Source organism: Lygodium microphyllum, chromosome 21 (genome assembly GCF_053477565.2).
Source record: "Lygodium microphyllum isolate KBCC chromosome 21, Lygodium_microphyllum_v1.1.10, whole genome shotgun sequence".
NCBI classification, from domain to species: Eukaryota; Viridiplantae; Streptophyta; class Polypodiopsida; order Schizaeales; family Lygodiaceae; genus Lygodium; species Lygodium microphyllum.
The window spans coordinates 104100862-104389219 of NC_141155.1; the positions used below are offsets into that span (position 1 = coordinate 104100862).

General features: G+C 39.8%; 1 protein-coding gene across 1 annotated transcript; it reads right to left on the reverse strand.

Annotated features, from left to right (window-relative positions):
• Window positions 1–149678: 149678 nt before the first annotated feature.
• LOC148018376 (putative cellulose synthase A catalytic subunit 5 [UDP-forming]) lies at window positions 149679–155699 on the reverse strand. Its single transcript, XM_087661276.1, has 14 exons — window positions 154930–155699; window positions 154545–154740; window positions 154211–154425; window positions 154007–154121; window positions 153725–153923; window positions 153358–153624; window positions 152910–153255; window positions 152684–152821; window positions 152421–152546; window positions 152088–152300; window positions 151711–152008; window positions 151398–151594; window positions 150962–151312; window positions 149679–150807 (listed from the first exon to the last, which is right to left on the reverse strand). Exons 1-14 carry the CDS (start codon window positions 155005–155007, stop codon window positions 150217–150219), a joined length of 3330 nt encoding a protein of 1109 aa, XP_087517402.1. The 5' UTR covers window positions 155008–155699; the 3' UTR covers window positions 149679–150216.
• Between the last annotated feature and the right edge of the window lie 132659 nt (window positions 155700–288358).

A 288358-nucleotide genomic window follows, 5' to 3' on the forward strand; every position in this document is an offset into this window, starting at 1 on the left:
TATGGCTTAGTGGATGAAGCTTGTGTTGGACAAGGTTGGTCTATGATCTCAATGCTTGTTGCTGATGATTCTGAGGAGAGTACAATGACACTCATCCTTTTGATTTCATTGACCAGTGTACTTGAAACAAAGTCACTCAAGATATGCAATACACTTCTAGTGTATAATGGTCTATGTGTTAATAATTGTACACATAGCCTTACAATTTTAAGAGAGCACTTAGTTGTTTTCATTTCTTGATAAAAGCATTCAGATTGTGTAGGTATCATCAGCAATGATGATTTAAACAAAGTGCCTTAGTGCTTACAAGCACTCATATGTAGCTCATGTTGCTAGAGATGGTAAATCTCAGAGGAACTTGTGAAATGAGATTCCCAGATTAATAACACACTTTGTAAGAGTTGACTCAGTGATTAAAATCACTGTTGATGACCAACATTGAAAAAAAATTGAAATTTTATGAAGCTTGAAGCTCCTGGCTATGGCTGCCAAAAACCCACAGTTAGGGTTTGGCTTGTAGTAGCCAGCAGAGGTTGAATTTTTTAGAGCCCTCTTAGGATTAAATGGCCCACTACAGGGGCTACAAAAGACCTATGGTAGCTGCCATCAATGCATCTCCTATAGCCCACATTTCAGCACGAAGTAGTCGCTTGCCCAGAACTGCACCGATCTGACTCAGAGCATAATGCCATCCTTCTGCGTGACTTATTCCAAGGTCTATGGTGATAGGCAAGTGTGCCCTGAGTTGTGGAAGAGTTCCTCAGAAGGAACAAGGAGCTGATATGGCCTCCTTTGTCCTCCCCAAGTCCTCCATCAGAGGTGGGTCTGGTTTGGCTATGGAGGCAAGAGGTAAAAGATGAAGATGATGGACTGTCTTATGCACTTAGTGAGGCTGAGGGTATAGGAAGCTGAGGGGATCAGATCAGGCTCTAATACTATGTTTGAAAGCAGAGTTGCAACATTGGAATGTGTGCACAAGAGGGAGAAAGAGACTCAAAGTACAAGACCAAATTCTTGTTTAATAAGTTGCTCAAGGTACAACTTGGGTACACTCTATCTCACACTTGATAGCGACCCATAGGTTGTTTATATAGCCTCTGCCAAGCTAGGGTTAGGGTTTCCCCTACCCCTAAGGCTATTCACACCCATTTACCCTCATACTCCCTTGCTTATAGTGGGTTCCTATGCCTATCTTCTAACAAACCACTCATGTGTTCCAAAGCCATGAGCTAAATGAAAATTGGTGTAGACCTAATGAGGGAAGTAGAGTGGTTAAGCAACCCTTGAATGGTCCAAAATTGGAACAAAATTATGTGAATGAGGTGACCCCTCAAAACATAGCTGATGCATGCTATCATGTGGACGCCATGTCAACTATTCGGAGTCCAAGTGATAGGAAACCTAGGGTTCTGGATGTTATAGACCCATTTAGGGTTGGATCTAGTAAAAGCATCCGATTTAGGGGAAGTGATAGGTAGCAACTGAGCTAAGATAGATCACTCATCATGAAAGAATATACAAATAGAAGAAGTAGTGGCTCCATTCAAGCCATACAATGATAAAAAGGAGATGGGTTTGGAGGCCCAAAACCTCTAAAAGTGTGGGTGGTGAATTAGATGAAAAGAAAATATTTCCAAGTGGACATACCATGGTCAATTTTTAAGTGGATAAGACCAAAGGTCATAATGATACATCTAACAATGTGCACCACTTTAGGATGCGTCTAGGTGATGGGTCTAGGACTGAAACCTGCCTAGTTTGGGTCTTAACAATGAAATATACAATAATCCAAGGAGGGAAGGTTTGAATGAGCCTAAATATGTGAATTTATTTGGTAGGAAGTTTCTCTAGGAAGCTCAGATAGTCAATCTATTTGAATGAAAATCATGGTGGAACACATGAGCCCAATGAGATCATTCATTTAGTTAATAGTACCCAAGAAGGGATAGCCCACATTGATGTTATGCATATGGGAAGGCTCAAATTAGTGGATATACAAGAGCACAAGATTAAACTTTGATGATCAGATTGTAGTGACCTAGCTTGCATATGCAGCATGAGGCTATCTCTTGCATTTTGTGGCATTTTGGCTAGTCTAACAGGGATGCAATGTATATGCCAAGAAAACCATGTGTTTGATGAATTAAAATAATCCATTATCTTAACTCCAAGAGGGCCATGTAAGTATTTATTTGGTGTGGGTGCAATTAATATTTTCTTGTCTTAATGATGTACCAAAGAGGTTTGATCGAGAACCTAGATGGAGCCCTTGTTGCACCAGAAGCTTCTTGTGGCCAAGTTCAAGTGATATCCTTTCTTTATGAGTTCTCTCCCTTTATGCTAAATGGTTATGTGTATGTGGGGATTTTTATTTTGTTGGGGACTAGTAAGTTAAGGCATGAAGTTTCAACATTTAGGTTATGTGTTCAAGGAGGTTTGAGTAGTTGTCTATCTCCCGTAAAGGAATTGTCAAGCATTTAAAGAGTTGTTTCAAGAGTAGTCCTTAGTGACCTTGTCTTGCTAGGCTACTAGGCAACTATGCCTAGGAGTTTCTATTAGTTGTGAGGTAGATAGAGAAGCCTACCAAATTAAAAAAGGAGAAGAAACAATGCATATATCTAAAGACTATAGTATACAGAGGTGTGTAAAAAGGGGTTCTAACCCCTGAATAAAAGAAAAACAAATGAAATGAAAGAAATTTTTCAAAAGCATATGCTCATTGCCTTGTAAAGGCCTTGTAGGTTCCTAGGGATGAGTCTTGACCTAGGGGTGATGCCTTATCTTCTTGGGGGTGATATTTAACCGAAAAAATAAATAGGGATGGTTGGAGTGAAAATAAAAGTGAGTGCAAGAAAAGGATTTAGTGTGTCACATTGCAAGAGCTTGGTAGGTTCTTGGGTATCGAGTCATTAGGAACCAAAGGTCAATGCCTTGTTCTCCTTGGGTCACAATATGCTCAGCTCCCTCCTTTTTACACACTTGAGTATCAAGTCTAGAAGTATCAAAAAGTTGTAAATTTAAAGTATTTGAAAATGAAAGATCAGTCTATAGGAGTCCTTGCCTAGTAGAAGTTCCTGGTCTGGTTGTCCTAGGGTAGGCAGGCAAGTTAGACCACCACTCCAAATGGCTTCATTGATAGTTCTTTTTAGCATGTCAATGTTGGAATAGTTGGTTATAGCGACTAGCTCTGGATTTCTATCACATCATACTTCATCTATCCCTTATGGATCTTCATGGCTTGCTTTTGTTAGAGGGTAGGGTGAGAGCTGTTATTATGCCTTGTTGAGAATTTTGTTTTGTGGGAGCTTGATGCTTCTTATGGTTGTTGTTTGTGCAGATCATTTCATGGATTTGATGGGCTGAGTTACCCAATTCCATGGTTGCCAATGAGAGTTGGATTTTGAGGCCCATTTTTTTAGCACAAAAGTGGCCCAATAAGCATAAAAGAGCAAATTTTCATGGAAAATGAAACGAGTGTGTTTCATGCCCTTGGGTAATGGTACTAGATTCCAAGTTGCGTTGGCCTAAAATGTAGCCATCTCCTCATCAATTGTTGTAGGGGAGCATGACTATAGCCTCCCCAAAACAAGAAGGCTCAACATCCTCAACAATCTTTACCATATAAGAATAATGGTGAGATGCATAATAATCAAAAAATAATATTTTAATGTGATATCTCAACCTACTACATTGTGTACCTATGAGGTGTCTGCCAGGCTCATTCCAAGGTGCACCTTTTGTAGTCCATCAATAGGTTTTCCAAATGATGCTACCAGGCGCTCCCTTGAAACATCACGCGGTTTGTCACTTAGACCCTACTGAGTCTACATCACAACGGAAGTGTTTCGGCCAAACCCACTAGGATTGACCTAAATTTTTGGGTTCCTAAAATTAGATCAATCTCCTAGTAGCCAGCTAGCGTCAGTAATTTTGAGCTCCCACTCCTACAGGATTACTCGATTTGAAGCAGACTTGCCATTGCACTTAGTTCAAAGAGAATGGGAGATGGAGGGGAGTGCGGTATGGCAACCCTCTTTCCCATAAGGCAAAATCCCATTCCGACCCCTAAAATGATGCAAGTTGGTTCTACCTAACGACTAGTTGGTCAATATATCGTCTTTCTATTTTCTATTGTCGACTTAGAAAATCTCCTAGCTAACCGAAACCACCCTACTATTGGATGGACCCATTGGGGGTCACACCCACCCACTTTCCTTTGATTATGGAATCAGCTTTAGTTTTTTAATTGCCTACTACAAATTTATTGGAATATATACAACCAGGTTCCTTAATTAGTCTATTAAATCATATGTTCCTTCACGTAATTTATCTCAGGGACATGCATACAATTCAAACAATCCTTGAATAAAACAAACTTCTTTATTATATTAGAAGTTTATTACAATTTCCATCTTTTTGACCTTGGAGAAGATACACAGAATTCCAAGAGGGAATTCTATCCACTAATATTTCACCCTTGTAACTAGTATTTAGGGTCCAGGATCCCATCTTGGGTCATGAAGGGGCTCGTTAGATTCTAGGAACAATGCAAGATTTACAGCCAAAGCCCCCTCCCCCCCCTCGGCACCCACATTTCCTATTGCTGAGACTATCCCTATGGACAGACCTTTCGTTATGGAGCCAGTCTAAGTCTCTCGAAGCGATAACCATGGCCCCCTTAGAGTAGGGTCTCGTAGCTAGCTTGGGGCTACAGTTAAGCAAGGCATCAATTTTCCATTTGGGCTATCTTACCCAACATAAGTGAAACTCCTTAAAGACATATATTGTGTTAATAACTCAATGAGATGACTTATAGATCCTTTAAATAGAGTTTCACTTTCTTAACAAGCATTAATCAACACTTAACCTTATTGCGTTTGATCATAACTATATCAAATGCGCATAAAGGCATATGTACAATAATCTTTGGCAACTATTTCCAATATGATTCTACAATTTAGAATCTCAATTAATCTAGATGCAACTCATAGTGATTAATCGTTTATGCATGTACTAGTATGCTTTTTAGATGAAGCGAGAGAGTTAGCTCAATTTGGGATGGGATAGGGGGAATTGAGCTAACTCTCTCGCTCGCAGCCTCTCTCTCTCTCTCAGGCTCCTTCTTGCAGCCCCTTGGAGGGGTATCCTTCTACCTCCCTCTCTCTACCTCTCTCTTTAGCCTCTTGGGGTCTCCTTATGCTTCATTGTGCTTCTCTAAACTATTTTCCATGCCTCATATTTATAGCTAAATAAGAGAAGATGGGTTGTGGCTAAGAAAAAGAGCTCTTTGTGGAGGGGTGAGAGCGGAATTTTGGTGTCGAGAATTGTTTAAAAATAGCTAAAAATTATGAATATCAAGGGAAAAATATCCAATGTCAAAGGCGGCGGCTCGACCTAGGACGATTTTAAGCGTCAAAGTGCTCCAAGGACGCCCTGGCAACACTTGCAGATTTTTAGTAATTTTTCCATACGCATGTGCCGGTCAGTGGAGCTATCAGTCAGTGCGAGATGCCGAGACGAGCTCACAGAAATTTTCAGAACTGGATTCGGACACCATATGCGAAAGAGGCCGGGAAAAGGGCCAAAAGGCCGGGAAAATTGGGGAGGTGCCCAAAAGGAGAAGTGAAGGGGTGCCTTTGGGAAGGGGCACCCCCTCCCTAAAAAAAACGAAATGGAGGGGGGGCAGCGGCAGCAGCAGGCCGTCGTGAAAAAAACGCCCCCCCTCCTCAATGCAGAAATATGTTGAAGAAGAAGCCATGGAGCCAATCACAGCAGGCAACTACATTACTTTCACGCTCCGCATCACTCCGTCCCGCGCGAGATATGGCAGCCTGTAGAGAGAGAGAGAAAATCAGTCTTTCTCTCTCCTCCCTCTCTCTCCTCTAAGGGGGGATTCATGTGGGAAGAGAAAGGAAGAAGAAAGAATGGTGGAGGCTTGTCCGTGCTCCACGGGCTGGAAATGGTGACGTGTGATCGTCATGAGCATGAAGTGCTACTGATTTTCAGATTTGCAGCCATGGACATGAAACCCGAGACACGCAAATAAGCGGTAATTCAATTTTTTCAAAGGAAATTTGAGATTTCATGGCCTTTGATTGATAAAATGTTGTTCATGTGGGCTAAAAATTGTTTATGTTGCTGTTTTCCATGAGTACTTGTTGATCATAACCAGAAAATCAGAAAAACATGTATTTTGTGGCCCAAAATAATACATTAAAACACGTAAAATATGGAAAATCAAGGAAAAATGATGTTTTCGAGCATAAAAATAGAAGAATAAATAGGAACACCAACTAAATTTTCATTTTTGTTGTAAGAAGGAACTAAGGGCCACAACCCATAACCTATTTTGAATTTTTAGTAATAAAATAATGTAGAAAATAAGGAAAAATACAAGGAAAATAGAGAAAAACCACTAAAAATAGGGGAAAAATGCATTTTGGGTGCGGAAAATTAATAAAAAATAAGAACAATGTTCGCGAATGTTTGTGGGGACTAAAGCATGAGGATTTGCCTCAGTTCAGCCCCACCTTCTTGTTCTAGTGTGTCTTTTTCCGCTTTTTACACATAAAACGATGGCAAAATGGCTTATAAATCTATACAACAATGTTTTTGTTTGCATGCCATATAGGTCGGTGAATAATTATAGAATGAGAGCCTAATAGCACGAGGGTTTCCTCGATGCTAGGTTCGTGCAACGCCGCATAAGAACGGTAGTTGAAAACCATTAAAATGATGTTTTCCACATGTGCACAATATTGATTTTATAATTGTTTGAGCACTTAGCATCCACAATATGCATAAATCATGGAAATGTTTAAAGGTATCAGAAATCCTGGATGCACAGCAATTGCTTTCATTAGGACCTTGACCCACATTGAGTGAGAGACAGGACACCCTAAGCCATAGGCTAGGCATGGGGTCTAGGGGAAAGAGAAGTAAGGACAATGGTACATTCCTGTATACGATCAATTGGTACCTTGAGTGGATTTTGTACAAAATGCTTATATGTTGAGCAATGGACCAAGGGGCCAATCCCCAAGGTGTAGGAGAGTCGCAGAGGGGTGGCGGCACTCAGTCATTGGAGGACCCCCTATGTCTGTGCTTCGTGCCATTAGGCAATGCGTAAGGGACTCCCTCTGAGGAGTAGTGGGTGAGAGAAGAGTGAACTACAAGCAACGTAATACAAACGCAAGATGTCTAGGAAGGCAATGTATGTGTCATCAACGCTCCTGGCCACGAGGCCGTGGGGTTGTTGAGCGCATGAGATAGAGGTCCGGCTAGTGCACGAGCCAGTGCCGGCCCGTTCTAAGTTCCATCAAGGGGATCTTGGCAAAATCAGCGATTTGATGCTCAAATCACAAGTTTGATGGTTTTGTTGACTCCAAAAGGGGAGCAAAACCCCAAGTCACTTGATTAGAAATCTTTCAAATCACTCCTTCTTCTTCTCCCCGTTTGAAGTATTGTTTGTTGCCTATAAACTGCGATCGCAACACATGTGATTTCACCAATCATTCTTTTTTTTGTATTAAATCTCCAAAACTAGCTGAAAAAGACCACTTTTGTTTTTACATGACATCCTTTCTAGAAAATTTCATATCTTTTTAGGATATTTACGATAAATAATATCAAAAATATGCTAGTCTTATCTTTTTTGAAAAACGTGGTATTGCAGATTGGTAAAGGGTTATTATTCACGCCTGTGACTCCATTAGCGACTCCTGTGCTCGTAACTCCAATTGTTGCTTCCATATAGTAGGGTCATTCGTGATTTTTACTTTTGAATTCTTTTTCTTTGCGTCCATGATGGAAATATGATTCGTAGAAGAAGAAGAACACGGCAGTAATACCAGTTGACAAGGGTGTAAGACTCTTGATAATGATTATGATTATTGCGGGATTCAATGATGTAGGCATTATGGATGGTTCTTCTTGCCTCATGAAGAGCAATACTTCTCTCTCTCTAGTAGATGAAATAGGGACAAGAGTAGAGATTTGACTTCTAACTAGATTGATAGAATAGGATAAAGTTCTTCAATGTCTTCTCTTCTCGGATTAGATTAGAAGAGGATGAGAAACCTTCAGTGTATCCCCTTCCTTGGGTTAAATGCAATGATGTCTCATTGTCTCACGGAATAGAGTCTCCTCCTTCTCAGTCAGTGTCTTGTCCTCATCAATATTACTCTTGTCCCCCTTCTTGGTCATCCCCAAACCCTCAATTTATATTTTTGCAAGGGGGGGTAAAAGAGAGGATGCTTACTTTTTAGTGTTTTTCGATGACATCATCGATGACCCAGAGAGAATACTTTCTTTAAGCACTTCTGATGACATCACTGTTGACATCAGAGAGGGGCTCTATTTTTGTAGTGCAAATAATAAAATTTACAACTATATAGGCAAGCACTACATGGCACATCGTCGTGCGGCCATCACTCCAAGACTTACAACTAAGGTGGTGACCAAGGCATAGGCATTGGCATCTTGGCCTTGGCATACTTGGCAATGGGCTATGAAGGCTTCGTTGGCCATATTGGCTACGCGTGAGAAGCTCCCACTAGCTTTGTAGGAAAATCTTCTCGAGAGGTCATCCATCTCGACAATGTCGTCACCCAAGTGTACTTAACTGCCAAGTGACTATCCACTAGGCTATTTCATTTTGTTGTTTTATACTACAAACACAATGAGGGCTGAAATGATGAATGGGTTGCCTGTTACCCATCCAACCTCCAATCCTCACTAAGAGAACTAAAGAGGGGCACCACCTAGCCAAAGGGAGGATGGGCTAGGACATCCCTTTTCTCAAAGAGAATCAAAATAACAAGAGACAACTTTACGAGAGAGAATATATGTACTACACACCATATTAGAATATGAGAGAGAGAGAGAGAGAGAGAGAGAGAGAGAGAGAGGAGAGGAGAGGGAGACAAGAGGAGAAGAGGTAGAGGAAGCTTGCCATTATGTATTCATGGAATGAGAAGATGAGAAGAGAGAGAGACAAGAGGATAAGAGGTAGAGGAAGCTTGCCATTATGCTACATAATAAAAGAACTCACTCATATCTTACCTCAAAGAGATGGACTAGCATGAGGGTATTCTAGAGTGCTCTCATGTGCTTTTCATTATCATTGTCCTACTTTACATCTCTATGGACTCCTTATATAGCCTCCATGAGGGATTAGATTAAACTAACCTTTTTTATTAACATAATCCTAGATTATGTATGGCATCTTTGAAAATATGGAGAATAGTGGATGGGAACAGTCCCCACCTCGGTCATCATGCAAGAAGCTAAGGGTGGTGGTAGACAAAATAGAGAAAGGGAGCTAGATTACAAGAGGTGGGTGCCCAAAGAAAATTATTATAATATATTTACAAGAAGGATAAAATGAAAATTTGATGTGGTGAAAGAGAGAAGAAAATTGCATGCCAGCAGTCTGTGCCTTCGTAACTTCAAATCGGTGAAGAATCTGAAAAAAGTTTCTTCTGAAACTTTGTAGATCAGGTCAAAACCAATCGAGCAACGCAAGAATATTCCTGAAATTCACTTTCCCTTGGGAGTTATTGAGATTATTAAAAAAATCTTCCAAAAGTTGCTTTGACTTTAGTTCCTTACAATATATATAAATACATATAAGTATGTGACAGAAGGGATCCATGCTTGCAAGCTTTTGTGTGTAAGATCCAAATGACACCATGATGTGGATATTGACTTGTGTACTAGGGTGAGATGTCCTCTAATGATGATGATAGATTCTAAATCTTAGTGATGCAGGCGGAACCCATGTGTAGTTGGAGGCTAGTCCTTTGAAAAATATATGCACTCACTCAACTCCTAGGTGTAATCAATTTCCATCTTCACTAAGATAACCATTCCTTTTACCATTTACATTAACATTCCTCCTAAGAACTTGTTCCCCCCATTTGCTAGAGTTATCATAATTGAGAAGCAATGTAGCATACCTAGTGCTTAAAGAGTAAACCCAAAGTGATATGGTAAGGCTCTTGATAGGGGTTTTGGCCAAATTTTGTGGTAGTAATCCGGTTTGTAAACAACCCGGATCATTAGCCCTCCCCTTAGGCTAGAGACATTTATGCCTCTAGCTTGCTAATAATGGTCCAATAGATTAGGGAGGATTGCACCCCCTCAGTTGTGGCTCTTCATTAAATGACTGCTCCAAAGTGTCCCTGTCCCTTTGAAAATAAGGCTTGAGTCACCATCCATTTACCCTTGTCTTGTGAACTCTCCCATCCATGTCACCTAGCTTATAGCTACCATTTGGATATCTCCTTATGACCATGAATGGCCCTTCCCACTTGAACACAAGTTTAGCATCCTTTTTGTTATCAAAGCGATTATCACAGCGTAGCACAAGTGATCCTTCCCTTATGTGTTTGCTAGCCAGCTTCTTATTAAATGTCTTTCTCCTCTCTTCAGCCTACATGGAATAGTGTTAGACTACTGCTTCTCTGTCTAACTTGAGCCTCTCTAGATCCAAGATCCTTTCCTCTAACTTATTATCTTGATTCTTCTCTCGACCGGCTACTAAAACACGTAAGTAGCTGGCCAGTTCCACCTCTATAAGAAGCAAAGCCTCTTGGCCATAGACGAGGTGAAATGGAGTATAGCCAATTCAGGTTCTAAATGAAGTCTTGTAGGCCCAAAGAGCAGCACTCAATTTTTTATCCCAGTGCTTGGGGTGCATGTGTACTTGCTTGCTAATTATCTTACAAATCAGCCCATTCATTTTCTCGACCAAACCATTACACTGTGGGTAGTAGGGAGTAGAATGCCTGTGCTTGATTTTTAGCCTTTCCATTAGCTCCCCCACTAGGTTGGCCCTAAAACCAGGACCTTGGTCAGAGATAATTTCCAAAGGTGTACCAAACCTACAACAAATATTTTCAAACAAAAATTTCCCCACTTCTTGGACAATGATCCTACTAGTTGCTGAAGCCTCTGCCCACCTCATCATATAGTCCATACCCATTATGATGTATTCCTTGCCAGACTGAGTTTGTGGGAGTGGCCCTATTGCATCAGTCTCCCATTTCTCAAATGGGCGATATGTAGTTATGGAATTTTTTTCCTCATGAACTAGCTTCCTTGGTCTAGCCTTTTGGCAAGCATCACAAGTGCGACACCAATGTTGCACATCTCGATGTAGACTAGGCCACACAAAACCGACTTGGAGAATCTTTCTGTTGGTTATTTCTTGAGCAAAATGTCCACCACAAACCCCCTCATGGCAGCTCTTAATCACATCCATAATCTCCTTTGTTGTTGGCACACTTCTAAGCACTACATCCTTTCCTTTGCAATACAACACATAATTTATCAAGTGGTATTTAGTGGCCTTAATAGCCAGCCACCTTTTCTCACTCTTACTCATATGTGTAGGTGTGTCACCATGCTCAAGAAAATAAAGTATATCTTGTAGTTGAAACTTACCCTGAAACAACGGAATCTTTATTGCAATGATGCCCACCAATACCTCTTTCAAATTTTCAGCTAGAGTATCTGCATCGCCGTTTGTGTGCCTTGGCACAAAATAGATTTGGGATTTCTGTAGCTTCCTCATGAGAATTTTAGCTTCTCTCATTTTCACTTCTAAATTATCATTTTTACAAGCCAAGATTCCTTTCATTTTCTTAACAATTAGCATAGAATCCCCAAAAACATTAAGTCGAGTGACACCATGTGAGAAAAGCCACCTCAAACTTAAAAGAAAGGCTTGATATTCTGCCTCATTGTTAGAATGGGCATTCTCCAATCTGATACCTTCTCCATAAAGTTTGCCACCTTTGGGATTGAACACCACTATTCAAGTTGGCTGCTCTGTCTTTAATACACTTGTAGGCCCCATCGAAGTAGAGGGCATGGACATTATCCACTCGTGGTGGTTCCTCAAGAGAGGTGTCTCCTCTTTTACATTTCCCTTCTCTTTTTCCTTCTTTTGATGGCATCTATGGGTCAACAAATCAGCTAGGTAGGCCCGAATAGACTCCTCTACCTTGAAGGTGTAGTCAAACTCTTGGAGTTGTATCACCCACTTAGCGATCCTGGCTGAAACATCCATGTGATGTAAGGCATAGGGAAAATGCTCTTCTGTCGTGATCATTGTGAATGGCCTAGGGAGAAGATAAGGATGAAACTTTCTTACAACAAACATTAGAGACAAAACCATCACCTCCACCATCTTGTACCCTCGTTCTAGTGACGTCATTACTCTGCTAGAAAAGTAAACCCGCCTCATTAGGCCAGTTTTAGCATCCTTTTGTATTAGTGCTGCCCCTAGAGCATCTTCCCCAAAACTTAGGTTGACAAAAACTCTTGATCCCAACAAGGTTGTAAAATTATGGGAAGGGTGCTGAGAGTCTTCTTCACCTTGTGAAAGCACCTTTTGCTTTCCTCACTCCACAAGAGCTCCTTAGAGTGGGTCAACTGTTGCAACGGAAATACTAATTGGGAGAGGAGATGAATGAACTGCCCCATATATCGCACCTTTTGAATGAAAGAGGTTAGTTGCTTCACAGAAGATGTTGACAGGACTGCCAATAGGGCCTTAATTTTTTTTGGATCTGCTTCAATGTCCCTCTCACTTATGACATGCCCTAACAAAGTTACACTACTTTTGCCAATGTGACCCTTCTTATGGTTTAATTGCCCCCCATTTGTGCGAAACAGTTGAAATCTTCATCCACCTTCCCTAGATGTAGATCCTTAGAACTATAAATACAAAAATCATCAATAAAGACCCTGATGGACTTTCCAAAATATGACTGGAAGACATAATTCATGAATCGTTGGAAGGTAGTTGGGGCATTTGTTAATCCAAATGGCATTACTTTGTAAGCAAAACACCCCCAAGGCGCGATGAAGGTGGTCTTCTGTTGATCCTTCTTAGCTATTCGGATCTAAAAATAACCTGAATACCCATCATAAACAATGTATCTCTCATGCCTTGCTACCTCATTGAGTATTTCATCCTGAAAAAGACCCCTATCCTATCCATTAGACTATGGGAAATCATGATGGATCCATTTCACAAAAGTTTGATATGTATTTCAAATAGGTTTTCGAAACCATGTGGTACGGTTCCGCCACTATGCAGCCAAGTAAGTGGGGCTAGTGCCCGGGGCATTGCTTTAGCTGATATTCCTTTTATTGCTATCATGAGAATCGCTTCTAAATACAGTTTCTTGTATGTCAGTCTATCCACATCAATTGGGTAGGGAAGATGGAAGTGATCTCTCTTTGTTGCAGCATTTAGTGGCTTGTAATCTATACAAATCCTCCATTTGCCATTCTTCTTGGGTGTTACCAGTACAGATGAAACCCACTCTGAGTCCCCTATTGGATAGATGAAACCTGCCTTCAAAAGTTGTTGCACCTCAGTGAGTAGAGCGTTTTGTTGAACTACTCCCAACTGTCGTAGTTGCTGCACCACTAGCCTTGCTCCTTCTTTTAGATTAATGTAATGTTTTACTGCTGTCACACCTATGATGTGTTTATAATCAGAAATAAAAAGTGCATAGTGTTTTATCACCACTTCCATGTAGGCTGTCTTCTCCTCAACTGATAGATCCTTAGCCAACATTTTTTCTAGCCCCTCCTTCTAAACCTTTGGAAGCTGTTGTGGAATTTCACTACTATAAGGCCCTTTTAATGTAATCCCCATCACTTCAGAGAGATTTCTTCATCCTCATTAGAAGACTCTCCCTTTGTCGCAGATGACCAATCCTCATTGGAACTCCATTCATCAACGGTGGTCTCTAACACAAGATCCTCCTTTCAGCCCTCTTCATGTTGTAGATAGTGCTCTTCCATTTTTTCTGCAGCCCCTTCTGTGGCCTTAGCTCTAAAGCCCTTGTCTCCCAATCTTGTCTGGCTTTCATTTCCATTAGCCATGGTCACCCGAGAAGGAGTGGTTAGTCGTCCCCCTTCACTGGCATCACATACATGTCAAGCTCCAATTGCACTCCACACACCTTTACCTTGACTTTCTTTATAACTCCCAAACAATTTACTACTACATTGTTAGCCATTTTGGCCCCAAATTCAATAGTTTCATTTACCTCTAATCCCAAACAATGCATCAACTTTTCCGTCATGACACAAATCTTTGCACCTCCATCCATATATGTATTTGATACTCTCTGCCCATTGATTTCGGCTTCCACTAGAGGAACAATATCTTTCGTCTTTCTAGCATGGATTGCATTCACATGTCTATTCTTCATGGGTCTAATGCTTACCATCTTTGACCATTGTCGCCGCACTATTGGAGATAGATGTAGTAATTGTGGCCATGAAATTTTTGGCCCTTGATCCCTCACATTAGCAAGCAAATCATAAGCTCTAGTACCTTTATCTAGGGAAAAATCATCTAGCTCAATGTGCCAGTGTGAGCGAGCCTTGCTCTTTTTACTACTACTGCATGTCTTTGCAGCCTTTGAAGACTTTGTCTCCTCTTCCATATTTTCAACCTCCTCTCGTGGTGTAGGCTCCACCCTCTCAATTCTACGGGCTTTCTTCACTGGCATTGGTTCAATCTCTGCTACTTTGGCCTTCCCTTTGACATCACTCCCATCCAAACTGGCCATCCTCACGTCATGATTCTCTGGCAGTTGGACAGGCATGGGTGGCACCTCTGTAAGTGGTCGAGGATGCTAGAGAACTTGAACCTGTGGTGGAGGCCCTGGATTTGGTGGAACAAGCCTCTCCCTAGGTGGTGTCACTTGTTGTCTCCTCCTTCTTGGTTGGAACCCATTTCTTGGTCAACGCCTGGGATGAGGGAAAAAGTACATACCATGGCCAGTCTCCCCACAATTATAGCAAATATAATCTCTTTCTTGTCTCCTTGGACCTCGATTGCCTTCATTTCTGAGGGGAGGGGGCCGTACTCCTTGCACCAAATTCAATGAAAGGCTTTCAAGTTGATTAGTAATGCATTGTAGGAGCTCTTGTTGTGGCATCTTTGGTTCGGGTGGGGCCTCTGCTATTTTTCTAGGCCTTGGCATGGTCGGGAAAACCTTCATGGGCTCAACTCTCCCCTTCAACTGGGCTTGATACTCAATTTTCTATCTTTCTCCATAGCATAAGTGACTGATTCTTCATACGATGTGGGAAACTTTCCTTTGACCTTCTCCCTTAGTAGAGGGTGGAGTCCGGCTAGAAAATAATCTTTATTAAGGAAATCAGGTACTCCCTCTCCCTCGGCTAAGGAAGCTGTCCATTTATCCCACAATTTTATAAACATTCCTTCATATGCTTGGTACTCCCCTGGTAAGGTTTGGTGAAGATCCAGGAGCTGTCTCCAAATATCTTCAAGAGGCTCTATATCTTGGTACTCATGCATGAATGCGATCTTGCGATCCTCCCAGTTACCCCTTGTAGCCTTTGAGAGAGCTTGATACCACACTCGAGCATCACCCTTTAGAACTAAAGATAAGGCCCATACTTTGGTTGCTTCATCATCCCGACCTATGATTAGGAATGCCAATTCTAAGACATCTAAAAAGTCAAGAGCTTTCTCCTCTTTGTGCCCCAAAAAAACTTGAAAAAGCCATGATAGGAAGATGTTGATCTAGCTCAATACAAAATAAAGATGAATACATCTAGGCCCAAGTCATATCTTATTAAGGGTAGAATAAATGGATTCACAGATGCATTAATCTCAGCAAGACGACGAGGCCCCAATAAGCCCCTTATGATATTTTGAAACCTGAGCTTTGTGCTAACTATTATATGCATGGTTTGCCTAGCAAGTGGAGGGATAGGTCTATACAAATCCCTATGGTTCATGGGATACACTCAGATTAGAATGAATATGTGCGCATTAAAGATGTTATAATCCAAAATAGGAAGTATTATGGGATCATAAGACAACAAGATCTCTCTCAACCTCTCAGCTCCAAAATAGAAGACCAACGTTTGTTGAAAATGTATCTTTCTACTAATGCACACATCCACCCGAATGTTTTGAACTAATATGGGCTAGGACATCTCTTTTCTCAAAGAGAATCAAAAGAACCAAGAGACAACTTTCACGAGAGAGAATATATGTACTAGACACCATATTAGAATATGAGAGAGAGAGAGAGATGAGAGGAGAGGGAGACAAGAGGGGAAGAGGTAGATGAATCTTGCCATTATGTATTTATGGAATGAGAAGATGAGAAGAGAGAGAGAGACAAGAGGATAAGAGGTAGAAGAAGCTTTCCATTATGCTACATAATAAAAGAACTCGCTCGTAGCTTACCTCAAAGAGATGGACTAGCATGAGGGTATTCTAGAGTGCTCTCATGTGCTTGTCATTATCATTGTCCTACTTTACATCTCTATGGGCTCCTTATATAGCCTCCATGGTGAGGGATTAGATTAAACTAATCTTCTTGATTAACATAATCCTAGATGATGTATGGCATCTTTGAAAACATGGAGAATAATGGATGGGACAAGTCCCCACCTCGGTCATCATGCAAGAAGCCAAGGATGGTAGATAAAATAGAGAAAGGGAGCTAGATTACAAGAGGTGGGTGCCCAAAGAACATTATTATAATATATTTACAAGAAGGATAAAATGGAAAGTTGATGTGGTGAAAGAGAGAAGAAAATTGCATGTAGCCAGCAGTCTACGCCTTTGTAACTTCAAATTGGTGAAGAACCTGAAAAAAGTTTCTTCTGAAACTTTGTAGACCAAGTCGAAATCGACAGGGAAGCGCGGGAATTTTCTTGAAATTTGCTTTCCCTTGGGAGTTATTGAGATTATAAAAAACGGCTTCCAAAAGTTGCTTTGACTTTAGTTCCTTATATATATATATAAATACATATAAGCATGTGATAGAAGGGGTCCATGCTTGTAAGCTTTTGTGTAAGATCCAAATGACACCATGATGTGGATATTGACTTGTGTACTAGGGTGGGGTGTCCTCTAATGATGGTGATAGATTCCAAATCTTATTGATGCAGGCGGAACCCACGTGTAGTTGGAGGCTAGTCCTTTGAAAAATCTATGCACTCACTCAACTCCTAGGTGTAATCCATTTCCATCTCCACTAAGATAACTATCCCTTTTACCCTTTACATTGGCATCCCTCCTAAGAACTTGTTCCCCCCATTTGCTAGAGTTAAAAGTTATATGGTAAGGCTCTTGATAAGGGTTTTGGCCAAATTTTGTGGTAGTAATCCGGTTTGTAAAAAACCCAGATCAATAGTTTTAATAAGCTAGTCTTGGGAGGGTCTCCCAAGTCCTTCTTCCATGAATTGACATTTAATACCTCATTAATAATAATTATTATCTTCATAACGAGAACTAGATTCATAAATAGAGCTAGTAAATGTGCAACATAAATCAATTTTCTTTGGAATGTATACATGCATTAAAATAAAATAAGTAATGGGAACATTACACTTCATGCCATTGTCTTTCAGATTCAGCCATGGTTTTTATCTCTTCCACCTCTTGCTCTAGTTCTCTAACTCTTCTTGCAACCCTTGGGTTGCTTCTTTGATGGCTTCTTCTTTGTCTTTCTTCAAGCGTTCAACTTCCATTTCTAGTCTCTCTTGTTTTTCCAAGTTTAGGGCAATCACCTTTTTCAAGTTGTCTATTTCTTCTTGATATCTTCGTGCCCTCTCTTCTCTTGCTACCTCTAGCTTCTCTATGGTATCCAAGACACTTTTCATATCTCCTTGCAACTCTTCATACAACTTTGCCAACTCATTATGTTGTTGCATCCTTATAAGGCTCTATTTTGCCCCAAAACTAGCATTGCTTCCCACTTTCCTTCTTCTCCTTCCTTAGCTCTAAGTTGCTCTTTTAGCTCGCTATCTCTTTCTCATAGATTGCCATTTGGCGTGTCTTCTCAAGCTGGAAGGTTTGCATAGCCTCCTTTTTGGCCTCTAGCTCTGCAATGGTGACTTTATTTTCTTCTTTGGCCCTTTCCAGCTGTGACAAGAGCTCCTGTACATATTCATTGTAATTTACAGACCACAACAGTGCAGTGGGAGTCGTGGTCATAGATGCTTCTATTTTTTGCCTTTTTGGGTCCTATCTAGACTCCGCACCTGCAACAATGGTCTTTTAGCTCTAGTCAGAGGGGTTCCTTCACCTACCCCTTAGGCCATTTCCTTATTTACCAAAAAATTGCACCCATGACAAGACGTTGCTAGCATCGATTCTAGGCATGGAGCCTTGGGTGGTTGTGGTTGTGGTTGTAGGGGTGGTGGTGGTCACTAGGGGAGTAGGGATGGGATCCATTAGGCCCTTGTCCTTGCCTTCTTTCACTCGAGGTGGCATCATCTCCAGAGCTTGGGCACTTGAGCTTGGCCCTTCATTTCATGGTAGGCTCATGGCACCCAGCTCCTCCTATCTGCATTACTATTCTATTGACATGCACATTGCTAGCGCAATGTCCTCTTCTTCCTTCCTTCTCAATTCTCCCTCTTTTTCAGCTGCCTTCCTCCTTCTCACTTTGTTGGTTCTCTTTGATTCTTCTTTTTACCTCTCCGAATCCTCATTTTCCTTAATTTTTCTTTCTTCCTCTACTCTCTTAGATTCTTTCTTAGCCTGTTCCAAGTCAGCCTTCTCCTTTTTCCTGCTTTCTTCTTCTTGCTTTGCCTGTGCGGTCTTTTTCTTTTCTTTCTTAGCCCTTCCACAGCTAGATTGCGTTTCCTTTTCCTCCTCTTTGTCACTTTCTATTCTTTCACTGGATTGCTCTCGCTCAGGGTGAGGAGGCAACTTGTCCCCAGAATTTCATCGACTCCTTCTCCTTCTTCATTCTGTGCCTCTTTCACTATCAGTACACCATTGTATCCAATGAATGAGGATTTTGATGATGATTTCTTCCTTTTAGCTCCCACCTTTGATGTTAGGGATTCCCTACCAACCAGTCTTCTCCTTAGGGCTAGTGCCTTGGCTGATTGGTCGATCGTCTTTCTCTCATACCCATTCTAGTAAATCTCATCCAATGAATGGGCTGCCATGCTCTCCAACGTAGGCAGAATGATTTTGTACATGTGTGAATTATACCTCTAGCTAGAGAACAAGGAGTGGATGACTTTTACGTGAAACCTCATTTCTGGATCTAGGATGTCTTGGATGCTGATGACATTGTTGGTTAGAACCTGGTCCTTTTTCATGTTTAGCATGGCATAGACATCCCTTTTTAGTCTCCTTTCCACCTTAGGTTCTAGTCCTAGTGCCTTCTCCACCAAGGCCTTATTGAGCTCTACATGTACCTACTTGGCTTCTTCTTCTCTTCCAACTATCATAGAGCCACATTATCTATCGAGATCGTAGGTTCTCAAGAACTCCACACATTTATTGTGATCGGTCTCTTGCCCAAATTTCTCAACATATTGAATAAGATTGCACTATTCCCACAACTCTTTTGGTAGCCTCCTCCTTGGCCATGACTTCTCTAATGTCATGAGCCACCCTTACCTAGATCGAGTCATTACTGAAGATTGAGAGTTGGACTCATAAACACAATCTTGTGTGTTGATAGCTATTAGTTAGCTTAGAAACGTGTAGACAATACGTACAAGTAAATGTAGGTGGCTAGACAGAGCCAATCTTTAACCCCCAACAATCTTCCACTTAAAGGAAAATGTGCTTGAGTGTGGAGAAAATAAGAAAAAAGTGTCAAAGTACAATGCATATATATAAGTTCAATAAGATGAGGAATATATGTCATCTCATCCTACGCCCATTATCTTCCTAAGGAAGGCATAACATTCCACTAGGAGACTTTTAGTAAGTAGATTTACAAGATTCTCATAGTCATACCAAGGACTATAACCAAATGGCCTACTAGCTATAGGGCCTCCTTGCAAGACTTAGTGGGTTGGCCATAGTGTTCTCGGCGTCAGTAGTAGATAAGGTTGTAGAATTTTGCACTATGGATATCCAAGAAACATCGCCTCCAACAAAAGTGAAGACATATCTAGAGGTGGGCTTTCTACTATCTACATGTTATACATAATCATAGTCTGTGTAGTCCATAACTCCAATATCCTAGACACCATAACAAATGCACATATCTATAGTGTCTTTTAGATATCTCATAATACCCTTCATGACATCCCAATGTTGCTTGCAAGATGTCTTAATATATTGAACCACAACTCCCATTGCAAATGCTATGTTACGACTAACAACTATCATGGTATAGATCATGCCTTCCACCATAGATGCATACAAGATATTGGCCAGCTTGGCCTTCCCCTCATTGGATTGGGGACAATTTGCATGACTGACCTTTATATGAGGAGGTAATGGGCAAGCAATGGGCTTATCACCTTACACATGGAATCACTCAAGGACTTTAAGAATATACCCCATTGGTGAGACAGATAAAGGAGTCCTTTTGAGTGATTTTGAGTGTAATGTTCATACCCCATGCCCTTTATCTCAAAGCTCTTCTTAGGTCAAGTCTTCCAAATATCCAACTCATCATGAGCATTCCTCACAAAATTAGCATACCATCAATATATAGCACCAAAAAAATAAGGCTACCAGCATGCGTCTTCTTTGTATAAAGACATGGATCCATATCACTACAAGAATAACCCTGTGAATACATAAATATATCAAACTTATAATATTGTTCCTAGGTGCGTGCTCAATTCCATAAATACTCATCCTCAACTTGTACACCAGGTGTTTGTTACCTTTTCCTCAAAGCTCTTAGGCTATTGCATATAAATGTTTCCATGCAAGTCCCCATGAATGTTAGTCATTTTCACATCTGTAACATCCCCATGTGGACCATGGGAACCCCCCTTAGTCATTTTTTTAAAAAATACTACCTCTCCCCTATCATCACTGACAGGTGGCCGAGGGAGGACGAAGAGGATGATGTGATGACAACTATGAGGGAGAGGTAACACAGGCAATGATGGAAGAAAGGAGACGACGACAGGATGTCAGGGATGACATGGAGGGAGAAGGAGTAGACGATGAGGTATAAGAGGGAGATGATGTTGATGGAGGGGGCGGCCATAGGCCTACCACCCCTCTTGAACCTCCTCGATGAGTCTGCTAAGTGATCTGCCATGCAATCCGACAAGTGGTGGAGGAGACCACCACCTCTTCCACACACACAATCCGACAAGGGAGGGAGAGAGAGAGAAACCTCGAGAAGGTTCTCCTTCTCTTCCCCTCCTTAGAGGGTGGCCACATGCATTTACCCTTCCCCTCCTATCTGCAAGCTTAACCCCTCCTATCATGATACAAGAAAGTCACCTAGCACACCATCTCTCCAATGAGAGAGAGAGAGAGAGAGAGAGAGAGAGAGAGAGAGAGAGAGAGATTTATAAGTTGAAAGTATGGCCCCCAAATGGAGGGAGACACGCATCAACGGTAATCCCACATCCAACAATGGAGCCACCGGCCTGGGCATTTTTTTGAATACGAATACATCATCGGATATGGATAATTCATATTTGAATATCTAGGTACTAATTGCCATCTCCACTATTCATTGAGAAATAGGTTATATCACCTTGGCATGTGCATGAGTTCATTTAATAAGTAACCCAAAATTATTTTTCAACAGTTAATGAACTCGTAGGGGATTTTAGGATAATTCTTTCCATAACCATAGATAACATTGCATAGATTTATGCATATAACACATTGAGGTTTGCACAAACCCTTGTATCCAAATACAATCATTGTATCCTAATGCAATGCAACAAAATCATACATAGCATAAAGAGAATATAAGGTTACTCAAGGGTTATGCACTTAAACGGTACATGCATGGGAAAGATTATATGAAACATACATCGATGGTACACAAATTGATCTTGTATTAAAGTCTTGTTTTAATATCATGAACTATTAATTCATTGGGATCTTGAAGTTTTGCATAGCTAGTATAAATAACAATCATTAGGATTAAAACTACAATGCCTTGAGATCTTTCCGATAGAGCGACTATGTTTATCAATCCCATTCAAGGTTGGGCTAGATGCAAACAACATCTCCACGCCTCAAAGGCAAGGGAAGAACTCAAGGGATTAGGAAACCCTAGGATCAAGTACATACCAATACTTTTAAACTTGTTGGAAAAAAGGTCGGGTTGTCGATCAATGTAAGTGTTCAATAGAATTTATAGACGCATAGTTGTATGAGACCTTGGCATGTGTCTTAGCCAAGTGTTAAGTAAATTTTACATAGAATCACTCTTAGATCCCAAGGGGGAGAGTGAATATGCGATGAAATTATTATCACTCCTATTCTTGCATCGTTTGGAAAAATACAATTGGTTTTGTTGGTTGTTCAAACATGCTTTTACATTGAGCTGGTTATTAAAATTGTGGTTTGGATTATTATTCCAAGGGCTTGTGATTTATGGTAAATTCATGGCAGGGGTCTGTGATGAGAAATTGTCATTGGAGTAAATGAATGTTTTCTTGGAAAATGATATTAGGGCTAATTGCCTTGTTTGTGCTTGATTCTTAACCGGATTAATTAAGAAAATGATATTTTGCACAGGCGGATCATCTTCAAGAACGTAAACCGGGAAATTGTGACAAAGATGATTCCCAAGATTAGGACAAGAGATGCCACACGTGCAGAGAGATAGGGTAGATCCATAGGAGATGTCCCTACCATCAATGCTTCCATTGCAATGAGCTAGGACATGTCCAAGCAAACTGCCCTGATTTAAGTCCAAAAGATACTAAGCCTCCAAGGAAACAAAGCTACATAAGTGAAATCTTTGGATGTATAGCAGGATCGCATGAAGACGAAGACCTAGAACCCATTACACCTCTTCAGGATGATTAGAAATCCTAGAAATTTTATTGACATGTAATACAACTTATATCGGGAATAAGTCCTACTCTTGTACTTGAGACATTAAGAGTAGTGTAGTGGATGCATGGCGGGTCATAACCCACAGGCCTAAGCCCCATTAATGCTTTTCTTCCCCAGTTCTTTCCAAGATGAGGACATCTCAAGTTCTCTAAGGGGGAGAGAATATAACATTCTTGCGCGGGCCATGGGAAACCCCCCTTAATAATTAAAAATAATCAAAAAATTTAAATCCCCTCCCCCCTGTTGTCACCAACAAGTGGTGGGGGGAAAAGGACGAAGAGGATGATGTGATGACAACTATGAGGGAGAGGTGATGCAGGTGATGATGGGAAGAAAGGAGATGATATTAGGATGGTAGGGATGACGTGGAGGGATAAGGAGTAGATGACAAGGTAGAAGAGCGAGATGACGTCGATGGAGGGGGATGCCACGGGCCTACCACCCCTCCTTAACCTCCTCGATAAGTCTACCAAGCGAGCTGCTATGCAATCCGACAGGTGGGGGGAAACCACCATCACTCCACCTCTGTCACACTCCCCCCCCCCCCCCCCCCAGTAATACACCCCCAACATATATAAAATCCCCCCCTAGGGGTGCAAACTTGGCCCCTTCCTCCTCTCTTCCCTATCACAAGGAGGCCAAGTCACTGCACGGGCACACAAAGAGAGAGAGAGAGAGAGAGAGAGAGAGAGAGAGAGAGAGAGAGAGAGAGAGAGAGAGAGAGAGAGAGAGAGTGTGTGTGTGTGTGTGTGTGTGTGTGTGTGTGTGTGTGTGACAAAGAGAGAGAGGGTGAGAGAGGGAGAGAGAGAGGGTGTGACATAGAGGGAGAGAGTGAGGGAGAGAAACCTCCAGAAGGTTCTCCTTCTCTTCCCCTCCTTATAGGGTGGCCACATGCGTTTACCCTTCCCCTCCTATCCGCAAGCTTAACCCCTCCCATTTGATAGAAGGAAGTTGCCCGGCACACCACCTCTCCGACAAGAGAGAGAGAGAGAGAGAGAGAGAGAGAGATAGAGAGAGAGAGAGAGAGAGAGAGACTTATAAGCTGAAAGTATGGCCCCAAAACGGAGGGAGACACACATCAACGGTAATCCCACATCCAACAATGGAGCCACCAGCCAAGGCATTTCTGTGAATATGAATACAACCTCAAGTATGGATAATTCATATTCAAATATCCAGGTACTAATTGCCATATTCGCTATTCATTGAGACAGGTTATATCACCTTGGCATGCGCATGAGTTCACTTTAATGGTAAACCAAAATTATTTTTCAATAGTTTATGAACTCATAGGGGATTTTAGGATAATTCTTTTTGTAACCATAGATGACCTTGCATAGATTTATGCATATGACACATTGAGGTTCGCACAAATCCTTGTATCCAAATACAATCATTGTATCCTAGTGCTACATGACAAAATCATACATAGCATAAAGAGCATATAAGGTTACTTAAGGGTTATGCACATAGACAGTGCATGCATGGGAAAGATTATATGAAACATACATTAATGGTACACAAATTGATCTTGCATTAAAGTCTTATTTTAATATCACGAACTATTAATTCATTGAGATCTTGAAGTTGTGCGTAGCTAGTACAACCAACAATCATTAGGATTAAAAAACTACAATGCCTTGACATCTGTCCGATAGTGACTATGTTTATCAATCCCATTTGGGGTTGGGCTAGATATAAACAACATCTCCAGGCCTCAAAGGCAAGGGAAGAACTCAAAGGATTAGGAAACCATGGTATCAAGTATAAACAAATACTTCTAAACTTATTGGAAAAAAGGTTGCATTGTCAATCAATGTAAGTGTTCAATAGAATTTATAGTGTTGCACAATTGTATGAGACCTTGGTATGTGTCTTAGCCGAAGTGTTGAGTAAATTTTACATAGAATCGCTCTTAGGAGAGAGTGAATATACGATGGAATTGTTATCGCTTCTATTCTTGCATTGTTTGGAAAAATGCAATTGGTTTTGTTAGTTGTTCAAACATGCTTTTACATTCAATTGGTTGTTGAAATTGTGGTTTGGATGATTATTCCAAGTGCTTGTGATTTATGGTAAAATCATGGTAGGGGTCCGTGAGATGGCAAGTTTCCATGGGAATAAAGGAATGTTTTCTTGAAAAATGATATTAGGGCTAAATGCCTTGTTTATGCTTGATTCTCAATCGAATTAATTAAGGGAAAGATATTTTGCATGGGTGGATCATATCCAAAGTCACACCATGCTTCAACCCAAGAAAGGCACTTCTCGATTCATAGGTCGAAGGCTGAGTGGTGAAGAGGCCAACCATAGAAATGATGTTTCACTCCTAAGGTACTTGTGGGTCAGGTGGAGCTTTGGACACCCATTGCCAATCTGGAACCGAGTTGAAGATTTTTGTGAGCCCAACGTCTATGGTGTTGAAAGATCCTATTCTAGATAAAGGATGCAATTTATGGTGCCATGTGATTTGGATCGAGTACTTCTGCAAGGCAGAAGGGATATATAATTTCTCATGTATAGGCAAGAGACAAAGATTAACTTGAAGATAAGTTAAGGAACTTGTTTGTCAAAAAGGACTGCTTGCTCTGTTTTCATATATGTGCCATAGATTATGCAAACAGACCTCTATTCCCTAAAAGGCCTAATTAAGGAAGTTGATTTTGAATGTTATACATAAATATAATAGGGCCTAATTAAAAAACTAAAGGTATCAAGGGAAGCAGGTGGGTGGAACCCCCGACGGATCCGTCCTATAGTAGGGTGGTCCCAGAGAACTAGGAGGCTTCTCGCAAGGTTTTATCGACATTCAACCTTTAGGTATTCTTAGGTTAGAACCCCAATTCATGTTGAGATATCGAGCTCCACTCGTGATACGCCAGGGTGACACCAACTTGTCAGTTGCAGACGCGGTTGGTACACCGTCCATGAATAATAGCTACATGATAGCTATCCTTATCTACTCTAGTTCATGGCTCAGTTAGTATGCCACCTTAGTTAGTTGAGTTTGGTTTGAGACCCATATATAGGGTTCTTCTTTTTCTTTGTACTTGAGTTCTTTTGGCTTACACAACTAAGAAGAGAAAAATTGTTCTCAGCCTCCACCTCTGTCTGTATTCCCCCATTGTGCAAGCAAGAAAGCTACAAGTGAGACTCCTTCCTTCTCTCCCACAATCTTGACATGGTATCAGAGCCTTGTTCGTGGTAAGGAGCTCAAGAAAGCAAGCCAACCTCGCGGTGTTTTGGTAAGCGGAGCAGTGTTGCTTTCATTTTATGTTTTGGGAGCATATCTCTGCAGGTAGCACAGCCGAAAAGTGCAAGAGTGCATTGTCTCAGGTTGAGACTCCCTTCGCGGTGAAGCAAGAGGGCAATATATTTCCAATATGATTCTACAATTTAGAATCTCAATTAATCTAGATGCAACTCATAGTGATTAATCGTTTATGCATGTACTAGTATGCTTTTTAGATGAAGCTGTTAATTCGTGTAAGTGAAAAATATGGAAGCTAATATTTTATGTAAAATTTTGCCATAAACCTTATTATTTTATGTGGCGAAATAATAACCTAGTAGTGAATAACCTGTTTGGCATGACAACATTGGGAATGTTGTCTTTGCTCACGCTTGCGCTCGCCACATCCGATGTTCCATTGGTAGTGGCAACTCCGACAACCTCGAGCACTCTCGTATCTTTGGCAATATCCATTTCTTGACCAGTTGTCATGGTTCCCATGGTCCTTCCACCTCGTCACTTTGGAGCCATCATCCGCGAGCATGTTCTAAAGATAAAGAAGGAGAAATGAATTTGGGATGGGAGAGCGTAAGAGAAGATGGCTTAGTTGAAGACCAAGATAGGGGGAATTGAGCTAACTCTCTCGCTCGCAGTCTTTCTCTCTCTCTCTGGCTCCTTCTTGCAGCCCCTTGGAGGGGTATCCTTCTACCTCCCTCTCTCTACCTCTCTCACTAGCCTCTTGGGGTCTCCTTATGCTTCATTGTGCTTCTCTAAACTATTTTCCATGCCTCATATTTATAGCTAAATAAGAGAAGATAGGTTGTGGCTAAGAAAAAGAGCTCTTTGTGGAGGGGTGAGAGCGGAATTTTGGTGCCAGGAATTGCTTAAAAATAGCTAAAAATTATGAATATAAAGGGAAAAATATCCAATGTCAAAGGCGGCGGCTCGACCTAGGACGATTTTAAGCGTCAAAGTGCTCTAAGGACGCCCGGGCAACACTTGCAGATTTTTAGTAATTTTTCCATGCGCTTGTGCCGGTCAGTGGAGCTGTTAGTCAGTGCGAGATGCCGAGACGAGCTCACAGAAATTTTCAGAACTGGATTCGGACACCGTATGCGAGAGAGGTTGGAAAAAGGGCCAAAAGGCCGGGAAAATTGGGGAGGTGCCCAAAAGGAGAAGTGAAGGGGTGCCTTTGGGGAGGGGCACCCCCTCCCTAAAAACAAACGAAATGGAGGGGGGGCGGCGACAGCAGCAAGCCGTCGTGAAACCCACCCCCACCCCCCCCTCAATGCAGAAATATGTTGAAGAAGAAGCCATGGAGCCAATCCCAGCAGGCAACTACATTACTTTCACGCTCCGCATCACTCCGTCCCGCGCGAGATATGGCAGCCTGCAGAGAGAGAGAGAAAATCAGTCTTTCTCTCTCCTCCCTCTCTCTCCTCTAAGGGGGGATTCATGTGGGAAGAGAAAGAAGAAGAAAGAATGGTGGAGGCTTATCCGGCATTTATCGGATCGCTCCACGGGCTGGAAATGGTGACGTGTGATCGTCATGAGCATGAAGTGCTACTGATTTTCAGATTTGCAGCCATGGACATGAAACCCGAGACACGCAAATAAGCGGTAATTCAATTTTTTCAAAGGAAATTTGAGATTTCATGGCCTTTGATTGATAAAATGTTGTTCATGTGGGCTAAAAATTGTTTACGTTGCTGTTTTCCATGAGTACTTGTTGATCATAACCAGAAAATCAGAAAAACATGCATTTTGTGGCCCAAAATAATACACTAAAACATGTAAAATATGGAAAATCAAGGGAAAATGATGTTTTCGAGCATAAAAATGGAAGAATAAATAGGAACACCAACTAAATTTTCATTTTTGTTGTAAGAAGGAACTAAGGGCCACAACCCATAACCTATTTTGAATTTTTAGTAATAAAATAATGCAAAAAATAAGGAAAAATACAAGGAAAATAGAGAAAAACCACTAAAAATAGGGGAAAAATGCATTTTAGGTGCGGAAAATTAATAAAAAATAAGAACAATGTTCGTGAATGTCTGTGGGAACTGAAGCATGAGGATTTGCCTCAGTTCAGCCCCACCTTCTTGTTCTAATGTGTCTTTTTCCGCTTTTTACACATAAAACGATGGCAAAATGGCTTATAAATCTATACAACAATGTTTTTGTTTGCATGCCATATAGGTCGGTGAATAACTATAGAATGAGAGCCTAATAGCACGAGGGTTTCCTCGGTGCTAGGTTCGTGCAATGCCACATAAGAACGGTAGTTGAAAACCATTAAAAGGATGTTTTCCACATGTGCACAATATTGATTTTATAATTGTTTGAGCACTTAGCATCCATAATATGCATAAATCATGGAAATGTTTAAAGGTATCAGAAATCCTTGATGCACAGCAATTGCTTTCATTAGGACCTTGACCCACATTGAGTGAGAGACAGGACACCCTAAGCCATAGGCTAGGCATGGGGTCTAGGGGAAAGAGAAGTAAGGACAATGGTACATTCCTGTATACGATCAATTGGTACCTTGAGTGGATTTTGTACGAAATGCTTATATGTTGAGCGATGCACCAAGGGGCCAATCCCCAAGGTGTAGAAGAGTCGCAGAGGGGTGGTAGCACTCAGTCATTGGAGGACCCCCTATGTCTGTGCTTCGTGCCATTAGGCAATGCGTAAGGGACTCCCTCTGAGGAGTAGTGGGTGAGAGAAGAGTGGACTACAAGCGACGTAATACAAATGCAAGATGTCTAGGAAGGCAATGTATGTGTCATCAATGCTCCTGGCCACGAGGCCGTGGGGTTGTTGAGCGCATGAGATAGAGGTCCGGCTAGTGCACGAGCCAGTGCCGGCCCGTTCTAAGTTCCATCAAGGGGATCTTGGCAAAATCAGCGATTTGATGCTCAAATCACAAGTTTGATGGTTTTGTTGACTCCAAAAGGGGAGCAAAACCCCAAGTCACTTGATTAGAAATCTTTCAAATCACTCCTTCTTCTTCTCCCCGTTTGAAGTATTGTTTGTTGCCTATAAACTGCGATCGCAACACATGTGATTTCACCAATCATTCTTTTTTTTGTATTAAATCTCCAAAACTAGCTGAAAAAGACCACTTTTGTTTTTACATGACATCCTTTCTAGAAAATTTCATATCTTTTTAGGATATTTACGATAAATAATATCAAAAATATGCTAGTCTTATCTTTTTTGAAAAACGTGGTATTGCAGATTGGTAAAGGATTATTATTCACGCCTGTGACTCCCGTGCTCGTAACTCCAATTGTTGCTTCCATATAGTAGGGTCATTCGTGATTTTTACTTTTGAATTCTTTTTCTTTGGGTCCATGATGGAAATATGATTCGTAGAAGACGAAGAACACGGCAGTAATACCAGTTGACAAGGGTGTAAGACTCTTGATAATGATGATGGTTATTGCGGGATTCAATGATGTAGGCATTATGGATGGTTCTTCTTGCCTCATGAAGAGCAATACTTCTCTCTCTCTAGTAGATGAAATAGGGACAAGAGTAGAGATTTGACTTCTAACTAGATTGATAGAATAGGATAAAGTTCTTCAATGTCTTCTCTTCTCGGATTAGATTAGAAGAGGATGAGAAACCTTCAGTGTATCCCCTTCCTTGGGTTGAATGCAATGATGTCTCATTGTCTCACGGAATAGAGTCTCCTCCTTCTCAGTCAGTGTCTTGTCCTCATCAATATTACTCTTGTCCCCCCTCTTGGTCATCCCCAAACCCTCAATTTATATTTTTGCAAGGGGGGGTAAAAGAGAGGATGCTTACTTTTTACTGTTTTTCGATGACATCATCGATGACCCAGAGAGAACACTTTCTTTAAGCACTTCTGATGACATCACTGTTGACATCAGAGAGGGGCTCTATTTTTGTAGTGCAAATACTAAAATTTACAACTATATAGGCGAGCACTACATGGCACATCGTCGTGCGGCCATCACTCCAAGACTTACAACTAAGACGGTGACCAAGGCATAGGCATTGGCATCTTGGCCATGGCATACTTGGCAATGGGCTATGAAGGCTTCGTTGGCCATATTGGCTACGCGTGAGAAGTTCCCACTAGCTTTGTAGGAAAATCTTCTCGAGAGGTCATCCATCTCGACAATGTCGTCACCCAAGTGTACTTAACTGCCAAGTGACTATCCACTAGGCTATTTCATTTTGTTGTTTTATACTACAAACACAATGAGGGCTGAAATGATGAATGGGTTGCCTCTTACCCATCCAACCTCCAATCCTCACTAAGAGAACTAAAGAGGGGCACCACCTAGCCAAAGGGAGGATGGGCTAGGACATCCCTTTTCTAAAAAAGAACTTAAAATAACAAGAGACAACTTTACGAGAGAGAATATATGTACTACACACCATATTAGAATATGAGAGAGAGAGAGAGAGAGAGAGGAGAGGAGAGGGAGACAAGAGGAGAAGAGGTAGAGGAAGCTTGCCATTATGTATTCATGGAATGAGAAGATGAGAAGATAGAGAGACAAGAGGATAAGAGGTAGAGGAAGCTTGCCATTATGCTACATAATAAAAGAACTCACTCATATCTTACCTCAAAGAGATGGACTAACATGAGGGTATTCTAGAGTGCTCTCATGTGCTTGTCATTATCATTGTCCTACTTTACATCTCTATGGACTCCTTATATAGCCTCCATGAGGGATTAGATTAAACTAAACTTTTTTATTAACATAATCCTAGATTATGTATGGCATCTTTGAAAATATGGAGAATAGTGGATGGGAACAGTCCCCACCTCGGTCATCATGCAAGAAGCTAAGGGTGGTGGTAGACAAAATAGAGAAAGGGAGCTAGATTACAAGAGGTGGGTGCCCAAAGCAAATTATTATAATATATTTACAAGAAGGATAAAATGAAAATTTGATGTGGTGAAAGAGAGAAGAAAATTGCATGCTAGCAGTCTGTGCCTTCGTAACTTCAAATCGGTGAAGAATCTGAAAAAAGTTTCTTTTGAAACTTTGTAGATCAGGTCAAAACCAATCGAGCAACGCACGAATATTCCTAAAATTCACTTTCCCTTGGGAGTTATTCAGATTATTAAAAAAATCTTCCAAAAGCTGATTTGACTTTAGTTCCTTACAATATATATAAATACATATAAGCATGTGATAGAAGGGATCCATGCTTGCAAGCTTTTGTGTGTAAGATCCAAATGACACCATGATGTGGATATTGACTTGCGTACTAGGGTGAGGTGTCCTCTAATGATGGTGATAAATTCTAAATCTTAGTGATGCAGGCGGAATCCATGTGTAGTTGGAGGCTAGTCCTTTGAAAAATCTATGCACTTACTCAACTCCTAGGTGTAATCCATTTCCATCTTCACTAAGATAACCATTCCTTTTACCATTTACATTAACATTTCTCCTAAGAACTTGTTCCCCCCATTTGCTAGAGTTATCATAATTGAGAAGCAATGTAGCATACCTAGTGCTTAAAGAGTAAACCCAAAGTGATATGGTAAGGCTCTTGATAGGGGTTTTGGCCAAATTTTGTGGTAGTAATCCAGTTTGTAAACAACCCGGATCATTAGGCCTCCCCTTAGGCTAGAGACATTTATGCCTCTAGCTTGCTAATAATGGTCCACTAGAGTAGGGAGGATTGCACCCCCTCAGTTGTGGCTCTTCATTAAATGATTGCTCCAAAGTGTCCCTGTCCCTTTGAAAATAAGGCTTGAGTCGCCATCCATTTACCCTTGTCTTGTGAACTCTCCCATCCATGTCACCTAGCTTATAGCTGCCATTTGGATATCTCCTTATGACCATGAATGGCCCTTCCCACTTGAACACAAGTTTAGCATCCTTTTTGTTATCAAAGCGATTATCATAGCGTAGCACAAGTGATCCTTCCCTTATGTGTTTGCTAGCCAGCTTCTTATTAAATGTCTTTCTCCTCTCTTCAGCCTACATGGAATAGTGTTAGACTACTGCTTCTCTGTCTAACTTGAGCCTCTCTAGATCCAAGATCCTTTCCTCTAACTTCTTATCTTGATTCTTCTCTCGACCGGCTACTAAAACACGTAAGTAGCTGGCCAGTTCCACCTCTATAAGAAGCAAAGCCTCTTGGCCATAGACGAGGTGAAATGGAGTATAGCCAATTCAGGTTCTAAATGAAGTCTTGTAGGCCCAAAGAGTAACACTTAATTTTTTATCCCAGTGCTTGGTGTGCATGTGTACTTTCTTGCTAATTATCTTACAAATCAGCCCATTCATTTTCTCGACCAAACCATTACACTGTGGGTAGTAGGGAGTAGAATGCCTGTGCTTGATTTTTAGCCTTTCCATTAGCTCCCCCACTAGGTTGGCCCTAAAACCAGGACCTTGGTCAGAGATAATTTCCAAAGGTGTACCAAACCTACAACAAATGTTTTCAAACAAAAATTTCCCCACTTCTTGGACAGTGATCCTACTAGTTGCTGAAGCCTCTGCCCACCTCGTCATATAGTCCATACCCATTATGATGTATTCCTTGCCAGACTGAGTTTGTGGGAGTGGCCCTATTGCATCAGTCTCCCATTTCTCAAATGGGTGATATGTAGTTATGGAATTTTTATCCTCATGCACTAGCTTCCTTGGTCTAGCCTTTTGGCAAGCATCACAAGTGCGACACCAATGTTGCACATCTCGATGTTGACTAGGCCACACAAAACCGACTTGGAGAATCTTTCTGTTGGTTATTTCTTGAGCAAAATGTCCACCACAAACCCTCTTATGGCAGCTCTTAATGACATCCATAATCTCCTTTGTTGTTGTCACACTTCTAAGCACTACATCCTTTCCTTTGCAATACAACACATAATTTATCAAGTGGTATTTAGTGGCCTTAATAGCCAGCCACCTTTTCTCACTCTTACTCATATGTGTGGGTGCCTCACCATGCTCAAGAAAATAAAGTATATCTTGTAGATGAAACATACCCTGAAACAAGGGAAGCTTTATTGCAATGATGCCCACCAATACCTCTTTCAAATTTTTAGCTAGAGTATCTGTGTCGCCGTTTGTATGCCTTGGCACAAAATAGATTTGGGATTTCTGTAGCTTCCTCATGAGAATTTTAGCTTCTCTCATTTTCACTTCTAAATTATCATTTTTACAAGCCCAGATTCCTTTCATTTGCTTAACAATTAGCATACAATCCCCAAAAACATTAAGTCGAGTGACACCATGTGAGAAAAGTCACCTCAAACTTAAAAGCAAGGCTTGATATTCTGCCTCATTGTTAGAATGGGCATTCTCCAATCTGATACCTTCTCCATAAAGTTTGCCACCTTTGGGATTGAACACCACTATTCCTGTTGGCTCCTCTGTCTTTAATACCATTGTAGGCCCCATCGAAGTAGAGGGCATGGGCATTATCCACTCGTGGTGGGTCCTCAAAAGAGGTGGCCTTAGCTCTAAAGCCCCTGTCTCCCAATCTTGTCTGGCTTTCATTTTCATTAGCCATGGTCACCCGAGAAGGAGTGGTTAGTCGTCCCCCTTCATTGGCATCACATACATGTCAAGCTCCAATTGCACTCCACACACCTTTACCTTGACTTTCTTTATAACTCCCAAACAATTTACTACTACATTGTTAGCCATTTTGGCCCCAAATTCAATAGTTTCATTTACCTCTAATCCCAAACAATGCATCAACTTTTCCGTCATGACACAAATCTTTGCACCTCCATCCATATATGTATTTGATACTCTCTGCCCATTGATTTCGGCTTCCACTAGAGGAACAATATCTTTCGTCTTTCTAGCATGGATTGCATTCACATGTCTATTCTTCATGGGTCTAATGTTTACCATCTTTGACCATTGTCGCCGCACTATTGGAGATAGATGTAGTAATTGTGGCCATGAAATTTTTGGCCCTTGATCCCTCACATTAGCAAGCAAATCATAAGCTCTAGTACCTTTATCTAGGGAAAAATCATCTAGCTCAATGTGCCAGTGTGAGCGAGCCTTGCTCTTTTTACTACTACTGCATGTCTTTGCAGCCTTTGAAGACTCTGTCTCCTCTTCCATATTTTCAACCTCCTTTGGTGGTGTAGGCTCCACCCTCTCAATTCTACGGGCTTTCTTCACTGGCATTGGTTCAATCTCTGCTACTTTGGCCTTCCCTTTGACATCACTCCCATCCAAACTGGCCATCCTCACGTCATGATTCTCTGGCAGTTGGACAGGCATGGGTGGCACCTCTGTAAGTGGTCGAGGATGCTAGAGAACTTGAACCTGTGGTGGAGGCCCTGGATTTGGTGGAACAAGCCTCTCCCTAGGTGGTGTCACTTGTTGTCTCCTCCTTCTTGGTTGGAACCCATTTCTTGGTCAACGCCTGGGATGAGGGAAAAAGTACATACCATGGCCAGTCTCCCCACAATTATAGCAAATATAATCTCTTTCTTGTCTCCTTGGACCTCGATTGCCTTCATTTCTGAGGGGAGGGGGCCGTACTCCTTGCACCAAATTCAATGAAAGGCTTTCAAGTTGATTAGTAATGCATTGTAGGAGCTCTTGTTGTGGCATCTTTGGTTCGGGTGGGGCCTCTACTATTTCTCTAGGCCTTGGAATGGTCGGGAAAACCTGCATGGGCTCAACTCTCCCCTTCAACTGGGCTTGATACTCAATTTTCTATCTTTCTCCATAGCATAAGTGACTAATTCTTCATACGATATGGGAAACTTTCCTTTGACCTTCTCCCTTAGTAGAGGGTGGAGTCCGGCCAGAAAACAATCTTTCTTAAGGAAATCAGGTACTCCCTCTCCCTCGGCTAAGGAAGCTGTCCATTTATCCCACAATTTTATAAATATGCCTTCATATGCTTGGTACTCCCCTGGTAAGGTTTGGTGAAGATCCAGGAGCTGTCTCCAAATATCTTCAAGAGGCTCTATATCTTGGTACTCATGCATGAATGCGATCTTGCGATCCTCCCAGTTACCCCTTGTAGCCTTTCAGAGAGCTTGATACCACACTCGAGCATCACCCTTTAGAACTAAAGAGAAGGCCCATACTTTGGTTGCTTCATCATCCCGACCTGCGACTAAGAATGCCAATTCTAAGACATCTAAAAAGTCAAGAGCTTTCTCCTCTTTGTGCCCAAAAAAACTTGAAAAAGCCATTATAGGAAGATGTTGATCTAGCACAATACAAAATAAAGATGAATACATCTAGGCCCAAGTCATATCTTATTAAGGGTAGAATAAATGGATTCACAGATGCATTAATCTCAGCAAGACGACGAGGCCCCAATAAGCCCCTTATGATATTTTGAAACCTGAGCTTTGTTCTAACTATTATATGCATGGTTTGCCTAGCAAGTGGAGGGATAGGTCTATACAAATCCCTATGGTTCATGGGATACACTTAGATTAGAATGAATATGTGTGCATTAAAGATGTTATAATAAAAAATAGGAAATATTATGGGATCATAAGACAACAAGATCTCTCTCAACCTCTCAGCTCCAAAATAGAAGACCAACGTTTGTTGAAAATGTATCTTTCTACTAATGCACACATCCACCCGAATGTTTTAAACTAATATGGGCTAGGACATCTTTTTTCTCAAAGAGAATCAAAAGAACCAAGAGACAACTTTCACGAGAGAGAATATATGTACTAGACACCATATAAGAATATGAGAGAGAGAGAGAGAGATGAGAGGAGAGGGAGACAAGAGGGGAAGAGGTAGATGAATCTTGCCATTATGTATTTATGGAATGAGAAGATGAGAAGAGAGAGAGAGACAAGAGGATAAGAGGTAGAAGAAGATTTCAATTATGCTACATAATAAAAGAACTCGCTCGTAGCTTACCTCAAAGAGATGGACTAGCATGAGGGTATTCTAGAGTGCTCTCATGTGCTTGTCATTATCATTGTCCTACTTTACATCTCTATGGGCTCCTTATATAGCCTCCATGGTGATGGATTAGATTAAACTAATCTTCTTGATTAACATAATCCTAGATGATGTATGGCATCTTTGAAAACATGGAGAATAGTGGATGGGACAAGTCCCCACCTCGGTCATCATGCAAGAAGCCAAGGATGGTAGATAAAATAGAGAAAGGGAGCTAGATTACAAGAGGTGGGTGCCCAAAGCACATTATTATAATATATTTACAAGAAGGATAAAATGGAAAGTTGATGTGGTGAAAGAGAGAAGAAAATTGCATGTAGCCAGCAGTCTACGCCTTTGTAACTTCAAATTGGTGAAGAATCTGAAAAAAGTTTCTTCTGAAACTTTGTAGACCAAGTCGAAATCGACAGGGAAGCGCGGGAATTTTCTTGAAATTTGCTTTCCCTTGGGAGTTATTGAGATTATAAAAAACGGCTTCCAAAAGTTGCTTTGACTTTAGTTCCTTATATATATATATAAATACATATAAGCATGTGATAGAAGGGGTCCATGCTTGTAAGCTTTTGTGTAAGATCCAAATGACACCATGATGTGGATATTGACTTGTGTACTAGGGTGGGGTGTCCTCTAATGATGGTGATAGATTCCAAATCTTATTGATGCAGGCGGAACCCACGTGTAGTTGGAGGCTAGTCCTTTGAAAAATCTATGCACTCACTCAACTCCTAGGTGTAATCCATTTCCATCTCCACTAAGATAACTATCCCTTTTACCCTTTACATTGACATCCCTCCTAAGAACTTGTTCCCCCCATTTGCTAGAGTTAAAAGTTATATGGTAAGGCTCTTGATAGGGGTTTTGGCCAAATTTTGTGGTAGTAATCCGGTTTGTAAAAAACCCAGATCAATAGTTTTAATAAGCTAGTCTTGGGAGGGTCTCCCAAGTCCTTCTTCCATGAATTGACATTTAATACCTCATTAATAATAATTATTATCTTCATAACGAGAACTAGATTCATAAATAGAGCTAGTAAATGTGCAACATAAATCAATTTTCTTTGGAATGTATACATGCATTAAAATAAAATAAGTAATGGGGACATTACACTTCATGCCATTGTCTTTCAGATTCAGCCATGGTTTTTATCTCTTCCACCTCTTGCTCTAGTTCTCTAACTCTTCTTGCAACCCTTGGGTTGCTTCTTTGATGGCTTCTTCTTTCTCTTTCTTCAAGCGTTCAACTTCCATTTCTAGTCTCTCTTGTTTTTCCAAGTTTAGGGCAATCACCTTTTTCAAGTTGTCTATTTCTTCTTGATATCTTCGTGCCCTCTCTTCTCTTGCTACCTCTAGCTTCTCTATGGTATCCAAGACATTTTTCATATCTCCTTGCAACTCTTCATACAACTTTGCCAACTCATTATGTTGTTGCATCCTTATAAGGCTCTATTTTGCCCCAAAACTAGCCTTGCTTCCCACTTTCCTTCTTCTCCTTCCTTAGCTCTAAGTTGCTCGTTTAGCTCGCTATCTCTTTCTCGTAGATTGCCATTTGGCGTGTCTTCTCAAGCTGGAAGGTTTGCATGGCCTCCTTTTTGGCCTCTAGCTCTGCAATGGTGACTTTATTTTCTTCTTTGGCCCTTTCCAGCTGTGACAGGAGCTCCTGTACATATTCATTGTAATTTACAGACAACAATAGTGCAGTGGGAGTCGTGGTCATAGATGCTTCTATTTTTTGCCTTTTTGGGTCCTATCTAGACTCCGCACCTCCAACAATGGTCTTTTAGCTCCAGTCAGAGGGGTTCCTTCACCTACCCCTTAGGCCATTTCCTTATTTACCAAAAAATTGCACCCATGACAAGACGTTGCTAGCATCGATTCTAGGCATGGAGCCTTGGGTGGTTGTGGTTGTGGTTGTGGTTGTAGGGGTGGTGGTGGTCACTAGGGGAGTAGGGATGGGATCCATTAGGCCCTTGTCCTTGCCTTCTTTCAGTGGAGGTGGCATCATCTCCAGAGCTTGGGCACTTGAGCTTGACCCTTCATTTCATGGTAGGCTCATGGCACCCAGCTCCTCCTATCTGCATTACTGTTCTATTGACATGCGCATTGCTAGCGCAATGTCCTCTTCTTCCTTCCTTCTCAATTCTCCCTCTTTTTCAGCTGCCTTCCTCCTTCTCACTTTGTTGGTTCTCTTTGATTCTTCTTTTTACCTCTCCGAATCCTCATTTTCCTTATTTTTTCTTTCTTCCTCCACTCTCTTAGATTCTTTCTTAGCCTGTTCTAAGTCAGCCTTCTCCTTTTTCCTGCTTTCTTCTTCTTGCTTTGCCTGTGCGGTCTTTTTCTTTTCTTTCTTAGCCCTTCCACAGCTAGATTGTGTTTCCTTTTCCTCCTCTTTGTCACTTACTATTCTTTCACTGGATTGCTCTCGCTAAGGGTGAGGAGGCAAGTTGTCCCCAGAATTTCATCGACTCCTTCTCCTTCTTCATTCTGTGCCTCTTTCACTATCAGTACACCATTGTATCTAATGAATGAGGATTTTGATGATGATTTCTTCCTTTTAGCTCCCACCTTTGACATTAGGGATTCCCTGCCAACCAGTCTTCTCCTTAGGGCTAGTGCCTTGGCTGATTGGTCGATCGTCTTTCTCTCATACCCATTCTAGTCAATCTCATCCAATGAATGGGCTGCCATGCTCTCCAACGTAGGCACAATGATTTTGTACATGTGTGAATTATACCTCTAGCTAGAGAACAAGGAGTGGATGACTTTTACGTGAAGCCTCATTTCTGGATCTAGGATGTCTTAGATACTGATGACATTGTTGGTTAGAACCTGGTCCTTTTTCATGTTTAGCATGGCATAGACATCCCTTTTTAGTCTCCTTTCCACCTTAGGTTCTACTCCTAGTGCCTTCTCCACCAAGGCCTTATTGAGCTCTACATGTACCTACTTGGCTTCTTCTTCTCTTCCAACTATCATAGAGCCACATTATCTATCGAGATCGTAGGTTCTCAAGAACTCCACACATTTATTGTGATCGGTCTCTTGCCCAAATTTCTCAACATATTGAATAAGATTGCACTATTCCCACAACTCTTTTGGTAGCCTCCTCCTTGGCCATGACTTCTCTAATGTCATGAGCCACCCTTACCTAGATCGAGTCATTACTGAAGATTGAGAGTTGGACTCATAAACACAATCTTGTGTGTTGACAGCTATTAGTTAGCTTAGAAACGTGTAGACAATACGTACAAGTAAATGTAGGTGGCTAGACAGAGCCAATCTTTAACCCCCAACAATCTTCCACTTAAAGGAAAATGTGCTTGAGTGTGGAGAAAATAAGAAAAAAGTGTCAAAGTACAATGCATATATATAAGTTCAATAAGATGAGGAATATATGTCATTTCATCCTACGCCCATTATCTTCCTAAGGAAGGCATAGCATTCCACTGGGAGACTTTTAGTAAGTAGATTTACAAGATTATCATAGTCATACCAAGGACTATAACCAAATGGCCTACTAGCTATAGGGCCTCCTTGCAAGACTTAGTGGGGTGGCCATAGTGTTCTCGGCGTCAGTAGTAGATAAGGTTGTAGAATTTTACACTATGGATATCCAAGAAACATCACCTCCAACAAAAGTGAAGACATATCTAGAGGTGGGCTTTCTACTATCTACATGTTATACATAATCATAGTCTGTGTAGTCCATAACTCCAATATCCTAGACACCATAACAAATGCACATATCTATAGTGTCTTTTAGATATCTCATAATACCCTTCATGACATCCCAATGTTGCTTGCAAGATGTCTTAATATATTGAACCACAACTCCCACTGCAAATGCTATGTTACGACTAACAACTATCATGGTATAGATCATGCCTTCCACCATAGATGCATACAAGATATTGGCCAGCTTGGCCTTCCCCTCATTGGATTGGGGACAATTTGCATGACTGACCTTTATATGAGGAGGTAATGGGCAAGCAATGGGCTTATCACCTTACACATGGAATCACTCAAGGAATTTAAGAATATACCCCATTGGTGAGACAGATAAAGGAGTCCTTTTGAGTGATTTTGAGTGTAATGTGCATACCCCATGCCCTTTATCTCAAAGCTCTTCTTGGGTCAAGTCTTCCAAATATCCAACTCATCATGAGCATTCCTCACAAAATTAGCATACCATCAATATATAGCACCAAAAAAATAAGGCTACCAGCATGCGTCTTCTTTGTATAAAGACATGGATCCATATCACTACAATAATAACCCTGTGAATACATAAATATATCAAACTTATAATATTGTTCCTAGGTGCGTGCTCAATTCCATAAATACTCATCCTCAACTTGTACACCAGGTGTTCGTTGCCTTTTTCTCAAAGCTCTTAGGCTATTGCATATAAATGTTTCCATGCAAGTCCTCATGAATGTTAGTCATTTTCACATCTGTAACATCCACATGTGGACCATGGGAACCCCCCTTAGTCATTTTTTAAAAAAATATTACCTCTCCCCTATCATCACTGACAGGTGGTTGAGGGAGGACAAAGAGGATGATGTGATGACGATTATGAGGAGAGGTAACACAGGCAATGATGGAAGAAAGGAGAGGACGACTGGATGTCAGGGATGACATGGAGGGAGGAGTAGACGATGAGGTATAAGAGGGAGATGATGTTGATGGAGGGGGCGGCCATAGGCCTGCCACCCCTCTTGAACCTCCTCGATGAGTTTGCCAAGTGATTTGCCATGCAATCCAACAAGTGGTGGAGGAGACCACCACTAATCCACCTCTTCCACACACACAACCCCCAATAATACACCCCCAACACGTATAAAATCCCCCCCTCCCCCCATAGGGATGCAAACTCGCCCCTTCCTCCTCTCTTCCCCGTTGCAAGGAGGCCAGGTCATTGCATGGGCTGAGAGAGAGAGAGAGAGAGATAGAGATAGAGAGATAGAGAGAGAGAGAGAGAGAGAGAGAAAGGGGGGGGTGTGATAGGGAGGGAGAGAGGGAGGGAGGGAGGGAGAAAGGGAGGGAGGGAGGGAGGGAGAGAGAGAGAAATCTCCAGAAGGTTCTCCTTCTCTTCCCCTCCTTAGAGGGTGGCCACATGCATTTACCCTTCCCCTCCTATCTGCAAGCTTAACCCCTCCTATCACGATAGAAGAAAGTCACCTAGCACACCATCTCTCCAATGAGAGAAAGAGAGAGAGAGAGAGAGAGAGAGAGAGAGAGATTTATAAGTTGAAACTATGGCCCCCAAATGGAGGGAGACACGCATCAACGGTAATCCCACATCCAACAATGGAGCCACCGGCCTGGGAATTTTTTTGAATACGAATACATCATCGGATATGGATAATTCATATTTGAATATCTAGGTACTAATTGCCATCTCCACTATTCATTGAGAAATAGGTTATATCACCTTGGCATGTGCATGAGTTCATTTAATAAGTAACCCAAAATTATTTTTCAACAGTTAATGAACTCGTAGGGGATTTTAGGATAATTCTTTCCATAACCATAGATAACATTGCATAGATCTATGCATATAACACATTGAGGTTTGCACAAACCCTTGTATCCAAATACAATCATTGTATCCTAATGCAATGCAACAAAATCATACATAGCATAAAGAGAATATAAGGTTACTCAAGGGTTATGCACTTAAACGGTACATGCATGGGTAAGATTATATGAAACATACATCGATGGTACACAAATTGATCTTGTATTAAAGTCTTGTTTTAATATCATGAACTATTAATTCATTGGGATCTTGAAGTTGTGCATAGCTAGTATAAATAACAATCATTAGGATTAAAACTACAATGCCTTGAGATCTTTCCGATAGAGCGACTATGTTTATCAATCCCATTCAAGGTTGGGGTAGATGCAAACAACATCTCCACGCCTCAAAGGCAAGGGAAGAACTCAAGGGATTAGGAAACCCTAGGATCAAGTACATACCAATACTTTTAAACTTGTTGGAAAAAAGGTCGGGTTGTCGATCAATGTAAGTGTTCAATAGAATTTATAGACTTGCATAGTTGTATGAGACCTTGGCATGTGTCTTAGCCAAGTGTTAAGTAAATTTTAAATAGAATCACTCTTAGATCCCAAGGGGGAGAGCGAATATGCGATGAAATTATTATCACTCCTATTCTTGCATCGTTTGGAAAAATGCAATTGGTTTTGTTGGTTGTTCAAACATGATTTTACATTCAGCTGGTTATTAAAATTGTGGTTTCGATTATTATTCCAAGGGCTTGTGATTTATGGTAAATTCATGGCAGGGGTCTGTGATGAGAAATTGTCATTGGAGTAAATGAATGTTTTCTTGGAAAATGGTATTAGGGCTAAATGCCTTGTTTGTGCTTGATTCTTAACCGGATTAATTAAGAAAATGATATTTTGCACAAGCGGATCATCTCCAAGGTCACACCATGCTTCAACCTGAGAAGGGCACTGCTCAATTCATGGGCTGAAGGTCGAGTAGTGAAGAGGCCAACCACAGAAATGATATTTCACTCCTAGGGCTCTTGTGGGTTAGGTGGAGCTCTGGACACCTCTTACCAGTCCAGAACGGAGTTGAAAACTGTTGTGAGCCCAACGTCTGTGGCATTGGAAGATCCTATTCTAGATAAAGGATGCAAATCATGGTGCCATGTTATTTGGACCGAGTACTTTTGCAAGGTAGAAGGGATATATAATTTCTCATGTATGGGCAGGAGACAAAGATTAACTTGAAGATAAGTTAAGGAACTTGTTTGTCAAAAAGGATTGCTTGCTCTGTTTTCATGTCTGTCCATAAATTATACAAATGAACCCAATTCCCTAAAAGGCCTAATTAAGGAACCTAATTTTGAATGACACACATAAATATGATAGGACCTAATTAGAAAACTAAAGCTATTAAGGAAAGCGGGTGGGTGGAACCCTTGACAGGTCTGTCCTATGGTAGGGTGGTCCCAGAGGATTGGGAGGCTTCTCACAAGGTTTTATCGATGTTCGCCTTTAGGTATTGTTAGGTTAGAACTCTAATTCATGACGTTTTAGGGGACTGGAATGGGACTATGCCCTATGGGTAGAGAGGTTGAGCAGTGCATCCCTCTCGTTTCCCATTCTCTTTGAACCAAGTCTGGCATGGGTCTGCTTCAGCTTGGGTATCTCTGCATAAAGTAGGATGTCCAAGACTCGATGGTAGAATACTATCAGGAGACCTTGACAACTAAGAACCCAAGTTTTAGGTAGATCCTAGTGGGTTAACGGCCTTGAATGAGCTATGAACATTCCATTGTGAGGCGGACTCAAGAAACCTTAGGTGACAAACCTTGTGACATTCCATGGGAGTGTCGAGAGGCGTTGCTTAGACTCTCTCTTGATGGACCACTAAAAACATTCCTAGATAGACGATAGGGCACATTATAGCTAGTATCAGAGCAAAACTTTGTAATGATATATCATAGATTAATGTATGATTCGTAGACATATCCTAAACAGAATAACCAAAGTGACGTGGCTTGACTCTTAGGCACCTTCTGCACTCGTGAATGCTAACATGCAAGAGAAGAAATTCATTCTCAAGCAAATTAAGGCACCCGAGTTTGGTGGAAAAGGAATAGACGTTGCATCAAAGGTAGAGATATGGATTGAGTTAATGGATGATTATTTCTCTACCGCGGGAACTGCTTTTGCCAATCAAGTAATGATAGCCAAACTTAAGTTAATTGGCCAAGCTCGGATATGGTGGAAGCAATGGTACAAAGATCAAGGTATTTCTGAAGCTGCTATCACTTGGGCTCAATTGAAAGATGTTGTACATGGATGATAGCTTCCGTCGACCTACCAGACTTTGAGGATGAATGAATTGTTCAAGCTAAAGCAGCCGGAATTTACCTTGGAAGCTTACTACTCAAAGTTTGTAACCCTACTAAAATATGCACCACCTATGGATATTGCGTAGCAAGTATCCATTTTTTTCCATGGTCTGAACCACCGTCTTGAAGCAATGCGCCCAATGATTTGCAAGATGCATTACTTCGAGTAAAGCCAATCGTTCAAGAACGTAAACCGGGAAATTGTGACAAAGATTATTCCCAAGATTAGGACAAGAGATGCCACACGTGCAGAGAGATAGGGTAGATCCATAGGAGATGTCCCTACCATCAATGCTTCCATTGCAATGAGCTAGGACATGTCCAAGCAAACTGCCCTGATTTAAGTCCAAAAGATACTAAGCCTCCAAGGAAACAAAGCTACATAAGTGAAATCTTTGGATGTATAGCGAGATCACATGAAGACGAAGACCTAGAACCCATTACACCTCTTCAGGGTGATTAGAAATCCTAGAAATTTTATTGACATGTAATACAACTTATATCAGGAATAAGTCCTACTCTTGTACTTGAGTCATTAAGAGTAGTGTAGTGGATGCATGGCGGGTCATAACCCACAGGCCTAAGCCCCATTAATGCTTTTCTTCCCCAGTTCTTTCCAAGATGAGGACATCTCAAGTTCTCTAAGGGGGAGAGAATATAACATTCTTGTGCGGGCCATGGGAAAGCACCCTTAATAATTAAAAATAATCAAAAAATTTAAATCCCCTCCCTCCTGTTGTCACCAACAAGTGGTGGGGGAAAAAGGACTAAGAGGATGACGTGATGACAACTATGAGAGAGAGGTGATGCAGGTGATGATGGGAAGAAAGGAGATGATATCAGGATGGTAGGGATGACATGGAGGGATAAGGAGTAGATGACAAGGTAGAAGAGCGAGATGACATTGATGGAGGGGGATGCCACGGGCCTACCACCCCTCCTTAACCTCCTCGATAAGTCTACCAAGCGAGCTGCTATGCAATCCGACAGGTGGGGGAAAACCACCACCACTCCACCTCTGTCACACTCCCCCCCCCCCCAATAATACACCCCCAACATATATAAAATCCCCCCTTAGGGGTGCAAACTTGGCCCTTTCCTCCTCTCTTCCCTATCGCAAGGAGGCCAAGTCACTGCACGGGCACACAAAGAGAGAGAGAGAGAGAGAGAGAGAGAGAGAGAGAGAGAGAGAGAGAGAGAGAGAGAGAGAGAGAGTGTGTGTGTGTGTGTGTGTGTGTGTGTGTGTGTGTGTGACAAAGAGAGAGAGGGAGAGAGAGAGGGTGTGACATAGAGGGAGAGAGTGAGGGAGAGAAACCTCCAAAAGGTTCTCCTTCTCTTCCCCTCCTTATAGGGTGGCCACATGCGTTTACCCTTCCCCTCCTATCCGCAAGCTTAACCCCTCCCATCTGATAGAAGGATGTTGCCCAGCACACCATCTCTCTGACGAGAGAGAGAGAGAGAGAGAGAGAGAGAGAGAGAGAGAGAGAGAGAGAGAGAGAGAGAGATTTATAAGCTGAAAGTATGGCCCCAAAACAGAGGGAGACACACATCAACGGTAATCCCACATCCAACAATGGAGCCACCGGCCAAGGCATTTCTGTGAATATGAATACAACCTCGAGTATGGATAATTCATATTCAAATATCCAGGTACTAATTGCCATATTCGCTATTCATTGAGACAGGTTATATCACCTTGGCATGCGCATGAGTTCACTTTAATGGTAAACCAAAATTATTTTTCAATGGTTTATGAACTCATAGGGGATTTTAGGATAATTCTTTTTGTAACCATAGATGACCTTGCATAGATTTATGCATATGACACATTGAGGTTCACACAAATCCTTGTATCCAAATACAATCATTGTATCCTAGTGCTACATGACAAAATCATGCATAGCATAAAGAGCATATAAGGTTACTTAAGGGTTATGCACATAGACAGTGCATGCATGGGAAAGATTATATGAAACATACATCAATGGTACACAAATTGATCTTGCATTAAAGTCTTGTTTTAATATCACGAACTATTAATTCATTGAGATCTTGAAGTTGTGCGTAGCTAGTACAACCAACAATCATTAGGATTAAAAAACTACAATGCCTTGAGATCTGTCCGATAGTGACTATGCTTATCAATCCCATTTGGGGTTGGGCTAGATATAAACAACATCTCCAGGCCTCAAAGGTAAGGGAAGAACTCAAAGGATTAGGAAACCGTGGTATCAAGTATAAACAAATACTTCTAAACTTGTTGGAAAAAAGGTCGCATTTTCAATCAATCTAAGCGTTCAATAGAATTTATAGTATTGCACAGTTGTATGAGACCTTGGTATGTGTCTTAGCTGAAGTGTTGAGTAAATTTTACATAGAATCGCTCTTAGATCCCAAGGGAGAGAGTGAATATACGATGGAATTGTTATCGCTTCTATTCTTGCATTGTTTGGAAAAATGCAATTGGTTTTGTTAGTTGTTCAAACATGCTTTTACATTCAATTGGTTGTTGAAATTGTGGTTTGGATGATTATTCCAAGTGCTTGTGATTTATGGTAAAATCATGGTAGGGGTCCGTGAGATGGCAAGTTTCCATGGGAATAAAGGAATGTTTTCTTGGAAAATGATATTAGGGCTAAATGCCTTGTTTATGCTTGATTCTTAATCGAATTAATTAAGGGAAAGATATTTTGCATGGGTGGATCATCTCCAAAGTCACACCATGCTTCAACCCGAGAAAGGCACTTCTCGATTCATAGGTCGAAGGCTGAGTGGTGAAGAGGCCAACCATAGAAATGATGTTTCACTCCTAAGGTACTTGTGGGTCAGGTGGAGCTTTGGACACCCATTGCCAATCTGGAACCGAGTTGAAGATTTTTGTGAGCCCAACGTCTATGGTGTTGAAAGATCCTATTCTAGATAAAGGATGCAATTTATGGTGCCATGTGATTTGGATCGAGTACTTCTGCAAGGCAGAAGGGATATATAATTTCTCATGTATAGGCAAGAGACAAAGATTAACTTGAAGATAAGTTAAGAAACTTGTTTGTCAAAAAGGACTGCTTGCTCTGTTTTCATATATGTGCCGTAGATTATGCAAACAGACCTCTATTCCCTAAAAGGCCTAATTAAGGAAGTTGATTTTGAATGTTATACATAAATATAATAGGGCCTAATTAAAAAACTAAAGGTATCAAGGGAAGCGGGTGGGTGGAACCCCCGACGGGTCCGTCCTATAGCAGGGTGGTCCCAGAGAACTAGGAGGCTTCTCGCAAGGTTTTACCGACATTCAACCTTTAGGTATTCTTAGGTTAGAACCCCAATTCATGTTGAGATATCGAGCTCCACTCGTGATACGCCAGGGTGACACCGACTTGTCAGTTGCAGACGCGGTTGGTACACCACCCATGAATAATAGCTACATGATAGCTATCCTTATCTACTCTAGTTCGTGGCTCAGTTAGTATGCCACCTTAGTTAGTTGAGTTTGGTTTGAGACCCATATATAGGGTTCTTCTTTTTCTTTGTACTTGAGTTCTTTTGGCTTACACAACTAAGAAGAGAAAAACTGTTTTCAGCCTCCACCTCTGTGTGTATTCCCCCATTGTGCAAGCAAGAAAGCTACAAGTGAGACTCCTTCCTTCTCTCCCACAATCTTGACATGGTATCAGAGCCTTGTTCGTGGTAAGAAGCTCAAGAAAGCAAGCCAAGCTCGTGGTGTTTTGGTAAGCGGAGCAGTGTTGCTTTCATTTTCTGTTTTGGGAGCAGATCTCTGCAGTAGTATAGCCAGAAAGTGCAGGAGTGCATTGTCTCAGGTTGAGACGCCCTTCGCAGTGAAGCAAGAGGGCAATATATGCTGCGGGCAAGGGCTTTAGCCCTTGGCGACCTTGTTTTTTTTATTTGAGGCCATTTCGGGGCGTGTTTTGGAGGTGGAAGTTTTCTGCACGCACTCAGGAAAAGGCCCATTGTGCAAGCAAAAAAGCTACAAGTGAGACTCCTTCCTTCTCTCCCACATTGTGTAAGCAAGAAAGCTACAAGTGAGACTCCTCTCAAAACATCCAAGTTTTTAGGTACCTAGATGCATACTAATATGCATATTAAGTATATATCTGCCATTGACAACTCATTGATACTAATAAGAGGTACAAGGTATCCAAGTTAAAGGCAAATAAACCCATAGTCATAAACATATAGTGATAGTATACGCCTAAACTAAGAAGGCATAATAGAGTCTCCCACTGACAAGATCTATGAATAAACTACTAAGTACTTCCACTTGAAAACAATCGAGAGTTTTCAAGAGCAAAACAAAGCTCAATGCATAAATCTCATTGGATCAAGGTGTCCAAATTTCATAATGTATACATTTAGGAGCATATATCGACAATATGTCTTCAAGCTTGCAAGTGGAAACCACCAAAGCAAATAGCCACTACCCAAATGCAACCAACTAAGCTCAAAACTAAGATGTAGAGCTCAACATAATCATATCTAGGCATAAAACCAATATAAGTGTCAATATAACTATATAGAACCCTCGAATAGCATGTACACATTCAATACACTGACGTTCACTGTGAATACTTGTTGCCCAAACTTTGCTACGATAAGGAACTCTTCAAATGTTGAGCTATTCAAGCTCTAATTTATTTAAGAAGGTTTCCCAAGCATCAAATCAACATCTAGACATTAGAAGCATATCACACAAGTATCATATGATTCATGGGTATTCAAATATATGCTACTCATAGGGTATTACAATAGATTTGTCCTAAATCACAATCAATGGATAAAAGATAAGGAAGGTTGGAGCAAAAATAAAAGCGAACGAAATAGAAAAGGATTAATTATCGCCTCATGAGAGCTTGGTAGGTTATTGGGTATCGAGAGAGAACCTAAAGCCAATGCCTTGTTCTCCTTGGGTCACTCTACGCTCAACTCCCTCCTTTTTACACACCCAAGTATGGAAACTTTGGGAATAAAATGTGCTATAAGAAATAGGATGACCTCTTTGATAGATTTTTTTAGTTGTCCGTGTTAGAACAGTTGGTTAGCTACTTGCTCTAGATTTCTGTCAAGATTTTTGTCAGAGTATGCTTGGCCTATAGTAGCTGCATGGCATAAGGGATGGGGCTAGCCCTTACATCTCATGACATCTTTCGTTCACCTTGGCTTTTTTTCTTGTTGGGGATTGGCAATCAAGACATGAAGTCCCAGGTTTAGGTTATGTCTCTATCTGAGGGAGGTCTGAGTAGTTGTTGCCCCCTGTTAAAGGCATTGTCATGCATTAAAAGACCTATTTTAGAAGACAATTCTAGTGACCCTATTCTTCGAACTTGCTAGTAGCCATGCTAGGAGTTTCTATTAGTTGTGAGGCATTTAGAAAAGTTTGTCTTAAAAAATATACAAAGAAGAAAAATAATGCATATCTGAAATATAAAAAAGATATAGAGGTGTGTAAAAAGATGTTCTAACCCCTATAAAAAGAAAAGGAAAGAAAGAGAAAATGTTATGAGTTGTTGCTCATCGCCTTGCAAAGGCGTGGTAGGTTGCCTTGTCTTCCTAGGGGTAGCAGCTAGTCGAAAATAAAAGAAAGGAAGGTTGGAGCAAAAATAAAAGTGAGAGAAAGAAAAGGTTTAAATGTCACCTCGCAAGTGTTTGGTAGGTTCTTGGATACTGAGTCAAGACATGAGGATGATGCCATGTTCTCCTTGGGTCACTCTACGCTCAGCTCCCTCCTTTTTACGCGCTCCAATATGGAAACCTTGGAAGGAAATGATTTATAAGAAAAATATGATAGGTAGTTCAAACCACCACTAGGATAACCTCTTTGATAGGTTTTTTAGCCAATTTCATGTTATGTTAACATGTTCATCTTAAACTAATAGACTTTTGTGAAAGAGGTGTTCACTCTCTTCCTCTGAAGTGCAATGGAATTTGGAAGCAACTTGTATCACCTCATCATCAGCAAGACCTAAATCAATCATAGTGAATAGCTTGGCATAATTGGTGAATATGGCATCAAATGGAGTAGCCATTCCATTTCAAAGAATTGAATTCCAATACCAAATGAGTAGCCATGTTATTGAGTGGTTGATAATCAAGCTTCCTGACCATTTTGGGATGTCGAATCGGTCATGCAAAAATTTTTGGATCTAGAAACGGGTGTCGGACGGGAGAGATGCAAAGCCGAGTAGTGCCAAAGGGAAAAATGGCCAAGAATTAAAAATTTTGGGCATGGTGCTTTGGGGGGACAATTGGAACCCCTTTAAAAATTTGTAATTGAGGGGGGGGGGAGGGGGGGGTTTTGAAATGGCGTGGCTATAGCCACCACCCCCCTTGGCATTGATTTTGGTGGAGATGGTCATGGGGCCTCACAAGCAAGGCACCAAACAGATCTTGTGAATGATATTGCTAAATTTTCCACCTTTGATCACCGGTCTCCATTCATGAAATGGCTGCTCAGATGAAGAGATCATAAATTAGTCTTTCTCTCTCCTCCACCTCTCTCATCTAAGAGGCTGATCACACACAAAGGATCAAGATGAAAGGGGGATGAAGAATGCTTGTGCGGCATGGACCGGATTGCTAGAAGATCAAAAGGATGTTGAGAGGTGATGTCCAACACTGTTGGGGAATTGATGATTTTAGACACTAAGGAAGAGGGAAATGCAAAACTTTGGCCGTTGTAGTGGTTGTAGATTTTTAGTAATTTTTTTGACATCCAAATTGAAGAGGGATGGTTTCTGACTGTTTAGGATGTCGAGTCAATCAAGAATAATTTTTTCGATCAAAATTTGGGCGTTGAATGGATGAGATGTGCGAAGCTGGACAGTGCCAAAGTTTAAATGGCCAAAGTTAAAACAAAATATGCATGGCTCTTTGGGGGGGGCCAATGGCCCCCTTAAACAAATTGTGATATGGGGGGAGGCATTTTGAAACGGCGCGATCAGCAGCGCCACCCCCCTTTTTGTGCTGATTTCATGATGGAGGAGGGGCTATGGGACTACAAGTAAGCACTCAAACAAACATTGGAAATGAATTCCTCCAATTTTTCACTCTCCATTGCTGATTACTAATTGAAAATGGCTTCCCAATGAAGGATATGCAAATCTAGTATTTCTCTCTCCTCCCTTCTCTCTCCTCTTGATGGTTGTTCACACGCATGAATCTATGGAAGAAAGGGAAGGAGTTGGATACAAGATGTTGATGGAATAATTGTACCAGAGTGAAGGAGATCATAGATCAGAGTTAGAGAGAGCGTCAGCCACCATAAGTGAGCATCATCGCAGCCTCCCAACCATTAAATGCGCGCCTCCAAGACCAGGTTTCTATGCATAAGCACTCATTTCATTTGTTTTATGAAAGATGTTTGATAAAAAAAATGTGTAAATGGATTCCTTTTATTGGAAATGCTGAAATTTATAAAAAAATATTGAAGAAAACTAGAAAATTTAGTCATATAATCATTTACATCAAAACACACAAACTCACAATTATGTAGGTTTCATGAAAATGATAATTTTTTGGGGTTTTGTTTGATTTGGGGTTTGTATGGAGTGGAAATGAATATAAAATCAATGTTTACTAATTGTGATTAGACTCAATCCATAAATTAGAAGTATCAAAATGTTAATTTAAATAAATGAAGAGAAATAGTGAAAAAATGGAAAATTTTAGGTTTTCTGCACCAAAAAATTAAGAAAAAATATGTTTTATGTCCGTGAATGTATGGCATGGTAGTAGCATGAGGGATAAGCCTTAATTCAACTATGTCTTTTCATTAAAGTCCATTTTTATTATTTTTTACAATAAAAATACATGAAAAAACCACTTTCTACACCTATCAATGAAGCACAATCGGTAGGGGGAAAGAGGGGATTTGATGCTGATTAATTGTTGATAGCATATTAAATTCTGGTCTATTTGTTTGTGCATACCATATAGGACGTTTATAAATTAATTTAAAAGTGGTTGAACAGCATGAGGATATTTGTGCTGACCTTTAGCAACGAAGCATGCTATGTGGGTTGAAATCATTAAAAGAAATGTTTGTTGCACTTCATAATACTAATTTATGAATCATAAAATGTTTGAGCACCATGGCATTCACAGTGGCATTGCACATATCCCATGATAACTCTCCTGGATGCATTACAATTGGTTTCTTATACTTATGACCCATGCTGAGTTGTGAGACACCTAAGCTATAGGTATAGGCGTTCGGGTTTCTTGGAAAATTGTTAAGTGACGAAATATATTATCTCCTAGATCATTCTAAAATAAGAGTGGAGTTTGCGACGCCTATGTTATTTGTGTTATGACGCATTGAGGAGCCAATCCCCAAGGTGTAGGTGAGCTGCAATGGGGCCACGGCATTCAGTCGGAGGGGTGCCTCCTTCTGTTTGTGATTATGATGGTTTTTAAATCTTGATCAATAGGGACCAATTCATTAGTGTATGCCAAAAATCAGTGAAATAGACTCACAAGACCGTCAAGCCGAGCTTCAAAAGTAAGAAAGAGCTGAGCGAGCTAGATGCCGAGCCAAAATAAATAGAAGATATTCTCCGCAAAGAAGTGGTCCAATATCCTTACAATTCTCTTAGGGGGAAGGAATCTTTAGTACTTCCCCCCTTCCAATCAGTCCATCCACTTTGAGTGGAGTGATAGTTCTGGTTATTTAAACCTCTTTAGCGAATTTGGTTGTCACCATGGCGACGCAACCCATTGCAGTTCCTGCTAGGATGGCAGATTTTCCAGTCTTAAGGTTTCCTCTACCCATTTTTAATGGGTTAGCAAAGGATGATGCAGAACTTCACATTGATGAATTCAAGAAGTTAATATTTAATTGTCGAATTCAAGATTAGGGACACTTGATGATGTTCTTCAACATGACTCTGAAAGGACGAGCTACAGTATGGTATCACAGCCTAGAGACTGAAACCATAACTATGATCGACTTATTCTTTGTGGCCATTCAAAGAGAGTTTGATCCTAAAAGGGGAAGTCATTATTGGCTACGTGTCCTTAATGTTATACATCAAGAACCTCATGAGAATGTCCGTGGGTATGCTAAGAAATTGAAGGACGTATTTCGAAAGTTGCAAACCTATATTCCTATTCTAGCAGCTGCTCAGTTGCAATACTTTTTGAATGGGCTAGACTTAAATATTCAAGTGTAGTTGAGTAGTGTTGCTCTTGTCGACATTGATACAACTATTACACGAGCCGAAGAGATAGAATCGCGATTACAAGCGGCTTATGCCTCTAGGTCAAATTAGAATCTGAATTTAGGGTTTGGAAATACTTTAGCACTGACAAATGGAGGTCAAGGGATGCCCATGAGTCCTCCTAATGGGAGAGAGAAAGAATAATTCTAAATGTGCCCATGTTGCCAACTCCTCTTAGTGTGACGATGCCTATGACTAGTCAAATGGCTCCACCAACAATTGGAAGCCCAACGATAAATCCTACTGTTGATCTAGGAAATCAATAGCCAATCCCTAATCAAGTGGTTAGGCCAATTGAATGATAGGTAGATGATCACGGCTATGAGTCAAGTGCCTCGAATATCCTTAGCAAAGTTAAGGATGTGATGAAGCACTATACTAATATGATTAGCGAACAATATAGAAAAATAGCAATTGATGTTAATTTCCTTAAGAAGTAGCAGAATTTGATAGGGAGTCGATGCCTTGAAGAGGGTGACCCCTCAAAATTCAACTATAAGTGGTGTGGTGGCCAACATTTTCCTAGGAATTGTCCAAATGTTAAATGCGGCATATGTGGGAAGTCCGACTATTTAGCTAGTACATGTTGGAGTAAGATTATCTCTCTCTAGCAAGAAAGTAAACAACCATGTCCAGTTAACCATCAAGTGCAAGGGAATAATCTCCAGTGAGATGAAGGACCGAAGCAAATATTACAAAGAGAGAAAGCTATGGTATAGGAGCTACCTAGTGGCAATGGAGTTAGTATGATAGAATTTGTTTGCATCAATGACACTAAAGCTTCTAATCTACGGGTTATTACGAGAGGTCAAAAGGGTAACGAGGTCAACAAATCCAAGGCAAAACCTGTCGATGGAAACCCCCAAGCAAGATGATAAGGGGACGCAAGTCCTTAATTGAGAGAAATTTTTAAAGACTTGTAAAGTGCTAAAACAGAGCAAGTTAATGCAAAACCTAGACATGAATTTAAAGCCGATGAATGCAGAACATGAAGATCCAACAATTTTAGAGACCAAGGAAGAAAGAAATGCAAAACTTCGGCCATTGCGGTGGTTGCATATTTTTAGTAATTTTTTTGACAGTGGGATTGAAGAGAGAGAGAGAGAGAGTCTAGGCTATTAAGGATGTTGAGTCAGTCATGTAGGATTTTTTGGATTTGAATTCGTGTACTGGACGTACGAGATGCGCAGAACCAGATATTGCCAAGGTTAAAATGGTCAAAGAAGAGAAAGGAAATTGGGCATGGCCCTTTGGGGGGCCAATTGGCCCCCCAAAGTTAAAAGATTTTCATGAAATGGGAGGGGGGGGGAGGGGGCATTTTGAAATGGTGCCATTCAGAATGTGTCATCCCCCTTGCAGCAATTTCATGGAGGAGATGGCTATGGGAGGTTACAAAGTAAGCAATCAATCAGGCATTGGCAATGATCTTCATCAATTTTTTGCTTCCCATCACCGATTTCAGATCAAGGAATGGCTATCTGGTGGTGGATCTGAAAATTTAGTATTTCTCTCTCCTCCGTCCTGCGTCTTCTCTCCTCTTGAGGGCTGGTCACATGCATGAATCTATGGAAGAATGGGAACGAGTTGAATGTGAGATGCTGATGGAATAATTGTATCGAAGCAGAGCAAATTGTAGATTAGAGTTGGAGAGAGTGTCAACGACCATAAATGAGTGTTAGCAGTCTCCCAACCATTAAATACGTACCTCCAAAAATAGGTTTCGATGCGTAAGCACTCATTTCATTAGTTTTATGAAAGAAGTTTGATGAAACTGTTTGTAAATGGATTCGTTTGATTGAAAATGCTTAGCTTTATCAGAAAGCTTGAAGTAAACCAAAAAATTTGGTCATTTAATGATTTACATCTAGACATGCAAAACCCACAATTATGCGCTTTTCAAGAAAACAAAAAATATTGGGGGTTTTGTTGTGATTTTGGGGTTCATATAGAGTAGAAATGAATAAAAAATCAATGTTCAATAATTGTGATGAGTCACAACCCATAAATCAAAAAAATCAATATTTTTATTTAAATAAGTGAAGAAAAATAGTGAAAAATATAAACTTTTAGTTTTTTTGCACTCAAAAATTAAGTAAAAATGTGTTTTATGTCTGTGAATGTATGGCATGGCTGTAGCATGAGGGATAAGCCTCAATTTAGCTGTGTCTTCATATTAATGTCCATTTTTACCACTTTTTACAAGAAAAACACATGAAAAAACTACTCTTCACACCTATGAACAAAGCACAACCTAAATGATAGGGGGAAAGAGGGGTTTCGATGCTAAGTAGTTGCTGAGAACATTGGAAATTATGATCTATTTGTTTGTGCATACCATATAGGACATTTATAAATTAAGTTTAGAAGGAATCAAGTAGCACGAGGATGCTCGGGGTTGACCCTTATCAATGAAGCATGACGTGTAGGCTGAAATCGTGGAAATAAATGTTTATTGCACTTCACAATGTTGATTCATGAATCATAAATTGTTTGAGCACCATGTCATTCACAGTTGAATTGCACATATCACATGGTAACTCATGGATGCATTGTAATTGGTTTCCTTTACTTATGCCCTACGTTGAGTTGTGAGATACCTAAGCTGTAGGTTTAGGCATTTGGTTTCTTTGGGAAACTATCAGGTGAGGAAATATCTTATCTCCTAGATCGTTCTAAAATAAGAGTGAAGTTTATGACACCCATGTTATTTGTGTTAGCAGTGCATCGAGGGGCCAATCCCCTCAGTGTAGGAGAGCCACGGCATTCAATCGGAGGGGTGCCTTCTTCTATTTGTGATTACAAGATGTTTGACACCGACCTATGTGTAGGGACTCCATCTGAGGAGTGTGGGGCTTAATTCTTGGACTACAATTCAAAACAAACACAAGATTCACGATAGCAATTAAGGAAGTGTGTCCCTTATATACTCCTAGCCATGAGGATGAGGAGGTGTATTCTTTGAGTATAGAGAGGCATGGCTAGTGCTCATAGCTAATGTCGAGCATGTTTTAGGTCCTAAGAGTAATCCCAATATGGAAGGCGGACCTCTCAAGGATGTAGATGGTAAAACGGACCCTAAGAAAGATAAGGAGTCACCAAAGAAGAAGGCAAAAGCCAAGAAAGAAGCACCAAAGCCAGTTCAAATACCAAAGGAGAGAATGATTTGGTGAGAAAAGCAAGCCTTTGCTAGCTATCATGAATTTAATTTAGCAAGTTTTCTTTGCGAAGTTAAGCCATATGTAAATCTCCTACAATTGAATAAGTTATCTCGAGGAGTGCGCAAGGAATTTAAGAAGATTTTACACACTAGGTATATCATTGAGCCTCTGGGAATAGCACGAGTAGGAGATGTTTGGTTTGAGCATGTTGAAAAGCATTGTTCAAGGGTGGCAGCATATGTTAATGGAATATTAGTGGACCATGCTCTTGTGAACACACGATCCTCTATCAACTTTATGAGTTCAGAATTGATGGAGAGATTGGGATTAGAAATTAAAAAAGATGCCTCCACGATCCTCCGAATGACTGATGACAGTTTAAGATAAGCCGAAGGTTGCATTACTAAAGCCCATGTGACTGTTGCCAATGTAGAATGCATTCTAGACTTTAGGGTCATTAGGTTTGCAAGGTGACCTAGCTATCAAGTGTTGTTAGGAAGGCCATGGGTTTTACAAGCAGACTATCAGGTTGATATACCCACTAGGTGATTAATATTTGGTCAATGTGCTAGACGTGTAATAGTAGATGCTTATCATGAATCCCCTCAAAGTGAGAGAGTTCATTTATCTTTGTCAAAGTTTGATACGCTAGATGATCTATCTGCTCTAGTGAGACATCATCAAGTGACAAATCAAATGAGGGGTCCACTATAAAGGATATCTACCAAGTGACTTTGAATGAGCCAATAGAGGCTCATGAGAGGATAAGGGATGTGGATGTAATTGAGCTCGACCTTGGTACGATGAATAATTCATGACCAATTAAGTTAGGATACATGCTTAGTTTAGAAGAAAGGAAGGACTATGTATCCTTGATTCAATAATTTCACGGTATCTTTGCTTGGAGTTATGATGAGCTGTGAGGCATTCCTCCCAACCTGGCTATTCATATGATTCCTTTGAATTAAGCTATCCACCCTATGTGATAGAAAGTAAGGTGTATGCCTTTTGAATTAAGGGACATGCTATTTAAAGAATCGACAAAGTTGCAAAAGACTAGCCTGATATTTCTAGCTCAACACATAGAATGGCATTCACCGGTTGTTATCAGAAAGAAGAAGAACAATCAGATTCAACTTTGCGTAGATTTTAGAGAGCGTAATAAGCTAATGCTTAAGGATTACTATCCGTTGACATTCATTGATTAGATTTTGGATCAATTAGCAGGAAGGAAAATCTATTCATTTATGGATTGCTTTACTGGATATAACTAGATGGCTATTGCAGAGGAAGATAAATTGAAAATGACATTTATTACTGTCTTCGGTACCTTTGTGTATCATGTGATGGCCTTTGGTCTTTGCAATGTGCATGGATCTTGGCAACAAATAGCTGATAAGACCTTTGGTGATATCTCCCCAGATGAGTTAAAAGTCTTTACTGACAATGTGGGGGTAGTCATGAAGGGAGCATATGGATTATTTTAAGGAAATGTTTTGAGCACTATAGACAATTCTATATTTCTCTTAACTATGAAAAGATAAAGATTATAGTCTCTATGATCTCGTCATCATGTGCTTCAAAAGAGGTGTACAACTTTTTGTCATCAATGGGATACTATCAAAGATTTATCAATGCACTCATAGAAAGAGCATTGCCAGTGACAAACCTCCTTTATTTTAACTATATGTTTGAGTGGAATGAAGCCTCTCAAGTATCCTTTGAGGATGTCAAGCAAGGATTAGCAAAAGTGTCAATCCTAAAAGCACATAGAAGAGGTGGTCTTCTATATATTTTGTAACATGTCCGCTTGTCCACTTGTGGGACACGTCTTAGCAGCCCATCGGGAAGAGAGTCTAAAAAGCACCGCCTGGCACTCGCAATGATTGTCACAAGGTTTGTGATCTAGGTCTTCTCGAGTCTGCCCCGAGCAGAAGTATCCAGCCGTTCCCACTTCGGACTGACCTGAAGTCAGGGTTTCTTTCCTATCAACAAAGTCTCTAGGAAGTAGCTAGCGTCGAGCTCTAGAGGAACCACTTTGCATAGAAACAATAGAGTCGAAGCGGATTTATGCTGCACTTGGTTCATGGAGAATGGGAAATGAGAGGGATGCGAAGCTCGACCTCTCTACCCATAAGGCATAGTCCCATTCCACTCCCCTAAATCAGCATAAATCGGGATTCTAACTCTACTGACTCTAGGGTCTTCACAGTATCATTTTCACATCTTTTGAGAAAAGTTTCTAGCTAACCAGGACCACCCTTCCGTAGGACAGACCCAAGTCACGTCCACCACAACACTTTCCTTGGTTTGCTTAGTTATATAATTACCTACCACATTATATTTGACATGCAAAAGCAGCTTCCTTAGTTAATCAATTTAAACACAGGTTCCTTCATGTAACTAAGGCACTGATAACAAAAACAAAGTCAAGCAAGTTCCTTTTTCAAATATCTGATCTCTATTTATCATAGTCCCAGAATACATCAAGTATCGTGCTCAAAGGCTATCCCAGCAATCAACAGGATTGTTGCTCCAAGTTTTTGGCCGTAGACTAGTACACGGGCCTAGAGATCCCATCTCGAGTCACGTCGACCTCTTGTGCAGGATCCGAAGGCAAGGAATTTATAGCCAGAGCCTCCCCTGGCACCCAAGTGTCCACCCACTCCAAGCAACACCCATGGAGAGACCTCTCGCCACGGGTTCGGTCCATATACCCGGCGCAGCTAATGACCCCCTTGGATAGGGCTAGGCAGACAGTTGAAGGTAGCTGAACCTGCCTCTCCCTCTAGGCTTTTAACCTGAAGCACTAAGTGTTTTTCCTTGAGTTAGTTCCTTGAGCAAAGAAGTTCAAACAATGTACCTAAGTATACAATCACAATCATCTCATAGGTCGCTTGTACGACCAACTGCTAAGGTGTGATTCCTTCTTCCCGAAAGCTCCCAGCATTCGATCCTGGATCATTCACGACTTGGCAAGATTCCAAGGGCTTGGCAAGCTAGGTTACTTGTTTCCCCTTTATCTTCGGGTTAGGGTTTGTACCCTGCTGACCCTAATTATCCTTACCTTAGGTCTCCTGGTAAAAATAGGTCATGGACAACCCCATCGTCCTCGATTGGTCAAATTGCTGGTTATCTCCTAGATCCCTTGAAGTACCTATGTACCTTTGATCTTAATTGATCAAGATTGTCTATCCCTTTGACCATGGTTGGTCAAGATGGTTCTGTTTTAGTCCTACTCTGCCTTAAGTATAATCTTCTTAAGCCCTCTTAATAATACTCACATGTGCTTAAGCTTTTACCCGTCCCTCTTGAAGTCACCAAGGACTTTGTCATGGGATTTATGAATCTCAGTCCCAGTTGGTAAAATTACAAACAACGTTGAATTTTCCCAACAACTTTAAGGCACGCAATGTAATGCCATGCCTTCATTTCAATACTTACAATTTTGATATCATCTATGCATTATTTTATGCCACACATGCAAAGGTACTTTCCATGCATGCAACCTTGACATTGTCCTCTATGTAATTATTTACACGATCTATAACCTTCTTGAATGATCTAACTTTATGTGATCATTGTATGAGTCTAATTGCACTTTAATCTTTTATGCAGTTTATTACATGTACCTTAGAATCCATCTTGCAATATGGACATGCACTTTGTTTCGTTCAATGTCCTCTAAAATGCATTTTAAGCAAGAACTTGTGCAAGGAACAATGCACTTTATGCAGGAATTCTTGCAAGACGTTTTTGGTAATTTATGATGTTATTATCTAATCAATTTCACCTATTATGATGCCATCTTACAATGGAAATTATCTTGCTTGTTACATACATCACAACTAAGTTCATACCTAGGAAATTATCAAACACGCAATTAATGTGATGCATGTGAATATGATTTTTCACCGTGATAATTATAACCTATGATTTAATAATAGAGAAACCTGGGTTTGGAGTGATGCCATGATTCCAGTGGTATTGATGCATGATGAACCGTTTCGCGGTTGCGATGCCACCTTGTTTCGAACCTCCATCCACGCTTGCAGGGTCCATCTTTGTGGAGCTATGCTTCGGGGCCATGCTTGAAGACGCGTGTACGACGATAGAGTTCTCACACTCTCCTATGCAAGATTCTCGCTGCCTCTCCTTGAGTGGAGGAAGAGATAATGAAGGGGAGTGTATTTTCAGAAATTCTTCTTCTTCTTCTTCTCTTCTTCTCCTCTCTCTCTCTCTTCTTCTTCTTCTTCTCTTCTTCTCCTTCTCTCTCTCCCTCTTCTTCTTATTATTCTTCTTCTTCTTCTCTCTCTCCCTTCTTCTTCTTCTTCTTCTTCCTCTCGTCTTCTCCTTCTCTCTCTCCCTCTTCTTCTTCTTCTTCTTCTTCTTCTTCTCTTCTTCTCTTCTTCTCTTCTTCTCTCTCCCTTCTTCTTCTTCTTCTTCTTCTTCTTCTTCTTCTTCTTCTTCTTCTTCTCTCCCTTATTCTTCTTCTTCTTCTCTTCTTCTCCTTCTCTCTCTCTCTCTCACTCTTCTTCTTCTTCTTCTTCTTCTTCTTCTTCTTATCTCTTCTTCTTGTGATAATGATAAGGAGGGGGGCTATTGCCTGGCGACGAGGGAGGGGCTACTGTCGAAGACGGAGGGGGGCGTGATGATGCAGGCCACGAGGGAGGGGGGGACTACCATTTTAAAGAGAGGGAGGAGGTCTTCACCAGGGGAGGGAGATGGTTGTTAATGGCTACCACCCTCCACTTGGGGGGCTGCATGCCCCCTCTTTCACTCTCTTCACTCCCTCTCTCTCTCTCTCTCTCTCTCTCTCCCCGACGTGTTGTTGGAGGGAAGAGAGAGAGGGAGTAAAAAAAATTGTCTTAATTTTAAAAAAAATTTAAGGGGGGGGGGGGGGGGACTATTACATCCTCTCCCCCTTAGAGGAATTGAGATGTCCTCATCTTGAGAAGACCTAGGGATATTGTTGGTTGAGAGTATTTTCATCCATCCAGGTGGCATCCTATCTTGGATAATCTTTCCACTGGATGAGGTATTCTCTCAAGGTCCTTGATCTCAAATGCCTCTTCCTAACATCTAGGATTCTATCAGGCCATAGCTCAAGGAGTCCTCGGCTAGGCATTACAATTTGTTGATCATTAAGTACATGATTCGGATTAGGTAGATACCTTTTCAATAGGCTAACGTGGAATACATTATGAATCTTTAGAGTTGCGGGCAGCTGTAGTTTTTAAGCATTAGGCCCTAGGCACTTGGTGATCTTATAAGGTCCACAATTCCTTGGACTTGGCTTATTGTACTCTCCCAAGGACAATGAACTCTTTTTAGGGTGCACACGGATGAAGACCATATCACCTTTGACGAAGGATCTGTCTTGATGGTTCAAGTCAGTGTAAGCCTTCTGTCTATCCTTGGCAGCTTGAATGTCTTGTCTTATTGATTTGATTTGATCATCCATGTCTTCCAGTATCTGTCTTGAAGCTTCTACTCTCAAAGTTGGATCCGAGAAGTTCAAAGGGGTACGACAATCATGCCCATACGATGCTTGGAAAAGGGTCATCTGAATACTCTGTTGGGAAGAAGCATTGTAGACAAACTCAACCAGTGGTAAATATTGAATCCACTTTTTGGGTTCGCGATAGCAGTATGCCCTAAGCATATCTTCAATGACTTTATTGACTAGTTCTGTTTGACCATCAGTTTGGGGGATGGTACGTTGTACTGAAATAGAGTTGAGTTCCAATAGCCTCAAAGATAGCCCTCTAGAAGTGTGATGTGAAAAGAGAGTCACGATCACTAATGATTCTTTTGGGTAACCCATGAAGTTTGAATATTTCCTTGATGAATAATATTGTGATGTCTGAAGCTTTATAGTTTGTCTTGACAGGGATGAGATAAGCAACCTTGGTGAGCATATCTACTACAACCATAATAGAGTTATATCCTCCGTGAACTTGGGGTAAGCCAACAATGAAGTCCATACTAATGAATTCCCATTTCATTTGGGGAATGTCAAGTGGTTGCAATTTCCCCGGCATTTTAACATGTTCTGCCTTAATGCGTTGACAAGACAAACATTCCGTGACATATTTGAGTACGTCTCCCTTGAGCCTTTCCCAATAATAGCTCTTTCTAACCATATTAAGGGTCTTGGCATAACCACGATGTCCTGAGAAAGGGGAGTCATGGGCTTCCCAAAGTATCTTCTACTTGAGAGTTTGGCTTGTAGGGATACATAATCTTGTCCTAAAGTAGACAAGCCCACTGCTGATGGAGAATTCTTGATACTTTGTCTTTAGCTTTGGGTCTTGATCCTTGATGGGGATCTCCCTTAGCATTTTTTGATAGACTGTGTCATGATATGCCTCTTCTTTTGCTAGCTCAAGAATCGGGTTGTTTGGCATTGATACTTTTGTGGCTAGTGACCTTGCTGTTGATGGATCTTGCAAAATGAGAGAATTTAGAAATGCCTTGTGTGACTGAGTGCATCGGCAACTACATTCTCTTTTTTAGGCGTATATTTGATTTCAAAATCATATTCTTCTAGCACTTCAATCCATCGATGTTGCCTTATATTGAGCTCATTCTGAGTGAAAATCCATTTAAGACTCTTGTGGTCCGTCACTAAGGAAAATTTGTTACCTAGCAAGTAATGTCTCCAAATTTTGAGAGCATGGATGATAGCCAACAGCTCCAGGCTATGGATAGCATAAATCCTTTCATGGCTCTTCAATTTTCTTGAAGAATATGCTATGGGGTGACCTTCTTGCATAAGTACACATCCTAAAGCAAGTGCGCTAGCATCAGTTACCACTTGAAACTCCTTACCAAGATCAGGAAGTTTCAGGATGGGTGTTGATACTAAGCTTTGCTTTAGTTTGTCAAAGTTGATTAGTCAGAGGTGCTACAGTTAAAGCATAATCTTTGATGAAAATCATGTACCACCCTGTCAACCCAAGAAAACTTCGTATTTCTTTGACAAAAGTTGGTGTTGGCCATTCCAGAATGTCTCTGACCTTAGCTGGATCTACTGAAATTCCTTCTACTGATACAATGAATCCCAAATATTCAATCTTTCGCTTGAAAAAATGTACACTTCTTCTTCTTGGCATAAAGCTTGTGTGCTCTCATTGTTTCAAGAACAATGCAAAGCTGGGGTTCATGATCCTTTCCCTGTTTTGAGTAGACTAGGGTATCATCAAAAAAGACGAGTATGAAGTCATCAAGATAGGGCCTAAAGATATCCTGCATTAACCTATTGAAGGTAGCAAGAGCATTCATCAGCCCGAATGACATCACCAGGAATTCGAAGTGTCCGTACCTTGTACTGAATGCAGTCTTCGGAATATCTTCTTCTTTGATCCTTATCTGGTAATATCCAGATCTAAGATCTATCTTTGAGAAGACCTTCTCCCCTTGAAGACGGTCAAGTAATTCATCTATTCTTGGAATGGGGTATTTATTTTTTATGGTTGCTTGATTCAACCCTCGGTAGTCAATGCATAGGCAAAGTGTTCCATCTTTATTCTTTTGGAACAACACTGGAGCTCCCCATGGAGAGCTGCTAGGTCGGATGTAGCCTTGATCTAACAATTGCTTGAGTTTCTCTTTCAACTCAATAGCTTCCAGAACGGACATCTTATATGGCCTCTTTGCAACTGGTGCAACTCCTCGCACAAGTTTGATTTTGTGGTTGACTTCCCTTTGGGGAGGGAGTTCTGTCAGATCTTCAAGGAATACGTTTGCGTATTCCTTAACCATGAAGGTTCTTCTCCAGATTCCTGATTCTGATCTAGCTTATTCAGTTTAATCAAATAGACGGGTAGACCCTTTTGCACACCTTTTATTATCTGTGTTGCTTTTGCCAACTGTATTTTTGGCTTACTGGCCTCACCTTGAGTCGTAACTAGTTCCCCTTTAGAATTCCAGAAGGAGACTTGGCCCTTCCCACAGTGGATGTGGGCATCATTGGGTATTAGCCAATCCATTCTGAGTAAACATTCGTGGACACCTAGGTTCATTACCCTGAATCTCACCGAAGTTGGCTTCCCACCCAGTAGGAATTTCACCTTAGAAATTTGCCTAGTACAAGTGACTTCACGACCATTCGCTAATTCCACAAGTAAAGTAGGTGCATCTATTGTGGTTATCCCTAATCTTTTTGCACAGATTGGTGAAATGAAGGAATGTGTACTACCACAGTCAATCAGGGTTTTGAAGCTTTTACCTTGATATTCTGATGGAGTTTGAATCACTGAAAATTGGCGATTTGGACCCTTCTTGTGAAGAGTGGCGTGAACCTTTGCCCTCTCAATGTCAGCATCCATGGATGGATCTTCTTCATTGTCCAACTCCTTGTTGGAAACACTGGAGGTTCTCCTTCTGGTCATAATGGTGGTTCCTTGGCCATGAGTGGCTCTATTTTGACCTTGGAGTTTCCCTTGGCGGTTCCCTATGCCAAGCTTAGGGCACTCCCTCTTAAAGTGTCTGGGATCGTTGCAATGGAAGCAACATGGGTTGCGATCATTACTTTGTGTTGGAACAAAGTTGTTGACAACATTGGCCCTAGATTTCCTTCTTTGGCCCTGATTCTGACCTTGAGCTCTCTTAATCTGAGCCATAGACATACCCTTATTTTGATCTTTGTAAGGCTAAATCCTGTTGTATCTTGGTTTGGTCTACACCTCCTGTATTATTGGAGCAGCTCGAATGAGTGCGTCTTGTACGTCCGTTGGGTGCATTGATTCCAATCGAGTGTTTGTGGGTGGATTCAATCCAACATAGAATTTTGACGCTTGTTGTGTCATATCCATTGGGGGTGCATACTTTAGGAGTGAAACAAACTTCAAATAATATGCTTCAAGGGATGATCCTAGCTGCTTCAAGTCATAGAATTCATTCATCTTTTGTGTGCGGTAGGCCGGTGTTGAGATATCGAGCTCCACTCGTGATATGCCAGGGTGACCATTGTGTATTTATGTCACCGACTTGTCAGTTGCAGACGCAGTTGGTACACCGCCCATGAATAATAGCTACATGATAGCTATCCTTATCTACTCTAGTTTGTGGCTCAGTTAGTATGCCACCTTAGTTAGTTGAGTTTGGTTTGAGACCCATATATAGGGTTCTTCTATTTCTTTGTACGAGAGTTCTTTTGGCTTACACAACTAAGAAGAGGAAAACTATTTTCAACCTCCAACCTTGTGTGTCTTCCCCCATTGTGCAAGCAAGAAAGCTTCAAGCGAGACTCCTTCCTTCTCTCCCACAATCTTGACATGGTATCAGAGCCTTATTTGTGGTAAGGAGCTCAAGAAAGCAAGCCAAGCTCGCGGTGTTCTGGTAAGAGGAGCAGTGTTGCTTTCATTTTCTGTTTTGGGAGTAGATCTCTGCAGGTAGCACAGCCAGAAAGTGCAGGAGTGCATTGTCTCAGGTTGAGACGCCCTTCGCGGTGAAGCAAGAGGGCAGTATATGCTGCGGGACAAGGGCTTTAGCCCTTGGCGACCTTGTTTTTTTGATTTGAGGCCATTTCGGGGCCTGTTTTGGAGACGGAAGTTTTCTGCACGCACTCAAGAAAAGGCCCAGTTTTATGCTGTGCAGCCACTGTTCTACAGGTCGGTGAATAGTTACTGTAAAAATTGCATTGTATGCTTGTGCGCAGAGACATTGGGAGTTACAGAATCATCCCTGTTGCCTGTTGATGCAAAATCGTCACTAGGAAGTGACTGTGTGGTCAAATACCACTTTTGCCAGTTTTGCAGATTTTCTCTTGTGGGGTGAAGCTGTGGTTTTTGCAGTGACAGAATTTTTTGCAGTCTTCTATAATGGCATCTGATTCTCTTTCACAGATTGTCACTGAAAAGCTTGACAAGAACAACTTCCAAGCATGGAAGTTTAGAATGACGAACTTCCTTATGGAAAAAGGATATTGGGAATTTATTGCAGGAAATGAAGAAGAACCAGTTCTTCCTGATGTTCTCAATCAACAGCAAATGCAGGCATTTAAAGCATGGCATGAGAGAGCCAGGAAAGTTATGTATTGGTTGTCTATCAGCATTTCAGACTCTATGATTGTGCATATTCAGGATGCAAGTACGCCAAAGGAGGCATGGGATACTTTGTCAAAATGTATAGCACAAATACGCAAGCCAGGAAAATGCAGCTCAAGCAAGAGTTGCACAATGTGCAAAGAGAAAATATGAGCATCAACGACTACCACATGAAGGTGAAGAAGATTGCAGATGCACTTGCTTCCATTGGGTCACCAGTGGAAGATGATGATTTAGTTTCTGTGACCTTGAATGGTCTACGAAAGGATTATGCACAGTTTCAGACATCCATTTCAGTTCGTGAAAGATTTCCTGATTTTGAGGAGCTGATTGCTCTTCTAATTTCTGAGGAGCAAAGAAATGGTGGTACATCTTCTTCAGGAGGAACTTCAAAAGAAGTTGTCTTCTACTCAAATGCTGGAAGAGGTAGAGGCAGAGGTAGAGGCAGAGGTAGAGGAGGCTGATATGGAATCCATGGTAGAAATCAGAATATGCAACAAACTCAAGAAAACCAGTCCTATGGAGGAGGACGTGGTAACTCTAGAGGCAGGGGGAGCCAAAGAGGTCGTGGTGGATGGCAAAGAGGCCAAAATGCAAACAGTAATGTTGAATGCTACTATTGTGGTAAAATGGGTCATATGGCTAAAGACTGCTATAAAAAGCAGAATGACATCATGAATGGAAAACTGCAACAAGGAAATTATGCATCCTCTAGTAGACAGGGTGATGACAGAAATGAGCATCTGTTTATGGTGCAGCACATGAACAATTCTGTGACAAGTGTAGAAGAAAGCAACGATGTATGGTATGTTGACTCAGGTGCATCAAACCATATGACAGGTCATGCAGAATGGATGGAGGATGCAAGGAAAATGGAAAAACCAGGATTTGTGGAGACTGGTGATGATACTGCACATCCTATTGTGCATATTGGAAAAATTCCTTTGTCTATGCAGGATGGGAAAAAAAAATACATGTCCGATGTATTTCATGTCCTGAATATCACCAAGAATCTGGTTTCTGTTGGTCAAATGGTTGAGCAGGGCTTGCAGGTCAGATTTAATCCTCATGGATGCTTTGTTGAGGATATGAAAAATAAAGGTCGCTTGATAGCAAAAGGAAATAAGAAGGGCAGAATGTTTACATTGGATGCAGACATGTCTGAATTGAGTGCAGCAATGTTTGCACATGGGACTGGTGTAGTTGCAGATATTGATATCTGGCATAAACGCATTGGTCATGTTAATGTACAACGACTTAAATCAATGCAGGCCCAAAATATTGTTGCAGGTTTGCCGAAATTCAAGGTTGCAGAAATGCATAAGGTATGTGTGTTGAGAATCAGCAATCACGCTCAAACAGCCTCTTTGTATGGAGTCTCAGGGTCAAGGACATGCAGGCTAACTTATCCCATATGCACAATGGTGCCTACTGCAGTTTCCTACTTTCCTATAAAGCATTGTACTTGCTTCCTTTCTTAATGCAATGATAATACTCTTTTCATTTCAGTAAAGTGTCAATGTCATTGTCCACATACACAAGATTGTGTTTATGAGTCCAAGTCTCAATCTTGGAACCTAATTCACTTGTGTAACAAACAGTGTCCATTCCATCATGAGTCTACACTTCTCCTTCCATCCTCCATAGCTTCCGGTTATGTCATGCTCTAGATCCCGCATTTCTAACATGGTATCAGAGCCCAGTTGGGCATGGCATTGCTTCTCCAGCCTCTTTTGATTCTTCTGAACCTCCATCCAGCTCAGTGTCAGTGTATGACTTCTTTTCTCAACTCTACTCTCACTGAAGCTTCCATGGCAGCCATAGCCAGCAGCACCCTGTCAGATTGAACTGCTTATATCTCACTCCACAGGTCAAATCTCTTGGAGCTTCCTTCTGGAAAAGTATTCCCCAACTCATAAAGCTTCCCTGTATCACATCAATCCAGGACATTGGACCATCTGGAGCTCAGCATTGTGAAAATCCCCAATCTCTGTTCTGTGTCTGCCATAGCCAGACAGGACCTACCTTGCTTGGAGCTTCCATAACTCTTCAACCAGGCCATTTCAGCCCATCATTTCTTCTGGAGAGTTGTTCCTCTGCTCAAGGCGCTTCATCTTGGCACAATAATCAATGACATTGATGCTCCCTGGCTCCAGCATTGCAGAAATTTGACCTCGCTGTCCAGATCTGCGCCGATTCTGTTCGCGGCACCTGCGCGCTGCATACTGACCACGATCTACACAATCTCCATGGGGCTTTGGTAGCCCATGACATAAGCTTCCTAGATATGTAAAAAGTTTTGAAAATGATGCACTGTAGCTCCTGCAATAAGCAAAAAACCAGGCCCCTGTCTCAGAAACCCTAATTCCACCATAGCCAAAAGCTTCAAAATCTTGACATTTTTCACTGTTTCTCTCACTGAAGTTATCAACAGTGATTTTAATCACTGAGCAATACTCTCTGAAGTTTGTTAAAGTACTGTCACTCAGATCTGAAGACATCAGCATCAAATCAAGAAGGGGAAGATCACTTGGAGTAAAAGACTTTTGCAGATTTGGTATCCATTGACACTCAGTTAGTGCTTTTTAGCACTTGTGTCTCTCAATCAATTCTTCTGTTGCTCAAATCTAATAAAGTCTGAAGTTGATTTGCTACTGTTCCCGTAAATCTAACATGGGCAAAGACTCGCCAAATGCTCGATTCAAAGGAGTCGAATTCCACACTTGGCAAACCCGCATCAAGCTCATCCTGATGAAGAAGGGTCTCTGGGCCATCACAAATGGCAAAGAGAAGAAACCGCGGGACGCGGACCTTGCAACTACTTGGCAAAAGAATGATGACAGAGCCCAGGCCATTATCAAATTGGAGCTAGATGACAGTTATATCCATCACGTGGATAACTGTGAGACCTCACAGGATACATGGAAAAGACTTGACACCCTGTTCGGTGCACAATCTAAATCATCAAAGTATGGTCTCCTAATTGAATTCTTCAAGCTTGAAATGAAGTCCAGCACATCACTTGCCACACATCTTAATTACATGGAAGGACTCCTAACCCAACTTGCAGGAATCAACATTAAAATGGATGAAGATGTTTGCATCGGTGTTCTACTTAAGAGCTTGCCTCCTGAATATAATAACATATCAACAACTTTAATCAACATGCCAAATCCTGAACTTGTTGATATCCAGGCATCACTGTTAGAAGAAGAAAAGAAGCTAAAAACTAAAGAAGAACCAAGTACCTCTAGAGATGAGCATGCATTATATGTTGGCAACAGGTACAAAGGCAAGAAAGATCAACTCTTTTGTGACTTCTGCAAAAGGACCGGACACACCGAGAAGTTCTGCCACGCAAGAAAGAGATCCCAAAAGGCCTATCTAGTCGCAGTCAAAGAAGAAGAAGAAAATGAAGCAAAGGAAGAAGAAGATGAAGATCACCAGGATCGGAAGGACAAGACTCATCAGTCCTTGTACTCTCATAATTCTGATAGACTGTTTTAATAGCCTTGTATTTTTCCTTGCCCTAATGCTTCCTTCCATAAGCTATGTAAACACCTTATGTAACTTGGCATTACAGTCCCTGTACACTTTGTGAGGCCCCTGTTACAGCCTCTGGATGTCCACCATGTTTATGGTACCCACACTTAGCTTTTTCTGCGACAGCCTCTGGTGTTTTGCCATGTCTGTGGTATACCCACACTTTGCAGGTGCTTCTCATTATAGCCTCTACACACTTTGTGCCTTTCCTAGTTGTGATTGAGGAGGGGTGTTGAGAATCAGCAATCACACTCAAACAGCCTCTTTGTATGGAGTCTCAGGGTCAAGGACATGCAGGCTAACTTATCCCATATGCACAATGGTGCCTACTGCAGTTTCCTACTTTCCTATAAAGCATTGTACTTGCTTCCTTTCTTAATGCAATGATAGTACTCTTTTCATTTCAGTAAAGTGTCAATGTCATTGTCCACATACACAAGATTGTGTTTATGAGTCCAAGTCTCAATCTTGGAACCTAATTCACTTGTGTAACAAACAATGTCCATTCCATCATGAGTCTACACTTCTCCTTCCATCCTCCATAGCTTCCGGTTATGTCATGCTCTAAATCCCGCATTTCTAACAATGTGAAGCCTGTCAGTTTGGAAAACAGGCAAGGAAACCATTTCCTAGACATGTTCAAGAGAGTAAGAAGTCATTGGAATTAATCCACTCTGATGTGTGGACAACTAAAGCTGCATCTCTTGGAGGCTGTCATTATTTTGTCAGTTTTATTGATGACTATAGCAGAAAAGTTTTGGTGTATTTTATGAAAAAGAAAAGTGAAGTTTTTTGGGCATTTCAAAACTCTTAAAGCTATGGTTGAAAAAGAAACAGGCTTGCAGATAAAATGCCTAAGGTCAGATGGAGGGGGAGAGTACCTCTCAAATGAGTTTGCAAGGTTCCTGCAGGAGCATGGCATAAAGCAGCAATATTCATGCAGTCATACCCCACAACAAAATGGAATTGCAGAAAGAAAAAACAGGCATATTGGAGAGGTATCTCGTGCCATGCTCAATGAAAAAGACTTGCCAGATTTTTATTGGGCTGAAGCAGTTGCTACAGCAGTCTACATAATGAACAGGACTCCCACTGCAGCAATACATGGAATGACTCCAGAGGAGAGGTATACTGGTAGGAAACCAGATATTTCTCATTTGAAAATTTTTGGTTGCATTGCCTATGTATATGTGCCAGATGAGTTGAGATCCAAGTTGGATCCAAAAGCTGAGAAGTGCATCTTTATTGGTTACTCTCTGCAGCAAAAAGGGTATAGATGCTATAACCCTTCTACTTGTAAGTTTACGGTGAGCAGAGATGTTGTTTTTGATGAGATAAGTAGCTGGTATAAACCAGTAAATGTGATTGATGATGTAGATGCACAAAATGGTAATGCTGCACAAAATTCACAGCAGCAGTCACAAAATATTAGTGGACCTGAAGCGTCCTCTAGTAGTAGTTCACATTCTTCGCCATGGATAGGCAGATTGAGATCAGGAGAATCTTCTCAAAGTAATGCAGATAGTGGTATGCAGGTATCACGAAAAGGAAAAGAGAAGGTTGATCAACCCATGTTTGATGTGAATGCAGGTCACTCTTATGTGGATGGTGAATCCAGTGGCTCAGAACAGAGCATTGATGATGAGTTGGGTATTCCTTCTATTGTTACACCTGGAGTAAGGAAGACCAGGGATGTTTTGAGAGCACCTGGGAGTGAACCTACTTTGCGCAGGTCTATGAGAGCTAGGTATCCTGTGGATAGGCTGAAATATGATGGATTTACAGCCATTCACTATGCATATATGGTTAAAGTGATACAGGAACCAGAACCCACTTCTTTTGAGGAAGCCATGGGAAAAGAAAAATGGGAGAAAGCCATGGATGAAGAAATGGATGCCTTGGAAGCAAATGCTACATGGGAATTGGTACCTTTGCCTAAAGGTAAAAATGCAATTGGCTGTAAGTGGGTTTATAAGGTGAAGCACAATGCAGATGGTTCTGTGAATAGATACAAGGCAAGATTAGTAGTCAAGGGGTATGCACAAACATATGGCATTGACTATGAAGAAACATTCAGTCCGGTTGCAAGGATGGCAACCGTAAGAGTAGTCATTGCTATGGCTGCATCAAAGGCATGGTCTTTACATCAGATGGATGTAAAGAATGCCTTCTTGCATGGTGATTTGCAAGAAGAGGTCTATATGGAGCAGCCACCAGGTTATGTGCATGTTGTTCATCCTGAGTTTGTTTGCAGGTTGAAGAAAGCCTTGTATGGCTTGAAGCAAGCACCTAGAGCATGGTCTGACAAGATAGGACAGTATCTTGTCACTATTGGCTTTCAGATTTCCAAGGCAGATTTCTCACTTTATGTGAGAAAAACAAAGAAAGGTATTATGCTACTTGTCATTTATGTTGATGATTTGATTATGACAGGTGACAGTGATGAAGATATCCTTCATGTGAAAATGCTATTGAAGCAGAAGTTTGAGATGAAGGATTTGGGAGAGCTGCGTTATTTCTTGGGCATTGAGGTGATTAGATCACCAAGTGGGATACAGCTCTTGCAGAGGCAGTATGGATTGGACATGCTATCCAAATATGGGATGACAGGCTGTAAGCCTATTTCAGTTCCTTTGGAGCAGAATGTGAAGCTGAGCACAGATGCAGGTGAGCTTCTAGAAGACCCTACTATGTACAGACGCATAGTAGGAAGTTTAATTTATATGACTATTACCAGGCCAGATTTGAGCTATGCTGTTGGATTGGTAAGTCAGTTTATGCAGGCTCCAAGGAAACCACATTTGGATGTGGCTAGACGCATACTCAGGTATGTGAAGTCCACATTGCAGTATGGACTATTTTATGAGACTGGGGTTCAGATACAGTTGCATGGATACACTGATGCTGATTGGGCTGGTAGTATTTCTGATAGACGATCTACCAGTGGATATGTATTCTCTTTTGGGAGTGTTGCAGTCACTTGGAGCAGCAAGAAATAGCCTACAGTTGCCTTGTCGAGCACAGAGGCTGAGTACAGGGGTGCAGCAATGGTTGCATGTGAGGTAGCTTGGTTGCATAAGCTACTTTATGATATGCATCAGTCTACAGATGGACCAATTGTCATTTATTGTGACAACATGAGTAGTATACACTTGGCAAATAACCCAGTCTATCATGCTAGAACAAAGCACATTGAGGTGCATTATCACTATGTGCGAGAGAGGGTTTTACTAGGTCTTATTGATCTAGTTTATGTCAGCACAGAGGATCAAGTAGCTGACATATTCACGAAGGCATTGGGCGCAGAGAAGCTGCGCAAGTTCAGAGACCTACTTGGTGTGCAGGAATTGGGATTGAGCTCGAGGGGGAGTGTTGAGATATCGAGCTCCACTCGTGATACGCCAGGGTGACCGTTGTGTATTTATGTCACCGACTTGTCAGTTGCAGACGCGGTTGGTACACCGCCCATGAATAATGGCTACATGATAGCTATCCTTATCTACTCTAGTTCGTGGCTCAGTTAGTATGCCACCTTAGTTAGTTGAGTTTGGTTTGAGACCCATATATAGGGTTCTTCTATTTCTTTGTACGAGAGTTCTTTTGGCTTACACAACTAAGAAGAGGAAAACTGTTTTCAGCCTCCACCCTTGTGTGTCTTCCCCCATTGTGCAAGCAAGAAAGCTTCAAGTGTGACTCCTTCCTTCTCTCCCACAATCTTGACAGCAGGTGGGAGATACCTCCCTCACACAGCTTCCTTAAGCTTATCCCAAGTGACTGTCCCCTTTGAGATTGCTTGGTCTTTGCACCACTGTTTTCCACCAAAGTCTCACTTCACCTATAAGCTTAAGTTTGGTGAGCATGGCTTGCTTAGCAGGTGCAGTTCCTGCTGCCTCAAAATAGTCCTCCATGGACTCAATCTAGATCTCAGTGTTGGATTGGACAGTCCTTCCCTTGCCATCAAACTCAGGTGGCTTAATTTGTTTGAGAAGGAACTTCTTCTCTTGAACCATAGCTAGACTCAGTGCATGAGTCGGATTTGGAACCTGCGCTTGGGGTTGCGTCTGGGCAATAAGATTATTTATGTTAATATCTTATCGCACGTTCCCATATTATGTTAATATGACTAGCATAGCTTTTTAGCTAGGTGATTTAATCACTTAACACCTTAGCTAACATTTATGATCAAGATGGACACTTGAAAAAAAAGTCTTATTTATTCATGATGGCATAACCCTTTGAGTACATTTATTTTTTATAAGTAGGACAGGCTAATTGATACATCAGTTTGGGAAAAATAGGATTGTGTTACAATCAGCTACACAGACGGAATAATAATATGGAGTGGGGTCATGGATTTTCAGGAATCGATAAGTCATAGGAAGCTTGGGGTATCCCTTCCTTTGATACTCGTTCTTCGCATAGCCCCCTAACACTTTGATTCTGTTCACTAGAGATCACCCGGATCACGTTACAGTTGGTATCTAGCAAAGGATTATAGATGTAGTCTAGAATATTCATCATGCTAAGCCTCTCACGATAATTCGAATCATGCATTACAGTCATGAACATGACTTGGAACACCAAGAACTTGCTCCATGCTTCGTGACTCTGTGACCCAACATCCATAAGTGAGTAAAGAAATGTTTTCCACGGAAAACACTGCTCTATTCTACTCATATTCCCCTGTTTATCCCCTTATTCCCTTTATTTTCCTCCATTAATTTCCCTCGTAATCTTTAGATCTCGTTGGTTCGCTTAGATACCAACTGTAACATGTCCGCTCATCCACTTGTGGGACACGTCTTAGCAGCCCATCAAGAAGAGAGTCTAGAAAGCACCATCTCGCACTCACAAGGAATGTCACAGGGCTTGCGATCTAGGTCTTCCCGAGTTTGCCCCAAGTGGAAGTATCCAACTGTTCCCACTTAGGACAGACCTGAAGTTAGGGTTTCTTTCCTATCAGCAAAGTCTCTAGGAAATAGCTAGCGTCGAGCTCCAGATGAACCACTTTGCGTAGAAACAACAAATTCAAAGTGGATTTATGCTACACTTGGTTCATGGAGAATGGGAAACGAGAGGGATGCGAAGCTCGACCTCTCTGCCCATAAGGCATAGTCCCATTCCGCTCCCCTAAAATAGCATAAATCGGGATTCTAACTCTACTGACTCTAGGGTCTTCACAGTATCATTTTCACATATATCGAGAAAAGTTCCTAGCTAATCGGGACCACCCTTTCATAGGATGGACCCAAGTCACATCCACCGCACTTTCCTCGCTTTGCCTAGTTATATAATTACCTACCACATTATGTTTGACATGCAAAATCAGCTTCCTTAGTTAATCAATTTAAACACAAGTTCCTTCACGTATCTTAGGCACTGACAAAAAAACAAAGTCAAGCAAGTTCCTTTTTTAAATATCTGATCTTTATTTATCATAGTCCCGAAATACATCAAGTATCATGCTCGAAGGCTATCCTTGCAATCAACAGGATTGTTGCTCCAAATTTCCACCCGTATACTAGTACAGGGGCCTAGAGATCCCATCTCAAGTCACGTCGGCCTCTTGTGCGAGATCCGGAGGCAAGGAATTTATAGCCAGAGCCTCCCCTGGAACCCAAGCGTCCTCCCGCTCCAAGCATCACCCACGGAGAGACCTCTCACAATAGGTTCGGTCCATATACCCGGCGCGGCTAACGACCCCCTTGGATAGGGCCAGGCAGATAGTCGGAGGTAACTAAACCTACCTCTCCCTCTAGGCTTTTAACCTAAAGCATTAAGTGTTTTTCCTTGAGTTAGTTCATTTAGCAAAGAAGTTCAAACAATGTACCTAAGTGTAAAATCACGATCATCTCAGAGGTCATTTGTATGGCCAACTGCTAAGGTGTGATTCCTTCTTCTCGAATGCTCCCAGCATTCGATCCTGGATCGTTCGTGACTTGGCAAGATTCCAAGGGCTTGGCAAGCTAGGTTTCTTGTTTCCCCTTTATCTTCGGGTTAGGGTTTGTACCCTGCTGACCCTAATTATCCTTACCTTAGGTTTCCTGGTAAAAATAGGTCATGGACAACCCCATCGTCCTCAGTTGGTCAAATTGTTGGTTATCTCCTAGATCCCTTGAAGTACCTATGTATCTTTTTCTTTGATCTTAATTGATCAAGATTGTCTATCCCCTTGACCATGGTTGGTTAAGATGGTTCTATTTAGAACAGTCCTACTCTGCCTTAAGTATAATCTTCTTAAGCCCTCTTAATAATACTCACATGCGCTTAAGCTTTTACCTATCCCTCTTGAAGTCACCAAGGACTTTGTCATGGGATTCATGGATCTCAGTCCCAGTTGGTAAAATTACAAACAACGTTCAATTTTCCCAACAACTTTAAGGCACGCAACGTAATGCCATGCCTTCATTTCAATACTTACAATTTTGATATAAGCCATGCGTTATTTTATGCCACACATGCGAAGATACTTTCTATGCATGCAACCTTGACATTATCCTCTATGTGATTGTTTACACGATCTATAACCTTCTTGTAATTGTTTACACGATCTATAACCTTCTTGAGTGATCTAACTTTATGTGATCATTGTATGAGTCTAACTGCACTTTAATCTTTTATGGAGTTTATTACATGTACCTTAGAATCCATCTTGCGATATGGACATGCCCTTTGTTTCATTCAATGTCCTCTGAAATGCGTTTTAAGCAAGAACTTGTGCAAGGAACAATGCACTTTATGCAAAAAATCTTGCAAGACATTTTTCGTCATTTATGATGCAATTATCTAATAAATTTCACCTATTATGATGCCATCTTACAATGGAAATCATCTTTCTCGTTACATATATCACAACTAAGTTCATACCTAGGAAATTATCAAACACACAATTAATGTAATGCATGTGAATATGATTTTTCCCCGTGATAATTATAACCTATGATTTAATAATAGAGCAATCTGGGTTTGGAGTGATGCCGTGATTCCAATGGTATTGATGCCTGATGAACCATTCGCGGTTGCGATGCCACCTTGTTTCGAACCTCCATCCACGCTTGCAAGGTTTCCAGCCATCTTTGTGGAACTACGCTTTGGGGCCATACTCGAAGACGCGTGTACAAGTGATAGAGTTCTCGTACTCTCCTATGCAAGATTCTCACCACCTCTCATTGAGTGGAGAAAGAGATAATGAAGGGGAGCGTATTTTCAGAAATTCTTCTTCTTCTTATTCTCTTCTTCTCCTCTCTCTCTCTTCTTCTTCTTCTTCTTCTTCTCTTCTTCTCCTTCTCTCTCTCCCTCTTCTTCTTCTTCTTCTTCTTATTCTTCTTCTTCTTCTTCTTCTTCTTCTTCTTCTTCTTCTTCTTCTTCTTTTCCTCTCTCTCTCCCTTCTTCTTCTTCTTCTTGTTCTTCTTATTCTCTTCTTCTCCTTCTCTCTCTCCCTCTTCTTCTTCTTCTTCTTCTTCTTCTTCTTCTTCTTCTTCTTCTTCTTCTTCTTCTTCTTCTTCTTCTTCTTCTCTCTCTCTCCCTTCTTCTTCTTCGAGGGGGAGGGGGGAAGGGGGGGGCGTGATGATGCAGGCCACGAGGGGGGGACTACCCTTTTAAAGAGGGGGAGGAGTTCTTTATGAGGGGAGGGAGATGGCCATTAACGGCCGCCACCCTCCACCTGGGGGCTGCATGCCTCCCCTTTCACTCTGTTCACTCCCTCTCTCTCTCTCTCTCCCCAATGTACTGTCGGCGGGGAGAGAGAGAGGAAGTAAAAAAAATTGTCTTACTTTTTTAAAAAATTTAAGGGGGGGCTATTACATATTTTCAGCACAGCCACAATGCATAGTATCATCTGTTGCTGTTTAACTCAAATTTGAGGATGAGAAATGGTATCATCCAATTGCCTTTGCTAGTAGGAAATTCGGTATATTTGAAGTTAATTATACATACATGGATAAATTGTGCCTTGGAATGGTCTTTGTAACAAAGAAATTTCAATGAGAAGATCGTATTCTTTACGAAGGCAGAAGGACTCAAATTTTTGCTGACCAAGTTGCAGGCACTTGACCGTTTAGCAAAGTGGTTAATCACTTTGTAGAAGTTTGATTATGAGATTAGGAGCAAGCCACCAAAGCTGTAGGATATTGTAGATTGTCTTGTGGATTTCGACGAGCCAAAAGAAATTCTGACTGAGGGAAGTGATATCGATACAACTTCCATTCCTTCTTGGTACACGACTGTAACACATATTTATCTACAGGAGGATTTGGGGCTACTTTATCATAGTACACAACTGTAACACATTATTTATCTACAGGAGGATTTGGGGCTGCTTTATCAAAATTGTTTATTTAAAATCAATACAACGTCCATTCCTTCTTAGTACATGACTGTAACACATTATTTATCTACAGGAGGATTTGGGGCTGCTTTATCAAAATCTAAAAAGAGAAGATCAAGCAACAAGCATTACACTTTTTTATTATAGCAACGGGTGTCTTGTATCGGAGAGGAGTAGATGATATCTATCATCATTGTGTAGTACCCAATGAAGTACCATTTATTTTTTAGGAGTGCTATGATTCAACATGTGGGGGACATTTTGTTGGCTCACTTGCTGCCCAAAAAGCTCTCCATGCTAGATATTGGTGGCCATCGATTTTCCAAGATGCTTTCTGTTATGTTAAGTGTTGTGATGTTTGTCAAAGACACAATGCAAGGGAAAATTGTAGGCGACCTCTAAAATTCATTTTGGTTACGTTACCCTTTGAAAAATGGGATATTGATTTTGTTGGACCAATATACCCTTCATCAACTATGGGAAAGTGATATATTATTGTAGCAATAGACCACTTTACAAAGTTTTCTGAAGCTTGCGCAATGGTGAAGGAAAATGCTAAGGAGACGGCCAGTTTCATTATGGAGAAAATTGTTTGTCGTTTCAGTCCACCGAAGGAGATTGTGTCTGATCGAGGGACACCCTTCTTGAATAAGGTTATAGTGGCCCCAACTGAAGCTTTGAAGATTAAGCACAACAAGACTACCCGATACAATTCTCAAGTGAATGGTCAGGTTGAGAGTATGAATAAACATCTGGTGGAAATCTTATCCAAGCTAGTATCAAAAAGCAAGCGTGACTGGGATAGAAAATTATGTGATAGTGTGGATTTACAATATGACATTCAAGAGAGCCATAGGCCACACCCCGTTCAAGCTAGTGTATGGGGAGGAGTGCATTTTTCCATTGGAAATAGATCTCCCTACTATGTATTTTACCCTCAATCATTCATTGGGAAAGAAAGAAGAGTTACAGGAATGGTATACTTCTCTGGCATATCTTGATGAGATTTGGTTGCAGGCTTTACTACATTAGGAAGCAGGGAAGAGGAGAATGAAATCCCTTCATGATCTTCAGGCTAAGAAGTAGAAATTTGTGAAGGTCAATTAGTGTTGTACTATGATGCTCAAAGGGAGCTCTTTCTAGGAAAATTAGAACCCAAATGGGATGGACAATACAAGGTTGTACATTTAGGAAAGAATGGCTCTACAACCCTTCTAGCAAATTTGCAAGGGATAGAGTTTGAGACTAAAGTTAACTTTAATAAGTTGAAGTCTTACTATGTGTAAGGGTTGAGACTAAAGTTAACTTTAATAAGTTGAAGTCTTACTATGTGTAAGGGCTTATGTTGGGCTTGGTGCTTGTGCCTGAGGTCCTTCATGATTCAATTTTAACGTGCAATAGTTATCAAGACGAGTGGATGGGACACATCATTCCCTATCTAGAGCATCCATATCTTGTGCAACGTCACCACCAAGGTCAAGTGATCTAGTGGAGCAAAGGCTATCAGGTTACTGAGTGGCAAGATGGATCCTTTACATGGGAAATTAAGGTCTACTGCCACCATTGTCAATGACTTCTGACTAGCATTCCTATGGAGTTTAGCGAGAAAGGAGGGATTGTGCATGTTATATATCCTCTCTCTCAGCTTGAATTTGATTATCATAAGTACGAGTGAGTTGATTACTATGGCATGGCCTATCAAAATGAAGCCTCAGTTTATCAAGCATTAGTGTGGTCACTACGGATCCCTAATGTAGGGTTGTCATAAAGATGGGAGTCTATTTAGGATCCTGTTTTACTAATAATATGGCAGAATAATGTAGCCCGATGTGGTGGTATCTACCAATTATTGGGGTTAAGGGTGACTCACAGTTAGTAATCAATCAACTAAATGGGACCTATAGTGTGAGGGATCCCATTTTATGGACATACTATCGTGCAACCTTGGATATGTTGCATATCTTTGAGAAGGTGACTTATCAGTTAGTTTCTCGACAATGGAATCAATTTACCAATTTTGTGGGTACCTATGTTTTCGTGAAAGATGTCGTTTTCAATTGTGGTCTAGGGGATCCCTTACAATTACCTCCTAAAATTAGCCCTAGACTACTTTGGGGTCTTCTTGCTAACACATCATATTTCAGCTGATGATGGTTAGTTTGGGTTATGAGTCAGGTAGCAAGTGAGCACCTTCCTACTCTATCATGGACGCATAGGATTGTGTATCGTCATATTCATCAAACACCCCTTGCTATTTATGCAAGGGGGTTAGCTAATAACCTAATGCACGTAATGTAGGGCATGAGAGGCCTTATCCTTGGTTGGTTTTGTGCTTTAATAGTAGAGCAACGTCAGACCAAGGGATTGTTTTAGCAGTATGTTGTGCTGAATGGTAGTTTAATGTTTTATTTCATAAGGCCAAGAGGGCCAGTTTTGTTGGTTATGAAATATTATATCTCTTTAGGCCAAGGGAGCCATACGTTTGTTTGGTGCATGTACGTTTAATGGTTTTCTATCTTAGTGATTACATCACGTAGGTTGGATGAAGTGCCTAGACAGAGCCTTTGCTACAGAGAAGCTTCTTGTGGCCATTCCATGTGTGGTATTGTCACCTTTCTAAGTTTTACCCTTAAGCTAATAGTGTTATATGTGTATGTGGGGGTTATTTTCTTTTTGTTTGTGGGGACTGGCAATCAAGGCATGAAGTCCTAGGGTTTGGTTTGGTATCTTTGAGGGAGATTTGAGTAGTCATCTACCTTCTGTTAGGACATTGTCAGGCATTAAAGACCTGCGATAGAGGGTAGTCCTAGTGACCTTATCCAACCTACTTGCTAGGTAGCTATCTTAGGAGTCCCTGCTTGTGTGCGGCAGTTAGAGAAGCCTGCCAAAATAGCAAAGAAGAGCAAGTGTTGAATATATCTAAATATAAAAATTACAAAGATGTGCAAAAAGGGGTTCTAACCCCTCAATTAGAAAAGAAAAAGGAAGAAAATTCTTATAAGCTATTGATTATTGCCTTGTGATGGCTTGGTAGGTTCCTGGTTGGGACGAGTTAGCAGACCTGGGGCCGATGCCAATGCTTGCCTTCCCAAATGCAAGCCTTCAATGGCTAGGGTGTATGCCCAAGTGTTTGCTCAAAAGAATTAGAGGCAACAAAGTATGAGTTGGAGGAGACTTTCTATGTGAAAAATAGGGATATGGATAGCAAGCACATGGCCTCTTTTTGCTAGGTGCTAGGGGACTTCTTCTTATTATATTAACCATGTAAGGAGCCTCAATGAATCCTCTAGACTCTCTAGATTAAACATAGAGCAAGTTGAAGCAAAGGGAAGATCAATGAATATCATGGAAGCATAAGGTAATAAGGGAAGATATGTCACACATTGTGACTATTAGAGTTCCTACATACCATCTTGCTCTCTTGCTTGAACTTCCATAGCTCTTGCTTATCTTCTGCTTCCACTTGTACTTCCACTCTTATTCCACCTTTCAAATAGTCTTAAAGTGGGCATTTGAGGACCTTCTTCAACATTACCTTTAGCATGGGAAGAAGAGCTTGTTTGAAGCTTTCATGGTTGCCCCCCATTGTATTTCTTCTACATGATAATCTCGTGATTATCTATGGCCACCTTGGCCATCGTGATTTTATGATTTCTTAGCATATTTTTTATATTTCTTGTTTATGAAAATTTATTTATTACATTGGTATCAAAGCATGGCTTTGATCTTATTGCAAGGTTATTTTTTGGTTAAAATGTAGTCATAGATATTAAAAACAAGTAATTAGAGTTGAAGGCTTAGTCACAGGGTTTCGTTTGTAACAAACTATGACTATTTTAGAGCTTTTTGGAAGAGAATTTGAAGAAATGGTAGTTGTGTTGCCATTTTAGTAGGTCATGACCAATTTTGAAGAGTATTTTGAAGGCTAGAGAACAAAGAATATCTCAATGGACTTAGTGAAGACCATATTTTCTTCTACTATTCTAAAGCAAGGTTTCCCCTTTATTCTCCAAGCTTACCTTAAACATATCCATGTAGTACTTGGCTTCTATCTTGCTCCCCTAGCTTCTTTCTTGTTAATGGCCACTTAATTTAGTCTCTTGGTATCATTTGGAGCTTATCCCATACCATTTTCATGGAAATTTTCAAAACATAAATGCTATTGTAAACAACCCAATTTGTGTTGAATTTGCAAGCTAAACAACTACACACGTATAAGAATCTAGCCTCTTTCCCTTTCTAAGTAGCATGGATACTTTTGGGACCAAAATGGGCCCAATAGTGGCTCTAGGGCTCTAGCTTAGGCCCCTATGTTCAATCAAAGCACCCCACGACTTCACAATTAGGAGCTTATGGAGGATGCACTCTCTAATCTAACTTATATATGCATTTTTTCCCAACGCATCTCTTTCCAACCCCTCAAGGGAGTACCCAAACATAATGGTGCCTAGCACCCCACAGCACATACACAAGGAGCACCCCTCAGCACATACACAAGGAGCACCCCTCGGTAGATTGTTGTAGCCCCACTATGGCTCTCTTATACCTTCAAGATTGGCCACAAGATGTGTCGTTCAAACATATAACACAAATGACACATAGTTCTCTCTTTATAAAAATCATTCTAGGAGATGAAGCATAATCCTCACTGAATCAATCCCCAAAGAAACAAATGTGCTAAACCTACAGCTTGAGACTTCTCACACTCTCAACGTGGGTCAACATTTAGGAAACTAAGTGCTATGCAATCTAGGAGCTGATACTCATTTGATATCATGTATATGGAATGTGATACAAAGATTAATGCCCACAAGTGAACAAACAATTTATTTAATCAAACTAGCAACGTAGATGTGCACAAGCAATTCTTTTCATACTACTAGTGTATTCACTTTATTGCATAGGAAACAACACCAAGCAAACTCCTGCTACACTGAACCCTTTAACTTTTAAAATAAATACATCCTATATGTATAGTGTATTATAAAAATCATATTTTAGCCTATATTTAGTATTCATTATCCTTCCTGTCCCTATCATTTTAATGTTATGCTTGCGATGCTAAGTGCAGAGACAATTTTTGTCATTTTCTTATCTAAAAAGAAATAAATCACACACTATAGCATAGAAATGGGGCTAAGATAAGGTAGACCTCATGCTTAGGCCCACCATACATTCCTAGACACATTTATAATTTTATGTAAATTTTTAACATATAAAATCTATTTTTTATACAAAAATTATTTTTTATTTTTATTTATTTTAACTAAATTGATATATTTCTCTAATTTTAAATTAATTCACATCCTAATATATCTTGACATTCAATTTTACCCTACATTAATACAACTTGATTGCCCAAAATGACGAAAACACCATTTTTCTTTTAAAATATGCTTTTTCGATTTTCAAAAATTAATCACTCATGATTACCAGTATGGATTCTAAATTTTATGACACATAGTCTTCAAACATATTGCAACCAAGTATCAAACAAATTTTTGTTGCACATGAACGAGAATTGTATCATAAATTATCAAAAAAGTTTTGAATTTTCATTGAAAAATGACTTACTGCCTTTTCTCAAATTTTTGGAATTGATGTTTGTATTTTCGAGCAGCCGTCAAACTTGACATTGATCCTCAAACTATACTGGCCATTGTTTCTCGGTATCCACATGATCCCATCACCATCCAGTACAAGCCGGGACAATTAGTATTCATTCCAATCTCTTCCCATCTACTTGTACATGAGCCACCTTCAAGAGGAGAGAGAGGGAGAAGAGAGAAAAATTTATGTCTATTCTTTTCTATAGGCCACCATTTCCTACACTATGGAGACAGACAATTGAGAGCGAAAGAATGAAGGAGAAGGCTGGTATGATCAAATTAATGGGTTGCTTTCAAACCCCACAACCCCCCTCAAGCAAGAATTGTGATGGTGCCTTCTTCCTGCATCATGCCGTTTTGATCCCCCCCCCCCAAAAAAAAAAATTTCAAACTTTTGGACAAGGCGCAAATGCCATGCCCATTCCAATCTTATACTATTTGACCCCCAAAGTGCCCCATCAGCCATGTCTGGTGCCCAATTTTGCTTCTGAAAAAAATTTACACATCCATCTTTGCGTCCCAAACTATTTGTAATTTGTTCTACTTCAATCTAATAGTCAAAAAATTATGAAAATTTCACAACCACTATTGCAAGGTTCATCTTTTGAAGTAATTTGAATTATTGTCTTCCAATGCAACTCAAAATTGTCAGATCCACGTCTTCCACTTCTGTGGAGCTTTGAATTTTACCTTAAATTCTCGTCATTTTTGTACAACATTTCCTGAGTGTTTAAATTTTTCTCTCATTGGTGACCACAAGATAGGGTGACTTAGCCTTCGAATCTACAAACTGATCTACACATAAGGAAACTATCAAGAGCATCAAGCTGCTTCAAAGAAGAATACACAACAAAACATAAACATAGCTCTCACCCTACCCCTTGACAAAATCAAGGCATGAAACCCACAAGGGATAGGCCAAGTATAGCCTAGTAGAGATCCAAAGCTAGTCACTAACCAACTGCTCCAACATAGACAAGCTAAAGGGAACTATCAAGTGGTGGTCTAAATTACACACCTTCCCTAGGACAACTAAGCTAGAAACTCCTACTAGGTGAGGACTCTTATAGCCTAGTCAACTACTTTTGATTCATCACTTTTTATATACTTCAAGACTTGACACTTAGGTGTGTAAAAAGGAGGGAGGAACAAATCAAATTTGTCTTAATCTGACCCTTCTGAAACTAGTCGTAAAATGTTTCAAAGTGCCTCTATCATCGATGGGTCTCCTATCCCATTATACAATAAGAGTATATGCACCTCTAAGATTGATTCCTCCTTATCCTAGAAATGGAACCAAAATATCAAGCTTTTTGCTCAATGACATGACATTGCTAGAAAATATTATTGATTCAAGATCCTCAACTACAACAACTAGTCTATCTCTCACCTAGTAGCAACACTCATTCTCTATGGAATCTAGCACTCATCAATCAGTAAAGAGGATAAATCAATATTATTTGCAAGGTGTAGAGAGCTTACCCACCATGTTGTAGTCTTGCCATTTGATTGCTTTCAAGTATCTTCACAATGCAAGTGTGACATCCCTTGATCTACTACTCCATTGCTCCAACTCAATCCATGAACTCCAAGGTATGGTGAAAAAAGAGAATACCTTAAGGAGAACTCAAGTGGTACAAAAGAGCTTCTATAATGGTTCCTTACTATCTCTCATGCATGCACATACATACACTCTCTCCCAAGAATCAGGTAGAGGCTAGTGAACTTTGAAGTTGGCATGCACAAGATTGACCCCTCTATTCAAATTCCAACTTTTTTACATGTACTTAAATTTTAGGGTCTTCCCCAAAAACCGGACACCCTACCTATTCCATGGGCTCATGACTCGTCCTTGGAGTGATACTTGCAATTAGACACTTAATTTTGGACTAGACTCCAAACTAAAACTATTATAATTCACACAAGACTAAGCCTATCTCTTTATTTAATCATTGAATACAATATCATTGAGAAAAATAATTACAAGTGTTTTTGTTGGATGAAGCTCTTGTGCTTATATCTAAAACTTTATTTAAAAATTTCTTACACTCCTAATATTCTTTTTCTTAGCTTCAAATTGGGGCTAACAATAATCCAAAGAACACTCATGTACATGCTCGTACACTCATGCATGTACATGAAGATCAATCATCTATCAAAACACTGGATCGGGTATACACTCACATTTACATTAAGATCCACGTGCACATTTGTAATCTCTCATACACTATTACTCTCTTGTGTACATTAAGTGGCATTGTAATGTACCCACCTTTGTTACGTGACTTACTATGTTTTAGCAGTCGCCCAGATTTTACCTTCCAATCCTCGTCGCCATCCATACTCTAACTAGAATGATCGGATTTTGTCTAGCTCTATAACATAGGTCTACCCTGTAGGGGAGATCCTACCACTACCCACACAGAGGATCGACTTGAAGGTTCCTAATTGATCTAACAGTCACCTATTAACAACTAGCTCACATCTGGAGGTGTCCTTTGAGAGGCTTCTTGTCTAGAATGAGCGACTGCCATTACCCTTGGTTCATGGAGTACAACACTTTTTTCCAGTAGTAGACTAAGGACTTATGATATCCCTCGCAGTGCTCTGGCATAGCCACTGTACATTTCCTCTAAGATAATTTACAGTTCGAGTTCTAAGAGCAAACCCTAGGTAAGTCAGTGAATGGTGCACAGATCGGTCGCTGTATGCTCACGTAGTGAATCCCGGAAGGTCCCCAAGAACAATGAACTCCTACTTTTTGCACAAGTTACAATGTAAAAAGCATGAACGACAAGAGCAAGAGACCAATTGGGTACAATCTCCCCCCATGCCTTGTGTGAGCGCTTCACAAAGCATGTATTTTATATATATTTCTTCTTCATGCTCAATAATAGCCCAATTTACAAAAATATATCAAGCTTTTAGCTTTTGAGTTTGCTTTTACAAAAATAGGAATAAAGCTAATGGACGGTGCCCAAAGAGTCTGGCACGCCCAATACAATGTCCAAATAGAAATAACATATCCGTGCGCATAGGCGCATACAAAATAATAATAAATAATCGATGCCTCAATAGACATGACAAAATATAGGCGTGGCGCCTATCAAAATATAATCCATAGATCGAATACTTGCTAGACTCCAATGATTTCCTCCGCCACCACTGCTGCTATCTCTACACATCTTCTCGCACAAAGAATCCACTTTGTGTATGAGCCCCGGTCATCAAAGTTTACGGAATCCACCATAAAACCTCACGGAATCCACCATGGCACGGAATCCACCATGGAATATGTCTCCTGGCATCAATGAATCAACCCTTCCTAGAGTTTCTTCCTAGTGTTTGTTTTGGGGAAAACCTCTCAACTAACCGAGACCACCCTGCCATAGGACTGGATTTGTCCAGAATCCATCCATCCACTTCCCTCTATGGAAGTTCTTAGTTATCTAATTACCTACCACATTACGTGAAACATATAAAAACAACTTCATTAGTTGAAAACAATCCTTTTATGCATAGTTGTTCATTTGCATAATTTACCCATGGACATACAATCAAAAAAAACAAATTCATTAGTTATGTTCCATAATGTGTATTTTTCCATCCATACAGGAGAAAATTTACAATTTCACGTGCTGTCCCATCTGGCACATCTACATGTCGCCAAGATCAAATCCACCTATATCTAGCATTTTTAGGTGTCCCAAATAGAACTGGGGCCATACAAGGGACCAAGTAGTTTCTAGGTGCATAAAGGATTTACTAGCCAGAGCCCCCCTGGCACCTTACCACCTCCTACTTAGTATGATCCCTACTGAGAGACCTCTCACCATTGGAGGCAGTCCATGCTTGCGCAGTGGTAAAAACATCCCCTCTTGGTATGGGAATTCAACACCTATCCTTGGGGAGGTATAGGGCTCCTCAATTTATATATGTTCCAATACTTAATTCAATCAGGATCTAATCTAGAAAATCACAAACAAGATTGATGTCTTCAAGCAATTATGACTTCAATCAATCATGCAACTTTCAAGTGATGATTAATCTAGTAGCAAAATCGATACTTGAATTTCACATAATGAACTTTTTCCCTTGGAATTTAACTAAGGGTACCTAGATTTTAGGGTCTCTAACTTCCTAGTTTAAGATTTATTCTTGTAACCAAGTTTCTTGGCTGCCTTAAGTTAAAGCATTCTCTCTTTGTCATCGATGATGTCATAAAAAAATGCTAAAAAAGCAAGCATCCTCTCTTTTATCCCCCTCCTGCAAAACTATAAATTGAGGGCTTGGGGAAGACTAGGAAGTGGGGAACAAGAGCAATCGTGATGAGGACTAGACGATGATCGAGAAGGAGGAGACTCTATTCCATGAGACAAAGAGACATCATTTCATTCAACCCAAGGAAGGGGATATTCTCCTTGGCCTCTCATTCTCTTCTACTCTAATATGAGAAGACAAGACACTGAAGAAATTTATCTTATTCTATCAATCCAGTCAGAATTCATACTTTTACTCTCGTCCCTATTCCATCTACTAGAGAGAGAGATTTATTTTTCTCCATGAGCAAGAAGAACTACCCCCACGAGGCCTACATCATTGAATCCCGCAATAACCATCATCACCATCGAGAGTCTTACACCCTTGCCAACCCGTATTACTATCGTGTCCTTCTACTTCTAGAATCATATTTTTGTCATGGCCCCGAAGAAAAAGAATTCAAAAGCAAAAATTGCGAATGACCCTACTAACGTGGAAGCAACAATTTGAGTTGTGAGCACGTGAGTCACTAACGGAGTCACGAGCGTGGCTAACTCGTGGCTAACAACCCTTTACCAATTTTGATACCATAGGGGCTTTTTCTAAAGACTTCTATCTGAATTCAATAGAAATAAGATAAGTCTCTTAAGAAATACTACGATCTTAGAGTATTCACTTGGTAAATTAGTAGAACATCTTATAGGCTAGAAACTATTAGGGAAACTACAAAATTCTAGAACTCAAGAGAAATCATGAGGAATTTTTCAAGACGGATTTATTAAGCAAAAAAGTACCCTTGGCACCCCAAGCCGGATTATAAGGAAAGACTTTTTGCAAAGGGTTTTAAACTAGAGCATGGAGTTGACTTTGATAAAATCTTTTCTCCTGTGGTCAAGATGACCACCCTACGCTTAGTTTTGGCCTTAGTCATGTAGCTTGACTTAAATGGATGTCAAGACAGCATTCTTGCATGGGGATTTGCATGATGAGATTTACACAGAGCAGGCTAAGGGCTTTACAGAACCTGGTAGGCATCACCTAGTGTGTAAGTCGAAGAAAAGTCTTTATGGCTTGAAGTAGGCACCTAGGGAGTGGTATCATAAGTCTGATGCCTTTATGCAGTCACAAGGCTATAGCAAGAGTGTTATGGATCTGTGTCTTTACACTAAGATAGCTCATGATGGCTCATTACCGATTTTGGTACTTTATGTGGATGATATGCTGATAGCAAGGAAAGCTCATGATGAGTGGGATGCTCTTAAATCTCAGCTAAAGAAGAGCTTTGAGATGAAGGATTTGGGACATGTGTCTCACATTCTTGGTATGTGCATTAAGCGCAATAGGAATCAAGGACTACTCTACCTCTCATAGAGGGAGTACATTCATAAAGTCCTTGAGCATTTCTGCATGCAAGATGTGAAGTGTATTGGTTGTACATTACCTTCTTATGTGAAGCTTTCACAAGCTGATTGTCCTCTGATAGATGAGTAGAGGGCCGAGATGGCCAAGATCCCTTATGCATAAGCTGTGGGCAATTTGATGTATGCCATGATACCACAATATTAGTGAGTTTGGGAATCTCCCAATTCCCATTTTTTGAATACTAAAAAGGTGGCACCCGGCGGATAACATGCTCGTAATTTTCTCAAAACCATATGATGTGACCTATCATTGGAAAGCACTTGAAAAATGGAATCTATTGAGCCATAGAGCGCCCGATTTGGAGTTAGTGTTCAAGTTATGACAAATCCAAAAATTTGACCATGTGTCACAAACTTATGGAAAATTCCCATATTCCCCAATATGGTGTTTGATAGCCACTTGACCAAATATTGCCTTTGTAGTTGGTGTCTGGGCACACTATATAGCTACACATGGCAAGAAACATTGGGATGCCGTGAAGGGTATCATGACATATGTGAAAGGCACAACAGATATATGCATTTGCTATGGCACCCAAGATATAGGAGTTGTGGGTTACACAAACTCCAATTATGCAGGACATGCAAATAGTAGGAAGTCCACTTCTGGCTATGCATTCACCTATGCTGGAGGTGTTGTCTCTTGGATGTCCAGGGTTGAAAAGTGTATGGCTCTCTCTACCACTGAGGCCCAGTATGTTGCAGCCACTGAGGCTTGTAAGAATGCCATATGGTTGGGCCATTTGGTTCATGATTTTAGGATTGATTTTATACCTACATTGCATTCGGATTCTATGAATGCTATTCAACTAGCCAAGAATCCAGTCTTCCATACAAAGATGAAACACATTAAGGTGAGGTATCACTTCATACGTGGGGTCATGGAGGACAAGTCTATTGACCTTGTCAAGATCTCCACTGACGAAAATCCTATAGATCTGCTCACGAAAATCCTTACTCCTTAGCAATTTGCCTTCCTTAGGAGATTGATGGGCCTAGGATGAGATGAAGTTTTCCCTCAGCCTATTGTACATGTGTACATTGTATTTCCTTTTCTTTTTCTTTTTAACTCCTCACTGGGCCAAATTCACCTTTAAGTGGGAGGTTGTTGGGGTAAAGGTGCCTCTGCCTAGCCACCCATGTATTACTACACAGATAGTACCTGCCATAGCACACTACAAGTGGCAAGTGCCCATCACCGTCACTTTATTCTTTATTCTTTTAGTGACAATTTGAATTAAGGAAGGCCTGGTCACACATTGTGACTGTTAGAGTTCCCATTTGGTCTCTCTCTCTTTCTTGCTCTTGCTCTCCTACCATAGCTCTTCCAAGAAAGCTTTGATCCTTCTCACACTTCATTTTCTGGAGGAATATGCTACTATATGTCCTTCCTACATGAGTATACATCCCAAGGCAAGAGAATTCACACCGGTCACCACTTTGAATTCTTTGCTAAGATCTGGTAGTTTGAGGATTGGGGCTGTGACTAAGCTTAGCTTGTCTATCAAAGCTAGACTATTCAACTTGGGTTCATTTAATGAAAAATTTCTTCTTGAGTAGGTCGGTGAGGGGTGCAGCAATCAAGGCATAATTCTTGATAAAGATCCGATACCATTGTGTTAAAGCCAAAAAGCTACAAACTTCACTTACGGTGGTTGGAGGTGGCCAGTCTTGTACATCCTTCGTGGATCTACTGAAATTCCCTCTGTTGAAACTATAAACCCTAAACACTCGATTTTCTTCTTGAAGAATACATACTTCTTCTTCTTAACATACATCTTGTGAGTCCAGATTGTCTCAAGAGTCGTTCCCAGTTGTGACTCTTGACTTCCTTCATCTTGGAATATATTAAGATGTCGTCAAAGACTACAAGGATGAAAACATCAAGATAAGGTCTGAATATATCTTGCATTAATCTATTGAAGATAGTACGAGTGTTTGTTAGTCCAAATGACATTACGATAAACTCATAATGACCATACCTTGTGCTAAAACCAATTTTTGGGATACCTTCTTGCTTGATTCTGATATGGTAATACCCTGATCTGAGATCAATCTTGGAGAAAATCTTCGCTCCTTGTAGTCAATCAAGTAATTCGTCGATCCTTGGAATCGGAAACTTATTCTTGATTGTTACCTGATTTAGCCCTCGATAATCAATGTAGAGACGAAGAGTCCCATCCTTCTTTTTCTAAAATAACATTGAAGCTCCCTAGGGTGAATTACCGGGTCTAATGTATCCTTGATCTAAAAAAATTTTGAGTTGTTCCTTTAGTTCTATGGCTTCTGAAATGGACATTCGATATGGTCGCTTTGCAACTAGTGTAGCTCTTGGTACTAGCTTGATTTCATGGTCGACTTCTCTCTGTGTGGTGGACGTCTAGTTAATTCTTCAGGAAATACATCAGCATATTCCCTAAGCCATGACAATTCATCTTTGGCTTGTTTATCTTGTTCAATCTTGTTTAATTTGATTAGGTATACATGTGAGCCTTTTCTTAAACCTTTAGCGATTAAAGAAGCTTTTGCTAATTGAATCTTTGGTTTCTGTGCTTCTCCTTGTGTGGTCACTTCTTGTTCTACAAGATTCAAAAATGTGACTTGGCCCTTTTTAGAGAACTGTCGATTTGGTCCCTTCTTGTTGAGAGAGGCATGAGTTATTGCTCTCTCCATGTTGTTTTCCAAGGTAGGACCTTCATCATCTTCTACTTCCTTGAGGGTTATGCCGGTAACTCTCCCTCAAGCTGTGGCTATGGCTAGGTTCATTACAATAATAGCACCTGAAAGTATCCTTATTACCACCAGTAAGGTTCTCCACCGTCAACGTCTTAGCCTTCTTGCTATTAGCAGATTGGAATTGACCTTGGGATCTTTTTGCATATCCCCTAGTTATATTTATGTTTTGGAACTTATTATTCCAAGGCTTATTATTTCTTGGTTTGGACTTGAGTTCCTGTACAATTGGTCTTGCCCTTATCAATGCGTCTTGGAGGTCAAATGGATGCATTGCTTCAAGGCGTGTGTTCAAGGGATCATCCAATCCATGGCAAAACTTGGATACTTACTACGTAATATCCATAGATGGTGCATACTTGAGAAGTGTTACAAACTTTGAGTAATAGGCTTCTAGTGTCATTCCAAGTCACTTTAGACCAGAGAAATCATTCATCTTTTGCGTGTGGTATACTGGCGGGAGATACCGACGTCCCATTGCATCCTTTAATACCTCCCAAATGACAGACACTTTAGAGATTCCTTGGTCTTTACACCATTGTTTCCACCAAATCTGGGCTTCTCTTATTAGCTTTAACTTGTCGATCCGTAATATTCCCCCCTTTGCATAGGAACCCTCCCTTATACTAATTAAAGTTAATTGAATTTTGTTCACCTTTCCCCCTATTGTCATCTTCAAACAATTGGCAAGGCGAGGCAGAGGTAGATGATGATGACTACGAAGGGGAGAAGGAGTGGAAGATGATGATGGGAAGGATGAGGAGAAGACGATGATCTTGATGATGAGGGGGGAGGCCACGTGGCCTACCACCTCCCTTGGCCTTTTGGATCAGCCCGCAGCACCACCATGCAATCGGACAGGTGGTGGGTGGGGGAGATACCACTCCACATCCTCCCCATCTCTCCTGCATTTTTCCTTTTCCTTCTTCCCCGAGCTTATTCCCTACCCCACGAGCCAATTTCCCCTAATTGCCCCTCCATCTTCTTGAACAAGAGGCTGTTGAAGTCCGTGAAGGGGTTACATTTAAAGCGAGGAAGATTGGGAATGGCCCCCAAGTGAAGAATATTGAGTGGGGATGGAAATCCCACAATCTACAAAGAAGCCTTGGGCGAGGGTATTACTGCCAATACAATTATGTTACCATATGTAAATAATACATTTCTAAGTTGTTAGCTACTTGCTTTGATTTTCGCATGGGACACATCAGGGCCATACTATGCTGCACGAAAGTAGGTCATTGAAAAGGGTAGGTTTCATCTCAACTATTTGAAAGATTGAATGCATGTATCAAGAGGATTTAGTTGCACCTAGTTGCTATGTGATAAATTCATGCATAGCATAGACAACATATAAGGTTTCAAGTATTGGTCGACTTCCCATCCTCGCAATAGTATATATGTTTTCATCACATTGAAGGTATATGTTGCAGCTTGCATGCTTGATGGATTGCATGGCTAGAAAACTAGTCTAAAAGAAATTCATTCTCAAAACTCTAAGATCTTTGCCCAAGCTCTTGCTATATCACAAATTGATAGTTCATTGGGATCTTGATGATGTGCCTAGTTAGCACAAGCAATGACCATAAGGATTAGAGATCAGTCTATTAATTAACTAGTTCCATCAATCCTACTTGGAGTGAGGCTAGATACAAACAACAACTCCAGACCTCAAAGGCAAGTGGAGAGCCCAAGGATTAGGAAACCCTAAGTCAAAGAGAAAACCGGTACTTTTATACCTGTCACAAAGAAGGTTGGGTTATCGATCAACGCACGTGATCTATAGAACTTACGTCTTGTACAGTGTTCGAAACCTTAACATATGCCCTAGCCGAAGGAAGGGAGTGTTAAGTAAAGTTTTGCATAGTATCGCAAGGGGGAGAGCGAATATGCGGATGGAAATGTTATCGCATCTATTCTTGCATTGTTTGGAAAAATACAATTGGTTTTGTTGGTTGATCAAATAACATCCTAAATGCTTTTACATTCAACTGATTCTTAGATTGTCGTTTGATGATTCTTCCAAGTGCTTGTGATTGATGGTAAATTCATGACAGGGGTCTATGATGACAATTTGTCATGGGAATAAATGAATGATTTCTTGGGAGATGATATTAGGGCTGACTGCCTTAACTGTGCTTGATTCTTAAATGAATTAATTAAGGAAATGTTCTTTGCATGGGTGGATCACCTCCAAGATCTCACTGCGGATCAATCCAAAAAGGGCAACTCGTTTTATGGGCCGAAGGTCAAGTGGTGAAAAGGCCAACCAGGGGAATAATGTTTCACTCCTATGCAGCTTGTGGGTTAGGTGGAGCTTTGGACACCCCTTTCCAAGTCTGGAACAGAGTTGAAGACCTCCGTGACCCCAACGTATGTGGCATTGAAAGATCATATTCTAGATAAAGGATGAAAATTGTGGTGCCATGCGATTTGGACCAGTTCTATAGGGCATAAGGGACATATAATTTCTCCTATATGGGCAGGAGACTGGGACATATAATTTCTCCTATATGGGAAAGAGACAAAGATTAACTTGAGGATAAGTTAAAGAACTTGTTTATCAAAAGGACTACTTGCTCTGTTTTCATATCGGTGCTATAAATTACACGAACGAACCTTATTCCCTAAAAGGCATAGTTAAGGAAGCTAATTTTAAATGTCACACATAATTGTGGTAGGACCTAATTAAATAACTAAAGAATGCCTTTTGAGGGAAGTGGGTGGTCCTAGAGAACTGGAAGTCTTCTCACAAGGTTTCACCGACGACCCCGATTCATGCCATTGTAGGGGACGAGAATGGGACTATGCCCTACGGGTAAAGAGGTTGAGCGATACATCCCTCTTGTTTCCCATTCTCTTTGAACCAAGTGCAGCATGGATATGCTTCGGCTTAGGTATCTCTACGTAAAGTAGGATGTCTGACGTTAGAATGCTGTTAGGAGACCTTAACCACTAGAAACCTGAATTTCAGGTCAATCCCATTGGGTTCAACTGCAAACGTTCAATTGCAAGGTAGACTCAAGAAACCCTAGGCGACAAACCTTGTATCATTCCATGGGAGTGTGGGCAGCATCGCTTAGATTCGTCTCTCGATGGACCGCTAAAAACATGCCCATAGGCATGCACGTTATAATTGGTATCAGAGTAAAACTTTGTAATGGCACGTGATTGATTAATGTATGGTTTGTAGACATATCCTAAATAGAATAACCTAAGTGGTACGGCTTGATTGTTAGACACCTTTTGCACCCACGAATGCTAACATGCAAGAGAATAAATTCCTTCTCAAGCAGATTAAGGCAATCGAGTTTGGTGGAAAAGGGATAGACATCGTAGCCAAGGTGGAGATATGGATTGAGTCAATGAATGATTATTTCTCTGCTTCAAGAACTACTTCTTCCAATCAAGCAATGATAGCCAAACTTAAGTTAGTTGGCTAGGCTCGGTTATGGTGGAAGCAATGGTGCAAAGATCAAGGTATTTCTGAAGCCGCTACCACTTGGGTTTAGCTAAAAGATGCTATATGTGGATGATACTTCCATCGACCTACCAAAATTTGAGGATGAATGAATTCTTCAAGCTCAAGCAGTTGGAATTAACCTTGGAAGCCTAGTACTCAAAGTTTGTATCCCTACTAAAATACACACCACCTATGGATATTACACAACAAGTATCTAAGTTTTGTCATGGCCTGAACACTCCTCTAAACCACCGCCTTGAATTAATGTGTCCAACAGACTTGTAAGATACAATATTACTTCCAAGAAAAGCCAATCATCCAAGAACTTAAATCAAGCAATTGTGACAAAAATGATTCTCGAGATCAGGACAAGAGATGCCGCACATGTGGAGAGTTAGGGCACATGCGTAAGAGATGTCCTATTTCTCCACACATATGGAGAGTGAGTTAGGGCACATCCGTACGAGATGTCCCAACCGTCGATGCTTCCACTGCAATGAGCTGCCCTAACTTAAGTCTAGAAGATATTGAGCCTCCAAGAAAACAAAGCTACACAAGTGCAGTCTTTGGATATATAGAGGAATTAGTTAACCTACTACACCTCTTTAGGATGATTAGAAATCCTAGAAATTGTATTGACATGTAATACAACTTGTATTGGAATAAACCTTACTCTTGTAACTATAGTTAATTCGAGTAATATGACTTGCATCAATTTTGAGCCCAGAACTTACAAGTGATTAGAGATACTTTAGCAAGGAATGATAATTATAACTTACAATGAATTTCTCTTAAGTTGTCCCTTCTCGACTAATATATATTGGGTCTTACCAGAATGTTGAAGCTTGGGAGTATTCTTTAGTATTACAACAAAAGCCGATTGTCCATGGATCTCAGTCCAAATCTAAAAAGAGGACAATTCGAAAACAAAGTTTTCAATATAAAGACCTACGTCGGTCTACTGAAAGGATGCTAGGGCAATTTGGTCTAAATAAGAAAATATTGCAAAAGACAACCAGGAACCTTGTGACCTTAAGTGATAAAGTTCCGCGTTGTTTCTATTGCAAGGAGTTAGGTCATTTCAAAAGGGAATGTCCAAAGCACCCTAAATACTAATGCTCCTAATGCCACAACATTGGACATATCCATGTCAATGGTCCCAACAAGACAAAGAGAACTTGAACTTACAAGAAATGAAGTTGTACAAGCTTTAGTGATCTAGAATCTACCATGAAATTATCAGATACCTAGGAAGAAACCCAGAAGATATTCATGATATGTAACTACAATAAAATTTTCACTTGTAAGCCAAACTCAAATATATCAAATACAATAAGCTATTGTTTTACATGACCGTATGCTTATGAGTCATCAGAGTCTTGCAACAAATGCGTAATGGGTCCTACCCTACGGGTTCCAAAATGAAATCCCTAATTTCTTTTGAGATAAGGACATCTCGAGTTCTCTAAGGGGGAGAGGATGTAATATCCCCCCCTTGCATAGGAACCCCCCTAAAACTAATTAAATTTAATTGAAATTTTTTCACACTTCCCCCTTGTCCTTGATGAACAGGTGGCGGGGGGAGGAAGAGGTAGATGATGACGACTACAAAGGGGAGAAGGAGTGGAAGATGACAACGGGAAGGATGAGGAGAAGACGAGAATGTTGATGATGAGGGGGAATGCCACGTGACCTACCACCCCCTAGCCTTTTTGATTGTGCAGCAACACCACCATGCAACCGGACAGGTGGCGGGTGGGGGAGATACCACCACCACCACCACTCCACTTCCTCCACACCTCTCCCGCTATAACCCCCCCAATCAAAGGAAAGAGGGATGCTTGGACACATTGCACGACACAAAGAGAGAGAGAGAGAGAGAGAGAGAGAGAGAGATTGTGTGTGTGTGTGTGTGTGTGTGTGTGTGTGTGTGTGTGTGTGTGTGTGTGTGTGTGTGTGTGTGTGTGTGTGTGTGTGTGTGTGTGTGTGTGTGTGTGTGTGTGTGTGTCGGGACCTCAAATGGGCCCAACACTGGTTCTCTAGCACTAGCCGGTGGACCTCTAAGACACACAAGACACCCTGCATGGCCTCGCAACCAAGAGAGTCTAAGGCTCGCCCTACACTAAACTCTAATATCGATTTTGCATTTGTAATAGGACACAGTTCAACGTTTACCTTCCCTTCCTCCCTATAGGGAGATCCCATAACATATAGGTATAACACCTCATATCACATACACAGGAGGCAACCCCTCGGCTAAAACACTACAGCCTCACTGTAGCTCTCCTACACCAAGGGGATTGGCCCCAAGACGCACTGCTCAACATAAAGAACAAGTGTACAAGCCCCACTCTTTGATTTATCGAACAATCTAGGAGTTGATGTTTCCTCAGTGAACTTATCCCAAGGAACTGCTCATCTAACCTACATCAAGGACTTCCTCACACTCTCAGTATTGGTTGAATGTTTGGCATACAAGTGCTATGCATCTAGGAGATTATACCATGTGGCATGTAAAATGCAAAAGTGGATGCTTATTGTGCACAAACATTTATCATTAAAAATTTGCACACAAGAGTGTAAAATCAGTCCTTCAATGTTAGATAAAAATGATGCATGAGGGATGAAATGTGGAAAATGAGTGATTCTTAATTGTGATAATCAAGAAACCCAAAAAAACCATCAAATGCTCTATTTTCTTGGTAAATAAATAGTGAAAAATAGTAAAAATTGGAAAAAATTAGGGTTTTTGAGATATAAAAATGCAAAAAAATTGGATAATGTGTGTGCATGTTTGGCAAGGTTGAGCCATGAGGTATAGCCTCATCTCACACTTTTTTGTATGTTTTAGTGCGTCTTTATTGCTTTATATATCAAAAATGACAAAAAAAAACATATACCTATGCAATGATGCAACATATAAGCGATAGGGGGAAAGAAGGGTTGTGGAAGCGTTTAAGTGCTAAAAATGAGGTAAAGTCTGATCTTTTGTTTGTGCACATCATATAGGATGATAGCAATTTAATTTTTAAGAGGCTAGTAGTACGAGGTAACTCAGTGCTAGTCTCCAGCAATGCAACAATAAAAAATCCCATTTTCTTTGTAAAATGTGTGTTTTTTGGATTTAAAGTAATTTGTTATGACCATAAATTATCACGAATTTTGTATTTTCCCATGTGCAGCCCTCAAACATGATGCAAGTAAGACTCAAAAAAATTTCTAGCCCATATGCACATTTTTTCCCACCCGAAACACGCAAAATCCCATTTTTCCTTTGTAAAATGTGGTTTTCGGGTTTTAGAAAATTATTTTCACCATTTAAAAAAAACACCCCCCCCCCCCCCCCCCGTGAAAAATTGGGGGGTGGAAGGCCCCAAGGGTCACCCCCCGTCCCTCTCAAGTCCTTTTACACTTATTTTGCCCATTTGCCCGGATGTTCGACTTCCAATTTACAATCCGAAAAATCCCGCACGTCTGTCTCGAAGTTCATCACATTTGGGTAGTTGTTGTGACTCACTCAGGTGCTCGGAAAAATTACTAAAAATCTGAAACTAATGCTCGGACGTCCTTCAAGACGCTTTTGAAAATCATCTTTTGCTTGCCGCATAAAATCAACCCAACTTCCTTTGCCACCTTCAACGGAGTTTATTTTTCCCTTGAAATTTAGATTTTTTGCCAAATTTAAGTACTTTTTTGGGGCAAAAATCCACCACTCAAAGAGACTGAACCTTCTAGAAAGTTCCTCCTTTTCCCCTCCTTAGAGGGTGGCCACATGCATTTTTCATTTTCCTTCTTCCTCGAGCTTATTCCCTACCCCGCGAGCTGATTTCCTCTAATTGCCCCCCTCCCCCCCCCCCCCCCCCCTTCTTGAACAAGAGGCTGCTGAAGACCTTGTGGGGGTTGCATTTAAAGTGAGGAAGATCGAGAATGGCCCCCAAGCGAAGAATGTCGAGTGCAGGTGGAAATCCCATAATCCGTAACAAAGCCTCGAGTGACAGTATCACCACCAATACAACTAGGGTACCAAATGTAAATAATACATGTTTAAGTTGTTAATTGTTTGCTTTGATTTCCGCATGGGACACATGAGGGCCATACTATGCCGCATGAGAATAGGTAATTGAAAAGGATAGATTTCATCTCAAATATTCGAAAGATTAAATGCATGTATCAAGAGGATTTAGTTGCACCTAGTTGCTATGCAATAAATTCATGCATAGCATAAAAATATATATAAGATTTCAAGCATTGTCAACTTCCTGTCCTCGCAATAGTAGGTATGTTTTCATCACATTGAAGGTATATGTTGAAGCTTGCACACCTAATAAATTTCATGGCAAGCAACCTAGTTGAAAAGAAATTCATTCTCGAAACTCTAAGATCTTTGCCCAAGCTCTTGCTAATAATATCATGAACTAATAGTTCATTGGGATCTTGATGATGTGTATAGTTAGCACAAGCAATGACCATAAGGATTTAAACTAAGATACCTTGAGATTTGTCTATTAATTATACTAGTTCCATCAATCGTACTTGGAGTGAGCCTAGATACAAACAACAACTCCTAGCCTCTTTAGCCTATGAGATGTCCTAATAATTTACCAAGTGAATACTCTAAGATCATAGCATTTCTTAAGAGACCTATCTTATTTCTATTGAATTCGAATAGAAATTTTTAGAAAAAAAACATGTGATATCGAAAGTGGTAAAGGGTTGTTATCTGTGCCCGTGACTGCGTTATTGACTCCCGTGCTCGCAACTCCAATTGTTGCTTCCATGTTTGTAGGGTCATTTTTTATTTCTGCTTTTGAATTCATTTTTGTTGGGGCCATGACAGAAATATGATTCATAGAAGTTGAAGAACATGGTAGTAATACTAGTTGGCAAGGGTGTAAGACTCTTGATGATGATGATGGTTATTGCGGGATTCAATGATGTAAGCCTCAGGATGGTTCTTCTTGCCTCGTGGAGAGAGTACTTCTCTCTCTAGTAGAAAAAATAGGGACAAGAGAAGAGGTATGACTTCTAACTGGATTGATAGAATAAGATAAAGTTCTTCAGTGTCTTCTCTTCTCATATTAGAGTAGAAGAGGATGAGAGGCCTTGAGCATATCCCCGTCCTTGGGTTGAATGGAATGATATCTCTTTGTCTCACAGAATAGAGTCTCCTCCTTCTCGATCAGCCTCTAGTCCTCGTCAAGATTGCTCTTGTTCCCCCCTTCCTGATCATCCCCAAGCCCTCAATTTATAGTTTTGAAGGGGGGAATAAAAGAGAGGATGCTTGCTTTTTAGCGTTTTTTTATGACATCATTGATGACAAAGAGAGAATGCTTTCTTTTAGCGCTTTTGACAATATCATTGATGCCATCAGAGAGGGAGCTTCATTTTTATAGCACGAATATAAAAATTTACGAATATATGGGCAAGCATCGCATGGCGCATCATCAAGTAGCCATCACTTCAAGGCTTATGACCAAGGTAGCAACCAAGGTATAGACCTTGGCATCTTGGCCTTGGCATAATTGGGAGCTCCATTTTCGTGGCGTGAAGATAAAAATTTACGAATATATGGGCGAGCATCATGTGGCGTGTTGTCGGACGGTCATCACTCCAAGGCTTACGACCAAGGTAGCAATCAAGGCATAGACCTTTGCATCTTGGCCTTGGCATACTTGGCAATGGGCTACAAAGGCTTCATTGGCAACATTGGCTGCATGCGAGAAGCTCCCACTAGTGTGTAGGAAAATCTTACCGGGAGGTCACCCATCCCGGCAATGTTGTCACCCAAGTGCACTTAACTAGGAAGTCACTATTCACTAGGCTAGTTCTTTTTGTTATTTTATACTACAAACATAGTTTTAATAAGCTAGTCTTGGGAGAGTCTTCCAAGTCTTTCTTCCATGAATTGGCATATAATATCTCATTAATAATGATAATTTTCTTCATAATGAGAGCTAGTGTCATAATTAGAGTAATTTTTTGTTTTTAATAAATATGCAACATAAATCAATTTTTTGTGGAATGTATACACACATTAAAATAAACTAAGTAATGGGAACATTACAAGCATCCACATGGTCAAGTTGCATGAAGTCTATGTAGTTGTATAGTTCACCATGTACACACTTGGATGAAAGTTCACATACACGCAAAGTAATAGTGTGCACTATGCACTCGTCCTAATGAGCATAACATATAATATCATGCACTGCTCAAAGTATCCACATGCATGTTTGCAATCTTTCATGCACTATTATTATCTTACATCAAGAAGTGGCATCCATGTGTCCTATTTGCATGAAGTCCATGTACTAGTACAGTCCATGTGCATGCTTGGCTAAAATTTCACACACAAAGTGGTATTCTACACTACACGATCATCCATTATTCCAATGCATTACTCATAACATTGTGCACTACTCAAACTATATAAGCTCATGTGCACATGCTTGGCTAGTAGTCCATGTGCCCATAAGAGTGTGGTGCACTACACACTCTTCCATGGGTCCACATGCACATAACTCATGCCCCACATGTACACAATAATCTTCTAGTTAGGCTATAGAACTTTTGCACATCACAAAAGCATCGGACATGTTCCTTCTCAAGCTACACCTATACAAATTATTAAAATAGAGAGTTACTCACTTGGATGCATAAAACAATAGTCCACACACACATAACAATTAGGGGCACTAGAGCCTACACAACTGAAGGTGCATACCTATACCTAGCATAGGGGTGACTCACCATTAGATGCATTAAGGTTTAGCACACATACTTGAAGGTGCCACCTAAGGGCTTATAAAAGTATAATAACTTTTATGCATTGAAGTAAGTACAATGCATTCACAAACGAATGTCCTACATCTAGCATAGGGATGCCTCACCATTAGATGTACCAATGCTTAGCATATACATGAAGGCGACCTAAGGGCTCATAAATGTGAGGTGTCTACAAGGCTCATTCCAAGGAACACCTCTAGTCCATCAGTAGGTTTTCCAAATGACACCGCTCAATGCTCCCTTGAAACATTAGGGATTTTGTCACTTAGACCCCACTAAGTTTACATCGCAATGGAAGTGTTCCGGCTGAACCCACTAGGATCGACATGAATTTTTTGGTTTCTAAAATCAGATGGGTCTCCTAATAGCTAGCTAGTGTTAGGTAATTTTGAATTCCCACTCCTACAAGATTACTCGATCTGAAGTGGACTTGCCATTGCACTTGGTTCAAAGAGAATGGGAGATGGCGGGGAGTACAATACATCAATGCTCCTACCCATAAGGCAAAATCCCATTCCGGCCCCCTAAAACAATGCAAGTCGGCTCTACCTAACAACTAGTTGGTCAATTTATTATCTTCATATTTCTATTGCCGATTTAAAAAGGCTCCTAGCTAACCGAGACCACCTTACCATTGGACAGACCCGTCGAGGGTCACACCCACCCGCTTTCTTTTGATGATGGAATCATCTTTACTTTTTTAATTACCTACAACACATTTATTGGAACATATACAACCAACTTCCTTAATTAGTCCGTTAAATCACATGTTCCTTCACATAATTTATCTCATGGACATGCATACAATTCAAATAATCCTTGAATAAAACAAATTTCTTTATTATATTGGAAGTTTATTACAATTTCCATCTTTTCAACCCTACAAAAGACACACAGAATTTCATGAGGATATTTTTCCCACCAAGATTCCACCCTTATAACTAGTATTTAGGGTTTCAAGATCCCATCCTAGATCACAAAGAGGCTCGTCAAATTCTAGGAACAATGTAGGATTTATGGCTAGAGCCCCCCTGGCACCCACATTTCCTACTACCCAAGACTATCTCTACCGACAGACATTTCACCTATGGAGCTGGTCTAAGCCTCTCGTAGCGATAACCATGACCCCCTTGGAGTAGGGTCTCGCAACTAACTTGGAGGTAGCCTACGCAATCCATCCTTTTATCCTGTTTGTTAATATGTTCAATCAAAGTTCTAGATTCTAGCAAACACAAACAATCCTTTCAAACATATATCAAATGGTGCAATGACAATCACACCATTGTGTAGTTCACAGCTTCACATAGCCAACGTAGACCTTATCCCAAGGTAACCTTACATTCTAATTAGGATTCTCCCTTGCCATAAAGAAGTGTTGGGTGCATCTCTTACAACATGTTAAGCAAGGCATGAATTTTCCATTTGGGCTATCTTATCCAACATAAGAGAAATTCCTTAAATAAATATATTGTGCCAATAACTTAATGAGATGACTTACAGATCCTTTAAATAGAGTTTCACTTTTTAAGCATTAGTCAATATTTAACCTTGTCACGTTTAACAATAATTATATCGAGTTGTTTTACTAATCTCTCGAGTGCCCATAAAGTCATATGTGTAATAACATCTTGTAACTATTTCCATCATGATTCTATGATTTAGAAACTCAATTAATCTAACTATAAATCATAGCAATTAATTGGTTATGCGTGTACTAGTATTCTTTCTAGATGAAACTGTCAATTCGTGTAAGTGTAAAATATAGAAGCTAATATTTTATGTAATTATTTTATGTGGTGAAATAATAACCTGGTTTGGCACAACATTGGGAATTTCATCTTTGCTCGCACTTGCGTTTGCCACTCGCGATGTTCTGTTAATGGAAACTCCGGCAACCTCGGGCGCTCTTATATCTCTAGCAATACCCGTTCCTTGACCATTTGTGGTAGTTCCCGTGGTCATTCCACCTCGTCACTTTTATGATCCGTAACTAAGGAATATAATTTTCAAGCAAGTAATCTCTCCATAATTTGAGAGTATGAATCACAGCTAACAACTCCAGGTCATGAGTAGCATATCTATTTTCATGAGCTTTCAATTTTTTTGAAAAGTAAGCTACGGGATGATCTTCCTGCATTAGTATGCATCCCAATACAAGAGATGTGGCATCTATGACAACTTCAAATTCCTTGCTTAAGTTAGCTAGCCTTAAAATAAGAGCAATTACCAAACTATACTTTAGTTGCTCAAAGCTAGACTGTTCAATTGGCATCCATATAATGGCAACTTGCTTTTTGAGTAGGTCTGTAAGAGGTGTTGCAATTTGGGCATAGCCGATACAAAGGTGAAGAGTTCCATCTTTCTCCTTTTGGAATAATACTGGGGCTACCCACGGTGAGCTACTTGACCGAATATACCCTTGTTCTAGCAGTTGCTTGAGTTGCTCTTTTAGTTTGATGGCTTTAGGAATGCTCCTAAAACAAGTTTGATCTCATGATCAACTTCTCTTTCCAGAGATAACTCAATTAGCTCTTCAAGAAATATGTCGACGTACTCTTTTAACCAGGATGGTTCTTCTTCTATCTCTGACCATCTTGATTTACCTTGTTAAGCTTGATCAAGTAAACAAGTAGTCCTTTCTTCAAGCCTTTCACAATTCGAGAAGCTTTTGCTAATTGAATATCAGGTTTCCCCGTTTCACCTTGTATAGTTGCTATTTCACCGTTTAAATCCTGAAAATGTGACTTGATCTTTTCCACAATGGATATGAGCATCATTGGGAATCATCCAGTCCATTCCTAGTAAACATTGATAAGCTCCTAAGTTCATTACTCTGAACCTCATACTTGAAAGCTTTTCTCCTAGGTTAGACTCTACCTTGGCAATTTGTTGTGTAGAAAGTACTTCCTTTCCATGTGCTAATTCCACAAGTAGTTTTGATGCATTTACTATATCTATTCCTAGCTTCTTAGCACAGTTAGGTGAAATAAATGAGTGTGTACTTCCATAGTCAATCAAAACTTTAAATGATTTACCTTGCTGACTAGTTGGTGTTTGTATTATACCAAATATTAACGATTTGGACCTTTCTTGTGGAATGTAGCATGAACAATTGCTCTTTCAACATCTTCTTCCATAGTAGGGTCTTTCTCCCTATTAGTCTCTTTTAGGGTAATATTTGGCGTTCTTCCTATTGCCATAACTACTTGATCACGGCCTTGGGCAGCTTTGCCTTGACCTCAAAATTGGCCCTGGTGATGGTTTCCGCCAAGCTTTGGACAATCTCTCCTGAAATGTCTTGGATCATTACAGTGAAAGCACCTAAGACCATCCCTATTTCCCTGGGTAGAAACAAAATTTCCAACTGCATTGGATTTTGCCTTTTTTTCTGACCTTAGTAAAATTAGCATTGGGTTCTTTTGCTTGACCTTTGAATCCTCCTTTGTTCTGGTTATTGTAGCTCCACAACTTATTATTGTTAGGCTTTAAGTTTACTTCCCATACAATAGGAGCAGCTCAAATCAAAGCATCTTGGAGGTCTATTGGGCACATTGATTCCAAGTGAGTGTTCAAAGGAGAATTTAGCCCATTGCAGAACTTGAACACTTGTTGAATAGTATCCACGGAAGGTGCATATTTAATAAGTGAAACAAACTTGGAGTAGTACGCCTCTAGGGTCAGTCCCATTTGCTTCAAATTAAAGAACTCATTCATCTTTTGGGTGTGATAAGTTGGAGGTAAATATCTTTCTCTTACAACTTCTTTCAACAAATCCCAAGTAAAGGTATTCTCAAGGACACCTTGATCTTGGCACCACTACTTCCACCAAAGTCGGGCTTCGCCAATTAATTTTAGCTTAGCTATCATGGCTTAGTTGTCTAGGACAATTCTAATAGCAGTAAAATAATCTTCCATGGATTCAATCCAAATTTTTGCATCGGCTTCCACATTCACGTCTTTCTCGTCGAATTCCAGAGGTTTGATTTGCTTCAAAAGACTCCTTTTCTCTTGAGCTTTGTTGGGAATTATTGTGGGTGCAAAATTTTGGGAAATTTTCAACAATTCCCAAGTTAAACTTTATGAAATTTATATAGCATTAATATTAGAGTTTGATACTCAAATTATTTCTCAAGCGTACATCATATTCTATACTAACGTGCGCTCTGGTACCAACTGTGAGGTGTCCATCAAGATCATTCCAAGGCGCACCTTTATGTAGTCCATTAGTAGGTTTTCCAAATGGCATTGCCCGGCACTCCCTTGGAACATCACAAGGTTTGTCACTTAGACCCCATTGAGTCTACATCGCAATGGAAGTGTTCCGACCGAACCCACTAGGATTGACATGAATTTTCGGATTCCAAAAATTAGATGGGTCTCCTAGCAGCCAGCTAGCATTAGTAATTTCGAGTTCCCAATTCTATAGGAATACTACATCTAAACGGACTTGCAATTGCACTTGGTTCAAAGAGAATGGGAGACGGCGGGGAGTGCAGTACGTTAACCCTCCCGCCCATAAGGCAAAATCACATTTCAGTCCCCTAAAACAATGCAAGTCGGCTCTACCTAGCAACTAGTTAGTCAATTTATCGTCTTCTTATTTCTTTTGATGATTTAGAAAATCTCCTAGCTAACTAGGACCACCCTACCATTGGATGGACCCGTCTGGGGTTGATGACAAAATCATCTTTAGTTTTATAATTACCTACAACACATTTATTGGAACATATACAACCAGCTTCCTTAATTAGTCCATTAAATCACATATTCCTTCATATAATTTATCTCCTGGACACACATACAATTCAAAAAATCCTTGAATAAAATAAACTTATTTATTATATTGGAAGTTTATTACAATTTCCATCTTTTTGACCCTACGAAAGATACATAGAATTCCACGAGGGTATTCTAGCCACCAGAATTCCACCCTTGTAACTAGTATTTAGGGTTGGATTCAAGAGATAAAGGAGGAATAAATTCAAGATAGGAGATCGTAAGAGAACATGGCTTAGTCGAAGACCAAGATAGGGGAAATTGAGTTAACTCTCTCCCTCGTGCAGGCTCTCTCTCTCTCTCTCTCTCTCTGTCTCTCTCAAGCTTCTTCTCGTAGCCTCTTGGAGGGGTATCCTTCTAGCTCCCTCTCTCTACCTCTCTTACATAGCCTCTCGGGGTCTCCTTGTTCTTCTCTAACTACTCCCCATGCCTCATATTTATAGCTAAACAAGAGAAGAAGGATTGTGGCTGAGAAGAAGAGCTCTTTATGGAGGGGATCTTGGAAAAATCGGCAATTTGATGCTCAAATCATAAATCTGATAGTTCTGTTGGCTTCATAAGGGGGATAAAACCTCCAAGAAACTTGATTAGAAATCTTCAACATTACTTGTTCTTCTTCTCCCTGTTCAAAGTGTTGTTTGCTACCTATAAACTGTGATCACAATGTCTGCAATTTCACCAATCCTTTCTTTTTTTTATTAAATCTCCAAAATTGGTTGAAAAAAACACTTGCTTTTTTTTACATGACAACCTATTCTAGAAATCTTCCATAGTTTTTTTTAATATTTACAATAAATAATATCTAAAATATGCTAGTTGTATCCAAAAATCTAATATTTTTGGACCACCCATACTATACACATTAACATTAGTGATGACTAATATGGCTCATAACTCTCATTCATGTGGTAACTTTCATGATGGGCAGCTATTGTCCTTGTCAATCCGGAAAAAAATATCAAGTTACGACCCTCTATTCTTTTATATTTTTAATTAAATAAAAATTATTATTTATTAATGTTAGTTAATTTTTACTTTAGTTAGTAACTTTACTAACTTATTAATTGACTAACTAAATTTCAAACTAACCAACTAATTTTTAATTATGTGGAGGTATTACAATAAATATGCAAGAACTTTTATGCATTGAAGTTAGCACATTGCATTCAGAACTTAGAGCATAAGAATGGATATTAGGGACTCTAAGCATAGGAAGTACTTCCTCAATTGTACTAGATTCAGAGTACCCATTGAATTTCCATTCATGAGCTCACATTCACATCAACCCATTTATACTTGCCCTTGCACAGTTGTATGGGTTCCCATGTGCAAAGATCATGTAGTATGTTTCGGCCATTCCACACCACATCAAGACACTTTAGGTGTTGAGGATTAGGTTCACATTGGGCATATATAGAACCATGCTTCCTTATGAGTGCTATTACTTCACCTTAGAACACACCATAAATATCTTGCCAAGGATTCATCAACCTCGCACAAACCTTCTAAAAGCATAAGTCTGCTCATATAGGCTTAAGAAAGAAGGGTCCAACCACACCTTTCCACATTGTGATATCCACCATGCAAGATTATCATAGAGACTGTTGGTGAAAGCATGCTATGGTGTACCCATTTAGTAGTGATTTTGGTAAAAATGTCAAGGATGTTAAATGCAATTATAGTATTAAAATAGTAAGAAATAGAATTTCGAAACTTGTGACAAAATAATAGAGGTCTGGAGTTTATATGTGCATGGTAGTTTGTGTTACTATTGCATAATGTGCATTCATGCTCTTCTCGTGCTTTGTGTACTCACCTTCATCCCTCTCTCTTTTGGCCAGTTCCATCTCACATCTCCCATGTATACTCTCCTCTCTGTTGCTCTCTCCCTATCTCTCCCTTCTACCCAATCACCTCTCTATAATGAATGAATCTAAGAGGAGAGAGGAGAATGAGCTGAAGAGAGAGGGAGGAAGAAAAAGAAATATTAGAAGAGGAGAGACAAAGACAAGAAAGAGGGGAGAAAGAATGAGAAAACCATGGAAGCTAGAGATGAAGGTGAAGAGTATGTTCTTGATAATATCTTGATGCCCTAAACTGGGTCTCTTACATCTTATATACTTCGGTCAGTGTGACTGAGTGTCCAACCCCTAGTTTCTATATATCCCGCTCGTTACAATGTATCCCCACACTGAAAGTTTTTGCCCTTTGAAATTTTTTTTTGGAGAAACTTGATAGAGGGGCTAAGGAGTAGGTTGTAGAGTACTATACTAATCCACATTACAACAAAAATGGGTGGGTGAAGTTGGGATGTGTGGCTCCACTACAACAACTCTACCCACTCTAGCATTGGGGTTTTCCCATTTGAGGCATTATACGGGTATAAGTTTCCCATCCCTATAGTCTTGTTCAATGATAAGATCAATACTTAGAGTAAAGTCAAGTTGGATTGGATGCAATTGCATGCAAGCCCTGCTTTAGCAATGTAAATTGAACCTTCAAAAGGCACAAACCCACATGAAGCCGCATGCTAATGAGAAAAGAAGGCATTTGGAATTCCAAGGGGGAGAGTCGGTTCTCTTGAAAGTGCCTAAGTCCCATTATTTCACTCTCAAAGAAGGCAACACCGACTAGGGTTTAGATACCCTGTCACACTGACCAGGGTATATAAGGTGTAAGAGCCCCAAATTAGAGCAACCAATTATTATCAAGATCATACTCTTCACCTTCATCTCCAACTTCCGTGGCTTCCTCCTTCCTTCTCTTCTCTTTTCGTTCTTTCTCTATCTTCTTCTAGTCTTCTTCCTTCTTCTTCTTGCTCTCTTTCTCTCTCCTTAGCTCTTCTTCTCTCTCCTCTCAACTTCTTTCATTAGAAGTAGTATCTGTCAAGAATCGCGTGGTGGGGGGGACTTGCTCAAGATGCTACGCCGAACACACACAGAATGCACAAGGAGAAGCTCACTCAAGAGACAAGAAGAGAGATGGAAGCCAAAACGTTTTCTTGCTGGTTTCTTCTTCTTCTTCCACACTCTTTACAATGTACACAAAGTATAGATAAGATATAACATAAAGGAAAGTGACCTACTAAGTCAAACAATGTATAACAGACTACACTAGTCGACTAGCGCTATAACTATACTAGCTGTAAATAGGTGTAACAACCTGAATATAATAAGTAATGAGACAGTGGCCATGTGAGAGTCATAATGACCACCGACATGCTAAGTGTAGATGTGTGAACCCATCTAACCAGGCGGTCCATCATCAATGTCCGCATGTGTTGAGCTTGTCATCTCAACACTCCCCCTCAAGCTCAACTACATCTCTGCAACTCCAAGTAAGCTTCGAAACTTTTGAAGCTTCTATGTACCCAATGCCTTCGTGAAGATGTCAGCTATCTGATCCTGTGTGCTGACATACACCAAGTCAATCTCACCTGCTAATACCTTCTCTCTCACAAAGTGGTAGTGTACCTCAATATGTTTTATCCTGGCATGGAACACAGAGTTCCTAGCCAACTGTATACTGCTCATGTTATCACAATAAATGACAACTAGACCTTCCACTTGCACATCCAAATCAGCCATTAACTTTTGTAGCCATACTACCTCACATGCTACAACAACATCGCCTCTATACTCAGCCTCTGTACTCGACAAAGCAACTGTAGATTGCTTTTTGTTGCTCCAAGCAACTATTGCACTACCAAGAGAGAACATGTATCCGCTGGTAGATCTTCTATCAGACATACTACCAGCCCAATCTTCATCTGTGTATCCAAACACATGTACATCTATACCTGCCTCATAGAAAAGTCCATAATGTAATGTGGACTTCACATATCTCAATATGCGTATGACTGCATCCAAATGTGGCTTTCAGGTACTTGCATAAACTGACTCACAAGACCAACAGTGTAGCTCAAGTCTGGCCTTGTAATGGTCATGTAGATCAAACTCCCCACTATCCTCCCGAACATAGTAGGGTCTTCTATCTCATCCCCAACATCAGTACTCAAATTTACATTCTGCTCCAACGGGACTAAAAGTGGTTTGCATGCTGTCATACCATACTTGGACAACATATCCAAGCCATATTGTCTTTGGGACAGTCATATACCATCATCACATCTAATCACCTCAATGCCAAGGAAGTACCTTAGCTCACCTAAATCCTTCATCTCAAACTTCTTCTTCAAAAAGTCCTTGACTTCAGCAATCCCACTATCACTATCACCTGTAATAATCAAGTCATCCACATAGATGACTATGATGACCAAACCTACATCTCCCTTTCTCACATAAAGTGAGTGATCAGCATCAGAAACATAAAAGCCAATATTGACAAGATACTCTCTGATCTTGTCAGACCATGCTCTAGGTGCTTGCTTGAGCCCATAAAGTGCCTTCTTCAACATGCACACATACATGGGATGCTCTAAATCTTCTTTTTGCATATTGGAATATGTGTCTTGTCAAATTGACAAGATGTATCCAAGCAGAACCCCAAGGAAGAATCATGTAGCTGAGGCTGCAACTACCCCAACTAGATCCTGTAGAAAGGTAGTTGTGGCCAAGGTCAGTAGACCTATTTTAGTAGGAGGAAGTGCGGACCTTATCAGACCTGCTATGCAATAGATATTAGGAGTGAGACTGGCTTAGAGAAAGCACCTAAAATTTGTAACCCTTGGCCTCTGAAAAATGTAGATCAGCCATCTTCTAAACCTATGGTTATCCATTGGTTGCCCACAAATTTGGAAACATTAATATTAAGCACATCTGTTGTTGTAGTTGTGCTAGCATTCTCGGCAAAGCGTCCAAGAAGAGCAGGTGGTTCTATTGCAGATCTGGTCAAAAGGGGACAATTGAGATCTGATAAGAAATCATACTCAAAGCCTCAAAAGTATGAAGATCCTTTTAACAATCCAATGATAAGATGGGACTGCTGCCTTGTGATCCAACCTATGTCGCCTCTCCTTCTTAAGAAACTTCTTCAATAACCTTGACCTCTCCTACTTCACCACTCCATATTTAACAACTTCTCTACCTCTTTGACTGCTGTAGATGAATATGTGCAACAAGTTCTTCAACAACCTTGACCTCTCCTATTTCACCACTCCATCTTTAGCAAATTCTTCTCTATCTCTTTGACAACTGTAGATGAATCTATGCAATAACTTCGTCAACAACCCTAATCTCTCCTACTTTACCACTCCATCTTCAACACCTTTTTCTCTCTCTTTGAATGCTGTAGAGGAATCTTGCCCCTTTGTAGGAATGTCGTCAGGCTATTGCAGAGATCTTATGGCCTTCCTTCTCCAAGGCCTTCTATGTTTATCTCTTAGAGCTTCACAACCAGTGCATTTTGATCTGATCTTGCCGATCACATTTTGCATGAAGCCCTCCAAGAATGGTTATGGACATACTCCATGTGTTAAGTAGAGTGAGGCTTTGACAAGCATTCATGTCATTAATGTAAAAGAAAGAAGATATGCAAGGAGATCCACCATTGAAGCTCAGAGAAAAGCTTGAGAGAGATGAGGAAGAAGAAGATGAACCCTACTTTCAAAAAGTAGAGGTAACTTTAGTCCCCTCTTGTCTTCCATAGCTCTTCTTTTAACAAATGTCCTTCAAAATAAGCCAAAATTTGATGATGATATGCTAAAAATAGATGGAGCCTACCATTATCTGCTAGTTCATGTCAAGAACCTCCATCTTAGTCACAATTTGTGACAGATGTCCATGTCTGACCACGATTATGGAATAATTAACTCCTGTGACTAAATTTTAACTGCAGTTTTCACTCTCTAGTCACTGCAAATGACTTTTGACAGGATTTAAACTAAACCTCGTATACCAATGTAAAGAAGGTCTATTCTACCATGAAAATTAATAGAAATATAACAAACTAAACTAAGAAAATAATAGGAAATAACATGAAATACTTCAATCATGGCCATGCCATAGACATCTTCCATTATACCACAGCACGATGTAGCCATGGAAGATGAAATCAAGATACAAGAAACAAAGCTTGGTACTTACCCCAAGATGGTGATGAACAAGAAATCTCAAGAAAAATAGTGTAAGTGTAAAAAATCCCCCTACATTAGCACTTCTTGCCTTTGTATAGTAAACCCTAGTATCATCATGGCTAAGGTATTTACATGGTTTATTTTGGTTAAGGTAAGTGAACTAATGTGGCTAATTTGCTTCATTACAATTAAATAGAACTTGAAGGATCTAGAAGTAACCACAATCCTAAAAAGATTACCTTTCTAATCTCTCTCAAACATCTCACAACTGTGAAAATTTTCTCTTATGTTTTGTTGGTTGCTTGGATGGTTTGGAATCCTAATGCATCTTTTGAGCAATATACCTAGGATCAAATTTGTACTTCCTTGTAAAAGGGTTTTGTTCTACCCATAGCTAAACCCACCAACTACAAAACCAAAAAGTCCTAGTTATACATTCAATCATCCATCATGTCTACACAAATGTATGAAATATGAAAACCAAGCCATGCAAGGAATGAATAGCTAAGATACATACATCTATGATAACCATGCACATAGGTTGTCACTTATGGATAAGGATATGATTATGTTAAGATATAGATTCTCAAAGATTCTAGATTCATTTTCTCTTACAAATGTGAAGACATACAATATTTTAAATCCGCCACCCTATAGGAGGAAAAATATACATACAGGTCCTAAAGTTGAGGATATTACACATGAGAAAGATATAAGATTGCATGGACAAGAGGAAATGGCTATAGAAAAACATGCAAAGAAATGAAGGAAGCATAATACAAAGAAAGTAGAAGAAAAAAAGGTAGAGCAACGATCTACCAGTGGATATGTGTTCTCTTTTGGGAGTGCTGCAGTTACTTGGAGCAGCAAGAAACAGCCTACAGTTGCCTTGTCGAGCACACAGAGGCTGAGTACAAGGGTGCAGCAATGGCTGCATGTGAGGTAGCTTGGTTGCATAAGCTACTTTATGATATGCATCAGCCTACAGATGGGCCAGTTGTCATTTATTGTGACAACATGAGCAGTATACACTTGGCAAATAACCCAATCTATCATGCTAGAACAAAGCACATTGAGGTGCATTATCATTATGTGCGAGAGAGGGTGTTACTAGGTCTTATTGATCTAGTTTATGTCAGCACAGAGAATCAGGTAGCTGACATATTTACGAAGGCATTGGGGACAGAGAAGCTGCGCAAGTTCAGAGAACTACTTGGTGTGCAGGAATTGGGATTGAGCTCGAGGGGGAGTGTTGAGATATCGAGCTCCACTCGTGATATGCCAGGGTGACCGTTGTGCATTTATGTCACCGACTTGTCAGTTGTAGATGCGGTTGGTACACCGCCCATGAATAATAGCTACATGATAGCTATCCTTATCTACTCTAGTGTGTGGCTCAGTTAGTATGCCACCTTAGTTAGTTGAGTTTGGTTTGAGACCCATATATAGGGTTCTTCTATTTCTATGCACTAGAGTTCTTTTGGCTTACACAACTAAGAAGAGGAAAATTGTTTTCAGCGTCCACCTTTGTGTGTATTCCCCCATTGTGCAAGCAAGAAAGCTACAAGTGAGACTCCTTCCTTATCTCCCATAATCTTGACATGTGTGTGTGTGTGTGTGTGTGTGTGTGTGTGTGTGTGTGTGTGTGTGTGTGTGTGTGTGTGTGTGTGTGTGTGTGTGTGTGTGTGTACACACACACACACTCCCTGTCAAGGTTGTTTCATAATCATAAACCTTTCATTGATAAGAAATGTTTTTAGTTTGAATAATACATCTTGTTTTGAAGATGTATACAAAAGACTATGCTCCTTTCACAATGATGAAAGGTTCAACTTGTTCCACACAGTTGTATTATTGATGCCAGAAAGTATATTCCACGGTGGAGTCTGTGAGACCACGGTGGATTCTGTGAGGTTTTGCGGTGGATTCTGTAAAACTATATTTATTTGTTGGGGCTCGTAGACAAGGTGGATTCCTTGTGCGAGAAGTTGACGGGAACACCTGTCCTTTTTTAGCATCGTATTAATTTAATGTGCACGTGGGTGATTCCACAGCGGGTGATTCCGCAAAATACATATTAAATTAATGGACGTTCATGAGTTTAGAGTGCACTCGTATTAAATTAAGGTTAGGATAGAGTTCCAACCAACCTATTTATTTATTTTGTAGCTGAAGATTGCTAGGTATTCACTTTTGTCAATTTAATTTTATTATTTTCTAACAATTGTAAATGCTTTAGTTTTGTTGATGTGTAGAGCAGGCAGCGCTGCAGTTGGGAAGCACCGGGCGATGGCGTGTATTTAGATTACCTAGATGAAATTATCATTTTTTATGGACGTGCATCTTATCATTAAAAGCATGGTACTAATATTTATTTAGGCACCCTTATTTATTAAAGCCATTGACAAACATTTATTATTTTGTATGCACATAGGTGTTCGGTTTAAATATTTCATTATTGGACATTGTATTTGGTCACAGCCCAATTTTGGGGATGCCCAACCGCTTTATTCTTTATTTGAGAGCAAACACAAAAGCCAAAGCATGCTAATTGTAAATTGGGCTATTTTTAAGCATGGAGATTAATAAATTTATAAATACATGCCTTGTGAAGCGCTCACACAAGTCATGAGGGGAGATTGTGCCCAATTTGTCTTTTTGTCTCATGTCGTGCAAAACCTTCTTCTTGCTTTATGAGCTTTTGTAGAGTTCTATGTTCTTGGGGACCTTCCGACGCTCACTACGCATATATACAACATCCGATTTGTGCATCAATGGTATCAGAGAGCAAAACTAAGATATCAAGGACTTCCAATCGCTTACCATCTCGCGCAAAGGCGAAGCTTTTGGAATGAATGGGATCTACAGGCATGAACCATCAATACCAGTGTGTTCCTGGCAGTGAAGAACCCCCTGCTATGCTATCGGATCATGAAGGACCACTTCCAGGTAGCAGAGGACCACTTCCCAAGTTCCTTTGCAAGTCGATTATTCTCAATGAAGCACATAAGAAACTTTTCATTAAGTTTGGGTTCAATAAGCTTAAAAAGCTTAAGAGAAAGAGCTTAAGCTCTTTGAATTTCAGTGTTGACGGCGGAAGGATGTACTATATGACGTTGAATCTAATGACAATGTCCTCTTGTCCTGCACGCTGTCAACGATTCATTAAGGTATTATTTCCTAAAGCTTAAAGCTACTAAGCTTTATTAAAGCTTAAATATTTCACTCTTTAATCTCCTTCTCACCGGGCGTTCACACTTAGCTCTTCCCAAATCAATCCTGAAGACTTCAACAAGCACCCATGTTCACATGTATACCTTGATAGAGTCAATTTCTAGTAAGCAAACTGTTATACGCAGACTAAAAGGAAGTACTCGCTTGGAAGAAGACCGTCATCAATTACCATACCCACAAAAGAAGCAAGATCGTAAAAAGCCATATTTTTTATTAAAAAAACAAGCTATCACTAAATTGATTGCTTATTACGCATTCTCTATTTGATAAATTCATGTCAATAAATTAATGACTCACTTTTTAAGTGTTGATGATGATCTAGCATAGCCATGAGACCATTTAGAGATCAGTATTCCTAATTTATCACTTAATGGGGTAATCAAAGCATTGTGACGAGGATATCTAGCATAGGCAGTACAAGTTATGAAGGGAAAAAGAAGTGTCTGCCAAGTGTAAGAGTGTACACAAGAACCAAGGAGTTACACATAAATGAAGATGGATTGAGTTCTAAGAAGAGGAAGTGCATTAGCATTGTGTTATGTATTTATGTGTGCATCCAGGGATGCTTGAGAATTTTTTACTTATGTGTAATGAGCATTTCATTCATTTGGGATCATCCTCTCCCCTACAAGTCAAGGTTTAAGGTCTTTTCTTTCATTAAGAAAGACGAGAGAGGGAATTCTCTCACTAAGAAAGACGAGAGAACGTGATCCTCTCGAAGTTAAAAGAAAAGTGATTTTTTCTTTCTAAGGTCTCAAATGACACAAGATTTTGTGTGGAATTCAATCTTAAGGTTGAGGCCCAAGGCAATCTAATGAACTCTCCTTATCTATGACTCAAAGTGGTTGCATGGACCACAAGTTAAGAGTACAATTTAAAAAGCTCTTTTTTGGAAAATCTATTTTTAAAATATCTCGCAATAGAAAAACGATCTCTAAAAATGGGCCGCTTTGGTTATCAGAAATAGCGAGATCTACAACTTTCATGTTGGACGTTTTTTCATCCAAACAACGCACAAAGAGATATCTCAAAATTAGTGCTACAAAGTGGAACAACCACATCTTGCATGAAGAACAACTCAACTCTCTCTCCAAGAAGAGAAGCTCTTAAAAGCCTATAAAAGAGGAGGCTCTCTTTGGGTGTAAAAGAGGGATGAAGGAAGCATCACCTTGCATGTATCCAAGAGGAGAAGAGAAGGTGCAAGTGTTGCGGAAGCCCTGCTGAAATCAAGTTCCAAGAGGAAAGAGAATGTGCAAGTGCTGCGGAAGCTCTACTGAAATCAAGCGCCAAGAAGAGAGCCCTACACATATTATGTAGGAGAGAAGGAGACTCAAGAAGGATCAAAAGGTGCCAACTTCCAAGTTGTGCAAGTGTTAGTCGGTTGTATACCGCGCAAGGAATCATGATCTTGTTTCCAAGTTCTACAAGTAAGAACTGGCTTATGTGTAACAGAGGAGCTTGCTCCTTGTCAATAATATAACTCCACAAGGGGGGGGACTGGCCCATCTTCCAATCCCTAGTGTGTTGCCAATTTCTCTACCTCTCTCTCTACATCTTTCTTTTCTCTCATCTATTCTCCCTCTGTGCCAACATAATATTTGCCATATACATTTTAAGTATATAAGAATGTAGAGCATGTATCTCAGATTTTATAACAGTGGTATCAGAGCAGGTCTCTTTGCTTTTCTCAAAGTAAAGGTGATCCTTGCAAGAAGAAGGTAAAGATGGCAATTGATGAAGCATTTACGAATGAGCAATTACATGCTCAATTGACAGAGTATCGTAGCTTGTTGGAGATTCCTGAAGTACATCAACTGTTTGACAGTTCAAGGGCAAGGGAAGAAGCTACTTATGAAGGACTGAATCTTCCAAAAGATGGTGATACTGGAGGAAACACCATTGCACCAATTGATGGTGAAGATGCAAAGCATCCAATTGCTGAGAAGTTTCCTAGAAGGAAGAAGGATTCTCAGGTCAAGGAGAGTAAAAAGACCTCATCTCAAGTGAGGCGGATAAGGAGGGAGTCATCTCCCTCAACAACCAGCTACTCCCATGATTACTCAAGTTCCTCCTCCTCATCATCATCTTCTAGTTTCTACTCTCTTGGTTCTAAGTCTCGTGCAATCCACAAACGGACAAAGAGGGACCATAAGAGGAGCAAGCTTAAGAAGACTAAGACTTTCAAGTTTGGGGATAAGGACATAAAGTTTTACTCTTACTCCAGTAAGAGAGATCCTCCTAAGGCATTATCCTTTGTAAGGCAATTTGAAGTTGGTTTTTCTAATGGTAATTTCTTAGAAATTTCCAAGCTAAGGCATGTAGACATACACTTGAAAGACACCGCTAGCAATTGGTGGTTGACTCTCATTTTGGAGGGAAGGAAACCTACAACTTGGGAAAAGTTCAAGAAGAAGTTTTATGCTCAGTTCTTGCCTCCTGGTTTTGAGAATGATGTAAGAAGGAGTGGGATTGGCTAGGCTAGAAAGAGCATGAAAAGGTCACTAGTTATGTGGACAAGTTTTGGTCTACTCTTCTCAAGGTTACTCCTTTCATGGAGATCAGCGATGAAGAGAAGAAAATGAAGTTTGAAGCTGGCCTACTCCCTCATTTACACAGAACCATGAAGGTGTATCCACATGAAACCTTATCTCGCATGATGGAGTCTGCCATCATAGCTGAAAGTTTGCATACACCTGGTACATCTCAAAAATTGGAGATGAGTTCTTATAGAGCTAGACAAGAGTAGCTCTATGATCAACCAAGAGACAGGATTAATCAAAGAAGACCTACCTTTACCTATGACCAATATTCAAAGCCAGAGGGTAACAAGAAGAAGTGCAAGTATCTCTCACCCTCTGAGATATAAAAGTACAAACAGGAAGGAAGGTGCTTTCTTTGTGGTGAGTTAGGGCATATGAAGCCTGATTGTCCTCACAAAAGGAAGGAAGAAAATGTGGTTAAAGATCCTCCTCCGCCATCCTCAAATTCTGTTCTGGATGTGCAAGCTAACACTCATTCAAATGAGAAGAAAAGACAACTCTTAAAGGATTGGGGGACACTCAACAATCAACGAGTTTTGATACTCTTTGATCCAAGGTCCACAGATAATTTTGTGTCAACAGATACTATTGAAAGGCTACAAATTCCACCGGATCGATTGGGAACACCAATTGGATCAGGTTCGGCATTTGAAGGACTTACAACCAATTCTACTCCTATTCAAGGGAAGTTGAATCTTAGAATTGGGGATTACCGTGACCAAGAATCTTTTCTACTTGCACCCATAGGTAACTGTGATGTTATCTTAGGCATGCCTTGGCATTACAAGATTAGACCTCTTCTTAAATTGTTAAGAAGACCCTTGCATTTCTAAAGAAATGAAGAAAGTTATTTCTGCGTACATGATTTTTGTGAGAGAGTCAAAAGAAACTAATGATTCAAGGGCACTTGATGCCTCTAATGAACACACAATACCAACTAATGCTTCTAAGTCTCAGACTTTAAAAGAACCCCTCTCTTTAATCGACCAAGCTAGACATGATTTTGTTAAACAATATGAAGATTGTTTTAGTGATTCACTCCCAGGAGAGTTACCTCCTAAGCGCTCGAAAGATCACACAATTGATCTTATCCCAGGCAGTTCACCACCTAACCAACCACCTTACCGAGTAAGTGCAAGTCAACAAGAGGAGATCCTAACACAAGTAAACGAATTGTTGGAAAAAGTGTTAATTCAACCTAGCTCTTCTCTATACTGCTCTTCAGTCTTACTTGTTCAAAAGAAAGACAATTCTTTCTGTATGTGCATAGACTACATATCTTTGAACAAGATCACTATCAAGAATTGTTTTCCTATCCCAAGGATAGATGATATCTTGGATAAGTTGCAAGGGGCTAGTATCTTTAGTCACATTGATCTCAAGAGCAGCTATCATAGATACTAATAGCACCTGAAGATGTTCATAAGACAGCTTTTTGTACAACATTTGGACTAGACGAGTTCTTAGTCATGCCATTTGGTTTGACTAATGCACCCACCACATTCAATCAAATGATGGAGAGAATTTTTAGACCTCACTCAAAGTTCACAGGTGTCTTCTTTGATGGCATTCTAATATTTTCACGGTCTAAAGAAGAGCATAGAAAACATATATCTATTGTTTTTCAAGAGCTTTGCAAACATAGACTACAGGTCAATGCTAAGAAGAGTGAATTTTTTCTTTCGGAAATTCATTACTTAGGCCATATTGTTTCTCACAATTTGGTGAGAATGGATCCTGAGAAGATTCGAGCCATTGTTGAATGGCCTACACCTACTTCTGTACATGAAGTTAGAAGTTTCTTGGGCCTATATTCATACTATAGGAGGTTCATACGAGGTTTTGCGTATGTTGCATCTCCTCTACATGACCTTAATTTAAGAAATGAATGCCTTTTTGTTGGGGATCAAGGCAACTACAAGCCTTTTAAAGAATTAAGTTTCTTGTGACTCAAGAACCAGTTCTCATAGTTCCGGATCTTCAAAAACCTTTTGAAGTTCACTACGATTGCATTGGAGCTCGAGCCTTGGGAAAGTATAGCCATGGACTTTATCATGGAGCTTCCTCACACACAAGCAGGTAATGATGCAATCTGGACTATCATTGATAGATTTAGTAAGCAAGCTCACTTTATACATGTGTAAAAGACAATCAAAGCCGATCATATGGCTAAGCTATTCATTGCTCGTATTTTCAAGCATCATGGCATGCCTAAGTCCATTATAAGTGATCAAGATCCCCGCATGAGGAGCCTCTTTTGGCAAGCTCTCTTCGAGAACCTCAAGACAAAGTTAAAGTTTTCATCCTCTTATCATCCTCAAATGGATGGGCAGAGTGAAAGTGTTAACTCTATTGTTTTGGACCTTTTGAAATCCTATGTCTTTAATAATCAAAGAGAATGGGAAAAGTATTTGCCTTTAGTAGAGTTTGCATATAATAATACGGTGCACTCTAGTACTAGTAAGGCACCCTTTGAGATCATCTATGGTAAGCCTCATTTACCACCCATTCTTCTTACGAAGGATAAGATCTTTGCCCAGCAGATGAGTTTGTTAGAGACATTGATACAACTTTCACTCAAGTAAAAGCTGTTATCCAAAGGACACAAGAGAAGCATAAACGGAAGCAGATAAGCATCGTCGTAAGTTAGATCTCAAGTTGGGACAGTATGTTCTTCTTAAGTTTGAAAAGGCTCGCTTGAAAAAGCAGAAAGGTCAAAAGGGTAAAGTGGTTAAGCTTTCTAATCGCTATTATGGCCCTTTCAAGATCACAGAGAAGATAAACTATGTGACTTTTTGTTTGGATCTACCAAGTCATTGGAACATTCATAATGCTTTCCATATAAGTTTGCTATGTCTCTATATTGGAGAACCTCCAATGGAACCAATCAATGAATATTTACATGACATAGAAGAAACAGAAGAGTTCCTTGTGCCTGAAAGAATTTTACACCATTAGGACAATACTCTAAGATCAGGTAAGGTATTACAGAAGTATCTGGTTAAGTTTAAGAATTATCCCCCATTGGACGCTCAGTTTATGATTGAGAGAGAACTACAAGACTTTTCAGATCTTCATAAGGACTATGTATCCCCTCTACAGTTGAGGTCAACTATCTAGAAGCCAGAGGGATGTCGCTAAATTGATTGCTTATTATGCATTCACTATTTAATAAATTCATGTCAATAAATTAATGACTCACTTTTCTTTAAGTGTTGATGATGATCTAGCATGGCCATGAGACCATTTAGAGACCAGTATTCCTAGTGTATCACTTAATGGGGTGATCAAAGCATTGTGACGGGGATATCTGGTTGCAGTACAAGTTATGAAGGGGGAAAGAAGTGTCTGCCAAGTATAAGAGTGTACACAAGAACCAAGGAGTTACACATAAATGAAGATGGATTGAGTTCTAAGAAGAGGAAGTGCATTAGCATTGTATTATGTATTTATGTGTGCATCCAAGGATGCCTGGGAATGTTTTACTTGTGTGTAATGAGCATTGCATTCATTTGGGGTCATCCTCTCCCCCACAAGTCAAGGTTTAAGGTCTTTTCTTTCATTAAGAAAGACGAGAGAGGGAATTCTCTCACTAAGAAAGACGAGAAAACATGATCCTTTGGAAGTGAGGAGAGAAGTGATTTTCTCTTTCTAAGGTCTAAAATGACACAAGATTTTGTGTGGAATTCAATCTTAAGGTTGAGGCCCAAGGCAATCTAATGAACTCTCCTTATCTATGACTTAAAGTGGTTGCATGGGCCACGAGTTAAGAGTACAATTTAAATATCTTTTTTTTTAAATCCATTTTTAAAGAAAAACGATCTCTAAAAATCGGTTACATGGGTTATCGAAAATAGCAAGATCTACAACTTTCGTGTTGGACGTTTTTTCATCTAAACAATGCACAAAGAGATATCTCAAAATTAGTGCTATAGAGTGGAACAACCACGCCTTACATGAAGAACAACTCAACTCTCTCTCTAAGAAGAGAAGCTCTTGAAAGCCTATAAAAGAGGAGGCTCTCTTTGGGTATAAGAGAGGGGTGACAGAAGCATCACCTTGCATGTATCCAAGAGGACAAGAGAAGGTGCAAGTATTGCGGAAGCCCTACTGAAATCAAGTTCTAAGAGGAGAAGAGAAGGTGCAAGTGCTGTGGAAGCTCTACTGAAATTAAGCACCAAGAGGAGAGCCCTACACAATATGTGTAGGAGAGAAGGAGACTCAAGAAGGATCAAAAGGTGCCAACTTCCAAGTTGTGCAAGTGTTAGCCGGTTGTATACCGTGCAAGGGACCGTGATCTTGTTTCCAAGATCTACAAGTAAGAACTGGCTTATGTATAACGGAGGAGCTTGTTCCTTGTCAATAATATAACTCCACAAGGGGGGGACTGGCCCATCTTCCAATCCCTAGTGTGTTGCCAATTTCTCTACCTCTCTCTCTACATCTTTCTTTTCTCTCATCTATTCTCCCTCTGTGTCAACATAATATTCACCATATATATTTTAAGTATATAAGAAAGTCGAGCATGTATCTCGGATTTTATAACACAAGCCTTGTAAACCCAAATTTGAGCTATGATCATCCCTGTAAAAAGATTTCAAGTGTATGAGGTTGTTTGAGATTTTGCAGAATGTCCGATCAAAACATGGAAGATTTTATGGTCGAAGGTGATTTGCCGGAACCAACTATGGAGCAAAAATTGGACCTAATCATGATGCAACTTCAAGAGGAACGAAGAGCACGTCAAAATTTGCAAGCACAACTAGCTACACTTTAACGATCCACTGTTGATCATAACGGAGAGCAACCCGAAGATGTTATTCAACGTATGATTGACGCAATACTCAATGCACAGTCTCTCAAGAAAGAAGCCAAGATAAGTAAAAGAAATTTCAAATTCCATACTTTTAATGGGCAACGTGACGGAAAAATTCTTCTCGCTTTTATCAATTAGTTTGATGATTATTTCCATGAAGAGCAGTATGCTGAAAAAGATAAACTTAAATGCGTCACTAACCATCTAATAGACAGAGCATCGTTATGGTGGACTATTGTCAGCAAGAGTATTGATTGTCCCTCTACTTGGGAGGCCTTTCAAAAGAAATTTTTACAAAATTTTCTTCCACCTCAATTCCATGAAAAAATAATCAAATAGTGGAATCTTTTGCAACAAAGAGATCCTGAATCCATTCCGCAATACACTGAGTATTTCTGGAGTGCCTTACTACAACTTCGAATGCTTGAAGATGTTCCTGAGGAGGTGATCCACAGACACAAGTATATGTTTGATTTTCTTGGTCACTTCTATGCGGAAGTGAACATGTTCAAGCCAAAGACTTTGGAGGATGCGATTTCTCTAGCACATGATACTGAAGATAAAATTCATGGACAAGAAAAGTGACCGCAACAATTTCCAACTAACAGTAAATTTGGTTCAAAAAAAGTAATTCAATACTAACTTCCAAAGATTCAATCAAAATCGCTTTGTTCCTTCTACTTTCTGTAAACCCTGAATTCAACCCCTTGCTTTACCATCAAACACAAATTCAAACCCTAAGCTCCAGTCAAATTCCAATATACCCAAATTTTCAACCATTACCAATAATGTTTCCAAAGCAGCAATCTCATATGAGGGTGAGTCTTGATAACTCCAAAGATTGATGGGTTTAGAAAATACTAAGGATGAACCTCGTTTTCTTGGTAACAATGTGGAAGTTTGTAGTTTGCTACAAGTGTCAACAACATGGACACTTAGTAGTAAATTTTCAATCCAAGAAGCTAGCTGTTTAAATCAATTACTTGGGAGCAACTGAAGATGAAGACCATGAACATATGCCAAATTTTACAGAAGATGATGATGATATCGGCAATGCTTCAAATACTTTACTAGGTATGCAAAATCCTCATTCATTATTAACAATGAAATGTTTTATCCATGGTCAAGAAAAGATTGTTTTGCGTGATGATGGAAGCTCGCATGATTTTATTTCTAAAAAGTTAGTCAAAGAATTGAATTTACCTACTATTCCAACTTATTATCACATAAAGGTTGCATTCCTAGGCACACTAAATACAATGGAACATAAGAAGATCATGATTTAGAAATTAAAATTGGTGATTATGTTGAGTGTAGAAATTTCTTGGTTGTGCTTTTGCAAGCTAGTGATAGCATTTTAGGAATGCTTTGGCATCACAAATATAATCCTGACATAGATTATTCCACACATTCCATGAAAATTCATTTTAACGAAAAACAAATCACATTATATGGAATGCACACCTTTGATAATTTTTCCCTTCTTAGTCACACACAAGCTAAACATGAAGGTAGAAAATAATACTTAGTATGGGTGAATGAAATTGAAGCTAAGAAAAATCAGATGCATACTAAGCATGCACAATTTCTTTCACAATTTACCACCTGCTTTACCACCTACACGTCCTAAAGATCATAAAATAGATTTAATCCCTAGTTCTCAACCACCATGTAAAGCACCTTACAGATACAATCAGATTGAACAAAAAGAAATTCAAGCACAAGTTGAAGAATTATTAAACCGAAGACTCATTAGGCCCAGTAGTTCTCCTTTTGGTGCACCTGTCCTATTGGTTAAGAAGAAAAATAATACCTATAGGATGTGCATTCACTATCATGCCCTAAACAAGATCACTATTAAGAATAGATATCCGATCCCTAGGGTAGACGACCTCATGGATAAACTACAAGGGGCCACTATTTTTAGCAAGATAGATCTCAAATATGGATATCATTAAGTACGATTGGATATACTTGACATTTTCAAGACTACATTTAAAACTTAATTTGGTCATTATGAATTTCTTGTTATGCCTTTTGGTTTGACCAATGCACCAGCTACATTCAGTCGTATGATGAATCCTATATTTTTGAAGTATCAACATTATGTAATTGTTTTCTTTGATGATATATTGGTTTTTAGTAAGAATGAGAATGAGCATTATGAACATCTATCTTTGGTTTTCAGATTGTTAAAAGAGAATCATTATATGCTAATCCTGAAAATAGTAAATTTTTCCAAACCCAAATTGAATACTTAGGTCACATTGTTTCTTTTGATGGTATTCGAGTTGATCCTAAAATAATAGAGGCAAATTTGAATTGGCCAATCCCTAAAAATGTGCATGAGTTACGTTCTTTCTTAGGTCTTGCCAACTTTTATAAAAAATTTGTGCGAAATTTTTCATTACTTGCATTACCTTTGACGAAATTGTTAATGAAATGTGTTGTATATCATTGGTCTAATAACCAACAAAAGTCTTTTAATTTATTGAAACATGCTTTAACATATGCATCTGTTTTGCAATTACCCGATTTTAATCGACCATTCTTTCTAGTAGTCATTAATGCTAGCGGATCAAGAATAGGAGCCTATTCTAGTTGCAAACTTAAACCCTCTGAACTAAAGTATTCCACCTATGATAAAGAATTATTAGTTGTAGTTCAAGCCTTACGTTAATGGAAACACTATCTAATGGGATCCGAATTTATGATCAAAACTGACCAACAAAGTATCAAACATCTTCTTAGTCAGCCACAAATTTCTGACCGTTATATCAAATGGGTTGTTTTCATTCAAAGTTTCCATCCACTTATCCAATATCAATCCAGAAGAGAGAATGTTGTTGTCGATGCATTGAGTAGAAGACCAAGTATCCATAATATTTCCGTTCTATCTTTTGATTCCCTTATTCCTATGAAGGATACCTGACCTGATCCCAGTTTTCAAGCTGATTGGGATAAATTAGTCGCTAATAATTGGATTCCAATTGATTCTTTGTCTTATTCTGATGGATTTATGTTTCATGAGAAAAGATTGTGTGTAACTATTCAATTTAGATCGTTTGTGTTGCACGAAATTCATTGTCCCCCATATCAAGGTCATAGAGGTATTATTTCCACTTTCAGAACATTGGTTGAAGATTTTTACTGGCCACAAATGGAATTCGATGTTTCTATCGTTGTTTCTGAGTGTTTGATTTTCCAAAGAGTCAAGCGACACCATGGTAAGCAATATGATTTGTTAATGCCTTTACCAATTCTTGAACGTCCATGGAAACATATTTCAAAGGATTTTATAACTAGTTTTTCTAACACACAAGCTAACGAATCATGATATGATTTGGACTATCGTAGATCGATTTAGCAAACAAGCATATTTCCTACCATGCAAGAAAACATTAACTGCATCTCAAGCTACACAATTGTTTTTTAAGACTATTTTCACTAACCATGGTTTGCCAAAAGTTATTATTTCTGATCGTGATTCTAGATTCTATAATAATTTTTGGACTACTTTGTTTGTTAATTTAGGTACTAAGATTGATTTCTCATCTGCATTCCATCCTGAAACCAATGGGCAAACATAAACTACTAACATTACAATTCTAGATCTCTTGTGTGCATACACAATTTCAAAACCATAAACATGGGATACACATTTGTATCTACTTCAATTTGCATACAATAATACACCACATACAGCTACACCAAAAGCACCTTTTGAAATCATTTATGGCCATAGATTACCTACACATGTTACATCATTGTCAAACACAGTTAAAGTTGTTGATGATATTGCTAATACACATGCTACTATTTTTGCTCAAGTCAAAGATATCATTGCGAAAGCCCAACAATCATACACTAAAAAAGCTAACAAGAAAAGAAAAGCCATGAGTTTCAATGTTGATGATTATGTTTGGCTATGCATTGAAAAGAGAATATTGCAAAGTGTTGAGAAACACCCTGTTGTTAAGTTAGCCCGTGGATTTTATGGACCTTTCAAGATAGTTCACAAGATCAATGACAATGCATTCAAATTAGAACTACCCCAATATTGAAAAATCCATAATACTTTTCATATCAATTTATTACGACCTTTTAGAGGCCAATTACATGTCCATCCTGTCTATGAAAATCCTCATTTGTTAGAAGAAGAAACTCAAATACTTGAACTTGAAACTATTCTAAATACAAAATTTATGACCACTAGATTTGGCCATAGATACTCTAGATATTTGGTTGAGTTTAAAAATCGTCATGTTGAAGAGGCCCAATTGATGCACGCCCACAACCTAAGTGCTTACCCCTCATTGCTCGCTCCACATTGAGCTAATGGCAATTGAGGACAATTACTATCCCACCCTAGGGGTATGATGCCAAGAGGCATATTCCACGGTGGATTCCATGAGGTTTTGCAATGGATTCTGCAAAACTATATTTATTTGCTGGGGCTTGTACACAAGGTGAATTCCTTGTGCGAGAAGTTGACAAGGACGCCTATCCTTTTCGAGCATCATATTAATTTAATATGCACGTGGGTGATTCCACAACAAGTGATTCCGTAAAATACATATTAAATTAATGGATATTTATGAGTTTAGAGTACACTCGTATTAAATTAAGGTTAGGACAGAGTTCCAACCTATTTATTTATTTTGCAGTTGAAGACTGCTAGGTATTCACTTTTGTCGGTTTAATTTTATTATTTTCTAACAATTGTGAATGCTTCAATTGATGGTGGGTAGAACAGGCAGCAATGGCATTGGGAAGCATCGAGCGATGGTGTGTATTCAGATTACCTAGAAAAATTTATCATTTTTTATGGGAACGCACCTTATCATTAAAGGCATGGTTCTAGTATTTATTTAAGCAAGCTTATTTATTAAAGTGCTTGACAAACATTTATTATTTTGTATGCACATAGGTGCTCGGTTTAAATATTTCATTATTGGAGATTGTATTTTGGCACATCCTGATTTTGGGGATGCCCAACCGCTTTATTCTTTATTTGAGCAAAAGCAAACACAAAAGCCAAAGCATGCTAATTGTAAATTGGGCTATTTATTAGTATAGAGATTAATAAATTTATAAATGCATGCCTTGTGAAGCACTCACACAAGGCATGGGGGGAGATTGTACCCAATTTTTCTTTTTGTCTCATGTCTTGCAAAACCTTTTTCTTGCTTTATAAGATTTTGTAGAGTTCTTTGTTTTTGGGGAGCTTTCGGCACTCACTACGCGCACATACACCATCCGATTTGCGCACCAATTACACCTGAATAAAATTGAATATAGGCTGGTGAGAGCACTTGAAACTAAGATCACGGGATTTCTCATTTTAATTTTGAATGGAGTTTAGAAGTGGACCTAATAAGGAAACAATGGGGTTGTAAACTCGAAGCATCCATGCATGTTACATCTTATAGGGAAAAGAATGGTAGCTCGTCAAGAAAAGTTCATGTGGCGATACATTACTCCCATAGTGGCACCAACTATGAGATGTGCTTGATGATTGTTATACTGTCAGTATATCTCCTTAAAAGTAAAGGTATGCAAGGAAGTTATGGTTCTTATGACTATTTCAAAGCTATTCTTGGGGGTTTCTCTGAGATGCTTCTTTTTTTCCTTTATTAAATAATATAAAGAATGAACCTCAACCTATTTTTGTGATAAAATTTGATTTTTCCACATGCAAGTTTTTTTTTATATATTTTTGGTATCTTTCTCTTTCAAAAAGAGATCTACTCACAATGAATGTCTAGTTTGATCAAGGTTCAAGAGCAGTCTACTATTTGCCATGTAGGATCAATTTAGGTTATTGGAATTATTGCATGATAATATAGTATAGATTATTTAGGACATGCTTCATCCAAGTCCTCTAGTTGATCTTGCCTTTATCTTTTTGTTTTTCATAAGTGCATCACACTTTTAATCAATTCTTTTAATTATACTAGTTCTAATATATTATTAATTTATCATATATAGTCACAATATCTCTATCACAAATTTCCATTCTAACCTAATAAGTCCACACTTTTTCAATCTAAGCTTCTAGTGTGCTATCTACTCGCTATCTACCATATTTATAGTTTGCATTGGACTCACTTGATTCTTATTAATTGTTCAAATTAATGGTTATGCAAATAAGAAATTCAAGATTTTTTATTTCTTTACTTGATTCTTATAAGAGTAGAACTTTCAAGAAAATCCATTATGAGAATATCCATAGTTTTCTAATAAATTGTAGGGAATATGATTCTTACTTTACCTATATAATGCAGCATAAGCTATTGTAGACCACTTGATTCATAGAAATATTTTTTGAATAATCTACAATATCTTTATCATTAGGATTGTTACCATTTTTATCATTAGGATTGTTGCCAATTTTTTCAAACACTAATATCAAAAATGTTTTTTTACAACTTTAACCAAGAGAGCGAGAGACCCTACATACATATGCCATTATCATTACCTAGTGCTAATTCTTGGCATCTAGAACTACCATTCATGTTATTCATTAGGTGCAACAAGAGTAAGTTTTTAATTTTACTATTTCCAATCTTGATTTGCCACAAAGTGAAAGACTCAATTATAAGACCTACTTTTAGCTCATAAGTTTTCATTTTCTTATACTACCACTACATAGAACATTTCGTATGGTAAAAATTTGATTTGGTGTCCCTTATATTAAAATCGATGTTTTGTTACCTTTTGAATCATATGATACATGGCAATGTTGTAACAAGACAAGCTAAAAGGACTTGAAAAAAATATGTGATGACACATTTCAAGGAAATTTAACAAACATACCTTTTTGACTATGCTCAATATAAGACCTACAATGGAGTTTTATTGGATCTTATCACTTTCTTGAATTGAATAATTTGGCATCAATATATACATGACAAGAAAGTATTATGATCCTAAAGGGATAGCAATCAATCATGGGTATGCACGACAAAAGACGCACGTTATTTTATTTTAGACTCTTTCAAAAGATTCTCCCATTGTACTTGATAAAACATTGCTAGAGGATTTATAATTGATGAAATAGTTTTTCTTATGTTAAGCCAATATGCAAACTAATAATTTGATTGAAACAATGAAAGTAGATGGCCTATCAAAGGAACTAAACAAGTCAAACTAAGAAGGCAAGATTTTTCCATTTAGCCTAGTAGAAACATACACTATTTGTATTATCAAGAATTTCATATTCATCAAGTACCATTATTTTGAAAAATGAAACATGTTTCTCTACCTTGTTTAGGATACCCAAAAAGTTTATCTTCTATTCCAATAGCACAAAATAATATCCAATTTGAGATTGATCAATGCCTAAATGATATCCAAATATTAATGCTTCATTGACCATGAATTGATCATTTACTCTTTTAAAATCAAGATTTTTTAAGATATTCTATGGTTGACACATACTTCTAACAAACGAGTTTTTCTCTAGCTTAAGCAAGCATGATCTCCCTACCTATTCATTGAATCTCCCACTTAATATATGTTAAGTCCCAAGAGAAAGACTATTACAAGAAAATAAGACCATTTCTTTGGTTTTGCTTGTCACTAACTCGTAGTAATGGCAACTGCAATGCAACATTATGCATATTTATAGGCCCTTTTTGTGTAATTTGGGCTTTTACTATACAAACCAATGATTATGAATGAATTAATAGAGAAATCGTGTACTTAAGTAAGCTTTGGACATATTCTCAATACTTCATGCTTGAAAAGCTTTTTGTTTTTTGAAGTTGTCCTATCATGTGTTTACTTTATGGATTATATTTTAGGAATGAGAATGGATAATGAAATTCTTCCACCTACATGATCATAGAATACAAACTAGAATTCAAAATTTTTTATTTTTCCTTTAAAGGTAATGTATTGCATACAACATTAACTAATGCTCCTAACCTCTCTTATTGAAATTGGGTGCATCTCATTAAGTTTGGGATGAGAAGCATCTATCTTTGAATCTTCGTCTTTTCTAGTTAAGAGCACAAGTATTAATGATACTACTAAATGGCATTTCACTTGAGTGCAAGTGAATGCCTTACTACTTGACTCCTTACCTTTTTTGTGTGGGTGCCTTTAATGTCAATATCCCTTCACAAAAAGTTGAATCATATAAGATCATTGAAAACTTAATAAACTATCAAGAATACAATAAATAATGGAAAGACATCCAATGAGATAAAAATATATTTTTCAAAAATAAATTTACATTAAATTAGATATTTTGGGTACAAAAGACGTATAATTCTCACTTTGAGATGTATTAAAATATCATTGAAATTTTAAAAAATAGAAAGGATATTGAATTTGTCAATAGTAGCCCTTCGGTATAGTCTTTCTAGGCCTAAGTAAGTGATGGGTCCGGTTGTTACTTGCATACATACAAAAGAATAAGGTGAGAACCTTGCCTTCCCATGCGTATTATACGTGTCATCATGGGACCCAGTTGTCATCTTGATTGCACCTTAAAATATGCTAAAAAGACTAAACCCTAAGGAAAAATATCTACTCAAAAATATCATTTTATGAACCAAAATAATGCAATGCTACATCATACTAAAAGGTTAATAATATTAAAAATGAAAAAGTATTATTAGATACATCACAAACCCCAAAGGTTGAAAGTGACTAAGTGAGGGGTATTGTAACAAAAATTAGTCATTAACTTACACTTTTAGGAACAAGTAGCTTAGAAACATCATGGTCTTATTAGGTAATACATAAGCTCAACCTTTATATTCCAACCCAATAAGGGCTATATTGGGTCTTGGATATTGGGACGAGATGTTAATACATGGGTTTGAATATTGCTTTCTGATAATAAAATTGTTCATATTCATCTTGTCTTTATTCTCTTCGTGAACTCTCACATTGAGAGACCCGATGGGCCACACTCACACAAAAATCTTCTTGATATCTTTTTGGTGAATCCAACTAGTCAGGGTTCGGGTTCGTACATGGAATTCCAACTAGATGTAGATGTGGTTTGTAGAGGGGATGTGATCTATATTTTTCAAACAGCCATGGGATTCCAACTAGACATGGATGTTATTTGTAAAGGGGATGTGATGTGGATGTTTCAGACATTTGTAACTTGTATGTGGGAACAAGAAGCCATGGAGAATTTAGCACTTGAGTCAACTATAAGTGAACTAGATTGATTTGATGGGTGGAATGTATCTAAATGTCTCAAAACTTATGTTAGGGAAATGGAGCTTCATGGAGTTCTAGAATATCAAATGATGCAATATTTTGAACGGATCGTGCTGAGTGAAATCAAGGTTCATGCTAAAAATATACATCCAAAACATGGTACAACCTCGGATAATTTCAAAATCTCTTAAAGAATAGTATTATATGATGATCTAGAATAAGTCTCTATGAGGTCTAAGGCTTCAATGTTAGTAGAGCTATTAGAAGAGGTGCAAGATTTAAACTTGTAGTGTACCAAACTTCAAGCAAAAGGACAATCAACAATGTTAATTTCTCCCAAATCAAAGGGGGTGGTCCATAAGGATGCTTTAAATCACGATGTAATAATGATTGTACAAGATGAACTTGGGGATTTTTTAATTACTTCTTTGGAAGGTGTTCAAGATGTTGAAGATGCAAATGACTTGCATGGCATATTGTATGATGTTACAAATTTGTTAGATGCTTTGACTAAGGATGCAAATGATACAAATTCTTTGACTAGGGATGTAAATGATACATTGAGAAAGGATGCTAATTATATGGATGATTTGACTATCAATACTGATGAGTTGATTGAAGATGATATTCAATCTAATGTACAAGAGGAGTTGTTATAAGATGAAAAGTTTATACGACATATGGTAAACATACATGGTGCATGTGATGAAATTTCTTTGCAAGATGGAATAGGTTATTTGAAGGGTTGTCTTGAGGAGGAAGATACAAAACTCATGTGTCTTTTGGATGAAACTTTAGAGGGTCTTTGTACTACAAATGATAAGAAATTCCAACTTTATGATTCAAGACATGACTTAGAATAGCAAGAGGAGGATGAATTTCCAACTTTATGATTCAAGATGTGACTTAGAATAGCAAGATGAGGATGATATTGAGTATAATTATACATATGCATCTATTAGATGCAATTCTAGAAGATTTTGTGCAAGTCAAAGATACTTTTCAAGGCTTTCCCTTAGTACCAAATTGAAATATATATTCCATGGAGTTGCCTTATGTAGAGATAATACTAAGAGTTCCACAAATAGAGAGGGTGAAGCTATTTTACCAACATTTCTACTTATGTTGAAGGGAAAGTAGAAATGGATAATAGTTAGAGGGAAAGTATGATTTTATGTACATGATGAGGAAGAAATGAGTATGTTTTGTGGGCCAAAAGCATTTGAGCACAATGCAAAAAGGGATGGGGAGAAATCTTGATAATGCCTTATGATCAAGAAAAACCTTGCCAACATAGTTTCTGGACATTAGGTGTTGTTATTGGCATGATAAACTAATGTTAATGTCTTAGCTACTATGAATATGACTTTGATAGAAGCAAGTCATTGATAGCATTTTTTTATTTTTTCTTAAAGATTAGTGTCATTGTTATTTATCAAGGAAACATCATGATATGATTGCAATCGAGAACTCATTTTGTGGGTGGAGATAGCTTATATGAGGCAATGATAAAAATCTTCTTATAGTAGGGCTACAGAGTTAGGCTCGTAATGGTGCTAGTCATGAAGAGAGGAACAAACTATAGTGGGTGGCCTACAAATAGATTTGGCAATGGAACTAATGGAGACATCTTATTCATCTAATGTTTCTAGTTGAGAAGAAGCTAGCCGTGATTCTATCCAGTGTTTATTGGAGAAGAGGATTGGGCTAAATACATTTATGAACATGGTGTTTATCAAAACATCAAGCAATTTCTCATTATTCAATCACGTCTTGGATATTGGTATTATTAGCTACTGGGTATAAGAAATAGATGTTAATACAACAGTTTGAATGTTTCTTTTGGATAATAAAAATATTCATCTTCATCTTCTCTTCACTAACTCTCACAACCAAAAACCTGGCATTTTCCCATAAGCACACTCATACAAAAACTTCCTAGCAACATTTTAGCATTGCACTCACAAATAGAGCTCTATAACATACAAGGGATTTATTATCTCAAAGCAAGGCTTTAAACATATTGTTTGAGAATGATTTATGATGGATAGGTGTAGCACAAGTCCCTAATGAAGCACCATGAGACTCTGAAATGGCTTTTCCATCACATAAGCATTTTGAGCATTATTGAAACACAAGACAAGGAGAGATAAAGTAGAAGGCATTGGATCATTTGAAGTAGAATGGCATTTAACTATTGACTTGAAAACCTTGAAATGTATATTCAAGGTCTTGGTGAAGCAATAAGAGCATATCCATACTGTATGGATGGAATGAACTCCTTAGGTTAGTCTAGCACACAAAGTTTAGGAGTTTCTCTATCAAGGGACAAAGTGAATACTTGAGTGACAATCCTAAATAGTGAAGGAAGGAAAACACAAAGAAGTGCACTACAAGGATTACAATAACCAAATTGGGAGGCCACCTTGCAAATTATATCGAAAAGAGTATACATTTATCCATTGCATCCAGAGATCTAGATCCTTGATAAACTCTTAAGTTTGCATTTGGATTATGCTTATACTATTAAGTATATATCGCTCTCAAGCACCTATATCAAGAAATGTAAAAAACTCCCTTCAAGGATGGGCTTTCATGGGAGCCATATGCGACTTTAGAATGACACACAACATTCCAAAATATCAAATGATGTATTAGGAACTACATCAATGGGAGAGGTAAAGGCCAAAAGATTCCTCCAACTTTGATAATGTCCAGCAAAATGCAATATGGGAATGTTGGAAAGAATTGAATGAATGTACAACCAATGTAGCCAAGGATCCCCTAATATCAAATGATTGTATGGTCTAAATAGAACTCGATAACTTCACATGGCTCTTGAGGCAAGAAGGTAATAAAAAGTTTAGTGGAAGGAATGGTAAAATCTTGGGCCAAAAAATATATCACATTCAATAAGTATAATGTTTTTCCACGATCTCATAAGTTCATGTCCTTATGGACTTGGCAAGTCTTTTTCTTGTGCAACACAATTTATTAAGATAGAGAATGTATTTTATTAACAATTTAAGAAAATTTTCTATATGGAAGAACAATGTGTAGAGAAGTCCAATTAGCAAGTATAAGCATTCTACTTTAGAGCCACAAAACATGGTGGTGGGCCAAGAAAAGTAAAATCCACCTATGAGATGTTCAACATTTTCTAGACATAATAGCTTTGACATATAAAATCATCAAACAATACATAACAAACTAAAGAAAGCACACAATATACAAATGTTATTGAATATGAAGTTCCTCATAAGTATAATGATGACATGCAATTAAATCACATCATTTTGTAGACAAGTTGCTCAAGTAACCTTCTCTATTGAAAATGATGGTTTGGTAATACATGTGATTTTACTTTCATTACATTGTTAAGAGGTCAATTGAGAAGCCTTCTTCTTTTGGTTCTTTTTTCTTCCCCATATTTCTCTCTCATCAAGCAAGAATATTGACCATTTTTGGTGCAACAGGTATCTTTGTCTCCAACCTTGTAATGGGGGATTCTTTTGAGAGCTCTCCACCAAAGCATAAGCATCATAGCACAAGAAATATCCATGGCTTGCCCCTTTTTATCTTGGAGCATAGCCAAAAAATCTAACTACATCATACTTTTCAATAAGTATAAATTTGTCTCTATTTGCAGGTATCTAGGAATACCCTAAATGTTTTAGACAAAGTTCTGAGAACATCTAAACACATGGTTGGCTTGCCATAGTATACTTTATATGATAAATCTTGAAAATGTTATGGATCAATCTTGCATATGTAATGGGAAAGTTAGACATGTGGCCAAACTTAGTCCTTATGCAACCAAAATGACCTACAAAACTATCATCATCATAGTGTTATACTTGTAGAACAAGTGAAAACTCAAATGAGTAATTTAAAATGAAATATTTAAGCATTCAAAGAAATGATAAAGAAACACATGAAACTCACATTGTCATTCTAGAATTATGTTCTTTTACAACCCTTTCTTTTACCCACAAATTGATGGAATCCACCTAAGGTTTTGCAATAGTAAGACTTTTTTGAACTCCTTTCCCATTTTCTCAATAGCAAGTCCCCTATGCATCTCCACAAAATCCTCTTCAACGATGAGTTTCTCCAAGTGCTCTTGAGCTTTCTATAGAGGCAAATTCCAAGAGCTCCATTGGCATTTAGAAAATATCTAGTGTTGGTGTCTAGGATGGAGAATTCCTAGTGTTGCCATATCATCCATAATATCATTCTCATCCTTACAACACCCTACGATGACTCCCATGGAAGAGTCCTCCCTAAATTCTATGAATTTCTAAACGTCATTAACCAATAGGAACTCCTTCTCAAGTATGGGAAATGAGGGAAGATTTGGTAGTATGGGGGACTCAATACCCATTGGAATGTCTTTTTATTCATTCTCTTCCATCAAACTATTCACTTTCAAGTTTACTATATCAAGTTGTTTTAACATGAGTGCCTCTCCTTAATAGTAAAAAACCACTCCATGGCCATGTCATTATCCTCAACATCTTAGATTCTCTTATAAGTGGCAGCAATTTTGTGAAGTCTAGTTGAGTCTACTAGCTCAACTTGATAAGCCAAGAAGGACACAAACCCAAAATAAAATTCATAGAGCACACACTTATCATTATGAAATGGACACTCAAATTTTCTTTTGCAATATTTAGGAAGCTATTGGAGCCTTTTCTTTACAATTCTCCATTGATTTTATTTTCTTCCTTGAAATGAGTAGTATATGTAGGTTTTTCACTCTTCAACAACTTTTTTTGACTCCACCATCTCCTTGAAGGCCTTGAAGTCATGCTATAGGAGCAATATGTTGAACAATATCACCTTCTCCATGTTGAATGGTGCATTTAACATTTTATGCTTGAGATTCCAACACCTAAGCTAGAAGCTACTAAAATCCCTACTAACCCAATCTACCAATCAAACCCAAACTAAGCTAACCCTAGAATGCTCTCAAAGAGGTCACTCACACTCACCTACAAATCAGCCCCACTAAATTCGATCCTCCTGTTAGTCTTAAGCCTACCTCATTTGCCAATCTCTTAGCACTATGACTAAAGATTTGACCAAGAAGGAAAAATTATCTTGAAACAAACATGTTGCTCCATCTTAGTTCTACCTTTTATACTTTTGCCAAACTATTCGTTATTCTAGATATGGGTCTTGCTGTCAACTCTAACACAATTCAATTTTCAAGAACTATTTTGTAGTCATCACAACTTATTCCCTCGTATGCTTCAATTACCAAGAGTAGCGACAATTGATCACCAATGAGGAGCACTTAATCACCCACTTCTTCCTGATTTTGTGGGCTTTCTCCAAGTCTTGAATAGGCTTACCTGAGTATTGTTAAGTACTTCCTTAATCCCATTCTTCTGCAAAGACAGTAGCAAGGACAATAGTAGTAGCATGATTCGCACCTGTTGCTACTGCCCCATTACTGATCCATTCCATCTCATCTCCAACTTGTGACACCTACTCCCCCAGCCTTGGGCAATCACTTGGCATTGTACCCAGCACCTTTGGCATGAGTTTGGACATTTATTATTGGAGCTCATGAACCTCTATTATCTACTATATACATCAGCAAAGCAAACTTGCTATTCACAAGTTTGCTAGCACAATCTAGTCTCAGTGTTTGATACATATACATGCTCCATTTTATGCTTATTTGGTGCTCGAATTCTTCAAGGATACTTGGGTGACGTCTTGAGATGCTTTTTGGGTTGTTTTGAGCTAAAATAGCTCAAGTTATGCAGGGATATTCACTCATGTAATGAACATGGTTGTAATCTTTTGCACATGGAAGATACTTCGTGGGCTGTTTTGAGCTACAGTAGCTCAAGTTATGCAGAGATATTCACTGCTATAATGAAAATGGCAATAACCTTTTCAAAGCACATGGAAGATTTTGCCTCTTGCCATTTGATGCTCTTTGAGTACTCTAGTAGATGTATTGATGTATCACATTGATGTTATGCACTTGAAAATGCTTATGGAATATCTTGAGCTTCACATTTGAGCTCGATTATGTGTATTTCAAGATTTGGCTAGTTGCTATAGTGATCATTGGCATTACAGGCTTGAAAATTTTATTGAGTTTTATGCTCTCAGCTCTATGCTTGATGTATCTGGGATTTTAGATGGCCATGTACTTGATGTTTTGAGCTTGCATTGCTCATTTGGCATTTGGTTTTGTTCCAGTGGGAGTCACTTGAGCTACTTAGACTCAACTCTATTTTAGTACAACTTACCATCCCCAAACCGATGGTCAAAGGAACAAGGGAGGAAGATTATCTTTAAAGTCAATCCCTTGCGAAGACAAGTGGTTGAAAATAGAATGAAACTCATGTAAGTAGGAAGACGTGGAAGTCCCCTCCTTCATATGAAGGTCCATGAGTTGCTTCAGCAAATATATTTGTGAAGTAAGACTTTGCTTCTCATAGATATCACAAATCTTCTCCCACATTTGCCAAGTGATTTGCCCTACTTTTAGAGAAAACATTATAGAAAAATTTCTTAAAGAGTGATAAAATGATCGTAGCTCATCCAGTTCAACCCAATCCTTTGCATCAAAGTGTTCGGGCTTTACACCCTCATGTCTTAATGGCTTAATTTGCAATTTTTGCACTAGAACTTGCCAAATTTGTGCCATTGAACTTGTCAATGTTAAAGATAGCAACACCATTCTATCCACTAACATAATGTAATGAAGTCCATGATAAATAGGTTAATGTAAATGACAACAAAATGGACCAGAATTGAGACCAAGATAGTGTCCAAACAAATGAAATTAGCAGAGAGTAGGGATGCCCACTAACTACCAGTAAGTGACGGTCAAGTCAAAGCATCTCCCCTCATAGATGATGCATAAACCTTCCATTACAATAAATTGAAAATAATGATAGCAGTAAATCAAAAAAACCAAGTGGGAGAAATCAATTGATAGAATCCAATATATAACTACTAGGTATATCTTGCAAGAAGTAGGGTATGTATGAACCATTAACAGTCATTGGGCATGCAATCGATACTAAGAATTGGCAAACCCAATGTGTCAAAGTGGGATACATCCAATAGAAATAATTGTTGTGTATATAGTAGGTTTCAAATATGACAGAAGAGAACTGCCAGATACACAACTAATTGAGTAAGTGTAAAGAGGCTCAATATATAGGCAACAAGTAGGATGAATATAGCATTGACAATAACCTAATAGAGATAGGTGCTAGCTCAAAGCATGAATCAAATTGGCCCGCTAGTATCCTAATAGCATCAAGAGACAATGAACATAAGTCAATCAAGGTTAACACAAAGAATGTGGATCCTTCCTGTAGTTCTCATGCTTTTTCAATTAGAGACAATAATGGTAAGAGCATTAATTACCATCATAGGAGAGATGCTCAACAATATCATTCTCAGTTACATGGATAGTCTTGTAGTAAGTCCCATGCCTATAAGTTTGCATTGACTTGTCATTATTGTGAGAAGCAAGATCATATTTGGTCACAACACCATAAAATGTGTGATGGCATGTGCAAGGAAAAGAGAAAGTGTAAAGTGTAAGAAAAGAATGATGATTGCAACATTGTCACTAGCAAGTCGAGAGCAAGTCCAATGTCAAGATTGAAGAGATTAATGTCATGCAAACTGATTCTGATTATGATTTCATACTTACATCTTCTTCTCTTTATATTTCGCAGTTGAGTAGTGCCTTGTCCATCTATACTTAATGTTGGTCGATTGATTCAACGACCTTATTTCATGTTACCCCTCATCAAGAGTGGTTCCTCTCCTATCGCAGCATGACAAGATCTGTCAGATTGGATAATGACTTTAAAAGTCTACTTTCTACTAGATAGTTGGATAATGTAGGTTATGTTGTCCCTTTTGGTGATTCCTCATGGAAGATTACCTGTGGGAATCTTGTCATGGCACAGGCTGCCAAGTCTAGCACTCTTTATCCCTTACTTGTATCTAGGTCTATCAATCATGTTTAGGCAGCAGTGGCTATAATACCACATGTATCATTATAACATTGTTGCCTTGGATACATATCATTAAAGGAAAATAAAAATGCTTATTGTTTTTTAGTTTCTTCTGCTCCTTGACTTAAGTGTTTTGATTCTTGTGATCATTGTTTTTATGGCAAGCTGACTCATAGCTCACATAAGAAGTCCAGCATTATGCACATGGGTGAGCCTCTAACTCTTGTTCGTTTTGATGTTTGTGGACCTCTACCATGTAAGTTGTTAGGTGGCATAAAGTGTTTTGTTACTTTCATTGGTGATTACTCCATAAGGTCTGGGCATACCCCATAAAGCAAAAATCAAAAGTCTTGGCTATGTTTCAACATTGACTTGCTTTTTTTGAGAACCAATCTAGGTATAGATTCAAATGCCTATGATCTAACAATGAGGGTGAGTATGTATCTAAAGCCTTCGAATATTTTTGTGATGAGAGGGGCATTAAGCATCAGTTGACTACCCCATACACCCCACTCCAAAATGGTATGGTTGAGCACATGAATAGGACCATTCAGGAGGGAGTCCATAGTATCCTTAGCCAGGCAAGCTTACTGTAATACTTTTGTGTACATTTGATTAATCGATCCCTATGCACTACTCTTGACTATCAAATTGTTGAGGAGGTACGATCAAAAATCCCCATCTTATGCTCATTTGTGTATCTTTAGTTGTAAGGCTTTCTGCCATGTTTCCAAGGACAACCACAATAAGTTGGATGCTAAGTCTATGAAATCCATATTGCTTAGTTATGGGGATGAAATTAAGATGGGCTATCACCTATGGGATCCGTGGGCTCGGAAGGTCATTCACAGCCATGATGTTGTTTTCCATGAGAAGAAAATGCATAAGCAGCCTAAGCAAGTCATTGAGGTATGTAGGGTGATATTTCAAGAGGAGCCTAATGTTACTATATAGCCAGCTAGACAACCTACTATAGATAATGCTTCAATGGCCCAAAGCCATGATGTTAGATAGGATGTACATGCCTCATAGCATGTTTTGCAATGGTCTACTAGAGAGAGATGTCAACCTAAGCGATTTGCACCCGCTATGAATTACATTATGGTGACAAATGCTAGTGAGCCTCTTACCTATGATGAGGCCATGTATAGAGGTGATAATCACTCTTGGGAGATGGCCATACCATTAGAGTATGACTCACTACAAAAAAATCACACATGGGATTTGGTTTCTTTGCCTAATGGAAAGTGTATTTTCCCATGCAAGTGGGTGTATATGTTGAAAAGTACCATTGGATACCCCAAGTCATCCTATAAGGCCAGATTGGTTGATCAGGTTTTAAGCAAGAGCATGGTATTGACTTCAGTAAAGTATTCTCTCTTGTGATCAAGATGACTACCCTATGCTTGGTATTAGCTTTGGTTGTATAGCTAGATCTAGACCTCTATTAGATAGATGTCAAGATAGCTTTTTTACATGGGGACTTGCATGATGAGATTTATATGCAGCAACATAAGGGCTTTGAGGACAAAGGCAGGAAATGTCTAGTTTGCACGTTGAGAAAGAGCCTTTATGGCCTTAAGCATGCACCTAGGAAATGGTACCACAAGTTCGATACTTTTATGCATTCATAGGGATATATATGCAATGATATGGATTTGCGTTTATATACGAAGTAAGGCCTGTGATGGCAGCCTTATGATTTTGGTACTCTATGTGGATGATATATTGATTGTTGGGAGCACTCATGATGAGCTAAATGCCTTGAAAAGTCAACTCAAAAAGATCTTTGAGATGAAGGACATGGGACAAGCCTCGCATATTCTTAGGATATGTATCATGCATGATTGCTCTAAGGAGCTCCTTTACTTGCCACAAAACGAGTACATCCAGAAGCTCCTTGAGGGGTTTCATATGCAAGATGTTAAGCCTATTGAATGTCCTTTACCTTCTCATGTGAAGGTTAGTCAAGCTGGTTGTCTGCAAAGTCTGATGAGTAGAAGGCTGAGATGGCCAAGATCCCTTATGCATCCACGGTGGTAATTTTGATGTATGTCATGATAGCCACTCATCCTAACATAGCATTTGCAGTGGGAGTTGTGGCACGCTATATGGTAGCATTGGGATACTACAAAGGGTATCATGAGGTACCTTAAAGGCACTGTAGATATGTACATATGCTATGGTGGGCAAGATATAGGAGTCGTGAGATACACTAACTCTGATCGTGCAAGACATGTAGGAAGTCCACATTTGGCTATGTCTTCACCTTTGCTAGAGGTGGTGTTTCTTAGATGTCCAAGGTGCAGAAATGCACAGCCCTATCCACTACAGAGACAAAGTATGTTGCAACCCCATTGAGGCTTGCAAGAAGGCTCTCTAGTTAGGCCATCTCGTTCCAGATCTTAGTATTATTTATGTGATCCTTACACTACATTTGAATTCTATGAGTGCTACTCAATTGGCCAAGAATCTAGTTTTTTATATACAAAGGCAAAGCACATTGAGATGTGTTACCACTTTATCAAAGAGGTTGTTGAGGAAAATTTCATCGAGCTTTTCAAGATCTTAACTGACCAAAATCTTGCAAATCTGCTCACTAAAAGTCTCTCAATAGAGTATTTTGCCTTCCTTAGAAAGCTTATGGGCATTGGATGAGATGGTATCTTTCCTTATGCTATTGTACTTTATGTACATTTGTACTTTGTCACTTTTTCTTGTTTTCTCCTCACTAGAGGCACACTCATCTTTAAGTGGAAGGTTGTTAGGGGTAAAGGCACGTGTGCCTATGTCACCCTATGTTTACTTCACATATAGTAACCACACACATGTACACTATAGATGGCAAGCGCCTATCACTATCACTTGCATAAGTCCTCAAATGTTCCCAAGAATGTTTATAAGTCCTTAACTCTTCATGAAATACTCTTCATTTAGCATCAATATCTATACGTGTTACACCCCTATTAAACCTTTGATGTAGACCTTGATTTAGCCTAGTCCAATCTCTCCTAGGTCTCTCATCAAGTTCTTCATATCAAGTTAGAGCTTCTCCCTACAAAACCATAAGGACTCCCTTAAGTATGGATGGATCTACATTGTGGATAGTTGTAAGCATAATCCATTCGAAGTTAGAATGCCACTATTTCGGTACTTGGTCCCTATTGTAGATAGGTTTGATCATACTTCCTTCCATATTAAATAGCTATTGGAGAGTCTAAAGGCTTCTTGACTATGTTGAAAACATGGACCTTCTTAGATACTTAGGGTGGCAACATTGTGTGATGATTGTGTATCCCACTCATAATCCAAGGAAACTACAACTCTCCTTACAATGTTATCCATTTTTAAAAATTCCAAAAGTGTTCTCTGACACTTGCAAACAACTAAAAGCTCTCTCTCTCTCTCTCTCTCTCTCTCTCTCTCTCTCTCTCTCTCTCTCTCTCTCTCTCTCTCTCTCTCTCTCTCTCTCTCTCTCTCTCTCTCTCTCTCTCTCTCTCTCTCTCTCTCTCTCTCTCTCTCTCTCTCTCTCTCTCTCTCTCTCTCTCTCTCTCTCTCTCTCTCTCTCTCTCTCTCTCTCTCTCTCTCTCTCTCTCTCTCTCTCTCTCTCAAGAGGCAACTATGAGGTTCTTACCCCCATGGTTAGCTATTGCATTTCTATATTTCAAGTATATTGCTATATCTTAGAGATGAACCAACCCAAAACTCAAATCACAACGCATAACATAGAAAGCAGACAACTAAAATCCTCGACTCCAACCCTTATATGTTCATAAAACACAAGAGCAAGGAAACATCCCACAAAAGACCTTGGTTTTGACCAAAAATTGTGTGTATATTATCATAAAACTAAGCATACAAGCCACATGGTATTAGATAGTCCCATGCGAAGAATTATATAAAAGGAATTATTAAAATTGAGCTCATGGAGAAGAGATCATAAGTCAAATCTCCAAGATCATAAGTACATGAGAATATGAGAGTTCTAAGCACCATATTGGCTCAAGCTTGTGTCTACTCCCTATCCTCTGACAATCCCTCTTGTCCCCCTTCAAAAAAGACTTTCTCATATTCCTTGTCATGTCCCATGTTTGCCCTTCAACGGGCTTGCATGCAAAGTTGTAGTTTCTTGGTACATTTGTGGGCCTCTAATGTGAACATTAGCCTTTGACAATCTCTCTTGTCCCCCTTCAAAAAAGACTTTCGCATATTCCTTGTCATGACCCATGTTTGCCCTTCAACAGTTGCCCTTCAACGGGCTTGCATGCAAAGTTGTAGTTTCTTGGTACATTTGTGGGCTTCTAATGTGAACATTAGCTTGATGGAGTTAGGCCAATTGCAATTTTATACCTTTTTTGTAAGCCTAAAGAACCACTAGTAATTTAGCATCCCAATCTTGTCAATGAGTTGCTATCATCTTGGTGAGGATAAAGCATATTGTTTTGTTGGACTCATGATTCCATTAGTGTAATAGCAATGTGGGAAAGACTTCTTATGGATAATCTAAAAGTGCTTCATAATGTGCCATATGAGTTTGTTGAAGAAATTTGTGTCATGAAAGTGATCTGCGCAACCGGGCACCCATTCCAGGATAATCATTTCCTTACAAAGACAATTAACTACCAAAGAAAGCAAGTTGGCCAAAAGCCTATGTCCATCGACTACAGTACTTAATAGTTGTAAGAATGTAAAGTCACCTTTGTTTGTAACAAGTGTTTGATGGGTACCTTTCCAGTAACATCTAAACTTTATTACTTGGAAACATAACCATGTCCAATATTTTATCACTCTATAAGCATCATCTTCCATATTAGAATAAATAACAAATCATATGCTTGGACAACAAGAATATAATCCATACAATAAGAACTTGCATTTAGTACCTATAACTACACCTGTAATTTCTAGAATGATCCTCCCATGTCATAACTTTACAAATGTTATAAGGGCAACACAAACCTGGCAAGGGCAAGGATTTTCACCTCACAACTTATGAGAGAATAACTCAAAGAAGAAGAAGAAGAATGTATTTCTTTATTTAAAAAGGATGAAGTACAACACCATATTTCTTAATACAAGATTGATAAAAGATAAGACCTCAAAACAAGACTAGATCAAAGATAAGACAAGACAAGACAAGAACTAGAGATACATGGCTTTAACACTGTTCTAAAACCTTCCAAAGAATCTTCTAGGCTTTTCTTACACCTTCTAAAAGTGTCTAGAAGATACTAGGTTTCGTGATGTCCATGATAACAAATGCCTAACATATAGAAGGAGATCAATAATCAACCATTATTGTAAAATGTTCAAGCTTACAAAGATTGGAGAATTAGAAAAGAAACTCTTTGTGCAATGATGTGTGCTTACCATGTGCATTGATATTTACTTCATATGTAACTTGGCATCTCAAAAAGAAGTAAAGGGTGTCTTTAGATGAGAACTTGTTGTGAAAGGATCATCACTTAGGGATTTTTGATGGGCCTAGTCACACTTTGGGCTAATTTGTAAGTCCAAGGAAAACGGTCTTATATGGTAGCTATATGGGGGAACCATATATTGACAAACAGACAGATAGACACCTACATAGATCATAGATTAGATCAGTGCTAGAAAAAAACCTAGGTATAATGTAATCCCACCTTCAAATTTCAAAATTTACCTTTAAAAATAAAATTTGAAGGTGAAAAAACCTACATATCTTGGAGAATTTTAGTTTTATTTTGCCCCATTACCTCTAAATTTTGAGAGAAAACCTCTTTATCTTCCCACTTCAAGGTTTTCCAACTTATTTGAAAAAGATTTATTTCGAGCACTGGATCAGATGGCCGAGACTCAAACGAGGAGGGGCTCAACAAGCCTCAACCTCCTTTCGTTTTGTAGTACCAGAGTGTGTGTGTGTGTGTGTGTGTGTTACTTAATACTACTGCCTACGTTTCAACGGCCGTATGCGGAGGAACGTTGGAATTTGGAAATAAAACTAAAAAGCCTCACTTGCAAGCAAGTCGCACTCAAGAAAGGAAAGCATCCGGACCGCACGATTTTCAACGGCTCCAACGTACCGCGTTAGCCGCCACGTGTCGCGGTTGGAACGGGTCAGAGCTCGCGCGCTTTTGGGGTTTTGTTTTCTGGAGAGGCCTGAAGGATTTGTATAACCTTATAAAGCCTACATCTGCATACAGGCTGCAGCTGAATCCACGCCCCGGTGCACTCCAGCTGGCGACGGCTACAGCCTAGCCGCGCTTGCTTCTTCTTCTTCTAAAGTTCTATCATAATAATTACAAAAAAGTCAATAGTCCAATTGGAGCCTTTCCACCCGGGCGCCAGGCCTGTAGCTGTAGACATAATACTTTCAATATCATTTAGAGCTGTTATATGCGCCTTTTTTTAAAAGCAACAAAAGAATTCTTCCATCCAATAAATTAACTAATTTCACATGTAATGTATAATAGTTACGTAAAACGCCCACTCAGTGATCAAATTGATGTCCTTTTTCCTGAATATATAAACAAACCACCACAATATTTTAAGACGTTGGATAGGTCAAGCACCCACCCATCCATTGATTAAATCGATGGGTGGGTGGGTGGGTCCTCCTTAGGAGGGTTCTTGGAGGATTGTTCGATGGAAAGTCTGACAAAAGTTTCGATAATTTAGGAGGTAGTTTTGAACATTTGGTATCCGGTGCTTTCGATCTCGTCATATTTTTAAAAAGCATGAAAATATAAAGCAGCTTAAGGCAAGTGCCAACAAACTTATTCACAGTACAGCAGAGTAAATATCCAAATGCTTGAAATTTGATTGGCGGATAGTGACATGCCTAGTACTTTTCTTCTGGCACAAGCTTAATTATGGAACTGGTCATTCTGATGCTTTACAAAGACAAGACAACATCAACAAATTGAACGCATCCAATTGACGACTTCAGGTTAAGCGTGTGCCAAAAAGTAATATCTGATACATACCATTGTTTGACACTATCGTGGTTTTATAAAGCATAAAATGACTAGTTCCAGATCTTGCTATAGGCTTGTGCCAAAAGGAAAGCATTATGGTCCTTTCCAAAATGATTTTACTATAAGCATTTACTGTGTCTATTTACTCGGAGGATATGATCCATTTACCATCTTGTTGTTTTGACTTAAGGATGCCATGATGTCACTCTCTCAAAAAATAACATTCCCCCAAAACCCAGAATGGACGCTGCTTATTTATGGTAGTCCCATGCTCATTGCATTTTAGTATTCAAGGTCCCCAGAGACCCTATAGCACAGTAGAAAGCCAGTTCTCTAAGTACCCATAAAGATCGGAATTACTATAATAGAAAAACCCCATTAGAAGGGGTAAGATAAACCCAAGGGGTTCAGACAGAGACAATTGCACTGTGAGAACTTTGGGATTGTAAATCTTAAAGCATCACACAACGCTTACTATGTACCATAACACACCCAAACCTACCAGATCCCACTGCAGTGCAACACATCACATACTATCTCCATTATGCCTACTGAGTTCTGTGGATACATAGCTAGCAGCTGGAAACCATTAGAAGGGCAAGACGCCAACAAACAACTGGAAACCATTAGAGGGGGCCACAAGCAAGGTGTGTCTTGTCTATCTAGCATTTGTGTGAAAAGAGAGAGAGAGAGAGAGAAGTATCACCCCTGGCCAGAAGCTTGGGATACCATACCTTCTTGTTGCATCAAGGAGTTTCTTAAGAGAGCCTGAAGCAAAGTAAGTCTATCTAGCATTTATGTGAAAAGAGAGAAAGAGAAAAAGACCCCCGGCCAGAAGCTTGGGATACCTTCTTGTTACATCAAGGAGCTTCTTGAAAGGGACTCCTAGGTATAGATGTAGAGAATCTAGAGGGGCGCTCAGTAACTTCCAACAAGGAGGATATTTAAGGTACATGAGGTACTTGGAAAAAAAGGGGGGCATTTAAGGTACATATGGTACTTGAAAGTAGAGGAAGGTACATGCTTCTGAAGGTACTTAAGGACCAAGGTACCTACTTAATCGAAGAGTTCTCTGTACTAATAACTATCCAACCAGAAGGGGCTTCAGCCTTCTATTAAGTATAGAGAGTATCTCGAGAAGGGCACTCGTTAGCTCCCAAAAGGAAGGTACTTGAGGTAGTACTTAAGGTACATTCTCCTTCTAACAGCTATAGATAGATATAGAGAATCTTGAAAGGGGTGCACAGTAGCCCTATAAAGGAAGGTACTTAAGCTACTCAACGGTACTTACTACAGAAGAGCTCCCTAGGGCCTATACTGTCCAATCAGAAGGGATTTTGATAGGTACAGAGAATCTTGAGGGGCTCAGTGGCTCCCAAAATGGAAGGTACTCAAGGTACTTAAGGGATGTACTTACTGCTTGAGCTCTCAATACTGTCCAACAAGAAGGTCCTTCTGATATACTATAGACAGAATCTTGAGGGGCTCTCAGTAGCTCCCAATAGGGAAGGTACTTCTGAAGAGCTCTCAGCTCAAGTAGACAAATTCATCACTGGCTTGTAAATCTTTAGTGTATTTGACAGCCTAAGTTTCATGATTTTGAAGTAGCTAGAATGATTCAGTATACTGATTATTGCTTGCATCAAACAAACAAAGATTTCCAGATTGAAGAAACTGCTGCTGATGTACAATACAATTTGAAAGTTTGGAGAAAAATACAAGTGGAAAATATCCAAGATCTTTTGAAAGTGTAAATTAAATGTTCTGTTGTGAGCCTTAAAAACCGTAAGGCACATGGGCATGCAAACAAAAACTCTTTCCTTATGCCAGTGTCCTTCCAACTTGGGCACAAGGGTACATTGTTTTCCTTTTCCTGAAATTTTATTCCATGTATGTGTGGGTCAAAGAATGAGAATATGCACAGTACTTCACAAAAGATTCCGCAGAGAAAGAATAACCACCTCCCCAAGTAAAACTTCTGCTGGTGCTTTGCTTGGTTGGCCCCGTCTTGAAGAGGTTTACAACTTCACACCAAGTGTAGGCAGGAGGCCCTCTTAGAACCAGGCCAAATCCACCCAATCAAAACCTTCAGATGCACACAGCCCATTCTTCCAGAGACAAATAATGAATGAAGAGGCAGGCTGCCGGCAATATCTACAAGGGCCTCCTACTTCTCCATTCTCTCAACTGATGCTGTTTCAATTAACCTGCTCATCCTCTTAGTTGTAATCACACTCTAAACCACATTCCTGAAGAATGGGCCCTGTCTGCTTTGGTAAAAATGGATTGATCCTCACCCACAGAAGAGAGAAAATTGAAGCCAGTAGTATGGACCAGACAATAACAATGGTTGGAGTGCGATTTTGCCTGCCCATCAGTCCCTTCAAGAATGGATACAGATGCATGATTACCCATATTGCAAAGAACAGCTTTCCAAAGAGAGGACCCCATGATTGGTAACCATTGTTGATGGCATCCGAAATTCCAGCCACCACACCAACTATATTCAGTATAAGCAGAGTGGTTGGAGGTATCAGAAGAGTGGTCCATTTGAACTGGTACAACTCTGCAAATTCTATATCCTCTGCCTGCTTTGATGTCACTGTGAAGCTGGTGTCAATACCAGCCAACACCTTCAACAACCCTTGAAACAGAGCAAAGACATGAGCTGAAACACCGCCAATGACCCAAAACTGTTCATTTCTCCACCAATCATCAATTGCAACACCACTCCATCGCATCTCCAAAATACCAGTGGCAATGATTGAGAGAAAGAGAGAGATGAACCACAAGCTCGCAAAGCCATCAATCTGTGGTTTTACAACAATATTAGTAGCAATAACAGTCCTGACCACAGACTTAAGCACATGCAAGCATACAGAAGTCAAGTTTTCATCATTAATACCAAATGTACAGGTGAAGGTACCCATTAAAACTTAGATATACTTGGGTACTTTAAATTACCGTGGGGATGATAAATTTTCCTGTGAGCAAGCATATTGCTGGAAGAGTACAATATGCTATGAGAGGAAGTGATGTCAAGGGGTAAACTATTGTGTTGATGTATGCCAGGCGCTCCAGCCACTTCAAACCAGTACCATAACCATACCAGATTGGGCAATGACGGCTCAGAAATATCTCTACAGAACCAAGGGCCCACCGAAGCACTTGGTGCAGACGATCTGTCAGATTGATTGGTGCAGACCCCTTGAAGGCAGGCCTTCGAGGCATGCAATAAATAGATCGCCAGCCACGCACATGCATCTTAAATCCTGTCAAGATATCCTCCGTAACTGATCCATATATCCATCCAATCTGCAAGTAGCAGGAAGGTCTTTAGAACCTTGGTTTGCATAGTGAACATAGTAAAGTACAAAAATACAGATAACAAAGCATCTACCTCCTTTCCCCACTCTGTTTTGTCCTCATAACCACAGCTGATGACATGAATGGATTCTTTCAAAAGTGATGCTGGACTTGCATTTTGAGGAACACCGCCTTTTTCCAAGAGTGTAGAAGCAATAAACACAGGTGACTGACCAAACTTTTTCTCGAAATTCTTTTGCGACATTAGGGCACTCTTGTCACTCTCAATGCCTGCAAAAACAACATGTTGGTGTTCTTTGCAGTGTCATGCAATATTATGCATGCAGTGATCAGAGCTCTGCACACGATCATACACTCTTAATCTTCCAAGGAAGGTGAACCCTTACCTTCTACACCTTCTTCTATGTCTTCCAATTTAGACAAAGGGGCATTAGCTTCATTTTTTTTGCTCTTCTTCTTGCTCTTCCCCAGCTTAAGCTTTGAGAAGATCTTTGACTTCTTATGTTTCTTTCTGGGTCCACAGCAGCTCCAACAACTACACAAGCTAGAACAGCAATTACAGCTTCTACTTGGCTTCTTATTCTTCTTGGGAGGATCGAAGCCATACAATGCTTGTCTCCTAAAAACACAACCTGTACCAACATATACTGGACCTTGGATGCCATCTAGACCTCTCAAGTTGATCTGCAAAAGGAAATGCCTTCTCAGAAACAGAGGCCGAAATTTGGATTGAGCACCTCTAAACTAGTGGCCTGGCACTTACATCAAAGAAAACAGTGTTATTGTTGGCATAACGATCATGCCAATCAATTCCATCAAATCTTTGTGGAAATTGCACATAACAAACTCTCTTGCCAAGATTTGGATCCATCATAAAGCACATAGCCTCCCTAAAAGCTTTGCTGTTGTTGATGTAATGATCACAATCCAGGTTGAGAATATAAGGAGCATTGGTCAGGACTGCAGATACGCGTACCTGCATGTTTATCAAGGAGAACCATCCAACATTTTGAAACAAAACCAAATAAGGCTACTTATTTTGGCCAACAAACTTTTCATTCAATTACACAGCTTTCCCTAACAAGGTGTCACTTACACAGGCATTCATAGCCCCTGCTTTTTTATGATGATTATGTCCCACCCGTTTCTCACGAGACACATAGACAAGGCGAGGCAGGTGATTGCCATCCGTATCAGCACCCCCACTATGTCCAAGAAAGACCTGCATGCAGATCATCCGACCATCAAGAACATGGGTGTCATGTTAATAATCAGAATCAATGGTGCAATGCCAATGATCACAAACAATTGTGTTTTCTACACATCACTTCAAACCCTTCTAATCTCAGACATTCCCACCTGTATCATTCCAGGATGATCCCGGACATTATTTCCTGGCCATGGTGTACCGTCCTGCATAGTCCAGCCTTCCTCTGGAACTTTTTGCGCCTTAGCAACTAGAGCATTAATCTGAACCTTGAATTCTTCATATTCTCTCTGCAAACCAGTAGTCAATGGGTCAATCCAGACCACTGGTATCTTAACTGTGTGATGATCCAGGCATTAAGACAATACAAACAACAACCTTCATTGCCCTTCGCTCCTTTACAAAGGATGGATGGACCTTGTCTTTGAGGTAGTCAATTTTCTGAGCAAAATACATCTCTGGAGCCCTGGGTTCAATGTTAAATTTCTTACAGAAGGGAACCCATTTCCTTGCAAATTCTGATGTTTCTGACAAGGCCTCAAATGTCAACATGGCCGCCCCATCATCTGACACATAGCAGGAGACTTTATCAACAGGATAGTCAACAGACAGGATGGACAACACCGTGTTTGCAGTAACAATTGGAGGCTCCTTCATTGGGTCCACGGTACTGACAAACACATCAACTGCAGCCAGGTCAGAGGGTTTGCCTTCTTTCTCAAACCTGTAAGTGGCAAACAATGTGAATGAGCCACCACTAGGAAATTTCACCCATCCCCTCACCTTAAAATATATTAATTCAATCACCGTTTTCTTGCTCCATTACCTTAAAGACAGCCTATCCAGATAAGTTTCACGATTGATTGGCAGCCACTTAGGAAATTGGTCCAATATCCAAGAAAGGGCAAACCAGAATTCACAAATGACTGAGACAAGCCAGAGACCATAGGCATCTGGAGCTGGATTCAGTATCCGGTAACGCAAGAAGAATGCAAGAACAACCAGCCGGATGACTATGATTAACCTGTAAGGGTTGATTCTGGCTGATGGTATTGGAATCTTCCTAGACAGAGGCTGCCTTGCTTCATCCATACTGTCAATATTGCCATGTAAATAGGTGCCCTTAATTAGTACAAATAAACACCACAATATATCTCTCCATTAGTCTATGAATGAGGGGATTATTAGCTTACACTGGCAGGTCTTCCTCATCAATTAAATTATGACCTCCATGCCCTTTGTCACCGCCTGAAAAAGCATGGCCTCCATCAGACTTCACAAGTTGTAGCTTTTCCTGGCGTGACTTCCAACTGTCCATTTTATCCTTCCATGCAATGCTGCCATATCCATATTGCGCAAGGTCCTTAGTTGGGTCTAAAGGCCTTGCTTGAGCTGCAAAAACTCGCAGCAAACTGTCAGTAGCTTGTGAAAGACACAAGAAAGATAAGTAACAGTAGCATATCAGAGAAGTAGACCTGGAGAGTTCGACTCTAAAAAAGGAAGAGGATGCACCCTTTTCCCACCACTTCCCATGAAAGGGGGAATGATAAGTGCATGGTGTTCTGGAGATATGCCATGAGGTTCCTCGCCCTGCAATCCACCATAAGTCAGACCAGTTCACATAGTAAAGCCCCCTCTGTTGATAGTAATTGCTAGTATAGTGAGGATCAGGTTCATACTATTGGTCCATTTGTAAGCAATGGAACTTGAGGAAGTACAGTGTGCCTCATGTGTGGCATGTCATGCCCTCCACCTCGCCCATAGCTCATCTGTCCATGAAGCATAGACTCCGCAATCTGTTGGCCACTCTGTGCATCTGTGTATCCAAAACTGAATTCATTCTCCAGGTCATCGACATCTTCCTCCTCTTCATCGCCTTCGACCCTCCGGCTGCCTATAGCAACAATCACAAAAGAAGATCTCTATTAAAACAAAAACTCTTAACAACAGAATAAGACTGAATAATGTCCCTACGGCAGGGGCAGGGCAGATCACAATGAAAAAATGACCCACCTTTCAGCCGCTTATATCTGGTTTTGCATTGAGGGCAAGATTGATTCCCCTCATTGCGCTCATATTCATAGCAAGGCCGGCAAACCGGGAAGGCACATTCGTTGCAGGCAACAAAGAGCTCCCCATCGGTTGTCAATCCAACATCTTCACGGCAAATTTGACAGACTTGACCGTTAAGTTGCTCCACAGGTCGAGGCTGCAGACCACCAAAAGGACTGGTGTCAAGGCGGATATTGCAAAGCAGAATGCTAGATGTGATATGAACCAAGAAGACCTCAAATGCTTGACATAAACAAGAGATTGTACAATATGAAATGTTTCAAAGCAAATATGCAAAACTGAGTTTTTTTCCTCTGAAGATCAAGAAGACATTGTAATTACTTACTCCGGCACGCTCCGTCCCGATCACAACGAGCTCATTACGGTTGTGAGATCCTGCAATGAGGCCGGCATTGGCCTCCATTTCGACAATGGTTGCAGAGAGATTGTTTGCAGTCGATCAAAGCAAGATCACCATAGCCCGGTCCAGCAAAACCATTAATTTATAGCATCGAACGCCAAGGCCAATGCGGGGGGGTTGAAGAAGCGAGCTCCGTTCTCCGTCCAGGATCACAAAGAAAGAGAGAGATATATGGTGATCAAATGGCTAAATGACGAGGCAAGAAGGAAGGCGTGCGGGCGCAGGGGAAGGAGAAGAGAGGGGAGGGAAGGGTGGCACCGACAGGGAAATGATCCCGGCGGGAGGGGAGGGGAGGGGAGGGGAGGGGAGGAAGAGAAGGGGGGGAGAGGGAGAAGGGGGGGCAGAGAAGGAGGAAGAGGAGAAGCACAAAGGCAGGAGGACCCCAGCGGGAGAGAAGGCAACGCGGGTCAAGGCAAGTCACGACGGCCTAGATCTTCCTCTGGAACGATGAATAAAGAGAGTGAGAAGAGCAGAGAGTGACGAGAGAGACAGATGGGGTAGGCGGGAGAGTGTGTTGGCAGTACCTATAGAATGTGCGAAGGTAAAACCTTGAAGCAATGGAGAAGAGGTAGTGAAAGGTGAAACTGCGAAGGGCCCTCGGGGGTCGAGAGAGAGAGAGAGAGAGAGAGAGAGAGCGCGCGCGCGGAATTTGAGGGAAGAAAAAAGGAGAAAGATGGGCAACAAGGAAATGAAAATGAAAGTGAGATAGGGTGGGCGAGATTTAGTTTGCCGGCAGCCGGCTGGCAAGATAGCACGAGAGGGAGTAATGTAGAGAGAGAGAGAGGGGGGGGAGGGAGAGCGCCCCTAGGCCCTAGGGCCTCTTTACAGGTCCGCTGATACTGTGGGAATTTGCCTCTCTCCCTCTTTTCTGCCAGCATGAGAGGAGCCTCCGGAAACTTGAAAGGCTTGGATTTGAAGTTTGCTGTTGCCAACTGGCCTTCAGGTATTGCCAGCCGAACCCGGCAGTTAAGCCTAGCCTTTCCAATTTTCATCATCCCCCCCGCCCACCACCTTCCAACCTCCCCCCCTTCCATTGGGCTTCTCGCACCTTCCTAGGTAGACCCTGTTTCCATGGAACCTCCACCACAAGCCCGTTAGGGCCATGGAAGCCCTCCTATTCCAACTCCCCCACAATAGAGCGACAGTAGCATGGGTTCGTGAAATCAAGCATGCAAAGACCATTGCAAAAATGCTTGCATAAAGCAATCAACAAATCAATTCTGCACCTAGTTGATTGTTACTGACGATTTTGACATTAAATGAGCATGTTTGTTCATCGTGAGGACAATCGATTGGTGGTTTAAAGTCGAATCCTAATTATGAGGCTATGGATTCAAGTCTTGTACAATGCATCACTCAATTGGACACCTATGTTCACATGGTGTGTTCATGGCTCTTGCCCACTCAACACCTGGTTAATCTTCCTCCTTTGGTAGGATCAATAAGGAAGCGGATCCCAATGCAATCAAAATTTGATGTTCATTCGACTCTTGCAAGCTATCTTATCTATGTATAGGACAAATGTTAACATTGCTTTCGCCCACTCTCTCAACTAGCATGTGGAGTGAAGTCGGCCCCCCCCCCCCCCCCCAAAAAAAAATAAAAAATAAAAAAATTGGTGGGAATTCAAGTGTTTGCATCTTATCTAAAACCCCCACCCAAAAAAGAAAACAACAATGCATGTTGTGTTAGCAATCAAAATATTGATACTACCTTACTCGTTCATTTTTGCAACTCTGTGCTTTCCTTTCCAATTCTTGCAAATATACTACAACTTCCATCTTGCGAACCAAGTATCTTACATAGCTTTATTACCTATACATGAGCAAACAATGGTACACAATCCTACAATACTAAACATTTCAAGCTACTCTTTATCTAAATAGTAACATGGGCTCGTGAAATCAAGTAATCATTTTTCTAAAAAATGCTTCTACTTTCTAATAGGCCTTTCTTACTCAATTTTCCATCTCATGAGACTCACAAATCCAACCTAGTGTTGCCCATTCGGTTCTTGAAAGCCATAAAACAAGATTTTGGTAAGTTTAAAGTTTAAAGCATTATAATTCAAGACTTTATAATGGGCTAAATATCCATCATTAACACTTTGCCAAATTCAATAAATGTGCTTAGAATTTCAGTACATCAAGGTTTAAGAAGGCCTCCATATTATGTTCCCTAAAAGGAAAGTCTTTTTTTCCATCCTTTACACACCTTGCTTCCTCCTTTGACTTCAACCCTCATGATTCTCATTTTGCTACCATATACGTATCAAAATCATCTTGCAACCACAATTCTCATTAGATATATCATCGGCATTTTGTACAAACATTCCAAAGAACAAGATGTTAGCATCAATATCATTTGTAGCACTACTAGTTTGTTGCTTTCACCCTACCTTGTCCTCTACCATGCATATATGCAATGTGACCATGGTTAACATTCATAATTAGACTAGACGTACCTTGTCCTTTGCTATGCAAATATGCAATGTGAACATGGTTAGCATTCATTATTAAACTAGATCTACCACACATCTTATGCGTTTTGATGGATGCTTCTTTGGTTTTTGTTTTAACTTGATGTTATCTTGACATGAATCTAGCCTAGAATCCCTTATTGGGGCCCTATTCCACTACTACTACTTCCTCATAAGTCTTGCCTTTGACTATTCTTTGCAAAGTTTGTTCTTCAAATAATCAACCCATAGTTGCTAAAGATTCACTTCCACCCACTGGTTATCAATGAAGTTTTCAAATGATTAAGTGATCTCTTTAGTTTAAATATATATGCCGTACAAACTTAAAAGTTATGTCAAGCCCCCAACAAGTTTTCTAACATGTGCATTACTCATCGAAATTTCTCATTGTTTGTTCCAAGTGTCAACAACAAAATTAAGCAACATTTTGCTCTTTATTATTCATAGTTTGTGCTATAATTGTATCTTTCAAACATGTGAACATATGATGCAAAGCATTCGACATTGCATTGGTAGATTAATCTTTGTACGGCTTTAAACAAGGAACTAGTGAAACCTTTCTAGTGCTTTATCTTGTTTCCTAAACTCTTCCAACCTTTAAGCAAGTTAATCATCTCATGGATGGGCTTCTTTAAACAAATTGGACTCCTCTATGTTAAAAGGATACAATTGATATAGGTGAAATCATTTTTTTTTTCCATTGTGTTTATTTCACACATCACTTTGATATGCTTTGAACTCTACTAGCATGACTAGTCCAAAATTAAATATACAACATGTGCTTAATGTACTTATAGTCCTACATTCATAATAGTAATCGGTGTTGCTAGCAAGGCTTGCAAACATGTTTCATGTGATTTGCATGATTGCAAAAGCTTGTGAGGCTATGCCTTGCTCGTTTCACTTTTTTTTGCTCATAACAATGAAGGGGATGTGCTTCATGCACGGCATTCACCTCGTAACACATTGCTAAATAATGAGGAGCTCTTCAATCTACCTCGTTTTGAGTTACCAATAGGATAGACCTCGTGAAATACTTGCTTGTGAGAAGGAGAAGTGATAATTTGATTGAAAAAGGTTTAAAGGAGTGAACCATGTTATTAATTAGCATCACATACAAAGCATATACAAAATACAATGCTTTCCATCTATAGCTTTTAGAGAAGTGTGGACGTTGTGTCTCAAATACTTCTAGACTACTCTAGTAAGGTGTGCTAGTCAATGTTGATGCATTCCATGTGACACCACAACTGCAACGAAGTGAGATTATTGATTGCTTATCTAGTGGGATATTCTTATGCCCTTTCCAACATCATGGTTTCTAGCAAGTGATGTCGCTCAATGTGGGGATCCATGTTACTCTATACCTAGAAACTCAATTCCTTACGAAGTAAAATTACCTCTCTCTCTCTCTCTCTCTCTCTCTCTCTCTCTCTCTCTCTCTCTCTCTCTCTCTCTCTCTCTCTCTCTCTCTCTCTCTCTCTCTCTCTCTCTCTCTCTCTCTCTCTCTCTCTCTCTCTCTCTCTCTCTCTCTCTCTCTCTCAAACATAGTGAATAATAAAGCTCCATACTTTATGATTAGAAATATGTTAACCATGATTTGTGTGTTCTTGTTTAAGCTCATGATTGCTTCTATCGATGAGAAGATGGTTGTATGTAAGCTTGAAGACACATGTAACACATGTAATATGCTTTAAATAGAGAATCAAACATGCAAGGCACATGGCTAGGTACATTAACACAAAAGCAATTGCAAACATGCCTCTAGAAACAAACATGGCCCCATGTATAGCATCACCCTCACTTCAAGTGCAAACACATTCTTAGACACTAGCCACCTTCTAGCCAACACATGCACTCAAGCACACATTTTAGCAAAATGTTGAGGCTTTTCCTTTAGACATTGTGCACATACATTGCACAATACCTACCACAAGTATCATCACATTGAAAGCTTTTAAATATCATATTTAAGTGATGTCCAAGTTTAGAAATAGGGCTATTAACTCATTGTGTGCATTTAGAAAACTATATACGAATACACTACAACATGGTTCGATAATCGAACTAATGAGAGTTGGATGAGTTAAAGGGGGAGTGGGCGGGAAAGTGTAGATTCTTGGGGGGAACTAAGTGACATATCCTTTATCTTTCACATGTAGGGGGAAAGGACAAGGAATGAATACATGCAGGAGGCTAATGCAGTCGTGAAGCTCAATGAAGAAGATGAAATGGAATTACACAACTTATGATGCACATGCTAAAGGCAAAGCTTTTGATTTCTAGGCTATGATACAAGCTATGGTTGTAAAAATGTACAAGATCGATAGTTGTAGTTAGTAAGAACTACTAGCTTCCTTAAAGAGGTTTCATAAAGAAATTGTTTCACATCTACTCAAGGTATTATGACTTTATTATAGCTGGTCTTCCTTTCTATTTCATGGTTGTAGTGTATGGAGAGTTTAGCAAGTTTATTAGCACTTATCAGGCCCACTTCTCATTAGTCTATCACAAGTTGATTGGAGAAGGATTTTATTAGGTAGTTCTGGGATCTCAAAATCTCAAAAGAAAGAGCTTAGGTCCTATCCTACTAAGAGAAATATAGGGGCAACCTTTTCTATTATTTGTCGTGGACAATCAACTTCTCCTTGGTTGATGTGTTGTTATTAGAGTGCCCTATATGGATCGATTCTCCAACCAACTTGCAATTTTTGAAATAGAAATTTGTAACATTTCTATTTGGATCGATTCTCCAACCAACTTGCAATTTTTGAAATAGAAATTTGTGACATTTCTATATGGATCTATTCTCCAACCAATTTGCAATTTTTGAAATAGAAATTTGTAACATTTCCTCACCTTTGGGAAAGGTATTGTACGTGTCACCTAGTTAAAGGAGGAGAGCTTGCATCTTATGGCATGGCTAGATGGAACTTCTTGAAGTCTTGGAGCTAAACAATAGTATGAGGATTTGACATTCTATCACTACCATGAGACATGTCATTTTGTCTCAAGCTTGCCCTAAAAAGGATGTACCAAAGAGTGGGAAAAAGAGGAGAGTGAAGGCCAAGGGGGACCAACCTTAAAAAATGTACATGCTAAAAGGTTTGAGAAGGAGAGCAAGGGAAAAGAGATGAAAAAGCTTGTGGAGCAAGATGAAGACAAAAGTAAGAATAAGTCCTCGAGGGGCAAGGAGAGGGCAAGGAACAAATCATCAAAGGTAAGAACCTTGGAATAGTAAGGAGATGAAACCTAATTCTACCCACCAAGAGAGGCTCGAGGTAATAGAAGCAAGGAAAACAAGGAGGCCAAGAGCAAGGTGTTAAGCAAGGGAGCATGGAGACTAAAAATATCTTAAAAATTTGGTAAGAATATCACAAGGACTCATAAATATCTATGGACCTTTGTGGAGCTTGAATACAAATGTCTTAACTTTATGTGAGCACTAGAGAGAACTATGAGAATAATCACTTGAAATATACATGGCCTATGCTCTAATAGAACATAGCTAGTATGCATATATACTAAAGAGGAGAAAGCACGATATGTTGTGTTTGTAGGTGGGGTGAAAATAGGCATTGATTTAAATGTAAACTTTGAAAAGGTTAGATATAAACACATTGAAAGTTTCTAGGCAAAGATTGAGAGGCACCTTAATGATGGTTAATGAGGCATTGAAACTATAGTTTGTTTGTGTTGATGAAGCTAGTATTACAATTTCTATACAAGCAATATTGGATGGTGAAATTATTATCAAAATATGTCTCAAATGCCTTAAGTGTCAAGGCTATATGCTAGGAGTGGTTGGGTAAAAAGATAGAAAGGCAAATGAAGTAGTATATATGACAATTGGAATATGAGATCCTAGGATGGATCCCTTGGTATAGGTTGCATGGTAGAAGAGGAGAAAGCTTATTGTGGCAATTGCTAGATGATAAGTAGATGATAATGGATGTAATAAGCCTCATGAGGCAGGACATAAGAAGCTTCAGTTGGCATAATAGACACATGGATGTCATGCAATTAGGAGCTAGACTACATTGATTTTATGGATATGGAAAGGGAGATTATTGTCTCCTAAGATCGAGTATGATGTAATTTGAGAATTTTTAGACTTATACCATGTCTTTATCATGATGACATGCAAGTTAATATGTGTAAAAATGATTGTTAAAGGGCTTTAAGTCCAACACATCCTTTTTTAGGGAGAAACTTTGTCTCAATGACAAGGATGGCTTGGATGATAGAGACCACATTGACCAAATTAGGAGGAGTGTGTTTAGGTAGTCACTACCATAAGTAAAGAGCATGGGAGGGATAAAGCTATAACAAGTGGAGCATTCCTCAATTTAGTTCTATTTTTTAAAGTTAATATTCTTGATTCTCTTCTTTTTTGGCTCAAGGATGCTTATCTTTTATGCCTCCTACAAGATGTTGAAATTTACATTAAAATTACAAAGGTTGACATAGTTTCATATCTCAAGGTTCAACTATATGCCTAGGATACTCTACATGGAGAGTCTTTTTATCAAGCTTTTTACTAGTCACTTAAAGAGAAATTTAAAAAATAGAAATTTGTTATAATGGAAGATGAACAAGGGCCCTCCCATTAAGAATAAAGAGGGAACAACAATAGTATTTTGGCATATTTATCATGATATCTAATTTAGTTTTAGTGTATGAAAATAAGATTTGTATATTGAATTTTATTTAATATTTTGATATTCAATGCATACACTTGCAACAAGTCACTATCATGCAGTGAATTTAAAAATGTTAATAAATTCCAAACAGTAAATTTAATAAATAACATCTAATCTTCAAATAGTAAAACAAAATTAAATATCATACACTTGCCATGTAATAGTGACTTGTTGCACATGCATATGTGTAGCATTGTACTAGGTGATATGCAAGGATTTATTATGTTTTGTGTTCTCACGAGATGATTATTATATTGGCAGCCAAAGAAATGTAGATGTAATGATTGTTGTATCTATCAATCGAGTGCCTTCGATGCAAGGATTATTACTTTAGCATCATTGGTGTGCATATCTATTTTTCATCAATGCACTCGCTATTTGCATGCATGGGACTATTTATCATTTTATAACCTTTTTAGTATGGCCTTATGCCAAGAGAATTTCTTTTATAAGGTTAGAATCACTACAAATAATTAGATAGGCCTTACCAATTATTAACAAAAGCAAGTCATTTGACCAAGGAAAGAAAAAGCCTCAAAGGATGCTTTTCGTGATTTTTGAACATAAAAAGCAAAACAAAATAATTCATTAAATACATGCATGAGGGTGGTGCTCACTCATGCATGGGGCTAAATTGTACCCATTCTCTTGCCATACACTCTTGTCTCTCTTGTTCCCTTGCTCTATTTTGTGTTCTCTAAAATTTTGTTAATTTGTATGATGAGAGCAAATAACACCATATTTTCGTAATAGGGACTCTACCTAAAGGTGTTAGGTAGTCGATTTAACAAAGGAGCTAAAATATACTTCGAGTAGAATGAAGAAGGAAAATACACTTGGACTTGATAGATTCCCTACAAATGTGTTCATGAAAGTCTAGGAAACTTGAACAAGAGATATGTGCAATATGTATTAACTTGTTCAACTCTATAAGAGTGATGTTCCACAAGGAGGACCATGCATCGATCATGCTAGTCTTGAAGTAAAGATGAGGAGGACGTTAGAGTAATTTAGGCCACTCACAATGTTAAATGTATTCTACAAACTAATGGCAAAGGATAATGCCCTTAGAACCATGTTCATGCTCCTTAGAACATTGAATAGTATGCAGCAGAAGTTTGTGCACTTGAGGTAAATTCACAATGCAATTCTCAAATTTCTCATTGGGGATCATACAAAGGATAATTTGGGGATGGGGAGGGGGGGTGTGTTATCTATCTCATTAACATGGATTTGGGTAAAGTGTATGACCAGGTAAGCTAACAATTTACTATACACATGATGGAGTGGTTTAATTTTGGTTCTATGTTTAGTAAGATAGTAGAGGCCTTGTGCTCTAATGCATTGGTAATAAGCATTAATCCTTACAATTTTGGAGTGTTTCAATTTGTCAAGTGTGCCCTTTGGTGCCTCCAATATTTGCATTGATCAACTAATCCCTATTAGATCATATTACAAAGCTCAGCAATCATTATCAAACATCTTCCTCTACCAAATAGAGAAGTGTTTACCTCTAAGATGTTCATTGACAATAACTCCAATATTATTATCTCACTGAGCACTCCTTTATGAAGGAACTCCATCACATTTATGATGATTTTTCTATTGTGTCGGGCTTTATCAAAAAGTAGGGTGAAGTTTCAAACCTTAATGCTAGATTGGAAAGCTCATTTCAAACCTTTCAAATGCTTAGGATGCAAGATTGTCAAAACAGGGTAGATGTTTAGGTACCTTGGCTCCCTTGTTAGCATGGGAATCACTATGGCCCAACATCTAAATGGCTAATGAAAAAGTTCAAAGTTAAGACTCAAACAAGGAGCAACTTGTCTCTAGGACTAGTAGATATGCTAACCACAATAAAGTTGGGGCTAATGCCAATGATGATCTTCAATGCAATAATCTTTCTCTTTCTTAAGAGCTATTGGGAAAGGCTAGAGTGTCATGAATCACATGGTGGGGGGACTTGCTTGAGCTATTGTCCCAAAAACACACACTACACACAAGAGGAAGCTCACTCAAGAACACAAGAAGAGAAATGGAGGCCAAAACATTTTCTTGTTGGTTTTTATTCATTCATTCTCACACAATACGATGTGCACAAAGTATAGATAATATGCAATATAAAGAAAAGTGACCTACTAAGTCAAACTGTGCATACCTTACTGTACTAATTGACTGGTACTATAATTATGCTAGTTATGAACATAAGAATAGAAATGGAGGCCAAAACATTTTCTTGCTGGTTTTTATTCCTTCTTTCTCACCCAATACAATGTACACAAAGTATAGATAACATACAATATAAAGAAAAGTGATCTACTAAGTCAAACAATGCATAACTTACTATGCTAATTGACTGGTACTATAACCATGCTAGCTATTTAATTAACCAAATATAATAAGACGTAAGTCAGTGACCACATGAGAATCATAATGACCACTGATGTGGTAATTGTAAACATGTGGACCCCTCTAACTAGGTGGTCCATCATCAATATCCGCACGTGTTGAGCTTTCCATCTCAACACTCCCCCTCAAGCTCAACTGCATCTTTGCAAAATGATAATACACAATGTGTTTTATCCTAGTATGGAACATTGGGCTCCTAGCCAATTGTATACTACTCATGTTGTCACAATAAATAACAACTGAATCATCTTCCTAGACATCTAGATCACCCAATAATTTTTACAGCCATACCACCTCACATGCTGCCATAGCAGCACCTCTATACTCAAGCCTCCTCTATACTTGATAAAGCAACTATTGGTTGCTTTTTGTTGCTCCAAGTAACTATTGTACTACCAAGGGAAAACATGAATCCACTAGTAGATCTTCTATTACAATTGTTACCAGTCCAAAACTATATTTGTGTACCCAAAAACTTGTACATCCTTACCCCCTGCAAAAAAAATTCCATAATATAAGGTGGACTTCACATTCCTCAATATATATCTAAGTGCATCCAAATGAGGTTTTCTAGGTGCCTGCATAAATTGACTCAAAGTCCAATAGCATAACTCAAGGCCTTGTGATAGTCATATAGATCAAACTCCTTGTTGTCTTCCTGAACATAGTAGTGTCTTCTATCTCATCCCCAACATTAGCACTCAACTTTACATTTTGCTTCAATGGTGTTAAAAGAGGCTTACACGTTGTTATACCATACTTGGATAACATATCCAAGCCATAGTGCCTTCATAATAGCCATATACAATCAATACATTTGATCACCTCAATGAGAAAAACGTATCTTAGCTCACTCAAATCCTCCATACATTAGCAATCCCATTATCATTATCACCTGTGATAATCAAGTCATTCACATAGAAGATTGTAATGACCAAACCTACATCACCCTAAAGCCAACATTGACAACATACTCTCCTATCTGGTCTAGGTGCTTGTTTCAGTCCACAAAACACCTTGTTTGACCTACAGACATATGTGGGATGGGATGCTCTATATCCTCATAACCTGCTAGGTGCTCCATATACACCTCTTTTTGAAAATCACTATGCAAGAAGGCATTATTCACATCCATTTGTTATAAGATCCAACCTTTGGCTTTTGCCAAAGCAATCACAAATCCAACAATTGCCATTGTAGTAATTGGACTGAATGTCTCTTCATAATCTATGCCATATCTATGCATAGCCTTTTGCAACTAGCCTTCCATTCACTTAAAACCAATAAGTTTCTTATCCTTGGGCAATGGTCCTAGATTCCAAGTTACGTTGGCCTCTACTAATGCATCCATCTCCTCATCCATAGTTGTATCCTCATGAGCATCTCCTCGAAACAAGTGGGCTCAACATCTTCAACTATCTTTACCATATATGCATAATATTGAGTTGTATAACCCTCAAAATTAAACCTTTTAACAAGGTATCTCACCTTGCTAGACTTGCATACCATTAGATCACATGGAGCCTTTAATCCTTTTTTATGGATGGCACATGTAAAACATCTGACAAACACTTTGTTTGACCTATTGGGATAAAGATGTGTATGCCTAGCTACTTATGTATTAGTTACACTGATAGTACCTACATTATGTATTAGTTATCTGTACCGTGTATTAGTTACCGCACACCTGTACACTATAGTGGCACCCATCATTGTCACTTTATTCTTTATTCTTTTAGTGACATTTGAATAATGGGAAGGTTGATCACACAATGTGATTGTTGGAGTTCTTGCATCTTCTCTCTCTCTCTCTCCACCCTAGCTCTTGCTTGCACTATGTGCTTTCACTTCATGGCTCACTCCCTTCAACTGGTATCAGAGTCATCCTCCCTGAGAGCTCAAGCCCCAATCCCCTTCAACTTGTTGAGAATACCTTTAGTTCACAATTCTAATGGTAACCATGGCTAAGCTTGAAGTGGTATGTATTGTTGCTTACTTGCTTCCCAAAGCTTCATTGAGCTACCATTGAACCCCATTGACCTCAATCTAGCCAACACTGAGCCTAGGATAGTAGCACAAATTGGGCTAACTGGGCTGCCCCTCCTATCTTCGATTAGAGCTGCTTCATCCCACCTCATCTTCGGCTCCTAGTATTGCTCCTGGGACTTGGCAACCTTGTGGACCCTTCCTTGGCATTGGTATTGCAATTTTGGGCATCATTTGAAGCTCTCAAGATCAGCCACACCACTAACTCATAATTTGTGATAGTTTGCTATCATACAATTCAAGACAGTACTTAGCTCATTGTTTGGAGGTCATTTATGCTTCTTGGGATGTCTATTTGATGCCAAATCATTTGGGGATGCTATGACAATGTATTTGAATGCTATGGGGCTGATTTGAGAACTTATTTGCTTAGTTTTACAGAAGTTTTTATTGTTCTAATTAGTAGGGTTGAATGTTATTTTATTGGAGAAACGTCATATCTATTGCTTGTTGATGCTTCCCAAGCATTTAGGATGCTACACTAGGGTATACCATTGATCTTACATGCTCGGTTATGCTCTTTACATACTCTTGAGCTGTGATTGGAGCTTTGATTCTTGACATTGGTTGCCATTCACTATTATGTATGGTCATTTGATGTTATAATAAGAGCTTTGCAAGTTACTTGGGTCGGAAGCTCTCACATGTATGCTACTTGGATCTTGAATATATGGATGCCTTCCACATGATGTTTTGAGCTTTGTTTGCTTGCATTTGACTTTTGTACTCCAATGGGAGCTGTTACTACTTTATACTTGGATGTTACATTTTACATTGAGCATTTGGTTATGCATTTGAGCTTGAGGGCCTTATAGTGAGACCATGGGACTTGAAGACCTGTACATGCTCCTATCATGCTTTATGTATGCAATTGAGGCTTAGTGGGCTGATTTGACATTGCTTTAGGGCCAGAACCTATCTCTGTCACAATGTTGCTAGTGATATATGCATCTTGGTTGGCTATGTATTGAGCTTTTGTTACATTTCTCAATTAGTTACGCCTTTGGTTTGTCTCTTTTGTTATCAATGAGACCTACTCTATGCATGATGGTTATGCCTATGGGATGTATCTCAGTTTGACACGTTGATTCTTTGACAATTCTCGATGCTAGTTTGAGCTATTCTGTGGCAAATGTAGTTTGTCTTGTATCAGTGATTGCCCTCTTTAGCATTGATTTCTTACTATTGTATTCCATTTTTTAACATGTTGTAATTACAATTTATTTGCATTGTTTATGCAAGCAATCATCTCCCTTTGACAGTTCTTTGCATTGAGTTTGTGGATAGCTCATTACTTGCTCAGTATCCCTTGTTTTCAACTTGATCTGGTAGAGGGTTTGGGGTTGATTTGTAGATTATTACAGTAGTCTATTTGGTCCTTTTGTGCATTTTCTTGGTCTTACTATGGCTAGTGGTTCTAATAATAGTGCTATCTTTAATATTGACAAGTTGGATGGCACCAACTACAGCTATTGGATGGCCCAAATCTAGCAAGTTTTAGTGTAGAAAATGTAGGTTAAGTCTTTAAAGCATGAGGGTGTCATGCCCAAAAATATTGATGTAGATAATTTGGCTAAATTGGATGAGCTATGTAAGTCCACTATCATTTTGTCCCTCTCTAAGCATGTATTCTATAATGTTGCCTCTGATGGGCAATCTGCATGGGACAAGGTTTGCAATGTCTTGACAATTAAAGCCCCACTTTTCAGATGTATTGGCTGAAGCAACTCATGGACCTTTGTATAAAGGAGGGCACTTTCATGTTAGCCCACTTAAATGAGTTTCATTCTATTCTTAGCCATTTGTCTTTGTAGGGGATTGAAATCAAGGGCAATCTTCCTCCTTTGTTCCTCTTGCTTATACTACCTGAATCATGAAATATATTTTGTACTATTATGTGTGTAAACATGTCTACTAATGGGTTGAAGTTATAGGATGTAGAAGGTGCACTCTTGAATAAAGAGATTAACACAAATAATGTTGATGCTTCCTACACCTCTCACGCTTTGACAGTAGTTGCGACAATAATAGTAGAAGCGGTAATGATGATTGCTATGGGAGAGACTCTCAGTAGTCTCATTCTCAGTCATGTGGACAATCTCGTAGTAGGTCTCATGACTATAAGTCCTCATTGACTTGTCAATTACTATGGGAAAGCAAGACATATTCAGCCATAGTGCCATAAAATGGACGAGGACAAGCACAAAGAAAAGGGTAAGGGTAAAGTATATGACAAAAATGATGATAAGAACCTTGTCCCTAGCAAGTCCAACGTTAAGATTAAAGAGATTAATGTTATGCGGATTAATTCTGATGTTGATTTCATGCTTGTAGCTTCTTCTCTTGATACTTCACAGATAACTGATGCTTTGTTAGGATATACTTGGTGTTGACTGATAGATTCATGGGCTTTCTTTCATGTGATCCCTCATAAAGAGTGGTCTCACTCTTATCGTAGTTTGACTAGATATGCCCATTTGGGTAATGACCTAGCATTAGAGATTGTTGGTATTGCTGATATTGAGTTGCAGTTTGGTTCAAGTAGCACATTTACTCTTCATGGATCTACATCATGTACCAACTCTCACAAAGAGCCTTATCTCTACTGGCACTTTGGATGATGCATCTTATGTAGTTTCTTTTGGTGATTCCTCATAGAAGATTACATGTGCGAATCTTGTCATTGCATATGGTGCTAAGTCTAATACTCTCTACCCCTTGCTTGTATCTATGTTAATTGACCATGTTTTGGCAGTGGATGCAGTTCCACGTGTATCTCTCTGGCATCGTCGCCTTGGGCACATATCCTTGAAAGGAATGAAAATGCTTACCCGTTTAAAGTATCTTTTGCCCCTTGACTATAAGTGCTTTGAGTCTTGTGATCATTGTTTATATGGCAGGCAGACACATAGTACACATAAAAAGTCTAGTATGACATACATGGGTAAGCCTTTGGCTCTTGTTCATTTGGATGTATTTGGTTCCATGGCCTACAAGTGGTTAGGTGGGACAAAGTATTTCGTTACCTTCATTGATGACTATACATATAAGGTCTAAGCATATCCTATGAAGCAAAAATCAGAAGTCTTGGCTAGATTTTAGCATTGGCTTGCTTTGGTTGAGAATGAGTCTGGGTATAGGCTGAAATATTTAAGGTCAAATAATGGGGGTGAGTATGTCTCTAAAGCCTTTGAGCAGTTTTGTGACGAAAGGGGCATTAAGCGTCAATTGATCGCTCCAAACAACCCACCCTAGAATGGTATGGATGAGCGCATAAATAGGACAATTCAAGAGCGAGTTCGTAGTATTGTATGCTTAGCCAAGTAGGCTTACCACAACATTTTTGGGTTGAGTCAATTACTACTATCGTACACTTGATTAATTAGCCCCCATGTACTACTCTGACTATCAGGTTGCAGAGGAGGTATGGTTTGGAAAACCTTCCTTATATGCTCATTTGTGTGCCTTTGGTAGTTATGAGGCTTTTTGCCATCTTCCCAAGGACAAGCGCAATAAGCTAGATCCTAAGTCTAGGAAATGCATCTTTCTTACTTATGGGGATGTAGGTGAGATGGGCTATCGCTTATGGGATCTGCAAGCTTGGAATGTTATTTGTTGCAGAGCCATGATGTTTTTTTCCATGAGGAGAAAATACATAAGCAATATGAGCATCTCATTGAGATACATAGGGTGATATTTTAGGAGGAGCCTTATGCACAAATCGGATGCTGGATGCGTACATAGCGAGCATCAGAAGGTCCCCAAGAACAAAAGAACTCTATTAAATCTCATAAAACAAGAAAAAAGATTTGCACGACATGAAGAAAAGAGACAAATTGGGTACAATCTCCCCCCACGCCTTGGGTGAGCCCTTCACAAGGCATATATTTATAAATTTTTTCATCTCAAAGCTAAAAAATAGCCCAATTTACAATTAGTATGCTTTTAGCTTTTGTGTTTACGTTTGTCCAAATAAATGATAAAGCGGTTGGGTAGCCCAAAATTCGGGTTGTGCCCAAATACAATGTCCAATAATGAAATATTTAAACCGAGTGTCCATGTGCATACAAAATAATAAATATTTGTCAGGCACTTCAATAAAGAAGCAAACCTAAATAAATATTAGCGCCACGCCTTTAATGATAAGGCGCGCATCCATAAAAAATATAATTTCTTCTAGGAAATATGAATACATGCTATTGCCTAATGCTTCCCAACGCCACCGCTGCCTACTCTACACATCAACTGAAGCATTCACAATTGTTAGAACATAATAAAATTAAACCGACAAAAGTGAATACCTAGTAGTCTTCAGCTACAAAATAAATAAATAGGTTGAAACTCTGTCTTAACCTTAATTTAATACGAGTGCACTCAAAACTTCTAAATGTCCATTAATTTAAATATGTATTTTTCGGAATCACCCGTTGTGGAATCACCCATGTGCACATTAAATTAACATGACACCCGAAAAGGACAGGCGTCCCAGTCAACTTCTCGCACAAGGAATCCACCTTGTATGCGAGCCCCAACAAATAAATATAGATTTACGAAATCCACCGTGGAATTAAAAAACTCACGAAATCCACCATGGTCTCATGGAATCTGCCGTGGAATATGCCTCCTAGCATCATACCCCCAAGGTGGGATCGCAATTATCCTCAATTGCTATTAGCTCAATGTGGAGTGAGCAGTGAGGGGTAAGCACTTAGGTCGTAGGCGTGCATCCATTGGGCCTCTTCAATAGGATGATTTTTAAATTTTGCCAAATATCTATAATATCTATGACCGGTTCTAGTGGTCATAAAGTTTGTATCTAGAATAGTTTCAGGTTCAAGTATTTTAGTTTCTTCTTCTAACAAAGGAGGGTTTTCATAGATAGGGTGAACATGTAATTGGCCTCTGAAAGGTCGTACCAAATTGATATGAAAAGTATTATGAATTTTTCTGTGTTGGGTAGTTCTAATTTAAATGCATTGTCATTGATTTTGTGAATGATTTTGAAAGGTCCATAAAATCTACGGGCTAACTTAACAACAGGTGTTTCTCAACACTTTGTAATCTTCTCTTTTTCAATGCGTAACCAAACATAATCATCAACTTTGAAACTCATAGCTTTTGTTTTCTTATTAGCTTGTTTAGTGTATGATTGCTAGGCTTTCATAATCATGTCTTTGACTTCAGTAAAAATAGTAGTATGCATATTGGCAATATCATTAGCAGCTTTAACTTTGTTTGACAATGATGTAAGAGATGTAGGCAATCTATATCAATAAATGATTTCAAAAGGTGCTTTTTGTGTGGCTATGTGTGGTGTATTATTGTATGCAAATTGAAGTAAACACAGGTGTGTATCCCATGTTTGTGGTTTTGAAATTGTGTATGCATGCAAAAGATCTAATATTGTATTGTTAGTAGGTTTTGTTTGCCCATTGGTTTCAAGATGAAATACAAATGAGAAATCAATCTTAGTACCTAAATTAGCAAACAAAGTAGTCCAAAAGTTGTTACAGAATCTAGAATCATGATAAATAATAATAACTTTTGGAAAATTATGGTTAGTGAAAACAGCCTTAAAAAACAATTGTGCAGCTTGAGATGCAGTTAATGTTTTCTTACATGGAAGAAAATATGCTTGTTTGCTAAATCGATCTACAATAGTCCAAATCATATCATGATTAGCTTGTGTATTAGGCAAACCAGTGATAAAATCCATTGAAATATGTTCCCATGGTTGTTCAAGAATTGCTAAAGGTATTAAAAAACCATATTACTTACCATGGTATCGCTTGACTCTTTGACAAATTAAACATTCAGAAACAAAGTTAGAAACATCAGATTCCATTTGTGGCCAACAAAAATCTTTAACCAATGTACGTAAAGTAGTAATAATACCTCTATGGCCTTGATATGGGAGACAATGAATTTTGTGCAACACAAATGATCTAAATGGAACAGTGACACATAATCTTTTCTTATAAAACATAAATCCATCAGAATAAGACAAAGAATCAATTGGAATCCAGTTATTAGCAAACTAATTTATTCCAATCAGCTTGAAAAGTGGGCTTTTGGTCACATAGGTATCTTTCATAGGGATAAGGGAAGCAAAAGATAGAACATAAATATTATGGATACTTGGTCTTCTACTTAAGGCATCGACAACAACATTCTCTTTTCTAGGTTGATATTGGATAAGTGGATAAAAACTTTGAATGAATGCATCCCATTTAATATGTTGGTCTGAAATTTGTGGCTGACTAAGGAGACATTTGATACTTTGTTAGTCAGTTTGATCATGAATTCAGATCCCATTAGATAGTGTTTCCATTGACGTAAGGCTTGTACTACAACTAACAATTCCTTATCATAGGTAGAATACTTCAGTTCAGAGGGTTTAAGTTTGCAACTAGAATAGGCTATGGGATGTGAATCTTGTGTAAGAACGGCTCCTATTTCAGATCCGCTAGCATCAGTGACTACTAGAAAGAATGGTCGATTAAAGTTAGGTAGTTGCAAAATAGGTGCATGCATTAAAGCATGTTTCAGTAAATCAAAAGACTTTCATTGATTATCAGACCAATGATATACAACACCTTTCTTTAATAATTTCGTTAAAGGTAATGCAAGCAATGAAAAATTTCTCACAAATTTTCTGTAAAAGCTAGCAAGACCTAAGAAAGAACGTAACTTATATACATTTTTAAGAATCGGCCAATTCAAAATTGCTTCTATCTTTTTAGGATCAACTTGAATACCATAAGATGAAACAATATGTCCTAAGTATTCACTTTGGGTTTGGAAAAATTCACTCTTTTCAAGGTTAGCATATAATTGATTGTCTTTCAATAATTTGAAAACCAAAGGTAAATATTCATAATGCTCATTCTCATTTTTACTGAAAACCAATATGTCATCAAAGAAAACAATTACACAATGCTGATATTTCAAAAATATTCAATTCATCAGATGACTGAATGTGGCTGATGCATTAGTCAACCAAAAGGCATAACAAGGAATTCATAATGACCAAATTGAGTTCTAAATGCAATTTTGAAAATGTCAGATGTATCCAATTGTACTTGATTATATCTAGATTTGAGATCAATTTTGCTAAAAATAGTGGCCCCTTGTTGTTTATCCATGAGGTCGTCTACCCTAGGGATTAGATATCTATTCTTAACAGTGATCTTGTTTAGGGCACGATAGTCAATGCACATCCTATAGGTATTATTTTTCTTCTTGACTAATAGGATAGGTACACCAAAAAGAGAACTACTGGGCCTAATGAGTCCTCGAATTAATAGTTCTTCAACTTGTGCTTGGATTTCTTTCTATTCAATCTGATTATGTCTATAAGATGATTTACATGGTGGTTGAGAACTTGGGATCAAATCTATTTTATGATCTTCAGGACGTGTAGGTGGTAAACCAGGGGGTAAATTAACAACAAAACAATCTTTAAATTGTGAAAGAAATTGTGCATGCCTAGGATACATCTGATTTTCCTTGGCTTCAATTTCATTCACCCATACTAAGTATGATTTGCTACCTTTTCTTAATGCATGTTTAGCCTATGTGTGACTAAGCAAGGGAAAATTATCTAAGGTGTGTGTTCCATGTAATGTGATTTGTTTTTCATTAGAATGAATTTTCATTGAATGTGTGGAATAATCTATGTCGAGATTATATTTGTGACGCTAAGGCATTTCTAAAATGATGTCACTAGCTTGCAAATACACAACCAATAAATTTCTGTGCTCAACATAATCACTCCTGTTGAGTCCAGACCAACTGGTTGAAGCCAACCCCCTGATGAATGACGCAATAAAGAGACAAGCATTAGAACGAGTCCAGAGGTACGTGAGAAGAGAGATGGCAAAAATCAAAGCTGAGAATGAGCTCGCAGAGCAAAAGCTTCCTTTGACGCCCTAAAAGCACTCTTTACAGAAGTCCCCATGGTGACTCAAGGTCCTTTCCTAGTCAGATCTGTCCTGGAAATATTGATGACAGGCCAGCAAATGTAGTCCCATTGCCAGTTTTTAAGGGAGAGTACAATGAAGACCCTGATCTTCATGTAGCAAAGTTTATGGTAGCATGTGTGGCTAACAATGCCAGAACCCCTGAGCATTGGTTAGCAATATTCCTCGCCACTTTCAAGGGCGCGGAGTTTCAGTGGTATGAGAGACAAGCAGCAAGAACTTTTGGCACATGGGACGACCTAAAGTTGGCCTTCCTCACTAAATTCAGGCGTGAAGGTTTTGAAGAGCGGATGCGAGAGGAGTTCATGAACCTAAGTCAATCCTTTGGAGAAAGAGTAGAAGCTTATGTCTCACAAATGGAATTTTAATTTCTAAATCATGAACTTCTTGTGTACCATTGTATCTAGTGCCTAAGAATGCAGCTTTTATGCGATAATGAGTTGGAACGGTAGATAAATTCAATTCTTTTACCAACTTTGCAGAAATAAAATCATATGTGCTCCCATCATCATGAAGAACAATCTTTTATTTACCATGCACAAGACATTTCATTGTTAATAATGAATGAGGATTTTGCATACCTGGTAAAATATTTGAAGCATTGTTGATATGATCATAATCTTTTGTGAAATCTGGCATATCTTGATAGTCTTCATCTTCACTTGCTTCCAAATAGTTGATTTAAACAGTTGGCTTCTTGGATTTACAGTTTACTGCTAAGTGTCCAGGTCGTTGACACTTGTAGCAAACTATAGACTTGGCTTTGGAAACATTATTGGTAATGACTGGAAGTTTAGGTATGTTGGGATGAAGAGATGGCTTAGGATTTGAATTTGTGTTTGGTGGTAAAGCAGGGGGTCGTGTCCAGGATTTACGGAAAGAACAAGGAACAAATCAATTTTGATTGAATCTTCGAAAGTTAGAATTGAAATGCTTTGTACCGAAGTTACCGTTAGTTGAAAATTGTTGCAATCACTTTACTTGTCCACAAATTTTCTCTTCAGCATCATGAGCTAGAGAAATCGCATCCTCCAGAGTTGTTGGCTTAAACATGTTCACTTCCGCATAGAAGTGACCAAGCAAACCGGACATATACTTGCACTTGTGGATTGCCTCAAGAATATCTTCAAGCATTTGAAGTTGCAATAATGCACTCCAAAAATGTTTAGTGTATTGCGGAATATGTTCATGATCTCTTTGTTGCATAAGATCCCATTGTTTGATTGCTTTTTCATGGAATTGAGGTGGAAGAAAATTCTGCAAAAATTTCTTTTGAAAAGCCTCCCACGTAGTAGGACAATCAATACTCTTGTGGACAATAGTCTACCATAACGATGCTCTGTCCACTAGATGGTTAGTGACACATTTGAGTTTATCTTTTTCAACATACTGCTCTTCATAGAAATAATCATCAAACTGACTGATAAAAGTGAGAATAGTTTTGCCGTCATGTGGCCCATTAAAAGTACGAAATTTGAAATTTCTTTTACTTATATTAGCTTCTTTCTTGAGAGATTGTGCTTCAAGTGTCGCATCAATCGTACGTCAAATAATATCTTTAGGTTGCGCTCCATCTTGATCAGCAGTGGATCGTTGAAGAATAGCCACTTGAGGTTGCAAGGTTTGGCGTGCTCTTCATTCCTCTTGTGATTGCATCATAATTAGGTCCAATTTTTGCTCCACTATTGATTGTGGTATATCACCTTCAGGCATAAAATCTTCCATGGTTTGATCCGACATCCTGCAAAATCTCAAACAACCTCACACACTCAAAATCTCATTAGAGGGATGAGCGTAGCTCAAGGTTGGGTTTACAAGGCTTGTTTTTTTTTTAAAATATGGTTTTTTGCAATCTTTCTTCTTTGTGATTACGGTAATTGATGTCAGTCTTCTTCCAAGGGTATGTATACGTCTTCTGTATAGTCTGTGTATGACAATCTGTTTGTTGGAAATCGACTCTACCAGAGTGCAGGTACGAAGAGGGGCTTGTTGAGTTGCAAAATTGGTTCGGGATTGATTTACAAAAAAACTCAGTGTGAACATCTACTAGATAGAATATTAAAGAGTAAAATCCTTAAGCTTTAGTCTAAGATTTAGACCTTAAGCTTAAGCTTTTGAATAAAAAGCTTTGTGAATTTGAATTCCTACGAGACATGGACAGTGGCAGCTTTTCGATGACGTCGACGTCCTGCAATGCGTCCTGCCACCACGTTTCGTCAAGTTTTGAGATCTTGAGCTTTTTATAAAGCTTATTAAGCTTTATAAACTCAATCTTATGACAATTGCTTGTTTGCATTCTCTGAGGAAACACATGTTGATAAAGGAGCTTGGGAAGTGGTCCTCCATCGCCAAAGAGTGGTCCTTCGTGATCCAACAACACAGTACGATGCTTGTAGAGCCCATTCGTTCTAGGAGCTTCGCCTTCACACAAGATGGTAAGCAATTGGAAGCCCTTGATCTCAGCTTCGCTCTGCTCTGATACCGCTGATGCACAAATCAGATGCTGGATGTGTACGTAGCGAGCACCAAAAGGTCCCCAAGAACAAAAGAGCTCTACTAAAGCTCATAAAACAAGAAGAAAGATTTGCACGACATGAAGAAAAGAGATAAATTGGGTACAATCTCCCCCCATGCCTTGTGCGAGCACCTCACAAGGCATGTATTTATAAATTTATTCATCTAAAAGCTCAAAAATAGCCTAATTTACAATTAACATACTTTTAGCTTTTATGTTTGCTTTTGTCCAAATAAAGAATAAAGCGGTTGGGCACAGTCCAAAAGTTGTTGGGCTGTGCCCAAATATAATATCCAATAATGAAATATTTAAATCGAGTGTCCATGTGCATACAAAATAATAAATATTTATCAAGTGTTTCAATAAATAAGCGTGCCTAAATAAATATTAGCACCACGCCTTTAATGATAAGGTGCACGTCCATAAAAAATGATAATTTCTTTTAGAAAATATAAATACATGCTATTGCCAAGTGCTTCCCAATGCCACCACTGCCTGCTCTACACATCAATTGAAGCATTCATAATTGTTAGAAAATAATAAATTTAAATTGATAAAAGTAAATACCTAGCACTCTTCAGCTACAAAATAAATAAATATATTGAAACTCTATCCCAATCTTAATTTAATACGAGTGTACTTAAAACTCATAAATATCCATTAATTTAAATATGTATTTTGCGGAGTCACCCACTGTGGAATCACCCATGTGCACATTAAATTAACGTGATGCTAAAAAAGAACAAGCATCCCCGCCGTCAACTTCTCGCACAAGGAATCCACCTTGTGTAGGAGCCCCGACAAATAAATATAGTTTTATAGAATCTACCATAAAACCCCATAGAATCCTTTGTGGAATAAAAAAACTCACGAAATCCACCGTGGAATATGCCTCCTGGAATTAGAGCCTCCTACTACTATACAACTAGCTAGATAGCATGCAATAGGGCTAGTGCTCTAGTGGCCCAGGTCCTTGATGCTCCACAGGATGTACATGCCCCACAGCCTGGGTCTACTAGAGGTAGATGCCAACCTGTGTAGTTTGAGACCTCTATGGATTATGTTATAGTGATAGATGTTGGTGAGCCTCTTACATGATGAGGCCATGCACAAAGGTGATAGTCACTCTTGGAAGAGGGCCATGCAGCCATAGTATAACTCACTATAGAAAATACATATGTGGGATTTAGTTCCTTTACCTAGTGGAAAGCATGCTTTGCCATGCAAATAGGTGTATAAGTTGAAAAGTATCCCTGGATGTTTCAAGCCGGTATACATGGCCAGGTTGGTTGCTAAGGGTTTCAGGCAGGAGCATGGTGTGGACTTTGATGAAGTCTTTTCTCCTATTGTGAAGATGACTACCCTATGCTTGGTACTGGCTTTAGTTGCTTAGCTTGACTTGGATCTACCCTATGCTTGGTACTAGCTTTAGTTGCTTAGCTTGACTTGGATCTTTATCAAATGGATGTTAAGATGGCTTTTCTTCACGAAGACTTGTATGATCAGATTTACGTGGAGTAGCCTAAGGGCTTTGCAGACCACCCTAGCAAGGAACACCTAGTGTGAAGATTAAGAAAGAGTCTTTATGGCCTTAAGTAGGCACTTAGGGAATGGTACCACAATTTTGATGCTTTTATACATTCACACGGATATTCCCGTAGTGATATAGATATGTGTTTATACAGAAGAAGGCTCGAAATGGTAGCCTTATGATTTTGATTCTCTATGTGGATGATATGTTGACTGTTGGGAGTGCTCATGATGATGAGCCGCATGCCTTGAAAGATTAGCTCAAGAAGAGTTTTGAAATGAAGGACACGGGACATGCCTCACATATTCTTGGGATGTGCATTAAATGCGATCACTCTAAGGGGATCCTTTACTCCTTCATAGAAGGAGTACATCCAGAAGGTCCTTGCGCAGTTTCATTTGTAGGATGTTAAGCCTATTGGCTATCCTTTATCTTCTCATGTGAAGGTTAGTCAGGATGATTGTTTGTAGTCTGATGTGCAGGAGGCTGAGATGGTCAAGATCCCTTATGCATCCATAGTGGGCAGTTTGATGTATACCATGATAGCCACTTGCCTTAATGTGGGCAATTTGATGTATACCATGATAGCCATGCTATATAGCTACACCTAGTTGACAAATTTGGGATGTCGTCAAGGGTATCATGAGGTACCTAAAGGGGATAGTAGCTATGTGCATATGTTATGGTGGCTAGGATATAGGAGGTGGGATACACTGAATCTGATTATGTAGAACATGTAGATAGTAGAAAGTCCATCTCTAACTATGTATTCACTTTTACTGGAGGTGTTATTTCTTGGATGACTAGGGTGTAGAAATGTATGGCCCTATTACAAAGACAAAGCATATTTTAGCCCATTGAGACTTGCAAGGAGGCTCTCTAGGTAGGCCGTCTGTAGCAAACCTTGGCATTACCAATGAGGTCCCTACACTGCATTTGGATTCTATGAGTGCTACTCAGTTGGCCAAGAATCAGAGTCTTCCATGCAAAGACAAAGTACATTGAGATGTGTTGCCACTTTATCTGAGAGGTCATTGAGGACAAGTCCATTGCGCTCGTCAAGATCTCAACTAACCAAAATCCTATAGATCTACTCACTAATAGTCTGTCAATGGAGCATTTTGCTTTTCTTAGGAAGTTGATGGGCGTTGGATGAGATGACATCCATCACTGTAGACTACAAGTGAGCATACCTGCATACCTATAGACTACAAGTGGTGAGCGCCTATCACTATCACTTTATTCGTTATTCTTTCAGTGACATTTGAATAAAGGGAAGGCCAATTACACATTGTAATTGTTGAAGTTTCTACATCTTGTATGTCTCTCTCTCTCTTGCTCTTGCTCTTTCCATCATAACTCTTGCTTCTGCTCCGTGCTTCCACTTTAAGGCTCACTCCCTTCAACAACTGGTATTAGAGCCATCTTCTCTGAGAGCTCAAGCCCAACTTGGTAACTTGTGGAGAAAAGCTTCAACTCACAGTTTCAATGGCAGCCATGGATTCTTCACCCCAAGGTATGCATGGAGCTTTACATTCTTTCTGACTTATTCCTATCACACCTGAATCTTGTCCTAATGCTTCCTTGGGATGTACTAGAGCTTCCCTAGCACCACATTCCACTCAGTAGAGATAGCAAGAGTAGTTAGTAATTGAGCATGAATTGTGCATGTTTGCTGCCCCCCTTTCCTAATCAGTATGCTTCATCCTACCTCATCTCCAGCTCCTGGCATTGCTTCTAGCCTTTGGGCAATCACTTGGCATTGTACATGACACCTTTGGCATGAGTTTGGGTATCAATTGGGACTCTTGGATTTAGCCATTAGCTCACACTTTATGACAGTTTGTTGTATTACAGTTCTAGATAGCCCTTTACTCATTATCTGGAGGTCACTTATGCTTTTTGGGATGTCTATTTGATGCCGGATCATCTAGGGATGTTATGCCAATGTATTGGAATGCTATGGGACTAATTTGAGCACTATTTTGCTTAGTTTTATAGAGTTTTTTTTTACTACTATAATAAGCAAGATTGAATGCTATTTTATCAGAGAAACTTTATACATATTGCTTGTTGACGCTTCCCGAGCACTTTGGATGCTACATTGGGGTATACCATTAAACTTACATGCTTGGTCATGCTTTTGAAATGCTTTTGAGTTGAGATTGGAGCTTTGAATCTCGACATTGACCATCATTCATTGTTATGTATAGCTATTTGATGCTCCAGCAACAAGAGATTTTCAAGTTACTTGGGTCAAATGCTCCCAGATATATGCTACTTGGATCTTGGATGTATGGATGCTTCCACACGATGTTTTGAGCTTTGTTTACTCATTCGATATTCGACTTTTGTTCTAGTGGGAGCCACTACTTGAGACATGGATATTACATTGAGCATTTGGTTATGTAGTTGAGCTTGAGGGTCTTCCAATGAGACTGTGGGATTTGGTGACACGTATGTGTCTTGTCACGCTTTATGTACACAATTGATGCTTAGTGGGCTGATCTAACATTCCTCTTGGGCTGACACCTATCTTTATCACAATGCTGTTAGTGATGTATGCATCTTGGTTGGTTATATATTGAGCTTTTATTATATTACTCAGTCCATTGTGCATTTACTTAGTCTCTTCGGTTACCCATGAGACCCACTCCATGCATGATGGTTATGCCTATGGAATGTATCTTAGTTTGATACAATGATCCTTTGATAATTCTCGATGCTAGTCGCATATTCACTCATTGCTAGTTGGAGCTATTCCCTACAATTTGCAGTTTGTCTTATATCAATGATTGCTCATTTTGGCATTGCTTTCTTACTATTATACTTCATTTTTTAGCATGATGTAATTGCAGTTTATTGCAATGTTTATGCGAGCAGTCACCTCCATTTGACAGTTCTTTGCATTGAGTTTGGGGATAGTTCATTACTTGGTCAATACCCCTTATTTTCAACTTCATTTAACAGTGGTTTTAGGGTTGTTTGCAGTAATTACAACAACATGCTTTGATAATTTATGCACTTTTTTGGCCTTTATTATGACTAGTGGCTCGAGTGATTGTACTATTTTTAATATTGACAAGATGGATGGCACCAACTACAGCTATTGAAACGCCCAAATCTGGCAAGTTTTGGTGCAAAAAGTGTAAGTTAGGCCTTTCAAATATAAGAGTGTCAAGCTCAAACCTATTGATGCAAAGGATTGGGCTAGATTAGATGAGCTATGTAAGTCCACTATCATATTGTCCCTCTCTAAAGTAGGTGTTCTATAATGTTGTCTCTCATGGGCAGTCTACATGGGACATATGGGAAAAGATTCACAATGTCTATGACTCCACTTCTCAAATGTATTGGGGTTGAAGCAACTCATGCACCTTTGCATGAAGGAGAGCAATTCTATATCAGCCACTTAAATGAGTTTCATTCCATTATCAATCATTTCTCTTCACAAGGGATTGAATTTAGGGATACTCTACTTCCTTTGTTCCTCTTAGTTACATTTCCTGAATCATGGGATACATTTTGTATTGCTATGTGTGCCAACATGCCTATTGATGGGGTACATCTACTGTAGGATGTAGAGGGTGCACTATTAACTAAAGAGATTAACAAAAATAATATCAAGGCTCCCTGCACCTCTCATGCTTTGATAGTTAGAGGCAATAATGGTAGGGGTGGTAATGCCTGCCATGGGAGAGGTTCCCAGTCTCACTCTCAATCATGTAGACAATCTGATAGTAAGTCCTGTGGCCATCAGTCCATTGACTTGTCATTAGTATGGGAAAGTAGGACATATTCGACCGTAGTGCCATAAAATGCTCAAAGACAAGTGCAAGGACAAGGGCAATGGTAAAGTATATGACAACAATGATAATCACATCATTGTTCTAGCAAGTCAGGCCTTAAAATTGAAGAGATTAATGTTGTATTGAGTGATTTTGATGATGATTTCATACTTGCAACTTCTTCTCTTGATACTTCACAGATGGTAGTTACTACTATCATAACTTGATAAATTGGTCCCTATGTACTACTCTTGACTATCAGGTTGCAGAGGAGGTATGGTCTAGAAAACCTCCCTCATATGCTCATTTGCATGTCTTTGGTTGTGAGGTGAGGCTTTCTATCATTTACCCAAGAACAAATGCAATAAGTTGGATCCTAAGTCTAGGAAATGCATCTTTCTTGGTTATGGACATGTGGGTGAGATGGGCTATCACTTATGGATCTGCAAGCTTGGAAGGTTATCTACAACTATGGTTTTATTTTCCATGATGAGAAAACACATAAACAACCTGAGCATGTCATTGAGGTTGTTGAGAATCATGGACCTAGAACTAGATGAGCTATGGTGATCAAACATACTATACATGATTAGAATGAGAAATTGTAACTCAAGTGAATTAGGTTCCAAGATAGATTAGCTTGGACTCAAAAACACATTCTTGAGTGACTCAAAATGATTGTACCATGTATATTAAAATGAGTGTCAAGTACATGCCTTTATAGCTTTTTGGATAGTAGCATTGTACCTCACTGTGCATATGGGATTTTGAACATATCTTCCTAGAGCATACATCATTCGTCTATCTTCTAGACTCTTCAGGGCATACATCTAGCCTCTATGGGCCAACATCATTTGCTATTCTCAACACCCCCCCTCAAATGATGAGTTCCTACCCTTGCTGGCTTTTGCCCCCCCTACATGATGACGTGGCCCGTGAGACTAGCTCTTTGGCAGCCTAGTCAAGTTAAGGCTTGAAACTTTACATTTTTGGTAAGGGTTTTAAATCCACTATGGGAAACATATCCACTTAGGAAATTTGAGATTTTCTATAGGAATTTTTTTTGCAAAAACATTTTGTTCGTTTGTAGCGGCTTGCTTCATCCTTTTTGTTTTGTTGCTTCTTTGGCAACCTTTGATCTTCTTCGTCTTCTTGGACTTCTTTATCTTCATGCTCCTTGGCTTTTGTTGTGCTCCTTATCCCTTTTGTCGATATGTGGTATGTGCCTTTTACTCCAGTCTTCTTGACACAATCTTTTTACTTTATAGGTACATGACTTTCGACAAGCTTTCTTTGCCATACATAGGATTGGCCTTTGGCTTAGCATGGATGTTGCAATGTTTTTGGCATACAAGATGAACATATTTCTCTTTGGATATCTCTAAAAATTGGAGTACATGACTTGACATGGCATGGTATAAGCAAATGATTTCGATTTTGGGATATGGGAAGGTCTTACTACACGAGTATACTTGGGCAGTGTCTAATCATGATTACAAAATGCTTTGACAAATATTGGAATGGATGTGTAGTGTTAGTGTAATAGACACTTGATGACATAGATGCCCAATGAGTTTTTGCAAGGATTCAAGCACCTTTTTATGTGTGTGCAAGCAAGATAAAATCTATTTGAGTGTGTATGAAGGCAAAGCTTAGTGTGAGAAATGATTGGTGTGAAGAGGCTTTAGTGATAAGGATTTTCAACCTTAGATAAAATTAATTTAAAAAAAAGATAATGGCATTGAATCGTGAGACGAACAGAGATAGCTGCCAGAAAATGGCGTGGTTTCAATCAGCATGTCACAATTTTGGCTGCGACTATGGAGGAGACTCTGCTGATTTCTCTCTTCTTTGTCTCCTCTTGACTCCTATTCTTTTCTCTGTCTCTGTTGACTGTTAGCATAATAGAATGACTCAAGCTGTTAATCCAAGGCTTGACACAACTTCAAAAACAATAGAAGTGATTGTAGCTACAATTTCTGAATAGCTTATTCTTCCATCAGCATCTATGTCAGCCTCTTTTATCATTTTGGTGAGCTCCTTAGTTGTGAGTGAATGTCCAAGCTGTGCCATTGAATGAGCCAGCTCTGCTACAGTAATAAAGCTGTTGCCATCGGTGTCAAACGCACGAAAAAGAGCCTGTAACTACTCTTCTATGTATGATGATGGCTATTCCTTGCTCAAATCAGAGGCATGAAGATCAACAAACTCTTGAGACTTGATCAGACTGTTGTTATTGGTATTTGCTCTTTGCGTCATGTGCTCTCCACTGTCACTATCTGTCCAGTGGATTATTTGAAGAAAGCATATGATCTCTGTGCCTCAGGGTTATTATACCCTGCCATTGAATATTGATGAGACTTGGTGTATATCTCTTTAGCATTTGAGGGGGCATTTCTGGTAAAATAACCAGACTGTTGTACTCCATCCTTGTGCTCCAATCCATTTTGTCAGGAAGTCCCTCGCCATGGCTAGTGCACCTCTTCATCAAGAACAGCTAGCTGAATTGAAGGATATTTTTTTCAAATTTGATCAAGATGCAAATGGGAGCATCACGAAACTAGAGCTTACCACTCTCTTGAGGTCATTGGGCCTAAAGCCAAACAAAAGAAACCACACCACTAGCGAACTAGCTCAGCCATGGCTCTAATACCATGTTGAGAATCATGGGCCTAGAACTAGATGAGCTATGGTGGATGGAAATCAAACATACTATACATGATTAGAATGAGAAATTGTAACTCAAGTGAATTAGGTTCCAAGATATATTAGCTTGGACTCATAAACACATTCTTGAGTGACTCAAAATGATTGTACCATATATTAAAATGAGTGTCAAGTACATGCCTTTATAGATTTTTGGATAGTACCATTGTACCTCACTATGGATATGGGATTTTGAACATCTCTTCCTAGAGCATACATCATTTGTCTATCTTCTAGACCCTTCAAGGCATACATCTAGCCTCTATGGGCCAACATCATTTGCTATTCTCAACAGAGATACACATTGTGATATTTTAGGAGGAGCCTCCTGCTACTGTATAGCCACCGAGATAGCTTACAGTAGCAGCTGTAGGATAATGCCCCCTATGGTGTCAGTCCTTGATACTCCATAGGATGTACAGGACCCATAGCCAACAGTCTACTAGAGATAGATGATAGCTTGCATGGTTTGAGCTCTCTATGGATTATGTTATAGTGATAGATATTGGTGAGTCACTTACTTATGATGAGGCCATGCATAGAGACTATAGTCACTCTTGGGAGAGGGCCATGCAATCAGAGTATGACTCATTGTTGAAAAATCATATATGGGATTTGGTTCGTTTGCCTGGTGGCAAGCGTGCTTTACCATGCAAGTGGGTGTACAAGTTGAAAAGTATCCTTGGATGGCCAAGATGGGATACGAGGTTAGATTGGTTGCTAAGGGTTTCAAGCAAGAACATGGTGTGGACTTTTATGAAGTCCTTTCTTTTGTTGTGCAGATGACTATCCTACGCTTGGTACTGCCTTTGGTTGCTCAGCTTGACTTGGGTCTTTATCAAGTGGATGTCAAGATGGATTTTCTTCATGGGGGCTTGCATGATGGGAGTCACATGGAGTAGCCTAAGGGCTTTGCATACCGTGGTAGGAAACACCTAGTGTGCAAATTGCGAAAGAGTCTTTATGGCCTTAAGTAGCTACGTAAGGAATTGTATCATAAGTTTAATGCCTTTATGCATTCACAAGAATATTTTCACAGTGATATGGATTTGTGTTTATATACGAAGAAGGCTCATGTTTGTAGCCTTATGATTTTGATTCTCTATGTGGATGATATATTGATTGCTGGGAGTGCTGAAGATGAGTTAGATGCTTTGAAAGGTTAGCTCAACATGAGCTTTGAGATGAAGGAAATGGGACATGCCTCATATATTATTGGGATGCGCATTACACGTAATCACTCTAAGGGGATCCTCTACTTGTCACAAAGGAGGACCAAAACCTAATGCTCTGATATAATGTAATGAATGAAGCTAAAAGGAGAGAGAAGAATGAGCTAAAGAGAGAGAAAGAGAGAAGGAAGAAGAGGAGAGAGAAAGACAAAAAGGAGGGGAGAAAGGAGGAGGAAGCCATGGAAGCTAATAAAGATGAAGGTGAAGAGTATGTTCTTGATAATAACTAGTTGCCCTAAACTGGGACTCTTACACCTTATATACCTCGGTTAGTGTGACTAGTTGTCTAACCCCTACTTCCCATGTATCTCGCTCGTTACAAGGTCCTAGTTGATACTTTGATATACCTTTTGACCCATGCACCTATACGTCCATTACCTAACTTTTCCTTGCCTCTCTTTCTAGTTATTTGATGCTAGTGGTTTAGGAATAGGTGTTGTTTTAATGTAGAATAACCATCCTATTGCTGCCTATGAAAGCTAAAAACTAAAAACAAAACTACATTATGTACACTAAAGAATTACTAGTTGTAGTTCATGCTTTGGATATTTGAAAACATTATTTAATGGGTTTTGAAGCTCTTATAAAAACTGATCAATGGGCTATAAATCATTTGCTAAATCAATCCATTATTTTTGACAGATATATTAAATGGGCTTTCTTTATTCAAAATGTTCAACTTGTGATCCAATATTAGCCAAGTCATGTTAATGTCGTTGCAAATCTATTAAGCCGTAGGCCATATAAAAGACTTGGATCACATCATCTACTTGGATTTGATAAAATCAAAAGTGTATATCAGAATCATATTTCTACTATTGAAATTCAAACCTTTGATGCAATGATTCCTACATATGTTATTGATCCACATTTCTCTTTTATTTGGTAAAAATTCAAAAATACTAACACCACTATCTTGATTTCTCTTTTATTTGGCAAAATTTCCAAAATGCTAGTACCATTGTCTTTGTGATAATTACTCTTATGTAAATGGATTTTTATGTTATCAATGAAAGCTATGTGTTGTTATACCTTTTAGACATTTTGCTATTACTTAAATGCATCAACCTGCATATATGGAACATAGAGAATCAACTTGCATATATGGAACATAGAGATATCCAATCTACAATATTTGCATGCAAAGAGCATTTTTATTGGCCTATTATGCTAGCAAATTAAGTGTCACCATTGAAAAAATATAGTTTTCTTATGCCTTTGTTAGTTCCTAATGGCCCATGGGATCAACTTTCTATGGACTTTATCACTAGCCTTCCTACTACGTCTTCTCATCATGACATGATTTGGACCATTGTTAATAGATTTAGTAAACAAGCTTATTTCACTTACTATAAAAAGACTCTATCTGCTTCACAATCTACTAAGTTATTTATTAATACCATATTTCCTCATCAGAAGTCTTCTAAGGTTATCCTATGTGATTGAGATGGCCAATTTTGCAATCATTTTTGAATAGCTCTCTTTAAGAATTTAGGCTCTAAGATGGATTTTACTTTAGCTTTTCATCCTAAGAGTAATGGTCAAACTAAACTGACCAACGATACGATTCTTGATCTTCTTAGATCCTACACAATTGACTAACCTAGTAATTGGGACCTCCAACTTCTGCCTATTCTTCAATTTGCCTATAACAATATCCCACATTCTAAAACTGGCAGAGTTCATTTTAAATTAGTTTATGGGAAGAAATTGCCTATCCCGATGACAACCATTGCTAGTGATATCCTAGCCACCACTGAATCTTTGACTACTAAGCATACAAAAAATTAAGAAGGTCACTAAAAAGATTAAACAAGATTAATTGAAGTACACAACCCAAGCTAACAAAAGAGGCAAGGCTATTAAATTTAAGAAGATATAGTCTAGTTTAGAATGAGAATATTTCAATCCATTGAAAAGCATCCAAAAACTAAGTTAGCATCCAAAATTTATGGCCCATTTAGAATTATTTTGCAAGATTAATGAGAATTCATTTAGATTGTGCATTCCTCATTACTAGCAAAAACATAATTCTTTTGATATTAGTTTATTGAATCCATTCAAAGGAACACCTCCAATTACTCATGTAGTGGATGAACCACCTTTATTAGAGGATGATATTGAAATTTTAGTTCCTAAAGTAATCATTGACCATGACCACACAACTACTAGAGCATGTAATTAATAACATATATATTTAGTCAAGTATAGAAACCATTCATTGGAAGAATCACAATAGATTCAAAAATTAGCGCTAACTCCATAATATGATAATTTAATTAATGCCTACCACTCACAATCATATTGAATATTCCAAAGTGTAGATTTATTGTAATAGGTATTATTTCATGTAAAATCCATGGAATTATATGGTGTAGATTCATCGTAGTAGGTACCACTAGTATATAGTACAAATTTGTAGCAACACTTGTATGTATTGGCCACCCTTGCATTTTTCTATGAGTTATCAACTAGAGATAGTTGTTTTTTAGTCCTTAAAAAATGTTATGAAATTATATTTATCACAATATTTTATCGTAATTTATTGTATATTTTATTTATTTATTGCATGATCTATGACTTATTAAACGAGGCACACGTGTGATATTGGTCGTAGTATGCCTAGCAAATAAATGAAAGGATACTAATGTGTGTTGTGTTGTTGTGAGTAGATAGTTAGATAAAATAAAAAAAATTATTATTTTTGGAGTGCACGATTTTTTATATGGAATTTATGCACTCTACAGCGTGGTAAAATATTACCTTAAGCATTATATTTTGTATGCACTTATTAGCACAAGGACTTTGCATGCACATATGCATACTACATTTGTTTTTTAATGTATTTATTAAAAAGGATAGAATATTATTTTTGTAAGTCTATTAGAATAGAGTACATTATAATTTATTTGCACAAAAGCAAGTCATGTAGAGTGAGAAAAAGCAAAAAATACAAAAAGAATGCTTTCAATATATTTTCAGCACAAAAGCTTATTCTAATATTATAAATACAAGCATGGGGGAGATGCTCACCCATGCATGGAGGGAGATTGTACCCAATCTTGTATCATGCAAGCTTTTGGTATCCTCTTTTCTCATGCTATTTATTGACTCTTATTTTATTCTCAATTATTGTCTATCTTATGGTGAAGGCAAGCAACAAGTACCATGTTATTGTGCACCATCCCCATTTTCCACCAAAGGACCAACTAAAGGCTTTAAAGAGCATCTCTATGTTGAGATGGTAAGCTCACCACATGCATACATTGATGATAGATCACCTAGTTAGATGGATCTACATGTCTACACTTAGCATGCTGATGGTCATTATAATCCTCACATAGCCACTGACTTATCACTTATTATATTTGGTTAGTTACACCTACTTATTACAGCTAGCATAGTTATAGCACCAGTTGATTAGTATAGTCACTTGTGCACTATTTGACTTAGTAGGCCACTTTCCTTTATATTGTATCTTATCTATAATTTGTGTACATTATATTGTGTGAGAAAGAAGGAAGAAAAACTAGCAAGAAAACGTTTGGGCCTCCATCTATCTTCTTGTGATCTTGAATGAGCTTCCTCTTGTTTGTAGTGTATGTATTCACAGTGCAATAGCTCAAGCAAGTCCCTCCCACCACAAAATTCCTGACATGGTATCAGAGCAGCACCATTGAGAGGTTGGTTTTGAAGACTAAAGGAAAGGAGAAGGAGCAAGGATTCAAGTAAGCAAGTAATCAATATAAGAGGATCTCCCATTCTCTCTATTTGCCCGAAGGCACTAAAAGTAGGGCAGAGAAAAAATCTCAGATTATTGTGAGATTTGGTATGTAAGCAAATGGTGTATATTTTGCAAATAATCTCTTTAGAACATGCCACTATATTTTTGGTCATTTTAGGTCCCATTTTAGGTTCCCAAGATTGTGGACATCAATTTTAGGACATATTACAATTTCAGCTATGTCAGCCATTTTCTAGTATACAAGTTATAATTTCAAATTTGTAAGTTCTAAGGTGTTTCCCAAGGAGAAAACACAAGGTTGTTTATCTACAAACATGTTATAGATTATTGTGTTTTTGAGCAATTAGCGAAAAAGGTTGTCCAATTTATTGATGTGTACATCTTGTGAAGGATTGTAGAAGTTTTGCCTATTTTTTGATACTCAATTGGATCATAACGACTAAGAATAGTGGAAATCCAAATATTTAGAAGCTACACAAGAAAACTATCCATCATGGAAGTTATGTGTAATTAACTTCGTTATGTTAGATATGATCAATGCCCCACCCTCATTAGGTGCTACCAATGATCCATGGTGCTCAAAGTTGTAAAGCCCCCATTATGAGGAGAAGCCAAAAGTGAGCCCGGACATTGGTTGAGTCCTGACTTGTATATCAAATGAGGTCTATGTGACCGGATGGCAAAAAGGTGACTGTTGTGGGTCTAATCTTTGGGTTAGATGGAGTGGTTAAGATGGTAGCAACTCGAGGCGCATATCATCGAGTTGCGGTGTAAGGGAGTTAAAAGGGGCCCCTATTGTGGGGTCCAGGGGCCGCGGAAGCAGCCCCTGGTTGGGGGGTCCCAGGGGGGCCAGCGGCCCCCCTGGCGAGGGTCTGGGGGCAGCGCCCCCGGCCCGATGGTAAAAGGAATATTCCCTGGCCGACTAGTGGAGGCTCATATGGTAGGTCGGTCAGCAGGCCGATCTAACGACCTTCGCGGGCTATAAAAGCTAAACCCCTTCACAACCATCTCTCACTCATCTTTCACCCAGTTAGAGTTGTTGTTCCAGCTAGCCTTAAGCTCTTCACCTATCTTCTGTCTAGATCGCCATCTAAGCTTCACACAGTGGAAGCGCACGGGTGGACAGAGCCATCTTTGTATCAGTTGTTTGGAGTTAAAGAATTTACTGATTCTCCTCTTATTTGTTGTGTACTCTCTATCTCTTTCTCAGATTCTGTTCGCTGCACCGTGTAATATTTTACACCTTATTGGAAAAAGCCTCTTCAAGTTATTGCCTCACGTGAAGAAAAGGAACCATAGTTAAGTAATCATGTGAGATTGTACAAGAATTAAAGGCATGGAAAGAATGGAATGGAAAAGACAAAAATGTAATGTATTGGCTATTTGCAGTCAATTATAATACTATGCTAGGGAATTTCAAAAGTATAGAAACTTCACGTGCAACTTGAACAATATTCAAGAATATGGTTTCAATAAATACAAATATATGGAAGATACTGGCTATCTGTAGGTCATTGATAATACTATGCTAGGGCATATAGAAAATACAAAAACTTCACATGCAACTTGAACAATCTTCGAGAATATTGTAACGTGTCCGCTTGACCACTTGTGCGACATGTCTTAGCAGCCCATCGGGAGGGGAGTCTAGAAAGCGCCACTTGGCACTCGCAAGGAATGTCACAGGGTTTGCGATCTAGGTCTTCCTGAGTCTGCCCCGAAGCGGAAGTATCCAGCCGTTCCCACTTAGGACCGATCTGAAGTCAGGGTTTCTTTCCTATCAACCAAGTATCTAGGAAGTAGCTAGCGTCGAGCTCCAGATGACCCACTTTGAGTAGGAACAACAGAGTCGAAGTGGATTTATGCTGCACTTGGTTCATGGAGAATGGGAAACGAGAGGGATGTGAAGCTCAGCCTCTCTGTCCATAAGGCATAGTCCCATTCCACTCCACTAAAATAGCATAAATCGGGATTCTAACTCAATTGACTCTAGGTCTTCACAGTATCGTTATTACGTCTTTTGAGAAAAGTTCCCAGCTAATCGAGACCACCCTTCCGTAGGACGGACCCAAGCCACATCCACCGCACTTTCCTCATGTTGCTTAGTTATCTAATTACCTAGCACATTATGTTTGATATGCAAAAGCAGCTTCCTTAATCACTCAATTTAAACACAGGTTCCTTCACGCAACTTAGGCACTGACAAAAAAAAAAACAATGTCAAGCAAGTTTCTTTTTCAAATATCTGATTTTTATTTATCATAGTCTTGGAATACATCAAGTATCTTGTCCAAAGGCTATCCCAGTAATCAACATGATTGCTGCTCCAAGTTTTGCTCGTAGACTAGTACACGGGCCTTGAGATCCCGTCTCGAGTCACGTTTGCCTCTTGTGCGGGATCCCAATGCAAGGAATTTACAGCCAGAGCCTCCCCTAGCACCCAAGCATCCTCCCGCTCCAAGCAGCACCCACGGAGAGACCTCTTGCGACGGGTTCGGTCCATGTACCCGGCACGGCTAACATCCCCCTTGGATAGGGCCAGGTAGGCAGTCGGAGGTAACTGAACCTGCCTCTCCCTCCAGTCTTTTAACCTGAAGCATTAAGTGTTTTGCCTTGAATTAGTTCCTTGACCAAAGAAGTTCAACCAATGTACCTAAGTGTACAATCACGATCATTTTAGTGGTCGTTCGTACGATCAACTGCTAAGGTGTAATTCCTTCTTCTCGAATGCTCCTAGCATTCAATCCTGGATCGTTCGCGACTTGGCAAGATTCCGAGGGCTTGGCAAGCTAGGTTGCTTGTTTACCCCTTTTTTTTGGGGTAAGGGTTTATACCCTATCGACCCCAATCTTCGTTACCTTAGGTCTCCTTGTACTATAGACAAATAGATCTTGGACAACCCTATCATCCTCGGTTGGTCAATTTGCTTCTTGGCAATTCACAATTTCCCTAAGTTCGACAAATCGGTCCCCAAAAGAGACAGTTGTAGTAGGGCGACTACTCGACTTCTAGCTTGTAATTAGATCTCGCCTCTCTCGGCCTAAGATGTAGTAGTAGCATCTTATGATTTAGTTGCAATAGCATCTGACCGTGCAGACTAGTGGCATGAGATAGGTAGCAATGCCTATCTTGAGGAATTACATCCCTTTGTTTGTCGATATTACTAGTATTCGTGTCCTAAGCATGGTACCCTCTCTTACTTACAACATAGGACGATCTAAGTACAAGAACACTGGATTAACTCTGCAAGTGCAATACTAAGCAACATTTTAACTTATCTCACCCTATCTTTCATATTGAATGTTACTATCATTACATGCGTATTGCATCCTATATGCTTTTCATCAAATGAAATATAACCCTTTTCCTTTTCATACATTTACTTATCCATGCAAGTTGCTTATGCATGCAGGTTATGCTATGTACAGTTATAATGATATTGAAATAAAAACATAATCTTTTCCTTTTCCATGCAAGTCACGTGAAATAGAATGCAGTTGCTTATGTGGAAATATAACCCTTTTATTCCTCTCCATAGCAACTACCTATTCTTTAATTAAACGTCCTCCTACGAATCAACCTATTTACGATCATCATAAGGGATTTTTTAATTGCACAAACGCGATGTGTACAACATAACTCATTCTTGCCAACATAAGTTACCCAATGCAAACCTTCCAATGCTCATGAGCATCGCAATATATATTTAACCTATGTGCGCGATGCAACTGCATAAGGAATCTTGGCCATCTCGACCTTCTACTCATTAGACTGTGGACAATTAGCATGGTTAACTTTCATGTGAGAAGGTAAAGGAGGATAGCTAAAAGACTTAATATCTTGCATATGAAACTGCTCAAGGAGGGACACAAATGGCATACAAGCCAACCCCAAGAAGGCGTAATGCGTTCAGGACGAGCTGGCCCACTCTATCCACCACTACTTTATTATGTGGTTTCTTTGGTCTCTCTTTATTTTATAGATGCTTCATTAAGCATTATGCCACTATTGTAGCACCTTTGACTGATCGGTTAAAATAGAAATAATTTTTTTGGGATGCTGTTGAGAGATAGACAATTGATGTATGCTCTAGGAAGAGATGACCTGAATCCCCGGAAGAGATGACCTGAATCCCATATGCATAGTGAGGAGAGTGGAACAACTCAACTTCTATAAAGCATCGTACTTGACAATGGAATGAATACAATATTATCATTCTTTGTACTTTCACTTAGTATCTTGTCAGTGTCAATTCATTACACAAGATTGTCTTTATGAGTCCAAGCTAATCTATCTTGGAACCTAATTCACTTGTGTAACAGTTGGTCTCTCTTTGTCTATGACAAAATGAATATAGTATTCATCTTCCATTCTCCATAGCAGCCATGTTCTAGATCCGTGATCTTCAACATGGTATCAGAGCCCAGTCAAGCATGGCTTAGCTCATCTCCATAAGCCAAATTTCTTTGGAATTCCTTTTGGAGAATGCATGCCACGTATTGTTTTCTAAGTGCTTAGTTAGCATGTATGTGATTAATCAATGGAAACAATTCAATCTCAGTTTACTAGTCAATAAGTTGCCTTTGGAATTCAAATGTTATTGTGTGAGTATGATAATCAATATGAGGATTAAATTGGTCTAAAACATATACTAAGGATAATGTCTGATGATTGAAGAGGTGCAACTAAGAAATCATGTTTTTCTTTATATTAAGGATATTTTCTGATGATTGTAGAGATGCAACTAATAAATCATGTTTTTCTTTATACTTATCCATAGAAATTTCTAACCCTTTAATTTCCTTTGTACCATTGTGTCTAATACCTTGAAATGTAGATTTAGCCTTGTACAAGGAAGGACTAGTTTCTAGTTGCAACCTCCTAACCAATTTTTTCGAAATAAAGTCATGAGAATTACCATTATAATCATGTAACATAGTCACATTCAAATTATGTACCAAACGATTCATCTTTAGTAAATCATGTAAAGAAATAGGTATATCTTCAATAATCCCACTTTGGCCTTCACATTGGATGGTTTCACCAATACTTAATGGAGCTCCATGTGTAGATGCATAAGGAACCATAAATATTAGTTCCTCTTCACATGATAAACAAGCACCAAACATTGTGCAAAATTGTGAGAAATGTTAATAAAGATTTAACTTGTAGGAAAAGTGTCCCCATAAAAAAACTTACAATATCCTATAGCTTGGTCCACTAACCTACACAAGCAATATTCATAAAAAAGTAGGTGGACCAAACAACTATTGTACCTCAATATGAGGAAAGGGTCATGATATTACAAAATCACTCTCATCAAATAGACAAAGGATGTTGATCATCATCACCCTTTTGTAATTGCTCTCAAGAATGAAAATTGCTTATGGATAAAAAAATATGGAGCACCATGGAAATTGCATAAATCGATCAAGGCCAATGTGTAAAAGCTAGAAAAGCTTCTTAGAAGATCATTTTGGCACATTAACAACATTAACAAAAGATATCAAGTGATTACTTGAGGCTATAATTGAATGAAAGAGCTAACAAAGGAATGAGGCATAGAGAGAAGAAGCACAAAACACAATAAGCACACAAAATGAATGCAGAATGCAAATATGAAGATGACAAAATATGATGAAAGAGAAAAGCCTGAATGCAAAGATGATGGATGTAATAAGTGACATTCATGAAGGTTCCACCAATGGCTATCCCTATTGGGGGTTAAAGGCCGCTTGTTCCTAGCCACCTACATTTACTTTCTACATCGTGCCCACACGTCTGTATACTGTAGGTGACAGCCACTACACATATGCACATTGTAGGTGTGGCAACTGCCCATCACTTTAACTTTATTATTTATTCTTTTTATGACAACAGAATAAGGGAAGATAGGATACACATTGTGATTGTTAGAGTTCTCACTATATCGTCTCTCTCTCTCTCTCTCTCTCTCTCTCTCATATCTCTGTCTCTCATGCTTGAATCTCCATAGTTCTTGTATCCTCTTGCTTCTACTCATGCTCTCACTTCGGCTCCACCTTTCAACTAGTATTAGAGTGGGTACTCGATTGGCAACTGCTCATTGAGGTATGCATCAGTCATGTTGCTTCCTTGATCACTTCCACCCTTTTCAACATTGATCAGTGCCTTCCTCTGAAATTTCCGAGCTTTGCCAAGTGAGCATTAAGCTCAATAGTAGTAATAAAACAATCAAGAGTAACCATTGTGAATTGCACCAATTTGGCTACCCTTGTTCCTGATATTCTTCACCTCTTCTAGCTCATGCCAACCTTCCCAAATCAGTGGCGACTTAGTTAGCATCCTCCCCAGCATTGAAGGCTTTGATATTGAGCATCTTTTTGAGTCTTTGAGGTCAGCAATTGACCTAGTGTCTAAGACAGACCTACTATTCACTTTGTTCAGGACAAACTTGCTATCTAGACCTATTGTTCACTGTGTTTAGGATAGACATACTATTCATTGTTTGGTGGACAACGTTTGCTTGGTTAATGCTCTATCGATGGTTATGGGATAAGTTTTCATGCGCAAATTATGTATTGATGCTTGGGAAAGGATTTTGGATTGATTAGAGCTTATTTAGCTTAGTATTTGGAAGATTCTCTATTGTTATACCTTGTGGATAGCAAGCTTACATGTTGAAAGCTTATGAGTTGCATGACTATGGGCACTTACATGTTGATAAAGTTTACAAGAAATATCTTCAGCAAGACATATTGAAGATAGGCTTTGATAATAGAATAGCTAAAATCCCTTACATACTAGACCATGCTAGTTATACTTTCATTTTGGTAAATAGATTTCTACTAGACTCGCTATAAGTCAAGAAGGGGTATAAGAGAATGGTGCCCACTAAGTGAAAGGGAGCGACGGATCAAAGGTTGGACTCGAGAGCTATGGCGGGAGAGCAAGAGCAAGAAAGGGAGAGACTAGAAATGGGAACTCCAACAGTCACAATGTGTGACCGGGCCTCCCTTTATTCAAAATGTCACTAAAAGAATAAAGAATAAAGTGACGGTGACGGGCGCCCACCACTTATAGTGTGCAGTGGCGGTGACTGTCAGTGTAGTAATACATGGATGGCTAGGCAGAGGTGGCTTTACCCCCAATAACCTCCCACTTAAAGGCGAATTTGCCCCAGTGAGGAGTGAAAAGAAAAAGAAAAAAGACAGTACAACATGTACACATGTACAACAGGATGAGAAAAGACGTCATCTCATCCCACGCCCATCAACCTCCTGAGGAAGGCAAAGCGCTCTGTAGAGAGGCTTTTCGTGAGCAGATTTGCAGGATTTTGGTCAGTCGAGATCTTGACAAGATCAACAGACTTGTCCTCAACGACCCCACGTATGAAGTGATACCTCATCTCGATGTATTTTGTCTTTGCATGGAAGACTGAATTCTTGGCTAATTGAATAGCACTCATAGAATCCGAATGCAGTGTAGGGATAGCATCAATACCAAGGTTAGCAACTAAACGACCCAACCAAATGGCCTTCTTGCAAGCCTTAGTGGCTGCAACATACTTGGCCTCTGTAGTAGAAAGGGATGTGCATTTTTGCACCCTGGATATCCAAGAAATAGCACCTCCAGCATAGGTGAATACATAGCCGGAAGTGGACTTCCTACTATCTGCATGTCCTGCATAATCATAGTCAGTGTACCCCACGACTCTTGTATCCTGGTTGCCATAGCATATGCACATATTTGCAGTGCCCTTCGGGTACCTCATGATACCCTTCACAGCATCCCAATGCTTCTTGCTAGGTGTAGCCATATAGCGTGCCACAACACCAACTGCAAAGGCAATATCTGAAAGAGTGGCTATCATGGCATACATAAGACTACCCACTGCGGATGCATAGGGAATCTTGGCCATCTCGGCCCTCTGCTCATCCGTCTGCGGACAATCAGCCTGTGATACCTTCACATAAGAAGGCAATGGACAGCCAATAGGCTTTATGTCTTGCATGCGGAAGCGCTCAAGGACTTTATGAATGTACTCCCTCTGTGACAAGTAGAGGAGTCCCTGATGCCTATCGCGTCTAATGCGTATGCCAAGTATGTGAGCAGCCTATCCCAGATCTTTCATCTCAAAGCTCTTCTTGAGTTGAGCCTTAAGAGCATCTAGCTTATCATGAGCTTTCCTTGCTATCAGCATATCATCCACATAGAGTACCAAAATCAATAAAGAACCATCACGAGCTTTCTTCGTGTAAAGACACGGATCCATTGCACTTCGGCTGTAGCCTTGTGACTGCATAAAGGCATCAAACTTATGATACCACTCCCTAGGTGCCTGTTTCAAGCCATAAAGACTTTTCTTCAATTTGCACACTAGGTGCTGCCTGCCAGGTTCTGCAAAGCCCTTAGGCTGCTCCATATAAATCTCATCATGCAAATCACCATGTAAGAAAGCCGTCTTGATATCCATTTGGTATAAATCCAAGTCAAGCTGAGCAACCAAAGCCAAGACTAAGCGCAGGGTGGTCATCTTAACCACATGAGAAATTACCTCGTCAAAGTCCACACCATGCTCCTGCTTAAAACCCTTTGCTACCAATCTAGCCTTGTATGCCGGCTTGGGGTGTGCAAGGGTACTTTTTAGCTTGTACACCCACTTGCATGGCAAAGCCTTCTTGCCCATAGGCAAGGAAACCAAATCCCAAGTGTCATTCTTATGCAGAGAGTCTATCTTAGACTGCATAGCCCTCTCCCAAGAGTGACTGTCACCCCTGCGCATAGCCTCATCATAGGTGAAAGGCTCTCCTGCATCTGTAACCAAGAGATAATCAAGTGGACGTCTGTCTCTAGTAGACCGTCTCACGGCAGGTTCTGCTGCCTGCCCAACTGCCTGTCCAACACCTTGACCATGAGCATCTGCTGCTGCTGCAGCTATAGGCTGTCCAACTGGCTGTACGGGAGCTCTCGGCTCCTGAAATATGACCCTGCGGATCTCAACAACTCTCTCAGGCTGCCTATGCATTTTGTCTTCATGGAAGACTACATCATGACTGCGGATGACTTTCCACGCCTGCGGATCCCAGAGACGGTAACCCATCTTGCCTGCATCCCCATAACCAAGGAAAATGCATTTGACACTCTTGGGATCCAGCTTACTTCTCTTGTCCCTGGGCACATGGCAAAATGCCTCACATCCAAAGGCACGGAGATGCGCATAAGAGGGAGGTTTTCCAATCCATACCTCCTCTGCAACCTGGAAATCCAAACCAATAGAGGGTAATCTGTTTATGACATGCACAGCTGTACTAATTGCCTCAGCCCAAAAGCTCTGTGGTAGGCCTGCATGGCTAAGCATACTGCGTACACGCTCATGGATGGTTCTATTCATCCGCTTAGCCAAACCATTCTGGGGGGATGTAGGGGGCGGTCAACTGACGCTTAATACCCCTCTCATCACATAACTGCTCAAAAGCACGCGAGACATACCCACCCCCATTATCTGTCCTTAGGCATTTTAGCCTATACCCAAACTGGTTCTCAACCAATGCAAGCCATCTCTGAAACACAACCAAGGCATCGGATTTCAGCTTAATGGGATAAGCCCAAACTTTCCGTGAAAAATCATCTATGAACGTAACAAAATACTTTGCACCACCCATAGACTGACAAGGCATGGGCCCATAGACATCCAAATGTACCAATGCCAAGGGCTCACTCATGCGTGGCCTACCAGACTTCTTATGCGTAGACCTAGTCTTCCTGCCATAAAGACAATGCTCACATGAATTAAAACATGCATAATCAAGGGGCGGTAAGTACTGCAAACCAGAAAGAATTTTCATTCCCTTCAAAGACATATGGCCCAAACGGGCATGCCAAAGAGATACATGTGGGATAGAACGCACAGACAAAACATGATCAAGGGAAGAGGGGTAGAGACTATCAGCCTTGGCACCTCTCGCAATCACAAGTCTGCAAACGAGTGATCTTCCATGCAGAGTCTCCAAAACATACATGATATCCTGCATCATCAAGCTGTCCAACTGACATGAGATTGCATGTCAAAGCAGGTACATGACGTACATCCTACATAACAAAACTGCTGCGAGAAGGAAACTGTAGCCTAACATCAAGAGAGCTGTCATCACCCAAGCGCACAGAACCCGAAATAGTATGGTATGAATGAAACCACTCTCGACAAGGTGTCACATGAAAGGACGCATCTGAGTCCAAGAGCCAACACTGTGCATACATAGAGTGTATCTTTGTCATCTGCAAAGCACTAGAAGAAGCTGCTAGGATATAATCATCATCATCAACATTCTCAGGCTGCATAACATTGATGTCTTCAATTTTAACACTGGACTTTGCAGGTACTATGTTGTGATCAGAAGACTTATCCTGCACTTTGTCTTTCCCCTTATCTTTGCACCTTTCATTGCGCAATTCATGGCATTGTGGCCTAATATGGCCCTTTTTTCCACAATGGTGACAAGTAACATCTGCATTCCTGCCACGGGATTTGCTACGTGACTTCCCACGAGACTTGGACCGAGATTTCTAAGAATCCCGTCCATGGCCACTACCACTACCACGCTTTCTATATCCATCATTCTTGCCTCTAACTGTCATAGCATGAGACACATGAGAGGCATCCAAATTCTTATGGTTAACCTCTTCATGCAGAAGAGCACTCTCAACATTAGATAATTTCAAGGTAGCAGTAGAGGCACATAATGTAGTGCAGAATACATCCCATGACTCATTAAGAGTACCAAGCAAGAAAAGAGGAGTGACATCCTCTGCAAAAGTGATGTCTTGAGAAGTCAAGTTCTTGAGTATAGCATGGAATTGGCTCAAGTGAGCAGACATAGTCACATTCTCCTTCATGCGCAGATCCATAAGCTGCTTCAGCCCAATACATCTGACTCACTGGACTTTTCTTGTCATAGAGGTTTTTGATCTTTTTCCACAACTGCCATGCACTCTGTTCTTCCTCAAAGACATTATAGTGAACCTGTTCTGTGAGAGACAATACAATAGTGGACTTGCATAACTCATCAAGCTCAAGCCATTCCTCATCTGGCATAGTTGCAGGCGGATGCCTGCTTAACCTCAAAGGTTTGATCTGTGATTTATGCACCAACACCTGTCAAATCTGGCTCTTCCAATAAGAGTAATTCGTACCATCAAGCTTAGTGATGTTGAAAATAGCATGATCAGTGGATGAACTCGCCATAATGTAGGCTGGAAGATTGTAGATAGTTCAAAACTGCTTGCTGTTTACTGCAGAAAATGACCAAAAAATGACCAAAATCAAGGAAAAATGGCGAAGAAAGTGGAACCAAAGCTGCTGCCCACCAAGTACTAGTGAAAGTATATCATTTTAGAGTGTTTCAGCATGGAAAATCCATGTCATTCCATACATATATGCTTGATATAATAAATTTCAGATTTCAGTAAAAGAGAGCTAACAGTGCCAAAATCGGATTCCAAGGCAATCAGATACTACCAAGACCAAAGCCGACATCATGCGGGCATAGCATAAGAATATGATGGTCGATAAGCATGAATCCAACACCCAAGTATGTCATACAAACATCTGCCAGTGAATAGGCACACCTCCCAAGCAACGGGGCAAAGTGTTCCTACCACTACCAAAACTTGACACAAGTAGGTGTTAGTTCACAAAGATACTGATCCAAAACTGAGACTTAGCTCATAAGCATACAGTGAACCAAGACATATGATGTATCATCCCAAAAGGTAAGAAGTCCCAAAGTCTCAAGTGTCTGTAAAACTGCTCAATAGCATGTAACGACTCAATGCATAAAAGTACCACCTGCTCAATGTCTAATAAGCATTCAAGAATGCTCCCACTGGCACAAAAGCCGTATGTACGAGCTCAAGAGCTCAAGCCAAGGCAAGACACAGTGCCAATGATATAAGTCCAAGACAATACATCAATAGTACATCCCAAACATGTAGGCAGTAGGGCATCCGTATGTAGCATCCATAAGCATGTAAGACATCAAGTACATCCCAAGATACAATTCTAGCAAGCCAATAAATAGCTCAAGTAAGCACTGAGAATCCAAGGTCAAGCCAAGACCGAGCTCCAGTAGCAATAGTCTCCAAACAATATAACTAGCATGTAGTGATGGCGTAGGCTAAGCATGTTAAGACCGGTCAGACATAAGCAACATACATACCATAAGTACATCCAAGACAGAGCATCCGAATGCTTTGCAAAGCAAGCTCAAGCTCAAGCTCAACCAACGATCCTGAATCAAAACCAAGCTCTATGTCGAGCCCCAAGTGTCAATACATCACCATATATGTCCGAAACATAGCCCGAAAAGCATAGGCATAAGTATACATGAATAAAATGACTTCAGCACAACTGTGTACAGCAGTGATTTACTACAAAACTGAGAATTTCAGCACCAAAATCAGCTCCAAATGGTTGCCAAACAATAGACATACATTCCCCTAACATCCGAGCATCAAACGGGACCAATCGGGCATCAAATGACAATGCCAAACAAGCTGTAGCATCAAATGTCAGTGTAACACTGTCATAAACTACATGTGGACTGTTATGATAGTCCCAAAATAGTGTTAAAGCAGTCCAAATGCTATGCCAATACATCAACCATCAAAACCAAGCATCAAAGCATGTTCATATGCCCGAAATGGAGCCTTTCCAAGTGCCAATGGAGGGGAGAGAGCTGCTGTTGTGACTGTCAATGCTGAAGACACATATGGGAGGGCTGCGTGATTCCACCAACTGTAAATGCTGGTCCTGGGGCTGCAAAAAAATGGTGGCCAAGCTTCGGAGGGGTCCAGTTAAAGCCAAGGAAGGCCTCAAACAAGCTCCAGCAAGTCTTGTTCAAAGGCAAGTGAGATATGAAGCAAGGGAGCTTCAATGGTGGCTGCCCCAATCTTGTTTACAGCTTGTGAGACCTGAGAACTGAAGTAAAACCTGAAGAAAATGATCAAATACCTCTGATGTAATGCCCTGAAGGTGCCCAACAATGTTGAGAAGGTGCTCGAGAAGCCGGGGAGTGACGAGAGCTCGAAGGAGTCGGATATGATTGCCGGGAAGGAGACCCAATGCAAGTAGGGAGTCGATGGGATGCTGAGAATGCCACGAACCAAGCTCAAGAGTCAAAAAGCAAAGCTCTGATACCAGTTGAAAGAGAGTGACGGATCGAAGGTTGGACTCGAGAGCTATGGCGGGAGAGCAAGAGCAAGAAAGGGAGAGACTAGAAACGGGAACTCCAACAGTCACAATGTGTGAGCCTTCCTTTATTCAAACTGTCACTAAAAGTGGCTGTGACTGTCAGTGTAGTAATACACAGGTGGCTAAGCAGAGGTGCCTTTACCCCCAACACTAAGCCCCTCCTATTTGCATCGGCCATACATCCATTATTTTGTCTCATAGATATGATGCTAGCAAAGGGAAATTATGGGAGAAAGCAACTTTTCCAATGACCTGCTTATGATCCTAAAAGTGAAGGTGGCAAACATGAAAAAAGCTTTGTAGATATTGGATATATATGATTGAACAATTGGGTTTAAGATCAACCTAAGCAAATCTTCTATGATGAATGTGATTGAAGAGATCTGACAAGCTTAGGATGGAGGGGAGAAGGTTGTATTGAGAGGCGATACATTTAGGTACCTAGGATCTTATGTGGCAGTGTAAGTCAATGAATCACACAAGTAGAGTGGGTCTTAGAAAATGTGAGAAATAAGATTAACAAGTAGATCTCCACTTCTTAGCCGCTACATATCAAACTAAAAATCCAAAGGCTTTATATTTTTCTTGCATTAAGATTCTATCCACTCCATTTTATCATAAAATGTAGGGATATAGAAGGCATGGGACTTCATGATTGGGAGATTCATTTGGGAAAACCTAGTAAGGAATGGTACATAGCTCCAATCGCTATAAGCAATCTAAACAAGATGGAGAAATCGAGGTTCTTGCACTTGCTTAATGTTGTGATAGAATCATTCAAAGCGAGACCCAAACTTTTGAAGAAGTGTTGGAAAGAAGCCAGCCCTTGGGCATGCAAAGATGTTGGTTGAAGGCAATAGGGAAATATGTAAAGCTTAAAGCTTAAGGAACATCTAAGTTATCATCATCCATGCACTAAAAGCCCTTTAATATAATGGTGTTTATCAAGACATGATAAAAGGTTGAACAAAAGTTTTGGATTGCATTATTGCGGACTTGGGTAATGTCTTAGGTAATGCCAATGAAAGATATTTTGGCCAATGGGCATATAGAGCTCCATTAATAACGATCCTTGGAAGAAGAGGGAGGTACTTAGTCAAGAAGGGGATTTCAAGATCCTTCACTAGCCTATGCCAAGTGGACAAAATGCAATATCTTACGAGTTTAGGAGGAGAGAAGGTCTTCCAAACTCATGCAAAGTCATTTGGAATTTTGTTAGAGCAAATATTGGTAGGGTTATTATTGTGCAACATTGGGTAGCTGCCAAATTAATAAGGGACAAGCTCACAAGAAAGTTGGAGAAGGATTCATAACCACTCAGGAGACAGATATAATTAGGGCTAATAGAGCTTGACAAACTAATATTTTTTATGATCAGTTTATCGTGGCACTTGTTACATGCATTTGGTCTCACAAGCTATCATTAAAGGAGAGAATCTTTGCATGGAAGCTAGCATTAGGGTTTTTTGACCCACTGAGAAGCTTAAAATTTGGGGGATCTCAGATAGCTAATGCTACTATGGTAATAAGGAATCAATTTGTCATGTTTTTTTGGGATGGATGTACCACCTCATTCTTCTCCACTACTTGGCAAGTTATTCTTTAGCGCATAGGCATGCAAGGGATAGAGAAGAAAAATATGATGTTTCATATCTCTAGCTTGCACAGAGAAGCAAGTGATGTCTGTTGAGAAATGTGCAATCACATCCACCAAAGCCTCTTTGTTTGGAACAAACAAGGCAAAGAAACATATTGCAAATAAAGCCTTAGACTAGGTCATGTATGCATGGTTTATTAAAGCCACGGTTGGTGATTACCATGGTCCCTTTTCACTTTTCTCCACCTACTATAAGCCTATAAAAGACACTCATCCCCACACTCATTCAATCAATCATTATCAGTCAGTTGTACTTGCATTATGCTTGGATAATATTAGTTGTTCTTCTTTGTCAATGCTTCTGCCTCATTATGATTGTTTATTTGCACATCAATGATCCTCCATAGCATGCATTCTCAATATTTTAACAATATCATGTGATTTGGCCTTCAAATTATATGTTTTCATTTTGCAAGCCACATAGGATACGAGAATGAAGAGAGTTTTTTGAGGGTACAAGAATAGAAGTAAAATACGAGGGCATGGTGTCTAGAGTTAGAGCCTAGAGGGTTTTTTAGTATGTCGCGTGTGGCAGGTAAAACTTGAGAGCAGGGAATCACCCTCAATCCCAATATTTCGTGGATCCTAACTCGGAGAATGATTTAATGTGATCGTACAATCACTAACTCATACAATTAAATGCGTGTCAAGGCTACGAGAAGAATTAGCGGCCATGGCCCATGGGATGCCAAAGCCATGATCATGAATCATGATGAGGAAACCGCTGTCGGTGGCAAATGGCAATGAATTAGGAGATGGGTGGATCTGATGTGCGGCAGTGGCACAAGCCGTGACTTCAAAGGGAGCATTAAAACTCTAGACGGGTCACAGTGGTGGGTGGGTGTTGTGTCATCACGAGGCCTTTCGATCTTCCCACTCTATAAATTCCTAGCCATCTCCACCCGCAAATTATCGATGCCGATGCTACCCAATAAATGGGATACCCTACAGACCCGTGATTGCAAAGGCAAGAAACAACCATCCTCCAAATTCAATTCTATACAACATTTGCCAACCAAAAAGTGACCGCTCTGGAGTGACAAAGTTTACTTCAAAAGAAGGGGTCACTAATGGAGAGACTCTCTCTCTCTCTCTCTCTCTCTCTCTCTCTCTAGACTATAGTTTCTACCACTTCAATTTTTTCTTTGTCTCATTTAATAAAATTGGCATCATATGAAGTATCAAGGATCCCCCATCACTTTGGTTTCCGAACTTTCTTTTTTTGGAGGAAAGCATGAAAGTGAATATATTAACATCTAAGTAAGTTATGAGCGATTATTGGGCTATTAGCTAGCTTTGAGGAGTAGCTAGCAAGAGATAGTTGACAAAATATTTTGACACAACCAACATACAGATTGTTGAGAGGGGAACAATAGAAAAGAAGGCTTGTCATAGACATGAGGTTTGGAGGCATATAGGACTGGAGTAGGCTTATCACTTACATAGCAAAGACAAGACTAAGTATTACAAGGGCAATGTGGACTGTTGCTATAAAGGGAGGGAAGTATGCATGCATCAATAGTTTCGAGCAACATCCTTAATCACCATGATGATCTCCCAAAGCTCTTGCTCTTCCGCAATGGTATCCAAGATTGCTTGAGCTTCATCACACATTCGCTCCAAGTGTCGTTTCTCCTTGATTTGCTAATAATGGCATCTTGCTTTGCTTCAATCTGCACAACAAATCTAGTTGTAGTGGAAGATAACTCAATGTCAACATGCATACCATTGGCTTCACCAATCAACCATTCTTTATATGCAATGGGTTGAGGGTGGAAGGTTTTAATGATATGTTGGACCATTTTAAGTATATCTTTATTGTAGCTATAATTAAAGAAGAGATGAGGAATATATTTGACTTCCTTTTTATACCTAGGGTAGTGTCCATATCCAAAACCAAGCTTGTGAGCACCTTCACGTATCCATAAACCCTTGTGTAGGATTAACCATAAAATAGTGGGTTCTTTGGTTCTAAACATGGGGAGCATACTTGAGAGAATCTATAATTCCATTGATCACAGTTCTAGTTGCGAGACCACTTTTCATTTGGTTTAGATATAAGCTTATGGGGGGATGTTAATAACATGCAGTAGTGGGTGACCATTTTCCCATGAGAAGGCTCTTAAGTTGAAAGCACCTCAAAGTTGGATAGCACGCCCAGTGCTGTTTGGCCATGTAGAGATTCTTTCTTGAATTAATTGTACTTATGCCCTTGAGGCTTTAAATTGCTCCTTAATCTCACAAGGATCTTACCATTGATGTTTGTGGAAGCCCCAAAGATCTTCCCACAATTGTACACCTTCCTTACCAAGATGTGTTGTTGTTGTTAGGTGTTGGTGTTGAACATTACCACAGTGAATGCTGAATTAGATGGAATGGAGGAAAGCCCAATGAAGCACTAGCTTAGGTGCTTGTTTTTTTTTCTAATATGAAGCTTAAACATGAACCAAGCTTCCCACATGTTTTTTGCTAAGGTAGATGACTTTCTCATTGTAAGAGACACCTTGCAAAATATTGCAGTGATGATAGATATGTTTTTCCACTTCGGGTAGTTTTTGATCGCAAAGTTCATGTCATATCTTTGAAGAAGCATGGCCTAGTCCTCTTGTGATCCATTTAGCTGCCAATCTATTAGCTAGGCTTGTGAGATTTGGGATACCTACGTCCCTTACTCTTTAGGTTAAATACATGTACTCCAAGCTACTTTGGGGATTTTTTGATTATTATCGTTTTACCCACATAAAAATGCTCTAGAGAGACTTTCTAGCTCTTTAAAGGCATTTGTAGGAGGACTACCATTCGGCAACATAATTCCTTTAATGTATTATGACTTTGCTATAACTAGTCTTCTCTTCTATTTCATGGTCAAGTGATGTATGGCGAGTTCAACAAGTTTGACAACACTTATCAACCCACTTCTCATTAGTCTATCACAAGTTGATTGGAAAAGGATTTTACTAGGTAGTTTTGGGATCTCAGTCAGAAAGAGTTTGGGTCCTATCCTACTAAGTGAAATATAGGGCAATCTTCTCTATTGTTTGCCATGGATAGTCAACTTCTCCCTAGTTGATGCGCTATTATTAGGGTGCCCTATGTGGATCAATTCTCCAAGAAACCAATTTGTAGTGTTTGAAATATAATTTTGTAGCATTTCTTCAACTTTGGAAAATGTATTGTATGTGCTACCTCATTTAGAGATCTTGCATCTTATGGCATGGCTGGATGGAATCTCCTAAAGTATTGAAGCTAGATGATAGTAGGAGGATTTGAGATTCTATCACTACAATGAGACATGTCATTTTGTCTCAAGCTTTCCCTAGAAGAATGTAGCAAGAAGAACTTGATACAAAAGTGAATGAAAAACAGGAGACTAAAGGCCAACGGGATCAACCTTAAAATATATATAGGCTAAGAAGACTGTGAAGGAGAGTAAGGGAAAATAGATGAAGAAGCATGTGGAGCAAGATGAATACAAAATTAAGAATAAGTCCTCAAGGTGCAAGTAGGAGGCAAAGAACAAGTCGTAAAGGGTAGAAACCTTGGAATAGTGACGAAATCATTAAACTTAGTTGTGCCCAAGGGAGGCTTGAGGTAATAGAAGCAAGGAGAACAAGGAGGCCAAGAGTAAGGTCCAGAGCCAGGGAGCATGGATACTAAAAATTCTCTTAAAAAATTGGCAAGAATATCACAAGGACTCAAAAATATCAATGGACCTTTGGGGAGCTCGAATACAAACATCTAAATATGTGAATAGTAGAGAGAATTGTGAGAAGAATCACTATAATTAGTTGAAATATACATAGCTTATGCTATGATAGAATATAACTAGTATGCATGTCTATTTAAAAGAGGAGTAAGAGTGATACGCTATGTTTGTAGGATGCAAAAATATGCGTTGATCTAGATGTAAAATTTGAGAAGCTTAGATATAAAAACTTTGCAAGTTTCTAAGCAGAGATTGAGAGGCACCTTAATGTTAGTTAATGAGGCATTGAAACTATAATTTTTTTGTGTTGATGAAGATAGTATTATAGTTTCTATACAAGTAATACTAGATACTAAATAGTTGGACTTATTATCCATATGTCCCTCAAATATCTCAAGTGTCATGCTTATATGCTAGGAGGACAAAAAGAGAGGAAGGAAAATGAGCTAGTATATATTGCAATTAGATTATGTGATTCTAGGATAGATCACTTATTATACTTTGCATGATAGAAGAGGAGAAGACTTATTGTGGCAATTGCTAAATGATAAGTAGAGGATAATGAATGCAATAAGCTGACACATACACGTGAAAGGTGAGAAGGATCAAAGCTTGCTTGGAAGAGCTATGACGAGAGAGCAAGAGCAAGAAAGAGAGAGACACCAAATGGAAACTCCAACAATCACAATGTGTGACTAGTCCTTCCTTTATTCAAACTGTCACTTAAAGAATAAAGAATAAAGTGACGGTGAGGGGCACCCGCCACCTGCAGTGTGCAGTGGCGGGTACTATCAATGTAGTAATACACGGGCGACTAGGTGGAGGCACCTTTACCCCCAACAACCTTTCACTTAAATGCGAATCTGCCCCAGTGAGGAGTGAATAGAAAAAAGGAAAAAATAGACAGTACAATGTACACATGTACAACAGGATGAGAAAAAACATCATCTCATCCAACGCCCATCAATCTCTTGAGGAAAGCAAAGCGCTTTTAGTAGTGAGGCTTTTTGTGAGCATCTATATGATTTTCGTCAATGGAGATCTTGACAAGGTCAACATACTTGTTCTCCACGACCCCATATGAAGTGATATCTCACTTCAATGTGTTTTGTCTTCGCATGGAAGATGACTCTTGGCTAGCTGAATAGCACTCATAGAATCCGAATGCAGCGTATGTATAACATCAATCCCAAGTTCATGGACCAAACGGCCTAACCTAACCATATGGCCTCCTTGTAGGCCTCGGTGGCTGCAACATACTCAGCCTCAGTGGTAGATAGAGTTGTACACTTCTGAACCTTGGACATCCAAGAGACAACACCTCTAGCATAGGTGAATACATAGCCAGAAGTGGACTTCCTACTATTTGCATGTCCTGTATAATCGGAGTATGTGTACCCCACAACTCATGTATCCTAGCTGCCATAACAAATACACATATATGTTGTTCCCTTCAGATATCTCATGATACCCTTCATGTCATCCCAATGCTTCTTGCTATGTGTAGCCATATAGCATGCCACAACACTAATTACAAAGGCAATATCTAGACGAGTGGCTATTATGGCATACATCAAACTGCCCATGGCTGATGCATAAGGGATCTTGGCCATCTCGTCCCTCTACTCATTTATCTACAGACAATTGGCATGTGAGACCTTCACATAAGAAGGTAATGGGCAGCCAATAGGCTTCACGTCCTGCATGCGGAAACGATTAAGGACTTTATAAATGTAATCCCTCTGTGAGAGGTAGAGCAGTCTCTGATGCCATGCACATACCAAGAATGTGAGAGGCCGGTCCTCCCAAATCCTTTACCTCAAAGCTCTTCTTTAGCTAAGATTTAAGAGTATCTATCTCATCATGAGCTTTCCCTGCTATTAGCATATCATCTACATAAAGTACTAAAATAAGCAATGAGCTATCACATGCTTTCTTTGTGTAAAGGCATGGATCCATTGCACTCTTGCTATAGCCTTGTGACTGCATAAAGGCATTAAACTTATGACACCATTCCCTAGGTGCCTACTTCAAGCCATAAAGACTTTTCTTCAACTTGCACACTAGGTGCTCCCTACCAGGTTCTGCAAAGCCCTTAGGCTGCTCCATGTATATCTCATCGTGCAAATCCCCATGCAAAAATGCAGTTTTGACATCCATTTGGTATAAATCCAAGTCAAGTTGCACGATTAAGGCGAAAGTCAAGAGTAGGGTGGTCAATTTGACCACAGGAGAAAAGACTTCATCAAAGTCAACTCCATACTCTTGTTGAAAACCCTTCGCAACAAGTCTTTCCTTATAAGCTGGCTTGGTGTGCCCAGGGGTACTTTTTAGCTTGTACATCGATTTGCATGCAAAGCCTTCTTGCCATTAGGCAATGCAACCAAATCCCAAGTCGAGTCTATCTCAGACTGCATAGCCCTCTCCCAGGAGTGACTATCACCCCTACGCATAGCCTCATCATAGGTGAGAGGCTCTCCTGCATTTATAGCCAAGACATAATGCATCAAGGGCTCAAATCTATCAGGTGGACGTCTATCTCTAGTAGACTGTCTCATAGCAGGCTCTACTGCCTGTCCAACATCCCTTCCAATAGCCTGGCCATGTGTAGCAATTGCTGTTGTAGGTTCCCCAACTAGCTGTGCAGGAGCACGTGGCTCCTCTTGGAATATAACCTTGCGTATCTCTACCACCTTCTCAGGCTACCGATGCATCTTGTCTTTATTGGGCACATGGCATAATGTTGGGGGTAAAGGCACTTTCGCCTATTTTCTCGTGTATTACTACATTGACAGTACCCACCACTACACACTGCATGTGGCAGGCACCCGTCACCATCACTTTATTCTTTATTCTTTTAGTGACAGTTTGAATAAAGGAAGGCCCAGTTACACATTGTGACTGTTGGAATTCCCATTTGGTATCTCTCTCTTTCTTGCTCTTGCTCTCCCACCATAGCTCTTCCAAGCAAGCTTCGATCCTTCTCACCTTTCAATTGGTATCAAAGCACAGATTCATGATTACGTGAGCTTGGTTTGTGGAGTCTTCAACTTCCTGTGGAATCCCTACATTCATCATATCTCCTTCTCGTGTGGCCATGGCTTTTTCCACCTAGGTATGTTCGTATGCTTCCATTTCTTCTTAGCTTGCACAAGCCTCAAATAGGCTTCGTTTGCCACTTGAGTGGGATTCTTTGAGCATCATTGGTGCTCCCCATATGCCCCATAACCCTTAGCACAAGCATCATCAAACCCAACAATAATTGGCATGCTTGTGCCTATTTGGGCTACTGCCTCTCTTGTCAGATTTCATCAAGCTCCCCTACAGCTTGGCAATGGTCTATGGCATCTTGGCAATGATTGCTATCCACCCTGGCATTCATCCTTTGGATTTGAGCTCAGTATTGACATATTGAGCTTCAGCCCTTGACTATGGAAACATGGCAGATTGCTATTATACTTCTAGGACAGCATGTTTTGTTATGCCTATGGCTTGTATTATGCTACGGGGATGCTATCATTGTGCTTGGACTTTATGTTGATGATTTGGAGCACTTGTGGGATTCTTTGAGCCATTGATAGCTCATTTTTCACAGGATATATGGCTATATACAGTTCTGGATAGCAAGCATTTATAGGGGAGTTTATGCCTAATGCCTACAGATATGGTTTGGGAGCTTTATGATGTACCCATGTATGTGGAGTATGCTGCATGTTGCCTTTGCCTTGGATATTGATTTAAGCTTGGATTGAGAACTGTTTAGCTCAATTTGGACGGTGATTTCAAGCTGTTTACAATAGGGCTGATTGTACTTCTCAATAGATATTTAATGCCTATTTGATTCGGGCTATGTCTTGGCTGTCTACATTGATGTAGTGACTCTTGGGGATCGACATACAGCTTGGATTTGCTCTCGGACCATTGGTTGAGCTTGAGCACCTCACATCACATTTGGATCTCCAATTTTGATGTACTTATGGCATGTACTTTGCTTATGTCTGACACCGGTCTTGACATGCTTGGCCTAAGCCACTACTACGTGCCCGTTACATTGTTTGGAGTTGGATGCTACTGAGCTTGACATTTGATTGCCCAAAGCTTACTTTGGCTATTTCTTGGCTTTCCATAGTTACAATGTGGATATTCTTGATGTCTATGGATGCTATGTACGGATGCTATATGGTCTATATGCTCATGATGTCTTATTGATGCTTGATCTTGGATCTTTTGGCATTGGTGCTAACATATGCCCTATTGAGCTTCTTTGCTTGATATGTACGGCTTTTGTGCCAGTGGGAGCATCTTGATATGCTTGACAGGAGGTTTATGCTACTTGAGCATTCGAATACTTGAGACTGGGATCTTCACTTGGATGTTGCATGGTTGATATGCAATGGTTCTCACAGATGTACTTGGGCTAATTTGGGCTTTGCACTTCCTAAGCTTACACCTCTTTGTGTCAGGTCTTGCCAGTGTTGTGTACACTTTTCCCTATTACACAGGGGGTGTGCCAGCTTATTGAGGGATTCTTTTGACATGCTTGGGTGTTTGCTTGATGTCCGTATGACTGTCACTTTGCTAATTTATGCCCACTTGATGGTTGTGCTTTGATAGTTAGTGGTTGACTTGGTGCATTCATTTTGCCTACAGTTTACTCTCATTGTACCTGGCTATAATTTATTATAGTAAATAGTTATGCATGGACCAACATGGAAATTTCATGCTGAATTATCCTGATTTTATGTACTTTTGATGATACTTGGTGGGTAGTATAATTAGCTATCAATTTGTGGTCATTTTGCATTGGTTTTGGTGGTTTTTTTTTGGCTGTTTACAACAGAAAACAACAAGCAATTTTGAATTGTCTGCACCGTTTTGGACTGCAGTATGGCATCTTCTACCACTAACAGTGCTATCTTCAACATCACTAAGCTTGATGGTATAAATTATGCCTATTGGAAGAGACAAATTTGGCAGGTATTGGTGCATAAATCACATACAAAACTACTCAGGATGCATGGCAAGTAGCCTGAAACTATGACTGATGATGAATGGGATGAGCTTGATGAGTTATGCAAGTCCACCCCCTCATCTTATCTCTCACTGAACAGGTGCATTACAATGTGTTTGAGGAAGCATAGAGTGCTTGGTAGCTTTGGGATAAGATCAAGAACCTCTATGACATTTGAGCTAGCTCCATGCTATTCTCAAGAACTTGACTTCGCAGGGCATTACCTTCAATGATGAGGTTACTTCATTGTTTTTGCTTGGGACTTTGAGTGAGTCATGGGATGTATTCCGCATTGCCTTATGTGCTCCTGCTACTATTTTGAACTTGCCTGATGTAGAGAGTGCTCTTCTGTAGGAAGAGATCAATCGTAAGAACTTGGATGCCTCTCATGTGTCGCATGCTTTGACTGTTAGAGGTAGAGATGGTAATGGAAAGAATAACCTTGGGTATGGATGTGGCAGAGACTTGTAGAAGTTTAGGTCTAAGTCGCATTGGTAAGTCGCACAACAAGTCTCATGGGAGAAATGCTAATGTGACATGTCATCATTGCGGCAAGAAGGGTCATATACGCCCACAGTGTCATGAGTTGTGCAATGAGAAGCGCAAAGAGAAGGGGAAAGACAAAGTACAAGAAAAGTCCTCTAATCATAGCATTATGCTTGCAAAATCCAGTGTGAAAATCAAGGAGATAAATGTCATGTAGACTGATGACTCCGATGGGGAGTACATACTTATAGCTAGTTCTTGTGATGCTACGTTGTTGGCCGAGGCTCACTCTATGTATGCACAGTGTTGGCTTTTGGATTCTGGTGCTTCATTTAATGTTACACCATGCCGTGAGTGGTTTCATTCCTACCGCACTATCTCTAGTTCAGTTCACTTGGGTGATGACAAGTCACTTGCTATTGTTAGTATTGGGGATATATAACTGTAGTTTTCTACTGGCAGTACTTTTCTATTATAGAATGCACATCATGTACCTACGCTTACATGCAGTCTTATGTTTGCAGGGAAGCTTGATGATACTGGATTTCATATTTCATTTGGAGATTATTCGTGGAAGATCACCCGTGTCAGACTTGTGCTTGCTAGAGGTGCTAAGGCTGGCAGCCTCTATCCTCCTCTTGTAGTTGATGGTCCTCTATTGACCATGCTTTGTTAGTCAGTTTCATCCCACATGTATCTCTTTGGCATGCCTGTTTGGGCCATATGTCCTTGAAGGGAATGAAAATGCTTTCTGGTTTTGCAGTAACTTACTGTCCCTTGATTATGCATGTTTTGATTCATGTAAGCATTGTCTTTATGGCAGATAGACTAGGAATATGCATAAGAAGTCTGGTAGGACATGCATGAGTGAGCCTTTGGCATTGGTATATTTAAATATTTGTGGGCCCATGCCCTATCAGTCTATGGGTGGTGCAAAGTATTTTGTGATGTTCATTGATGATTTTTCACGTAAAGTCTGGGCTTATCCTATTAAGCTTAAGTAAGATGTCTTCGCTGTGTTTCAGAGATGGCTTGCATTGGTTGAGAACCAGACTAGGCATAGGCTGAAATGCCTTAGGACTGACAATGGGGGAGAATATGTGTCACGTGCCTTTGAGCAGCTATGTGATGGGAGGGGTATTAAGCATCAATTGAGCGCCCCCTATATCCCGTCCTAGAATGGGTTGGCTGAGTGGATGAATAGTGTTAACCCTCAAACGAACGAAGGTGAAAAATCCAGAAAAGCTAAAGTAGAAGACAAAGACAAAGGCCAAGGCAAAGAGAAATGGAAGACAAAGACGCACAAGGAGAAGAGTCCTAAATAAGGGAGAAAGGCACATAAGGAAAAGCGCAAGTCAAAACTTTTGTAAAAGAGCGCAAGCGCATCATGGTTTAATTCAAGGAGCGCCGGGCTCTCACCCATGCAATTTGTAAATGTAGATGGGCAGTGGAAAGGAAGCTAGGAAGATAGAAGGACAATGGAAAAAAGGGCCTAGGCTACGGCCGACCATGTAAAAAGGGGAAAAGGGGATGACCGCCCAAAAGGGATTTAGGGTTTTGTATATAAAGTTGAAAAGTGAATGAGAAGCTCATTCTTGTGTGTGGCCAAAAGTGGCTCTCCTCTTCTTCTTCTTCTCCTTCTTCTTGCTTGCTTGAGCTTGTGCTTGAGAGAGGGAGTGTGAGAGTGTGAGGGAGTGAGTGTGTGAGGGTGAGGGACCCAGGAGGAGAAGCTCTCCATCTTCTCCTCTCTTCTTCTCTTCTCTTCTCTTCTCTTGTCTTGCTCGCGGCAATGGAGCTTGGAGCGTGGAGCTTGAGGATGGAGCTTGAGGATGGAGCTTGCTTAAAGCTTGCACTTGGATCGTGGAGCTACCGGAGTGCGCGGGAGAGGAGGTAACTCGAACGGCATGGAGGTAAGCTCACTACACCCGTAGATATGGATGGCGTGTCGGCTATGTGAGAGGTAGCCATTAGTGCTTGGCTTGGAACGCTTGAAACAATAAGCGGTCCGTGGGTCTTGGCGGTTGAGTAAAAGCTCCCACATTTTGGTTCCGTTGTTGCCGGGACCAACGGATTCAAGCCTTGAGCACTTGCGCGCTTCGAATCGAGCATCAAAGTAAGGGGTTTCCCCTGAACCAGTGCTTGAGATAGGTAGGAAGGGAGGGGATTGAAGATGGTATTCGATCTCCTTGGCAAGTAGGTTTTTTGCTTTCTTGAGATTTATGTTGTGGAATGAAGTAGTGTAGGTATTTATTTTGTGATTTGGGTGCATTAGGGTAGGAAAAAACAAAGAAAAAGAAGAAAAACAAGCATCAGGGTTTCTGCTATCATAACAGGGCATGAGGTTTTGATTTGTTTGTGCTGATTTGCATTTTGGAGTTTAGTGGCTATCCCAGGTATATAGATCTCTTCCCCATCACTCCAGCATCATTCTATGGAATCTTGTAGCTTACAATAAGCAATACCTTAAGATTTTGGACGAATTTGTGCTCGAAAGTGCGTTTGGGCCGGCGGACTCGGACACCTGACTCAGTGTCCGATTCCCAGAATCGGACAACCGATTTTGAGAATCGGACGCTCGATTGGGCCATCCTGTCCGATGGGACCACTCAGACACTCGGACTCGGTCCAGTTGGACACTCGGACTCGGACCAATCCCATCCGATCGGACCAACCCGTTCGATTCGGACTCGGACCACTAGGACCAACCTGTCCGATTTTGGAAATCGGACCACCCAGAATCGGACCAGTCAGAATCGGACCACCCAAAATCGGACCAATCCGAATCGGACCAGTCCAAAATTGGACCACCCTGTCCGATCCGATTTCCAGAATCGGACCACTTTTTTGATCCAATTCCCAGAATCGGACGTGACCAAAATCGGACCACTGGGCTGATCGGACCAACCCAAAATCGGACGTCCGATTTTGATAATCGGACTCCTGAAAATCGGACATCTGAGAATCGGATAGAAAACTGTCAAAATCGGACAGGTATCGAGAATACAAATTTTAACGCATCTAAACCCCGAGATTGACCCCAAAGGCTACGTAGAGCTAAAGGCACATCACAGATCCATCACTGGGCTAACTTTTAGAGCACGTAGTACAAAATTTGGCTATAAACGGTCCTCCAAATTGTGCATGGATTTTACCGTAACGGCCCTGCGGGCCGGGAGGGACTGCCCCCCCCGGACCCCCACAAAGGGGGTTCTGCCCCCCCCGCACCTCCCCCGAGTAGGTTGGAGAGAAAATGCGCGCCGTGATAGGTCTTCCAAATTGGACCCTAGTGAAGTAATGGCTCTACACGAGCATGGATTCTCACTTGCAAAAGAGCAGCCAAAAGCCCATACCCGAATAGAGACAAACAGAGACCCTAGAACCTCAATGGGCCCATCTAGCCAACAAGGGCAAAAAGGCCACACTGCAAAAACATATATGTGTTGCATTTGGACTGCATCTAGTCAAAGCAGAAAGCAACAACATCAAGCTACAATAGCGAGAATGACTAGATATGACAGTCTTGACGATAGATGCTCCTTGAATAGCACTACACTGACGATCCAAGGCACCAATGGAGAATCCACATCTGGTCGTACAGTTGGGGACTCAAGGGCATTTGTCAGAAGGCTTAAATTTACAAGCCAAGACTCGGAAGATGAAGACATAGTACCACCTGCTTATCTTAGGGTCAAACTCACTGCAAAAAGAGAGCATACTATCGATGTTCTGATTGATGAAGGAGCAGATTTTAACATCTTGACCTATGAATCATGGACCCTACTAGGCCAACCAAAGCTCACACCGACTAGTGCAACTCTTAGCCCTTATGGGGGACACCCACAAGCACTCATAAGGAAGTGCAAAATCCTTGCGACAATTGAAACAGAAAGCTTGCCTATCCTATTTCATGTTCCTCCAAATAGTGCTAGCTACGGGAAAGAAACCCTCCTAGGAAGACCCTTCAAAAGGGCGACCAAGTGTGAGGCTGACTATGTAGCACAGAGGATACACCTAACACTACCGGGTGTGAGGATAGCCACAACCTTTAGCAAGGGTGACCTCATTAAACCTCAAGGGAAAGGCAAGGAAGGTGCTGACGAAATAGTCAAGCCTACTAACGAGAGCAAGGACTTGTTGGAAGAGTTAATACAAGCACATGTCGAACAACGAGAACCAGTGAGTGTGGCCAGGCCTGGAACAAGAAGGTCAAGAGACAATGCCAAGGATGGGCTTTGGACTTACAAATATCATAGAAGACCCCAAAAGAAGCCCAAGCCTTATAGACGTAGGCATCGATGGAGGGTCAGCACAACGCCGCGATGGATATCCAAAGCGTTGCTACGTGCTCAAGGGTACTACGCAGGTAACCGATGGATTTGGGTACCAAAATCCCTTACTAAACCACTTCTATCAGCTGAAGGCCAGAGTGCATCAAAAGCAACGAAGCACAAGAGGGAATCTAAGAGAAACTCTAGGTCTCGAGGCAAGAAACCAGACATGATTGTTCAAAAGAAAGAGCCTCAGCCTAGCATGCTAAATAGACAGATGTCATATGTAGCCATTGAGCACGCACAAAAATCATTAGTGCCCCAAGAGCCTTTGATTTCCTAGGGGGAGAACAAGCATCATAGGCATAACATTGCTCATGGCAAGGCTGCTCGCTCAACCAAGCAAATGGCACAATCGTCTAATAGCCTTGAGCAAATCATTCAGCTAGTGCCATGTCCACCTAAGAGTCCTAGATCTCCTACATCCTCTTTTTCCAAATGGACACAGAAAGCACAACAACGATTGTCGAGGGAAACTGCTCAATTCCAATCTCTATCTCCATCTAATCTTCCAAATGTCCAAGAGGTGGGACATGACACCATCTATAGCTCTCGGTCCAAGGATATGCTTGTGCAACCCAATGTGACCAGATCAACTCATGCCCGATCTACACAGACAAACGCTCAAAGGGCAACAAAGAATGCGACCACTTCCGATCATCCTAAGGACCTGACACTGCAATCCACCAAGGGTAGCCAGCCCATTAAACTAGTTGCTACTACTTCCAATCAGGGATCACAACAGTCACATCCCTTGGCCATGACAATGCCCCGTGTGGAATGTGTCCTTAGTAGTCTACATCTGGAGGAGGTGTCCCAACCAACTTCCTCGAAAACTCCAGCACTTTCAAAGTGCCCAAAGCCTAGGCTGGAGGAGTTAAACACAAGGGAGTTGGATGAAGAGCTAGACTCCATGAAAAGGGAGGTAGTTGTGCCCTCACAACTTGGTAAGGCTATTCAGCAGGCCATGACTATGTCCCATAAGGACACACTAGAGAAAGAGAATGCTGAGGCACGACCAAGCACATCAACGGTCGATATAGCCCAGGGTCCTGAGACGTTAGATGCACCTACACTGACCAAGAAAAAGAGGAGGAAACAACGAAAACAACAACAATTGCAGGTGGTTGCAGACCCAAAGAACATTGAGACGAAGGACGCTGGAGAGCTGATGAATAAATCATCGAGTCCATCCACCAATGAGCCCACTAATGCCTCTCTTAATAGCGGTGAAACCTCAGACACATCTGTGTGCTCTGAAAAACCAAAGCAACCGTTGCCATCAACAGTTGCTTGCAACACTCTATCCACTAACAATAGAACTCACATTGACCAATCAAGAGTGGATACAACGTCGTCACAACAAGGTGACAAATCTATACCAGTCACATCCGAGAAGAATCATGACGAAATAGCAGCAAAATCTCAGGAGAAACGTGAAAACCCCAAGAGCCTAAGTAATCCTAGCGTTGACCAATCTTGCTCATCTAGGCCTGAGCCCCCAGCCAGGCTAAAGCCTAAGGAAACTCTTAGAACTTTGCATAAGATAGCAACCGAGCAAGCCCTCGTTGAACATAGAAGTGTCATAGAATGCTTAACTGAGCTGGATGCTAAGCTCAAAGTGGTCGCACGTGTCTACGTCCTTGCGGACATAAGCACAATCCCCAAGGAGTAGCTTGGAGATTACTTGCCCTTTCCTCTATCCTGGGAAGAGCAAGAACATCTTAACGAGCACTACAACAGTCTCCTGCATCAACGCATGCAACTCATCTCCGACGAGGAGGCTGACGAACTGCGCTTAACCGTCATGTTCAATGAAGTGCTTTGCCGACCGAATCTCGTAGAGCAACTAAAGTGACTACCTAACAAAAGGCCAGAGTCAATTTGAGTAGCGTTGGTGTGAAAGCCGCGTTGTAATGGCCGAACTAGGGGCTCAAATCATGACAGTCTCTGAGGAGCGATTCGCCAAATGGCGGTCTCAAAGAGACCCAACCTATGTGGCACCAACTTCCCTTCGAGTGCTGACTGCCATTTGGGGTATGGACTTAGTTGGAACTAGCCAAGAGAATGCTCTGTTTGATAAGGTTCTCACTAAGGAGGAATAGCCAGTAGACTCGGACAAGGTTCCATGCTACTCGATGTGGCAAAATATCTATCGGTATTAAGTAAGCTGCCACGAATACTAGATGCGTGTGCCACGCTCCAGTACAATCCCGAGTTCTACAATTGGTTCTTATCCTCCTGAAGTGACATGGATTCATAAATGTGTATATAAATAAACACTGATTTTTGTGTCACCCTATATAGATACTATCAACACACACAAGCAATGATAGTCAAGCGCAGGGAGAAGAGTTGGGTCTGACAGGCTAAGCTTCTCAAGTCCTCCTCTCATCACGCATTTAAAAGCCGTGTGACCATCCCCACCTCCAAGTGAAGGGCATGCAACCCACATTACCGCCATAGGAAGCCTTGACCAACAACTCTGATGGTGTAGACAGGGTATAGTCCCTTTCTATACATCTTCTTCCCTTTTCGATCTATCCTTCCAAGGAGGGGCCCTGCCTAAATCCATGACCGCCAGCCGAGGTAACTTGATGTGAACTAAGATCTGCTAATGGAAGGAGGCTAAATATACATCACGGGGGCCATCCCTCTACAACAAGCACTGCATGCCCCACCCCTCCCCTTCTCGTCCTATGCGCTTGATAATCTGCACTATAATCCCTTACATATGAATGGTCTTATCATGTGACAAATCCTAATCCTTGATTCGCATCTTACAGGCCCCCGTGAGGAAAACATGAGGAACCAAGGGTAGCTAGCTTGCAAGGACGCTCTCCGCACAGCGGATGGGAACATGCAGCACACGCCTCTCCGCCGATGCACTACGTGCCCACTCTTAAAAGGTACACCAAGAAACGCGGCCCCAAGCGCTATCGCCTCGGACGAAGGCTAAAGAATCCGCGGGCCAGGGGAGCGAACGCTCTGGGAGGCACACAAAATGTCGCAACGCCAGTTGCACAGACCCCCAATGCACGCTCGGGCACCAGGTGCTTACAAAGTGACAAGGTGGCCAGGGATAGGGCAGAATTTAATGAATTGTTTAAAGACATTCTGGAAACGGTAGTGGCCCGGGACTACACCATTCATGTCTCGGCCAACATGTTCCCTGTCCAGCCTCACGGGAGCCCGGCACTAGCATCGCCCCTTTCGCCTAGCCAACCGGACTCACCCCGCCTCGTACCTATCGACTAAACCCCTCTGATGTACAAGTAGCTCGACAAGTTAGCATGCCAGAACATTTTGTTTTTTGATGAGTAAAGGGAAAATATCCCCACTTGTACACTTTCCCGTTACTTCTCGTTACTATATGCGACCTTAACAAGCAAGGAAATAGGCATCCCAATAGACATCATAGAATCTGGAAAAGTATGTCTTAACATGATTGCATTTGTTTGATGTACTTAACACAAGCGAGCATATACTCTCACGAAGTGACAAGTGGATGCAGGATTATACAGGTTCTGGTGTGAAAGTGTTCAATGCCCGATCACCGCAAGACCATTGATCCCACAAAGAGCCGCGACAAAGCCACGCTGCCGAAAGCAAAAATCACCCTTGCCGACCACCCACATCGCATGGACCAACGCACATTCATGGGACACGTTCTCTTTCTGGGTCAAGCTCTATAGTTGGCTCACGGCAGTCGTTACCTCAATTGTATCAACATCGCGTGTGTCGCAAGGAGGTTTGCAATATCTCAAGTATATCTCCCCATCTAAACAACTGCTTCTCTAACAACGAGGCTAGGGCACAATCATCACTGTAATATCCATTTCTTGAGCCTTCGAAGCTTGACATTTTCCAACCCATTAAAAGGCTGATAGCCTCAACATATTGTAATGGTTGTACTCAGGTAAGTCCAAAAAGAAAAGAAAAGAAAAAAAGAAACGAATGAAATGATAAGAAGCACCCACGATCACAGCACAGCACCTAGGGGTCCTCAAATTAGGTACGTCCAGTGACCTTGGTCAACTGGCTCCGTCCCTAGTCCCCTAGCCCTTTAGCATCACCCACAATTGTTCAGGGCACATCAAGGGCATGACATACCTAGGGAGCTTGTCTCGCCTATGGTTAGACCTGTCACCCTGACCCACTTGCACAATTCTCTCTTGTACTCTGCCTTAACACCATTGCAATCAGTTGTGGTAAGCACCGCACGATTGGCCATGAAAAGTACACCGTCCTCATCAAGCAAGTCCAATAGCTTCCAGTACCGAAAGTGCGGTGTCCCTGTATTCAATTATGCTCCGTCGTGTAGTCACAATGCAAATGATGTCTCATATACCTTCACGTGTAATTCTTCTCAACATGGACAACTTTGCTTCATCCACACATTGTTACGAGAAACTAGCCCACGGTCTTCTAACTACGTAATATCTAAGTATGCACGAGCACTTACATAATATCTGCACCGAAGTATATACACAGTTTGAGTCCTCAAGTGCAGGACAATACTCTCAGTTTGCTTAGAGTTCGACCTGTCTCCCAAACTAATCAAATATGTCTTGGGCACGATAAGAAGACTAGCACTACCCCTTAGGGAGAGACCACACGAGAGGTTTTCAAATTGCAGGTATTGAAGCCTCCAACGAAATTTCAATTGCTCTTTAGCAACACCCAACTCTGAATGCTTATCCCTTACCATTCGACAAGCCCGCAAAGAATCGTCATGTGCAGAATCCCCAGCAAACCAACACTTGTGCTGGCCATCAATGCAATCCCCAACACAGAATAGCCCTACCACCAACTCCAACAACCTTCCACCAGCCACCTTGGCCACCAATAGGCCCCCAGGACCTTTTTCCATACCACCACCAACACTCCTCCACGGAAACCATAGGCATCCTTGTCACCCACGTCTTCGGTGCATGCTACAGCCTGCTACCTACGATGGTGAGTGCCATGGGACTGGCACTCGTCTAGGAGGGGGGTAATGTTAACCCTCAAACGAACGAAGGTGAAAAATCCGGAAAAGCTAAAGCAGAAGACAAAGACAAAGACCAAGGCAAAGAGAAATGGAAGACAAAGACGCACAAGGAGAAAAGTCCTAAATAAGGGAGAAAGGCGCACAAAGAAAAGCGCAAGTCAAAACTTTTGTAAAAGAGCGCAAGCGCATCATGGTTTAATTCAAGGAGCGCCGGGCTCTCACCCGTGCAATTTGTAAATGTAGATGGGCGGTGGAAAGGAAGCTAGGAAGATAGAAGGACAATGGGAAAAAGAGCCTAGGCTACGGCCGACCATGTAAAAAGGGGAAAAGGGGATGACCGTCCAAAAGGGATTTAGGGTTTTGTATATAAAGTTGAAAAGTGAATGAGAAGCTCATTCTTGTGTGTGGCCAAAAGTGTCTATCCTCCTCTTCTTCTTCTCCTTCTTCTTGCTTGCTTGAGCTTGTGCTTGAGAGAGGGAGTGTGAGAGTGTGAGGGAGTGAGTATGTGAGGGTGAGGGACCAAGGAGGAGAAGCTCTCCATCTTCTCCTCTCTTCTTCTCTTCTCTTCTCTTCTCTTGTCTTGCTCGCGGCAATGGAGCTTGGAGTGTGGAGCTTGAGGATGGAGCTTGCTTGAAGCTTGCACTTGGATTGTGGAGCTACCGGAGTGCGCGGGAGAGGAGGTAACTCGAACGGCATGGAGGTAAGCTCACTACACCCATAGATATGGATGGCGCGTCGGCTATGTGAGAGGTAGCCATTAGTGCTCGGCTTGGAACGCTTGAAACAATAAGCAGTCCGTGGGTCTTGGCGGTTGAGTAAAAGCTCCCACAAATAGAACCATCTAGGAGCATGTACACAGTATCCTTAGCCATGCGGGCATACCATAGAGCTTTTGGGTTGAGATAGTCAGTACAGTTGTGCATGCCATCAATAGATCACCTTCTAGTGGTTTGCATTTCTAGGTTACAGAGGAGGTATGGACTAGGAAAACTTCGTCTTATGCACATCTATGTGTCTTTGGATGTGAGGCATTTTGCCATGTGCCCAAGGACAAGCGGACCAAGTTGGATCCTAAGAGTGTCAAATGTATTTTCCTTAGCTATGAAGATGTAGATAAGATGGGTTACGACCTCTGTGATTCGCAGGCGTGGAAAGTTACCCGCAACCATGATGTAGTCTTCCATGAAGACAAGATGCATAGGCAGCCTGAGAAGGTGGTAGAGATACGTAGGGTTGTATTCTAGGAGGAGCCACATGCTCCTGCACAGCTAGTTGGACAGCCTGCAACAGTAGTTGGTACACATGATCGGGTTGTTGGACAGGATGCTAGACACACAGTAGAGCCTGCAGCGGGACAGTCTACTAGAGCTAGACGTCCACCTGATAGATTGGAGCCCTTGATGAATTATATCTTGGTTACAGATGTAGGAGAGCCTCTCACCTATGATGCGGCTATGCGTAGGGGTGACACTCACTCCTTGCATAAGAAAATGACTTGGAATTTGGTTGCATTGCCTAACGGCAAGAAGGCTTTGCTATGCAAATGGGTGTACAAGCTAAAAAGTACCCCTGTGTATCCCAAGCTGGCTTATAAGGAGAGACTTGTTGCTAAGGGTTTTAAATAGGAGCATGGAATTGACTTTGATGAAGTCTTTTCCCCTGCGGTCAAGATGACCACCCTACGCTTGGTTTTAGCCTTAGTCACGTAGCTTGACTTGGACATGTATCAGATGGATGTCAAGATTGCATTCTTGCATGGGATTTGCATGATGAGATATACATAGAGTAGCCTCAGGGCTTTGAAGAACCTGGTAGGGAGCACCTAGTGTCCATGTTGAAAAAAAGTCTTTATGGCTTGAAGCAAGCACCTAGGGAGTCGTATCATAAGTTTGATGCCTTTATGCAATCGCAGGGCTACTTTAGGAGTGCTATTGATTTGTGTCTTTACATGAAGAAAGCTTGTGATAGCTCATTGCTTATTTTGGTACTTTATGTGGATGATATGTTGATATAGCAGGGAAAGCTCATGATGAGCTGGATACTCTTAAATCTTAGTTGAAGAAGAGCTTTGGGATGAAGGATTTGGGACACGCCACTCACATTCTTGGTATGCGCATTAAGTGCGACAGGCATCATGGACTACTCTACCTCTCACAGAGGGAGTACATTCATAAAGTCCTTGAGCGTTTCCGAATGCAAGATGTGAAGCCTATTGGCTATCCATTACCTTCTTATGTGAAGGTTTTATAAGACGATTGTCCGCAGACAGACGAGCAGAGGATTGAGATGGCCAAGATCCCTTATGCATCAATCGTGGGTAGTTTGATGTATGCCATGATAGCTACTCATTCAGATATTGCCTCTGCAGTTGGTGTTGCGGCATGTTATATGGCTACACCTAGCAAGAAGCATTGGGATGCCGTGAAGGGTTGTAACGTGCCCGCCTATCGACTTGCTGTCAAGCACGTTTTTAGCGGTCAACGCTGCCCAGCACTCCCATGGAATGTCATGGGGTTTGTTACCTAGGGTTTCTCGAGTCCGCCTCACAACGGAATGTTTGTGGCCAAACCCACTAGGATTGACCTGAAACTTAAGCCCCTAGTGGTCAAGGTCTCCTGACAGCATTCTAGCATCGATTTTGGACATCCTACTTTACGCAGAGATAACCAGGCCGAAGTAGATCTATGCCACACTTGGTTCAAAGAGAATGGGAAATGAGAGGGAGGCAGCGCTTCACCTCTCTGCCCATAGGGCCTAGTCCCATTCCAGTCCCCTAAAACGGCATGAGTCGGGGTTCTAGCCTAAAGATTTCTAAGTGTTGGTCGTCAATAAAACCTTGTGAGAAGCCTCCTAGTTCTCAGGGACCACCCTGGTGTAGGACAGACCCATCGGGGGTTCCACCCTCCCGCTTCCCTCACTTGGCATACTTTAGTTGTCTAATTAGTCCTATCACTTTTAAGTGTGACATGTAGAAACAACTTCCTTAATTAGTCTTTTTAGAGGATAGGGTTTGTTCACATAATCTTATGGCATTGACACGGAAACAAATTCAAACAGGTTCCCTGGAAGTACTTAATATTAGCAAATTATCAAAGATACAAATCTTGTTCAAAAGGGACAATATTCGCAATCCATATGGATACACTTTATTTCCACCAAGTTTTCGCATTGCACTAATAACAAGGGCCCCTTGAGAATCTATCCCGAGTCACGCTAATCGTTTGAGAAGGACCCGGAGGCAAGGAATTTATAGCCAAAGCCCCTCCTAGCATCCAAGCGTCCTTCTATGTTCAACCAATCCACGGAGAGACCTGTCGTGGCGGGTTCGGTCCATGTTTTTGTCATGCTATTTAGAACCCCCTTGGCTAGGGTTGGCGGCCAACTGGGGGTGGTTTGGTGCGGCCTCCAAAAGTTCAACCTGTTTCACTATACTCATTTATGAGTTTGGGGTTACACAATCTCTCTTTTTTTTAAATAGAAGCAGTGTTCCTAAATTTACAAGCACAAACATCTGCTAAGGTGGGGTCCCTCTCTTGACCCTAATGTTTGTCCTTCTTGACTTAGCGGCAATTTCCAATATCCTCCAAAGGATAGGGAATTTCTTCATTCCATCCCCTATGAAGTAACAATAGATTGGCTTAATTTCTTTAAAACCCTAAATAAGTTGAGCTGAGCCCTATCCTTGCATGGATAGGGTTTTTTTATTGAACGACTCTTGAACAAATATTAGTATTTTGTAAGTGCGGTTTATAGTTATCTTCAAGATGAATCCCTAGCAGTGCAACTAAAATGGATCATGATGCCACGCAATTTGGAGGCATATCTTTCCTAGACAATGCTGCAATGCAGGCCTTTGCTTTTGGGAATTTATTTCGACGCGCTTATGCAAAACACAAATAGAGACTTGTATTTTTTTTTCTTTTGGGTGGAGGACGTGAAGTTATTAGTCCTAAGGCAAAAGAGAACACTCCCCTCTGAAGGTTTATAGGGGCCTAATACCCTTTTAGTATTGCAATGGCCTAGATATACTTAAACGTCATCGTAGCAATTCAAGAATTTCATGTACTTGATTCAAACGATCACTTCTACCTTTCCAATTTCACAAATATTGTGATGCAAAGAAGAAAAAAAGTATGATTTTTGCTTAATCGACGAATATGCATAAGTGTTTTAACAACCCATTTTTAAGCATGCTAATGTTAGTGCATAAGCTAAGTATAACGAGCATAATCAATAAGGTCATGGCTTCTTCTTTTTGTGTGCACGAATGCAAAACCTTCCGTGCAGTTTACTTGTTCAAAAACATACCAAAGGGCAACACAATTTCCAATATGATAAAATGATGTAAACTAAATGGTGGTTAGTTATGATAGACTTTTGCCGAATAGCTTTCCCTTTCCAATGAAGTCGGCCTATGTCCTTAAGACCTCCCATTAGGGTAGGGTGTATGGAACGCACTTGATTACCAAGTGACACGGTTCCTTGCCCTGCAGCTCCATCGGTTGAGGTGGGATTCGGTTGGACCTTACTTCGTTTGGGAGGCATCACACAATTTGGCTTTTGCTTCGCGGCTACGTACCCAGAGTACGAGAGAGACAGCTCCTCGCGGAAGGGACTAGTCTGTGAGGACCTTCTCCAAGAGGAGGGGGAGAAAGAGAGACGACGAGCTTCGAGTTCTTCAACGAGGACAAAAAAAAAAAAATCCTTCTCTCTCTCTCTCTCTCTCTCTCTCTCCTCTTACTCTCCCTTTCCCTCTCTTTTCTCTCTCTCTCTCTCTCTTCTCTTGCTCTCCCTCTTTCCTCTTACTCTCCCCTCCACTCTCTCTTCAGCTTTGGCTAGCATGAAGGGTCCCCATCTCCCCACGCTTAAGCTTTTTATAGGGTCTTGGGGGGGGGGGGGGGGATTAGTAATGGTAGCCCCCCTTGCCACCTCCAGGGCACGCGAAAATAGCCCCCTGCCTTCTCCATGGCCGTGGCAGCCTCCCGCGTGGACATCACGATAGCCCCCCGCCTCTCCACGGCATGTGGTGGCCCCCCTTGCCTTATCACAACAGCCCCCCCTCCCCCTGCCGTCCGCCAGTTGGCGGCATGAGTGGGGGGGATTTGTCCCCTTTTTTAATTAAAAAAATTCATTTTATTAGGGGATCCTACGATGGGAATGTTAGAAGGGTATCATGAGATACCTGAGGAGCACAACAGATATGTGTATTTGCTATGGCAACCATGATATATGAGTTGTGGGGTACATAGATTCCGATTATGCAGGACATGCAGATAGTAGGAAGTCCACTTCTGGCTATGTATTCACCTATGCTGGAAGGTGCCTCTGCCTAGCCGCCCGTGTATTACTACACTGATAGTACCTGCCATTGCACACTGCAGGTGACGGGCGCCTGTCACCGTCACTTTATTCTTTATTCTTTTAGTGATAAGTTTAATTAAAGAAGTCCTGGTCACACATTGTGATTGTTGGAGTTCCCATTTGGTCTCTCTCTCTTTCTTACTCTTGCTCTCTTGCCACAACTCTTCCAAGCAAGCTTTGATCCTTCTCACCTTCCATAGAAGGCCTCACATCCAAAGACACGTAGATGCGCATAAGACGGAGGCTCCCTAGTTCATACCTCCTCTGCAACTTGGAATTCCAAATCACTCGAAGGCGATCTATTTATGATATGCAGAGCTGTATTGACTGCCTCAGCCCAAAAACTCTGTGGTAGGCTTTCATGGCTAAGCATACTGCGTACATGCTCCTGGATCGTTCTATTCATCTGCTCAGCCAAACCATTTTGGGATGGGGTGTAGGGGGTGGTCAACTGACGCTTAATACCCCTCTCGTCACATAGCTGCTCAAAGGCATGTGACACATATTCTCCCCCATTGTCAGTCCTAAGGCATTTCAGCCTATGCTTAGTCTGGTCCTCAACGAATGCAAGCCTGAAACACAGCCGATACATCTGACTTAAGCTTAATGGGATAAGCCCAGAATTTACGTGAAAAATCGTCAATAAACCTCACAAAATACTTTGCACCACCCATAGACTAACAGGGCATGGGCCCACAGACATTCGAATGTACCAATGCCAAGGGCTCACTCATGTGTGTCCTACGAGACTTCTTATGCATATTCCTAGTTTGTCTGCCATAAAGACAATGCTCACATGAATCAAAACATGCATAGTCAAGGGGCAGTAAATGTTGCAAACCAGAAAGTATTTTCCTTCCCTTCAAGGACATATGGCTCAAACGGGCATGCCAAAGAGATACATGTGGGATGGAACCCACCGACAAACATGGTCAATAGAGGACCCATCAACTACAAGAGGATAGAGGCTGCCAGCCTTGGTACCTCTAGCAAGCACAAGTCTGCCACACGTGTGATCTTCCAGGCAGAATCCCCAAAAGAGACATGAAATCCAACATCATCAAGCTGCCTTGTAAACATAAGATTGCGTATAAGTGCAGGTACATGACGTACATCCTGTAAAGAAAAATACTGCCAATAGAGAACTGCAGCCATATATCCCCAATGCCAACAATAGCAAGTGACATGTCATCACCCAAGAGACCTGAATAGAGACAATGCGATAGCAATGGAACCACTAATGGCATGGTGTAACATGATATGAAGCACCAAAATCCAAAAGGCAGCATTGTGCATACATAGAGTGAACTTCGGTCAACCGCCTAACATTGCATGAACTAGCTGCTAGTATGTACTCCCCATCAGAGTCATCAGTTTGCATGTCATTTATTTCCCTGATTTTCACACTAGATTTCGTAGGTACCATGCTATGATCAAAGGACTTTTCCTGTACTTTGTCTTTCCCCTTCTCTTTGTGCTTCTCATTGTGCAACTCATGACATTGTGGGTATATATGACCTTTTTGCCGCAGTGATGACATGTTACATTAGCATTTCTCCCATGAGACTTGCTACACGACTTACCACATGACTTAGACCTAGACTTCTGCAAGTCTCTGCCATGGCCATTCCCATGGTCATTCTTTCCATTACCATCTCTGCCTCTAACAGTCAAAGCATGCGAGACACAAGAGGCATCCAAGTTCTTATGGTTGATCTCTTCCTGCAGAAGAGCACTCTCTACATCAGTCAAGTTCAAAAGAGTAGCAGGAGCACATACGGCAGTGTGGAATACATCCCATGACTCACTCAGAGTCCCAAGCAAAAACAATGGAGTAGCCTCATCATTAAAGGTAACGCCCTACAAAGCCAAGTTCTTGAGAATAGCATGGAACTGGCTCAAATGAGTAGACATCGTTATATTCTCCTTTATGCGCAGGTCCATAAGTTGCTTTAGCCAATACATCTGACTTGCTGGAATTTTCTTATCGTAGAGGTTCTTGATCTTATCGCAAAGCTACCAAGCACTCTGTGCTTCCTCGACCACATTGTAATGCACCTGTTTAGTGAGAGACAAGATGAGGGTGGACTTGTATAACTCATCAAGCTCCATCCATTTGTTATTAATCATAGTGTCATGCTGCTCTCCATGCAACCTTTGTGGTTTTATCTGCGATTTTTGCACCAATACCTACCAAACTTGGCTCTTTCAATATGTATAATTCGTACCATCAAGCTTAATGATGTCGAGGATAGCACTATTAGTGAAAGAAGATGCCATAATGCAGTCCAAAACGATGCATAGAGTTCAAAACTGCTTGTTGTTTTTTGCTGTAAACAACCAAAATACCACCAAAACCAAGGCAAAATGATCACGAACTGATAGCTAATGATGTTGCCCACCAAGTACCATCAAAAGTATATAAAATCAAGATGATTCAACATGAAAAATGAATCATAGTCCATGCATAACTGCTTGCTGTAATAAATTATAGCCAAGTAAAATGAGAGCAAACTGTAGGCAAAATGAATGCACTGAGTCAACCACTAACCATCAAAGCATAACTAGCATCAAGCGGGTATGAATCAGCATGTGATAGTCATATGGACATTGAGGAAACACCCAAGCATGTCAAATGAATCTGTCAGTAAGGTGGCACACTCCCTGTGTAATAGGGCAAAGTGTACACAACACTAGCAAGAACTGACACAAATAGGTGTATGGCCAGGGAGTGCAAAGCCCAAAAGTACATCTATGAGGACTACGACATATCAACCGTGCAACATCCAAGTGAAGATCCTAGTCTCAAGTGTCCAAAAGCTCAAGTAACATAAAGTAACATAAACCCACCTCGTGTCTGTCAAGCATATCAAGACGCTCACACTGGCACAAGAGCCATAAATGTCAAGCAAGAAATCTCAAACAAAGCATGTAAGAGTGCACCGGTACAAGTGTCCAAGATCAAGCATCAATGAGACATCCTGAGCATATAGGCTCCGTAGCATCCATACATAGCATCCATAAATAGCAACTACATCCAAACTATAACTTTGACAAGCCAAGAAATAGCCAAAGTAAGCTCTCAGCAATCAAATGTCAAGCCCAAGTAAGCTGCAATAGCAATCAACTCCAAGACAATGTAACTAGCATGTATAAGTGGCATAAGCCAAGCATGTCAAGACCGGTCAGACATAAGTGAGGTACATGCGAAAGTACATCCAAAGACAAAGATTCAAGTGCTACAAAGCAGAGCTCAAGCTCAATCAATGATCCGAAGTAATATCAAGCTTAAAGTCAATCCCCAATGATCAATACATCAAAGTACATCTCCAAAACATGTACCGATTCCAAGAGGCATAGCCAAACATGAAGTAATAGGATTCATCCCATTGTTGTACAAAAGTGATTTACTATTCAAAACTTAGATAGTTGCTCAAATCAGCAACAAATGAGTGCCATCCATTAGGCATACATCCACTAACATTGGGCAAGAATTACATAGGCATACAAGCATGAATCAGTATAGGAGAGAGCTCCAATGCTTCAATAAGCTTCAGCAGATATAACCAGACCTGTTGCTATACATAGAATCAATGTGGATCTCAATCTCAGTGAGACCAAGGCATCTTCAAGGCTCAAAACATGCCAAAGATCATTGCCAAGAACGCCACAGTGCTTAAGAGAGCAACCATGATCATTAGCAAGCGAGAGATGAGCTGTCCAAGGGCTACCATAAACTGGCGCAAATTCACGCTGCTAGGCTGGAGGGTTTTGCTACTTCTACTGAGGCTATCCAAGATCAAAGAGGGACTCAATCATGATCCAATGAAGGCCTAATGCAATCCCAAGATAGCCTACAAAGGCTCTGGGCAAGATATGGTGTGAACAAGCTCCAATGGTGGGAGCTATGGCTGCCCTCGTCTTCCAAACCCTGCTGTTCCTGTGAAAATCAATGAAACCCTAGAGAAAATGAAGAAATACCTCTAAGGCAATGCCTTGAGGGTTCCCAAAGGGGCTGGCAAGGTGCTCGGGAAGCCAAGGAGTGATGGGAGCTTGAGAAGGCCGGCTATGGCTACCGGGAAGGAGACCCAATGAGTGTAGGTGATCAATAGGAAGCTGAAGGAGTCATGAACCAAGTCGGAATGCTCAAGCAACCAATGATTTGATACCAATTGAAAGGTGAGAAGGATCAAAGCTTGTTTGGAAGAGCTATGGCAGGAAAGTAAGAGCAAGAAAGAGAGAGACACCAAATGGGAACTCCAACGGTCACAATGCGTGACTGGGCCTTCCTTTATTCAAACTGTCACTAAAAGAATAAAGAATAAAGTGATGGTGACAGGTGCCTGCCACCACCTGCAGTGTGCAGTGGCAGGTACTGTCAGTGTAGTAATACATGGGCGGCTAGGCGGATGCGCCTTTACCCCCAACAATACCTGCAACAAGTTACTATCATGCAATGAATTGAAGAAATGATAACAAAATCCACAAAATAAATTCAATAAATAACATCTTATTTTCAAAGAGTAAAACTAAATCAAATATCATACATTTGCCACACAATAGCGATATTGCACATGCATATGTGTATCACCGTTCCCATGGTACTAGGTAATAGGTAAGGATTTATTGTGTTTTGTTTTCTCATGAGATGATTATTATTAGCCAAAGAAATGCAGATGTGATGATTTTTGTATTTATCAATGGAGTGCCTTCAATGCAGGGATTATTACTTTAGCACCATTGATGTGCATATTTATTGTTCACCAATGTGCTCATTATTTATATGCATGGGACTATTTATCATTTTTAAACCTTTATATTGTGACCTTATTTTTATAAGGTTAGAATCATTACAAATAATTAGATATGCCTTAACAATTATTAGCAAAAGCAAGTCATTGAAGCAAGGAAAGAAAAAATCCTAAAAGGATGCTTTCTATGATTTTTTTAATACAAAAAGCAAAACAAAACAATTCATTAAAAACATGCACGAGGGAGATCATCACTCATGAATGGGGCCAAATTGTACCCATGCTCTTGTAGTGTACTCTTGTCTCTCTTGTTCTCTTACTCTCTTGCATGTTCTCTAAATTTTTTGTTAATTTGTATGATGACAGTGGATAATACCATCTTTTCGTAATAGTTGCTCTACTTGAAGTTGTGGACGGATATGAGCAAAAAGTCATGAGATTACTTGTCCAATGCAAATGGGAATCGACAATGATGTAGCTATAATGTCAAATAGTCCATTTAGCAAAGGATCTAAAATATGATTTGAGGAGAATGAAAAAGGGAAATGCACCTAGACCTAATAGATTCCCTAGAAATATCTTCATGAAGGTCTAAGAGCTATAAGAAAGGTGATGAGGAAAGAGATAGTAATGTATTAATGTCTCAAAAGATATGAAAAATTACATATCTCTCCCTTTTATACCTATGTAAGTGTGACATGGCATTACTATTATTTCTACACTAAACATCTCTTCTTCCTAGCTTCTTACAATCCATCCCATCCCAAAGGTCTTTGCCCTAAAAAACAACCTTACAAAAGTTGGAAAGGATGAGTGAAGCAGAGTACTACTCTATTTTCAGCTATACAAGTAGGGAAATGAATGAAAGATTAAATATAAATGGACTAAAATTAAGGAATGAGAGTAAGCCTTAGCTATATATATGATCAAGAGTACTTTAAAAGTATTTGAAGCCTTAAAGTATTCAAGAAATGGACTCAAAATGAAGAAGACAACTTGTTGTAAGAATAGACCCTGCTGAACCAAATCTGCCATAACTTCTAGTAGAAGTATCCAAACGAAGCTTGCCACATGTCAAAACATAGCTCTTAAAGAGTAATTTGACATTATGTAGGCATCATAATTTTGAAAATTGGATAGAATAAAAACTTCTCTAAAACAATATGATGTCAAGACCGTGTCTGCACCATAACTGCCTCCATAGATAGTATGCTTGAACCACCAATGTGTCTCGTACAGGATCATAAAAATATTATTGCCTAACTTCTTCCTCAATATCCTCATTTTTAGCAGTAGTTACAAATGCATTGACCTCATCAATGTCATCCTCTGAATCCTCAAAGACTAGCATACTATGAACATTGGCTTTTGCATTTTTGTATACACACTTTGTTGCATGATCAGATGTATACTTTTCCCCACATTTGAAGCATAAGCCTTTTTCCTTCCTTTCTTTGTAGAGATCCATAGGAATAGACTTTGGAATCATATTGATTGAAGTAGATTTAAACTTGCAGTTCCCTTGTTTAAAATCCACACTTGGACTCTTTGCTGTTCTTAAATTTCTTTGAGGTCTTGAAGCATTGAACGATGGATAAGTTGGCACTCTTAGGCTCCCACTTGGTGCATGGTTGTTGCCATAAACATTGCCAACTTGTCCATATTTTAAAACAATCCTTGGCTATCCATAATATCTAGGCTGAAATGGGAACTCCCTTCTATATTTCCTTCCATAATGCTCCATAAGCTCAATAGCTTTGAAGAGATTGGTAGGGTTTTGCACCATAACATCAACTGATAAAGAAGGTTCCAAACCATACATATACTTGTGGAGTTTATCTTCATCACTAATGCTCTCTATATACATGGTAAGATTAAGGAATTATTGGTTTGTATAATCTCGTACACTTAGGCCTCTTTGCTCTAATCCATACCATCTCTATGCCAATTTCTCTTTTGGCAAGAGTAGAGACAAAGACTTCAGCCATAAGTGTCTTGAATGCATCACGATTCTCTACAAGTATGTTCTTTTTCTTGATGTATCTCCACCAAATATGTGTAAATCCTTCCAAATGCAAAGATACAAAATGAATCTTCATATCATCAGTTCTAGGGAATATATTAAATTAAGATTTGAATTTTGGAATCCATTCTTCTAGATCGGATGGTGAAGATGATTGCCCATTGTACTTTTCCAAAATGATATTATCCTTTAACTCTCTTTCATGAAAGGGTTGCTATCCCAAAATAGACTTCTCATGGTTATTAAGCATTGAATCTCCAAAATAAGCTCCACTCTAGATAACAACTCCATATGCCTTTGAGCATGTCTATCCTCATGTTCACACATGGTATTATTGAGTGTATTGATTTCCCTTTACATTTGAGGCTCTTCAAGGCCCTCTTGGGGTATATTTTCTAGCATGGAATCTCTAATTTGCTGAGCATACTCATCATGGGCCGCCTTACTTTTTCCCTTATGACCTGCCATAGTAGTGCAATCCTACAGTATCCCCTATCAAAAAATTGGCTATAACTTGAGCTAAGGAACTTTGATTCCAAATTTTTTTAATTCAAATCAAAGTGAACAATGCCATCTTTAAGATGAGCTATAGCACATCATAACATGTTTAGAACAAAAAATTCTACAATTCAATCTCTGAGGCTGAATTGTCCAAGCCTGCACCCTGTTTTAACATATAAGCATCCTCTTTCCACTTGTGACAGCAAAATGGTAGTGCCTAATGGCTACCAAACCATGTAGAAAGCTGGATAGGACCTATGGGCACCCTGTGGTACCTGCATCCATACTTCAATGATGAAGATGGTACCTGCAATTACCTGTATATACCCTGCAACATCCTGTAAATCCCTTGTCTTATCCTGTTTTGATCATGAAGGTACTTGAGTCTTTGAAAGTGCTTCAATATTCAATTCTTCACTCATTGTACCTGTGAAAGGGATAAAACGATAGTACTACAAGCTCCCTACATGGGCTCTAAATCATTGGGAGATGGGCAAAGTTCCCCTTGGGTTGGTTGGTTGTACCCCTTCGGGATCTTTGATAGTGGGGGAGGGTCACCTCTCTTTTGTCCCACTATCTCCCCCAACATCTACCTTTTTTCTCAATGGGAATATCAACATGGCAGTGGCATACTACTCTAACCAATCAACATGATATGCATTAATAGAATTTTCATTTAGCTCTTTACATGAAATGCAAAAGAATTGAAATTTGTCAAAATGGATGGGAAGAGGGTCTTACCAATGCAATTCAAGCATTCACTGATTGCTAGTACTTAACCTTTACAATATTTCAACCTTGGGTAAAGGAAATCAACCAATCAAGTCAAGGTTATACATCAAAACATTGTAAATGATATCCATGATGGAATAAGATTGAAATGAATGCTGAGATTCAAAATAATAGGATCTAATTAATGGTAAGAGTACTAGTCTCTGATCTATTGATCAATTTAGATAATTAATTGACCAATAATCTCTCATCAACAAGTGAAAAAGCTTAAGCAAGTGGATTATTGAGAGATTTCAGAGATTAAACAAGTGGAATACCTTGATTAAGCTTGAAGAAGATTGTTAATGCCAACTACAATCCAAATATCAGAGGAGCCTTCCATAGTCCACCATGAATCCATCATAAAGCTTGAAAAGTCCATAAGATCAGCCCATATAAGCTCAAATATGATTGAATCTGTGAGGAATCAATGCCATGTGCTTGATTCAATACTTGAATGTCAAAGATTCAAGCTTCTTGAAGAAAAGCCCCAAAATAATCCTTCAATATGAGCTTCAAGACCCTCAATAGGCTGAAATCATTGCAATGCCTTCAATCTTGGAGTCTTTCTTACTTTAAAATGATGGTAGAGAGACTTTGGGGGTCGGGAAGAGCCAAAAGTTTGAAGAAATTAAAGCTTCCATGTTTGAAACTATGGTTGACCTGCTATATATTAGTGTTTTGAGAGAGAAAAGATGAAGATCAATGACTTCCAAGGCTTGTTTCTGCTGAATACAAGGCCAATGGTTAGGCAATCTATAGATAGATGATTGTCGCTGGTTGTGGATGGTGGTTTGTTGCAGAAAATTAGCACAATTTGCGATGCATTTTTTGGGTTGTTTCCTGGTCTTAATGCTTCATCACATGTCACTCAATGGTGCTCCATCTAATGCTCAAGGGCTGAAGAATCATTGCTCCATGGTTAGACAAGAAGAAAAGATCATTGGAGAGTAGGATGTTGCATTTCTTGGCAGCCACCATGGAAGCTTCAACCAAAATCTTGAAAGAGAAGGAGAATAAATCTTTACTTCAAAAAGTAAATGAGGTTAAGTCTCCTCCTAGTCCAATCAGTACCTATTTTATCAAATACCTCTAAAATTTGCATGAGAATTTGATGGATGACTTGCTATTTTGGCCATCCATTGCCATATTTGTCCCAAAGATCTCCAGATTTAATCTTGTTCCAACTGTGGATGACTTGTAAGTCACTATTAGTCTCACTGCCCATGTCTTATACCTATAGTACTTGTCTAAAATTGGCTTTTATTATGAAAAATTGGACTAAATATGAAGAAAAGAGAAGAAAAAATGGATCAAAGACCAATGCTTTGATACCACTTGTCAAGGAGTGGACTGGAGAGAGAAGACTGCAAAAGAGAGAGAAGAAGAAGTGTAGGAGAGAGAAAGAGAGTGACGAGGAGAGAGAAAGATAGAAAGAGGTGAGATGCCATAGAAGCTATGAGCGAGGTGATGAGGAAAAAGATACTAATGTATTAATGTTTCAAAACATGTGAAAAATTACATGTCTCTCCCTTTTATACCTATGTTAGTGTGACATGGTATTACTATTATTTCTACAATAAACATCTCTTCTTCCCAGCTTCTTACATCATTCAACTATATAAAAGTGATGTTGCATGAGGAGGACCATGCGTTGATCATGCTAATCCTAAAGAATGAGACGAGGAGGGAGCTAGGGAAATTTAGGACACTCATAATGTTAAATCTACCCTATAAACTAATGGCAAATGATATTTCCCTCAAATTCATGCTCGCTAGAGCATTGAATAGTGTGTAGTACAAGCTTGTGCACTCAAGGAAAATTCACAATGTGATTCTCAACTTGCTTATGGGGATTGATCATACAATGGCTATTTGGGGGGGGGGGGATTCTATCTCATTAACATGGCTTGGGGTAAATTGTATGATCAATGAGTGAGTTAATGCTTACAATCAATATCCTCAATGATGACATCACGATCTTCTATAGGAGGAGGAGAAACCATATGTGACATTAGTCACATTATCCTTCATGACTCGGATAAAATGATGATCCATTTTAGCGAGGAGATATGAACTCCAATCAGTAGTAGGAGATAGCTGTAAACAATTCCTTCGAAAGATAATTAGAAAGGGTTTTAGCAGGCATAAACCTCTCTTGAAGGAACTGGCACAACTGTTTTCAAAAAGGGTTAGAAATCTTGTATACATTAACTCTTGAAGTAGTAATGATCCGCTTAGGATCCAAGACATTCATGGTTTGCTTCTACAATAGCTTTAAAATGTCCTCATTTGAAAAAAATTGATGTGTAGTAGGAAAATGTTCCCCATAGTAGGGTAAAGAAAGAGCTTTGCCTAGGATCTTGGGCATCATGAGGATAATTGTGTCACGAATAGAGCCAGACCTCTTGTTGTAAGAAGTTAAGACCTAATCACACATGTCAGAATCATTAGGTACAAGTTGCAGTGGAAGAGCCACAAATTTGGATAATTCGACCTTAGAAATAAGGTTCGATTCCAACAACTGTGAATAATCATGAGAAACCAATGGAACATACTAGACCGCGGGAGGAGTACGAGGCACCATTCAGATGGATCACATTGATGGCCAAAGAATGAGCCAAATATCGAGCCACTTTTGATTGGGTTGCCAAACCAACTCGTGCGAGTTGTTGCACTGAATAGGTGATATTGGTAACTAATTCCTATGATTTATTCTAGCCTTCCTCAATAGTTACGACACTCGTTCGTAGTAGTCCAACTAATCTAATATCTAGAACTCAACAAGCTTACTTATTCTTACACTTCACTTTTGTTTTTAACCTTCACTGTCTCTCTATACTGGACACTAGGATACTAGGCCTAGGGTGTTTATCCCTTAGGGAATTGGTCTTAGGGTAGCAAAGATCCAATGGATCTATCTACACATCTCCATTTAAATTCCATTTAAATTATCCCTTCTCTACCTTTATATAATAATTTGCTTTTATTATTTATTAATCAATAAACATTCCTCTTTTCTCTTTGTTACTAAACATCGATAAAGATAAAAACAAGTTCTCTCCACACTCTTATGTGTACACATACATTGTTTATTTTAAACCCCCATATCTCCCCTTAATTATCAATTATCCTAGTGGCCCTCCACTCTTTACCTTAACAATCATCTACACATTTTTAAAAATATTAATAACTTGTAAAAGTTTAATATAGATACTGAGACATCCCCTCAAGTCATCATATAAATAAATTGCTAATTTTATATTATTTATAATTCCATTAAGGATTGTAATTATTTTCTAACTTAGTAACTATCATAATATACCCTTACATTCCTTTTTTTCTCCCCATGTCATAGATTAATATACAACGTATACTCTTAATTATGTCAAATAAAAAACACCATGCTTATATGGATATTTTCTTTAACAAGAAAAATGTTAATTTTTTTTAAAAAATTAATTCCTAGAAAATTTACTAAAGCATCAGAAATTAGACTTCCACCTTTTCCATGGAAAGATCATAATTTTATTGATGCAAAACATAAAATTTTAAACGAAAACTAAAAATTTTACTTAAAAAAACCATTTTTGAATTTTTCAACACATTGAATGATCTCCAAATATTATATATTTTTTAAACTAAACTTTTAACATTATAAATTTCATGGAAAAAATATTATAACTCATAAATTTGTAGCCAAAACTTTTATAAAAATTCATATATGCCATTTTAAATCTATTTTTAAAGTATTTTTAGCTATTTTTTATATTTAAAATATAAAATCAGACATACATAATTACCAAAAACCATTTAGCATAGAAACTCAGGTCTTAAGACATTTTATTAAAAGTTATAAACCGAGAGAATATTCATGTCACACCATTTATTTTTGTTAAATGAGATAAGACACTTACTTGACAATACGAGTCGAAATTGCACTTTTGAAGGCTCTGTCCTTTGCAGTCTGACCAAGAAGAAGTGTACCCAATCATTGTGAATTGCAAGCTCATCATTTCTTGTCTCTTGAGAGATCCATTTGCCAATTGCATGGTTGCCTTATAGGAATGGCCCCTTAGAACTCTTTTAGATTAATCTTGGATTAATCTTAAGCTTGAAACTATGGCTTCCATAGAGTTGGGGATGACAACTTGTGAAGGAAAGGAGACTAATAAATTATCTTCTCAATCTGTCTACTAAATCATGCGCGAGGCTAGGTGATTGGAAGCCCAAAAATCATTCTACCAACATACCACTTCAGTTTAGGTGGATACATTAAAGGTCCAGTTTAGTGTTTAGGGAGAATACATGGCAATGATCTTCAAGGACAAAGCATTGACTTCAATTCTCCCCTCTTGATCTCCATGAGTTGTGTAGCTTCTTGATCATTGAGCTTGTTGGTGAAGACAATATCCCCACGAACAAGTATAGGAAACACAAATAAGGGGCAAGATTTTGCCCTATATTGTAGTTTGTTGAAAGATTCTCTTGTCATAACAACACCAATGACGCCTCTCCCTGTATTATGCTGTACAGGATGTAATCTCGTTCCTAGATGTAGGTGAGGTCCTTGAGGGTGGCGGTTTTGCGAAGGCTATCGATGTTGTCGAGGATGCTATCAACACCATGGCACCTTCAAGAATTGTGGTCCATCTGTTCCGCGGAAGCGGTGGTGGGGGTGGCGGATTTGCGCCCTACTTTGGAAGGTATAGAAGCTCCTTTGTTGGAGTAGTTGCGGCAGCATGATCATGATGAGGGTGCTTCCTTGACGCGGTTGAAACTCCGTCGAGCTCAACAAGGGATGTGGTTGTATTCAATGCTTCAATGAAGTGATTGGATGCCATTGCCTTGAGGGATCGTTCCAAGCTTCTATTCTGCCTTTTTAACTCAAGAATCTCTCTTTGTAAGGTTTCAATGTTTTTTTTGAGAACCAGTTGATCACCAGCAAATTATTTCTCATTCTTGTGTCCTATATCGGTTTCATGGTGCCAGTCCTCTACTTTACTATCATCACATTTTTGCGATGTATCTTCTGGACTTATTTTTGAACTTTGAGCATGGGGTGGAGGAGGTGGTGGCGTGGCAGCATGTCCAGGGGTGGCCCAGGGCTCTCTCTCTCTCACACTCTACCTACCTATCTGTGTTATAATTCCACCCTCTCTCTCTATCGATAGAATCTACATCTACCTTTTTATGTGTATTGACGCGCCCTCGCATTCACGTTCTCCTCTTGCCCCAACTTGTGTCGTTTTCCCTCTCTCGCCAGAGACGCACCCTTTCCCTCAAGCACCCTTTTGCCATTGATTTTTGAGGGTCCTATCTTGCTTGTTGCACAGCTCTCTCACTCTCTCTCACTCTGCCTGCATTGAAAGCCTTCCTCTTATGTTATCGATCAATCGACGCCTCTTCCTCTTGCTCACGACCCCTCCTTCTTCAACCACGCCTTGCAACGGTTTTTTTCTTTTCTAATTTTCAACTTTTTCTTCTTCGATTCATTTCCTTTCCCCACCCCCTTCTAAACCTTAGAATAGACATTAAAACAATCAAATAGAAATGTACCAATCAACCCTCTTCCACAACTGAGCTTGGACCACCATCATGTTTACGTTTTTTAGCCCATGACTCATCATCGCAATCTCTTCGTTCATTCTCAAACTAGCTCCACACCCTTGCAACCACCACATGCATAGCCACATAGAGAGGAGTTGATAGAGAAGAAGAGGAGAAAAAGAGTAAAGAGGAAATTTCAGATACTAATTCTTTGCTCTTTCTCACTCTATCCATACTACCTCAAATATACTATTCACCACAAGGAATGGATAAAGAGAAAAAATAATGAAAGAGAACTTCAAATTTGTAATACCTTAGCTTAGCATTCACTCCATGAGCTTGTTATGAATACTTATATTTGAAGATGTTGCTACCATAAGATTCTTCCAAAGAGCCTTTAGAGCTTTGAATTTGACGATCTTAAATCTAGCTCGCATTGTTGACCTACACATCACATAGAGACATTAGATTTATATATAGTTGTGGGTATACTAGGTGCGAGGTATTCGTAGAGGGTTCATGCGCATCAAACCCTTAAAAGAATAAGGGTGTGTCAAATGATCCTCACATTGAGCTCACAAAGTGTAACACTTTGGCTTGGTGGCCTGGGCAAGGATACTTTGGTTAAGGAGATATCATGTGCTTTGCATTCCGAGTTACGAGGGGCATGCAAGTGTTACTCAGGTGATGTGCGGAACCACCAGAAAACTCTTAGACCTGCCTCTTTTCACTAAATCAAAATCAAATTTGGTGTTGGAAAGAGGGGAATCATGGTAGAGAAGACAATATCTTATCTTCTCTAGGTGATAATAATTCCATATGGGAAAATTTTAGATTGGTCATGGTTGGGAGCCACTAAGGAAATCTATTAGATTTTATCTATAGCACCACCTTTCTCACATATAAAAAATTCATTGTATCGACATCTCCTTGCCAGCAAACTGCAGAGACACGTCCTCCAAAAATAGCAACAATGAACACCGCATCTGCATTAATTAATGGAAAAAGTTGGTAACAATGTGCCAATTATGTATAATTTTGCTAATTTTTTTTGCAATATTAGGCATTGTTTCTAGGTGTTGTCATCGTCCCCCACTTAATTGCGAAGTGTCCTCACAAGCACAGCTACATCACGAATATCCAACAATGTGAACACAGCTACCACGAGCACTGCTACACAACCTCAAAAGAAAAATATACTCTCCCTCACTTAATTGCGAAGGGTTCTCACGAGCAGAAATACAAGAATTGCAAAACCACACATAGAAAGCTAGACATTGAAAAGATAGGAAAATATTTATTGGTGTCATATTATTAAGCAAGCAAGACAAATGTTTCAATTAAGTTGTGTAAAAAATTGTGCATATTAACATTTCCCTTACTCACTCTCCCCACTTAAGTGCATAACATAGCTTCATCCAATACATGGAATATACCAACTAGTAAGCTTTCTAGGGCTGCTAGACAACAATAATCCCTCTAGGCAAGAAAATGCCAGACTACTATCCCACTAGGAATATTGCTTCTGAAATAGCCTCACTGATAAGGTCCATGCCTAGCAAAGAACCCAAATAAAGAAAGCTAATATTACGACACTAAATAGGACTCCTATGGTTTAGTTGCTAACCCTCCATGTTCTACTAGAACAACCAGTTAATGGTCCCTAACTTCCAACTATCCAGAGTTTTTGTTTGTTTGTTAAAAAAAAAATAGTAGTGACTTTCTTTCAATGCCAAAAGAGTATATACATTTATTATCCTTCCCAAAAGGTCCCAATCCAAAGAGATGCAAGGCATCGGACATAGGGTATCCATCAAGGAATTCCCTACAGCCTACCAGGACCTCAGAGGCGATGGTTATCTTCTTTTGGTGTTTTTTTTCGTTTGGTTTGTTTTTTTTTCTTTCTTTAACCTTGGAGTTTCAGGGTGTTTTTTTTCTTTCTTTCTTGCCTTTCGAAGAATAAATATATAGAATCTTTTGAACTTTTATTATTTGGATTGGATTTTAAAATTTTTAAGTAAAGGATCAACTAGAAGGCGAAGAATGCATCACTTAATTGAACAGTCAAACATTTCAGCTCAACAACTTCACTCGAGGAATCTAATCTAGCACATAATATTAGTCACTCTGGGTGGGCAAATGATAAGCAAAGATACTCGTCAACTCAGCATCTCTCATCCACGCTACTCCTAGTCAAAATTTCGTGGAGAGAACCTTGTTATTCAGCTACCTCACATATCGCTAGAAAAGCGATAAAAAGATAGGGAAAAAAAAACTATATTGGATTCCTAATCAGACTTCCATACAATGAAATTCACTATGTCATGCACACACATCACCCCCTTTCAATGACTCCTTGGTGCTAAGTCCCATCTCATGTGGGTGGACTCTCATATAGACTAAATTAGTTTATGTATCTTTCGGTGTATGTGTGTTTTAAAAATTGAGTTTTGTGTTTCTTTTGTAGGTATTTAGGTTTGGAAAATTCTAAAAGATTTTAATCAAGTTATATTTTTAACTTTCTCGTATTTCAAATGAATATAAATAGATAGATTATATATGAAACAACTTGTTATGTACATGGATATTGCAACTCCAAAATAATGAGAAGATAATCACAATATAGTGGTTCACAATTTGCAATAATCACCAAACTTGCACATAACTCAACCACTAACTATTAAACCATTAATATGTTAGATCAATAAAGAGTGAAACTCCTTTAGAAACTGGCCATCTAGTCAAAATTTTGTGTAATGAGCTCCTAGTATTGAAGGAGTATCCCAACTGTGCTTGCAAACATAACCATGTGAATACTAACTAAACTAAAGTGCACCAAAATCTAAAATGTAAAGGTATCAACAAACTAATTTAAAAAAAAGGATCATTTATTTTTTATGTTAAAAAAAGGATTATTTATTTTGTATGTTTTTTTAAAAATATGTAGAATAAAGTAAGAACCCCAAAAGACTATGAGAAAACAAAAGATCTAAATTAAAATCCTCAAACTCCCTAAGATCTTCTATTGTAAACAATAACCCTAATCCAAAATCATCCACACTATCTAAGTCAAGCCTATCAACTAAACCATCAGATATAGGATGCTCACGAATAGCCTCCAGCATAGACACATCATATGTCATGGATCGGCTATCAGGTGCATCACTAAAAACCTCCATCACATCATGTAGTGGAGCCATAACTGCATCGTCATAATAAGGCATAGGTGCCAGTGGTAAACATACTAAAGAGTATCCCTCGGTCGTATCCATATACCAATAGATATAATCCCAACAGGGACAACTGACAATTACTTGATCATCGGGATATGATGGAGTAAAATGGTAAACAATAGCTTGATATCGGAAAAATTCCTACTGCTCTATACCCACCCTAGACTCTCCCTAGACTGAGCAACACGACGCTCAGGTGAGAATACACTATCATAATCGTGGCATTGATAAGTGTAACCTAAAGCATCTTGCATGACAGTGGTACCATAACGTCGAAAGTAAGTACGACACTACCAACACAAGAGCTGTGCATGCATGAAAAGATGCTACCGACACTGTCTACAACCAAATGGTGGATGGTATTGCAAACAAAAAATGATCACAAAAGAAGAATCGCAATAGGCCTCTCCTCTTGCTGTATATAAGAACCTATCATGCGTCTGAAAATTTGGAATACTATAAGGCCCGACATGAATAGGATCAAAACTATCAGCATCATCAAGATGAGGGTAAAGCGCATCCATCCACAGAAAAGCCATACCTGCATCCCAGAGAGCCATTATCATAAACTTTAACAATCTTAAAAGGTCCTAACCAACAAATTTTGAGCTTCCCAGGAAATTTGTAGTATCGACTATCATATAATAAAACTAAATTGTCTTCTTTAAACTCTCATATTTTAGTGTTATGATCATGCCATAGTTTACGATGCTTCTGCATTGCTTCTAAGCTCTATAAAGCTACCAGTCTCTCCTCATCTAACCTCACTAATTGTAAAATCCATTGCTTCAACGATTTAGCCTCACCTAATCGTAATGAGAGGGCTATTCATAGAGTAGGCAACTCTTGCTCAATTGGAAAAATAGCATTGGTTCCATAAACTAAATTGAAGGGTGTATTTTGCACTGTCACCTTATAAGTGGGTCTATAGGCATATAATGCTTCATATAAACTCTAATCCCAATCTCTCCGGTGAGAAGCAACTGTTTTAGTTAAAATTCCACAAATAATGCAATTGGCTACTTCAACTTGACCGTTAGCTTGGGGATAGTAAAGTGTTGATTTGCGATGCTTAATTTGATACAGTTCTGTTAGCTCGCTAATAAGACCATTCAAGAAATGGGAACCTCAGTCACTTACTAATTCCAATGGGTAACCAAAACGGGTAATGATATTCTCATACATAAACTTAGCCATCTCAAATGCTTTATCCACTTAAGTGCTTTCACTTCCATCCACTTGGTAATATAGTCAGTATAGACCGAAATATAACGATTAGATCGATATTTAGTAGGCGGATCAATTGGGCCCACAAAGTCAATTCCCCACTTCTCAAAAGGTGCTAATACCAATATAAGTGTCAAAGGCATAGCAAAACTCTTGGAAGGGTGACTTATCCTTTGACAGACATCACATTTTCGGCAATAATAATAAGCATCCTTAATTAGAGTAGGCCACCAATAACAAGCTAATAGAACATTCCTTGTAGTTAATTCACCGGCAAAATGGCCACCACATGGCTCATCATGCAATGCCTTAAGAACCACATAGACTTCATCTTGCCTTACACATCATCGATAGATACCCTTGTGTGGAAAGAATTTATAAAGGTAACCCCCTAATAATCCATAGGAGCATGCTTGCATTAAAAATTTTCTCTTTCATCGTTTATAAGCACTAGGTGGATAATGATCTGTACTAAGAAAATTTGCAATATCGGCATATCATGGAACTTGCGCCTCCACAATAAAACGTGATGCATCTGGTAGATCATCCTCCACACCTTCTTCCTTATTAGATGTTAATAATCGTGAAAGATGATATGCTAGAACATGGGCTCTACTAGGAAAAGTAACTATTTGAAAATCAAACTCTTCAAATAACAACATCCAACGAATCACACGTCCCAAAAGTTCTACTTTATTAAGCAAATACTTTTTTGCTTCATGATCCACATAAATGGTAAATTTGTTTCCTAATAAATAATGATGAAAATTTCCACCGCAAATACCATTGATAATTATTCTTTCTCAGTGGTGGTATAGTTCCTTTCTGCATCACTTAAATTACGGCTTGCATAATAAATTGAATGGTCCACCTTATTATCATTTGCTTGGAATAAAACTGCTCCTACAACATTCATAGATGCATTTGTGTGGATATGGAATTCCTTTGTCCAATCTAGGGGTGCCAATACTACTGGTCCTTCAATTAACGTTTTCTTAAGAAATTCAAATGCTTCTCGACAAGTAGCAGCCCAATTAAAAGGAGTATCCTTTTGTAGAAAATTTGTCAAAGGTGAGGCCACTTTTGCGAAATCAGAAATGAATCATCAATAATAATTTAGATGCCCCAAAAATCCATGCAATTGCTTAAGGTTTGTTGGAGGTGGAAATGCAAAAATCTTAGAAATTACAACCAGATCCATAGCAATACCTTCTTTAGAAGCGATATGCCCCAACAACGTTCCTTTTGGCACTCCAAAAACACATTTATCAAGGTTCAAGGAGCTACCTACTTTGTCACTATGTTCAAACACTTGTGCCAATTGATCAGGCATTTCTTTTGCCGTCCCATAAACACAAAAATCATCCAGAAAAACTTCCACCCATTGTCGTAGAAAACCTTGATAAGCGGCAATCATAACTCTTTGAAATGTCGCGGGTGCATTACATAAGCCAAAAGGCATCACTTTATAAGCGAATGTATCCCATTCAGTAGTAAAGGTAGTTTTGGATTGATTTTTTGGATGAATTAGCACTTGATTCTAGCTGCTAAACCCATTCATGAAAGAATATAGCTCATGGCCTACAACTTTATCAAGTACCTGATCTGTAAATGGCAAAGGAAAACGATCTTTACATGTTTTACTATTCAACTTTCTATAATCAACACAAATGTTAATCTTCTTATTGTTCTTCTTGGGTACTACCACAATATGGGAAACCCATTCACTATATGCAACATGATAAATAACGCATCTAAAAGCTTAGTAATCTCAGCTTTGACCAATTCTGCATACACAAGATTTATTCGTCGTTGGTGTTGACATATGGGTTTTGTGCTAGGTTCTAGATCAATATAATGCTGACAAAGTTCAACTTTAATACCTTTAAGGCCAGTATACGACCAAGAAAATTCTCCAACATGTGCTCGTAATACTTCCTCAAACAATTGTCAATCTTGGGATTCCAATTGAGCTCCTAGATTTAAATAATTCATTTTTTTAAATTTCTATCTTAACTACTTCCACTTCAGGCTCTTCAAGAAACAAAAAGGCTATTTTCCAAGGCTTGATTGTAGGTACATTGTTAGATATCCCCATTGATACATTTTCAAGCAAACTATTCCTGGCACTCGATTTTGGTTCTTCTTCCCTTGCATTCACAGAATGTACCAAGGGTAAAGCCCTATAAGGAATAATAGCGAGATTATCTTGAGTAGCACATTTAGCCTCTATTCTATAGACATTTGCATCTCATAAAAGGTTTTTGCAATATATCTTTCCCAGTTTTTATCCAAGCAGCCATTAGTGGCGTTTAAATCCTTATTAGATTTCATTATAAATGAGGATTTGATAGAATCAATTACGCCAGGTATCTGCTCTGAATCACATGGATATTGAGCATGTAACTTACGACGATATCGATGTAAGATTTTATTGTTCTTTTCTAAACATTCTTGATCATCTAAACTCCAAGACCATTGGTTGCTTGTAAGCTTAAGAATTAATGAACACAGATCCTCATTTTCCTCACCTTGAATTTGACAACCCAGATAATGTATGACTTGTTTAAGTTCTACAAAATCCCTAGGTGTCACAGGTTCAAACCATCTAAGTTGTGGTTCCTTTCTATCCCCATAGATAGTAAAATCCATCACCCTTTCTTTGGGATGAGGTAATACAACCTCTGGCATATTTTGCATATTGATCTTAGTGGGTTTAGATTGGACTCATTGATAACCAACTAGTGATTCCTTAGAATAATGATACATCTTCTGCGTAATTCCATTGAAGTGCTTAAAGGGATAATACAACCAAGGAGCACTAGTAGGGGTTTTCACTCGAGTTTCTGGTTCAAAAGTACTCTTAGACTTATCTTTTTCCCAAAATCTATTAGTCTTTTCATATTTGTCCCAATTGTTCTTATCTATAGGTAAGGGTTGTTCCATCTATAACTCCCCACTACTAATTTGACCTCTGTTCTTCTAAATACAACTCTAGAAGTGAAATTTCATCTAGATAGTGCCTTTCTATAAATTGAAATTCTCCCTTTGCTTTTTGTAACATAGTAATCTTCTTCATTGCTTTATTTACAGCTGTTAGTGTTGCCTCACGTTCCACTTCCAATGCCTTGTTTAATTCTCTAATATCCTAACATAATTACCATGATGTTCACTAGATGTTTGTGCAAACCTATGTAAGGCCGAAACTGAGTCATCCTCATCATCATGCGATATTGGTCTTTGTAATGGTTTGCACCTATTTCTACTCCTCCTTTCTCTTTCCTTTCTTTCTAACTGGTGACAATAAGTTCTTTTAGCTATATCTGACAATTGTGCAAATCCAAAGGGTAGAGCATTTTCCTCACAAGGGAAAGCAGTAAAAACCCTACTCTCAGGCATGCCATTATTATTCTCAGTAACGTCAAATTCATCCATATTTTCCAAAGAGGTTGTTGAGATGTCGTCAACATTAAATGTCACTAACTCAAGCATCTCTTCCTCTTCCAATTCATCCATAGAAATCTCTTTTGCCTTGCTATACGTAAAAATCGCATCTTCTTGATTATTTTCTTCCTGATCCATGGATAATTGGGAATATGTTTCCATTGAATCATCAAAGTATTCTGCTTACCCTATAGAGAGCATTAAGTAGTCTAGGGTTGTATCTTCAGATGTAGACAACCAGTGAGTAATATCATAATCCGAATCATTGTTTGATGAAAATGTTATAGCATATTCACAATATCCATATGTTCTACCTTGTGAGACTGATGTATTGTATTTACCTCCACTTTTTCTACTCTTGCTAGGTGTTGTGTTTTAAATAACTAGTCATAAGGCCTTTCATTATCGGTCCTCTCCATTTCCGAATCATAAAACTCACTGTTGGATTTCTCATCCATTTCACTAACCATCTCATCTTCTGACTCTTTCAAAAATCCTTTTAAAATAACTTGTATTTTAACCCTATCATTTCTAGGACCAATCACATTTGAACCCTTATACCAATCTTGAGTGCATCTGGCTTGGTATAGCCAAGGTCGACCCAACAACACAGAATATGAAGAGATATTTGACAATGAGCAAACTACTAAGTAATTCACATGAAATTCTAGGCCGACAATTACAAATTTCACATTTCAAAGTAACCCCAAAGGAATCACTTTCCTTTGATCAGCCACACGTAAAATGATATGGGTAGGTTCCAGATTCTTCAACCCTAATTCTTGCATCATTTGTTCTATCATCAAATTGACTGCTGAGCCACCATCTAGCTGCACTTTATTCAGTAAGTGGCCATTAATGGTAGTATCCATAACTGGAGCTCCTAGATCCACAAACAAATATACTATTTTTACATCCTTAGTTGTTTTCCTTTTGGAAGAATTTGCGGTTACTCTAGGAGCATTAATTTCAATCCTCTTCCTTCGACGCCAAACTAATTTATGATAAAGCTGCTATCAACATGTAGGCGCTATTTCTAGCAATTGTCAAAGGTTAATGGTCAAAGATACTTCTTCTAATGTAGGCCAAAGATCATAGGTCTTGTTTACTGCTTCCACCTGCTCTTTGCTTCCTTCCCTGGGAGGAATCAGTCTTTCAAGAATCTTAGGATTTGCTAAAGGCACAGATAATAATGGATGGTCAGAGGAATGTTGTGGAGAATCTGACTGAGGTAGCTCTACATTAGGATCTATATTCTTAGATTTATCCTTCATTGCTCCTTTTAATTGTGGACTTTCTTCCTCCAGACCTTGCTCCTCTTGTTGTTACTTTTGCACTCTAGTAGCCACACTAATCATGGGGTCAGCCTTAAAGGTCACCCTACGGGGTATGAACTTAGACCTAACTCCATTCACTTGCCTTGTTGTTTCTACTTCAACTAAATTTGCGGATCAGGGTAATGGGGGTCTACCTTGGGTTGGAAATCCCCTTCGCATAAAAGGTTGAGTAGGTGGTCCAATTGCATAAGTCGTACTATTACGATCCATGTAATTGTAATTCGATCGCATTGAACGAGCTTGTTGTTGCTCTTGACCTATCTTATGCCACCAATTTGTATCTGGCCCTGACTCAAGGCAAAAAGTGCAGAACGGTGGATGGTTAGGCATTAGTCTTGATGGCGTTGGACACTTTGTAGCCACTCCAAATATTGGATCTAGGTGGGTTTTGTAAGAAGCTAAGAATAAGGATTTAGTGTAAATAACATTGACATTATGCCATGTCACACTGACATTGGTATAAAAGGAGAGGATGTGTAATTTTACACATCTTTTTGACACATTAATACAATTACAGACTTTCTCTCCCATCTTGCTCACAGCTTCTATGGCTTCTCCTTCTTTCCTGTCTTTCTCTCTCTAAATCTAGTATTTCTCTCTCCTCGTCACTCTTCTTCTCTCTCTTCATGCAATCTTTCTCTCTCTTCTACAGTCTTCTCTCTCCTCTTTCTCTCTCCCTAGTTCTCTCTCTGACAAGTGGTATCAGAGCCTAATTTTTAGATCCTTCCTTTCTCTCTCCTTTCCCTCAAATCTAGTCTCATTTTCCAACAATAAACCCTACTTTTCAGGTACACAGGCAGGAGCATTAATGGCAGCTTTCATGAATACCACACAGACCATGGCAGTCTTTCTTGGAGTCTTAAATGGAACTTGGACCAAAAATGGAGACAGATAGACAAAGATGGCAGCTCGTTTTGCAAGCTCAGGCCAATTTTGAAGGTATTTTGGTAAAAGAGTGGTAACAACAGTTAGGGAAGGCTTAAGTCAGGGTTACTTTTGAAGAGAGGCCTTTCCTTTCCTCTTCCCAAGCTCTCTTTCAAGCTTGCATAGCTCCTTAGCCCCTCCCAAGCTCCTTGTCAAGAAGCTCTCGTGCAGCGCCCTTTCCACTCCTGCTACCAATTCTTCGCACTGTTGTGATGGTTCGTCTCTCTATTCCCTATAGAAAGGCGCTCATGATAAGATAGATGCTGTTTGCAATCGGACGCGCCGTTGCCTAACGTGTCCTTCAGCCTTCTACCGTTGTCAGATGCACCATCCAGCTTAGATCTCTTGGCTTCCCATTCTGGTTTGGCAAGGAAGCACTCGATTGATGTAGGGGCAGGTGTGATCGATGCTGATTATTGAGGTCCTGTTGGTGTCATCCTCTTTAACCTCTCTAATCAGCCATTCCAAAAGGGACCTACGCTCGCTTGGCTTCATACTTGCCAGGAAAGTTGGCATTGAAATCAAGGCAGGTGTCGTCTTTCAGCATGCTGTGTCCATTCTTCCTTTGTCAGAGAAACAGAACAAGCTGCTCCCTTTATCAACCGATCTTCTGTTCCCATAGATACCATTTCAATCCTTTTCCTACATAATAGCGGCACTCCAAAGAGCTTCGGAGTTGATGCTGTCTCTCAGAAGCTTCTAGAAAGGTCACTACAAAGTCCGTGCAAGCAAGAAAGCTCCAAAAGAAGCCTTGAGTTTTCCTTTCTCAACCTCTCAATTTCAACAATGTTTGTTGTTGGGGGATATCTTGGTGATGCAAGTGGAGATGAACTTAAGGACGTTGCCTGATCATCACTAGAATTGACTGGGGAAACGGACCTTTTGGATGGAAGTAGCTATTACAAGCATGTAGTGAGGTTCATGCAGACACACTCAAGTGTCTAGCTTATACAAAATATATATGGGATAAGAAATACAACTAGAACAGTGAATCGTCTTTTGATCTGAGAATTTGACTAGTAGCAAGAAAGATCTTTAAAGAGTGAACTTTAGGAAGCCTACTAGAAGCACTGAGTAACTCGCAGTAGAGTAATGCAGAACACTTGAAAGCTTCTGAAACGTCATGGTTCACGAAATGCAAACCGATGGCGCAGATGCTTGGATTTCAGAGGTCAGGTCTTCAACCGCACTGGATGAGAAGTTTGCGCTTGTTGCTGGTTCTGCTGATAATTCAAGGGACGCCTGAACAACATTATGTGACGCTCTGGTTGATGGATTGCATAGTGTATCTAGCCATGGGACTGCTGAACTCCAAGAGCAAAGCGTTGCAATTGGGAGTTCTGAGGCTACTGCATTTGTTTGGAATCAGGCTGCATTGACTGAGGATGCATTACAGGCAATTGTTGTGTTGGCACAATTACAGAACTCGAAAACTGATTCAAGCCAGACTAGGAAATCTGAGATGGACCAGCTGGTACAGAGCTTGCTATTCCTTGTAACTGTCCAGGAAACTGATGCAGAATATGTAAGGCACTAGGGGGAAGAACAGGTGCAGTTCCCAACAAGGGAGAGGCTTGCACAGGGACTCCTGGTGCATGGTCTACCTGAGAATGTGTGGCAGACACCCCTTTGCTAGCTGCTCTAACAGATCCACCTGAATCAACTCCTGTACGCTTGTCCTTGGCATTACAATTCTGAACAGGTAAACTCCTTAGGCGATCTATCCGACAAGCAGGTGTTCGAGATATTTGAGGGGACGCAGCCTTTTTTGAAGCTATGGCTGCCAAAGTCAGAGCCACTTGGACTTCATCACAATCTCCAAAACTTCAAATCCCTACCTCTGGACGAGTAAAGAAGCAGAGAGGACAGGGAAGTCTGTCATGAAGGAAAATACAACATTAATATTTGCACCTTGGATTAATTCCAGCCTTTGTAAATTTAGCCCTAGCCTATGTGTACATGTGTGAACAGCCCTTAAGTTTGGAAAGAGGGTTAGAATAAAAGGGACTAGAGGCCAAAGGCAAGACATCTTTTGATCATTCAATAATCTTGGCTTTACCATTTCTTGGAGTTAGCTTCTTCTTAGCCTTTGAAGCACTCAGCCATGGCCGTCATGTATTCTTGAATTCCCAACCATTAATACATGATGAGGATGTCTTGGTGCAATAGATTTGTTAATTCTTTGTTGTAGCTTAGTTAATTTTCAATTTCAGTTAGATTTCATTCCATGGTTGATTGCTTTCTTACGTTGGTATCAGAGCAGTAGCTTAGATCCTTGCAGAAGTCTTTTTCAAGTACTAGATTCAGTTTCCTAGGCTAGAGAGAGCAAACCATAGTTAGGAATTTGAGTGACAGGACTTGACAGGACATGAAGGCTTCAAACCGGAGTTACATGTGAAAGTCTGCTACAAACAGGGATGAAGATGGTGATTCTTGGCATTACTAATGGAAGAAATGGAGGGCTCCAGCCAAAATAGCAGGACGTGATCAAGATTTGAGCCAAAAATTGGCGTAAGTGGACAAACTAATGGTTACAGGACACTTTAACTGTGGTTACTTTTGAGAAGGAAGGGTTTCTTCTTCTCTTTCCTCATTCCTTCAAGCTTCCCTACAAACTACCATGGACATTTCTTCTCAGATCTTCTTCCCATGACCTCTAGTGCTCAAATGGCTTATGTAAGAATTTTGTATGGGTCTCAAGCTACCTATTGAATACCTATATGCTTCATATCCATATCGTTTTCATCACGTGCTGTAAGAGGACGTATTGCAGTAGTTTGCGCTGTTTTTACAGCCCCCCCCCCTCTTGATCAACAAAACGTGTTGCATTTGGAGGTTATACTCTTCATAGGATGATCAAATGGAGTGCAACTATGGAGTATACATCATCTTCTACTTGATCTTCCACTCTTTTTGAAGATGGGAGCTTTCTCAAACCCTAGGTATGGAGTTTTATGACAGTTTTGGACAGCACTAAAATTTCTCAAATTTCTTCATCAAGATCAAAGGGTTTTTGCTCTATTACACTCCCTGAGGCTTCTACATACATCCTAGTACCAACATTGATTGATCTTGAAGCTTGAAGCTTTGATGGAGCATGGATATGGAGATTGCAAACCCTATGCATAACAGTTTGGGACAGCATCAAAGATTCGTGAAATTTTTGAAGCAAATCATGGGGCTTTTGTGGGCAAAGCATCTCTGAAGCTTCCTCAACCATTTCCCCTCAAGAATCCATCAACATTGGACCGACATTGAAGGAGATTGAAGCCAATGGAGGTCTAGGTATTCAATGGACAACATGAAGCTTTTATGCCATTAAATTTTGGCATTCCCTCTCAAATTTCGGGATCTCTTGGACACATTGAAGCCTTCTCTATTACCTATTGCAACCTACTTCAAGTAGAGAAGGTAATCGGTCTTCATCAACCCTCATTTGGAGCATTCATGGAGTCATGGAGCTTTCATGGGATTAATGAAGCTGAAGCTTACCAAGGAAGGGATTATTCTTGAAGATTGAAGATCTCTTGGACTGATTTTAGAAGGATTATCAAGCTCAACTCACCTATGTCAAGCATTATGGATTGATGGTCATTCCATCAACAATGCTCTTCTCCAATCAATTAAATGAGGTACTCTAATCACTCTTAATTTCTCTTTACATCCAATTGCTGATCTCATTTCCAATTGTTGAAGAGAAATAAGAGGATTAATGAAGCTTTCATTCATAGCTTAATGCATTACATGAAGCCTATAGGTTATTCAATCATTGTCTTTACTAAACCTCTTCAATTTACTGAAATGGCCATCTCTAAATGTCTCAAACTCTTCCTTAAAGAATGAGCATTACCCATCTACTTTCATTCACTGAAATTAGTAATTCCTTGAGCTTCATTACTCAATCTTTATTGCCTAACCCTGACATGAAATTGATTGCCTATTTTGCCTCTTGATCATAAGAAAATCATTACCCAATTGGTAAGTGAGAAAAGCTTTGTAAGCAGTGAGTCACTGCTGAGGTAAATACCTCTCCATTTCTCATTTACATTTCATCCTTTTCAATTCCAATCTTGCATACCATGAAAGGGCAAATGAAAGGCAATTGTATTTCCTTCCTATTCCATGCATATCATACTGATTTTTAGAGCTAGAATTCACTTGCCATGTACATGCCCACGAGGAAAAGTGGATGCCGGGCGAGTTGGTAGGACAAAAGAGAGGTGACCCTCCCCTACCGACGAGGACCCTGAAGGGGAGCGCAACCCGGCTCGAGAGGGAACTTTGCAAACCCCTTGGGTCTCGGATCCCACGCATTTTCAAATTTAGGTGCATGTACAAATCTCAAAGGCACTTGAAATCAGCCTACAGCATGAGTTTATGGGCAGTGAGTTCTTGAGATATTGGCAAATGTATGGTACTCATGAATGTATGGCAAATGTATGAAGACATATGGCTACAGTAAAATGTATGCATCCTATGGTAAAGACACTATGGTTCAGCATTAAAGTTTGGGACAGAGTATGTATGCATACCCTCATTAAAGATTGCAGTCTACATTGAGTTAGACAGCCATTTTACTGATTACAGAGGTCATTTTCAGTATGGGCAGATGTATGAGACTTTCCTACAGGGTTATGAAGTTGATACATACTGGGTATTGATGGTACAAGTCATTAATTGACTAGAACAGGGTATTCACTGCCTGCAGGAATTTTCAGACAGCAACAGAAAATCCCTTACAGAAATTTCTGTACTCATCCATTTTCTGCACTTGATAGCTCGTTGGATAGAGGGCTCTTCAAGCTTCGAACAGAGCCAAAGACCTTGTAGTTTGGATCTCTAGAAGTGAAGATAATCAAGTTTTTCTACTGCAGGAAATTCAGGACAGAAATCAACCCATGGCTAGGAATAAGAAGAGAGACCCTGTTTTGGATACTATCAATGAAAATTTGAAGGAATATCAACAGGAAAGGGGTGAACATGACACTTCTCAAGATGCCATTTACCGAATGCATTATGAGAACGAAGAGGTCGATGCAAGTTCCACCCACTCCCCTACCAATCAACCCATAGAGATGTCTCATATCTCAATGAATTCAAACAGTTTTCAACAATTGTCAAATGACATAAAGGATATGAAATCAGGTTTCGAGGGTATGAGGTTGGGTATTGACAAGCTTGTAGCACTTCTTGGTGAGAAAATGTTGCCTACAGCTGGTCTTAATGTCCCATATCCTCATAGGGCTGAAGAACCACCTAAACCACCTACTCCTAAGGTGGTAGGTCAATTTGAAGTTGGAGAGTCATCTAAAGCTAAGGATTTTGTTCAGCCCACTTCACTTTAGCCACAATTCCATCAACAAAAGGATCACTTTCAGCCACATGGGCAGGATCCTCAAGAGAGAGTGCAAACAAACTCAAAGCATGATGAAGACATCCATGGGTGCAACTCTTTCTACAAGCAAATTTACCCTCAAGCAAAAGTTGGTGGCTATGAGCAAGGGCGAGTTAATTCAGCCCCAATCTCTTATGGGCAGCCACATGGACATGTGAATTCAACCCCAAATGCTTTTGGACAGCCACAACATAATTTCTCTACTCAAGTGCAGCCCAATAGGCCAAGTCCCATGTCAAATCATGGTTGGAATCAACAAAATAATGGGCAGCAACCACCTTTCAACTCACCTATGCATGGACAACCTCAAGGGAACCATGGACAACCTCCCAATGTGAGCAACACATACTTTCAGCCTCAAGGACATTATTTCCAGCCACCACAAAGTCATGGTATGCATTATGGATAGCAAACTCCTTATGCACAAGGGCGTGGAAATAATGAATATCCTAGGCAAGGACCTTTTGGCAATTCTTTTGGGCCACAACACCATAGTGGGCAGCAGCACCATAATGGACAACCTCCTCAATACGAGAGAGAGTACAAGGAGAAAATAATTATCTCAAACTTCAAGGGAGAGAACCCTTCACCCACGGAGTTGGAGGAGTGGTTTGACAAGTTAGAGATGTATTTTTCCCTTTACCCAAGGCCCGAGAATGCCAAAGTAAAATTTGTAGCCCTTCATCTAGAAGGCTATGCTCACACTTGGTGGAGATATATGGCGAGGATGGGACATGACTTATTGTCTTAGGATGCATTGAAAAATGCTATGATTGAAGTCTTTGTTTCCCCTATTGAAAAAGAGCAGTTAGAGAAGAAGTGGTATGCACTTGAGCAACGTGGTCTCTCAGTTAGAGAGTACTCAAATCAGTTTTTGAACCTTTCGATGTATGTTCATGGGGTCTCCGATAGTGCCAAGTTGAATAAATACATATTTGGTTTGGAACCTATTATTTCTTCCGAAGTTGGAGCCGTGAATCCTACATCCCTACAAGCTGCCATTCAATTGGCTGAACGTTATGGGCAGAAATACAAGGGTTTTCAGCCAAAAACAGGGCATTCTTTTCAGCCTACGCAGCTCCCAAGGACATCAGGCCATTATGGGCATGCTAAAACTGATTTTTAGCATATTGGGAAGCCATCAAATACTTTCAGCAATACCTACAGCAAGATACCCACTTTTCCTACTGTTTTTGGGTCAAAACAAAGTAGTAATTTCAGACCTAATGCTGAAAATAGATTTGACGGAAAGAGGACTGATATAAGTGCCAAAACTTCAGCCCCTACTCAAGGCAAACATGTATCAAATGACAAGCTCAAAGATATGTATGCTAAAGGACTATGCTACAAATGTGGAGAGAAATGGTTACCCGATCATAAGTCCAAATGCAAGGCCAAAAATATGAAGATTAGCATGATCATCAAGGATGATTCCGATGTTGAATCTATTGAAGGAAGCTTGGCTCAGCTTGATGTCACAACAACTCAAGAAGAGGCGCATGAAAATGAAGAGAATGTCCATGATGAGTTCTATGATCCGATGGATGGGTTTCCTTTCGACCCGGGCGGTCATTATTTGGATGATTCATGGACTGATTTACATTCATCGCTAGTGCCATATCAAGTGATGCATGGAGTGGTTCAAGAGGGGATAATACCCTACGCCTTAAAGGTCAAATCAAGGGAAGGACCGCTCATATACTCATTGATACGGGAAGTACACATAGCTTCATTAATGCTAAGTCACTCAATGGGCTGAAATTGGATACTCATGAAATGCCTACATCACTCAAAATCCAAGTGGCAAATGGAAATTTTGAGAAGAGCAATCAATGCTGTCCAAATGTACCTATCACCCTTTCCCCATTGTGCACTACATCGGTGAGCCTAATTGCATTAGAAATGGGTCCCATTGATATAATACTTGGCTGCAACTGGCTGAAATCTTTGGGCAGATTTACCATGGGTCTCAACCACATGGAAATGGAGTTTAAATGGTGTGGACAACAAGTAACACTACATGGAGTTGAAAAGAAAAGAATGGAGATGATCAGCCCTAAGAAGGTTAAGAAAGAGATAAATGCAAAGGCATGTATGTTCACCATTCTTCTTTCCAAGATTGAAGAGGATCAGCCCTCTTCTCCTACCAACAATATGGACCCATGTCTTTGTAAATTGCTGAAAGAATATGATGATATTTTTCAGCCACCTACCTCTCTTCCTCCCAAAAGAGAAGTGGATCATCCCATTGACTTGCTGGCCAATACAAAGCCCATCAACAAACCACCATATCGCCTCTCCAAAGTGGAAAGAGAAGAGGTAGAACGCCAAGTCAAAGAGCTTTTGGAAATGGGTCTCATTAAGGCAAGCCAATCACCTTTTGCTTCTCCAGTCCTTCTTGTGAAGAAGAAAGATGGCTCCTTTCGAATGTGCATTGATTACCCCGATCTCAACAAGGTCACTATCAAGAATAGGTATCCAATACCTAGAATAGATGATCTCTTAGATGAATTGAAGGATGCTAAGGTGTTCTCCAAAATTGACTTGAGATCGGGATATCATCAAATACGCATGAAGGAAGGGGATGAATTTAAAACAGCCTTCAAGACGGAGAGGGGTCTTTACCAGTTTATGGTAATGCCTTTTGAGTTATCAAATGCTCCAGCCACATTCCAGTCTCTCATGAATAAGATACTTCAGCCATTGCTCTTTAAAATAGTTTTGGTATTCTTTGATGACATTTTGATCTATAGCAAGAATAAAGAAGACCATTTGCAGCATGTAAAAGAGGTCTTTGATATATTGAGGATACACAAACTGTTTGCCAAGGCCACTAAATGCTCTTTTATGACAAAGGAAGTTGAGTACTTGGGTCATATAGTGGGAGAAGATGGAATCAAAGTGGATCCTAAGAAGGTTCAGTGCGTCAAAGAATGGCCTACACCAACCAATGCCACTTCATTAAGAGGTTTCCTTGGTTTGACATCCTTTTACCGACGGTTTATGAAGAACTATGCTCATGTTGCAGCTCCTCTTACCGATCGGCTGAAAAAGGAGGCCTTCTTCTGGGATGAGATCGCTGACAAGAGCTTTAATGAGCTGAAGCAATTGCTTGTTTCAACACCCATACTAGTTTGCCTTGACTTCTCCAAGACTTTTACCATTTATGCAGATGCCAGTGGTAGAGGTTTGGGAGCAGTTTTGGTACAGGAGCATGGTGTCATTGCATTTAAGAGCAAAAAATTTGATGACAAAGAGAGAGAGATGCATGTTTATGAGCAGGAGATGCTTGCTATCTTACATGCAATCAAGAAATGGCACCACTACCTCTATGGGACACACTTCAAAGTCAAAAGCGATCATAGGGTCTTGAGATATTTTCTCTCGCAGCCCAATCTTTCTCCCAAGCAAAAGAGTTGGTTAGCCACTTTGCAATCATATGATTTTGAAATATCATACATGGCTGGCAAGGATAATGTGGTGGCTGATGCGTTATCAAGAATGTGGGCATGCAGTCTATCTACTGTGCCTACCATCTATAAGGATTGGATTGAAGACATTCAAGAGGAATATGTGCTTGATGAGCATGCTGCCCATATTTTACAAAAATTATAGCAAGGTGCTTGGAGTGTCAGCAAAATAAGGATTCCACTCTATTACCAGCCGGCTTACTTCAGCCTTTACCCATACCTACGGGCAAATGGACAGATATTTCCATGGATTTCATAACGGGATTGCCTACTACCAGTCATGGATGGAACAGTATCTATGTGATAGTTGATAGATTGATCAAATCAGCCCACTTTATCCCAACTAAAGTCCAATATTCAGCAAGGCAAGTCGCTGAGCAATTTATGGAAGGTGTGTTCAAACTACATGGTATGCCTATGAGAATAGTATCAGACCGTGATTCGAAGTTTATGGGAAACTTCTAGAAAAGTCTATTCTCATCTATGGGTACTTTCCTCACTCCTAGCACGGCCTATCACCCTCAGACTGATGGGCAAACGGAGAGAGTCAATCATTGGGTGGAAGTGTACCTTAGGCATTATTGTCATGACACACAAGCTTCATGGGATCATTGGATCCACCTTGCTGAATTTTGCTATAATAACACGCATCACATGAGCATTGGGATGTCTCCGTTTGAAGCTCTTTATGGGTATAAAGTCCAACTTCCATCAGTTTTATTCCATGAAGACATCAACCCACAAGCAAAGGAAGAGTTGGAAAGAATGGAGTTGCTCATGAGGCAATGCAAGGACAGCATAAGGAAAGCACAAGAGGTAATGAAGGTCTATGCAGATGAGAAAAGAAGACATTTAGACTTCAAGGTTGGAGATTGGGTATTTCTCAAAGTGCCCAAGACGCATTATGCTTCATTAAAGGGTGGGAACAATAAGCTTGCTCATAGATTTTATGGGCCATACTTGATCTTGGACAAAATTGGAGAGCTTGCTTATAAATTTCAGCTACCATCTTCTACTAGAATACATGATGTATTCCATGTTTCACAGTTGAAGAAGTATGTTGGGCCCGATGTACAAGTATTGGAAGAGTTACCACCATTGGATGAGGCAGGACTGATCATATATGAACCTGAAAGCATTATTGGAAAGAGAGAGAAAGTTCTCAGAAATCGTACTCTCATTAAGTATCTGATTAAGTGGAAGAAATTGCCCATTGAAGAGTCTTCTTGGCAACCATCCACTTATGTCAGTAACTTTCCTTGGTTATTACAAGATGATATTTGATGCAGTATGCAGTGACTGTGCAGAGACAACTTGCTGTATGAAATTTTTGCAGACAATAAAACTGTCCTGACTTCATCAAAATTTGATTCTGATGTTATGGGGTGATGCTTGGGAGTGTATACTTCGTTTCTACACCTCATACGCCTCATTTGGACCAATATATCAAAAGTTATGGCAGTTTTAGTGAATCAGCCCTGTTTGGACAGCAGCCAATTTTCTCACAGTTTGGCATGCAAAAAGGTCTTCTTTTCATGGACAGTGCTTTCTTATCACTTGGAAGATGAATGGGCATGATTACTATCATCCTTCACTTGGATTTAGTCCATTACTTCTTGGTTTTGAGGACAAAACCATCTTCAGGACGGGATGGTTTGTCATGAAGGAAAATATAACATTAATATTTGCACCTTGGATTAATTCCAGCCTTTGTAAATTTAGCCCTAGCCTATGTGTACATGTGTGAATAGCCCTTAAGTTTGGAAAGAGGGTTAGAATAAAAGGGACTAGAGGCCAAAGGCAAGACATATTTTGATCATTCAATAATCTTGGCTTTACCATTTCTTGGAGTTAGCTTATTCTTAGCCTTTGAAGCACTCAGCCATGGCCTTCATGTATTCTTGAATTCCCAACCATTAATACATGATGAGGATATCTTGGTGCAATAGATTTGTTAATTCTTTGTTGTAGCTTAGTTAATTTTCAATTTCAGTTAGATTTCATTCCATGGTTGATTGCTTTCTTACAAAGTCTACTTTGTAGGCATTACAAGTTGGGACTGACAGATGTCAGCAGATGCTGTTCATTGATCAATGTTGTTTGCAAATGTCTGTGAAGCAGAGGGAGGAGTAATGTATGCTTGTGATGGATATGAAGCCTTTGTAGTTATTTGCTGGAAACAACCAATGCTTTGTGTGGAGTTACAGCATTGATATGAATTGGTCTACTTAAACAGTACACACCTTCTTTGATTGTTCAGCGGTAGCACATTACAGATTTTCCATTTCATTGGTTGCAAGTTACTTTGCAACTGAAGGCTTGGCTTTTGCTGGTTTTCTTGAGAGAGGTCAATTGTTGTGGTTGGTTCATGCATTGCAGGGTTACAGATTTGGAGCACATGTTCATAGTGGTAGCATAACTGAAGAAGAAAGCAACTCAGCATAACTAAAGAAGACACAAAAACAGTTCTTCCACACTTGATGATGATGCCCTCATACTTGCAAGCTATGTCCTGAAATTTGTAGCTAAACCTTTCAGACTTCAAAAGGTCTTACCAAATGCAAGCTTGATACAATTGCAAATCAATCAGTGGATAGAGGTCCTAAAATTCACCAACACAGGCAAGGACAGGAACAACATATCTCTTGTTTGTAAAGTTTGGTAGAAGAACCACAAGATATCTCTACATTCTTGAGGATTTATGATTCATGATATGGCTATAGCTAACTTCTGTCATGATTTGGAATATTTTCAAAGCAACTTGACTACAATGGCAGCTGAGATCAATAGCTCCAGCTCTAGTGAACAAGGTTGGCTTCAAACACAGGCTAATATTGACAAACTTTGAGTTTTAGCTAATCGGTGTATTGCTCTTATGAAGGCGGTTATAGAAAAAAGAGCAAGACTTGAATCAAATGCTTATGCTTATGGCCGACATGTATATGCTGATGGTACATATTATGATCTACATGCATCTTTTGAATATGAACAACAACAACATGCAAATGAATATGAGTAGTATGCAAGTACATCTGGACAGCATGTTAATGCTTATAAATATGATGTACCATATCATAATGCAAAGAACCATTCCATTGAACCTTGGCAGCAAAATGGCTATTATGGACAACATGCTTATGCTTATGAGCATCCACCTCTTCAGCAACATAGTTATGATTATACTTGTGAAGCTCTCTTAGTTGAGCAGCCCAGTTCTTATGGATGTGACAGTAATGGTTATGCTTATCAGTACTCTCCTAGCTTTGATCAGCTGCAAGTTCATAACTACCATGGTACCCCATATCCCAATCAGTTCATACCTCATGATTACCCAAATGTAATGATGAGTTCTTATGAAGAAGAGAACAATGAGCAAGCTAAAAAACAAGATTTGGATAATGAACAACATGATCAACAAGAGGATGAGCAAGAAGACCAAGAAGATGTACAAGAAGGGAACAATGAAGAGCAAGATGTACAAAGCTGATGGCATCTTCGTTGATGAATCACATGAGGTACTTGTAGATGAGCAAGATGTACAAGCTGATGGCATCTTCGTTGATGAATCACATGAAGCACTTGTAGATGTAGATGGTTATGTTGAAGGTTTTAGACTCTTAGAGAAACCTCATGATGATATTCTTAAGCATCAATTTACACTTAATCAAGGTTTACAACAGCCATTGAACACATTTGATAATGAGTACTTTGATCATGGTTATGATGACTGGCACATGTCTAATGATGATATAATACATGATTTGGGCATACATGAATATGAAGATGGCATTGTGCTTCCCTATGATCCGGGAGATTATAGATGTGATCATGGACTTGATTTTTTGGATACTTCATCGTATCCATTTGATCCGGGTAGATTAGAGTATGTGGTTGAGGGGCATCCTATTCTCTTGGACAATCATTATTATGACGGAATACCTTTTGATCCAGGAGGTTTTTAGCAGGATTTTGCACCTTCATTAGGCCAACGTCCATATTGGGGTTCAAAATTTTCATATTTGAGAGGCTTATTTGGCTGAAAGTTAGTCCATTTATCGCTGGTTCTACTGCAGACAGTTTCTGGACAGCTTACTGTTTTGGTTCAGATTCAATTCTGGTTTGATTACAAAAGAAGGATATCTATATGGGTTGCAAGTATGTCTAATGAGTTTTCTTTTGACTCATAGCACACTTGATTTGGATATGCCTATCCCAAGATATCTCCATTTTACTACAGCAGGTTCTGTAGTAGACAACAAGCTGTCTATTTCTTGCAGTGTCCATTCTGGGAGTTATGATGGTTCAGTTTTTAGTTTTATCATTTCAAAATGGATGTTCATATGGCCTATTCACTTTTCCCACTTATGATCCTCTCCATTACTTAGTACAAACTAGTGCTTTTTCTATTTTTGTAGCCCTTGTATCAGAGTAGTACTCTGTTTCATCTATCCTTTTCTAGTCTTTTAGGTTTGTTTTTTAGGACAAAAACTTTTGGGAAGGGATGGATTGTAAGAAGTTGAGAATAAGGATTTAGTGTAAATAACATTGACATTATGCCATGTCGCACTGGCATTGGTATAAAAGGAGAGGACATGTAATTTTACACATCTTTTTGACACATTAATACAATTACAGTCTTTCTCTCCCATCTTGCTCACAGCTTCTATGGCTTCTCCTTCTTTCCTGTCTTTCTCTCTCTAAATCTAGTATTTCTCTCTCCTCTTCACTCTTCTTCTCTCTCTTCCTGCAGTCTTTCTCTCTCTTTTGCAGTCTTCTCTCTCTTTCTCTCTCCCTAGTTCTCTCTTTGACAGGTTTGGAGTTGAGCTACTTGAGGATTGTTGTGCACTAGAAGACTATGTTGTTATCAAATACATTTCTTTCAAAGGTGCTTGCACTGCACTCATAATTTCTTCCTTCAAATTTCCTAAGGATTTTGTAATAATATCAGCTATTTCGCTTCATCAAGTGGGGACTGAGATTGTGGTATAGAAGGCATTCTTGTTTGTATCATATAGACTGGAATAGAAGTATACGGATTTAAAGGTACACTTGATACATTTGAACTTGTAGTTACTGATGGATTTAAAGGAATGGTCACATAAGACACATTCTTAGATATTCCACTTGAAGTGCTTGGATATTCCATCCGAGGTTCTTTAAATAAGTCCCTCTGTCATCGTTGGCTAAGTTGCATTTCTTCCCACCATCTAGCATGTGTTTTAGCATCAGTCGGTGTAGCTGGCCACTATAGACTAACATGTTGATGAGCTTCAGGATTAAGCCCATCAATAAATTTACGCTTTTGTGTGGACTCATCAGGAGCTGGATTCATCTTTTGAATAATTGTCTCCATACGTTCAATGTAATGTTCAACACTTTTGGTTGTTCCTTGGGACCAATAATCCAATTGAAGGGCTAGTCTATCTTGGAAACCTTACCGTTAAAATTTCTCTAGGAATGCTCTTGATAAGGCTGCATGAGTCACTTTATGTTGGGCATCTAGGTTCCCGTACCACCTTGTTGCTTCATCTTTTAATGTTGTAGGGAAGATATGAAGCTTTTGGTTATCGTCTACTATCTCATTGGCGACACAGGTCACCTCAAATCTCTGCAAATGCGCATCAGGATCCTTGTCCCACAGTCCCCCAAATTGCATAAAGTCAGCTAATCTGATTGGGTTGTGAACCATTGTTTCTCTAAATAATATCTCTAACCCTAAATATTGGGTAATATCCAACTACGCAGGTTTCTTAGCCTCCTTAAATAGTTGCCACAATCCAAAATTTGATTCTAAATCCCAATCAAAAGGTGGTTAAGTACTCCCTATTGTAGCATTAGCTTCACTCCCCCTACTTACACTATTTTGTCTACTCCTTTCCCCAGTGACATTACTAGTGCTTGAGGTGACTTGATCCCATTGATATGATTTTACTTCACTTCCCTTTGATGGTGTTCTATCAAATGATATACTAGGCCTAAAAGGTTCTACGTTTCAGTTAGACACAACATCTATCCCCAGATTCAACAATGCATTCACCATTTCAAGCCTTTCTAATAGCCAAGCCTCCTGTCGCGCCACACGTTCTCTCGCTCATTGATCTCGAGCATCATTTTGCCATCTTCGTCTCTCCTCTAAATTCATCCACTATTAATGAAATAGCTATTACTGTCATACTTCAAAATTTCACACGTTTTGTTTGAAGCTATAATGTTAATTTTTTTTGATTGCATGTGCGCTTAGAAGGTTTAGAATTGTTGGTAACTATGGGTCTGTTTCTCCATAAGGCAACTTTTCTTCTTGCTCAAGGATTAGGCCTAAAATTTCAGCGACCTCTCTAACGTCTTTTGTGTCGAAAATAACTTTTGAACCTCTGGATACACGTATCCAAGGCAACACTCATCCCATACTACTCTTCTAAAAGTTTGATAAGCGTTACGATAATACCAATCAAAGTGCTATGATACACTGATTGTATTTATTTCTAATGCATCTATTAGCCCAAAGTGTGCTGCTAATAAAGCTATGGTTTGCACGCAATTGTCTACAAGAAGATAATTGTTCTACATCTATAGTTACTTGTGGGCCAAAATATTTTCCTCCCTCTACTAATTGTGTGTCTCTTGCCCAATCCAATATTTTCCTTTGGCAATCTTGGGGCAAATTAGGAAAATAGTCCCTTAGAAAAGAGACCTCATGTTCACTCATAAATACCTAGGATTTAAATATCCTAGTGAGATCAATCACTCGTTCGAGTGCACTTGGCTCTTGGAAAATGCACCAGAAAATGACCCAAGACACTTTTGACCGGGTTGCCAAGCCAACTCCTGCGAGTTGTTGCACTACTGAATAGGTGATATTGGTAACTAATTCCTATGACTTATTCTAGCCTTCCTCGATAGTTACGATACTCGTTCGTAGTAGTCCAACTAATCTAATATCTAGAACTCAATAAGCTTACTTAGTCTTACACTTCACTTTTGTTTTCAACCTTCATGGCTATGTCTTTATATTGAACACTAGGATACTAGGCCTAGGGTGTTTATCCCTTGGGGAATTGGTCTCAGGGCAACATAGATCCAATGGATCTATCTACACATCTCCATTTCAATTCCTTTTAAATTATCCCTTATCTACCTTTATATAATAATTTTATTTTATTATTTATTAATCAGTAAACATTTTTCTTTCCTCTTCATTACTAAACATCGATCAAGATAAAAACAAGTTCTCTCTGCACTCTTATGTGTACACATACATTGTTTACTTTAAACCCCTACATCTCCCCTTAATTATCAATTATCCTAGTGGCCCTCCACTCTTTATCTTAACAATCATCTAAGCATTTTTAAAAATGAATAACTTGTAAAAGTTTAATATAGATATTGAGACGTCCCCTCAAGCCATCATATAAATAATTTGCTAATTTTATGTTATTTATAATTCGATTAAGAATTGTAATTATTTTCTAACTTAGCAACTATCATAAAATACCCTTACATTCCTTTTTTTCTCCCCATGTCATAGATTAACACACCGCATATACTCTTAATTATGCCAAATAAAAAACACCATACTTATATGGATATTTTCTTTAGCAAGAATAACAATAAATTGATTTTTAAAATTAATTCCTAAAAAATTTACTAAATTATAAGAAATTTGACATCTAGCTTTTCCATGGAAAGATCATAACTTTATTGATGCAAAACATAATTTTTTAAATGAAAATTGAAAATTTTACTAAAAAATAACTATTTTGAACGTTTCAACATGTTAATTGATCTCCAAATATTATCAAAAAATTTCTGTAAACTTTCACCATGATAGAATTTATGGGAAAAATATTTTAACTCATAATTATGCAATCAAAAATTTTATAAAAGTTCATTTGTGCCATTTTAAAGCTATTTTAAAGCATTTTAGCTATTTTTGATTTTTAAGATATAAAATAAGACATATATAAATACAAATAACCATTTAACATAGAAACTCAAGTCTTAAGACATTTTATGAAAAATTATAAACTGAGAAAATATTCATGTCACACCATTTATTTTTGTTAAATGAGATAAGACACTTGACAATACGAGTCGAAATCGCGTTTTTGAAGGCTGTGTCCTTTGCAATCTGGCCAAGAAGAAGTCTACCCAATCATTGTGAACTGCAAGTTCATCATTTATTATCTCTCGAGAGATCCATTTTCCAACTGCATGGTTGCCTTAGGAATGGCCCCTTAGAACTCTTTTAGATTAATCTTGGATTAATCTTAAGCTTGAAACTATGGCTTCCATAGAGTTGGGGATGATGACTTGTGAAGGAAAGAGACTAATTGATTATGTTCTCAATTTGTTGGCAAAATCATGCGCGAGGCCAGGCAATTGGAAGCCCAAAAATCATTCTACTAGCCTGCCACTTCAGATTAGGTACATTAAAGCTCTAGTTTAGTGTTTAGGGAGAAGACATGGCGATGATGTTCAACGACAAAACATTGACTTCAATTCTCCCCTCTTGGTCTCCATGAGTTGTGTAGATTCTTGATCATTGAGCTTGTTGGTGAAGACAATATCCCCACGAACAAGTATAGGAAACACAAATAAGGGGCAAGCTTTTGCCCTATATTGTAGCCTGTTGAAAGATTCTCTTATCATAACAGCACCAATGATGCCTCTCCTTGTATTATGCTGTACAGGATGTAATCTCGTTCCTAGATGTAGGTGAGGTCCTTGAGGGTGGTAGTTTTGCGAAGGCTATCGATGATGCGTGCCGAGGATGGTATCAACACCATGGCACCTTCAGGAATTGTAGTCCATTTGTTTCTTGTGTTGCAGCAGTGGCCACTCCCAAGCATCCTAGGTCGGGCCTCAACAAGTCAGTCAAGTGTAAGACCTCAAGCCCTTGCAATGGCCAGTTGCTTACTTGCCCCACCTTTTGCTTCATAGCCTTAGGCCATGGATCTTTCAAAGGGGGCCCCAAAGGTGGTGGAGGAGGCTACGACTACTCCTATGGCAGCCCCGGAAGTGGTGGTGGGGGTGGTGGATTGTGCCCTTCTTTGGAAGGTATAGAAGCTCCTTTGTTGTTGCAGTTGCGGCGGCATTATCATGATGAGGGTGCTTCCTTGATGCGTTCGAAACTCTGTCAAGCTCAACAAGGGATGTGGTTGTATTTAATGCTTCGCTGAAGTGATTGGACGCCATTGCCTTCTCAAGGGATCATTCCAATCTTCTATTCTGCCTTTTTAACTCAAGAAGCTCTCTTTGTAAGGCTTGAACATCATTTCTGAGAACCAGTTGATCACAAGCAAATTCTTTCTCATTCTTGTGTCCTCTATATCAGTTTCATGGTGCCAATCCTCTACTTTATCGTCATCACATTTTCGCGATGCATCTTCTAGACTTATTTTTGAACTTTGAGCATGAGGTGGAGGAGGTGGCGGCGTGGTAGCAAGGGGTGGCCCGTGGCTCTCCCTCTCTCTCTCTCTCTCTCTCTCTCTCTCTCTCTCTCTCTCTCTCTTTGCCTACCTATCTCTGTTATAATTCGGCCCTCTCTCTCTATCGACAGAATCTATCTTTGTCTTTCTACTTGTATATTGACGTGCCCTCGCATTCGCATTCTCCTCTTGCCCCCCTCCTCCTCTAGGCGTCGTGTCGCTTTCCCTCTCGCGTTAGAGAGACGTGCCCTTTCCCTCAAGCGTCCTTTTGCCATTGATTTTTGAGGGGCCTATCTTGCTTGTTACACAGCTCTCTCTCTCTCACTCTGCCTGCGTTGATAGCCTTCCTCTTATGTTATCGATCAATCGACGCCTCTTCCTCTTGCTCACAATCCCTCCTTCTTCAACGACGTCTTGCAACGGTTTTTTTCTTTTCTAATTTTCAACTTTTTCTTCTTCGATTCATTTCCTTTCCCCACCCCCTTCTAAACCTTAGAATAGACATTAAAACAATCAAATAGAAATGTACCAATCAACCCTCTTCCACAACTGAGCTTGGACCACCATCATGTTTACGTTTTTTAGCCCATGACTCATCATCACAATCTCTTCATTCATTCTCGAACTAACTCCACACCCTTGCAACCACCACATGCATAGCCACATAGAGAGGAGTTGATAGAGAAGAAGAGGAGAAAAAGAGTAAAGAGGAAATTTCAGATACTAATTCTTTGCTCTTTCTCACTCTATCCATACTACCTCAAATATAGTATTCACCACAAGGAATGGATAAAGAGAAAAAATAATGAAAGAGAACTTCAAATTTGTAATACCTTAGCTTAGCATTCACTCCGTGAGCTTGTTATGAATACTTATCTTTGAAGATGTTGCTACCATATAAGATTCTTCCAAAGAACCTTTAGAGCTTTGAATTTGACGATCTTAAATCTGGCTCGCATTGTTGACCTCCACATCACATAGAGACATTAGATTTATATATAGTTGTGGGTAGACTAGGTGCGAGGTATTCGTAGAGGGTTCATGCATCAAACCCTTAAAAGAATAAGGGTGTGTCAAATGATCCTCACATTGAGCTCATAAAGTGTAACACTTTGGCTTGGTGGCCCAAGCAAGGATACTTTAATTAAGGAAATATAATGTGCTTTGTATTCCGGGTTATGAGGGGCACGCAAGTGTTAGGTGATGTGTCGAACCACCACAAAGCTCCTAGACCTGCCTCTTTTCACTAAATCAAAATCAAATTTGGTGTTGGAAAGAGGGGAATCATGATAGAGAAGAGAAGATCTTATCTTCTCTAGGTGATAATAATTCCGTATGGGAAAATTTTAGATTGGTCATGGTTGGGATTCACTAAGGAAATCTATCACATTTTATCTATAGCACGACCTTACATCTCCTAGCCGGACCACAGAGACATGTTCTCCAAAAACAACAACAACGAACACCACATCTGCATTAATTAATGTAAAAAGTTGGTAACAATGTGCCAATTGTGTACAATTTTGCTAATTTTTTTTGCAATATTAGGCATTGTTTCTAGGTGTTGTCACATATATACCACACACACACACAAACAATCACAAGGAATGCCTACAAAACAACACAATAACAACAACATATAAGATATCGACAAAAGAAATGACTCACATGGATACGACCAATTGACCACCCCAGACAATCCACATCTTGAAAATTTTTAGCATAAGAACACCCTGAGTTGGACGGTTTGGACTCGATAGAGTGGACGGAAAAATACAAGCTAGGGGGGAGATAGAACGATACCAGCTCGTGACCCATCACAGGGGCGAACTAGTTGTAACGAGAGGATTAGCTTGGAATGACCGAGACTTATGCGAATGAAAGCTTTATAAAGTGCAGACATACATGCACGCAATATCCCTGTGTCAAGCAAAAAAAAAAAAAACAATGTACCGTGACTCAAATCAATATGACAAAGAAAACTGAACTAAACCAAACCACAATACACTGATAACTAGACCACACTTAACTAAGATAGTCAATGATGGATTGAGGAAGATGGCGGGAGAGGGGGATGAGAAAGAAAGCTGTAAGGAGGGGGGATATTAGGAGAGAGAAAGAGGGAGAGGAGAGGATGAGGGTCGGGGAGAGAGAAAGAGGGAGGGAAGAGAGAGAAGGAGAGGGGGGTAGGAGGAATGATTGGGGAGGGAAGGGTTTTTTTTCTCTTTCTTGGTTCTTTCTTCCTCTTTGTTTTTTGTTTTTCTTTTAATCTTTAAACTTTAAACTCAAGGAAATGGCTAGGTACCCTTGTCCCGCATGCATGTGCGGGGTGAGGGTAAAAAAAATTTACAGTGATGGGATTGAGCAAATGTAGAAAAAGCAAGTAGGTTTGTCAAATGTGATGCAACAGATGTATTGGCACACATCACAAGATGAAAACCAACCATTCATGCGGCATGCAGGGGTGATAAGAAGATAAAATTCATGAAAAATTTAACTATGGAAGATTCGAACATTAGATGAACATGCCATAAAAAGCAAATTTGGGTAGGACAATTGGGGAAAGGAACTGAAACACACCGTCAATACGTCCGGTGACAAAACAAGCGTTCACATGAAAAAATGTCCAAAATTAGGCATGAGAAGACACCCAAAAATTAATTCAGGAAAATTCATTAGTCAAAACAAAGTGTGGAAAGAAGGAAAAATGTTTGAGATGAGGTATGGGTCTTCTCACGTCAGAACATAGTTCCAATGAGAAGAGGACCCGTTCTCATGGTAAAAAAGAAAAAAATGCAACTAAAAACATAAATAGATATTAATTTGACAAAATCCAGTGGGAAAAACCAAGGGGAGAAAAAATGGAAATGTTCGAAGTAAAGCGTCACATAGGATGGGTAAGTGAAAACGCAGTTTCGGGGACAGTGGGGTGTGTTCACATGGGAAAAATAAAAAAGACATGCAAATGGGGTCAAAAATTAATTCAGGAGAATTCGTGTATCGGAACAAAAGGCAACAAAAAGAAAAAATGTCAAGGTAAAAGTGTTTGATAGGCTTGGTAGGTCAAAATGCACTTTCGATGGTGAGAGGACAAGTTCACGTGGGAAAAATAATAAAGATGAGCACGAAAGCACATGCAAAATTTAATAGCACAAAATCCTATGTTGGAACAGTGGACTGTAAGGTCAAATAGCAATTCTGGCATGAAAAATGTACGTTCACATGAAAACACGGCCAATCTATGTAAAATCCTTCAAAAGTTAATATCTCATGAACCGTCAGACAAACGACAATTCTGGCACGAAAAAGGCACGTTCACATGAAAACATGGCCAACCTACGTAAAATCCTTCAAAAGTTAATATCTCATGAACCGTCAGTCGAAACAAAGGGTTGAAAAGGGCTGACGGTTAAATGTGTTGAACAAAGTTAATGTCTAGTGCAAAGGGACGAATATGAGGGTAGGTTAAATGTGATTTCCGGTGAACATAGGGTGTCTTCACATGGAAGAGTTACAAAAGAAGGGAAATGGTCAAATGGGCAAGGAAAAACCCTAGGAACAGGGTGAAATTGGACTGGTGGATGGGAAAGGGACCCTAGTAGGGTATAAAAGAGACATTTCAATGTGTAAAGACCAAGTTACAACAGATGCATACATTTATGCAAGCGAGATATGTGAGGCCACGTCCCCACACTTAAGACCTTATTGGAAAGGGAAAGAAACTTAGTTGAACTTATAGATAAGAGAGGACGTCCCCACTCTTAAAACAATACATACACTTGCAACTAGAAGGGGTAGTGTTAGAAACACTTGGCTCATTTAGTTGATATTTGTCTCGATGTGCAATGTGTCAAAGTCATTTGTGTAGGAGGTACTATGCAACTCACATCAGCACACTTTTGGCATGGCAAGGACCATGAAACAACACCCAAGGAGAGAGCCTTGTCGATGAAGATCGCGATTAAGGTGTCGAGGACTATTGTATTTGTCGAGGAACGACAAATACAATAGTCAGCTCAACAATTGCTCATGGGAGGATGATAGATTCGGTACTCACCCCATAGCTCATGTCACTTGAGGAGAATGATTGGGACTTGTATCTCACATCAATTTAGAACTAAAAAAGAGGGATGGTTCAGAAGGAGCATGTTAGCATGAACAGTTGATGGTCTATTAGTGTGTCCCATCCCATCTGGCATAAATGCAAGAAGGAAGGCCAGGAAGCCTTGTTATGTAGTGTGCTGAATAGAGTGATATGTGTATAGTGATGATGGAGGCCTGTCCCATGTGTGTATAAGGAAGCGAAAATGTACTTGTTGCTTGCCAATTGTTGTAACATTTTTCAATCCTCACCTCTCATTGATGAAAGGAAAATCAATCATGCTCAGTTCCCTCTCTGTCTCACACTTTGTTGATAGATACAGGAGGGCAACTGAGTTCCTCACACCCATTGATGTCATCCTCAATGCCACTTGTATATAGGTTGTATGCCTTATACGCAATTGATGGTGCAGTAGTGCATCCCACCTTGTGTCGGCATATAGTGTGAGAAGGAAGGTCAAGGAATCTTATAGTGCCGTGTGCAGGAACATATTGTGCTTTTTGCATTGAGAGGCCTGACCCATACATGCAACACTCCATTTACACATCTCATCTCTCTTTTGGAATTAAAGGGCAAGGTTTGGTCAGTCACCCCACCCTTTATCTCAGACTCATTTGATTAATACAGAGGGCAGCCCATATGCACATCCCCATCCTATTAGGATGAAAGCTCACATCACTCGAGGGATTGTTGATGAAGATTGGCTTGGTTTGGTTGATGATGTCTAGTAGAGTCAGTAGATGAAGAGGTACACCTAAGGAGATAGCCAATACATTTGGAACTTTGTTTGCAGGTGAGAGATGTCATCTTTGCTGTAGGAGTCAAATGCATTGATGGAGTTGCAAGATACAATGTACTAAGGGAGGCGGCTTTAGAACTGCATTTTGGAAAGTTTGACTAATGATTCAATTGATCTGTATACGCAGGGGTGTTGCCACCTTTTCCACAGCTAGCTTTGCGTCCAAGGGTGTTTGCCACCTTTTCTTGGAACGAGGCATGTTGTGACATGGAATTTCTTACTTTTCTCCCATAATAATTTTGATTTTTTTCTTCTTTTTTCTTTTTTCTCTACTGCCGAGGGTATTTCCATCTTTTCTCAAAGAATAGGTTGGAATGATAGGGACCAAAGCCCTTTTCTCCCATGATATATATATATATATATATATATATATATATATGTACGTATGTATGTATACATATATGTATATATACATATGCATATTTTTTCTTTTAAAAAAATTCCAAGAGGAGAATGGCATGAATACCATGTATCTGAACCATCATCACCACCTCTATTGGATCAGCCAAGAAGGGAGCAAAGTAGGTGTGGGAGGTGGTTGTGAGGGGCTAGAAGAATGAGGCCATCTCATCAAGATGAGCATGATGGCTATCAATAGCAATAAGAGGAGGAGTATAGTGTGATGCTCAAAAGGGATAGGATTGGTTGACTGTGATTATCAGGATCCCCAAGGAGGGAAATACTTCTTGAGGCAATAGCCATTAATCAGAAAGGGATCATTAGAAGCATCGATGGCCTACACTTGGATAGAGCTGTTAGGGTTGACAGCAAGTACCTTAAATGGTCCCATCCAACATTGTTGTAGTTTTTCTGGGAACTTGCCAAATCATGAATCATAGGCCAGGACTAAGTCAGCTTCCTTAAACTCTCTATAATTGATGAAACTATCGTGATAGGCCTTTCATCGAGCCTGGGTAGCTTTGGTACACTATAGGGCCATCTTGCGAGTCTTGTCCATACATTCCAAGTATAGGAGACGATGTTGTAGGGTCTCATCATTGCTAGGTATTCTTGGATAGCCACTCGCAGAGAATGTAGTTTTAGCTCTACAGGAAAAATGGCTTTTGTACCATATACCAGTTGGAAGGGTGTCTATCCTCCTGTAGTAGCCTTATAAGAGGTTCTATCACCCAAAGGGCCTTTGTAAGTCAATCGTCCTAATTGCGGTAATGTACACCAATTGTCCTTGTCAGGATTGAACAATGGATGCGATTGGTGACTTCGACTTGGTCGTTGGCTTTGGGGTAGTAAGGTGTGGACTTGCGATGGAGGATTTGTACAATTCTATCAGTTCTTCCATAATCTTGTTGAGAAAGTGAGTACCTTTATCACTTACTAGCTCTAAAGGAATACCAAAGCAAATGATGATATTCTCATACATAAATAGGGCCACACTATAGCCATCATCCTGTTTCAGAGCTTTAGCTTCACATCACTTTGTGACATAGTTAGTATAGACCAAAATGTATCTGTTCTACTTCCTTTTGGTTGGCAGATTGATGGGGTCAACGAAGTCAATGCCTCACTTCTCGAATGGCTTTAGGGAAAGGATGGGTTGTAGGGGCATATCACTAAATTTGGTAGGCTTTCCCATCCCTCATTGACAAGCATCACAACATTTGCAATAGTCAATGTAGGCCACCAATATCCTACGCAAGACAGAGCCTTTTTGGTGGTCACTTCTCCTACAAAGTATCCTTCATAGGGCCTGTCATGGCATGCTTTTAGAGCTATCCCAATCTTATCTTCTGCAATACATCTTCTCAATACTTTATCTTTGCCCTTCTTGTACAATGCATCGCTTAGTAGGGTGTAGGGGGCTGATTCCACCAGAAGCTTCTTCTTCTCACGACTAGAGATGCCAAGAGAATATTGTTGAGTTGCCAAAAGGTTGGCTATGTATGTGTACCATGGGGTTACATTTTCAACTAGAAAGAGGGAAGCATTAGGGAGGTCTGGGTCATCTTGCTCCTCTTCGTCACTCTAAGGGATTCACGATAGATGATTAGTCAACATGGGATCGATTAGATTTGGTAACTACTTTAAAATCAAAGTTCTAGAACAGAAGGAGCAACCTCACCATTCGACTTTTCACATCTATCCTATTCATAAGAAATGATAGGGCCTCATGATCCACATAAAATTTGAAATGCGTCGACAAAACAAGTAGTGTCGCAATTTCTCCAAGGAAAACACCATTGCGAGGCATTCTAACTCTTTGTCATTGTGTAGTTCCTTTCTTGATCATTGACCTTATGACTTGTATAGTAGATGGGTTGATATAACTTTGAGGAGCTTTTTTGGCATAGGATTGCTCCTAAGCCTTCAATTAATGCATTAGTGTACACATGGAATTCCTTCATCTAATCATGAGGTTACAAGATGGGTGCTTCAATCAGACACTGCTTCAGAGTGTTGAATGCTTTCTCACAATCATTAGTCCACATAAACTCTGCATCTTTCCTCAGAAGCTTATGTAAGGGGGTTGCCTTTGTTGCTATGAACCTTTTGTAATAGCCTACATAGTCAAGAAATCCCCTCAACTATTAGAGGTTGGTTGGTGCAGTTAAAGTTGCAATCTTCTCAATCTTGGTAGGGTTTGTTGCTATCCCTTTTATGTAGAGACAATGTGGCCTAGAAGAACTCCTAAAAAGACTCCAAAAAGATGCATTTGTTGGGGTTGAGAGAAATCCTATACTCTTGACATTTGTCTAAGCATTGCTCTAGGTGTCCCTAATGCTTAGAGATTAGGCTATAGACACAAAAGTCATCTAGGTATATCTCAATGAAATCATGTAGATGATTTTGGAATGTGGCCATCATCACTCTTTGAAAGATAGCAAGAGTGTTACAGAGCCCAAACGACATCACTCTATGTAAGCATAGGTTCCCCATTTTTTTGTGAAGGTTTTTTTGGATTGATCTTCTTTTGTGATCTGGACTTGATTATATCCACTAAATCCATCCAAGAGGGAATAGAGTTCATGCCCATCTCATTGTGTCAAATAGTTGGTCTATGAAAGGAATAGTCTTGGAGTTCAGTTTTTGGAAGTCCACACATATTCACAACTTTCCATTGTTCTTAGGTACTACCACAATGGGTGAAATCCATTTACTATTGGCCAGTGGATAGATAAACTCAACTTCAAGGAGCTTCATCAATTCAGCTTTCACCAGGGCTAAGTAATTTGAATTCATACACCTTTGTCTTTGCCTCACAGGTTTGGCATTGAGTTTGAGGTCAATGTGATGTTGACACACCGTGGGATCAATCTCCTTTAGATATTTATACGACCATGCAAACACGTCCGAGTTCTCCTTCAATAGATTATGCACGATTGACAGCTCCTCTTCTAGAAGACTGATACCAACCTTTAGGTGATGTTCAGTATCATACGTATCCACAAATGTTAATTACTTTTCACCTTCCACTTCATGGATGAAGGTCCCATGGACTGCTTCTAGGTATAGATCCAACTCCTTCAAGGGAGTGGCCTCCTCGTTTGATACTCCATTAGAAACGACTTCTTTTTTCCATGGGGATTTTGTTGACTCTTTGGGATACTGAAATGATATAATAGCTATTTCAAATTCTTTGGAAGAATTATTTATCTCTTGACTCGAGGACTCATCTTCTGAGGATGCCTCTAGGAATGTCACACACAATAGGAACTATCTGAGTTCCGTTTGGGCTGCATGACTAGCGTTTGTTGGCAAGGTGCATCGTCATCATCCTTTCTGGAGAAGGGGAAATTAAGGTGACAATAGTCACTACTGAAGAAAGGATTATTTTTCTCAATCCATTTCTTATGGATATTTTACCTATGATGTACTTCATTTACTAATCCAAAGCGTACCAGAGTCATTCTGTCCAACAACATGGGATCTTCAACTTCAACCGCTTCTAGAAATTCACCCTCTTCAGTATTCTCCTCTAGTTGTATAGCTTTTTCCATGTCACTTGTGTTGTCTTTCTCTTGACTTTGATCCTCATCTTTGATAGACTCTACCTCGACCTCTGTAAGGGGCTCTATTTTCTCATACTCTCTATTATATCGTCTTCTTCTGCCTCTCTGGCCGCTTTGGTTCTACTCCTATGTTTGTCTTTGTCTCTACTTTGGCCATGTAACATGGAGAACAATACATCCATGTCTCTATCTCACTGTTAGATGTTATTTCAAAAGTCATTCCTAGTTTAGGTAGTAGATATTCACTCATCAATAAGGACTTTGCATATTTTGGGAGTTGGTTTACAGTGTCCACTGTCAAGGACTATGCCTCCATTTTCTTGGGAAAGATCTATTTGACAGCTTCTTTGTCTACTAATGTGCTATCAATTACTTTGTTGGAGGAGTCTTTTAAGACTTTAATGGCAGTGGATCCATCACCTTTTTGCAAACTATACACCTTGACTACCACCTTGTTGGGTCCTCTACCTAGGGTTAGGGTTCCTGTGAACCAATCCGTCTGTGCTCTTACTTCAAAAAGCCATGGTCTTTCCAGTAGAAAAGGATATGAGGACTCTCAGGAATTAAGTATCACTACCAGATAGGTGAGCCAATAGTCTCTTTCTAACCAAGGTTCTCTTCACTTATGGAAGAATGCCCAAAGGCTTTTGTTTTGGTCTACCAATCTTATAAGCCACTGTGTAGATTGCATACCTTGCATGCCTAAATCTTTCATTGTCACATCTGTCATCATGTCATTCGTGAGCCTCAATTAATATGTCTACTATAAAACATCCTTCAATCCACATGCCGGTGTTAGGATCCATGAAGGCGTTAGCCACGTTCAGGCAGTTGTAGGACCAATCCTTGAGCCTTGTCTTCTTGTCAATATGATTTTAAATTTCTTTCAATAATAAGGGGACAACATCATCAAATTGTCAAAATGTGAGGTTTGGTTTGAAGGTGTCTAGGTCTTTGACCAAGTTGTACTCTTTGAAAGGATCCATGGGCTTCTCCAATTGAATTGGGAATAGGGAAACACCCAAAATCTTTCTTTTTTCCTCCAATAGTGGAAAAATATACACTTCTTCTATCACTGGGGATAGTTCTGCATCCTTTTTCTCTTGGACCTTTGATCATGTCTTTGTAATTGTCTCAGTATCCTTCTGTGATACTAGGCTGCTCTATACTATACCATTCTGTTTTGTCATATTTTGTTCTCCTTTAGTAGATTGAAATTCACCATTTTGGTAGAGGGAATATTCTATTTTGGAACTATGGGTTCTCTTTTCTTGATAGGCATTATTGCAACAATTTTCAATTCCACCAAGTTGGAGGTAGGTTCTTGGGTCTTCTGTTGGTTGTCAGTGGTGTTGGCTTTCACAGGAGCTAGATTGGGACAATCTTTTGTAGTGTGGCCTTCTTCTTTGCATTGATTGCATAAGGATCGGTAGTCCATGGATCTAGGATTTGGGCAATTTGGTGAGATGTGTCCCTTTTCTCTACATTTGTAACACTCGACTTCTGATCTTTGGCCACCACCAAATTGTTATTCTTTGTAACTTTGAGAGGAACCCTCCTTGGACCAAAATTAGGACCGAACTCTCTAGGCTTTGGCCCAATACATTGGGTAGTCATCTTGGATTTCAACAAGTTAAATCTTGCTTCTTTGTCTTTCTTCCTTCTCTCATGTATCTTCTTTGAGAGAAAATATCCTCTCTTTGGTTCTTCCTTAAATAATATGAACAGAAGGCTTCAAGGATAGTTGGTTTTGGGGTACATTCAATGGCTAGATGTCCTATACTTGATGGCACTTTCTACAACATGTATTAGAATGCATCACATCTATTCCACTGCTTGTAGCACTGGATATGTTGGTAGTATTCACCTTCAATGAATGCAGTTGTTCTGTAATCACATCCATCAACTCTTTCTTGATGCTTGCAATTGAATTGGGCAGATAGTCCTTCAAAATTTCTCCTCCTGAAGTACTCGTAGTAGGGTTTTGAGAAGTCTTTGTAATCACTGCACAGATTGGTTGGGTTGGTCCAGAGAATCATTTGTTCTAATTCTGATTTAGAGCTCCTATTGAGATTGGTGGTTATTCGTTCCAGTTGGTAGGGTTTCATTGTTGTTGTTGAGTTTCCATTGGGGAAACTATTTGAGGCCACTATTGTTGTGGTTGAACCATCATTTGAGGTGCTGCTATCTACAACCACTGTGGATTTGGTGCATTGTACTGCAACACTGTTTGCATCTAAGGGTAGGGGTAGGGAACAGTTCGTGGGACTGCATTTGGTGGGTATACCATTCTTGGCATGGGATGAGGTAAGAATCCTCTTCCTAAGGTCATTGCCAACCTTGCTTCAACTTCATCATATAGTCTTACACCTTCCACTACAGGTTGATTGGTCTTCTCATCTCCAAAAACTTACAAACTTCTTGTTGTAGGCCTCTAAGAAAAATCCCTTTTGGATGCCTTCATCCAAATGATGGTTGGTCCATCTCTTCAGTATGGATTCCATTCTAAAGACATATACTTCCACCCGTTCACTAGAGGATTGACTTAAGTTCATGAGCTCCCCTTACATCCGCTCCCCTTACGCTCATGACTTAAGTTCATGAGCTCGCCTTATATCCGCTCTTCAAAACCCTCACACCTGAATTTAGTGAGGAAGGATCTCTTCTCACATATCTTTGGGCTCGTTTTAGTGCTTGCCTCTTGATCACGTCATTCATCAAGTAGTTAGCTCCACCCAGTTTTGTTTGAACTCAACAGAATAGAATCAAAAGGGCTTCAATCTCTAGGGGACTTTCTTGCCAACATTTCTTCTACTTTCTTCTTTTCATTGTCTCTGAATTCAGCTTTCATTCCACTGCAGAGGGAAATATATGTAGTTATGAAGGTATCCAAATTCATACTTTTGAGGATCGCCATAGTGCCATTGTCTTGATAATACCAAATTTGGAGGGTTTCAATAGCGTAGGTTGTGAAGAACACTCTATCTACTAATGTCTAATGAGTTGCCAATTGGGCAAGCAAAAGTGTAATAAATGAAGCTGAGAGGAGAGAGGAAAAGAGCTGAAGAGAGACAAAGAGAGCAAGAAGAAGAGAAGAGAAGACAAGACAAGAAGAGGAGAGAGAAAGATAGAAAAGAGGAGAGAAGGAAGGAGGAAGCCATGGAATATAAAGATGAAGGTGAAGGGTATGTTCTTGATAATAATTGGTTGCCCTAGTTTGGGACTCTTACACCTTATATACCCTAGTCAGTGTGACTAGTGTCTAACCCCTAGTTTCTATGTATCCCGCTTGTTACAATCCATTCCCACCCTGAAGGTTTTTGCCCTAAAAAACAAAGAGAATTGGAGGCGAGTGATGGGTGGGTTTAGGGAGGGGTGCAGAGTACTAATCTGAGCCATATTACAATGAAAATGGGTGGGTAAAGACTAGGAACATCATGCTATCCATGGCCAGCATGTTGAAGTAAAATTTTCATAACTTTTGGTAGGCTGCTCATGGAGCATGTTGCATGTCGAAACGGAGATTATGACAAGTACTTTCAAGCTAGGTAGGATGCACATGCTCGAGATTTGGATAAGTACAAAACTATTCTAAAATAGTATGCAGTTTGTAGGCAAAGGGTGGTCAAACAGGGGCATACTTGGCTAGTCTACAGTCCATTAGGTCTCTTGGAGGTGGGGAAATTCATTGAAAATGGTGGCTGGGCACCAAGAGGCTTCTTTCAGGGGTAGGCCTTGCCATTTGATGAGGTATTCCTTGATGGATTGAGACCTTAAGTGCTTATCTCATTGCCAAATGATTGCCTCAGGGATGTACTGAGTGATACCTTCTTCATCTATGGGGGAAAGTTCTTCCACATAGTCCATTGAGGTGCCCATGAAGGGTTTCAACTAGCTGACATGAAACACGTTGTGAATTTTAGTGGTAGGGGGAAGCTCTAATCGGTAGGCCAAGTCACCAACTCTCTTTAGGATCCGGTAGGGGCCATAGAAGTGACGAGCCAACTTGTTACTGCTACTCTCTTTGCATGTGCATTTGTGCCTTTTAAAGATTTACTTTGCATTGCTGAAGTAGGAATTGCATGCGATCCAACTTAGCTTGAATTTGAGAGTTTATCTTATCATTAAAAAGAGTGTAGGGAGGGGAACCTTATACTTGTACAAGGCCTTAAAAGGGGAAACTCCAATGCTAGAGTGGGTGGAGTTATTATAGGAAGACCCAGCCAAGTGGAGCCATGTATTCCAACTATATTGTATATCATGGCAAAAGTGTCTCAAATATGTCTCAAGCCATTTGTTCACTCTTTCAGTCAGATCATCAGTCTAAGGGTGGTATTGAGTGGATGGAGCAAGCTTGGTACTCATGGATGTGAAAAGTGTTTGCCAAAAGTTGCTCATAAACTTAGCATCCCGATCATGTACTATGGCTTGTGGTAAGCCATGAAACTTGAAGACATATTTCATAAATTGAGTGGCCACTTGAGAGGTAATGTATTGGGTCTTAGTGGTGATAAAGTCGACAACTTTGGTGAGGCAATCAACTACCACATAGATACTGTTACACCCTTTCTTGGTCATGGGGAGGCCAATGATGAAGTCCATGTGATATAAGTCCATTACCCTTCAGGAATAGGGAGGGGCTGCAAGAGGCCAGCATGCTAGAGTGTACTACCCTTATTTCTGTTGGCATGTAATACATTTAATCACAAAGTCCTTGACATTCCTCCATAAGAATTTCCAATGAAAGCTCTTGGAAATCCTGTCATATGTTTTGAAAATACCCAAGTGACCAATAGTAGTGTGGCAAGAGTGCATCTCTTCCATGATCTTTTGCGTGAAGGGAGAAGTGTGTGGGATGAAAATCTTGCCATGGGACCAAATAAGGCCATGCTTGAGCTGATGATGATTCTCTTGATTGATATAGCACCACCGTGTGTGGGAAAATTCTTCCAAGTTGAGAGAAGCAAAGATTATTTTATGATCATTAGTGTAGGGTAGTTATTGGAGTAGGACTCCAACTTGGATGTCCATTCCTCCATGTAACATGCCTGCTTATCAGCTATCCATGCACGTTTTTAGTGGTCCATCGAAAGACAAATCTAAGTGTTGCCACCCGGCACTCCCATGGAATGTTACAAGTTTGTCGCCTAGGGTCTCTCGAGTCCTCCTCTCAACAAAACGTTCACGGACGAACCCAACTAGGATCGACTTGAAATCTAGGTTTCTAGTGGACAAGGTCTCTTGATAGCATTCTAGCATTGGGTCTTGGATATCCTACTTTACACAAAGATACCCAAGCCGAAGCAGACCCATGCCGCACTTGGTTCAAAGAGAATGGGAAACGAGAGGGATGCGCTGCTCAACCTCTCTGCTTGTAGGGCATAGTCCCATTCCAGTCCCCTAAAACGACATGAATCAGGCTCTAACCTAATAGTACCTAAGGATCATACAATTGTAGAACCTTGTGAGAAGCCTCCTAGTCTTCTGGGTCCACCCTTCCATAGGATGGACCTGTCGGGGATTCCATCCATCCACTTCCCTCAATAGGCATTCTTTAGTTATCTAATTAGGTCCTATCACATTTATGTATTTAAAATCAACTTCTTTAAATAAGCCTTTTAGGGAACATGGTTTGTTCATGTAACTTATGGCACTGACATGAAAGCAGTTCAAACAGGTTCCTTGGAAGTAAACTTTATATTAACATCTTAATTGATATATAAATCTTGTCCAAAAAGGACGATTCCCGCAATCCATGAGGATGCGTCTTCTTTCTTCTAAGTTTTCGCCCTTGCACTACTAGCAGGGCCTCGAGAATCCATCTCGAGTCACATAGATCCTTTGAGTAGGACCCAGAGGTAGGGAATTTATAGCTAGAGCCCCATGGCATCCAAGCGTCCTCCTATGTACAAACTAATCCATGGAGAGACCTCTCATGGCGGGTTCGGTCCATGTTTCCATCATGGTTATTTGGAACTTCCGTGGCTAGGGTTGGCGCGGCCAGCTGGGGGTAGCTTGACGCACCCTCCAAGAATTCAACTTGACTCATTATTCGAATTTATTTTGTAAGCTTGGATCACACATTCCTTTCACAGACAATGATTCTAGATTTACAATCACAAACAATAATGAAGGCGAGTGCTTAGGACATCTCCTAAGGTGGAGTTCCCATCTTTGAACGCTTGGCGTTGTCCTTCTTGGGTCTTTCTTGCCTTGGCATCAATTTCCATTAACTTTTGAGGGATAGAGAATACCCTCTTTCCGACCTCACTCGTATGTAATAGGAGCGAGCAATTACACTATTGGATTAATATTCGATAGTCTTCAGATGGTAGCTTCCCTAAGTTGCTAACCTTTGGTTCTTATACTAAGGTCCAGGTCTTAGATAATTCAAACTAGGATTTCAATTGGTTAGTTGGTAACCATTTTCCCACCTTAGAATTTTATTGGGGTTCTAAGTTTATCATGGGGTTTCCTTCCCTCAAGATATCAGGAACTTTTGTTCATTTCTCTCGCAAGTCAAGAGTAAACTAAGCCCATTTACAATCCTTAAATAGTTGCGAGCATTGAATGTAACGTGGCAAATGGTCGTTCTTCTTGTGGATACGACATTTGAGTTTTCTTGTGTTTTCTTTGAGATGTATCGTATTTTGAAAATGATATCTCCAAGAGTGTTTTGGAGTCATCGCGGCTGGTTATTGGGATAGAGACCAAAGAGCATGTTTACTTGACTCTAAGTCAAAATATGGTCGTGATAAGAATTTGACTTATTTACGATTGAATCCTAGCTGAGTTGAGTTAAACCCTAGCCTTATTTATCATATAGGATTTCATTTACCAAACTACCTCTTGCAATTTAGTTTAGTAATTCACATGCGTGTCTTAAATCTATCTTTTAAGATGAATCCCTATTATATAGTTCAACCAAAACTGTCCATGATGCCATGCAAATCTAGATGCAAGTCTTTCTTGAGTTGATGATACGATGCGGGATTCCCATTTGTGAAAATTCCTTCTAGTGCATTTACGCAAATCATAAAGCGTATCCTAAATATTTAAGTGCGAGTGTACATGAGTTCATCATACCTAACAAAAATGCGGGTTAATTCATTCTAATGGTCTATAGGATACAATTGACCTACAGGGAATATTTATATACATTTGCAATATATGATGCACTTGCCAAAATTCGAACCCAATACTTGGCTTAGTACTGCAACAACCCGTAGATGCTTAATCTATTTGTGGCTATTCATGGTTATTAAGCCTTTACCCCTACATTTTGAGTTATGCAAGTTACGCGATGTGAAGTATGACTTCTTCCTAATGATGTCTATGCTTTAGTGTTCGGTTCAAAGTACTAGACACAGTAACAATACTTGGTTTTGGAGCGTCAAATTAGCGTTTACACCCAATAGCCCGTTCGTGTTAATGGTGGCATCTTTGCCTGATCCTCGTTCTATAGTTGCAGCCTTTTTGGTCACTTGCAAGAGTCTGCGCTTTGGGGCCATTTCGGAGCTTGGAATACAGCCTTCACTTCTTCGAGAGCACTCCTTTGTGCTGGAGTTCCCTACGCCTTGCCTTGACTTTTCTCGATCTTTTTGTCAACTAGAGGGCGGTTGATGAAGAAATCATGGGGATAGGAGTAGGGAGAGATGAAGAAGGATGTTACACCCACAATATATCCCCATATGTGACCTATTCCTTAGCTAGAAATCTCTCATGTACCATAAGTTAGGATGATGTTGCAATATAATTGGAGGAATAAATATCATTTCCATTATCTCAAATATAGCCTCATGGTATAAGAAATTATTCGACCCTAAGGCTACCTGATACATGATGGGAAAAATATCCCACAAATGTGTAGCTTCCTCATCACTAATAAGTTCCTATGAGCACAATTTGTATGCTAGTTTTAGTGCAAGATATTCAACAACAGTTTTATTCAAACAAGTGTGGTTATTTTATCAATTCCTTTTATAAGTTAACAACTTAGCCTTACACTAAAGGCTCTTTGGAACCTAGGCTCTAATACCATGTGTGAGATGCCTCATAAAACAGACCCGGATGAATCCTCTTAGTAGTAGACTGAAATTCATATCCATGCACATCACCATCCTGTCTCCCCATTGGAAACCTTGGACTTAGTTGAACATGGGAATATCAGTTCTACTTCATAGGGGAAGCATGGACAAGTCACCCCTAACAACAATCTAATGCCCACCTAAGAAAGACCACTTGGACCTAGCTTATTGCAAATGCTTACATGGAAATATTCATATACATCAATATTATCAATCAATGTTATATAGCAATCATCAATCTTTTTTACAATCCTAGGGTTTTTTAAATGCGTTACAAAAATCCCTCCAAGATCAACAAATGAAAGTGCAAAAGCTTGAAGAAGAATTGAAGCAATATAAAGACACGGACAAGACATAGCAACGGACACCCAAAGAAATTCAATCTTGGAGAAGGAGAATGCTTCATTGAAATTGCTTTTCGAGCAAATGGAGAAG

Excerpts from the sequence above, each read along its gene's own strand:
- LOC148018376 (XM_087661276.1), bottom strand. The coding sequence starts at position 155,007 with ATGGAGGCCAATGCCGGCCTCATTGCAGGATCTCACAACCGTAATGAG. Across the intron at positions 154,426-154,544 it reads CAGATATAAGCGGCTGAAAG|GCAGCCGGAGGGTCGAAGGC; the intron begins GTGGGTCATTTT and ends TTGTTGCTATAG. Across the intron at positions 154,122-154,210 it reads TGCTTACAAATGGACCAATA|GGCGAGGAACCTCATGGCAT; the intron begins GTATGAACCTGA and ends GGTGGATTGCAG.